This window comes from Canis lupus, chromosome 2, assembly GCF_048164855.1.
Source record: "Canis lupus baileyi chromosome 2, mCanLup2.hap1, whole genome shotgun sequence".
Taxonomy (NCBI): domain Eukaryota; kingdom Metazoa; phylum Chordata; class Mammalia; order Carnivora; family Canidae; genus Canis; species Canis lupus.
In genome coordinates this window covers 54,583,508-54,857,152 of record NC_132839.1, presented here as the reverse complement: position 1 = coordinate 54,857,152, position 273,645 = coordinate 54,583,508, and the positions used below count along the sequence as shown (strand labels likewise).

Sequence of the window (273,645 nt, the reverse complement as noted above, 5' to 3'; positions counted from 1 at the left end):
GAAGGTTTCAAGCTTAATCTTAATAAGGGCTCCTCAGAAACAAGGCTCTGAGAGCAAACAAGCTCAGAAATACTGGGTTGGGCATGAACAGGTCGTCTGCTTTTTCCCTTTTAATTATGGCACCTCTGAGACCCTTTACTATTTCAAAGTTCCCAATGAATGCCTCAGAAGGAGAATGCAATGTTCCAGTGTTTTCCATGCTTATCTGATGGTGAAGCAACTTTTAATTTTTTTAAAGATTTATTTATTCATGAGAGACAGAGGCAGAGACAGGCAGAGGGAGAAGCAGGCTCCCTGCAGGGAGCTCAATGTGAGACTTAATCCCAGGACTCCAGGATCATGCCCTGAGCCACCCAGATGTCCTGCAACTTCTAATTATTTTATTTTTTATCTTTTTTTTTTATAGATTTTATTTGTTTATTCATAGAGACACAGAGAGAGAGAGAGAGAGAGAGAGAGAGAGAGAGAGGCAGAGACACGGGCAGAGGGAGAAGCAGGCTCCATGCAGAGAGCCTGACGTGGGACTCTATCCAGGGTCTCCAGGATCACGCCGTGGGCTGCAGGCAGCTCTAAACTGCTGTGCCACTGGGGCTGCCCTCTAATTTTTTTAAAAAGATTTTATTTTCTTGAGAGAAAAAATATCACTGAAGGCGAGGGGCAGAAGCAGAGGGAGAAGCAGACACCTTGCTAAGCAGGGTGTCCCACTTGGGGCTCCATCCCAGGACCCCAGGATCATGACCCAAGCCAAAGGCAGACACCTAACCGACTGAGCCACCCAGGTGCCCTGATGAAACAGCTTTTCAAAATGAAGAGAAGAAGATGAGGGTTCTGGAGAATTCACATTGAGAAAGACCAAGGTGGGATGCCTGGGTGACTCAGTGGTTGAGCATCTGCCTTCGTTTCAGGGTGTGATCCTGGAGTCCCAGGATCGAGTCCCACATCGGGCTCCCTGCATGGAGCCTGCTTCTCCCTCTGCCTATGTCTCTGCCTCTCTGTGTGTGTCTCTCATGAATAAATAAATAAAATCTTAAAAAAAAAAAGACCAAGGTAATCCAACCTGCCCAGGTTTATATAATGTCACATAAATTATTATTGCCTGTGTCAGAGTGTTGGCTCCAATGTTAGAGCTCCTGTGGCTTCCCACAAGTGACTTGATGTCTCTGCACCTCAGCTTCTTTATTTTCTTTTTTAAGATTTTATTTATTTATTCATGAGAGACACACAGTGAGAGGCAGAGACACAGGCAGAGGGAGAAGCAGGCTCCATGCAGGGAGCCTGATATGGGACTTGATCCCGGGACTCCAGGATCACACCCTGGGCTGAAGGCAGGCGCTAAACCACTGAGCCACCCAGGCGTCCCACAACTTCTTTTCTTAAAATATTTTTTATTTATCTGAGAGAGAGAGAGAACAAGCACGAGTGAGGATAGGGACAGAGAGAAGCAGGCTCCCCGCTGAGCAGGGAAGCCCAATGCAGGAGCTCTATCCCAAGATCATGACCCGAGCCAAAGGCAGACACCCAACTGACTGAGCCAGCCAGGCACCCCTCAATCTCTTCATCTATAAAACAGGACTAAAAAGAACTTGCCTTAAAGTTGTTGGGAGGTTTCTGTGAGTTTTTGCGAGAAAAACATGCAGTGTGGAACCTGGTACAGTCTGTACTCCATAAATGTGAGCCGTGTTACTGTTTATTTATAAAAAAACACAAGGTCTCACTTATTGACTTGCCTTTGTACCATCTCACTTGACTATCACAACTGCTCTGAGGCTGGATGAGGAAGATAAGGCAGATGAGGATAGAACACTCAGGAGGTGAAGTCACCGGCCCAAGGTCCCACAGCCGGCAAGGGGCCAAGGTTCTTGGACCGGGCGTGAGGCCGAAGAACGAGCCAGCCAAGGGCTTGGCATGAAGGTGCTTAGCAGAGTCCGGCTTCTATACTGCCCTCCTTCCTCCTTCCCGTCCAAAAGCCATGCTGGGCCCCCATCTGAAGGTCACCTCTGGGACGACAGCACCTCAGGCCAAGGGCTCCCAGGCTGAGCCTGGCCTTCTTCCCCACCAGCTGAGGTCCCCCCTATCCCTCTCCTCTGTGCCAGGCCTTGCTGCTCTGCATACCCCCTGCCTTATCTGGGGACCTGGGGGCCAGGGGGGTCCCTCCCTTCTCATCAGCCACCCTGGTGGCAAAACAAAGAGGGGGCCTCAGGTGGGCCTCGATTCAGTGAATGAAGCCCAGGCCCTGGGGATTGAGTGGACCTGCCAGGCCACCTGGGGCTGCCCACAGGCAAAACAGACTCACAGAGCCCCACCCCAGGCCTGGCCAAAAATGTTGCCCCAGCCGAAGGCTTGTTCAGAGAAATGACTCAGCTTGGGTGCTCAGATGCAATTTCCATGTTTTATGAACTAAAGGTGTTTTCATAACAGCTGGGGATGATGAGCCAGCAGCAGGCTGTAAACAGTTGAAAACGCCCAGGCCTAGCCCTCACCCACAAGCAGGCCCTCTGAGGCTGGCAGCTTCTCTACCACGGTGCTTCCTTCACGCCCAGGTGAAGCCAAGGACTCCTTGCTTCATCCCAGCAAACAGCACAGGCTCCCAAAATACCGTGGAGGTGCACCTCAGTCATATCTGTAACCAAGGAGGGAGGGAGGGACAGAGTCAGGCCCACAGCCTACAGGACCTGCTTCTGTCCTTCCCCATGCCTCCTCGGGCCTCCGGTTGGACTGGAAGCCTTCCAAGAACCAGTGTCCTGGGACCAAAAGTCTGGGAGGCCCAGCTCTGAGCCAGAATTTGCAGGAGAGGCACCACCACACAGGCAGGGAAGATCCCTCTCTCCCCCACACAATGACAGTTATTCCTGGAGTAGCACATGACACAGGTACCCTTAATCCTCCCTTTGCAGGAGGTGGGATGGTGCCACCCATTCCTTCACCCCCACCCCCTCCATTCCCACCTTCATTCACACAGTTATTCATCAGGACACTCAAAGGCCAATCTGTCAGCTTCACCCCAGGCTTCCCCAGCTCAGTAAATGGCACCACCATCCTCTGGCCAAAAGCCAAGGAGCCTTCTTCCATCCTGATTTTTCCAAAGCAAATCCTGTGCACCTTACCCCTGCTACACATCCAACCTCGGGCCACTCCCCGGCCACCACCCACGGCCACGCTGCTCCCCTCTTGCTTGGACACGCAGCAGAACCACCGGGACTCCTGACCCCAAGGCCTTGGCCTCTAAAATCCATTCTCCACTCATCGGGGTGATGTGGTTGTGGGGCATCTTTCTGACTATACCATGTCCTGCCTTCACGTCCTCCACTGGATCCTACCAGATTTTTTTTTTTTATTTTATTTGTTTATTCATGAGAGACACACACAGAGGCAGAGAGAGAAGCAGGCTCGCTGAGGGGAGCCCAATGCAGAACTCGATCCCAGGACACCAGGATCACTACCTGAGCTGAGGGCAGATGCTCAACTGCTAAGCCACCCAGGAGCCCTGGGATCCTACCAGATATTAAAGCCTTTTTTTTTTTTTTTTAAAGATTCTATTTATTTATTCATGAGAGACACAGAGAGAGAGGCAGAGACACAGGCAGAGGGAGAAGCAAGCTCCATGCAGGGAGCCCGAAGTGGGACTCCATCCCGGGACTCCAGGATCGCGCCCTGGGCCAAAGGCAGGCGCCAAACCGCTGCGCCACCCAGGGATCCCCATATTAAAGCTTTTTAAAGAAACAAAGCGCCCCAGCTTTAGCATCAGGCTATGAAGAGATGAGGTGAACAGAAGAAGGGCTCAGAGGCACAATTGTGTGTAAATGTGAACTTGCTACGTGACAGGCATCACCAACCGGCGGGGAAGAGACTCTTATAGATGGTGCCGGGACAAGTGGTAATCCATATGGAAAAAGTAAAATTAGATCCCCACCTAACATCACACACACAGCTCCAGGTGGATTCAAGGCTTACCTGTGAATAACAAGTGTTTAATACACTTAGGAGAAAATCTAGGAGAATATTTTTATGACCTCCGGGTAAGGAATGATTTCTCTTTTAAATAATTTTTTTGCTAATTACAGCATGTATTAAAGAGAAGTGTGTGTCCTACGTGTACAGCTCGATAAAATTTCAGAAACCGAACCCAGCTCTGTGTCCAGCGCTGGAGCCAAGATATAGGATCCAGCCAGCAACTGGGAAACTCCTGAGGTGCCTCTTGATAAGAAAATATCCAAGGTACAAAAAGTATCAGCCATAAAGGAAAATATTAAATGTGTCTGATAACATTTACATTCAAAATCTGCAGCAAAATATACCATAACCGAGATGACAAGATACGGCCACAACCTGGGAGGAGGTATTTGCAATGCATACAACCAGCAGAAGATTAGTTTCCAGAATATGTAAAAGACCTTTGCAAATCAAAAAGACAGACAACCAACCCAACAGAAAATTCAGTGTAAACTGTGAGCAAACACACCTCACAGAAAAATGAAACCCGTGAGGTCAATGACCGTATAAGAAAAGAGTCTGTCCTTTGCTGGTACCAGAGAAATGCAAATTAAAACAACAGCAAGATATGCTGTCTCCCCCATCAGACTGGCAAAAAAATGAAACAAACAAACAAAAAAAACACAAAAAACTGCCTTTACCAAATGTGGACGCCAGCCTCAGACATGGCGGGTGGTGAGGGGAATGAGATAGCAGGAAGGTCTCTGTCCTCTCCTGGCCAGCATCGTGGTCACTGTGCTCCCTGACTCCAAAGCATCCGGCAGCCCCCATGGCTCCCCATGGCTCCCGACTCCTGAGCCCGAGCTCGTAGGGGGTCTCCCCTTCACGAGAGTAACAACAGTTACTGACCTCACAGAGTCTGTGGGCCAAGAATTTGGACTTGGGCCCAGCAGAGGGGACAGCTGTGCCTGCTCCCCACCCCCTGCCCCTGCCACACACACACCTGGGGCCTCAGCTGGAAGACTTGAGAGCAGAAGCTGGAATCCCGAAGGCCCTTCACTCCCGTGGGGTGTTCAATCAGCAGAAATCTTGGCTTGGCCTTGGCCAGAGCCTCCTTGCGGGGCCTGCCAAGGACTTCCTTGCACCATGGCCATGGGTTCAAAGGTCAGGAGTGACTAGGAGAGAGAGAGGTCCAACTTTATCTCTATGACGACATCTCTGTGGAAGCACAGCGCAGAAGCCCTTGCCACAGCTTCTTCATCGAGGCAGCCACCAAGGGCTGCTCCATTTCACGGAGACAGGAGATGGCCTCCACCTCCTGTGGGCATGCAGCAAGGTCTCAGGCCATGTGGGACTGGAGACATTTCTGTGGCCATTTGTAGACAGTAGACAGAGGAAAATATTCATATTTAGAACTGGAATGAGTCGGGGCAGAGTCACAGCAGGTGTTGATTAGGAGCCTCTTAGGCCTCTGAACAAAACAAGAGGCAGGGAGGCCCCCCACAGAAGCTACTTTTGGAGGGGGGGGATGATTTGCAGGGGAGGCCCACTGATTATCTCAGCTTGGTCATCAATGTGGTAAGTCCTTCCTGGGGCTTCACCTTTTATTATCTGTAAATTGAGTGGGACCAAAAGAAAGGGAGGAGGGACCTCAGTCAACTGTGGGCCCTTTGAGAATCCAATGGAAGGAATGAACCCTCCCCTCCAGGGAAGAAAAGGATACTCAGACACCCTGCCCATAAAACAAGGCTGAAAGTTCCAGGGGCAAGCAGAGTCTGCCCAGCTCCGGGGTTACATGTGGGGCCTCTGGACCCAGAGCATCTGGGTGCAAATTCTGCCCCCAGTCCTTACCAGGAAGGGGACCTCAGGTGAACAACTCGGTCTCTCTGTGCCTCTGTTTCCCCACGTGTAGAAGTTAGGAATGCATTCATCCTTCAGGTAACTGAGGACCCAACCCTCAGAACCTATGGGAGAACAGTGGCTCTGTTTTTCTCATCTGGAAAAGCCCAGATGTGTGTGGTTGTTGGTATTGGTTTGGGAGCTCGGACAGAGGATCTTTGTCCCTTCTCTCAGAAAAATCTCTTCATCCTGAAGACCTCTCCTAAATCTCACTGCCCAGAGTGGGGCCATGTGAGCGGCCCATCATCAGTGAGGATGAGGAATGGGGAGTTAGCTCAGAGGTGCTCAACCAAGGGCCAGCACTGCAACTCTACGGAGTGTTTGGAAACCGTTGGGGGCAGGGACATTTCAGGTTGTCACAGTGATTGGGCATTTAGTGGAAGTGCACACACAAATGTGAGGATCTGGGGAGCAGGCCTGTGGCCAAGGTCCAAGAGGAGACGCTGCAGAGAACCAGCTATAGGACCAGGAGGTGGTTCTATAGAGGGGGACACAGTGTCTCTGCTCTTGCTCTCATGTTCCTTGGAACTACTTGCTGAGGCCTCGGGGGGGCCGCCCAAAGCATCGCCACATCCTGCTGTGTCATGCCACATCCTTTGGTCAGTCCTCAAAGGGACCCTGACTCAGCAGCTAACGCAATGAGCAGGTAAAAGGAAGTGGGAGAAACGTCACTGTTGCCTGTTACCATGTCCTTCCGCCTGGCCTAGTTCCCGGCAGGCAGGGAGTCAGCCCCCCGGTTGGTGTGGGCCAAAACCAGAACTCCACCAGTGGGCCCGCTCAGGGGTGGGCAGGACCTCTGCCACCATCAGGACTGGGGGATGAGAGGACTGAATCCGATCTCTGAGCAAGAGGGAGGAGGTTACCCCCCCAACCCCAGCCCGTGGGACAGAGAACCAGATCTCACCATTCCCATTCCCGGGGAGGGACACCGACCAGGGGCAGGGCAGTTTCAGGAAGTCTGCCCTCTGCTCACAGTGGGGCCTAAACGGGAGGCTTCATGGACACAGCTTAAAGGTAGTGGGTTTCGTTGTTGCTATTCTGAGGATAAAAGCAGATCGTATTCACAGTCAAAACATTTGACAGGCCCAAGGAAGAAATGAAAAATCCAGCCTCAGGCCCATCTTGGACAGCTGCTCTCAGCCTGCTGGGTGGTTGTGTTTCAGTGCCTATAGGTAAACTTCATTTATACGTACTATTTTATAACAAGGCCCCTTTTTTCCTTTTAAAATTACAGTATGTGGGGCAGCCCTGGTGGCTCAGCGGTTTAGCACTGCCTTCAGCCCAGGGCCTGATCCTGATGACCCGGGATCAAGTCCCATGTCAGGCTCCCTGTATGCAGCCTGCTTCTCCCTTTGCCTGTGTCTCTGCCTCACTCTCTCTCTCTCTGTCTCTCATGAATAAATAAAATAAAATAAAATAAAATAATAAAATTACAGTATGGGCCATATTTTTGTTTTAAAACTCTATAGACAGGGAAGCCCGGGTGGCTCAGTGGTTTGGCGCTGCCTTCTGCCCAGGCCTGATCCTGGAGACTGGGATCGAGTCCCACATTGGGCTCCCTGCATGGAGCCTGCTTCTCCTTCTGCCTGTGTCTCTGCCTCTCTCTGTGTCTCTCATGAATAAATAAATAAAATATTAAAAAAAAAAAACCTCTATAGACAAGGCAAAGTTTGCTCTTCCTTTCCTTCTTCCACCCAGGGGCACCAAAGTCCCTATTCCCAGTGTCACCTGGGTGATGTGGGTGGGCACACAGGAGCTGAGGTCCCCGGGGATGGGCTTTTGGGAAGCCAGAGGTTGGCAGAGTGACATCCTCTGCTTGCCAGCACTGGCTTCCAAGCAGGAGATTCACTGATCTACCTGTCCAGGCCCCAGCCACCCAGCCCCAGGGGGAGTCCCCGCCACGGAAGGAAGCTCCCGATCCGTAGCTCTGCCTGTCCGTAGCTCCCACCACGGAACGTGGGCAGCAGGGGCAGCTGTTTGGAGACTTCTGGGTCGCTCTGCAGACAGGGCCCCATCATCCCTCTTGGCCTTCCCCAGGTCCAGGAGGAATCAATTTTCTTACCTCCAGGCTTGGCCGAGGTGCATTAGCTCTGGCGACTGCAGAGCCAGTGTGAGGTGGCCTGTTTCCCACACCTACCTGTGGGTCACGGGCTGGGCTCTCGCAGCTGGAAAGGTCCTCAGGTGATCCCAGCTGCCTTCCCTCCGCACCTGCTGTGTGCAGGGCATTGTGCCATGCACTTTATAGAATTAGTTCATCCCTTTCTTGTGACATCCCAGCAGGGAGGTATCATTATCCCCCATTTAATGGATGAGGAAATTAAAGACAGCAGCCATGTTCCGGGCACGGGGCCTCCCCAACATCTGCCCACTGCAGCCCTGCTGACTCATGGAGCCCAGAAAGTCCACATTTTATAAGGTCAACCCAAGTACCCTGGGATTTCCCATTCTGCACTTGTTGACACGGAGGGCTAGAATGGCTTATTTCCGCCGGGCACACGGATGGGCGTGAGGACATACACGTGCACTCTGTCTCTGGGACCAACTGTGCAATTACAGGTGACAGCTTCCAGGGGAGGAGTGGGAAGACCAGAGCTCCACCTCTTCCTGCTAACGTCCAGCCTAAACTTGGCCATGTCTCACTCCCTAAGCCTTGGTTTCCTCATCTGAGGAATCCTAACCCCATGACTCTCAAAGGGCAGGCATGGTGAAGACGTTCCTTTTGCCCTCCAACCTTCCTCCTCAAGGGCAGGCTTCCAGCAGTGATAGACAGCCTTTACGTTTCGCCTTGTGTGCGAGTGCTGACGGATCAGCAGCAGCTGTCTGGAACACGGTAGAGAGAAGGATTCTACAGCTGTGTGGTGATGGATTAGCAAAGTCTGCCATGGGCAAGGGTAACGAAGTGGTGGTACGTGTGCTGTGTGTTTGCCATACCTGGCATCCTCCAAGTGTCTTGTCCCAAGTGAACCCTCAAGGAGTTCCCCAAATGCTCCCCACAGGTGATGTGCCCCATTAACCCCATTTCTGTGAAGACAAACTCCCTGTTGAGAGGGGATTTTGCATTGGTTCCTGCCATAGCCACTTCCTGTCCCAGATAACTGGCTCCAGTACCTGCGCTGGGGTTTATCTGTGAAATCATACTGCTCTCTGTTAGCTCTTCCATTCTGGGGACTGCTGTCATGGAAAACAGGGCCCTCAGGCTGCCTACTTTCCTGGCAGTGCCCCTGCTTCTAAATATCCCCATGACCAAACCTCACACTGCCTCATGACGCATTCGGGCCTGACATGCCACTTCGTACCTGATTTACGTGGGTGACACAGCAGAATGTGTGACCCTCCCAACGAGTGCGTTTTATTTAAATTTTTAACATTTTATTTATTCGTAAAAAAAAAAAAAAAAAAACATTTTATTTATTCGTGAGAGACACAGAGAGAGGCAGAGGCAGGCAGAGGGAGAAGCAGGCTTGCTGCGGGAGCCCAATGCAGGACTCGACAATCCCATGACCCCGGGATCATGACCTGAGTCGAAGGCAGATGCTCGACCACTGAACCACCCAGGTGCCCCCCAATGAGTGCATTTTTAAAAAGCAGAAATTTAATGATGGAACTCCATACATTGTGGCTGATAGTTGGGACACGTCTGGTGATGTGGGGATGGCCCGACATTCCTCAAATGAGTCGGGCCAGTGAGTATCTGGATCGGCTTCATCTCACCTTTGTCACTATTTGCAGGTCTCGGTTGCATTTCCTCCCAGGACAGTCTTGTTTGGCTCTGATAGGTGATTCCGCTCCACCCTGCTCCCCAGGCCTTCTGGGTCATAGGGCTCCCCACCCACTGCTGAGGACCAAGGAGAAAGTCCTGTGCTGGTCAGTAGCTCTAGATTGCAGAGAATGCCTTCTAGTGGTAGAGGACATTTTGCAGGATCCCAAAACTTTCCTGAAATTAGGAATCTCACTGCCAGCCAGTGCATACATCCCTCCCACAGCTCCTCACCAAATGGATACTCAGTTTCCACTTTAATGCCTCCAAAGATGAGGAGCTCAGTTGGAAGAATTGGAAATTCTAGGCACCTTTTATTTTTTAATTCGTGTCTTTATATAGATTCAAGTTTTCTACAGTGAAACTATTCATTCAACAAATATTAATGGAGTACCTACTATGTGACAGCACTGTTGTAGCCACTGGGGACAAGCAGTGAACAAAACAGATAAAAATCCTGCCTTCATAGAGCTGACAATCCAGTAGGGGAGGGGAAAGGCAACAAGCAAACAGGTAAAAAGAAGACAGAACCTGTCCAATGTTGAAAAGTGCTATGGAGAAAAGATGAAGCAAGAAAAGGAGGATGGGAGTGTTACATTTGCATCTTATTTTATTTTTTAAGATTTCTTTATTTAGGGATCCCTGGGTGGCTCAGCGGTTTAGCGCCTGCCTTCAGCCCAGGGCATGATCCTGGAGTCCCGGGATCGAGTCCCACATCGGGCTAAGCATGGGGCCTGCTTCTCCCTCTGCCTGTGTCTCTGCCCCCCGCCCCTCTCTGTGTCTCTCATGAATAAATAAATAAAATATTTTTTTAAAAAAGATTTCTTTATTTATTCATGAGAGACACAGAGGCAGAAACACAGGCAGAGGGAGAAGCAGGCTCCCCACGGGGAGCTCGATGCGGGACTCGACCCCAGGACCCCAGCATTACACCCTGAGCCAAAGGCAGATGCTTAATCACTGAGCCACCCAGGCATCCCTCTACATTTGCATTTTAACATACTGTAGACAGTGAAGGTGACATTTGAGCAAAGTCCTGAGAGAGATGGCCAGGCTAGGGCATGTGGGTGTTGTGCAAGAGAAGTCCAGGTAGAATGGCCAGTGCAAAGGCCCTGAGGTAAGAGGGCTATTGGAGGGACTGAGAAATAGCAGGGAGGCCAGTGCACTGTAGCCAAATGAGCCAGGTGGAGACCTATGGGAGATGAGATGGGGTCAGGAAGGCCCAGGGCTACAGTAAATGGTGCTTGCTTGTGTATGGCTTTGGTAATGCAAGAAGCCAAGTTTTTTTAAATAGCAAAAGGTTGGATTCTAGTAGAAGCTCCAACCCAGATGAATATCCAGATCCAATCATGGAGAGCCAAGTGAAGACCACACTGGGAACTGCTCAATGGCACCAGCATTTCTGGAACTCAAACAGTGCCTGGCATGTCATGTGGAGCCAAAGAGACAAGATAACTTAGTTTTACAAGCGATTGTATTGATGTAGGAAAATGGAAACCAAATTACTACATAATTTGGTAAGTGGCTTAACAGAGAGGGCTGGGCTTCCTTGGGCCCAGTGGGGGCTGGGGCAGGGTGCCAGTATCCTCAGGCCTGGATCTGAGGAAGGGAGCATAGGTGAGCATGGATGGGTACTCTTCCTGGCTGCCTTGGGCCTGGGAGCACCTCTCAGGACCTCCACCAGGAAAGAGTATTTGGCAGACAGCTGGAATACCCAGTTGTGGTGAGGACCCAGGCATTTGTTATATGAACCTTCTAGTAAGTCAACACTGAGTATCCTGATCCTTTGGAGGCCAAACCCCCACCCACCCTGGGGCAGCCACTGAGAAGGACTCCACTAAGTCATCCTCTTCCTCATCAAACTATCGATGCCTATTGCCCAGAAGCCTGTGTAGCTCAGACATGCCCCATGACCTGGTCCCTTAGGTGGAGGCTTCTGGCTCCAGGCCAAACTGACCACCTTCTCTCCTGGAGCTGGAGCTACGAGAAGCAAGGGCAGGCCCAGGACAGGGAAAGAACAAACAGGCAGTGGCAGGAGAGGGGGTAAAAGGTAAAGTGAGACAGGGCAGGAGTTGGGGTAAATAGGAGGCCATCGGGAGGTGATGACCACAGAGTCTGCACTGTCCCGCCCTGGCCCAGCAGAGCTGGCCAGGGACTCCACAGGAACATTTAGAACTCAGCCCTCCACCAGGACCTGACAACGTGTCATTGTTACAGTCACAGACATAGATCGTTTTCTTCTAACTGGTATTTTTGGCTTGTGTTTCTTCACTCCAATACGGAGAGAGAGAAGGCAGGGTCACAATACAGGCTTGGCACACTTTTTCCACCCAGGACTTGGAGGAGAGGATCCCCTGGGAGTCCAGGTCCCACTGGGGACTGCAACCCTCACATTCTCCTTTTGCCCTCTGCTCTAGCCCCATATATCCTGCCTAGGCTAGCACAACAGGGCCTGGCCTAGGCGAGCAGTTATGACCAGGATCTGATGGCAAAGAGCTTAGTAAGTTTCCTGCACCGGCCATCAGCCCTTAGTGGTCATTGGGGTCAGTGACATGGGTTCACCATTTCCTGTACATGTATTTGACCCAGAGCAAGTTATTTAATCCTTCCAAGACTAAATGTTCTCATCTGTAAAATGGGTAGTTCTTGCTTTATAGAGTGGTTTGGAGGATTACATACAACCATGCATGTAAAGCATTGAGCATAGCAGTACTCATACCAAGTACTCAGTGAGTGTTGGCCATTGTAGTATTTTCATCACCATTACCATTGGCCTGACCACCTTACAATCTACTGTTGACACAGGATTTCACTGCCGGAGTTTGCATTTGTGTTTATGATTGTGTTGGCATCAAGCAGTCCTTTTTAATTGCTGCTGGCTAACAAGAAAAGAACAGAGGCGGATTTAATGCGTAAATGATGCGTTGAAGCCAAGTGAAGGCCAAATGATGTAACAACCCACTGTGTAAACAGAAGTATTGCAGTAATTCAAATAGAGAAAAGTAGTGGGAGAACTGAGTCATCTGCAGCACATGGCAGCATCCGTAGACATCTCAAAACCCAAAAAGAGCTCTGTTCTCATTGGTCCCATGTCCCCGCAAGCAGCGATTGGTTTCAGCCAAACAACATCATCCTTCCCTTCAGACTAATGTTCATTTTGAATTGTATTGAGTTTGTAGTTTTGTTTGTGTGTGTTATGTGAATTTTTCCAGAATGTATTGCTAAGTAAAAAATTGTTATACGCTACCTTTTGATAAGAAGGGGGCGTATAAGAATATACATGGAGAGGGATCCCTGGGTGGCGCAGCGGTTTGGCGCCTGCCTTTGGCCCAGGGCGCGATCCTGGAGACCCAGGATCGAATCCCACATCGGGCTCCCGGTGCATGGAGCCTGCCTCTCCCTCTGCCTGTGTCTCTGCCTCTCTCTCTCTCTCTCTATCATAAATAAATAAAAATTAAAAAAAAAAAAAAAAAGAATATACATGGAGAGAGAGAAAAATGTGTATGTATATATATATTTTTTTCCAGAAAGAAACACTGGAAGGATAAATCAGCTCTAATAAAAATTGGTATTCAGGTGTAGAGGGGAACTGTACAGAAGGGGCAGATGTAGGATCCCTTGTGTATTTTTCTGTACAGTTTTGACCTTTGAATCATTTTGGATTGATGGCTGCATAAGAACAGTGAAAAGGAATATATACCTAATATAACACAAATAATTTACCTCAATCAGCATTGGGGAGGCTGCAGGAGTCTCCTTCCCATAAAGGGAACGTATGTGGCTCAGATTAGAAGCATGCTGTTGGTGATAAACAGCCTTCTTGCTCCCCAGGAGAACTATCTTTCTAGAATACTATCTGGAAGTATTTCTTCTCTCTAAACAACAAGAAGGTCAGGAAGAACAGCCCTGGCAGGACCCTCCGACGAGAAAGCCCAGAAAGCACAATGCTGTGGCCAATGCTAGGAGATAGTATAGCCACCTGTCCCCTATGTGGCCAGACCATCAGGTGCCCCTCAGGGAGCACTGTCCTCTAATGTGCCTGAACCGGCTTCTATAGCCCCCAACCCCCAAGTAGGCGTCAGGGTGTGGGATGGCAGGTGCCAGCAAGGCCCTGCCAGTCTCAATCTGCTTGGTCCATTTGCCCCAGCGGGCTGCCCACATACTCTGCATGTCATGATGTGAACGAGTCAGGAAGCACTGTCTCACAGGACTGTCTGCTGATCTCTGAACTCAGAGATAAGAGGTGAAAAGAACAGATAGCTTGCAGAATGGGTACAAGTCACCTTGCAGGAACCCCAGGGACCAGGCCATACCAAAGGCTGCTTTGAGCACAGACAGCAGTGTGAGGAGGCTACTAGCGCTCCTGTCTAGGAAAAAAATTAGTCTGATGGCCCCAGAAGAAGAGCTGCAATGAGGCAAGAGATTTCATGCCCGAAAGCCTGGTTTTAGGCCAATGTAGAAGCATCAGGAGAGCATTCCTGCTTCAGAAAGGAGGAGGAGGAGGCCACTTAATCACAGAGGCCATCGATTCTGGCCAGGTGCTGTGCCGAGCACTTTACAGGCATCACCTGATGAGTTGGGTAGATTTTTACCCCATTTTACGGAGGAGGGGACTGGGGCCCCAGGAGGTGACCTATTTTGCCTGGGGGGCATTCAGAGCTGGGTTTGGATGGATAACCAGAACACCTGGGAGGCGTCTTGCAAGGTTTGTGTGGGGGAAGGGCAGTTCAGCAGTTCAGCCGGACACACATTAGAGAATCAGCAGTGTGTATGGCGGGGAGGACACAGGCAGGCAGGCCTTGTCCAAGGAAGAGCCAAAAGTGAATCACAGCCGGGCAGCCTGCACCATGATGCCTGAGGGAACCTGGCTTCTGATTCAGCCATGGTTCACTTCTAGAAGCAGAAAGCTGCGTGGTTTGTTTAAGTATGTCGGCTTTCCATTACGGGTCCCTAAGTTCATATCGTGGGTCTCCCTCTTCTTAACTATGACTCCCAGCAAGCTGTCTAGACCTCAGTTTCCTAATCTGTAAGATGGAGATAATAACAGAGCCTGCCTCAGGGGTGTTCTGAGCAATGAAACAACCAGCATAAAGCGCTTAGCATAGTCACGGCATCAGTGAACAAGCGCTCTGTGACTTTCAGGCATTAACTCAAAGCAGCCCTTGTTGCCAAGTCACTTGCTAGGATGCCCACATAGATGTGGTTCAGGAAGACGTCCCCCTGACATAACCACATTACCCTCTTTATTATTTGTGTTCCAGAGTACCTAACGATGACCTGAACTTCTCCTACAACCTGGCTTACTGTTGTCTGCCTCCCTTACCACAACTGGAGCACTGGAGGAGAGTCTGCCCTCAGCAGGTGCTCAAACAATGTCTAAGGCACAAATGTATGAAATGCCTGGTGCACAATAACCCTCCAAACACAGGTTTTCATGGTCCCAATACCTTATCCTCACCCGGAGTCCTCTCCTTGCTCCCCCGCTTCACTCATGGCTTCTTGAGAACCTTGGTTGGAGGTCTCCATCAGCTAAAAAAGCTCTCAAAGTCCCTCACTGTTTGCAATGGCTCTCCCTCCTGTTCATCTCCAGCACCCCACCCTGCCAAGTGCACCCCTTTGGGCACTAGCGCTGGTGCCTTTGATGTGTCAATGGCTCCTATACTGGCTCTCTGCTCCTGGGTGGGGGGGTACCGCGCCCCTCTGAGCAATAGTGCCTGCTCTCCTCCAGGTATTAACCGACTTTCTCCTCAGCAATGTTTGTTTTAGCGATTAAAGTTAGTGGAGGAGTCCATAAGGTCCAGAATCATCTGTTCCCTTCCTGGCAGCCAGCAGTTTGTTTGTCATTTCATTTCCCCAAGCCCCTGATCATATGGTTCCAGACACATTGGTTTGATAGCATCACCTGAGGCCAACACTCCAGCACTTCCTCTGAGCTGGGGGCTGGGCTCTCACTGGCTTCACGCTGGCTTTCTCTCCTTTCTCAGGCCAGCCTTGAGGCCCATGATGTCTTTTCTTCTGTTTTCTTAAGTACTACACTGATCTTAAGTGCCCCCAATTTATCTGGCACAGTCAGGAAACAGGCATGTTAGTAAACTTTCAAAATAATGCCTTCTAACCACGAAAACTTCAACAATTAAAGATACTTTAAAAACAGATTAATCAAGATATGACTGACACACTATAAACTGCACATATTTAAAACATACAAACTGGGGATCCCTGGGTGGCTCAGCGGTTTGGTGCCTATCTTCGGCCCAGGGCGTGATCCTAGAGACCTGGGATCGAGTCCCACATCGGGCTCCTTGCATGGAGCCTGCTTCTCCCTCTGCCTATGTCTCTGCCTCTCTCTCGGTGTCTCTCATGAATAGATAAATAAAATCTTAAAAAAAAAAAAAAAAACATACAAACTGATCCATTTTGACATCTGGATACACCCACAGAACCCTCAACACAATCAAGATAATGAAGAGGTCTGTCCATTGGTACCAAATTCGCTTTCTTTTTTTTTTCCCCCAAAGATTTTATTTATTTATTCATGAGAGTCACAGAGACACTTAGGCAGAGGGAGAAGCAAATTCCCTGTGGGGAGCCTGATGTGGGACTCGATCCCAGGACCAGGGATCATGACCCTGAGCCAAAGGCAGACGCTCACCCACTGAGCCACCCAGGTGCCTGGTCCAATCTGCTTTCTAAATACATATTTAATGCAAAGCTGTCTCCCCTACCTTAGTCAACAGTGTGATCAATATGATTGTTCTTTCCTTGATGCAGTATTATCTGCTGTTACTAAAGAGGTGCTGTAGAGAGATACATAGGACCGTTTGCCCTGGATACTAAATGGCCCCATTGTTGTGCTGCCGTGCCAGGGAGTTTGGAGTCTGGCAGTTTTCTCCCTTACTGCCAGCTGTCAACTCCTGTTGCTTTGAACCCTGGCATACCATCCACCTCCTGCCCCATTCCCATTCCTCACTCTGGACTAGTGGCTCTCTGCTGGGGGCGGCTCTGCCCCTCTCTTCCCCGGGGACATTAGACGGTGTCTGGGGATGGTTTTTTGGCTGTCACGATGGGGTGATGGTGCTACAGGCACCTGGTGTGTAGAGACCAGTGATATTGCTAAACATCGTACGGTACACAGGACAATCCCCACAAAAAAGAATGATCTGATGGCCCAAGGTATCAAGAGCACTGAGGTTGAAAAACCCCATTCCGGGTGACAAACTGATTGGAAAACTGAACAAGAAGTCATGAAAACGGACAGTTTTACTTTTCTGGATTGGGAAGGAGAAGGAAGAGCAGGGATTTGTCACAGTTGCAAGGACACAGGAGGGTGCAGGTTTTCGAAAACACTGATGTGCTCGCAGGCACCTGCTTCCAACCTTAGCAGACGTGGTCGCTGGCTTCCCAAGGACAAGCACTAAGGAACTCAGGTCTCTCAGGCACCGGGGCCCTGCATTCAACAGGTGCTCAGTGAATGTCTGCCAGGTAGGACTGCACCCAAAGCATCTATTAGGTGCCCAATAGTGGGTAACACTGGCTGGGTACCAGAAGTCAAGGAAGAAGACACACAGAGGGCAGAGGGAAGCCATTAAGCCGGTAAATGACTTTGGGATGTGGCTACACAGGCAAAGGTAAGCACAACACCTCCCCCCCCCACCACCAATAACTAGGAAAATGAGGAGGGCTGGCCATGCTGGGATCCTGTCCCAGCGAGACCAGATGTCACCACCCAATCATTTCTGGCTCCTCCCCCCACCCACAGACACCGTTTCCCTGTCATATAAAGGAGGATTTCCCAAAGTGGTTTAGCCAGAACTTGGATAGGCCCTGCCCTATGACCAGATAGGAGGAGCCTGGCTGTTGCTCCGGCTGCGATGGTGCTCAGGACGGATTCCAGGTGTTCTGGTGCTAGCTGGTGAAGTATGGGCATGCTTTATTCAATTTTGCATGACTTAAAGATTTAATTATTTGATTATAAAAGTTACCGTAAACATTCCTGAAAAATGCATGTAAGCAAAAAGGAAGAAAACAAAAAGCTCTCAAAATCCCATCCTTTCAGAAAAGGTACCAGTTACATTTTGTCATGTGCCCTTCCATGCATGTACGAAAGGGGTGTGGACATCTTGATTAAAACCAGGTGTGAGTGCTGCTGCGGAGGGCTCTGAGGTGCCCTCAGAGTGGGGAGGAGATCTGGGGAGAAGAGAAACCCCAGAGCACTCCAGGGGACATGGGAGTGCCTAGGTGGATGGAGCTACAAGACCGAAGACCTTGGTTGTTTTCAGGAGCCTTGCTGATTGGCCCCAATTCGAAGATAAAGGGAGGCCTGGCTGGCTGGATCCTCCCTCTGAGAGCCTTGCTGGGAAGGTGGCAACCCCCTTCAGAGCCCCTTTGCCCCTCAGGACTTACCCATCAGGCCTTGTTTCCCCACTCCCACCCCCACCCCCAGGCCTTCCTGCTGCAGGTTTCTGTCACATGGCACCACCATCCTATCAACTGCTGTGTAAAACTGTAAAACTGTGAACCGGACCCTGAGACCCTAGGGCTCTTAAGGCCCTAAGTTGGGGGCAATTTAGCTCTCTCAGGCCTTACAGCCAGCCTCGGCCTCATATAAACGTATAAACCGTTGGGTGTGATCAAAAGAATAATACATGCCCCCAGGACTTGTTTGGGGGAGATAAAGGAAGAAGTTGGCTAACAGTCACCAGCTGTGGCAAGGTGGGATTCTCTCTGGAGGAGTCTCATCTCAAGGAGGGTTGCTTCCGAGCTCTTGGCAGAGGAGTGTCTTAAAATACATTTTTATGTGAAACTCCCAAATAGAGACAGGGGCAAAGATGCTCTGGGCAAAGTAAGGACGGGTGCTCACTCGCTCAATCCTCTCCCCGCTCCTTCCCTCAAGCGATGCACCTCTGAGCAACGCAGCCTAAAGAATTGCACCTTATGCCAAAGGCGGGATGGGAGAGGCAGCTGCAGGGGTGGCAGCCATCTGAGACAGGGCTAGCCCCTCCTCCTCCTCCTGAGACCCGCTGCAGTCCCCTGGGGCCAGCCTCCGGGATGGGTGGGGCCCCTGGAGGCAGCCAGAATAGCTTTCTTTCTGTGTTGACCTTTTTTCTAGGCCAGAGGACAAGAGGGAAGGGCACCAGGGGACTCCGAGCCTAGGTGGGGCTAGCCCTGTCCCAATTTCCCCTCAATGGGGTTCTCTTGCTCACGGACTGAGGAAGAACCATGACTCACTTCCTGCCTCCCTCTGCACAAGCATTGTTCTCCCAAATGTGGCTGCTGCTGGTGGGGCTACCCCAGGGTGGCCCATACGGAGTCTCAGCTTCTTGGGAGGGAAGTTCCCACCCCGAGCCCGAGAGCAGCGAACCAGACTCAGCTCCCAAGTACAGACTTTCAGGACCTCATGTCGTAACCTGAGGCTCCAGTTTTTGCCGCATTTGAAAGGGTGTTCGTGGTACCTCATCGCATTAGCTGAATATCATCTCCACCTTACTGAGGAGTAAATGGAGGCTCTCAGAATGAAGTTAACCTAAGGTGGCAGAGGATGAAAAAGCGCCACAGGCATCAGAACCCAGGCTTGCCAGTTGATTTGCCACACAGTTACCTTGGGGATATTACTTGACGTCTCTGGGCCTCAGTTTCCTCTTTGGTAAATGCAGACAGTGCTACATAAACGGTGCCAAATTGTACCCACCTCGTGGGGGTTGCAGGGAGGCAGAAATAAGTTAACACATGGAAAGAGCTGAGAATAGCACCTGGCTCATAGTAAGTACCGGGTGGTGTTGGGTTTTGCCATTACCCCCTGTGTTAAGGAGGCCACATGATTCTGTGCGGCCAGGTAATCTCACAGGGAGCAGGACGGGATGGACAGAGACTGCTCTGCGACCTTGGAATAACCCAGCCCAGGGAGCTTTTGGCCACATTTCCCCTTTTTTTTCTCAGCTCAAGCAGTGGCGGCCTCAGCCAAGTAGCACAGACGTTTTCTAGGGCAGGGACCCAGGGAGGGAGAGGAGCCGGTTGGTATATTGCAAGTAGCTTGGATCCGAGCTCCGCCAAAGCCCCAGATCTCATCCAGGCTCTGAGGCCTGCTAGTTGGGGGACCTCGGGCAAATGGTTTAACTTTGGCTCCTCAGTTTCCTTATCTGTAAAATGGGATTAATAATGTCAGCCTGGAAGGATTATGTGGATTAAATAATGTATGTAAGAAGGAGGTAATGTAAAGTGCCCTGCAGTTGTTTTTTTTTTTTTTTAGATTTATTTATTTATGATAGACATAGAGAAAGAGAGGCAGAGACACAGGAGGAGGGAGAAGCAGGCTCCATGCCAGGAGCCTGACGTGGGGCTCGATCCCGGGACTCCCAAGATCGCGCCCTGGGCCAAAGGCAGGCGCCAAACCGCTGAGCCACTCAGGGATCCCCCAGTTGGGGTTAAAAAAAAAAAAAAAAAAAAAGGTAAAAAAAAAAAGTAAAAGGCGTGGGCTATTGGCTCAGCTTCTCCACCTGTCTATATAGATGCAAACAGTCGTGACTCCTCCAACAGTAGGCCCTGGGAAGGTGCGCCCCGCCTCGCTCAAGTCTGACCTCAGAGGGGGCTACCCCAGGTCGGTCACCCCAGGACACTCAACCTGGTCATGCCCAAATTCACGGCTCAGGACTGGGGCGGTCGTGGGGGTGGGTGGGGAGAGGGCCAGGTCGCCCACAAGCCAGCCGACACTGAGCGCGTCCTCAAGCCTCCGACAGCCCCAGCCCAGGGTCCGGGTTCGGGTCTCCGCGGCCGCCCGCCCGGGGAGCTCCGGAGGCGCAGAGCCGGGGGCGGGGCGGGGGGGGCGCGGGCCGCTGGGCCGGGGAGGTGGGGGTGGGGGACGCGCCAGGCGGCCGCCGGGGCTTTGGGATCTCCGGCCCCACTTCCTACCTGCCCCTACCGGGCGCCGGAGGCAGCGGGCGCCCCAGAAGGCCGCAGGGCCTGGGCTCGGGGCCCGGAGCTACGAACGCGGGCCGGGGCGCGGGCGGCATGGGCGGGCGGCGGGCGGCGGCGGCGGCGGCGGCGGCGGCCGCGGGCCGGGAGCGCGGAGGTGGCGCCGCGAGGGGGAGGGGCGCGGCGGCGGAGGAGGAGGAGCCCGGGCCGCCGCAGCCGCTGACAGCGGCCGGAGTAAACAAGCAGCGTCGCCGCGGCCCGGCGCTGCCCCCGCCCGCGCTGGAGCCCGAGCCCAGGCCGAGCCCTGCCCTGGTCGCGGGCCGGGCCGAGGCCGCCCGCCGCGCCTCCCCGCCTCCGCGCGGTGACGCTGCTGCTGGGCGCGGGGACGGCGCCGAGCCCAGGCCCCCGCCGCCGGGCTCTCCGCTCGGCCGAGGGGCGCCCGAGCCGCCGCGGCGCTCGCCTGGAAAAGTTACCCGCCTGGGCTCCCTCGGGTAAGCAGGAGGGCGCGGGGCCCGGGAGGCGGCGCGCCGGGGCGCGCGGGCGCCGGGCCCGGGGAGAGCCGGCCGGACTGGGCCGCTGTGCGCCGGGAGTGGGCTCCGCGGCCCCGGCGCCCGGGCGGGAGGGTCGGGGCGGCGCTGACCCGGGCCCCGCGGCCCCCGCTGCCCGCCAGGCGTTGGGACCTGGCCCGGGGGCCGGCCCGAGGGTGGAGCCGCGGGGAGCAGGAAGGGCGCCCCGCAGCCCACCTGAGCGCGCCGGGCCCGCCTCGGCCCCCCGGCCCTGCCGTGCCGGTACTTTTCCGCTCGGGGCCGGGGCGAGCCCTCTGACCTCAGGAAGCGTCCGCGGGGCCCCCGCTGGGGGCGGGATGGGGAGAGAATCCCAGAGGCGCCGGCGCTCCCGCCCCTCCGCGGGCCGCCGGGGGCCGCCGCCGGCTCCCCAGCCCCGCCAGCCCGCGGTCGCGGAGGGGGTGATTCCGGGCCCGGCCTCGCCCCCGCCCGCACACCTGGGCTCAGGTGCGGGCTCCGCGGGCTGGCCGGGCTGGCTCAGGGCGCGGGTCGCTGCTGGGGCTACCTCCCGCCGCGGCCTGGCTCAGGCCCCTGCTTCCCTCGTGGGGTGGCCCGACTGCGGGGCTGCCTGCCTGCCAGACAGGTCTGACAGCAGTCACTGTGCCTGGTCGGTACCTGCTCTCCGCGTGCCCCGAGGGGGCGGGGGGCGCGGACCCTCTGCCCCGGGGAAGGTGTGGGAATTCTATTTTTGACTTGGGAAGTGTGAGGGCGAGCCCAGGTGTGGGGGCCTGGTGAGGGCTGGGCAGCTGCTGGCCAGGTGTGGACACAGTGCAGAAAGAGTAGCCAAGCTTGACGTGTCTCAACCAGAGCAGCCCAGATTTTACTGTTTCCTATATGGGGTTTCCACCTAAGATTTGATTTTTTTAAATAAAAGGATTATGTGGCTTTAAAAAAAAAAAAAAGTTTGACAATCTCGGGTCTAGCAGTTTTTACCACCAGGGAAATTGAGGCCCAGAGAGAGGAAGTTACTTGTTTGAGATCACACAGCAAATGAGTAGTTTGAGCAAGGACTGGAAATCAGAATTTCAGGGGAGCCTCAGGGTGCCTGTAACAGGACCTGGCTTGCTATCTGCTGGAAAGAGAGACTGGATCCTATCCACACCAGACCCTCAGTGCCTGGGAAACAGCAGCCGGACCTGGGGGTAGGTTCAGTTTGATGCTTCAGAGTGGCCATCTGTGTTGGAGGTTCCGGAGACCTTAGAACACAGCCAGAAAGAGCACTCCCAGCTTTCTCTGTGCCCACAGCACAGAGCCGAGTCCCATGAGTCCCATGTGAGGGGACATGGAGTCCCATGTGAGGGGGCATCGAAGGAGGCTAGAAATACAGCAAGCCTGGGGGGTTTAAGCAGAACTGGGACTCAGAGGGTGAGTCAGAGTCTGGGATGGGGGTGGGGAGAAGCCCATTCATTCATTGTTCTCAGCGCCTGCTCTTTTGGGAGGGGAGTGGGTAGGGATCTTCCCTCCCTCCGGGATGCTGAGGGAGGGCTGTCCAGGGGCTTCAGGGCTCTATGGAAGCCATATCCACAGCTCACCGTGGCCAGGGATGCTGGGCCAAGGGAGGCAGGCCCTTTCTTGGGGGATTGTTGGGTTGTCCTGAGGCCTGCTTTCTCTTTGGGTGCTGCAGGGTAATTAAATAATTGGTTAATCACCTTTAATGCTGAGCAGCTGCAGCTCCATTCACAATGTGCTAGAACCTGGGCTGGACCCAGATGAGCCCGTCTTGGTTTTGGGGGCTTCGGCGGAGCTCACAGCGCTGTGGTCTGGGGCGGCTTAATTGCCATCTACACCCATGTGGTGACTATTGCAGTGGGCAGAAGAAGCTTTGTTCCTATCTGGCTCTGCCCTCAGAGCCCCACATCCTCTATTAAATGAGGCACTTGGGGTCTCTTCACACCCTAGGACCTATGTTTGGCCACGCAGCCATTGCTAAGACTGACTTTCCGGAACTTGGTGGCCCAAGGCATCATGGGCCTGTCCTGGAGCCCCATGGACTCTGCCCCATCCAGGGTGAGGAGGAGTGGTACTGTGGATGCCTCCTGCCATCAGCTGTCAGGTTATTTTGGTGTAAACTGAAAATACTCTGGGAATTGTGTGTTGAGTCCCTCCCAGCCTGCAGGGTGGGACTGCAGTAGGAGCAGCCAGGGAGACTGGTCGTGGCTGAGGGGAGCCCCTGGAGAAGCAAGGTTTCCCAGTGAGGAGGCCACCTGCCCAGCTTCCCTCTGCCTGGGTGAGCTGGGGAGCTTCATTTTTGCTGTGTGGTAGCGTGGCCTCCTTTGGGGTTGGGAGTGGTGGGGGCATCCGGGGCCCTGTGGGCAGGCTGTCTGCTCAATGAGCTTGGCACTGAGACAGGATACCTCCAGCAGCCCCGCTGGGGCCTCCCCCAGCCTCTCCCCACCCCAGGGGCTTGGCTTCTAGCTAGTCAGGGGCCCTAAGTGGGGACAGTTATGTGGCCCCGGGCAGAGAGGTCCTGCTGTCTGTTTGCTGAAGGAGGAAAAACAACACGCAGACTATTGATTCAGCCTCACCTTGGCGCTCCTGGCTCAGCAGCCAGTGTTTGCCCTGGCTGCCTGGGCTCAGATTACGCAAGGCTGGTGGGCGTGGAGTGCTAGGGGGCTGCTGGGGGCCTCTGCGCCTAGGCCCGCTTCAGGCAGGGCTGGCGGCCCCAGTGTTCCCCAGGAAACAGCCTAAAAGAGGCTGGGTCCTTGACTTTGCTGATGGTCACCAGTCTGGGGGCTACCTGTGGAGGGAGGTGAAGTCCTCCACAGGAATCTCTGTTTGGCCCCCAAAACCCCATCCCTCTGAGGGTCACCCAGTGTTTCTTCCCAGGGGCTGTGGGTCTTTGCAGGTAACTCCCTGTGGCTGGGTCTGCTTTGCTGGGCCAGGAAACCCTAGTGAGCTGTGTAGACACCACCCATTAAAAAACTTTGAGAAGCCAACATTTTATAAAATGTACCTCGGAATTTGGAAAATATATAATGATACAAAGAAGAAAATAACAGTTATTTGTAATCATCACCATCTTGAGAGAATCGTTAACGTTTCAGCATGTGTTCTTCCAGATTTTGTTTTGTGGCTATATATAAGTATACATGTATAAATAGTTCTTTAAAAACAAAATGGGGTCATGTGTAGACATACTGCGTTATAACCCATGTCTTTCTTACTTTGTGGTGAACATTTATTCTGTTGTTGTTTCTGATTTTGGATGACTCAAGCCTGATACTCTTCATCCCACTTCCGTATTCTTGTGTGGAAGGAGGCTTAGGAGCCGTGTGTGTGTGTGTGTCTGTGTGTCTGTGTGGAGGGGGTCCGTCCATCTGGCTGGCTGGCTGACCTGGCGGGGAGCTGGATTCCCCCCGTCTCCCCCGGGGCCCTTTGCAGGCCTGGATTGAGCCATGGGGTGGGAAGGCAGCTTTAGCACGTGGCTGGGGTGACCGACTGTCTCCCCCTCTTCCTCCCTTGTTCCCTCAGAGCCGGCAGCCCTCCTCCCCTCACAGCCCTGCCCTGCTCGGCCCCATGCCCCCACCAGTCAGCCCCGGGCCACAGGCAGTGAGCAGGCACGCGGGAGCCGAGGCCCTGTGACCAGGCCAAGGAGACGGGGGCTCCGGGGTCCCGGCCACCTGTCCCCCCCATGGAGCTGAGGCCCTGGTTGCTATGGGTGGTAGCAGCAGCAGGAGCCTTGGTCCTGCTGGCAGCCGACGCCCGTGGCCAGAAGGTCTACACCAACACCTGGGCTGTGCACATTCCCGGAGGCCCAGCCGTGGCTGACAGCCTGGCACGCAAGCACGGCTTCCTCAACTTGGGTCAGGTAGGTGCTCTGACTGCCTGCTGGCCTAGGCATAGGGTGTTCACTGCGGTGGGGTTGGTGAGGGCAGGGGTTCAGGCACCAGGACCAGGAGCTGTGGCTGATCTTCTCCGGCCATCTGGGGAGTAGGCACGTTCTGGGTGGCAAGGGGGATGGGAGCAGTGGCTCCTCCTGCTCTTGGGCTTCTGACATAGGTTGTTCGGAGGAGCAGACTGTCCCAGGGAGGGTGAGTCCCTCTCCGTGCCCTGCACCTCCTCGCGGGGTCCTGGGCAGGGAACAGATGCCCTACCACCCCCTGCCATTGCAAGCCTCCCCTTGCAGCCCGGTTGTCCACCCCCGTCCGCTGCCTCCCCAGGGACTGACAGATGGAAAGCCTAGCTCAGTCTCCCTGCTCCGTTGCAGATCTTCGGCGACTATTACCACTTCTGGCATCGAGCGGTGACAAAGCGGTCCCTGTCGCCTCACCGCCCGCGGCACAGCCGGCTGCAGAGGGAGCCTCAAGTGAGTGCGGCCCCAGCCCCTCTTGCTGCCACCCTTCCCTTCCCCCTCTCTGGAGCCTCTCCTGGCCTTCCCTCCTCTGCCCACATGCCCCCCCCACACTCTGTCACAGGTGCAGTGGCTGGAGCAGCAGGTGGCAAAGCGAAGGATCAAACGGGATGTGTACCAGGAGCCCACAGACCCCAAATTTCCCCAGCAGTGGTACCTGGTACGTTGCTTCCTCAGGTCATGGGTCCTCCTCCCTGGCAGTATCCATCCGGCCACTGAGGGCTTTCATGGGAGAATGAGGCTGACTTGGCGGCCTCCCCTCATTCTTCCTCTTTCTGTCTGCCAAGCCCTGTCTCCCCAGCCCTTCCTGCTAAGCCTGGGGGTTGCCCATTCAGAGTTCTTTACACTCCCATGGAACCCAGCTGACCAAGGCTAGCATTGCAGGAGCAGGGTCAGATGGAGAAAGAGGTTTTAGGGGCAGTGAAGGGATTCCTCGGGGGTCCCCCTAATCTCACACAACCAGTCACATCCTGTAAGTCCTGGAGTGCTGGGGTTGGTGTCTCTGCAGTCTGGTGTCACCCAGCGGGACCTGAACGTGAAGGAGGCCTGGGCTCAGGGCTACACGGGGCATGGCATTGTGGTCTCCATTCTGGACGACGGCATCGAGAAGAACCATCCAGACTTGGCAGGCAATTATGTGAGGAGGTGGGGGAGGGAGGCACGATCCCTCTTGAGGGGTGTCTTGGTAGTCCTGCCCTGCCAGCTACAGTCAGACTGCTCCTGATGATGGCCATGTCCTCTCCAGGATCCTGGGGCCAGCTTTGATGTTAATGACCAGGACCCTGACCCCCAGCCTCGGTACACACAGATGAATGATAATAGGTAAGTGATGGCAGGCCCCTGGCCCCTGCCTTACCTCTCTTCTCTTGTACTGAGGAAGCAGGGTTGATCCTGGGTTAAGACCTGCTCCCCCAGTAGGCTGAAGTTCCCATAGTCCTGCTCCAGTTTTGCTCAGAGTAGAGGTGGCCACAGAGTGGACATTGTGGGAGGGGACTGTACACACAGGTGGGGCAGTGATCGTGGCTGGTGGGGGAGGGGGATGCCTATTCCTCAGGCTGCACCTGCCATGTTCTTTCCGCTGCTAATGTCATGCTGTTGGTCCCGGCAGGCATGGCACACGGTGTGCAGGCGAGGTGGCCGCAGTGGCCAACAACGGTGTCTGTGGTGTTGGCGTGGCCTACAATGCCCGTATTGGAGGTGGGTGTGGGACTTGACAGCCCTGTCCTTTGGGAGGGCCCTTTGGGATCTTCTCTACCTGCTTACCGTCTGGCCAGTGCCTGACACTTTGCCACTGGGGATCCTTTTGACCACACAGCTGTTCCTTAGAGAATCTTTGACAACTCAAGCCAGGCCACCAGTGCTGGTGGCCCTGTGCTGTGGGGCAGGGCGAGGGTTTCTTAGCAGGATCCTCCCTGAATCCTCTGACATCTTACATGGCAGGGTTTGATCATCACGGTCCCTTAAGAATGCAGAGGCTCATTCTAAGCCAGGATATGTGGTTGAAGGCAGGATGTGTTCTCTCTCCATTTGGGGTCTTGCCCTGGAGAGCCAGAGGCAGGCCAGGGAGTTAGGGCTCAGGGTTTCCCAGCACTGGCCTCTGCCTTCCCCTGCGTGTCCTCTAGGTGCAGGGCTGGGTGTGCTTTGGGGGGGGTGCCCCTAGAAGCTAGACCCACGCAGTATCCCTCTCCTCACCCCCCTCCACGGCCAGGGGTGCGCATGCTGGACGGCGAGGTGACAGACGCGGTGGAGGCTCGCTCTCTGGGCCTGAATCCCAACCACATCCACATCTACAGTGCCAGCTGGGGTCCTGAGGATGACGGCAAGACCGTGGATGGACCTGCACGCCTTGCCGAGGAGGCCTTCTTCCGGGGGGTTAGCCAGGTGCGGAGGCACGGGATTCCTCAGGAGGTGTCCCGGCTTGGCCTCTCCAGGAGGCTGGGCACTGTCTCTCCTAGCTTTCTCCCTGTGTTTCCCTGTTTTTGTTGGTTTATTCTTGTGTTACACTTTAATTTTTTTTAAGATTTTGTTTATTCATAAGAGACAGAGAGAGAGAGGCAGAGACACAGGCAGAGGGAGAAGCAGGCTCCATTCAGGAAACCAGATGTGGGACTTGATCTCGGAATTCCGGGATCATGCCCGAGCCAAAGGCAAACGCTCAACCACTGAGCCACCTAGGCGTCCCTTGTGTTACACTTTAATTTTACACAAGGCATATTTATTAAAATGTTAATGGACTAGATGTACAGAAAAAAAGAAAAATAAGTGAAAAATCGCCCATCATTCCAGCCCCTGGGAATCACCAGTCTGGACATTTTGGTAGCAGCCCAGGTCTGTTGTCCAGCACAAGCACCTGACCCAGCAGGGGTCTCATGGGGTGTGGAGGAAGGGCCCTTGGGGATGGAGCCCCAGCCTTCCCAGTCCCCAGCAGCAGCACCCTCCTGCCAGGCCTCCCCAGGCCCCACCTGCCAGTGACCCTGGCACACACTGTCCACAGGGCCGCGGGGGACTGGGCTCCATCTTTGTGTGGGCCTCGGGGAACGGGGGCCGCGAGCACGACAGCTGCAACTGTGACGGCTACACCAACAGCATCTACACGCTGTCCATCAGCAGCGCCACGCAGCTCGGCAATGTGCCCTGGTACAGTGAGGCCTGCTCATCCACGCTGGCCAGCACCTACAGCAGTGGCAACCAGAACGAGAAGCAGATCGTGAGTCCCACCCTGGTTCAGGGGGCTGCTGGCGGGGGGGTGGGAGGATCTGAAGATAGGGCTGCCTGTTGGCTCGGGGGGCGAAGGGCGGGGGCTTTCCAGACCACTAGTGGCAGGGGTTGGTGGCTCAGGCCTCACGGAACGGGAGCTGGGGGGCTCACTGGGACTGAGAATGGGGTCATGGGGCTGTCTGAAACAGTGTAGACTCTGTCTAAAGATGTGCATGGCCCTGAATAGTCTCCAGCCTGGTGCTCAACCCCTCGCACCTTGGGACACTGAGGCCCAGAAAGGGCCAGGCATTGGTCTGTTCACAGCCAGTGAGTGAGGCAGCAGCTGGGACTGAGGTGTCCTGGCCCTGGCTCCCCTGCTGTCTGTTGGTGCTCTGGGCCTGCGGGCAGGCAGCCTCCTAGTCCCTGCACCCATCACAGGCCCAACACTGTTCTCATGGTAGGTGACCACAGACTTGCGTCAGAAGTGTACCGAGTCTCACACTGGCACCTCAGCCTCGGCCCCCTTGGCGGCTGGCATCATCGCCCTCACCCTGGAAGCCAAGTAAGTCATTGGGGACGGAGGAGCAACCCTGTCCCCACCAGCGCCCCCTGCAGGGCAGCCCTTTTTGTCTCCACCTTCTCTCTAAGGAGACTGAGCCCTGGCCTGTCCTTCCCACCTCTGCAGTAAGAACCTCACCTGGCGAGACATGCAGCACCTGGTGGTACAGACCTCAAAGCCAGCTCACCTCAATGCTAATGATTGGGCCACCAATGGTGTGGGGCGGAAAGGTGAGGACAGGGTGGCCTGGTGCACTGGACCGGGGTAAGGTGGGGGCCCTCTGCCTCCCAGCTGACCCCGCCTTCCCTGCCCCACAGTGAGCCATTCGTATGGCTACGGGCTGTTGGACGCAGGTGCCATGGTGACCCTGGCCCAGAACTGGACGACGGTGCCCCCCCAGAGGAAATGCATCATTGACATCCTCACTGAACCCAAGTGAGGGCTGGACCCCAGCTGGGAGGGGCGGGTGGGGCCTGAGGGTTACAGGGGGTGCCCTCTGGGGCAGGCTGGCAGACCGTCCCTGCTGCTGTCTGTACAGGGACATCGGGAAGCGGCTGGAGGTGCGGAAGACTGTGACCGCCTGCCTGGGGGAGCCCAGCCACATCACACGGCTGGAGCACGCACAGGCCCGCCTCACCCTGTCCTACAATCGCCGTGGCGACTTGGCCATCCACCTGGTCAGCCCCATGGGCACCCGTTCCACCCTGCTGGCTGCCAGGTGCTTGTCTTCTCCCCTGCCCAGCTTGTCCTGTCCTTCCCACTCACACACATTCTTAGACTCATCACAGTCTTAGTAGCCACTGCATTCTCGGGAGTGCTGGTGGCACTTTAGGAGACGGATGATTTTGTTCTATGAGACTGTCCTACACTCAAGGGATCCCTGGCTTCTACTCATCACATGCTGGTAGTGTGCCTGCCTGTGCGCAGCAAGCACCTTCCATGTTTCCAGAATCCTCTGACTGAGAACATCTGGCCTACTGGAAAGCAGCAATAGACATTTCCTGCCCAGTGGGGTTGGTGCTGTGCTGGAGGAGGGCGTATGGTCCATGTGTTGTGGCCTCAGCGTCCCCTGGCTGGGGTCTCCCAGAGGCCTCCAACAGTCACAGACACCCTCTTCCCCTAGGCCTCACGACTACTCCGCAGATGGGTTTAATGACTGGGCCTTCATGACAACCCATTCCTGGGATGAGGACCCCTCTGGCGAGTGGGTTCTGGAGATTGAAAACACCAGCGAAGCCAACAACTATGGTACCAGGGATGCCTGAGGACTGGGCAGGAGAGCTGGTGGGTTCTGGGATTCTGGCCGTGGTGCCAGTGCTCCCTAACCCCTCTTTCCTCCTCCCCTACCTTGGAATAGGGACACTGACCAAGTTCACCCTTGTGCTGTACGGCACAGCCCCTGAGGGGCTGCACACACCTCCTGAGAGCAGTGGCTGCAAGACCCTCACAACCAGCCAGGCCTGTGTGGGTCAGTAGTGGTGGCTGTTGGGGTTTGGGGTTAGGGTTGGGGGGTACAGAGGGGACCTGTCCCAAAGCCCAGTGCTAGGTGGAGAAGGGGTTTGAAGAGCCCTTAGGATGACCATAACTCTGGGGCTGAAAGTTTGGCTGACACCCACCTTCTCTCCCATGCTGGCAGTGTGCGAGGAAGGCTTCTCCCTGCACCAGAAGAGCTGCGTCCAGCACTGCCCGTCAGGCTTCACTCCCCAAGTCCTCGACACACACTATAGCACCGAGAACGATGTGGAGATCATCCGGGCCAGTGTCTGTGCCCCCTGCCACACCTCGTGTGCCACATGCCAGGGGCTGGCCCCCACGGACTGCCTCAGCTGCCCCAGCCATGCCTCCCTGGACCCCGTGGAGCAGACATGCTCCCGGCAGAGCCAGAGCAGCCGCGAGTCACCCCAGCAGCAGCCACCCCGGCCACCCGCAGAGGTGGAGGCGGAGCCCCGGCCACGGGCAGGCCTGCTACCCTCGCACCTGCCAGAGGTGGTGGCTGGCCTCAGCTGCGCCTTCATCGTGCTGGTCTTCGTCACTGTCTTCCTGGTTCTGCAGCTGCGCTCGGGCTTCAGCTTCCGGGGGGTAAAGGTGTACACCATGGACCGTGGCCTCATATCCTATAAGGGGCTGCCCCCCGAAGCTTGGCAGGAAGAGTGCCCATCTGACTCAGAAGAGGACGAGGGCCGGGGCGAGAGGACCGCCTTTATCAAAGACCAGAGCGCCCTTTGACAAGCGCCTACTGCCTGCCCCTTCAAGCCCATCCCTTCCTTGGGCACTTTTTAATTCACCAAAGTATTTTTTTAATCTTGGGACTGGGTTTGGACCCCAGCTGGGAGGCAGGAGGGGCAGAGACTGCCTTCCCACCCTACCTTTGGGCCACCTGGCTGCCGGAGGCGGGGCCCCAGGAACAGCTGGGGGGGCGAGCAAGGGCCTCGCCCCACCTCCAGCACCTCTTCTGTGTGGAGAAAGGAGTGGAACCTTTAGGGCAGCTTTCTGAGGTCCAGGCCCCAGCCAGTGTTCCCTGCGGAGTGAAGAGGGTCAGCCCTTCTCTTTCGGGATCCTGACCCGGGCTGTGGCTCTTGTCCCTTCCCTGTTCCTCTAAAGCAATAATGGTCCCCATCCAGGCAGCAGGGAGGCTGGCCGAGGGGATATTGGAAGGAGGAGGCCACCTCTCCAAGGGCTTTCGTATCCCCGACCCCGTCCCCCATGTCTGGTGAGCCTCTTGAGGAAGCGGTGATCAAAGGAAGGGACCGAGGCAAGGCAGGTGCTTCCAGGGTGCGTGCGCAGTCGTATGTCCCTCTGCCCATCTCTGCCACAGCTGGCCACCCGCCAAGCCCCGTGCTGGTGTCCTGACTGCCCTACCTTCTCGGGCCCCCTCCCCTCCCGCCAGGGCCCAAGTCCCTGTTTTCTGAGCCCGGGGCTGCCTGGGCTGTTGGCACTCACAGTCCCGGAGCCCCTGGGTGGGTGGTGGGGAGGGACGGTGGCCTGGCCGGCCTCTCCCGCCTCCCACCCAATGCTGCTTTCCCCTGTGGGGATCTCAGGGGCTGTTTGAGGATATATTTTCACTTTGTGATTATTTCACTTTAGATGCTGATTTTTTTTTTTTTTTTGTATTTTTAATGGGGGTAGCAGCTGGACCACCCACCTTCCCACACCCACTGTCCACTCTGCTGTTCCCCCGGCTACCCTGGCCCTGAGGTGTGGGGGGCTGCAGCATGTTGCTGAAGATTGAGGAGTAGAGCCCCAAGTCCTGAAGAGGCCAGCGGGCAAGCCATGTGGGGCCCTAGGAAAGGGGATCATGGTGGGAGGGGCAGGCTGTCATCCGTGTTTTAGATGGGGCTCATTGTGCCAAGGGCTCATGGGTCACTGGTTCTCCAAGTGCCAGGGGTGCGCAGGTGGTGGCACTGAGCCCCCTCCCAACACTGTGCCCTTGTGGAGAAAGCACTGACCTGTTCTGCCCCCTTAAGTCCCCCTCTTCTGACGTGCCTTTCGCACCCCTCCCATTAGGACAATCAGTCCCCTCCCTGTCTGGGAGACCTCTTTTCTTTCTCTCCCCTAGCCCTTCTTGGCACCCAGCCACCTGCCCAGGGGTGTCCTCTTCTCTCCCATCCCCCCACCCTTGTGGCCAGCCTGGCTGATTTTGTAAGATACTGGGTTGGAGCCCAGTGATTTTTTTTTTTTTTCTTGTAATTTAAACAGGCCCAGCATTGTTGGTTCTATTTAATGGACACGAGATAATGTTAGAGGTTTTAAAGTGATTAAACGTGCAGACTATGCAAACCAGGCCTGGTCTCCTGTGTGGTGATGTCGTTCTTCCTAGGACCCCGGGACTGCCTCCGGGCTGGGACCGGAGCCAGGATGGGGGCCAGTTAGCCTGTCCCACGGGCCTCTCAACAGTGGGCCCAAGTCAGGTCTCCAAAGTTCCTCTCCCACAGAGTTTTAGGGCCCCCTTTGGGGAGCAGTGGGATGTGTAAGGAGGGTGCAACTGGAGACAGGCCCCAGGGTGTGGGACGTGTGAGCCCCAAGAGTAGGACAAGTGGAGCACTTCCACCCCCTGGGGTGCCCCCCCCCCCCAGCAGGATCCCCTAGGCGGGGAGGCTGAGGTCTAGGTGGGGCCTGACCCAACCGCGATGGAGGGTTTTTGCCGGCCAGTGTCCGCTCAGGAAGCTCCATACCTGTCCACTCGCGGCCGGGGCCCCTCCCCTGCCCGGGCGTCCCTTGGGACAGGAAGCCCCTGCCTGGGGTAGGGGAGTGGTGGCCGCTTCACGGGACCTGCGCCCTGCGCCCTGCGCCGGAGAAGGAGGCCTCTCCTCGGGGATATTTACTTGGAATTTTTATTCAAATGTTGGCTGGCGCCTGAGCTCTCCTTGGGGAATCCGACGGGGTGGGGAGGCCCGGGGCAGGCGCCCCCGCCCCCGCCCCCTCCCCGTCCTGGCCGCGCGCCCCCGCCCCCCCCCCCCCGGCGCTGCCCAGGCCCCGGGGGCGCGGGCGGGCGGCTCTCGGCGCGGCCATTCTTCCCCGGCCCCCTCCTCCCTTCCGTTTCCGCGGCCGCGGGCAGGGGGGCCGGCAGGCGTCGGGGGCGCCGGCCCTGCCGCCCGCCCCTTCCCCTCTCCGGGCCCGCCCCGGCCGGCCGACTGAAACCGCGGCAGGAGGAAGCCGTAGCAGGAACTGGCCAGGGTCGCCCGGGCCGCAGTCGGGCCGCAGTCGTCCCCGAGGCGTCCTCGGCAGCCCCGGAGCAGCGGCCTGCGCGGGTAACCGGGCGCCCCGAGGCCCAGGGGGGCGCGCGGAGGGAGGCGGCGGAGGAGGGGGCGGCGGGGGCGGCGGGGGCGGCGGGGGCGGCGGGCTGGGAGAGGGGCCACCTCCCGGGTGGGGCGCGGGCGGCAGGGCAGGGGCCCCGCCGGGGCTGGGGCTGCCTGGAGCCCGGAGGAGGGTCCTGGGCACCCCGAGCCCCTGGGAAGGGTGCCCCAGGGAAGGGTGCCGGGAGCAGGGCCTGGGGAGGGAGGGGACCCTGGCGCCAGGCCTTGGCCCCAGGCAGGGGGAGCAGTGAGGGCCAGCCCCTCCATCCCCAGCTGCTGCCTTACCCAGAGTGGGGCTCTCCTCTGCTCCCAGGACGGCACCATGGGCTTCTCTTCAGAGCTCTGCAGCACCCAGGGCCACGGGGCAGTACAGCAGATGCAGGAGGCTGAGCTGCGGCTTCTGGAGGGCATGAGGAAGTGGATGGCCCAGCGTGTCAAGAGTGACAGGGAATACGCAGGGCTGCTGCACCACATGTCCCTCCAGGACAGTGGAGGCCGGGGCATTGGCCCCAACAGCCTCATAAGCCAGGTGGGGGTTCTGTGGGCCTCCGGGCTGCCTCATCCCCTTCCTGCTTTCCACTGAGGAATTCCTGTGGGTGTCAGTTATATCTGCCCCCCTTCCTTTCCTGGAACCCCCCCCCCCCCCCCCCCCCGCCCCAGGGAGGGTCAGAGAGTTGGCAGGCCCAGGCTAGGGAGCCGTTGTCGCCCACCCCCTGTCTCGCCTGTCCCATGTTATCTAGTCCTGGGCAGAGATCACCAGCCAGACGGAGGGCCTGAGCCGATTGCTGAAGCAACACGCAGAGGATCTGAACTCAGGGCCCCTCAGCAAGCTAGGCCTACTGATCCGCGAGCGGCAGCAGCTGCGTAAGACCTACAGCGAGCAGTGGCAGCAGCTGCAGCAGGAGCTCACCAAGGTGAGTAGGTGAACCTAGGCTCCACCTGGCCATTGCTGCCCGAAGCCTGAGACTAACTGGGCTGGTTTTGCACAGAGCCCCTGGATTCACTGGGGGAAGTGGAAGTCCCTGACCGCAGGCTTGCCCTAGCTTCCGTTCCTCCTCCCTGCACTTGGGCTGGCCTGTGGCAGGGCCTCATTCTACATTTTGTCACCTGACCATGGGCCCGAGGAAAGTGCTGGGAGTAGGAAGAGTGATCCAGCCGTTGCCTACAAGACGTGTGGTATCTGGCTCTGGGGTCTGAGAGACAGTGAGGGGAGTCAGGGCTAGTCTGTCTGCCATCCGCCTGGGCGCACTCCTCTCAAGGCAGCGGACACACCACAGGCAGCAAGCAGTGTGACTCCCTGACACAGAGGTGTGAAGTCAGCTCACTTGCATTCGAACCCTGCCCTGCCTTGCTGCTGGGTCTAGAGGCTGTGTGATTGCAGCTGGTTGGCTGCTTCAGCCTCCAGAATCCTGTGCTGGTCAGCAACCCCTGCACCACACCCCTTCCACCTGTGCCAAACCCAGCCTCACCGTGGAGCCACAGCGGCCCCTGGTGGCCAGTGGCCACCCGCTGTCCCTCTCCTCAGAAGCCCCTGCAATTCAAGGGCTGGCTTGCTTTTATGGGTACTTTAATTGGAACCCAGCCATACCCATTTGTTCATTTTCATATTACCTGTTGCTGTTTTTTTTTTCCCAAGATTTTATTTATTTGAGAGCGAGAGAGTACAAGCAGGGTGAGGGGGCAGAGGGAGAGGGAGAAGCCGACTCCCTGCTGAATGAGGAGCCTGACATGAGGTTCAATCCCAGGACCCTGAGATCATGACCTGAGTCAAAGGCAGAGGCTTAACCAACTGAGCCACTGAGGCACCCCTTTGCCTGTGGCTATTACAGAGCTGAGTGATTTCTGCAGTAACGGTATAAGCCTAAAGTGTTTACCATCTGGCTCTTTAAAAGAAAGGTTTGTGTAGCCTTCACAGTGATTTGTTACAGACGGGAGAACTAAGATTTTGAGGAACGGGGTGGGACTTACCCAAAGGATTCCAGTGTGTCAACAGGGGAACTGGATAAGAACTTTGGTCTTGACCATCCATTGTTCCTGCCACCAGGAACATAATTTGCAAGACTCGGTGCAAAAATGAAAATGCAGGGCTTCTTGTGAAAAAATTGTGCAGTTTCAAGATGGCATCAGCAGAGCATTAAACCGAGCACGGGCCCTTCTCTGTGAGGAGCTCTGTGGAGAGACTGCACAGGCCATGTGACATCCCTGCCGCCAGGTCCTACCTGCCACCAGAGATCACTCTAGGTCAAGGAGGGCCAGGTATAGCCTGCCCAGCCCACCTCTCTGCCTCCCCCAGGAGCCTGTCCTTAAGCCAGCTCCTCTGACCTAACTTCAGCAGCAGGGGTTGGGCCCCAGAGGCCCCCAAGCCTTTCCCAGAGGATGGACTTAGATGCCCAGCCTGCCAAAACCACGGGACCTGTGCTGGGCGGAAATCTCCTGTGCCCTGGGGACCCATGTCCCCACACTGACCTCTCCTCTCTCCCAGACCCACAACCAGGACATCGAGAAGCTGAAGAGCCAGTACCGAGTCCTGGCACGGGACAGCGCCCAGGCCAGACGCAAGTACCAGGAGGCCAGCAAAGGTTTGTGGCTCTCCCTTCTGGGAGAGGGGGAATCCCAAGCCAGCCATGACCTGTCCACAGATGCCCAGATCTCCTGCCCAGGCCTCTGCACCATCACCCACCACCCCTCTCCTCACCTGGCAGACAAGGATCGGGACAAGGCCAAGGACAAGTATGTACGCAGCCTGTGGAAGCTCTTTGCTCACCACAACCGCTACGTGCTGGGCGTGCGGGCTGCGCAGCTACACCACCAGCACCACCACCAGCTCATGCTCCCTGGTCTACTCCAGTCGCTGCAGGACCTGCACCAGGAGATGGCCTGCATCCTGTGAGCCCGTAGCCCCATCCTGCCCCCCTCACAGCCTTTCAGCCCTGCCCCCAGGCCCAGAAGCCAGGTCTAGGAGATCTGGTCCTGTGAGAATGGTCACATCATCCTGGGAGAACAGGCCCTGGGCCAACACTTGGAGCCTAGCAGCTTATATCTGGATCGTGTGACCCCAGAGTCCCTTATTGCAGGGTTTCATTATATTTATGGAGCCCCATTTTAGGCTCTGGAGGACAGCAGAGAACAACAAGACAGGAGCATCTGTTCTCTAGGCTCACCCGTGTTGTTGGAGAGAGAAAAGAGAGTCCTGCCCATAGGTAGCATGTGTGAGACTATGTATTATGGAGAAAAATCCAACAAGGAAGGGCAATGGGGAGGCAAGGTGGGCAGGGAAGAGGGACAGCTGTTTGTAGAGTGCTCTGGGAAAGCCTCAGAGGTACCAGGGCAAACTGAGGGGTGTTTGCAGTTAGACCAGTCAGAGAGGGAAGAGCAGGTGCACAGGGCCTGGAGTGGGAGCGTGCCTGGAATCCAGGACCAGCAGGGCCACTGATGTAGCCCAGGCAGTAGCAGGGCAGGGCAGAGTCAGATGTGAGGCCGGACTGGTCCAGAGCTTGGGGGGGCTGCTGGGTGATGGAGGGGCCAGCAAGCCATTGTGAGGTCTTAGGTGCTACTGTGTTGAGAAAAGACTTCAGGGGGCTAGGCAGGGGGCTGTTGGAAGAGTGTAGACCATAGGCCGTGGCCGCTGGGCCAGGGTGCTGGTTCCTGGGTATGCTCCCAAAGTGGTGCTGGGGTGTCTTCTTCATGAACTGGAAGTGAGGTGTGAGGTGGAGTCCAGGGGACTCCTGGAAGGTGGAGTTCCTGCTAACTTACGAGGTCAGGGAGGGAAGGAACGGGTTCAGGAGACAAGAATGAGAGTTCATGTTTCCACTCATGGAGTTAGAGTGTCTAAGAGATGTCCACTGGGACGTTCGAGTAAGCAGGTGGCTGCTTGAGGCTGAGGTCCTAGAGGACTAGACACATAGATATAGAGCCAGCAGCATGTCAAAGGCCTGTGCACATTTCGGAGCCCCAGAGTCCCCCGCCGTTCGTGCCTACCACACTCTTGCACACTAGCTCCATTGGGTCCTTATCACAATGCCCACCATCCATCATTATATGCACCAGGAAGCAAAGATAAAGGAGACATTGAGTAACTTGCCTGTGGTCATCTGGCTGGTAAATGATGAAGGGGAAGGGGAGGGTCAACTCCAGGGCTGACTACTACAAACCCAGTGCCAGGGGTCCACAGCTGGCCGGCTTTGCCCAGCCTGAGGCCCCATTGACCAGGGTTCTTGTCTGGGGGCAGGAAGGAGATCCTGCAGGAGTACCTGGAGATTAGCAGCCTGGTGCAGGACGAGGTGGCGGCCATTCACCTAGAGATGGCTGCAGCTGTTGCCCGCATCCAGCCTGAGAGCGAATACCAAGGCTTCCTGCAACAGTATGGGTAAGCCCCTCGCTCCCCCTGGGCACCAGGGCTTCTGGCCTTTTCATTGACGGAGCACCGTCCCCCTGCAGGTCCGCACCTGACATCCCACCCTGTGTCACTTTTGATGAGTCACTGCTTGAAGAGGGCGAACCACTGGAGCCAGGGGAGCTGCAGCTGAATGAGCTGACTGTGGAGAGTGTGCAGCACACGTGCGTGTTGGCTAGGCATCAGGCTGGGATGGGCTGGAGTATCCAGGGGCAGGTGCCAGCTCTGTAGAACTATGGTCAGGTAGCCAGGTGGCCAGGCTTGCTTGGCTCTGCAGGGATGCATCTGAGGGGTGTGACTCTTAACACTGCCCTTCCTTTGGGTGCAGACTGACCTCAGTGACAGATGAACTGGCTGTGGCCACCGAGACAGTGCTTAGCCGGCAAGAGGTGGTCACTCAGCTGCAGCGCGATCTCCAGAATGAAGAACAGAACACACATCCCCGGGAGCGGTGAGTGGGTTCGCCCACAGCAGCCTCGCAGCCCGCCTTTCCTCTCATCAGCCGGCCTGACCCATTCCTTGCTGCCAGCTATGGGCTGAGCACCACCCCTCTCCCGCCCCATCTGCAGGGTGCAGCTGCTGGCCAAGAAGCAGGTGTTGCAGGAGGCGCTTCAGGGGCTGCAGGTAGCCCTGTGCACCCAGGCCAAGCTGCAGGCCCAGCAGGAGCTGCTGCAGACCAAGCTGGAGCAGCTGGGCCCTGGCGAACCACCGCCCGTGCTGCTCCTACAGGATGACCGCCACTCCACATCGTCTTCGGTGAGCTGCCTACCACTGCCCGCCGCTGCCAGCCACGCCTGCCCGCCCCGGGGCGCGCTCCTCATTTTTGCCCTCCCCCTCCCCAAGCCTGGCCACCCGCTGACGTCTGTCCCTGGCCTCAGGAGCAGGAGCGAGAAGGGGGAAGGACACCCACCCTGGAGATCCTTAAGAGCCACATCTCAGGAATCTTCCGCCCTAAGTTCTCGGTGAGTAGAACCCAGCCTGGGCCTGTATCTCTGTCCTCCTCTCTGGGGTGGGCCAGGCTAGGAGATCTCAGACCTGTACCCCCTAAGACCCTCCCACCAGGGTGTTTGGGGTTAATCATGCTGGCCTAGAGAGGAGGCTCTGCCCAGAGGAGGTTGCTTTTATCGGGGGTCCTTGTCTTCCCTGGGATTCCAGATTACATATGTCCCCAGATCTTGTCAGCCAGCACCCTCTTCCTCTTCACCCCACTGTGTGCTATAGCCTTGTTACCTCCCGGCTCTTCTTGCCCTGGGAGTCATTGCATAGCTGGGGCCTGGAGCAAAAGGCAGAAGCCTAGTTTGAGGTCACCAGCCTGGGCTTCCCCTCCCAGCTCTGTCTAGAGCAAGACTGGGTGAGTCCGTTGCTTGCTCCAGGGGCTCTAATGCCACACAGGTGGCATTAGAGGGGTAGATGTGAGACAGAGAATCCCCCACCCCGTGACTCCCGTCTGTCCTAGTGGCCTCCCTGGACGAATTGCTGAATTCCCCTCTGTTGCCCCTCCCCTGCCCCGGCCAGCTCCCTCCACCACTGCAGCTCATTCCAGAGGTACAGAAGCCCCTGCATGAGCAGCTGTGGTACCATGGGGCAATCCCACGGGCAGAGGTGTCTGAGCTGCTGACACACTCCGGGGACTTCCTGGTGCGGGAGAGCCAGGGCAAGCAGGAGTATGTGCTGTCTGTGCTGTGGGATGGCCAGCCCCGGCACTTCATCATCCAGTCTGCTGACGTGAGTGGGGCCTGGATTCAGGCCTTCCCTGCCCTGCCCCCCTCTCTGCAGGGGAATGGTCTTGAGAGGGGAGGAAGATGCTGCCACAGTAGATGCTTCCTTGGCAGAGGTGAAAATTGCCAGAGAATGCCCAGTCCGTGCAACAAGCTAGAGGCACAGTCCTCGGCGTGGGTCCTCCCCTGTGAAGGGCTCCAAGCTGTGGCACGGCAGCAGAGAGCACCTTTTCTACCAGCTATACCTCCTGTCCCCTCCTCTCCCAGGGCTCAGGGCCCCCCCAGCAGAGGAGGCTGCTGATCCTGGGTTCTCCTGCCCCACAGAACCTGTACCGACTTGAAGGGGATGGCTTTCCCAGCATCCCCTTGCTCATCGACCACCTACTGCGCTCTCAGCAGCCCCTCACCAAGAAAAGTGGTATTGTCCTCAACAGAGCGGTGCCCAAGGTGAGCCTGTGCCCAGCCCGACCATGCCACCTGTGCCACGTGGTGTCCAGGCAGGCAGGGTCTCCCAGGTTCCTGTCTATAAACGGGTGCAAAGTGATTCCTTACTACTCAGGGAGCCAGCTTCCCTCTATGGTTAGAATCCCAAGGCCATTCACCATTCCATAGAACACACACATGTACATGCAGAGCTGACACTCCCCCAGTGAGGGCACCCGCCTGGTCCCCAAAGTTGTTTAAGTGTGATCCTGATCCTGTCTAACCCCCATTTTTCAGACCAACAAACCGAGGTGCCAAGAAATGAAAGACATAGCATTGGTGGGGGACATCTGGTCCCTTGCAGGGCCCAGCACACATTTCCTCCACTGACTTCCGACCCCCAACCCCTCCCTCCCCCAGGACAAGTGGGTGCTAAACCACGAGGACCTGGTGTTGGGTGAGCAGATTGGTCGGGTGAGTTGAGTGTTCTACCAGCCTCCTGGCTGCCTGATCTCCCCTCCCCCACTTCTGCCCCCCACCCCACCCCCCACCCCCAAGCCCTCACCCCATCCAGGCCCTTTCTCCCCAGGTTGCTCTCGTATGCGTGGGGAGACACGCTTTGGTCACGTGAGCTATAAAATACCTGCTAAGGAAAAAAAAAAGTCCCTTTCTTAAGACAAAGAATGGTTTTTCAACCCAAGTTAAAGAGAAATTTGGGTTTTTTGTGTCCCTTCTCTCTGTGAAGGTGGCAAGTTAGAGGTCACCTTCCCTACCTAGCCCATGTGCACCCAGTCCCCACCCAGGGGTAAACACCTCTGGAGCATGGCTGAGCTGTCTGAGGAGGGTGGGGACAAGATGAGGACCAGTCCCTGGGAGTGAGGAAGAGGACCATGGTCCAGGGAAAGCTGGTAGGAGCCTGAGACCATTGCAGGGGAACTTTGGTGAAGTGTTCAGTGGACGTCTACGGGCCGACAATACTCTGGTGGCGGTGAAATCTTGCCGAGAGACCCTCCCACCTGACCTCAAGGCCAAGTTTCTACAGGAAGCGAGGTGGGTGCTAAAGTAACGATCCCAGAGCTCCACATGCAAAGGGTTCCTCCATGCATGGCATGAGGTAAAGCGCTTGACTTGCTCCCTCGTGGCCCCTCACCATGTAAGTGGTCGTCCCCCCCACAACCCTGCTTAGTGCTGAGGGAGAAAGGCTCAGTGATGCCCCCAAGGTCACACAGCCAGGCCTGCTGGCCTCTCCTGTGCTGCCCTCTCCCATCCTCCCTCGGTGCCCCTGGGGCTCCCGGGGCTCCCCCAGGTGGGCTCCTAAGTGGCGGCACCCTCCAGGATCCTGAAGCAGTACAGCCACCCCAATATCGTAAGGCTCATTGGCGTCTGCACCCAGAAGCAGCCCATCTACATTGTCATGGAGCTCGTGCAGGGTGAGCAGAGGAAGCTGGTCTCCAGGGGGCACGTGTGGAGGAGGAGGCTTCTGCCAGAGGCTTACCAAGGCTTCTCCTGCCCTTCCCCCACCCACCCCCAGGGGGCGACTTCCTGACCTTCCTGCGGACAGAGGGCGCCCGGCTGAGGATGAAGACCCTGCTGCAGATGGTGGGGGACGCGGCTGCGGGCATGGAGTATCTGGAGAGCAAGTGTTGCATCCACCGGTGAGTGAGGGGAGCCAGTGGCATCACCACCCTCCCGCTTTCCTTGCTGCAGGCACCTGCTCCAGGCCTGGAGTCCACCTGTGGCCGGGGGCGGGGGGGTGGGGTGGGTAGCAGCTTTCTTCAGGGCTACTCCTGGAGCCCGGGCCTCTGCCCTGTCCGCCCCACCCAGGGACCTGGCTGCCCGGAACTGCCTGGTGACAGAGAAGAACGTCCTGAAGATCAGCGACTTTGGCATGTCCCGGGAAGAAGCTGATGGCATCTATGCAGCCTCAGGGGGCCTCAGACAAGTCCCTGTGAAGTGGACAGCACCGGAGGCTCTTAACTACGGTACCTGGGCCTCACCTGCTCTGGCTGCAGGGCCCTCTCTCTGGCCAGTGGACCAGCCGGCCCCCTCACACCTTGCCTCCCTGCAGGACGCTACTCCTCCGAGAGTGACGTGTGGAGCTTTGGCATCTTGCTCTGGGAGGCCTTCAGCTTAGGAGCCTCCCCCTACCCCAACCTCAGCAATCAGCAGACCCGGGAGTTTGTGGAAAAAGGTGAGGCAAAAAAAAAAAAAAAAGACAAAGGTGAGGCATCCCCACATGACAGCAGCTTCTCCGTGCTCCCGCTGGGCTCCTCCAGGTCCTCTGACCACCCACTGGGGCAGAGCAATGGTCATCCTGGAGCTGCCATGGCAGGAGCCCCCCAGGTTTGCCAGGCCAACACCATCCCATTTACTCTTCGTGGCAAGTGAGGGAGGTCTTACTGTGTCCCTTTTGCTGCCAGAAAAGACAGGCTTGCAGAGGTCACACACAGTGGGACCGAGATTAGAACCTCAGTGTCCTTGGGGCCCTTGAGAGTGTCTACGACTCAAGGTAGCTGCTGGGGTCCCCATGCCCACTCCTCACACCTGTTGTGCTGTGCCTGTGCCCACAGGGGGCCGCCTGCCCTGCCCAGAGCTGTGCCCTGACGCTGTGTTCAGGCTCATGGAGCAGTGCTGGGCCTACGAGCCCGGGCAGCGGCCCAGCTTCAGCGCCATCTACCAGGAGCTGCAGAGCATCCGGAGGCGGCATCGGTGAGGCTGGGCCCCCTTCTCAAGCTGGAGGCCTCTGTGGGCAAGATTCTGGCTGCCACTGTTGGATGGCTCCTAACAGTCCCAGGCCCTGGACACTGGCATCAGTGCTGCCGGCAGGCATGTAGCTCGGTCAGCTGTGCAGCCCTGCTTCTGCTTGGGCTTCCTCTTCTAGGCGGAAATAATAAAACCACTTGTGCCCACTGAGTGCTCCTGGCATGTGCACCCCTCCAGAGGGCAGGTCTGAGGAAGAACCAGGGGCCTATGCCATGGCCATGGGGAATGGGGTCAGGGAGATGGGCAGGGCTCATGAGGCCAAACTGACATGGTCTGTGAGATATGGGGAAGGGAGAGATGCTAGGTTCCTGACATGTGGCAGTGTCTTACCTGAAAGGGTCACAGACAGAGGAGAGAGCTGCGGGAGGAATGGGAAGTTTGGAGATGTGTTTGAGGGGCCCATGGGGATGTAGGTGTGACATAGAAGTCTGGAAACCCAGGTAGAAGCAAAGGCTGGCAACTGACATTCAAAAGTCATTAGCCGATAAACACTAGGGAGCAGCTGACGCTATGTGGTGAGCAGAAGTCATAGAAGATTCAGGGGAGAGGAGATGGGAGTTGGGGAAAGTGCTTCCCTGAAAGGGCACTGAGGTGGCTGAAGAGAAAGAACATCCTCTCAGGGAGTTGGCCCATCAAGACAATAGGGTAGCAGAGTGGGGAGCCCTCACCTCCTCTAAGTCCATAAAGATCCCCCGAAATCTATAAGAATCATCTGAAACTTTCCCAGCAGCACCAGAGAAGGGCAAGAAGACAAAGAGGTAGGAACAAACCTCTCTCGCACCAAAAAACAAAACAACAAGACTCTGAGGCAAAGTGGCCATCCTCCGAGAAAGCTGAGGAAGTAGCGCATATCTATTTTTGAAGGAGTTAAAAACATGATAACTTGTGTACACAAGAGGAAATCAGGTAGAGTGTGATTAAGAAAAAAATACTAAGAAGTCAGACTATATCCATTGGAAGTGATCAAAAGCAGAACCAAGGAACTTCTGCTTCTGGGTAGGATGTGGTGAGTCTCTGCATGCCACTGCCCCCATTGCAACAGTGAGGAGGAAACGAGATGAAAATTGTTTTTATTTTTTAATTAAAAAAAAAACGGGGGTGGGGGTGGCAGGTAGGCCGGTGGCTCAGCAGTTTAGCGCCGCCTTCAGTCCAGGGCCTGATCCTAGAGACCCGGGATCGAGTCCCACATCAGGCTCCCTGCATGGAGCCTGCTTCTCCCTCTGCCTGTGTCTCTGCCTCCATCTCTGTCTCTCTGTGTGTGTGTGTCTCTCTCTGTGTCTCTCATGATTAAATAAATAATAAAAAATTTTTTAATTCTATTAAATAATTTTCTTTCTTTTTTTTCCTTTTTTTTTTTTTTAAGATTTCATTTATCTATTCATAAGAGACACAGAGAGAGGCAGAGAGACAGGCAAAGGGAGGAGAAGTAGGCTCTATGCACTAGCCCAATGCAGGACTTGATCCCTGAAATCTGGGACCAGGTCCTGAGCCAAAGGCAGACACCCAACTGCTTAGCCACCCAGGCATCCCTAAAAAAAATCTTTAAGACTTTATTTTAGAGAGAGTGAGTGAGCACAAACAGTGGGGAAAAGCAGAGGAAGAGGGAGAAGTCGGCTCCCCGCTAAGCAGGGGACCTGACATGGTGCTCGAACCTGGTACCCTAGGATCATGACCTAAGCTGAAGGCAGGTACTGAGCCACCTAGGCACCCCTAAATAAATAAATCTTAAAAAAAGAGAAATAATGGAGAAAGCAGAACCTAAGAAACGTGAGGTTCTAGTATAATGAGGGATGGACATTCCAGGAGAGCAAGGTTAGGACCAGAATAAACTGGAAATGACCCAAATGTCTCTCTAGTGATAAGAACAGACCACTGGCGGGAATACCAACATTGACAAATCTCAAAGATATGTTGAGTAAAGAAGCCAGACGTGAAAGTACATTCCTACAATTCCAGTTTATGAAGTTCAAGAACATGCAAGACTAAGCTATAGAGAAGTCAACCTTGTGGTCATGTCTGAGGGGTACTGATGGAAAGGGGTGTGAGTGCAGGGTAACAGCCCCACCCCAGTAACCTTACAACTCTGCCCGTCTCTACCTTGGCTGTGTAGGTGAGGCTTGAGGAGTCTGGCTTGAGCCTTAACAGAATGCACTCCAATTCCTCCCAGAGCAAAGAGCCATAAGCAACCAGGGGAGGAGCCTCCCCGTCTGTGGGAGACCACAGTGAGGCTGTTCCTCATCCCATCTTTCTAGTTTCACTTGAGTGCAGGGCTCTCTATCTGGCTCCCTCGCCCCATAGAGCTCAGCTTGAGGCCATGCAACTGCTTGGTTGTGGTTTAGAGTTGGCTCCTTTGCCACAGAGTGACCTGCCACCATACCTCCTGTCCCAGTCTCTCCAGTGTTCCATGTCATCCTGTGGAACTAGGGTTGCGAGAAGTTGGCTCCATGCTGGTCTTGCTTTTGCTCTGTGTGACTAAAAAACTGTCTGGATCCATGGGACTTGTCATCTCCTTCCTAGCTGAGTCTATGAAATGTGGCAGTCTATGGGGCCTGTAACTGCAACAGTGACTCTTGTGGCCCTGTTGGCCACCACACTGGCTCAGGGACTACTTGACCACCTGGCCAATCTGCCACCTGATGTGGGGCTGACAAGGTCAAAACCTCTCTTTGGAGAAGAGACAGGGTTCTATAGACATCAGGTGAAGTATGGGAGATAAGGGCACCTGGGTAGCTCAGTTGGTTGAGCAGCTGCCTTCAGCTCAGGTCATGATCCCAGGGTGCTGGGGTTGAGCCCCACATCAGGCTCTCTCAGTAGGGAGCCTGCTTCTCCCTTTCTGCCCCTCACTGCCCCCACTTGTGCTCTCTCTCTCTTGCTCTCTCTCTCTCTCAAATAAAATCTTTAGGGAAAAAAAAGTATGGGAAAGAACTCTGCCCCACTTAGTGTCCACTTCGTGCTGAGGTGTCTGGTGACATCAGAAATAGGTTGTCTTTGACCATCATCCCTGATCCCAAATGAGTTCCATTAGTGTTTTCTTTTTGGGGGGGGGTGTTTAAGATTTTTTTTTTTTTTTAAGATTTTATTCATGAGAGACAGAATGGCAGAGACTTAGGCAGAGGGAGAAGCAGGCTCCCTGTGGGGAGCCCGATGGAGATTCATAATGGAGATCGTGAGTGCCTAGATAACAAAAAAAAATCACCCAAAGTGCACTTGAGCATTTGCTCAACACCATCAGGCTGCAGGCTGTTCTCTGAGGATGGCTTTGGGAAACGATTCGGCTACCACAGAATGGAAGCCTTGGCAAAGACCAAGATAATGCACCTCAGGCCAGGGTAGGGGGAGATTGTAAGGGATGTTCCCAACAGGGAAATGTCATGATCAGGGTATTGTCATTAGGATAGGGACAAGTGGGGCAGGCCAGGTGGCTCAGAGGTTTAGCGCCGCCTTCAGCCCAGGACATGATCCTGGAGTCCCGGGATTGAGTCCCACGTCGGGCTCCCTGCATGGAACCTGCTTTTCCCTCTGCTGTCTCTGACTCTGTGTGTGTGTGTGTGTGTGTCTCTCATGAATGAATAAATAAAATCTTAAAAAAAAAAAAAAAAAGGATAGGGACAAGTGGTCCCCTGTTCTGATGGAGCCAAGTGGTTACCCTGAAGCAGAGCAGGAGATGGGTATGAGGAGGGGAGCTACTGTCTTGAAGGAACTCATAGCTTTAAGGGTGCTCAAGAACATATCACCTTATAATAGCCCCGAATGGCCACTTACAAAGGCCAATTGCCTGTGGTGCCACACAGATTATTACAAATCACAGAGTTCATGGCACAGACTAAAGACACGTGGTATGTGGTGGTGGACATGGCTTGCTAATGCCTTTTTTAGCATCCCATTAACCAAAGGATGAAAATCAGCTTGCCTTCATGAGCTTGGCTTACAAAGCATCCTTACAGTGATGCCACAGGACTACCTGAATTCTCCTGTGATTTGCCACCAGTCCTAACTCCAGTAGGAAGTGCATTATGACAAAAGATTTCATGAAACACATGTCCCTGTTCACAACCCATGGGAAGCATAATGGTTATCTTATATGTCCACTTGGCTGAGCCATGGTGCCCGGATACATGGTCAAACATTAATCTGGAGGTTTCTGTGAAGGCTTTTTTGGTTGCAACTGCCATTTCAATTGATGGTTTTTGAGCAAACCAAATTTCCCTCCATAATGTGGGTAGACCTAATCCAATCAGCTGAAAGTTTGCAGAGAACAAGAGACTGACCTCCCCCAACCAAAAGGGAATTTTTTTATAAATATATTTTTTTAATTTTTATTTATTTATGATAGTCACAGAGAGAGAGAGAGAGGCAGAGACACAGGCAGAGGGAGAAGCAGGCTCCATGCACCGGGAGCCCGATGTGGGATTCGATCCCGGGTCTCCAGGATCGCGCCCTGGGCCAAAGGCAGGCGCCAAACCGCTGTGCCACCCAGGGATCCCCCAAAAGGGAATTTTGTAGCAGATGGCCTCTGGACTTGAACTGTAACATTGGTTTTTCTGTGGGTCTCTAGTCTTATAGCCTTCAGACTTAAAGGCTCCTCTCTAGATCTCCAGCCTGCTGGTCTACCTCTAGGTTTTTGACTTACCAGCTTCCATTATTGCATGAGCTATTCCTTTACACACACACACACACACACACACACATACACATCTATACATCCTGTGGTTCTTCTCTGGGGAATCTTGACTGATACAGGCTACCCATGGAAAAGGACACTTTAACCACAAACATCAATGGAACCAACACACTGGCTGGACCTGTACCACCCAGGTAAGAACTATAGCCACCTGGATCCATTATCACACAGGACATGGTGGCCATCTGTAACCCAGGGCCTGGCTAATATGCCTGGACTACTAGCTACACAGTGGAATGACAGAACTCTGGCACATGTAGCCTGAGGCATTCAACCTGGCTAGTCATGACGAATAGACTAGATGGATCTCCTACTTTCTACTCAATGGTATTGCTGGGCAAAGACTGCTCTAGGCAGCTTTTTCTAGGGAGGGCACAACAGTTCCCATCTACATGGTAGATGTGGGCAATTTAAGGACTCCTAAATGGGCAGTGTTGCATATTTGGGTTCTCCAAACACATCCAATCAGACAGTGGCGCTGCCTTTATAGCCAAGAGCATTCAGCAGTGGGTAAACTACCTGCAGCATTCCCTGGACATTTCATGCCCTGCATCATGGACAGGTAGCAGGTGCCAATGAAAGATGGAATATACTTAAAAAAAAAAAAAGATTTTATTTATTCATGAGAAACAGAGAGGAAGGGCAGCCTGGGTGGCTCAGCAGTTTAGCACCGCCTTCATCCCAAGGCCTGATCCTGGAGACCCGAGATCGAGTCCCAAGTCAGGCTTCCTACATGGAGCCTGCTTCTCCCTCTGCCTGTGTCTCTGCCTCTCTCTCTCTCCCTCAAGAATAAATAAATAAAATCTTTAAAAAAAAAAGAAACAGGAAGACAGAGGGAGAAGTAGGGAGCCTGATGTGGGACTTGATCCCAGAACCCTGGGATCACGACCTGAGCTGAAGGCATATGCATAACCAGCTGAGCTACCCAAGCGCCCTGGAAGGTACTCTTAAAGGAGAAACTAAAAAAAGATAAGTAGACAACTGAAAATAGCTCCCAATAGAGCACACCCTTGAGACAAGGCAGTGTGGTTTCTAAATGTGGCAATTCCAGAAAAGGGTGGTTCTCATTCAGAGAGTGTTTATAAGGTTGGGGAGAGGGAGAAAAGAGGTTTCAGCTGGCTGGAGGAGACTCAAACCCTGTATTTAGTCCCCCTTACTCTTCCTTTTCCCATATCACCCCTACCTCCAGGAAACCAGGCTGCTGGAACCTACAGCAGCAAAAACAGCCAGGGCTGGGAGATCCTAACCTGGTGTTTCTCCTGCTGCCCTGGTTATGCCTGAGGACATTAGGCCTATATGTGCCTGCCAAATACAAACCAGTCTAAACTCTGTAGTACAAGTGATGATAGACAATTCTTTTGCTCCAGGCTTTGTGCTGGCCAGTCAAGGCAGCATATTCACGGTTACCACCACCTCTTGCTGCACTCAAATTAATAAAGAAAAGTGATCTGTCTCTTGACTTATAAATAGGGTGGGTCTGAAGTCAATCCCCAGTTGTATCTGGGACATAGCAGTTTGGCTCTCCGAGTAGGGAGCCTGACTGTGGTCTGTCCTCCAAGTGGGCCTGATCATCCTACTGGGAGGCACAGTTGTGGTCACTCTCATCTGATGTTAAACAGGAAATATTTGGTCCAAGCCCAAATATTTGTAAGTATATCTAGCTCTCCAATGGAGTGGCTATGCTCCTGAAAATAATTCTTAGCTGGATACATGAAAGGCTGGGGTGGCAAGAAGTAGAGTTGTGGGAAGCAGCTACTGCCCAGTACCCTGATAACCTTGCTTAGCTCTTGACAGGCCACAAAGGTGAGGCTTGACCACGGAACCATCCAAGTCTTGACAGAACACATGATTCCTTCTGCAACATGTGGCCTGGGATCCCCCCTGGAACAAGAGGACATAAGCAGCCTGGCAGAGTGGGGACAGTCCCCAGGCCTCCTCTCGTCTCCCTCCTAGCCTTCCATCTGGCCCCTCTCTCCACTTAGAGCTCAGCTTCAGGCCATGAAAGTGTCTGATTGTAGTTGAGTTGGCTCCTGAGCCACAGAGAGTCCTGTGGCCTTGCTGCTCCTCTGGTCCCTCCAGCTCACTCCTGTCTCTGACTCGGGAAAGCTGACACCATGCTTGCCTTGCTTTTGCTGTCTATGTAAGTAGAAAGCTATCTGGATCCAGTGGGACTTGTCATCTCCTTACCAGCTGAGGCTACAGGAATGTGGCAGGCCCACCTGGCAACTTCAGTGGTGATCTTATGGCCCTATTAGCCACTGTGCTGTGCTTTGAGACTGCTTGACCTCTTGACACAGAGGAACATTTTGGGGGTGATGGGAATGTTCTGTTTCGATCTGAGTGGTAATTATACTTGTCTATACATTTATCAAAACTAACAAGGGACTCCTGGGTGGCTCAGTGGTTGAGTATCTGTCTTTGGCTCAGGTCATGATCCCAGGGTCTGGAATCAAGGCTCATATCAGGCTCCCCACAGGAAGGCTGCATCTCCCTCTGCCTATGTCTCTGCCTCTCTCTGTGTGTCTTTTTAAAAGAATAAATAAATTCTTTTTAAAAAAACTAAGCTGCACACATAAGACTTGTACCATAAACTGTAAATTATACCTCAATTTTTAAAAATCACCCCCCCCCCCTTGGGAATGCCTGGGTGGCTCAGCGGTTGAGCATCTGCCTTTGGCCCAGGGCGTGATCCTAGAGTCCGGGGATCGAGTCCCACATCGGGCTCCCTGCTTCTCCCTCTGCCTGTCTCTCTCTCATGAATAAATAAACAATCTTTAAAAATAAAATATAAAAAATTCACCCCCCCCAAAAAAATCATCAGGGAACAAACAAGAGCTCTTGAAAATTATGATTGCCAAAATGAAAAAGTCAATTGGAAAATAAATTTCCCAGAACACAGAGCAAAACAGAAAGACATAAGGGACCGTGAACCTCGCCTAGGTCTAACACCCTAGTACCAGGCCTTTCAGTTTGTAAATAAACCAAGAAGAGTGTTTGCGGGAATGAAAGAGATGGGAGTTAGAACAGAGAGATGACAGTATAAATCTCGTTAATCAAACAAAAACCCGTGTAAGCAATACTCAGCCGTTCGTTAGTAACTGATAGCACAATCCTTTGGTGGAGCAATAGGATGGCAAGTACCTTCAGTTATGTGGGTCTTTATCCTTACAGCCCAGGTCATCTCCTTACCAGCTGAGGCTACAGGAATGTGGCAGGCCCACCTGGCAGCTTCAGTGGTGATCTTACGGCCCTATTAGCCACTGTGCTGTGCCAGGTAACTTCACTACTGCGAATTCGTCCTAAGGTAATACTATACAAGGAAAACAAATGTGGGATGCATGGAGATGTTCACTGCGGTATGGTTTATGATGCTGCAAAATTGTGAACCACCCAGGTGCCCAGCGAAAGGAGAACCACCACGACAATAATCTCTTATTGACTGTGTAGCGGGCACGGAAAGGGATCTGGATCAAGGCCCGGCAGCCACGGGGGGCAGTACCCCTCGGCCGGAGAGGCGTCAACTGCATCAAGTTATGGCGACCTGGGGCGACACAGAGCGGACCCGGAAAATGGGCTTCCCCGTTAAGCGGCTGAAATGGAGGCTACAGCCTTCTACCACTGCTCGGCAGTGCGCTGACGCTGGGAAGACCCAGCAAAATAAAGTTGCGCGCCCCTCGCGGAGGCGCCGCAGCGCGCAGAGGCCGGGCCCGGGCCGCGGCTGCGCACTGCGGTCCCGCTGCCGGCGCCCCGGGACGGCGGCGGGGAGCGCGCGGGGGGCGCCGGGGCGGGGGGCGGGGGCGGGGCGGCGGGGCGGCGGGGCGGCGGGGCCGGGCCGGCGCGGAGGGGGCGCGGCGCAGCTGTCCCCGCCCCTCGCGCTGGTCTGCCGGGCGGCCGCGGGAGGGGGACGGGGCCGGCGCGGGGCGGGCGCAGCGGAGCGCGAGGGCGGCCCTGGCCCCGCGGGAGCGCGGCTGCGGCGCGCGAAGCCGGCGGCGACGGCTGGGCGGACGCCCGCCTTCGCCTGCATCGCTGCCTCTGCGCGGGCCGCCGCCCCCGGGGATGTGAGGGGCGCAGCTCGGCCGGCAGGGCCCGGAGCGGCGCGGAGGCCGGCCGCGGACGGTAACGCGTCGGGCGGACCCGGGGGAGGGCTCCGGCTGCCCACCGCCTCCCCGCTCCGGGCCGCGGCCGGGTTGGGGGGCAGGAGCGCAAGCGGTGCTTCGGGTCGGAGGCGGCCCGCGCTCCCGTCCCCGGCCGTTGTCGTTGCGGTCCCCGGGGCCGGGAGGGGCGGCGAGGGCCGCGGCCGGGCGGAGGGCCGGGAGGGGGCTGGGCCGGCCGGCCGGCGGGCCACGGAAGACCGGTGGCAGGTGCCTCCCCACCCTGTGACCCAACTCTCTCCCCGCAGCTCCACCCACTTTGGCCTAGACCCAACCTCCGAGGGCTAAAAATATTGCCCGGAGGCTTCTGAGAGGAATCAGATCGCTCTAAGTAGGGCACGACGCGCAGAGGCGACAGAGCTCCTCGGGCCCAGGGCGGGAGCCAGTCTCCGGAGCGGCGGTTCCGCCCACGCGCGGCCCCGCACCTAGCGGCCTCCCGCCCCCGAGCAGGCAAGTGGGGGCCCGCGGGCGGTGACAGCGGGCACTGGCCCCCCCTCTGGAGTCGCCCCACTGCGGAGCCACTGTGCCCAGCCTCTCCCTGGCCAGGGGACCTTGGGCACCAGTCGCTGCCGGCTTCTCAGGGGGTCTCTCCAAGCGCTCTAGAAGCAAAGGCTGAAAGTTACCCACTGCAGGAGTCAGAACTAGCCGGGAATAGACGCAGGGCCCTGCTTTATGTTAGAAACATAAGCTGCTCTTGCTGCTTTTTACACTCATTCTGTTTTCTCTTATGAGAAAAAGAGCGACGCTGTGCCAGGAGCTCTTTCTGCAAGCATCATTCTGCTCCAAGAGGGCAGAGAGAAAGGCTTTCCTGTCCATTTCTTTAAATCAGACTAAATACCAGTTTTATTCACTAGAAGCACGTGGCCAGAGAGGCTGGACACCCACCTCTGACTGGCTGTGTCTGTGTTGTAGGCAAGCTCTGTGGGAAACTAGTTAGAATCAGGAGGTCATGTGGGGAACTCTGGAGTCAGAGCTGGGAAGTTTGTGAGCCAGGCGTGTTTTTTATGGCATTACCCTGGGAAGAAGCATCCTCTGCATCCTCAGGCCAGAGCTGTCCTCAGAACCAGACAGGACCAGCTCCACATGTGCTTCTGGTGCTTTCTGTGTCTCAGCCAAGAGAGGAGGATCCACAGCCAGTGTTGGGATTTGATGCTTAGAGATGTGTTTTCCTTTGGAGTCAGGCAAATAAGCATGCCTTGAGAGTAGCACTCAGGAACTCCTGGGGCGCATTTGGTGGAAAGACTGAACAGAGGGATTTTGCCTGCTGGAGCCCTTTATGGTGTCCCTCCCACCAGGTCCATGTGGGGGCCAGTATGAAGCTGAAAAAGCAGGTGACAGTGTGTGGGGCTGCTATCTTCTGTGTGGCCGTCTTCTCACTCTACCTCATGCTGGACCGAGTGCAGCATGATCCCACCCGTCACCAGAATGGTGGGAACTTCCCCCGGGTGAGTCATGCCTGCTTGCTGGTCTCTTCACATACAAGTCATCTGAGCTTGGGTTGAGAGTCAGTGTCAGCCCAGGAAAGGAGCATTTCTTCCCAATTGGCAGGTTTTCTAGAAGCCCAAAGATAAACATAATGACAGCAAAAAGAAAGAAGGAAGGAGAAATATGTACTGCCACTCCGTCCTCTTGAATTCTTGGCAGACAGTGCTAACGGATTGCAGCATTCTTTCCCACTAAGCCCGGATGGAGTCCTAGTCAGCGCAGTGCTCCAGATAGGCCACACCAGTTGTTGAGAATAGGCATGAGTGTACTCCCCACCCAAGTGGATTGCAGTCCTCTGTAGTGATTTGGAGATCTTCACTTATATGACCAGAGCCTGTCCAGCCCTATAGGCTCATGGTTCTGCCTGCATAGGAGAAAGGAAGGATCACAGTCAGGCTTCGGGTGGTGGGCCCCATGCAGAGAGCCTCCCCGTGGCACAAGGAGCCGTGGGTGATTGCTTTCTGGTCTTTTGGCAGAGCCAAATTTCTGTGCTGCAGAACCGCATTGAGCAGCTGGAGCAGCTGTTGGAGGAGAACCATGAAATCATTAGCCACATCAAGGACTCTGTGCTGGAGCTGACAGCCAACGCAGAGGGCCCGCCTGCCCTGCTGCCCTACTACATGGCCAATGGCTCCTGGGTGGTGCCACCAGAGCCCCGGCCCAGCTTCTTCTCCATCTCCCCTCAAGATTGCCAGTTTGCTTTGGGGGGCCGAGGCCAGAAGCCAGAGCTGCAGGTAGGGGCCAGCGCTGGCAGGGAGGTCTGGTGGCTGTGGATGGGTCCTGAGCTGCTCTCTGGCTTGGCAGATGCTGACTATATCAGAGGAGCTGCCATTTGACAATGTGGATGGCGGTGTATGGAAGCAAGGCTTCGACATCTCCTACAGCCCTCATGACTGGGATGCGGAAGACCTGCAGGTGTTCGTGGTACCACACTCCCACAATGATCCAGGTGAGGATCCAGCAGAGCTCCGGTAGCTGGGCTGTGCAGGGGGCTTTCTGATGGCAAAGGTAAGTGAGGGGCAGACGTGGATGCTGGCATCCTTAGGGAACCCTGTGTTGGCTCCCCAGGCTGGATCAAGACCTTTGACAAGTACTACACAGAGCAGACCCAGCACATCCTCAACAGCATGGTGTCCAAACTGCAGGAGGACCCCCGGCGGCGCTTCCTCTGGGCGGAAGTCTCCTTCTTTGCCAAGTGGTGGGAAAACATCAATGCCCAAAAGAAAGCAGCCGTCCGAAGGCCAGTGCCTGCTGGGGAAGATCGGGAGAGCTATTGCCTGGGTCCTGGGATGAGTGCCAGAGCAGCTGGATGCCAAGCTGTGGGTGCCCAGGTGGCAAGGAGACACAGGGGGAAGTGGGGCAGGGAGGAGTGACAGTAGAGAGGGTGAGAGTAAGAAGGCAGGAACTGGTTTGACGGTCACTGGTGTCAGGAGAAATCAGTCACGTGAAGGTGTCTGCACAAATGAAGAAGGAGCATGAGGCCTGGCCCTTGGAAGTGCAGGTGGAGGTACAGTGAGAGGCAGGCTGGGCCGCATGGAGGTTGTAGGGAAGGAGAAGCAGGTGCACATTTGTTCAGTTCATCTTGGGTTTGGGTGAGCGGACTCAGTGAGGCTAGTGCACACTGGTCCTGGAATCTCCTGGTTGACAGGACTGGGCAGAGATTCCCTGCTGCATGCTGAGTGAGTCCTTCACTCTAGGCTGGTGGGAAATGGGCAGCTGGAGATTGTGACAGGAGGCTGGGTGATGCCAGACGAGGCCAATTCCCATTACTTTGCGCTGATTGACCAGCTCATCGAGGGACACCAGTGGCTGGAGAAAAACCTTGGTGAGTCTGGGCTCAGGAATAGGGGTCTGCCCTCACAGCTGGGCCCAGGGGACAGCAGGGTCCTGTAAGGCACAGGAATTGGCACTGGGTGGTTTCTTTCTGGACTGGTTCCACTAGCATGGGCTTGGCATAATGTTAAGAAGGGAGCTGGGTTCCCAGGCCCAGAAGGCCAGGTCCTAAGGTGTTCAGGACCTCTGGTTCCCGTGTCCTCCCAGGTGCAACCCCACGCTCTGGCTGGGCTGTGGACCCCTTCGGATACAGCCCCACCATCCCTTACCTGCTGCGCCGTGCCAACCTGACCAGCATGCTGATTCAGAGGGTGCATTATGCCATCAAGAAGCACTTTGCTTCCACCCACAGTCTGGAGTTCATGTGGAGGCAGACCTGGGGTAAGACCAGGTAGGGTGGAGGGGTCACAGGAGTAGTTCTCACTGGGGAAGGGCAGGGGTGTGAGAAATAAGACCCAGTGTCTTAGAGCGGACCAGCAAGCACTGGTGCAGACTGCCAGAAGTGCTCCTCTCCTTCAGGTTAGGTTGGGGATTACACTGACCTCTGGCCTCTACAGGGCCTGCTTTCTATACTGAGGGTCTGAGCACAGCACGTGCTGGAGGACCCGTGGGCTCCAGAGCCGCTCTGTGTCCTCACTCCTGGCCTGCACATCTTCTGCAGCCTTAGGTCTGGTTCAGGCCTCATCTTCTGTCAGAGCTTCCCGTAGCTGGGGCAGATCCTCACCCTGCCGCCATCCCCGTGCCCAGCTCCCTGGCTGCCTGCTGGTGGCTGACTGCCTGGTGTGTCTTCTACAGACTCAGACTCTAGCACAGACATCTTCTGCCACATGATGCCCTTCTACAGCTATGATGTGCCCCATACCTGCGGCCCAGACCCCAAGATCTGCTGCCAGTTTGATTTCAAACGCTTGCCTGGTGGACGCATCAACTGCCCCTGGAAGGTGCCACCTCGGGCGATCACAGAGGCAAACGTGGCTGAGAGGTATTTGTCCCCAGCCTGGGCTGGGCCATTTTTACCACATAGAGGACCCAGGAGACCTGGCCCTCGTCAGGACTCTACTGCACGGAGGAACTTCAGGTTGTACCTCTGTGAAATGGGAGGTGGGCTCAGTGGTTGAGTTCAGATCTGCAGCCACTAGGGTGGCAGCTCCTTTACAGAGCCTCCTGGAAAACTAGAATGGCCCTTAGGAACCACCTTTTCCAGAATGGTTTTATTTTCCCAAATGAGTATGTTTCCCAGCCAGAGACAGTTGGCTGACTCAGCAGTGAATAATTCTCAAAAGAGATAAAGTTCCATGCACTTTACCTAATATGTCTTCATTTAGTGCAGACATCCTGCCTTTGCTAGAGATTGACCAGGACCCCCAGTGCTCATGGACCCGGCACCCCATTCAGATGCACATTAGTCCTGCTCAAGAGCCCCCAGCCTCAGAGAAGGCACACTGTCCCTTGAGGGTCGTTAGGGACCCCCAAAGATGTCTTTGTTGCTGAAGTCCACACCCCTGGGAGAGGGCAGACCGAGAGTGTTCTAGAACAGCCGGAACCAACTGGCCTTGAGAATATAACAAGTTGAACTGGTTTTCGTGTTGCAGTGCTCTGATTTCCATGATGTCCAGGCAGTGAAACATGTGACCAAAGGGGAAAGAAAGTGGTCTTTTGTTTCTGGAACCCAGAAATCTCAATAGTGGTTCTAAGCAAGAATCTAGAGCTGTTAGGGCAGGGTTTTTCTTAAAGCAGCAGCTGTGGCCTTCAGATGCCAGCTCAGGTTTGCAGAGAGCAAGTCATGAGAGTAACTTTGTTTTCTCCTTTGAAGGGTTCCCTAGGCTGATAAATTAGGGAAGAATGGTATTGGAGGAATCTTCTTTTGAGAACAGAGTAAAGAAGTATCAGCTGGATCAGCATAGTTTAGTAGATTAGTGACTGGTTGAACTATGGTATCAGTAATACGCCAATTACTAGGTTCGTCTAAAAAGAGAAAGAGGCTTTAATGAAAGGCTGCAAGGCTCTGTTTTTCTATTGATTTTACTAGTAACATGGCTAAAAAAGAAAATGACAAATGTGTATTTATAGTTTTTGCTATGTGCCAAGGATTGTTCTGAGTGTTTAATATATATTAGTTCACTTAGTTCATTTTAATTCTCATAACATCATGGTGGTAGGTATAAACATCCTTCTCATTTTATAAAAACTGAGGCCCAGAGAGGTTAAGTAACTTGGCCAGGGTCACTCAGCCTAATACATGTGAAGTTGGCATAGTCTGGCTCTGATTCTGGGCTCTTCGGTGCTATGAGGCTAACCAGGTGGGCAAAGTGAAGCTGGAGTGTCAGAATCAGGATCCCAAAGGATGTCAACAGCTGGTGTGTGATGTGGGTCGAATCTGACCAGATGTGATTTATTCAATGTCAATGTAAGGTCCTACCCTTAGCCTCAGAAAAGAGCATAGAAAAATTTAGAAGAAAGAACTTGCCAAACTTCATGAACCGAGTGCGTGGGAACACGCATGGTGGCTGATGTTAGCTCCAGGGATGACCGTGGGGCTCTCAGAGGCACCCCCACTGATGCACCCACACCCCAAGCCAGCCAAAGGGTGGGGTCTGGCCATCCACCCTGGCCTCTCACATCCAGGGCTGGGCCCCACATTCTGAGGGCCATAGGCCCAGGGGCTGCTGGACAACCGCTGGGTAATGGAGGGGCTGGGCTTGCAGAGCTGGGAGGGAAGGCACAGAGGAGTGTGGCACGGCTTGGATCTGAAGGAGAACCACAGAGGGAGAGGGGTACGGGGTCCTGCGGGTCCGAAGGCAGCTCTGGGAGGGAACCAAACCCAGAAACAGCAGCTAGCATACAAAGACAGCCCCCTGCTATCAGGAGCATCCAGAGAACTCTGGGCTCCCGGGGACAGGTTCCCCCTCCAGGTGTGCACACCACAGATGCAGGGACCCCTTGGTGGGTGTGCTCAGGGGGTCTCTGGGGCTGGCTCTGCCCCCCTCCCTCCACCACTGAGACCCCTCGTTGGGCCGGGGGCTCTTTCCCCACAGGGCTGCGCTGCTCCTGGACCAGTATCGCAAGAAGTCCCGGCTCTTCCGAAGTAACGTCCTCCTGGTGCCTCTGGGGGACGACTTCCGATATGACAAGCCCCAGGAGTGGGATGCCCAGTTCTTTAACTACCAGCGGCTCTTTGACTTCCTCAACAGCAAGCCTGACCTCCATGTGCAGGTGGGAGGGGGCGCTGAGCTGGGTGGGGAGGGTTCCCTCTGCAGTGCTACAGCTTGGCCTGAGAGGCTCGCTGCTCCCATTACCAGCCCCAGGGCAGGGGTCTGTGCCTGACTCTTGGGCAGGGTCTCCCTTTTATGTCAGAATTTCTTCTCAGGCTCCCCAGCTTCTGTGAGGGGTCCAGCGGGGTAGGACATGGGGTGACTGCCTGTGTGGAGCAGAATCCCTCCACCTAGTGCCCAGCCACAGCCCTGGGGGTCCACAACTCCTAGAAACTCTGGAACTGATGGGAGTGGGTTTTTGGGGTCTCCACAGGCCCAGTTTGGTACCCTCTCTGACTATTTCGACGCCCTGTACAAGAAGACAGGGGTAGAACCAGGGGCCCGGCCTCCAGGGTTCCCTGTGCTAAGTGGGGACTTCTTCTCCTATGCGGACCGGGAGGACCATTACTGGACAGGCTACTACACTTCACGGCCCTTTTACAAGAGCTTGGACCGGGTCCTGGAAGCCCACCTGCGGTGAGACTCACTCCCCACCCCTATAGGCTAGAGAAAGTAGAATAGCCTCTGGGGTTTGAGGAGCTAGATTGGCTCAGAATGTACTAGAAGGGCTTGGAGACCAAGGCCGGCAGAGACGTGGTAGAAAGAAGATGGCTAGCTTAGCAAGGTGGGCCTGGGAGTTGTATGGGCAGAGACTGACCTCTCTCTCTGGGCAGGGGGGCAGAGATTCTGTACAGCCTGGCTGTAGCTCACGCCCGCCGCTCTGGACTGGCTAGCCAATACCCACTCTCTAACTTCGCCCTTCTGACGGAAGCTCGGCGCACCCTGGGCCTCTTCCAGCACCACGATGCCATCACCGGCACCGCCAAAGAGGCAGTTGTGGCCGACTATGGCGTCAGGTGGGAGCCCTCTCCTCCCGGTCGGATCCTGTCCTAAAGGCCATGCTGGGCAGTCAGTGAGCAGGCCTGCCGAGGGTTCTTCCTGCTAGAGAGATGGATGGTGTGTGGCCACTTTTCCATGGTCCTGCTTCTGCCCACCCCCCCAGGCTTCTGCGCTCCCTTGTCAACCTGAAGCAAGTAATCATCAATGCTGCTCACTATCTGGTGTTGGGGGACAAGGAGACCTACCACTTCGACCCTGAGGCACCCTTCCTCCAAATGGTGAGCCCCACTTCTCAATCCGCTCGGGGCGTTCTCTGGCGCGTGCAGTCCCATCCAAGAACTATGGTCTGAGGTGGTTGCTCTTCTTCCCTTCCTGTCCTAGTGGGAAAGATCTGTGCCTAGTGCAGCTGGTGGTCCACATCTAGGACAGTCAGGGGCGGGGGAGGTCAGCAAGGGTTTGGCTGAGCCAGGCCAAACCCCGTGATGATTGTTCCCTCCCCACCCATTTAATCCTAGGATGAAACCCGCTTAAATCACGACACACTGCCAGAGCGCACAGTGATCCAGCTAGATTCCTCACCCAGGTAAGCCAGACCAGGCCAGGTGCAGAGGTGAAGCCGCTCCGGCTCCCCACACCATCTCACTCCCACATCTGTCCAAGCGCCGCAGGACTCTTGGCCTGGCTGCTGTTCTGTTTCCACTGCCCAGGAGCAGTGGCCTCCTAGGTGAGCCTGCCTCTGCCCGCAGGTATGTGGTGCTCTTCAACCCGCTGGAACAGGAGCGGCTGAGTGTGGTGTCCCTGTTGGTCAGCTCGCCCCGGGTGCGGGTCCTTTCAGAGGAGGGCCAGCCCCTGGCTGTGCAGATCAGTGCACACTGGAGCTCTGCCACCGACATGGTCTCTGATGTCTGCCAGGTGAGGTGGGGCCCTGGAGGTGGGCCCCAACCCTCAGTGCTGACCTGTGGCTTCTCCCCAGGGCCTCACTCTGCCTGTGACACCAGCTCCCCATCCTCTTGCTTATTACCCAGGTTGGGGAGGGGGGTCTTAGGGAGAGGGCTGCCCAGAGAACAGTCACTCTTGGGACTTGAGTCCATCCCTGAAAGGAAGGTGAAGTTGGGTGTAGTAAGGGAATAGTAAAAGTGGGGGCTGGATTGTCCTTCCATTCCTTCCTTCAGCAAGTAGTTATTGAAGGCTTAATGCGTGCTTCCCGTTCCATAGTTTTTCAGATATCATATGAGACTCCTAAAGTCTGACCAGAGGCAAGTGAGGTCACCTCCACTTTTGGGGGTAGGGGACAGAGGCCCCAGTAGGTATAGGGATTCGATCAGACCTTCTCAGTGAGTGAGTGGCGCAGGCCTGGGATTCCAGTCTGGAATGCCCAGAACGAATGCCCATGCCGTGGGCCATGCCTCCTCACCCCTTCTGTGCCAGCAGGTATCTATGCCCATCCGCCTGCCGGCCCTGGGCCTCAGCGTGCTACAGCTGCAGCTGGGCCTCGATGGGCACCGCACCCTGCCCTCCTCTGTGCGTGTCTACCTGCATGGCCGTCAGCTGGCCGTCAGCAGGCAGGACGCTTTCCCACTGCGCATCATTGACTCTGGCACCAGTGACTTCGCCCTCAGCAACCGCTACATGCAGGTCTGGTTCTCAGGCCTTACCGGGCTCCTCAAGGTAAAGGGCCCGGGCCAGGGGCTGAGGAGGGTGTGCCCTGTGGGGGGGCAGTGCTGAGCCACCCCCTCGCTGGCGGCAGGCCTCAGACTGGACCTTCTTGGCTCCGGGTGACAGCACAGGGAAGTGGGGCTGGCTCCTTGGGAAACTTTGTCCGTGCCCTCCCAGGAGGCAGGCCTGACATGCTGGTGTGGGGCCAGGGGTCAGGGCTGTGTTTTTTGGCAGAGCATCCGAAGGGTGGACGAGGAGCAGGAGCGGCGGGTGGACATGGAGTTCCTCATCTATGGCACCCGCGCGTCCAAAGACAAGAGTGGAGCCTACCTCTTCCTGCCTGACGGGGAGGCCCAGGTACCCTAAAGATTCCAGAAACCTGGCAGGCCCTGGGAAGCCCTGCTAACACAGGGTTCAAGAAACCACAGGAACTGAAGCAGTGAAGAGGGTCATCCCTGCCTGCCAGGGGCCTTGCCCAGGCTGCCTCTTGGAGGTGGGGTGGGCTGAGGAATGTCACCTGGGGCCTTGGGCCAGCTCAGCCAGGGGTGTCAGGCCAGAGCCTGCTGGAAACAAGTACTTTTACCAGTGCTGGGCTGGTACCTCCCCGCTTTGTGTTCTGTGCTGTGGCTTTAGCTGTCTCCTGCTCTTTCCCCAGCCCTATATCCCCAAGGACCCCCCCGTGCTGCGTGTCACCGAAGGCCCTTTCTTCTCGGAGGTGGTGGCATACTACGAGCATATTCGCCAGGTGGTCCGGCTATATAATCTGCCAGGTGAGCCCTGAAGATGAGGACAGTCAGAACAGAGGTCAGGGCTGCACAGGCTATGCCACGCTCGTCCTTCTGCTGGGTATCTGCTTGTGCGTCTTTCCCAACAAATGGATCATTTGAGACAGGGATGGCATTAATTCTCTTGGAGTGAAGGTCCTACGGAAATGCTGGGGGCTGCCAGAGGGTTGGGTGCAGCCTCTCCTGGCCCCATCCCTTAGGCCTCTTTATGCTCTGTCTGTTCTTATGCCCAGGGGTGGAGGGGCTGTCTCTGGACATGTCGTCCTTGGTGGACATCCGGGATTACATCAACAAGGAGCTGGCCCTGCGCATCCACACAGACATTGACAGCCAGGGTGCCTTCTTCACGGACCTCAATGGCTTTCAGGTGATTCTTGGGGCCCTGGGCCCACACACCACAGGCACTGGGCATGGAGGAAGAGGAATCAGAGGCGAGGATGATGAGGGACTCCTTCAGACCCGGGACCCCTTGGGCCTGAGTGGTGCCTGGATGCCCTTGATCCACTGGTCTCCCGCTTCCAGGTGCAGACCCGGCGCTATCTGAAGAAGCTGCCTCTGCAGGCCAATTTCTACCCCATGCCAGTCATGGCCTACATCCAGGATGCGCAGAACCGCCTCACACTGCACACTGCCCAGGCCCTGGGTGTCTCCAGTCTGCACGATGGTGAGCGGGGAGCAGGGCTCTGAGAAGTTTAGAGGATGAAGTAGAGCCCACTTCTGCCCCAAGGCCTCTCTTCTCAGGGAGCCCCATCCCTCCCCAGTCCACAATCACCTCCATACTTGGAGAACATTAACAGCTCCTGCCAGTCACACACGGGCATGGCAGGAAGGCAGACATGTGCTGTCACCCTCTGCCCTAGCAGAGGCGGCCAGGGCAGGGGGTCCTGTTGGGTCTCTTTAAGAAGCACCAGGGTATTGAATGGTGATTTGCAACTGAGGTGTGCAGCCTCCTTCTCCTGGCCAGGGATGGAAGCAGGGCTGTTGGAAAAGTGCATTTGATGTTTATAATGAAATATTTAGCAGGGGTGCCTGGGTGCCTCAGTCAGCTAAGTGTCTGATTCTTAATTTCGGCTCACTTCATGATCTTGGGGTTGTGAGACTGAGCCCCACATTGGGCTCCACAGTGGGCATGGAGCTTCCTTGAGGTTCTCTCTCTCTTTCTTTCTCTTATTTCTTGCTCTCTTGCTTTAAAGAAAAATTTTAAAAATAAAATTTTTAAAAATTTAGCAGTGGAGAAAGATAGATACTGTTTCTACTAAAGATCGTTAAAAAAGAGAATGGTGTTCTTAAGAATTGAAACAAGCCCATGAAGAGTACTGGCCTGGAGCTGGGCATTGTTGGCAAGCTGAGGCAGCTCCCCTGTTCTCAGGGTCAAGTGAACAGTCCTTGGTGGCCTCTGAGGCCTTCAGATCTGCCGTGTTTGGGATGGAGCATTTGTATATGGGGCTGAGCCGAGAGCCTGGTCCAGGCTGTATGGGGGTGCTGTGGCTAGGGCAGTGGAGGCCTGACTCCCTGCTGAAGGAGTGTCCCTCCACCCAGGATCATCCCACTGTCAGACTGCCTGGCTCTGTCTGTGCCATCGATTGCCAGCTGAGCCCAGTGTTCCCACTTGATTCTCTCTGCCGTCTGGGAAACAGTGTGCTCAGAGATTATTGTTTTATATGCAGGGGTCAATTTTAGAACTTTGGTATATCTTCCCCCAAAAAGTTGCTCTAGGTAAAAAGGCTTAGGAACAACAGGAGTCACAGTTGGGCTGGGGAGATGGATAGGGCTACCTGAGTGATCTCCCTCCAGATTCTTAAAAAAACAGGTGCTGGGGAAAATCCTCACCTCAACATATGTCAGCTTTGCAGTGAGCCCCTTCCCCAAGTCTGTTTTACAAAGAAGGCCTAGGCGGTCACCTGCCATGTCTTTTCCCCAGGACAGCGCTCAGTGATGCCTAATTTGAGCTTCTGACTGATTTGCCATCTGCCTGTCGTCTGCGCTTTCCTGGTGACAGATGAGGCGGCAGCGCTGGAGTCTGTCCCGGAGTAGAACAGGGGCGGGGGGGCTTGTGTTCTACTCACAACGAAGTCTGCCCATGCTGCAGCTTGGGGCCCCTGCAGGCGGCGCCATGGGCCATCCAGGGTAGTGTTGTGTTGGCTTGTTTGCTGTGTTTAGGTAGGCAGTCCAGATAGGGCTCCTGGCCTGAACTCCTGGGCCTGCCCTCGGTCCTGAGGCACAGAGCCTGGGGGTGGGAGACTGCCAGCGCCTGCTTGTCTGCTCTGGACCTCGTTTCCTCTTCTGTGTTGCTGACCCTTCCCTTAACCCCTTCCAGCCGCAGGTCCCGTAACTCTTCCTCTCCTGAGCAGCTCCACTTCCGGTTGGTTAGCTCACCAGGTTGTTCCCTTGGGGTCTGTGGTTGGGCTGCTTCTTCCAGAGCCCACGGTCTGCTTGGGGGTGGGGGTCGCGGGCCGGGGGCTCACAGTTGACTTCCCTAGGCCAGCTGGAGGTGATCCTGGACCGACGGCTCATGCAAGATGACAACCGGGGTCTGGGCCAAGGGCTCAAGGACAATAAAAGAACCTGCAACCATTTCCGCCTCCTGTTGGAACGGCGAACCCTGGGCAGTGAGGTAAATTCTGGGCCTCCCTGACTGGGAACCAGGTCAGGCTGGTCCCTTGGGCAGCAGAGCTAGAGGTGGGCAGGGGTAGTGAGAGTAGGGCTTTCCTGGGGCGTGGGGGGTGTATCTGACACTCCGCACCCTGGCACCTCTGTCTGCCACAGCCTCCTGTCACCTGTGCCCCCACCCACCCTCGTGTCCTCTGACCCCATCTGCTCCAGCCCCATTCATCTCATGGCTTTCTTTGCCCCCACCAGCCTGGCTTTTTCTCCAAACTGGCAGCCATGTTTAGGGACTTGATCTTTCACAGCAGCAGGACCAATAACCTTGAGGTAAGGGCCAGCAATGGGGTGTCGGACTAGCGTTAGCAAGGTGTAACTGGAGTTGGAGCCTGCGGACAACAGAGCCTGCCCTTGGGCTCCCATGTCCGGGGCTCAGTCCCACTTGCTCAGGAGATAGTGAGCACCTGCTGTGCTTTAAGGCCTGAGAGGGACACAAACACCTGTGTTATTGGCCCTACTCTCTAGGACTTCGCTCAGGCGGAGGGGTGGGGGATATGCTCTGTGTGTAAGACTAGGAATATGCTCTCTGGTACTGAGGAGGGAGAGAATGGTGTGAGCCACGGGATGGAGGACAGCTTCTGGGGGACGTGTCAGCCAGACACTGCTGTGATGAATGCAGGTCTGATCTAATCACATGGAGCAAGGTACAGGGCAAGGTAGGAGACACCAGGGAACAGCACTGAGTTCCCTCAGCCAGACTAGAGTGGCTTATCCATGCCATAGCTTCTAGCCACATGTGATTATTTGAAATAATTAAAACTACATACAATAACAGATTCAGGTCTTCATTCATACCAGCCACATTTCAAGTGTCTAGTGGCCATAGGTGGCTAGCAGCTACTCTATACTCAGTGCTGGTTTAGTGTATTTCCATCTCTGCAGAAAGTTCTAGTGGCCACTGCTAGGTTGGCATGAGGTCAGAGGTCGTTTGCCTGGAACAGCTGGTAGGAGAGTCTGGACTCTATTGGAGGCCAGTGAGGGACCCTGACAGTGGCCCTGCCCTAAGCCTGTCACTCTGGCAGCAAGAGTGGGTGCATCATCAGGGAGACTGGAGGTGGAGGATGGTCTACAGGCCACTCAAGCGAGAAATGTTGGTGGCTTGAACTGAGCCACAGTAGGGAGAGGGTGGGGTAGGGGTGAGGACACTGCTGAGTGGGGGGCAGAGGTCAGGGGAGGTGTAAGTGAGAGATTCTGGGTGATTGGAAGGAGATTGGCATGAGGGACAAGTCCGGAATATGGACAAGGGGCCGCCTTAGAGAAAGTCCAGGTTAGCCACCGAAGGGGCAGTCCTTGGGGACACAACCGTGGGGACCCCTGGGCCGAAGACCAGGCCCAGTGCTGTGGACACAGGACCGTGCTCAGAACTGCAGGATTACTCAGGGCACTCTGTCCATCATCTGTGTGAGGCACATGTCTGTCTGTTTCCCATCCTCCACTCTGAGAATCTGTGATGGGAGACGGTGCTCAGGGTAGTGTCACATCAGCAAAAACCTCCAAAGGCCAAGGAGAGGTGGCCTAGTAAATAGTCCTCTCTAAGTTGTGTGAGATGGAAAGTGGCCGTGCAGGGCCCTGGAGCCTTCTAGACATACTGGGGAAGCTTGCTCCACCTGGGTGTGCTCCCGCCGCCCCCCTCACCCACACCTCGGGCCAACCTTGCAGGTCCAGGATGGCCACACCAGCAGCTACCCGTCCCTCCTCAGCCACCTGACCTCCATGTACCTGAATATCCCAGTGTTTGCCCTGCCTGTGGCCAAGAGGCAGCTCCCCGGCCCTGGTCTACGCTCCTTTCATCCCCTGGCCTCCTCCCTGCCCTGTGACTTCCACCTGCTCAACCTGCGCACCCTGCAGGCCGAGGTGAGTATCCGCGCAGCCCCCGCCTCCAGGACTGGATTTGGGCCTCTCGGCCCAGCGCCTCCAGTCCCAGTACTGCCCTCTGGGGATGGCCCTCTGCTCCTCTGGGAGCCCCAAGCAGCGCCAGTACCACCCTCCCCCCCACCCCTTGTGTGTCTGTCACCAGGATGATGCCTTGCCATCAGCAGAGACCGCACTCATCTTACACCGCAAGGGTTTTGACTGTGGCCTTGAGGCCAAGAACTTGGGCTTCAACTGCAGCACAAGCCAAGGCAAGGTGAGCAGGGCTGGGAGAGGGGGGCCTGGGGGAGGGACATCCATGGGGAATGGGGAGAGGACGGGGTGGGGGCAGTCTGGGGGAGTGGGGCCTGGAGAGGGGAGTGGGGTCATGGGGAGCAGGGCCAGGGGGAGGTGGGCCCGGGGTGATGGGGGTGGGGCCCAGGTATGGGCAGGGAAACAGCACCAGGCTGGGTAGGCTAGGCAGCTTGAGGAGACTGCAGTGAGGTGGAAAATGAGGGCGAGGCTGAGGGTGGGGGGCCCTCCAGGACCTTTTTGGGAGAGAAAAGGGGAAGCTGCCGATGAGTATTTTGTTTGTTTGTTTTAAATATTTTATTTATTTGTTCATGAAAGACACAGAGAGAGGGGATCCCTGGGTGGCTCAGCAGTTCAGCCCTGCCTTTGGCCTGGGGTGTGATCCTGGAGTCCGGGGATTGAGTCCCACGTCGGGCTCCCAGCATGGAGCTTGCTTCTCTCTCTGCCTGTGTCTCTGCCTCTCTCCCTCTCCCTCTCTCTCTCTCTCTATCATAAATAAATAAAATCTTTTTAAAAATACATTTAAGAAAGACACAGAGAGAGAAAGGCAGAGACAGAGGCAGAGGGAAAAGCAGGTTCCAGGCAAGGAGCCTGATGTGGGACTCGATCCTGAGACTGCAGGATCACGCCCTGAGCCAGGGGCAGGTGCTCAACCACTGAGCCACCCAGGCATCCCACCGATGAGTGTTTTTAAAGCAAGCGAGGCCTGGTGGGAGCGAGTTCCTGGCGAGGCCCAACAGCTGGAGAACTTGTGCCCTGATAGCAGGGGCAGCTGTCAGACAAGGTAGAAAACACCAGAAATAAAACCCCAGAAGCCTGGTGCTGCTAGTCCTTAAGCTCTTTTCATGGTATAAGCTAGTCTGGTACATGCTCCCCAGCCACGGCCTGTGCTGGGCATCTGGAGGCCAGAGTGGACCCAGACGCAGTCACTGTGCTCAGGGAGCTCCTGCTCAGTTCAGTGCCTCCTCCTCTGCCCTCCGTGGGCCGGCTGCAAAGTTGAGCAGACCTCAGTGAGCCCCTGAGGTCAAACACAGACTCACAAGTGCAGGTAGGCACCATGCTGCCCACAGGGGTCAGAGCCTCCACAAGGTTCTTTGAAAGGTAATGAGACATGCAGAGGAAGAGCCACATCGTGCAGCACGTGGGCACCCAGCCCAGCCCTGTACCATGTTCCTCTCCACAGGCAGCCCTGGGGAGCCTCTTCCATGGCCTGGATGTAGGTTTCCTGCAGCCGACCTCACTGACATTACTGTACCCACTGGCCGCACCCTCCAACAGCACTGATGTCTACCTGGAGCCCATGGAGATTGCCACCTTTCGCCTCCGCTTGGGCTAGGGCTTCCTGTGGCCTGAAAAGAAAGTTCATCCACAGAGACTGCCTCTTACAGAAGGTCGGGTTGGACAAACCAGATGGGTATCCTGTCCCGATCTACCTCTCAGAACTGTGACACACTGGGCTCTGCCCTCATTTTCTTTTATCCTTGCTTCTGTGTTCAGTGGCAGCCCCAAACCCAGTGTTGGGTAGATAGGGCAGACGCTAGTGAGAAGGTGACAAGAGGGCCCTTGGCCAGAGTGGGGGGTGCCAGCATCTGCTTTGACTTTTGAGTAGCACCCAGTTGGGCACAGGCTCGAACACCCACCCTTCTCCCCAAATGGGATGGAGGGGAATCAGAATCAAAACAGGTAGGGGAGGCTAAGTGGGTAGCAGCCCAGCACCACAGTAACTGTAGGCAAGAGCTGGCTCTGGGGGGGGGGCCCTCTGGTTACGTAGGGACTGATGTGACCAGCAGGAGCTGAGTGATGGCTGGGAGGTGGGGGATGGGGACCCAGGCTTAGCAGTGGGGTGGAAGAGGAATCCCTGCTTCTTGTGATGACTCCACCATAAGTGCTCCCTGGCCTGCACGCCCTGCTAGGGAATGTGGTGTGGCAGGAAGGGACTTAGTAGAGACCATCTCATGGCCAGAGGTCATAGAATACTTCAGATACCAAAACCCCCATCTCATCATGGGCAGTCGGTCTGTATGTTGATGTGTGGGATGGTGGCAGGGACGTGGGGGCTCTTCCATCCTATCTGACCCCTCTTCACTTCTTGTGCTCTGCACACCACTGTCCCTTGGGAGTTCCTTCCCATCCTGGGGGGGCATTTGGTCTGGCATACTTCCTTTCCCTGAAGAGGAACTGAGGCGCCCATGAGTGTGAGCAATTTGAGAAGGCTTTCAGCCCCATCCCTATAGTCAGGATATGAAGCTTCACTTTTGATACCTTCTTCTACAGAAGTGTTTGAATCCTGGCACAGAGACTAGAGACATGTAGCATAAATTAGGAGGCAGTATGACTACTCATCAGCCTTCATTTCAGCTTCAATTAATAGAGAAAAGTTTTTGATAGTCTCTATAGATGCTGAAACAATATTTGGTAAAGTTTAAGATCTATCCCTCATTAAAAATCTTAGTAAGTTAAGATTATAAAGGAACATCCTAATCTAGATAAACTTCTATCATAAACCAGCAGTTACTGACATTCTAGAGTCAGACACCCCAGGCATCCCATTACAAGTTGGAAACTAGCCAAGGATGTACTACCTTTTAGCAGTGCCCTGGTACTGTTGCCCTTGCAGGAGAGCAGGCAGGCAAAGGAGAAGGAAGTTACAACTGTCATCATTTGCAGACAATAGAACATCTTAGATACAAAATCTAAGAGAGTTCTGTAAGTGGACACACACGATAGACATGCTTCTGTAGAGACTTCGGTTCTCTCAGAATCAGCCCATAAATTCAATGTATTCCAATGCAGTTGGATACTTTGGGGATTTGATGAGTTCTAAAGTTCATTTGGAAGAGTAAAATATGTGAGAATATTAACACATTCTGAATGATGGTGAGTCGGGGGTGGGGAGCGCTGCGGGGGTCAAAGGCACGTGGCCTGCCCCAAGAACTTGCAAGTGCCGGGAGTGGTCCCTCTGACCTGGAGTGGGGTTGGGCAGGCAGATGTAACAAAAGGCAGAGTCCAGCAGACCCCCAGGCAGATGAGAATTTGGCAGGATGAAAGGAGTATTTAAAGTGGGGAAAAGATGGATTGCTTAATAAATAGTACTTTAAGACAACCGGCCCTCAAAGTAAGAGTTAGATCTGTAGCTCACGGTTTCCACCAAAATTAGTTCCAGAGGGAAGAAACCAAAACAGTTAAGCTACAAAATTCATTGAAGAAAATACAGGGTATTATTAGATCTCTGGTGTGGGAAGCTCTGTTTTAAACATAACACAAAACCTAAAAGATACAATACGGGAAGAGATGTTTTACCACCAAAAATTATTGAAAGTTTATGTATGATGGAAAACATCACAGTACAACACAAATGTCAGATTGGGAGAAAATATTTGCAGCACTTCCAATATTGATGAGTTAATTACTTCAGGAGCAAAGCTTGCTTTGGGGTCCCCAGGGCCTGCTCCACAGCTGCCGGAAGATCAAGAGTTTTTCCAGGTCATCCAGAGCTGTTGTCACCAGCATCAAGCCAGGGCATGTGGAATCCTGTCTGTATCGTAGTAGAAGAAATAAGATACATAGAAGAGTTCAATAAACAGGAACTGTAATCTTATTAGTAAAGGACGCTGAGCAGTTATATTATAGCAGGTGTTATTTGCTGGTATCATATGACTTGTAATCAAATGATAAGGGAGACTCTGTGAACCCCACCCCCACCCCAGGAAATTAGCAGAATAAAGGCTATTATCTTTGGAGGTCTTAGATGTATCATGAAATTGTTCATCTGCCAGAAACGATCTTTAATCCTCCACACTGACTGGCCTTTGAAAAGTATTTCAGGCAGCTTTTGTTATTCAAGGTGTGGTCCAGAATCATTAGAAGTATTTGTTTCAGGTCCAGCTTGTTGGCCTGTCTTGGCAAGGGCCACCCCTTACGCCTGGATGCTGGGATGAGGGCCCATGGAGCAGAGACCAAGGCTTGTTGAGACTGCCCTGTAACAAGAACCAGAAAGAAACTTTCCTGTGGTGCGTAGGAGGGAAAGCCGATTCCTGGGCCCAACCTACTGAACCAACTTCTTGGAGTAGCAGTCAGAGAATCAGCATTTTTAACAAGCTTCCAAGCAATTCTTTTGCACACATTCATTTGGAAATGGGCCTATGATTTTAAGGCAAGCAGCAGCCCTTTACCATGGAGCTCTGACACTGAAGCCTCAGTTCTGAGGGTTATAATCATAATTAGAACCAGGACAGGAGTTCTCGCTTTCGCAGCATGTATACTAAAATTGGAACGATTAGCATGGCCCCTGCACAAGGATGACCTACAAATTCATGAAGCATTCCATATTTTTATGAACACTGGGTATTATATGTTGGCAAATTGAATTTAAATACTTTTTAAAATAATAAAAATCAAAATTGAAAAAAAAAAAAAAACCAGGACAGGACACAGAAGCAACTTCAACCCCTGGAAGTAGAATTCTCTTCCTGCACCCCTCCATCCACTTTGAACTATCCCCTTCCCATGAAGAAAAGGAACCATAGACAAGTGGGCAGGAACCGGGTTCTCCTGTGCAGGTTGAGCCAGGCACTGACTCAGCTCCCCAGGGTGTGGGCATAGAGCAAGGCCTGTAGAAAGAACAGCATCTCCAGGCTGAAGCTCACCCACCCACCCCACCATCACAGTGGTCTGCTAACTGCACTCAGGACCTACAGAGGAGGAACATCACAGTCTGGGTAGTAGGAATGAGGCTTTCCAACCAAAATAGAGCTCTCTGAAACATATCATTGCTTCTCACTAACAAAAATGTGTACAACACTTTAAGGGCAGTTCTCATGCAAGAACAGGTGATAGAGGAGGAGGCCAGATCCTTCGCAACAAATCTCAGTTTTACTTAGGGTCTGTGGGAAATCAGTTCAGGACTTCTTAAGAGTTGTTACCCAATGGATCTGCAAAGAGTCTCTGTCCATCCTGGGTTCTGACTTTGGATCTCCCTACCTGAGAAGAAGCCTGACCTGATCATGATTTCTGTGGGCACAAGAAACCCGAGCAGATGGACATGAGGACTTGCCAGCACTTGAAATGTGATGGGGTTGAAGATTTAAGACAAAGCTTTGAGTGTGGAAGCCTGGAGGAGCTCTTGCAGTGGAGGGGGAAAGGTGGCAGGTCTCCCTGTCGGCATGCCTAGGGACCTGCACTAGGACCAGAGCAATGAGCATCCTTGTACCACTACCTCCTCAACTCCTGATGTCTTGGAATGGTAAGTGAAATATTAACAATGGCAAGAGCGTAGGCCTGTGGTCCTATGACCCAGAGTGGAGAGAACAGAGACAGCCCTGAGCAGATGGGAAGCTGCACAGCTCAAGCGAATGAGCTGGGAAGGAGAGCAGTGCAGGGTCGTCAGAGTCCATGTGGGACACATAGGTGACTGGGAGTAACCGAGGAATGCCGAGAGGGCAGAGCCAGGTCGAGCAGGGAGCATAGGACAAGGAAGCAAAGAAGCTGCAAGCCAAAACATGACAATGTAAGCAGCCCCAAACAATACTTCATTGAAGTATAGTCTACGTGTGGGAGAAACTCTGGATTTAGTGCAGACGATACAGGCACTTGTAGATTTGGAAAACAGAGCTGAGGAATCGCTTGAACACATCATGGAGCTAAAAGAAAACTATAAAGGAGAGGTTAAGAAATATGGCAGATAGGGGCACCTGGATGGCTCAGTTGATTGAGCATCCAACTCTTGGTTTCGGCTCAGGTTGTGATCTCAGGGTCCTGGGATCAAGCTCCATGTTGGGCTCTGTGCTCAGTGAGGAGCCTGCTTAAGATTCTCCCTCTCTCCCTCTGCCCCTCTCACTACTTGTGTGTGCTCTCTCTCAAATAAGTAAAATCTTAAAAAAGAAAAAGAAATATGGCAGATAGGCTTGGAAGCATGGACAGAATGTTTAGTAGTGTGTTTAGGAGAGACCAGTGAGTAAGGAAGAGGAAACCATCAAAAGGAAAGTGGGTGCATTCTTCAGAAATGAAGATAGAGGGATCCCTGGGTGGCGCAGCGGTTTGGCGCCTGCCTTTGGCCCAGGGCGCGATCCTGGAGACCCGGGATCAAATCCCACATCGGGCTCCCGGTGCATGGAGCCTGCTTCTCCCTCTGCCTATGTCTCTGCCTCTCTCTCTCTCTCTCTCTCTCTGTGTGACTATCATAAAAAAAAAAAAAAAAAGAAAGACATGAAGATAGATATATAGGAGTCCTCGGAAGGAAAAGTGCTTGTCAAGTTCCAAGAAAGGGACATTTCAAGAAAAAAAAATCCTCACCCACATATATTTGCAAATAAAACCCTAAAAATCAACCACAAAGAAATTCCAAAAGACCACCAAAATGACAGCAGACATCTAGTTAGCATCAATAGATACCTGGAGTCCATGAAATAGTACATTCAGACTGCAAGAACATAACTGCCAACTCCATCTGGTATTAGCTGCACTGCTATTCAGAGTGGGAGAAATGGCATTCCAAACATGCGAAGGCTAAGAATTTGCAGTGCACAAAACTTCAGTGGAAGAAAAAAGGTGTTTTTCTGAAAGAAAAAAAATCCAGGGTGTATAAACCCTAATAAGTATTGACTGTAAACTATAATTCAAAAAGCATGAATGAAAATTCTAGATCACAATAATTTTAGATATTATTCCAGGGGTGCTTGTTCAGAAGAAATAAAAGCACATCTCATGATTCATATGCACAAAGAAATGGATGAGGATGAGGATGTTCACTGGAGCATTATGTGGTGTGGTAAAAAGCTGGAAACAAAACCTATGAAAAAGAGGAATGCATAGGGGTGCCTGGCTGGTTCAGTTGGTAGAGCATAGGACTCTTGATCTTGGGGTTGTGAGTTCCAACCCTATGACGGGTGCAGAGCTTACTTAAATATTTTTTTAAAAGGGAATGCATAAAGAAAATACTGCCCATTCAAATAATGAAATATGACATAGTTTAAAGGAATGAACTAAACATCCATGTGCATTGACATGGATAAATCTCAAAAGCATTGCTAAAGAAAAAGAAAGTTACAGGGGTGCCTGGCTGGCTCAGTCAGTAAACCATGCAACTCGATCTTAGGGTTGCAAGTTCAAGGCCCATGTTAGGTGTAGAAATGACTTAAAATTTAAAAAAAAGAGAGTGATACATACTTATGACAAAATACTCCAAAATAGGTACTATAAGGACAGTCTTTTCAATAAATGGTGTGGGGAAAATTGGATATCCACATATAAAAGAGTGAAATTGGAAGCTTATCTTATACCATATACAAAAATTAAAATGGATCAAAGACCCAAATGTAACAGCTAAAGCTATAAAACTCTTAGAAGAAAACAGGAGGAAATCTCCATGATACTGTGGCAATGATTCTATAGCTACAACACCAAAAGCAAAGGCAATAATTCTGGAAAGGATTCACCATTCTAGATGCCATTAAGAATATTCATGGCTCACAGTAAGAAATAAAAATAACAACATTAACAGGATTTCAATTTGGAAAAGTTGATTCTTAACCTCATGGATGACTTTGAGGGGCACAAGACTTCCATGGAGGAAGTCACTGCAGATGTGGTGGAAAACAGCAAGAGAATTAGGATTCGAAGTGGAACCTGAAGATGAGACTGAAGTGCTAAAATCTCAAGATCAAACTTGAATGGATGAGGAGCTGCTTCTTGTGGATAAGCAAAGTGGTTTCTTGAGATGGGATCTACTGGTGAAGATATTACGAAGATTGTCAAAATGACAGCAAAGGATTCACAATATTACATAAACTTGGATTGACTCTCATTTTAAAAAGTTCTACTGAGCCTGGGTGGCTCAATTGGTAGAACATGTGACTTTTGATCTTAGGGTTGTAAACTTGAGCCCCATATGGAGTATAGAGATTATTTAAAAGAAGTTCTAGGGGCACCTGGGTGGCTCAGTTGTCCAACTCTTGATCTCAGCCTAGGTCTTGATCTCAGGGTTGTGAATTTAAGCCCTACAATGGCATTGGGCTCCATGCTAGGCATGGAACCTACTTAAAAAATTTTAAGAAGTTCTACTATGGGTAAAATGCTATCAAACAGCATTGTCCACTATAGAGAAATCATTAGTGAAAAGAGTCAATTGATGTGGCAAACTTATTCTAAGAAACTGCCACAGCTATCCCACCTTCAGCAACCACCACCCTGATCAGTCAACAATCATCAATAGGGATCCCTGGGTGGCGCAGCGGTTTGGCGCCTGCCTTTGGCCCAGGGCGCGATCCTGGAGACCCGGGATCGAGTCCCACGTCGGGCTCCCGGTGCATGGAGCCTGCTTCTCCCTCTGCCTGTGTCTCTGCCTCTCTCTCTCTCTCTGTGACTATCATAAATAAATAAAATTAAAAAAGAAATTTAACAATCATCAATAAGGTAAAGTCCTCCACCAGCAAAAGGGATTACAGCTCACTGAAGGCTCAGATGATGATTAGTGGGGTTTTTTGGCAACGAAGTATTTTTTAAATTAAGGTACACTGTTTTTTTAAAGACCCAATGCTATTGCACACTTAATACACTACAGTATAAACATAACTTTTATATACACTGGGAAACTAGAACTTTCATTTGATGTGCTTTATTGTGATATTGCTTTTACTGTCATGGTCTGAAACCGAACCTGCAATATCTTGGAGGTATGCCTGTAATCTCAAATGGCTCAGGGGAAAAAAGTTACTTATTCTGTACTTCCCACATTTAAGTTTCTGATTTTTAAAAAATATATATTGAATTAAGGGCGCCTGGGTTGCTCAGTCAGTTAAGTGTCTGACTCGATGTTAGCTCAGGTCATTATCTCATGCATGGATTGTGAGACTGAGCCCCAAGTCAGGCTCTGTCTCACTGGAGAGTCTGCTTAAATATTCTCTCCTTCTGCCCCCCTCCCCTCATTCTCTCTCTCTCAAATAAAAAAATCTTTAAAAAATATTGAATTATAAAAAACCCAAGTATTTACTACATTGGCTCAAATCAAACAGGTTATGTAGAGAGGCCTCAGACTCATAATCCTGCTCCACTAGTCACTTCAGTCTTGATCTTTACCATGACTCGTGGTTGGAGCTGACCTGTTATGATCACTTTTGTCTGGTTTAAAAGCCAGTAGGGAATGCCAGGCTGGTTCAGTGGGTGGAGCCAGTGACTCTTGATCTGGGGGTGAGTTTGAGCCCCACGTTAGGTGTCAGGATTACTTAAAAATAAGTAGGGCCTAGGGCCTACGTGGTACAGTTGGTTAAGCAGCTGACTCTTGGTTTTGACTCAGGTTATGATCTCAGGGTTGTGAGATTGAGCCCTGCATCTGGCTGTGTGCTCAGCAAGGAGTCTGCTTGGGATTTTCTCTCCCTCTCCGCCTACTGCTTGTTCTCTCTCTCCTTCTCTCTCAAAATAAATGAATCTTAAAAAAAAAAAAAAAAAAAGTAGGGACATCTGGGTGGCTGAGTGGGTCAAGTGTCTGCCTTCGGCTCAGTTCTTGATCCTGGGATCCTGGGATCGAGCCCCGCATCGTGTGCCCTGCTCAACAGGAAGTCAGCCTCTCCCTCTGTCCCTTCTCCCACTTGTGCTATCTCGAATAAATATATAAAATCTTAACCCCAAAAAAAAGGAAATAAAAAAAACTTTAAGGTTCAATAGTCTGAAAAAAGAGAGGGGAACTGTGGTCCTCATTCCATCACTTCTCCATCTGTTTGACCATTAACAAGTCTTCTCATCTCCCTGAGCTTCACATTTCATGTCTATAAAATGAGAACAATATCCCTGCCCTGCACTACTTTGTCTGGTTATCATATAGAACAGATGAAGTAACACCTGTGAGGTTTTTTTGTAAAACATCAAATACCCGGGTTCCCTGGGTGGCTCAGCAGTTTGGTGCCTGTCTTTGGCCCAGGACACGGTCCTGGGATCTAGGGATCAAGTCCCACGTCGGGCTCCCTTTGTGGAGCCTGCATCTCCCTCAGCCTGTGTCTCTGCCTCTCTCTCTCTATGTCTATCATGAATAAATAAAAACAAAATCTTAAAAAAAATCAAGCACCCGGTAACAAGATTTTTTTTAAGATTTATTTATTTATTCATGATAGACCCAGAGAGAGAGAGAGAGAGAGAGAGAGAGGCAGAGACACAGGCAGAGGGAGAAACAGGCTCCATGCCCAGAGCCCGACGCGGGATTAGATCCTGGGACTCCAGGATCATGCCCTGGGCCAAAGGCAGGAGCCAAACCGCTGAGCCACCCAAGGATCCCTGTAACAAGATTTTTATTAAATGTCCTGAAACCTCAATTTTAGGCCACTTATAAGTTGCAGATGTATTATATGTTTTGTTAGGTAATTAAATACTACATAAATATATATAAAAAACTGCAGGCATATTATATACACATTAATAGTATATTAGCAAATATACTATATTAAAATGTAAGGTATACTTGCTAATATACTATTAAATGTATTAATATTTATTATGTAAATATATATAAGTGTAAGGAATAAAGTTTTTTTTTTTTTAAAGATTTTTTTTTATTTATTTATTCATGATAGTCACACAGAGAGAGACAGAGAGGCAGAGACACAGGCAGAGTGAGAAGCAGGCTCCATGCACCGGGAGCCCGATGTGGGATTCGATCCCGGGTCTCCAGGATCAGCCCCGGGCCAAAGGCAGGCGCCAAACCGCTGCGCCACCCAGGGATCCCAGGAATAAAGTTTTTTAAAACCCTGTAATCCTATCACCTCCCAGTTTATTAAAAAAAACTAAAATCAAAATTCTCCAAAACATACCCCCCATCCTGGCCTACCTTAAGAGGATTACACTGAACTTTGAACTCCCTGATCCGTGTACCTGGCCCCATTCTGAAACTCATTTCCTTCTTGGAAGGCCACCTTCTGGTGGCCCCTGACCATTTTTCTCTGCAGAAACTGCACTGGGGCCTTTGGGTGGATAACACGTAATCTAGCACGAGATGGCCTGTGACCTGACAACTGGCTCATTCCCAGGTGCGCCTATTCCAAGGGGCTAATAAGCCTCAGGTGCTCCGGTCACCTGCCGACCCCTGCACACGGACACCACCTAGCGGCTGGCTGCGTCTTCCCGAACCCGCCCACCACAGGGCTCCGAAGGCGGGGCCGCTCCGGAGCCACTTCCGGAGGCGCCCAGAGGTTCGTGTCACTCAGCAACCGAAGGCACCGCGGAGTGATTGGGCGGAGATGTGGGCTGGGCTGCGAGCCGCGGCGAGCTTCCGGAGCGGTCTGGGGTGTGGAGAACTCGCAGTACCCTCTCCACCCACACCGGCCCTGGTTTCTTGCTGCTGGTAAGCAGGTGGCGTTCCTTTCCAAAACGTGTCATCCCGCCCAACTTTCTAATGGAGGAAGACTACTACCATTTCCTGAGCACCCATGTGCGGGCTCCGTCTGGGACGTCGCAGAGTCTAACCCTAGTAATTACATAGCCTATCTGACTGATAAGGAAACCAGGCTCAGTGGTGGTGTGGTGGGGGGGCGGGGGGATCCGAGGCCCTCAAGCCGAGGGACCTGTCACTGGGGGCACGCCATCAGAGGGGCTAGGTATCTCGCCTACCAGTCCCCCCCCCCCACACACACACACCCTCGGCAGGCTGGGAAAGGAGCAGCAAGAACTTAAGAGCTTCACCCAAAACATTTTATTTTCCATAATGACTTATGATCTAGTGTTTCCAGAAGCCCAAGTCCCTGAGGGGCCGGAGTTGGCCGGTGCAGAAGAGCAAAGAGACCAGAGGTCTGGAGAAAGGGCAGTGGGTGCATGAGGAATGGACGGGCTGCATCTGATTTCCACAATCCAGGGCTCAGCTTAGTAGGCAGAACACATTCAGAGTGAGAAGAGACAGGTGTCCTTTCGCCTCTGAAACCTGGGCTGGAACCAATCAGGGTGGGAGATGGAGAGGCCCCGAAAGGCCAGAATAGGAGTCCTTTCTGGCCAGGGCAAGGTTGGGGTCCCGGCCCCCGATGGCTCCCAGCCCTGCTCAGAGTGTCAGTCCCCGCTCCTTAAACAGCTGCTTTAGAGCCTCCTCCAGCGGCGGGTTTGTTCCCTGGAGCCCCTTCACCACGTGTGCTGCCCACTCGAAGTATTCCTGGACCCGACGTTCAGACCATCCTGCACGAGAATGGACATAACACTGCTCATATGGCACCCAAGATAGCACCGGATTGTACCCACTTCCTGGCAGGGCCACCAGAGGAGCTCCTGATGGGATCTGTCCTGAAAACTTCCCTCTTGACCCCGTTATTGCACTTCTATGGTGTGAAAGAACAGAGTGGTCTAGTAGGATTAGTTTGGGGAGTCAACAAGAATGCCCGGGCTCTTCCCGCCGCCCCCCCCCCCCCCCAGGAACTAACCAACCTGTGCCTCCAGAAGGTGGACATCCCTCCCTTTTCCCTCAGAGCAGGGGCGGTGTGTGTGTGGGGGGGGGCGTACCCTCTGGGGTGCAGCGATTCAGATCTCTCAGATTGTACAGCTTGTCTGCCAGCTTCACCAGTTTAGCCGCGGGGCTGCTATGGGGTGCCTGCTCCACCTGCAGCCGCTTTCTCTCCAACTTGGGCAGAGTCTTGTCATCCGTTACTTCCTCCACCAAACGTCGCACTTGTGTCCCAAAGTGCAGCTCCACCTCATCCAAGGTGGTGTCTGTGTCCTCCACTGTGTCGTGGAGCAGGGCTGCCTGGGGCACAGGCTTCCACTCAGCCCTGTGGGCCAGCCAAGGAGTGCCCGGGGCTAAGTGGGGCCCTTGACGCCCACCCTAACCTTCCGAGTAGAGAACGAGGGGAGTTACCTGTAACACCACAATGTCAGTGATGCCCGCCTCATGGGTCAGGATCCGAGCCACACCTGACGGGGCAAAGCAGGAAGTCAGACCTCAGGGAGTTCCCGGGCTGCGCGTTGTGGATTTTGCAGAGCCAGATGTGACCTCTCACTAGCCAGATGACCTTTACTCTCTGTGGGTGTCAGCGGTGCAGAGGAACAATCATGCCTGCCGCCCCGGGTTGTTGTGAGGCTTAAACACAACGAGCGCCCGGCACAAAGCCTGGGACAGGGCTGGTGCTCAATGAGACCGAGGCCCTCCGCGTTCCCTTCCTGGTCCCCACCCCCTATACGCCGCTGCGGCTGCTCCAGGGGCGGTGCGCCCACCGATAGGGTGGTTGATGTAGGGGGTCCCTTCGGGGTCCTTCCGCCGCTGCAGTCGGTGCTTGCGAGCCGCGAAGTCCGCAGCCTCCACCAACTGCGCGGCCTCGGAGCCCATCGCGCAGGTGGGGCGGGCGACAGACGTCGCGGAAGCCCAGGCGGAGCGTCCACAGCGCCCCCTCGCGCGCGGAGGCCGGAGTGACCGTGGAGTCTGACAGATTTCTCTGGAGCGGATATCCCGGCGGAGAGAGCAGCTGGTGTGGGGAGCTGCCTCAGCATCGCAGCCCCTGGAAGGAGGAAGGAGGAAGACACACAAGCAATAAGACAGTGTTCTCCCAGTGTGCTGGATCCAGGGCTGGAAGGCACAGGGGACTATGGTATCCTGGAGGAAGGGCAGTTCACCTAGCCTCCCGGGGTCAAAGACCACCTCTGCCAGGAGGATCCTCTCCTCCCGTAAAAAGACAATCTTCAATGTCAGTCCTCTGAAAATTCTCAAAGTGCTCTAAAAATGTTTTTCCCTGCAGGGATGGGACTGGTTGGTATTGGCATGGGAGCTTCACCTTTGGGCCCAGAAGATCCTGGGGTCCGACCTTCTAGAAAGTGAAGCCTACACTAGAAGCCTGCCTGATTGCTTCAGGTTTAGACTCTCAGGCAGCAGTGATGTTTCTGCAAGAACGGTCTTCTGTGTTCTCGGGTTCTGTGTGTTTTTTCTTGTACCGTAAGTGTGCCTGCTTCAGTCCCTAGGCACCTGCTGTGGGGCCCCTCAGATGATAACTGTTGTCATGCTGTCCTGGGAGGATGACATTGTCAGATCTCAATGGACTCTAGGATAACACTGAACACTCCTGGCTGGGGGCCTTGGGTCTTCTAGAGAAATTCCTTGTCTCAGCAGATGGCATCTATGAGGCTTAAGGGGTAAGAGACCTGGAGACCCCGGAAGAACTTTTCCTGTGAATCGGTTTGCGAAGTATAGTGCTCCCATCAGATTGGTAGCTTTTATGTAGCTGAGGCAGACAAGGGCTCAAGGGGAAGGTCAATGGAAGGACTTGCCCTTGTTTTTCAGCGAGTCTTTGTGGTTGTCACGATGCAGAAGTTAGGGAGGGAAGCTCCAAACGCTGTAACTGAGCTCCCTGGGGCCTGAAATGTAATGACTAGAATTCCCAGGGCTTCCAAAGCAGCCTGGAAATTGAGAGTGGGGAGAGAGAAACATCTCTGTTTCTACATGCTTGTCTCTTCTCCAGGCTAATGGCTCAACTTCTCTAGTCTTCTGAACCTTTTCCTGTTCAGCTCAGAAAACCTCAGGCAGCTGGGAGACCCAGTCCCCACATTTTCCAACAGAAGACAAAAACTCAGTCACTTTCATCTCTCTCTCTAGAGGTCTGTGACAGAAGCTTTGGGTTTGTGTTAATGGCGCCCAGGAGCCTTGTGGTTTTGATTTTTATTTCCTTACTGTCTGCAGCCATGGATTAGAGAGATATTGGGGTTCCTGAGACCCGGGCTGAGGTGGAGATGACCTCTCATGGCCTTTCAGAGGAGGCTGGGCCTGTTGCTGACTGGCCTGACCGGAGGGCTGTTGCTCCTCCAGAACTGGGTGACACCTGCTCAGCCGACCTCTCTCTCAGGTATAGTACTCCCCTCTGCCGGCACCCCTCTTCAGGTCCCTTCCTGGGGAGCTGGGGGGGAGGAAGGGAGTTTGCCCTTTTGATGATGACTGACCCTTTTCACTCTCTAGAAGGGTTGGAGTTGGGTGTGGGTAGACCATTCTTGCCTGTCTCCCTCCAGCATTGGCCCACCACCCCCACTTGTGCCAGACCACCTGGGATGCTGATGGCCGCCACTACCCCGGTTTCTTCTGTCCTCGGCTCTCTGACACCCCGGAGGAAGCCTACTGCTGCCACCTGCAGGCTGCAGGGGGCTACTGCTGCACCCGGGCTGAATTTGAGGCCTTGTACCAGGTCAACCTGTCCGCCCTTCCGTCCCCACCCATTCTCAGGTGAGAACTCGAAGCCCCAGAGCCCCTGGGACACTGACAGGTGTTCCAGCATCTGGAACTCTGTTTTTTAAATTCTGGGGCGGGAGGCATGTAGCGTACAGACTGGTGGAGGGGCCGGCCTCAAATAGAAAGTCGCGTGAATACATAATTACAAACAGTTGCGTGAAGGGAAAGTCGGGGGCTGTGTTGGCAGGTAACAGGGAGCCACAGCATGCACTGTGGGGATGGGGTGGGGTGGGGTGGGACAGATGACAAACTGCGAGGATCTTGTAGTCCATGGATTACACCCATCATGATCGGGGTTTTCAAAACTGAATCTGTGTATGGATGGCTCCACGGCACCTGTGAGCCTCCTGAATTTCTATTTGCTAACCCTATATTTATCCGGGGAGAGGGGTGTCCCGAGGTTCTTCCGGACTCTCAGAGGCTCTGTAACCAACAGCCGCAGCAGCGAGCATGCGGCTGGGACCAGCACCCTGAGACTGTCCCCTCTCCTACAGGGGCAGGGGCCCGCTCCTCGCCCTGAGCCTCTATACCGTGCTGCTCCTGGCCCTGATGACCGCCGACCTCGTGCACTTCTGCTGCGGTCGGGGCGCCGGCCGGCCGCCCTCGGCGTCCTCCGCCGCGCGCCCCCTGCAGGTCCCTGTGAGAACGGACTAGGCGCGCCCACTGCAGGTCTGTGCCGCGGACCGGAGCCCCGCCCACCGGAGCCCCGCCCACCGGAGCCCCGCCCACCGACGCCTCTCGCCTTTGCCCCGCCCCTTCTTTGCCTCCGCCTCTGACGCGGGCCGGGGCGGGGCAGCCGTCGCCGGATTCCTGAGCTTCGTCCCACTCCGCCCCAGAGACTGCGCCTGCGCGCGCCGTGGACTCCCGCCCCGCAATGACTGTGAGTGGTCCAGGCGCCCCCGTGCCCCGGCCGCCCGCCCCCGGGGTGCGTACCCATCCTCCCGTCCCATCTCCGCTTCCCGCCTGCTCTGACCATTCCCCGGCTCCATGGGACTAGCCCCTGACCCCCGGCCCCTCTCCCCCAGCTCCCCGGCCCTGGCCTGAGCCCATCCCGACGTTTCCACCCGTTCCATCCACAGGCCAGTGCGGTGGAGCAGTTGCGCAAGGAGGGCAACGAGCTGTTCAAATGCGGAGACTACGAGGGCGCCCTGACGGTCTACACTCAGGCCCTGGGTCTGGGCGCGACGCCCCAGGACCAGGCCATTCTGCACCGAAACCGGGCCGCCTGCCACCTCAAGCTGGTGAGGGAGCCGGCTGCTCTGCCTGTCCCCTGCCCGGGCCCGGTTTGCCCGTCTGGCTGCTGCTTGGGCCCCGGCTGGGCCATTCACCTTCCCAGGCCACCGACACTTTTCTGACGTCTTGGGGGCCTCGCGGTGGTGGGAAAAAGAGTGGCTCCTGAGAGCAGCCCTGCTGCCCAGCTAATGCCCTGAAAAGGAAAGGACCAGCCTCTCAAGCTCCTTTTTTCCTTTTCTTACAGGAAGATTACGACAAAGCAGAAACCGAGGCATCCAAAGGTAGGGGACTGTGGTGGACCGGGAGGCGTGGGGCTTCTAGTGGTGGGTGAGGACTGCGGGACTTCTGCACCTTCACATTCTCCTTTCCCTGTGGCCCTTAAAACACCTCTGCCTGCTTTCTTTCCCACTTCTTGGGCGTTTCCTTCTCTGCAGCTACCCTCACCTTTTCTGAGGCTGGAATACTGAGCCCCACATCTGTCCCCCCTCCTTCCTTGGGCCCTCGAGACCTTTCCCTACTACTGCTCTTGCCTGAAGACGGTGGCCTCATGGGTGCTGACAGAGCTCCCATTTGTGCTCAGCCATTGAAAAGGACGGAGGGGACGTCAAAGCACTTTACCGGCGCAGCCAAGCCCTAGAGAAGTTGGGCCGCCTTGACCAGGCTGTCCTTGACCTGCAGAGATGTGTGAGCCTGGAGCCCAAGAACAAAGTTTTCCAGGAGGCCCTGAGGAACATTGGGGGCCAGATTCAGGAGAAGGTATGTGAATGACCGAGAGAGAGGGAGAGAGAGAGAGAGAGAGAGAGGCATTGACGGGTGATAGAGGAACACTGGTATATGGATTTGGGCAAAGGGTGTAAACGCAGGAGTTACTGACGGCACACAAGCCTATGGAATGATGCTCAGCCTTGCTGGTAGTTAGGGAGAAGTAAATGAAAATAATAGCAAGGTGGTTCGTTTGGCAAACTTTTCAAGTTTGCACACTTTGCCAAAAGTAGGGAGCCAGATGCTTAAGTGGTGGGCTCGATTGTGACTGCTGGAGTTGGCATATATTGGTACAGCTTCTCCAGGGAGCACTTTAATGTATCTCTTAAAATTTTAAATGAGCGTGTCCTGTGAATCCAGTACGTTTACTTCTTGCTATCTCTCCTGGAGAAGCCTTGCTCATGTACACAAGCAGGTGTGTGTATGTTTATTTCAGCCTTGTTTGTTGTAATGAAAAGTTGGAACTTATTTGACTGCCCAGCAATAGGAGAATGGCCAAATAAATGAGGTGCTACCTTTGCTGTAGACTCCCACGTTGTAGTTACTGAGAATAGGTAGATACATGTGTACAGATGCAGAGAGAGGATAGTCCTTAAATGAAAAAAAAGCCAAGTATGCTGTAATACATATAGCAGGATAGCATTAATGTTGAAACAATACCCCGAGTACATCCTCAGAACAGTACCACGTTTCTTCTGTGGGCCCACTTGGGTGTGTAAATATGAAGAAAGATAATTTCAAAGATACAGCATCAAAATGGTAACAGTGTGACCCCTGGGGAAAGGAGTGGGATTGATAGAGTTTTTCAAAGAGGTTTTGCTTCATCTCTTAACTCCATGTTATAGACAGAGACATTGTTCATCTCTTAATTTTGTATTATAGAAAGAGACATTGTTTGCATAGTGCATATATTTAAAAGTTATTTTAGGAGAAAAGAACGTAAAGCCCATGCTGAACCACAGCCGAGCTTGAATTAAGCAGATCACATGATGTTACAGTGCTCGCACAGTGAAAGCAGGTAGTAGCATGGGAAATACCTAACTGAAAGGTTGAAACCCAGGAAAGCAAATCGTTTCCTCTCCATGCCAGCTCAGTGTGATCAGCAGGAGCTACCTAGAGCCCTGTGTTGAGAAGGCTTAGGAAGCAAGTTGGTGGGCCTAGCAGAATGTTGCATGCATGACTGATTTGTCATGGATGCAATGGGGGAAGCAGGGAGGTGGCACTTGTGCTGGGTATGTGCCCATGGGTATATGCCCTGGACACTGGGGAGGGAGAGGGCCTAGGACAATCTTGCTCAATCAGATGATTTTTAAAAGTTGTCAGAGAATTCTGGAGCTCCAGGTGGCATTAGGAACTACCCCATGAGTTGCTGGCTCTTTTGCTGCAGGTGTCAATGCTTGGTTGAGTGCCATTGGCAGAGCACCCATGCTGCCACAACATAGATGGTACTGCTGGGAGGGGGTGGCCCCATGGCTAACAGGGTGCCTTCCCTTCTGACTGGCACTACCCCTGCTGCCCAAGCAGGAAGTAGCTCCGAAAGGAAAACAGCCCCAGGAAGTTTGGGTGAAGCTGCCAGGCGAGTCTCTTCCTGCCCAGGGTAGCGTGGTGTGAGCCCAAAGCCCAGATTTCCTTGCTGTGACTCTCAGAGACAGGAGCAAGGCCCTAGGAGGAGCAGAAGAGAGCAAATAAGTATGTGCTGCCTATGGCTGAAAGAGCAACCTCTTCCACGCCTTGCTGGTTTGTCGTAGGTGCGATACATGTCCTCAACGGATGCCAAAGTGGAACAGATGTTTCAGATACTGTTGGACCCACAAGAGAAAGGCACTGAGAAGAAACAAAAGGTACAGGTCTGGACAGAGTGAGTCGGGGGGGCAGAACCCCCACTGCAGCTCCCTCTGAGGTGCTGTCCCAGTGACCTGGCATTGGCCCACGAGCTGCTCAGCAGCAGCTGCCCATAGCCTGAACAAGAACTTACAGGGCCTGGGGCCTGCGTGTGTCCTTTTATGTACTTACTGGAGGAAACCGAAGTTCAGAGAAGTTAAATTTATGGCCAAGGTCACACAGCTGCCAAATGGAAGCAATGAGGTCCAGAGCTCGGAGGTGCTGCTTGCCCTGGCCTGTGCTGTGTGCTGTATCCACATCATAGGGCACTTCCTTTGATAGGCTTCCCAGAACCTGGTGGTGCTGGCCCGGGAGGATGCTGGGGCTGAGAAGATCTTCCGGAGCAATGGGGTTCAGCTCTTGCAACGCCTGCTGGACACTGGGGAGGCTGACCTGATGCTGGCAGCTCTGCGCACCCTGGTCGGCATTTGCTCCGAGCACCAGTCCCGAGTAGGTGGGGCAGAGGGTCTGCTTACTACCTCCGTCCATCCCTCCATCCTCCCTTCTACCCACCCTCCCCTGCCATGTTCCCAGAAAAACCAAAGGCAGAGCATAGGAGACATGTAACGAGAGAAGAAAACTTAAAATGGCTCAAAAACACCCCAACATTATTTTGGGATGAACTGGGACCTATAAAAAGCAAAAGCAGCCCACTGACACCTTGAGCCCTTGCTTTAGGTAAAGTAGGCTGGAGCCAGGCTTTCCTGGAGCTGCCTCAGACACACCTCATTCGGACTCACTCATTGTCTATACAGTAAAAAACAAGTTGTTGCAAGGGAAAGGGCCCCTGTCATTCCCTAACCATCAAACTGGTATATCCCCTGCAGGGGTGTCCTCCAGCCAGTGATGTGGTCAGGGATGTCACCCACAGCATCTGTACTGTTGAGACAGGACCAGATATATGGGGCTTGGCCCCAAACTGGCTCTTAGCACAGACGGGGCATATCCACCACCGACTTTTGGCACAAGAACAGTCCTTCCCTGGCAAAGTCTGGGCCCTAGCTCTTGCCTGAGCTGGCTGGATTCAGGGGATAGGGACTCAACCCTTGGTTCCTTTTGGAGGTGCCCATGATTCCTAGATCAGGGATGGAGCCGTGGGATATTCTGTGAAAGCTCTTGAGGCCAAACTCAGGCTCTCTTTCTGGGTCTCCCAGGACTGAGAATGATAAAGCCATGTGACTTCCCTCCACCTCCTTCAGCCTTCCTGCCTATCCCAGTGTGAGCCTCTGGGATATCCGGCTTCAAAATGGGGTAGAGAGGCCTTGTTGTTCCATGCTTGTCCCCATCCCTAAACTGCAGACAGAATCTCAGGGTGGGCATTGGAAAGGAACCGGGTGTCCTTGGACCTGTAGCCACGGAACTTGTCCAGGCTTCAGTGGCCCCTTGCTGGGGGAACATGAACCAAAGCAGGTGCTCCCAGGGCCACAGTGCTCCTGTGCTCCTTGTCTCCTCTGACTGGAGCGGAGGGGAGGTAGTGGTGGATTCCTGTGGAACATTTCTTTAAGAGGCGTTTGCCACAAAATAATCCCAGCGTTACCCCGGGTCACACCCTCAGCCAGGCCCACTTTGATTCCACTTGGAGCTGGTCCTTCCACCCAAATGTATTCTCCCCTTCTGGCCACACTCACAACCCATGGTTAGGGATCTCTGTGGCTGCCCTCTGCCAACTGGAGACTCTGTCCCCATTTCTCCCATCCAGACAGTGGCAACCCTGAGTGTGCTAGGAACTCGGCGTGTGGTCTCCATCCTGGGTGTGGAAAACCAAGCAGTGTCTCTGGCTGCCTGCCACCTGCTGCAGGTTATATTTGATGCCCTCAAGGAAGGCGTCAAGAAAGGCTTCAGAGGCAAAGAAGGCGCCATCATCGTGGGTGAGTAGAAGCACTCACTGTAGTCCTTTGGCTGTTGTGGCCATAGAGGGTAAGGGGCCGAGCCAGTTGACCCAGCTCTTTGGGGACCAGACTTGCTGCCACAGGTTGTTCAGGAATATGGCTTGGTGACAGTATTTTACTCTAGATTCGAAGCAGCCAGGGTACTACAGGGAAGGCTGGAGTCCAGTCCAGAGCCCAGGATGCAAGTCTCCCCTTCCTGTGTCTCCCTGGGCTATTGGGAAAGTTCAGGGGTCAGGTTGGGCTGGGCCACTGTGGGGCTTATTAATGTTTCCTTGTTGCCAGATCCTGCCCGGGAGCTAAAGATCCTTATCAGCAACCTCTTGGAGCTACTGACTGAGGTGGGGGTCTCCGGCCAAGGCCGTGACAATGCTCTGACCCTCCTGATTAAAGCAGTGCCCCGAAAGTCTCCTAAGGACCCCAACAATAACCTCACCCTCTGGGTCATTGACCAAGGTAGGTGATCAGTTTTAAAGGTGGAGAAGGAGGCTGAGCGTATCTGTTACATCTTGCTTGGGTGACTGTACCTGGCTGTGTGTCTGCCCTGCAGTGCACCCTGCGGCCTGCATTATATCCGTAGGGACACAGAGTTAAGACCCTTGAGCCGGGAGCTTGTGCATATGCTTGCGCATTGGGGAGGTCTGCAAGCACATTACCGGGAAGGCTGGATCAGCTTTCTGTATCTGAAGTGGTTTTCAGTGAGCGTGCATTAGTTCTGTACTCCGAGAAAAATACTGAAAAGTTTACTATATAAATTCACACTTCTTGGGACGCCTGGCTGGCTCAGTCAGTGGAACATGCAACTCTTTTTCTTTTTCTTTTCTTTTCTTTTTTTTTGTATTTAAAGATTTCATTTATTTATTCATGAGAGACACAGAGACAGAGAGAGAGAGAGAGGCAGAGACACAGGCAGAGGGAGAAGCAGGCTCCATGCAGGGAGCCCAACGTGGGACTCGATCCCCAGTCTCCAGGATTAGACCCTGGGCTGAAGGCGGACGCTAAACCACTGAGCCACCCGGGCTGCCCCCCCGCTTTTTTAAAAAATATTTATTTATTACTTGAGAGAGTGAGAGAGTGAGAGTGTATGCCCACATGTGCATGGGGTGTGGGGTAGGACCAGAGGGAGAAGGAGAGAGAATCTCAAGCTGACTTCCTGCTGAGCATGATGCAAGGCTTCGTATCATGACCCCGAGATCATGACCTGAGCCAAAATCAAGAGTTGGCCACTTAACCACTTGTGCCACCCATGCACCCCTGGAACATGTGACTCTTGATCCGTGGGATTGTGAGTTCAAGCCCTGCATTGGGCAGAGTACTTAAAAAAAAAAGTATTAAATATATACATAAATGCACACACACATATATACTAATCAGTTCACACTTCTCTTTGCCCTTAAAAGATAAATAGAGAAAGTTTGGCCAAGTCCCCCCTCTGTGAGCACACTTATTGGGTGCTTATATTTTGGCATCCCCATAATGCTGTGAAACGTGGGTGTTACTCCCACCTTCAGTTTCACACATGAGGAACCTCAAAGCTCCAGAGCATCTAGCCGCTCGGGCAGAGCCAGTGTGCGGCCTCATTTCTGGGCCCTTCCCTGATGCCACTGAGGCAGGGGATCAGCCAGCCAGGCTCTTGGAACTGCCCTGCACGCAATTATCCATGCCGGTACCCTCATTCCAGGTGGCCATGTGTCCGTGCCCTCCTCCCAGGGAGCCTCCTCCCGCTGCCTGTGGGGTTGGAACTGACATCCTGCTGCCCACATCATAGCGTGTCTTTTCAGGCCTGAAAAAGATTCTGGAGGTGGGGGGCTCTGTGCAGGAGCCCCCTGGGGAGCTTGCAGTGACCGCGAACAGCCGCATGAGTGCCTCCGTGCTCCTCAACAAGCTTTTTGATGACCTGAAGTGTGATGCTGAGAGGGAGAATTTCCACCGACTCTGTGAAAACTATATCAAGTAAGGGCGTTGGCCCCACGGCCCACTGCCAGGGGCACCGACTGAGGCTCCCACTCCTCAGGGAGGGACAGTAGTGAAAGGTTTGCAGGCAGGCCTCACAGAGACCAGCGTGGTCCCAAGGCCCACTTCTTTTTGCAGAGTAGCCTCCCCAGGGATGCTTATTCTTAGATTGCTCTACAACACTACAAATGTCCTCAAGCATGTGCTGTGTGTACCGAGCACTTTGTGTATTTGTTCTGACCCTGTGTGATAGTCCTGCCCTTTAGGAGCTTACGGCTGATGACAAACCATGAAATAAGCAGAGCAATTACAGATCTTCATATATACAGGAAAGGAGATGAACGGTGGTGTGAGTGAGAGTAACCTATGTCAGACATGTGATCAGGGGAGGCCCGGAAACCTAGAGAGAAGATGGGCAAACAGTGCCAAAGGGAATGTCCCAGGGGCCCCAGCAGCAGCTTTCCTTGCTGTTCCTTCCCAAGGAGCACAACAGCCTGGCCAGTGGACAGGAAGGGAGGGAAGAAGGGTCCCTTTTTGCTGGCTGTGCTGTGACAGCTGTCACTCTGTACCCCCCAGGAGCTGGTTTGAGGGCCACGGGCTGGCAGGGAAGCTGCGGGCCATCCAGACGGTGTCCTGCCTCCTGCAGGGCCCTTGTGAAGCTGGCAACCGGGCCCTGGAGCTGAGTGGCGTCATGGAGAGCGTGATCGCTCTGTGTGCCTCTGAGCAGGAGGAGGAGCAGCTAGTGGCTGTGGAGGCCCTCATCCATGCAGCCGGCAAAGCCAAGCGGGCCTCATTTATCACCGCCAACGGCGTGTCGCTGCTAAAGGACCTGTACAAGCGCAGCGAGAAAGACAGCATCCGAATACGAGCGCTGGTGGTGAGCAGGGCAGGCCCAGGCCAGGCGGGCCACCAGGCAGGGGTGTTATTGGGTGGCTGGAATCCTAGGCTGTGGCTCCAACACGCTGGTGAGAATATGAGGTATTCAGGGCCTTGTCAAGGCCAGAGGCATGAGCCCACAGGGTCGTGGTCAAGTCAGGGAGATGGGTTTGTCCAGAGAGTCCCCCCGAGAGTGTGGGGCAGCACATGCTGCCCCCACCAGAGGTGGTGGGAGAAGCTCCAGGAGGAGGAGGGCCGGGCCAGGCTAGTTGGCCCAGCTGCTCCAGGCGGCCCCAGGTGCTAGAGCTTTGGGCCCTGGTTGGCCTCCGTGAGCCTGTTGCAGCCACACACCTTGGAAAGGCTGGTCCTCCTCCTTGGGGGGCTTGGTCCTGGGCTCCTCCTAGAAGGATCTTGCCTTGCCTGAGGCACCTGTCTCCTCCCCACACACGTCTTAGCTGTCTTAGCTTTATACACACCTGTAAAGAGCTCTTTGTATGACATGAAAAGGAACAGAGCAAATCCCAGTGCAGGTCTGGAAGGGTGGGGGTCCAGGATCACCCAGTCTCCCCCAGAGGTGTGTCACATGGCCACCCCGATTGTGCTCTAGGTGGGAACCTGGTAGGGCCATGCATGGCCACCAGAGGGCCCGGCAGAATGTTGGGGAGAGAGCCCATACCAGGTATAGAGGAGCCCAGCTCTGCCTTCATCCCTCCAGACCCATGGCTGGTTCTCACCTCTTTTTCCAGGGCCTGTGTAAGCTTGGCTCGGCTGGAGGGACAGACTTCAGCATGAAGCAGTTTGCTGAAGGCTCCACTCTCAAACTGGCCAAGCAGTGTCGAAAGTGAGTTATTTGGTGTTGCCGTGGCTGCCCATCTGTCAGCTGGGCCTCCAGAGGAGGTCTGGGTGGAGGATGGGGCCTCCTTGCCACCCTGATTTCCCCCAGGCGGGCCCTCCTAGATCCTGCCATGTGAACTGCTGCGTGTGTGGAGGGGATGCCTAAGCCTGTGGCGTTTTCTCCCCCCTGCCCCCCCCACCCCGAGTTCTGATGGTTGTCTCCTACCCTGCATGTCCCCAGGTGGCTATGCAATGACCAGATTGACACAGGCACACGGCGCTGGGCAGTGGAGGGCCTGGCCTACCTCACCTTTGACGCAGATGTGAAGGAAGAGTTTGTGGAGGATGAGGCCGCCCTGAAGGCTTTGTTCCAGCTCAGCAGGGTAGCCCTGTGGGTTGCTATCATCGGGGAACAGTCTAGGATTAGAATGTACCAGACTTTTTTGGCAGGTCTCGGGCAATGACTCCATGGCCCCCAGGCAGGAGGGCTAGCAGCCCACGTGGCCGCTCTGTGGCAGGGGCCTCTAGGGCGATAGTAGCAGCATCGGGCAGAACAGCATCTTTGGAGGAATCAGGAAGGTCGGGTGGTGAGCTCCCAGGGTCTGGGGCCAGGGGGTGCTGGGAGCTTGCCACATCCATCCTGGTGCCCAGCTGGTTCCAAAGAGGGCAGAGTGGGAGGCCTGGGCAGCATGTGTCCCACACTGCTCTGCCCCCGGCTGACCCCTTTACTGCCCCTCTGCATCCTGCAGTCTGAGGAGAGATCAGTGCTCTTTGCGGTGGCCTCGGCGCTTGTGAATTGCACCAACAGCTATGATTATGAGGAGCCGGACCCCAAGATGGTGGAGCTGGCCAAGTACGCCAAGCAGCATGTGCCTGAGCAGCATCCCAAGGTGAGGAAGCCTCTGAGAGGGCATGGGGGCCTCTGTGGCTTTCAGACCCCAGACCTAGGGCATCTGCAGCAGCCTCCTGTCCATCAGTTTGTGCCATGAGGAGGGTCCCCCTTTTCCTGTCTGGTCAGCCAGGGCCGCTCTGCTAAGCTGCCTCCTTCCCAGGACAAACCGGGTTTCGTGCGGGCTCGGGTGAAGAAGCTGCTGGCGGCGGGCGTGGTGTCAGCCATGACATGCATGGTGAAGACCGAGAGCCCCGTGCTGACCAATTCCTGCCGGGAGCTGCTCTCTAGGTGAGCCTGCCTCAGCACAGCCAGACCTTCTCTAACCCTGAAGGCTTGAGGCTGCTGAGGTAACTGCAGAGGGGACTGTCCTGTGGCTCTGGGCCTCTTGGAGCTGGGGGGCCACCTACGTAGCTGCTAGCGGTCTCTGAGTCCAGACACAGGGTATCTGCATGCCCACCTGCACCCTCTCCCCGCAGGGTCTTCCTGGCTTTGGTGGACGAGGTAGAGGACCGTGGCACTGTGGTGGCTCAAGGTGGGGGTAAGGTAAGCTGGCTTACAGACTCCCTCCCGATGGGCTATAAAGGTGACTCAGTGGCTGTTGCACTGGCGGAGGCCGGAAAACAGCAGAAGGGCCCTGCAGAACTGTTCTGCTGAATGAGTGATGCTAACGGGGGCGCGTTTGTGTCCAGCAAGATCCTAAGCTCTCCTTTCTCCCGTGTCACTGACCTGCGTGGCCCAGGGCCCAGCACAAGCCATGGCTGGCCCCTAGTAAGTGTTTCCAGAAGAGTTTGAGCAGCTTGAGGATAGGCCTGGGAGAGAGGAAGAGGGTCTGGGCAGAGAGTGTCGTCAGGCCTTGGGGAGGAGATAGGTGAGAATGCCACTGTCAGGACTCAGGGACTGGTAGTTTGGGCCTCACCCTCTAGGACTACATCAGGCACTGACAGCTTGTCCCCACAGGCTCTGCTCCCACTGGCCCTGGAAGGCACTGACGTGGGGCAAACGAAGGCAGCCCAGGCTCTTGCCAAGCTCACCATCACTTCCAACCCAGAGATGACTTTTCCTGGTGAGCGGGTATGTGTCCTGCTGCCCCAGCCCTGGCCTCTCCATCCCTCTGACCTGTGCTGGTGGCTCCTTCTTGGGACTGACAGGAAGTGGCTTTGCTGAGCCCTTGGGTGGGGAGAGGGTGACCTCTCAACTTCGGGTTGGCAGGGCTCGGGGGGGGCCGGGGTGAGGAGCCCTGACAGGCGGGTGTATTACAGATCTATGAGGTGGTCCGGCCTCTCGTCTCCCTGCTGCACCTCAACTGCTCAGGCCTGCAGAACTTCGAGGCACTCATGGCTCTCACGAACCTGGCGGGGATCAGCGAGAGGCTCCGGTGAGGTCCCTGAGGACACAAGACCAGGGCAGCAAGGGCATGAGGGTTTAGATCATCATCCTCAGGACAGCGCTTTACAGTGTGAAGATCACCCTTTGGTCCCTGCTTGATTTGAGGCTCACAGGGATTTCCCTGTGTCCCGGAGCCGGGGAGACAGCCTGGGACATTTGACTTGTACTGCAGTCCACAGCAGGCAGGCTTGGGACGCTGACAGTGCAAGCCCTGGAGTCAGACCTCCTGGCTTTAGACCCTGACTTCACTGGTTGCTAGTGTGTAACTGCAAACAGGTGCTGCTCTGTGCCTCAGTTTCCCCTCTGTGGATTGGATGGGTATCATACCTTCTTCAGGAGTGGTAGTGAGTGTTAAATGAGAAAATACATGCAGAAGCACCGAGTACATGGCACCAGGCTCCCAGGAGTGTGTCCAAGTGCTCATGGTGACACTGGGCTCTTTATCCATTTGGCCTTGGTTTCTTATTTGCAAAGTAGTCAGAGTAAGTGGACCTGTACCTTCGTCGTAGGGCTGTGATGATTAAGGTAGACAGTGCCAAGTCCTGTGTCAGAGTAAGTGCTTCAAAGTTACATGTTAGCATCACTGTCACTTGCCCTCCCGGTCCCCAAACTCCTACCCTAGAGCATTTCCCACGGTCCCTTGCTATCTCCTAGGCCTGCTGCAAACCGCTGTACTTCTTACCTGGTGCTGGAGGGTCTTTGGTTGCTGCCGGAGGGCTCCTTGACCCGGGGCTCGATTGTGTGGGGATGCAGGGTGGGGGGTGGACACAGGAGCTCTGAGGTGCTGCCTTTCCACCCTGGCCCTGCAGGCAGAAGATCCTGAAGGAGAAGGCTGTGCCGATGATTGAGGGCTATATGTTCGAGGAGCACGAGATGATCCGCCGGGCAGCCACGGAGTGCATGTGTAACCTAGCTATGAGCAAGGAGGTGAGGGCGAGTGGTCGTGATGGGCAGGCGTGCAGAAGTACCTGTGCCCCGCCCGGCTGTGCCACAGCTCACCCAGTCCCCTCCCCTCATCTGGCCACAGGTACAGGACCTCTTTGAAGCCAAGGGCAACGACCGGCTGAAGCTGCTGGTGCTGTACAGCGGAGAGGATGATGAGCTGCTGCGGCGGGCGGCTGCTGGGGGCCTGGCCATGCTCACCTCCATGCGGCCCTCACTCTGCAGCCGCATCCCCGAAGTGGTCAGTGCCTTTTCTCGGTGGAGGAGGGGACATGGGCCGGGAACTCCCTGCACAGTGGCGGCTGGGGGGTGGGAGCATCCCAGGGCACACGAGTGTGTTCCTGCCAGGTCTGAGCCTGCTGCTCAGTGGTGACGCTGCTCTGTTAACCCATAGACTACACACTGGCTGGAGATCCTGCAAGCCTTGCTTCTGAGCCCCAACCAGGAGCTGCAACACCGGGGTGCGGTGGTGGCACTGAACATGGTGGAGGCCTCCAAGGAAATCGCCGGCACCCTCATGGAGAGCGAGGTGCTGGAGATCCTGTCAGTGTTGGCTAAGGGCAAGGAGAGCCCTGTCACAAGAGCTGCTGCAGCTTGCCTGGCGAAAGCGGTGGAATATGGGCTCATCAAACCCAACCAGGACGGAGAGGGAGGGGCTGCCTCATGCACACGCTAGCAAGAGGAGTGAGGACTTAAACAGCTTTGGCTACCAGGCACTGGGCTGCTGAACACTGGCCTCTCCCCTGTAGCTGCCCCTCAGTGTCCTCTGCTGAACCCAGGACCATGGTCAGTCACGGCCCTGCTCTGCCAGCACTGCCTCCAGCCTCACACAGCAGGACCCCCTCCTGTACCACCGTAGACAGCTAGGAACGGGGAAGGTGCATCCTAATGTCCCTGTGCATTCCCAGCATTGGGAAGGGCCCGTGACGCACTCTCACCAGCTATAGGAGCTTCACCTAAGCCTGTGAGCAGGACTGCACTGATGTGGAAATAAAGTATGTGGAACTCAGCTGTGCACCCCGTCCCTAGGCAGGAGAATTTCCCACGGTCCCGTGCTCTGGAGCAGGAGCCGGGCCTGAGTGCACAGCAGAGCTATACAGCACAGCACAGCCGCCTCTAGGGAAGGAATCCAATGGATCCTCACCCTGGGGCCTGCTGAGTGCTTTTACTTCTGTTGGAGGATCAGGGGTAAACCTAGGAAGCTAATAATCTATTCAGTCACATGGGAATAAATGGGTTTGGACTCCTAGATGCTGGTTCGTCTTTTTTTTTTTTTAAGATTTTATTTGGGAGAGCGAGCACAAGCAGGGGCACTGGCAGAGGGAGAGGGAGTAGCAGGCTCCCCGCCCGGCAGGGAGCCCGACGCGGGGCTTGATATCCGAGATCTGGGGTCATGACCCGGGCGGAAGGCCGGCTCCCAAGGGGCTGGGCCTCCCCGGCGCCCCTACTTTCATCTTCATATTGAGAGTTCCCAGTGGCCTCCACTCAGGCGGTGCCCTGCGTTTGAGGCTGGTACGCCAGGGCTTTCTCTTCCCTCACGGAAGGACCCCGTAGCGCAGCCAGGCAAGAGCGCGAGCGCCCCCACGGCCCAGGGGCGGAGCCGGGAGGCCGGCTTAGGCTCGCGGAGCCCAGGTCGAAGTTCATTGGCTCGCGGGCACGCGTGACAGGTCCCGAGCCAATGGAAGGCCAGACTCGCCGACGGGCCCGCCTAGCACGGCGGCTTCCGGTTGGGCATCGGCCCCCAGCGTGGGTCGCGAGCTGCGGCCGTCGCGGGCTGCGGGGAACGGCGGGTGCTCGTCTCTCCGCAGTCGCTCCTCGCCAGCCGTGCGGCTCAGATTTCAACCCGAGCTCCGCGGCCACGTCCGGTCCAAGCCCTGCCTCGGGCCCGCGCCCACCGGAGGTTACCCCACCTCACGGCCGAGGCCGCAGCGGCCCAGCCCACGCCCCGGGGCCGGCTCGACTGAGCTCGGGCCGGAGAGGCCGCGGCGGAGCTGCGGGCACCCTGCTGAGCACAGCCCTGCGCGCCCCCCCCCCCCGCCCCGAGCGGTGACGTCACCGCCCTCGCCGGCGATTGGCCCAGGGCGGGCCGCGGCAGCAAATGGGCGCCTGGCACCCGGCGCGGCTCTGCAAATCTTTACTCCGCGGCGGCCTCCCGCCGATTCCCGGGCCGCTGCTCCGCGTCCCCGCTTTTCCTCCTTCGTGACTACCCGTCCGGAGCAGCTGCCCGAGGAGGGTAGAGGGCACAGGGTCAAGGTCAGAGGGCCCCTGGGGTTGGGACCGGACGCGAAAGGGGTTAGGAGCCCAGGTCTCGGTCACGGCGCCTTGGCCGCAGGAGGGACCCCGTGTCTGACTTCAAAGCCGGACGCTGCACGGAGAAAGCGGCGTTGCTTTTGTAGCCACTGGGCTGTGCATTTGTCTCCCCATTTTTGTGTGAGCCCCGGGGGGACAGACGGTACGGCATCGATAAATGCTTGTAGAACGAATCGATAATTAGGTGAGGTCCCTTGAAAACCAGTAAGTCCCACCGGACTTTTAAAAATCAACTCTAGGTACTGGCTTTCACAAGGCAGCACTCACCTTGCGCCTCTCGCGGTGTGCGCCGGTGTGTGAACCGTCTCTTCCCTCTGCTGCACACGGTTCTACAGAGTAGACGGCACCCTCTCCTCTCCCCAGCCTTTGCAGCACCGAACGACGTGGATAGGACTCGGAGCTTCAGTGACCGGACCAAGGACACAGGCACCACCTGCAGAGGCAAAAACGTGGACCCCGCCCGGCCCCTGGCTCCCAAACGCTCTGCTTTGCGCGGGTGGGAAGAGCACTGTACGTGGAGTCGGTGGCCCAGATTTCAGCCCCCCGCCCCTCTTGGACCTAAGTAGTGTGATGGCATAAGGGTTACTTTCTCTGGGAGTGCTCTCTGCCAAATGGGGGTAATCCCTGTTCCCCAGATGACCTGAGATAACGTGCCTGACACGGGGAGCTGGAGGGGCTCAAATCCTAGGACGGCGGCTGAGGGCAGGGCGGCTTACCCAGCCGGCGCCTCCTCTGTGGACCAAGGAGCTTGCCTGAGTCCGAGGGAGGACGGGGCAGACGCCCCCGTTTAGGCAGCCCAGACTCGTCCTGAGTCTGGTGGGATGCCTAACCCTGCCCCCCCCCCCCCCCCGCCCCGTTCAGGTGGCAGCCAGCAGAGCGCGCGGCCCGGGCATGGCCGAGGAGCGCCGCGGGTCCTGGTTCGGCTTCGGTTTCTGCGGCTTCGGGCAAGCGCCGGGCTCCGGGCGCGGGCGCCAGGTGCTCAGCCCCGAGCCGCTGCAGACACCCGGCTCGGGCGCCGACGTCCGCCGCGTGAGCGCCAGTTGGAGCTACACCGCCCTCGTGACCCGTGAGCGCCCCCCTCCGGCCCTCCTCCGCCCCGGGCCCCGCGTGCCAGGCGCGCCCGCGCCCCAGCCCGCTCTCCGCCCCCCCGCCCCGCAGGTGGAGGCCAGGTCCGGCTGTCGGGCGCGGCGCGCGGCGCGGCGGGCGGCTGCAGGGACGCGTGGGCCTCGGAGGCGCAACTCGTGGTGCTGCGCGCGGGGCCGGGGCGCGGGGCCGGGCCGGAGCTGCAGGCCTGGGCGCCGGCTTCGGCGATGCGCGGGGAGCCCCTGTGGGCCCGCGCCCTGGGGCCGGAGGCCGAGGCGGAAGGCGCGGCGCGCGGCGAGCCCCCGGCGGGCGCGCTGCCCCTGCTGCCCCTGCTGCCCGGCGCGCGCGCCTACGTGAGCCCGCGGCCGCCCTTCTGCCGCGCTCTGGCCCCGGAGCTGCGGGCGCGCCGGCTGGAGCTGGGCGCCGAGCACGCGCTGCTGCTGGACGAGGCGGGCCAGGTGTTCTCCTGGGGCCAGGGCAGGTGAGGGGGTGGGGAGGGCTCCGCCGGCCGGTAACGTGGCCCCGAGGGGGCGGGGCAGAGGGCCGCCCGGGGGAGGCCGGAGGGAGACGTGCTGGGGCCTCCCTCGCTCAGGCACGGACAGCTGGGCCACGGGAGCCTGGAGGCCGAGCCGGAGCCGAGGCTGCTGGAGGCGCTGCAGGGCCTCCCCGTGGCAGAGGTGGCCGCCGGCGGCTGGCACTCGGTGTGTGTGAGCGGTGAGTGACCGCGTGCCCCTGCGGACAAACCCTTGGCCTCCTAGGCCCCAAGCCTCCGCCCTTCTCCCCTCCCGGTGGCAGGGAGCCTAGCCGGGCCTCCTTCCAGGTGCACCTCACGTTAGCCAGCCCGGCCGGTACCCACTCCCACGTCACTTCGCTGTCTGCCCTGTCTGCCGTCTTCCGCCGTGGGCTCCCTACTGTCCCGCCCTCGGCCTCCAGCCCAGGCTCTGTCTAAAACACAACGCAAGGGCGCTTGAAGGGGCGAGGGCAGCTGAGCCCAGGAGAACCGAGAAGAAAGGGTGCAGTGGGGCAGGTGGCAGGGACGTGTGGCTCACACAGGACACTCAGCTGCCGCAGGAGGGGGCTGGTGGTGAGGGTGAGCCCAGAATGCCGGCCTTCACTTGGGATCTAGTCACCAGCCCCCACAGGCCACCCAGCTGCGGCTGCTTCCAGTCTGCTGGCTGGGGCTGGGAGCAGAGGGTCTTCGGAGGGCCTGCGGCTGGGGCTCTGGCTGCCACTTCTATGCCGCAAAGGGGAGGTGGGGGGGGCAGCTTTATAAACAGGTGTGCCTGCACCACCCCCACGCCCCAGCCTCCCGTACTGGACCTGGGTTGGCAGCCAGACTTGAAAACCACAGGGAGGAAAGGGAGGAGAAGGTTAAAGAGAGCCAGATGGGAAGTCTCACACTCGAGGTTGGAAGAAATGTGAAGTCTTAAGTTTGCTGTAGTGTTTGGAGCACGGACGTTTCAGAGCAGACTCTTAAGGTTCAAATCCTCACTTGGCCCCTCAGGTTGGACCAAGCATGTAACCTCCCCGGTGCCTCCTGTTTTCTCATGAATAAAACAACCTCCCACAACCCTCTGTAGGGTTCTTTGGAGAATTAAATGATTTTATTTGAAAAGTGCTTAAAACACAGGCATAAAGTAAACACTTGATAAAAAGTAGTTACTGTCATTAGTGAATTTTTGCGTGAGAGCCGTTGCTCCAACCAACAAAATGTAGTGTTGTGTGAGGCAAGGAAGCTGAGAGCTGCTAGAAGGGGCCTTCAACTGGACCAATGAGGGGGCCTGAGGAAAGGGGTGTCATGGGCTCAGTGGGCTTGAAAGGGAGGCCTTTAGGAACTTCTGGGGGTACATTTCTGAAGTGTGTGATGGGTGTGCCATGAAAGGGAAGTTGATGCAAAACGATCTCCAAAGGAGCTGGAGACAAATACAAAGACCACATGCAGCCTGACACCTGTGCCTGCACCTCCCTCCCTCAGACCTGCCTTTATAGCCCTGTAGGCTGGGAGTCCTTGGGGCAGGGGGTGGGAGGGGGGTGGGGGGGTGGTCACCACGCAGGAGGAGAATGTTTGGGAGCAGTTCTGTGTCACTCCCATCTCCTGATCCCAGGACCTTATGCCCTGAGGATGCTAAGGGCTATTATGTGTGTGGTTTTTTAAAAAGAAGGTATGTCTGGGGGTTGTTCTTTCTTCATTCAGTCTCTGACTGAAGAAGGCTTCATTCAGGTCTCAGAGCTGTGGTCATGGCAGGTTTGTCCAAGATGGTGTTAGGCCGGTTCACTCGTGGGAGGTGGGGAGGGGGCAATTTATCCACAGAAGGAAGAAGTGAAACTGGAGGGGAAGGTCCGAGAGACTTGGTTTAAAAAAGAGGATGACGGAAGGCACTGGAGGGGAAAGGGAACCTATGAGACAAGAAAGCTGCGGGGGCCTGCGGCCACTGACCTGGACAGGGCAGGCATTAGTTGTCCCTAGGGAGCTAATGGGTCTACGGGCCTTTGGATGGCTCCAGGGGCTTAGGACAGTGGGGGTGCTGTTCATGGTCTGTTTAATGGGTCCCTTTTCTCTTTTTTTCAGAGACTGGGGATATTTATATCTGGGGCTGGAACGAATCAGGGCAGCTGGCCCTGCCCTCCAGGAGCCTGGCAGAGGATACAAAGACGATTCCGAGGGAAGGTGAGAGGCAGTTCTACACGTGTTTCTGTCCTTCCTGACTCCTGGCCATATGATGGCCTGAGACCTTATAGTGCTTTGAAGGGGCGTGTGACATCTTTGGGACCCCAGGACCCACTGCAGCACTCTGGGCTGTGGGGATGGATGGGAGTATGGCAGGGCTGACGCTGGTGGGAGTGTCAGCTTGGACTGGACACCACTGTTGTGCGGGATGAGTTACTGTGTGGCTAAGGTGTTGGCCGGGGCTCCGTGTTACCAGTCACTATCATCCTCACTTTTACTGCTTCTCTGAAGCCAGTGGACTGAACGAAGATGGCTTTGAAGTGAGAAGAACAGCCAAGGGTGAGGATGGAGCCCCGGCCCCCTTCATAGCCATCCAGCCCTTCCCAGCTTTACTGGATCTTCCCCTGGGCGCAGATGTAGTCAAGGCCAGCTGTGGATCCCGGCACACAGCGGTGGTGACCGGTGAGTGGGGCCAGGCGGGCTGGCTCACTATGGAGCAGGAGTCCCTTCACCCCATTCCTGGGCTGGTGCTGCAGAGAAGAGTGTGATTACCTTAAAAAGTTCTTTTGTGTCTTTGACAAGTATAAGCAGCCACCTCCCTCAGCGACAACAGCCCCAACCCCAATGGGGCTCTCACAGTAGCTCCCCAGCTGTCAGGCCCTGAAGGTCTCTCCTGCAGGGAGGCTAGCGTTTGCTTCTTCTGATGCCGGGGCCTGCCCAGTCCAGCTTCTCAGACTCCCGAACTTGGTAGCTGGGAGATGCAGGCCAATCAGTTGGCATACAGGAAGGTCAACTTTCTCCATCTGGATCCTTTACCCGGATGTGATCAGTTGTTAGACAGTATGTGGTGCTGAGCCAGCAGGGCTCAGGACACTTAAAAGGTGCTGGCAATGGGTTATGGAAGGCCTGCTAGACAAATGTCTTATGACAGCCCCTTCCTGTCCTTCTGGTTTTAGGAACTGGGGAGCTCTACACCTGGGGTTGGGGTAAGTAGAAGGTTTGCTTGTATGATGCTCAGACCTGGAGAGGAAGGGGCCTGGTGGAAGCTGGGGCCTGGGTCTGACCACTGGCAAGTCTGGGACGGAAATGCTGTGTATTCCCTTGTCTAGAACAGATCTAAGTACACCAAAGGTCAGCAACCACACAGGAGAGAAATAGATACTACTACTTCCCATTTATCTTTCTAAAAAATTGTCTTAAGGGAATAATAAGGCAGCATTTATGACACATCTGTTGGTCTGGCACTGGGTAGAAAAAAAATCTCTGTTCTGAGTGTCTGGAATTAGGAGCAGAGAACCTATAATAGTATCTTGCCTGGAGTGGGTGGTGGCAGCTGCCTCCATGAGGACTCGGTGATGCTGGTCTCCTGAGTTTCCAGAGCAGACACTAGTGGAGGGGTGGCTTAAGCCCTGCACTTTGGTTGATGGGCTGAATTTCCTTCCTGGAGGGGAGAAGCCCCCGGGGCCTTTGGGGAAGATAGCCAGGGGGCTTGTTTCACTTTAGGTAAATATGGACAGCTTGGCCACAAGGACACAACAAGCTTGGATCGGCCCTGCCGTGTGGAATACTTTGTAGACAAGCAACTCCAAGTAAGGGCTGTGAGCTGTGGGCCCTGGAACACCTACGTGTATGCTGTGGAGAAAGAGGGGAGCTGACCTCTACAGCTAGGGCGTAACACAAATGTATAATACAGTAACTTAAACATTTAACACCAGTGACACTCCCACCCCAGCCAAGGAAACCACTGCGAGCACCCCAGTGGCCATGCATTTGCCCCTCCCAATCACAGCCCTCTTGCCTCACCTTAGAGGTGCATCTTCATCTTCAGTTCTGTCTTCCTGTTGAAGCTTTGGAAGGGAAGGCCCAAGGCCAGCCCTGCAGACATAGTGAAATCTGAACCTCTGGGTGGGGGGCCCAGATGAGGGTAGGTTTTAAATCATCCCCCCCCCCCCAACCCAAGGTAATTGAGGTCATGCCAAGATTGGGGACCAGCAGGGGTCATCGTTGTCATCCTTCCTTACCTATTTTCACTTGGAATTTTATCACCCTTGTATGCATCCGTATTCAGTAGACTTTAGTTTGCTTTCAACTTTATGTAAATGGCATCATTCTGTTTATGCTCCTTTGTGGCACTTTTTCATTCAGCACTATATGATCCACTTATGCTGTGCCCTGCCGTTCATTCATTTTTACTGTTAATGCAATATTCAGTGGGGTGAATATACCTCATTATATGTTCTTTTTTTGATGGTCATTTTTTCTGGAGTTAAAATATACATAACAATGTACCATCTTAACCATTCTTAAGTATGTATATCAGTAGTATTAAATAAATTTACATTGTTGTGCAACCAACACTCCCATTGACCCCTGTAATAATTCTTTTTTTTTTTTAGTTTACTTATTCATGAGAGACAGAGAGAGAGAGAGAGGCAGTGACACAGGCAGAGGGAGAAGCAGGCCCCATGCGGGGAGCCTGATGCTGGATACAATCCCAGGACTCCTGGATCAGGCCTTGGGCTGAAGGCAGGCGCTAAACCGCTAAGCCACCCAGGCATCTTAAGGGAATTCATCTTGTAAAACTTTCTGTTAGGAGCACCTGGGTGGTTCAGTTGGTGAAGCATGTGCCATCAATTCAGGTCATGATCCTGAGATCGAGCCCACATCAGGCTGCCTACCGGTTTCTCCCTCTCCCTCTATTCCACCTGCCCTGGCTTGTACTCTTGCTCACTCTCTGTCAAATAAAAACAAACAAACAAACCACTTTTTACATGTTAAACAGTAACTCCCCAATCCCCCTGGCCACCAGCGTCATACCTTCCAACTTTCTGATTTTGACTACTCTGAGTGCCTCATATAAGTGGAGTCAAATATTATCTTTTTGTCAGTAGCTTGGTTACTTAGCATGATGTCCTCAAGGTTCATCTATGTTGTAGCAGATTGCAGAATTTCCTTCCTTTTCAGGCATGAATAATATTCATTGCATACACTTGCCACATTTTGTTTATCCACTCATCAGTTGATGGACGCATGTGATGAAGTTTTGAAATACAGGTGAGGTTTGGTGGGGTGAGGTCCGGAGCCAACAACCAACAAAGAATTCTTGAGACGTCTTTGGTGCAAAATGGTGGTTTTATTAAAGCACTGGGACAGGACCCATGAACAGGAAGAGCTGCTGCCCCAGGCCTGTGGGGGGTGGCTGATTATTTACCCTGGGAGTTGGGAGGGGTTTGGGGATAGGTACTCTCTAAGGAATTTTGGAAGCAAAGTTTCCAGGACCTTGAGGTTAGCTATTGTTGGGGCAAGGTCACTTTTACCATCTAATAAAACCTGAGTCATGAGACCCTTCAGATGTGTATCCGTGAGCCATATGCTTGGGGGATGATCGCCAACAAGTATCTTGGGGGGTAAAGATAAAGGAAATTTCTAAAGGAATTTTTATATGTTAAATTAGACTTAGAGGATCCTGGGGGTCAGGCTGAGATTGCCTTTTGCTCTTAGCAAAGTATTAACATTGAGGCATTTGAGTCCATAGAGTAATGTCCCTCTGCCTGTTTCAAGGACTTGTCAATGTGCTGCCCCAGGCTTGTGCTTTGTCCTCAGCTATCCCTGTGTTCCCCCATCACTGGATTGCTTCCATGTTTTAGCTACTGTGAATAATGCTGCTGTGAACATAGTGCAGATATTTCTTTGAGACCCTGTTTCCAGTTCTTTTGGGTATATACTCAGAAGTGGAATTTCTGGCTCATGGTAATTCTAGTTTTAATTTTTCAATGAGCCTACATACTGTATTCCACAGAGGCTGTATCATTTTTAATTCCTACAATAGTGTATAAGGTTCCAATTTTCCCACATCCTTCCCCAACACTTGTTTTCTGTTTTTCTCAATAATCACCATCCTAATCTAATGGTTGTAAGGTGCTATCTCATTTTGGTATGGATTTGCATTTACCTAATGATTAGTGATGTCAAGCGCCTTTTTATGTGCTGATTGCCCATTCATAGATCTTTGGAAAAATGCCTGTTCAAATCCTTTGGCTGTTTTTGAATTATCTGGTTTTTGTTGTTGAGTTTTATTTTATTTTTATTTTTTTAAAGACTTTATTTATTCATTCATAGAGACACAGCTAGAGAGAGAGGCAGAGACACAGGCAGAGGGAAAAGCAGGCACCATGCAGGGAGCCCGATGTGGGACTCAATCCCAGGACTCCAGGATCACGCCCTGGGCTGCAGGCGGCGCTAAACCGCTGCGCTACCGGGGCTGCCCTGTTGTTGAGTTTTAGGAGTTCCCTGTGTTCTGGATATTAATTCAGCAGATAGATGATCTGGAAATATTTTCTCCCATGGATTGCCTTTTTATTCTGTTGATAGTGTCTCTGAATGTAAAAAGCCAAAACAGAACAAAAACTTAATTTTCATCAAGTCCAACTTGTTTTTCTTTTGTTGCATGTGCCTTCGGTGTCCTATTAAAGAAATCATTGCCAAATCCAACGTCATCCTAAGGCTTTTGTCCTGTTTTCTTCCAGGAGTTTTGTTTTGGGTCCTTGATCCATTTTGAGTTAGTTTACATATATGATATTAGGTAAGGGTCCAACTTTGTTCTTTTTGGTGTGATTATCCAGTTTTCCCCCACACCATTTGTTGAAAAGACTGTTCTTTTCCTATTGAATGGTATTGACACCCTTGTCACAAATCATTTGACCCATATATGCAAGAGTTTACCTCTGGGCTCTCTATTCTGTTCCATCTGTCTATAGTCTGTCTTTTTTTTTTTTTTCCTCCCCAAAGATTTTATTTATTCATGAGAGACATACACAGAGAGAGAGAGGCAGAGACACAGGCAGAGGGAGAGAGAGGGAGCCTGATGTGGGACTTGATCCCAGGTCTCCAGGATCACACCCCGGGCCGAAGGCGGCACTAAGCCATTGGGCCACTGGGGCTGCCCTCTATAGTCTGTTCTTAATGCCCATTCCATACTGTTTCGATTACTGAAGCTTGGTGTAGTAGGTTTTGAAATCAGGAAGTGTGAGTCCTCTAGTTTTGTTTTTCTTTTTCAAGAATGTTTTGGCTATTTGAGGTCCCTTGAGATTGCTTAACAATTTTAGGATGGTTTTTCTATTTCTGCAATAAAGTCACTGGGATTTGGTAGGGATTGTATTGAATCATGGATCACTTTGGGTAGTATTGATAATATTGTTCCAATCCATGAACATAGGATATATTTCCATTTATTTGTGTCATCTTTGTTTGCAGCATTTTGTAGTTTTCATTGTACAGGTCTTTCACCTCCTTGGTTAATTCCTAAGTATTTTATTCTTTCTTTGTTATAATTGTTTTTATAATTTCCTTTTCAGATTGTTGTTTGCATATAGAAATGCATTTGATTTTTGTGTACTGACTTTGTATCCTGCTACTTTGCTGAGTTCATGTACTCCCAACAGTTTCTTTGTGGATTCCAGGATTTTCTATATATTAAGATATTATCTGGGGATCCCTGGGTGGCTCAGTTCAGCGCCTGCCTTTGGCCCAGGGCCTGATCCTGGATCGAGTCCCACGTTGGGCTCCTGGCATAGAGCCTGCTTCTCCCTCCTCCTGTGTCTCTGCCTCTCTGTCTCAAATAAATAAACAAATAAATAAATAATCTTAAAAAAAAAAAGATATCTGACAGTTTTACTTTTCTTCCATTTTGGATGCCTTTTATTTTTATTGCCGAATGGCTCAGACTACAACTTCCACTACTGTGTTAAGTAGAAGTGGTAAAAGTGGGTATCCTTGTCTTGTTCCTGATCTTAGAGGAAAGTCAGTCTTTCATCAGTATTATGTTTGCTGTGGATTTTTCATATACAGTTTTTATTAGGTGGAAGTAGTTTCCTTCTTTTCCTATTTTATTGAGTTTTTTTTTTATAATGAAACAGTCTTAAATTTTGTCAGATGATTTCTCTGCATTATGTGGGTGTTTTTTTTTTTCATTTTGTTCATGTGGTATATTAATTACCTCTATCATTCTGACATTCCAAGAATAAATCTCACTTGGATATGGTAATTTTTTAGATTTTATTTATTCATGAGAGACAGAGAGAGGCAGAGAATTAGGCAAAGTGAGAAGCAGGCTCCATGCAGGGAGCCCCAGGTGGGACACGATCCTGGGACTCTAGGATCACACTCCAAGCCAAAGGCAGAGGCCCAATTACTGAGCCACCCAGGTGTCCCTATGTGTGTAATCCTTTTGAAATGCTGCTCAATTCTATTTGCTTCTAGTTTGCTGAGGATTTTTGCATCCATGTTCAAAAGGGATATCAGTCTGTAGTTATCTTGTAATATCTTTGTCTGGCTTCATAGAAGTTAGGAAGCATTCCCCCCTCTTCAATTTTTTGGAAAAGTTTGAGAAGTATTGTAGTAGTTCTTTAAATGTTTGGTAGAGGCATCTGTGGCTCATAGGTTAAGCATCTGCCTGTGACTTGTCATGATCCCTAAGTCCTGGGATTGAGCTTCCTGTTCAGCAGGGAGCCTGCTTTTCCCTCCCCCTCGGTCGGTCCCCCTGCTCGAGTGCTTTCTCTCTCAAATAATCTTAAAATTAAAGATGTTTAAATGTTTCGTAGAATTCACCAGTGAAGCCTTCAGGTCCTGGGCTTTTGTCAGGTGATTTTTGATTACTGATATAATACGAATCTTTCTTTGTGATTCAGTCTCCATAGTTTTTCTGTTTCTAGGAATTTTTCTTTTTCTTTTTTTTTTTTAAGATTTTATTCATGAGAGACACAGAAAGAGGCAGAGACACAGGCAGAGGGAGAAGCAGGCTCCATGCAGGAAGCCTGATGCGGGGCTTGATCCCAGACCCTGTGATCATGCACGGAGTTGAAGGCAGATGCCCAACTGCTGAGCCACCCGGGCTGCACTATAATTACATCTTTATACAATGTGTGCCCCAGAACAATGCATTAGTCTCCCAAGTCATGTAGAAAACAAGATTTGGAGTTACAAACCAAAGGTAGTGAAACTACCTTTTACATTAATAGTTGTTTTCTTTGCATTAGTCTCTTAAATCACACAGCAAAAAGTAGTTACAGGCTAATTGTACAATGTGACCTTTTATAATTGCCTATGTATTTACCTTTATCTAGGTCATTTCTCCATATGGCTGGCTTCAAGTTAATTAATCTTGTTGAGGATGCCTTGTGATGATTCAATTCTCTCTCGCTTTTACATTTTGCTCTTTATTTTTAAAGATTTATTTGTTCATGATACAGAGAGGCAGAGAGACAGGCAGAGGGAGAAGCAGGCCCCATGCTGGGAGCCCGACGTGGGACTCAATTCCAGGTCTCCAGGGTCAGGCCCTAGGCTGAAGGTGGCACTAAACCGCTGAGCCACCCGGGCTGCCCTCTTTTGCTTTTTTTAAATTCCACATGAGTGAAATTTGATGGAGACTTGGGCTGTTTCCATACTTGGCTATTGTAAATAATGCTGCTTATACGCAGGGGTGCGTGTATCCCTTGGAATTAGTGTTTTTACATTTTTTTGAGCAAATTCATTTTTTAAAAAATATTTTGAGGTAGAGAATGAGCTAGGTGAGGGGCAGAAGGAGAAGCAAACTCTGCACTTAGCAAGGGGCCCAATGCGAGACTCGATCCTGGGACTGATCATGACCTGAGCCCAAGGTAGGCATTTCACTGACTGAGCCACCCAGGTGCCCCTTCCTCCATTACTTCTTCAAATACTCTTTGCCCCTTTCTCTCTCCTCTTTCCGGGTCTCCCATGATGTTCCTTATTGGTCCTGGTTATGATGTCCTGGAGGCCTATTAGGCTCTGTTCACTTTTGCGCATTTTTTTTTTTCCTATTTCTCAGCCTCAGTAACCCCCACTGTCTTTTCTTCAGTATCTGATTCTTTCCTCTGTCTGCTCAAATCTGCCTCTGAAGCCCTCTGAACTTCTGAGTTATTGGACTTCACAGCTCCAGAAGTTTTTTGGTTTCTTTTCAGGTTTTCCACCTCCTTAATGATAATTGTTTTGTTCACACGTTTTCTTGAATTTCTCCACACCTTTAGCTCTTTAAGTACCTGTAAGGCCATGGTTTTAAAGCCTTTGTCAGACATGTGTGCCATTAAGTCTTTTCAAGAACAGATCCTTTATTTTTGGGATGGCTGGGTGGCTCAGTGGTTGGGTGCCTCCCTTCAGCTCAGTACATGATCCTGGAGTCCCGGGATTAAGTCTCACATCGGGCTCCCTACAGGGAGCCTGCTTCTCTGGGTCTCTTACGAATAAATAAAATCTTAAAAAAAAATAAAGACTTTGTCAGATTTATTCCTAAGAGGGCCCATGAGTGAGTGGCTCAGTCAGTTAAGTGTCTGCCTTTGGCTCAGGTCACTGTCCCAGGGTCCTGGGATAGAGCCCCACATCAGGCTCCCTGCTCAGTGGGGAGCCTGCTGTTGCTTCTGCCTGCTGCTCCCCTTACTGTGCTCCTTCAAATAAAATCTTGAAACAAAACAAATCTGGCAAAGATGTACAAAAGATCTGTATACGTGGACCTATAAAATACTGGCAAAAAAAAAAAAAACCAGATTATAATCTATAGATTCAATAATCGTAGATTTTCTGTAGAAACTGGCAAGCTAATTCTGAAATTCACATGAAGATACAAAGGACTGGGCACCTGGGTGGCTTAGTTGGTGAAGCCTCTGCCTTCGGCTGGAGTCATAATCCTGGGGTCCTGGGATAGAGCCTGGCATCCAGCAGCATTGGGCTCCCTGCTAAGCTAAGCGGAGAGTCTGCTTCTCCCTCTGCCCCTTCCCCTGTTCATGTTCTCTCTCAAATAAAGAAAATGCAAAGGACCTAGAACAGCCAAAGTAACTTTTAAAGTATAAATGGCTAGCTGGCTCAGTAGGTAGAACATGCAACTCAGGGGTCCTGAGTTCAAACCCCACACAGGGTGAGCCTACTTAAATGATTAAAAAAAAAAAAAAGTTATAAAATTGAAATCAGGTGTTAACCAAGAATTAATAGTAAATCGTCAATAATCAAGACCACATAGGACAAATGGATGTAAATCATCTTTGATTTTTAACAAAGGTACAAAAGCAATGGAGTGGAGAAAGAACAGCCTTTTCAACTAATGTTGCTAGACAACTCAGTATCTGTGTGCAAAGAAAATGAACTTAAAGTCATGCCTGGACCCGTACCCATAGATACAGTCAAAATGGATCACAGGCATAAACCCAAAACCTTTTTGCATAAAAATAAATTTTAAATTTCTAGAAAACTTATCTCTTGGGTTAGGTAATGATTTCTTAGAACAACAAAAGCACAATTCAAAGAAAAACAGGGCAGCCCGGGTGGCGCAGGGGTAAACCGCCGCCTGCAGCCCAGGGTGTGATTCTGGAGACCTGGGATTGAGTCCCACGTCAGGCTCTCTGTATGGTGCCTGCTTGTGTGTCTGCCTCTCTCTGTCTCTATGAATAAAAAAAAAAAAAAAAAAAAAAAATCATACAAAGAAAAGCAGAGTTCATCAAAATTAAATCTCTGTTCTTCAGAGACACCGTTAAAAAAATGAAGAGAAGCCACAGACTGGGAGAAGACCTTTAAAAAATCAAGGTAACAGGACTTGATTGTGTGTTTCACAAGTGTATATACTTTGCCAAAATTTATCCAAGTATACCACTTTAAATGTGTTTATTTTCTAAAAAAACTAATAATAATAATAAAGGCTGTTTAAAAACCAAAAGGTTTTTAAAAGCTAATCCTATTAAAGACAGATACCAATGCAACCAGAAATTTCCTAGGATTACTTCAGCGCCTTTATATATCAGGAGTTGGACTTTTTATTTCTCTCATACTTTTCTCAAAATAAATATTTTCAATTTAGAAATAAATGCATGGAAGAATATAAAAATCATACTCCTAAAAATTTCTTCTATGTTCTTTTAGTCTTTTCTATTTTCCACAGACCAAACCAACCAAAAAGTGATTGGGGGGGGAAAACTCATCATACCACAATGAATTCTTTTGAAAGGTAAGTATACACTTTAATTATTTTTAAGAATATATTTATATTTTTAAAAACAGGACATGTATAAACAGCATGGCTGATTCTGACCAAACCCATGCTGGTAAGCTCTTGAGAACCACTGGCTGTGCTGACAGTAGTACTGGCACAGACAGACAGAGTAAGAATAAATAGTGCTTTGGGGAGAGTAGTGATCGATAAGGAAAGTGAAGATGTGGATGCTGTAGCAGGAGCAACTCCCCAGTACTGATATGTGCAAAGTTCAGGTCTCCAGGACAGAAATGGCCCAACCCAACAGCCTCCCAACTTGGCTGCCACCTGCAGGGGGTAGATGCAGTCCAGCACAGTGGGCACAGGGATGGGGGGGAACACTCAAGGAACAGTTCAGACAAGCATGTGTGTTTGTACACACATCCCCACAAAGGGCATTGCACTCTATAACAGAACTGTACACAATTTAACAAAGGAGCTTCTAGCCTCCCTGTCACCTCTTTGGCAGTAGGTCAGGCCATCTCAACTTCTGACACCTACACATCCTCATCAGGAGGAAGGCTATCCTGTGTGGTGGAGACAGAGCTCAGGTGAGAGAGCAAAGCTATCATAGCTATCACATTAAATGAACATCCCTAAGCAAAAAAGATGTTAATTACCAATTATAAGTGTACAACAAGCCAACGTTACTTCACGTCCCATACCCTGAGGATGGGCAAAATCATTTTCCTACACAGTGGTGAAAATGCAACAAAAGCCCTTGATCGTGCTTCAGCAAGTAGAATTATGGGGTAGAGAGAGAATTAGGTTCCATCTGCTAAAATTTGCACTTACAGCTATAAACTAGGTTTTAATGTTATTTCTTGGGTCAAAACAAAATCAAGTTTTTGAAGACCCGTGAAGCCTATGATGGACTTTCATCTCTAACACTCATTCACTTCTCAAAGTTAGGCCCATGGTAGTGGAACCTGTCTAGATTTTTAAGCACACCTAAACTCAAGAAAAATCAAGCCACCTCTGTATAATTAGATCTAGTCTAGGCACAGGAAGCCAAGCTGGGTGACTGATCAGGACTTCTCAGGACTGGATGTTGGTCGAATTGAGGATTCGAGAAGTAGCATCAGATTTGGAAGCCTTTGAAAGTTCTCGCTGTTGAAAAATAAATAATGTCAGTGGGAATACTGTCCCTCTCCTGCATGCCCCACCCTTGTAAGCATGGGTTAAGTGTCAGCACAAAGTCCCCTGAGGGCTGTTTGTCTGAGACCAAGGTCCCTCTCCAGCACAGGTTTTGTTAGAAACACAAGATGAGAGACTTTGAGCACCATTCTATTAGTGATAGATTTAAGTCTGTGCACATGGACTCTAGGACCCCTTTCCTTAGCCAGTGCATTCTGTTACAACTTCACAGAAGAGAAATCCCTTACATTTCACAACTCTCTTGAGTTGTCAAGCTAGGCAGGCAACAACCTTTGGTCTTTTGAGCCCTTTATAAAGCAAGGGGCCAGACCATTTATCTACCAATCCCTGGGGCTGAGGGCCTTGTAACCTGCTGGTGATTTGATCTCATGCTGGAGTACATGGAATAGAAGAAGGTAAAGCATGCATGACCATTAGAGACAGAAAGACGTTAGTAGAGGTTAGGCTACTGGCTTTCGTGCTGCCTGCAACCAAAACCAGATGAACCTCCCCTCCCTAGGTCTTGCCATAAAGATAAGCAGGTACAGTTAAGCCCCATATCATCATCCACTTGGGGTTTGGCTCAGCAAGCAAGCAAAAGAACATGGGACCCTCTGCCCAGCAGTCAGCTAGCCAGAGCAACATTCACTTCTCTAAATAAAAGCATACCAATCATGTAATTTGAAGGAAAAAAAAGTGCTGTAACATAAAGCTAGTTTCAACGTTCAAAATAAGTTCTAGTCTTGGGCAAGTGCCCTAGTCTCCGTCACTGCAGCAACGAGAGTTGGCAGGATGGCTTCAAGGCCATGACCCCCCCATGGGTGAGGAGCAGTCTTGCCTCTCAACGGGAAGAGGCTGAGGGAGTTAGGGAAGGGGCACTGCAATTAAGTGTTAGTAAAGACAGAGCAGGTTACTAGGAAAGAGGAGTGCCTGGAAAAACCTCTTTCAGCGCTGCACACGTATGCTTTAGCAGCTCAATGTAGTATAAATAGGTAGAGGCAAGGAAACGAGCATCAGTGAGCTCACAGGAGACAGGAAGTTATCAGTTCAGCCCCAAGGGGTTAGTAAAGCATATACTCCAGGAAATAATCAGCACACAGGCCAAGAACCTCATGATAGGCAGCACACAGCTGGGGCGCCCCTCCCATGATGGTGCCTCTCCTTTCCAGCACATTGGAGGCCGCTGGTATCACAATTAGGGAGGGAGAAGGTCTTCTAGTTTGAAATACGTGATAAAAAAAAAAAAAAAAAAAAACTTTGCCTGACTTTATGTAGGGCTGAGAATCCAATTCAAGTCTGAACAAGTGCTCTTGTTAGTCAGCAGGTTAGGCTGTTGGAACTTGATTCAAAGTATTTTTAAGGCCCACATTAGGAATTCCTGCTTCCTTTGTAAAAAAAAAAAACAAAAAAAACAAAAAAACAAAAAACAAAAAACGCTCTATGAGAGTACAGCTGAGATTATTGGTTAGTGTAGCCCCTTGCCCAGACGGGAATTAAGCCAGCAGACGTGACAGATCAGTTTAGATAATGGACATGGGACATGCAGGGGTTGCCATACAGACCTGAAGCCCAACAGTGGAGCTGTCAGAGAGGGATGGATCCTTCTAAGAACAAAGAATTACGACAATTACCAAGAACTCCACCAAGAGAGCACCAGGCCAGTGATCAGAGGGTCACCTCCTGCAGCCAGGGAATGGTATTTCTTAGGCAGAAGGATCCAGGTTAAATGTCAAGTTGCTGCTGCCAACTTCCTTCTTAAGTATTCCCTTAAGCCACCCCACCCATGCCATGGTCAAGACAAGAAAGGGATTTTCAGCCTCCAAAGAACTGTCCTAACAGCCTGGGTGCCCTTGGGAAAATACCCACTCTGCCCCAACTGTGTGCTCCCCAGAGACTGGTAGATATTAGGAAAAGGTGAATTACCGCAAACTCAGAATAGGTGCTGGCAACAGAATTAATGCTGAAGTTGCGCTGGAGGGGAGCCAAGGCGGGGTACCCACCGCTCAGGATGCTGCCATTGAGCTCCAGGTTCTCCTTGTTGGCTCCGTTCCTGCCAGCCTGGGGTGTTTTTTTCCCCAAACAAGTGGAAGTGATGATTGGCTAGAGGGAAAAGAGAAATCTGTCCATCATACTTATAATGACCACAAACACGTGCATGCACATGTGCAAATGGCCAAAGGCTGATACTATCGTTATATTATTCATGGGTCTGTAAATCTTCTACTTTTGGTTAAAAAAAAAAAAAAAAGAATTCTTAATGATTTGCAGAATTCTTTTTTTTTTTAATTTTTTTAGATTTTTAAAATTTATTCATGAGAGACACAGAGAGAGGCAGAAACAGGAAAGAAAAGCAGGCTCCATGCAAGGAGCCCGATGTGACTCCGAGATCACGCCTTGAACTGAAGGCAGAGACTCAACCACTGAGCCACCCAGGCATCCCACAGAACTCTTCTTTTGAGCATAGTCTGTAAAATACCTGAAAGACACATTTAGCACATATTCCCCACCTCTCCTTATGTGAGAGTACCCCGACTCTGTCTAGCAGTCGTGTCGCTGGACTGGAACCCACACACTAGGCCAACACTCAGCAGCAGCTAAAGACTAGGCTTTGAACTAAGCCCACAGAATCACATCCCAGTGATTCCCATGATACTAATGGGGTTCAGAATGACCATTCTGTTTTTTTTTTTTTTTCCTCTCAGGTAAGCTAGCTCACTCTCAGCATCTCAATGAAAACAGACTCCAGGGATCTTAGAAATTGGAACCAACAGGTGGGACACCTGGATAAATGGGCTGGAGCTGTGTTGGGGATGTCCTTGTACACAGAGCATACTAACCTTGCTGCCAGAAGGTGGAAGTCGAGACACAGGGGAACGGTAGACTGTCCCCCCAAAGGCAGGCCGGATGCTGCTGTTGGCTGTAGCATTGGACATGGTAGTAGTGTTTAGCTAAGAAGAACAGAGATTACGGAGGTGTGATAACATGCTCAGCAGCCCATCCCTACACCACACTACAGAGAAAGGAATATTAGGGAAGAGTCTAAGATAGGTTTCCATGGTTAAGAGCTTTGAGGACACCTATGGTAAGTGTTCAAAGCCAATTTCTATCTGGATTGAACTATAAAATGGTACAGCTTTTTTGTTTCTGTATCTATCATATTTAGGGATTTACCCAAGAGAAATGAAAGCAGACATCCATACAAAGACCTGTATATAAATATAGCCCAAACACCACAAACAAGCCAAGTGTCCATGCATAGGCACAAGCAAATTGTGGTTGAGTCATGGAAGGGAATACTGCTCCCCAATAAAAAGGAGTGACCTATTAAATATGCAACAACATAGGTAAATTTCACAAAAACCATGCTAAATGAAAGAAGCTAAACCAAAAAAAGAATACATTCTGTATAACTGCATTTATATAAAATGTTAGAAAATGCAAACTAATTAGTGGTGACAGAGCAAATCCGTGGCTGCCAGGGACTGTGGGAGAGTAAGGGAACACATAGTGGCAAGAAGAAACTGCATGCAATAGCTGTGTTCACAGTCTTGACTGTGGTGATGGTTTCATGATGGTTTCAGAATGTATACATATGTCAAAACTTATTAAAGCATACACTTTATGTGCCAATTTTACTCAATAAAACTAAATTTAAAAAAAAAAAAGAACTCTAGGTAGAGACACCTAGATGGCTCGGTCAGTGGAGTGTCTCTGACTCTTGATTTCAGCTCAGGTTGTGATCAAAAGCATGGGCACACACTCTCTATGATAGATAAATCTTAAGTAAAATCTAAAAAATGCGATGTAATAATGATAGGGAGCTGGTTTAATAAATGATAAGGACAGAATGGACAGCTAATAATGAGTGTGTGTTTGAAGACAGTTTAATGCTATGAAAAAAAAAAAAAATCACAACCAATACCAGGTAGGGAAAAGACAAATTATATGTGATCTCTAGTTTGTAAAAATACATTATTTTAAAGCCTTTTTAGGGGCGCCTGGGTGGCTCAGCAGTTGAACATCTGCCTTCAGCTCAGGGCATGATCCCAGAGTCCCAAGATCGAGTGCCCCATCGGGCTACTTGCAAGGGCCCTGCTTCTCCCTCTCCCTCTGTCTCTCTCATGAATGAATAAATAAAATCTTAAAAAAGAACTTTTTAAAACCAGGGAAAACACCAGATATTTTCAATGATCCTCTTGGAGTTTATTTTAGGCAATTTTTTTTTAAAGTAAACTCTACCTCTAACGTGGGGCTTGAACTCTCAGCCCTGAGATCAAGAGTCACATGTTCTACTGACCGAGCCAGCTGGGCCAGCTGGGTACCCCTGAGGTGATTTTTAAGCTATAGGTTATAAAATATTAAGCTGAGGAAAGAGAAGGGAAGTAATGCTTTATTCCATTTATCTAAGAAAAGTTTAAAAAATCCTCCCCAAGCTCCTGCTCTAGAGATTAAGGAGTGCTGAATATTCCATTTTCTAAACAAGAAAGTCTTTCACAGAATACCATGGTCACTTGTTGGAATTCCAGGATGAACCTTTGAATGCTACTGGGGGTACGGTATAGTCTTCCATTCATACTTTTAGGTGAATCCAACCCAGAAGGTCTAAGAAACCCTTTCTCATCTGTTGGGCAGAAGCCAAAATGTGGCCAAGAGTCCTAGCCTCAGCAACACCCCCCATAAACAGCGGTTCATAGCCTCACGTTTACCTTACGCACTTTGCCAGGCCTGTTAGGTGTCAGGCCTTGCCGCTTGTTGGGGGTTCGGGGAATACTGCCATAGAGCATCTCTGTCTCTGTCTGCTTCTTGTTCTTGAGTTGCTGTGTGTCAAAGTCAGAGGCAATAGTGATAAATCTCAGGAAGGGAACAAGTGTGAGATGGGACAAAACAGGGCCAGAAATCTAGTGCCAAGTCCCTATACCCGGGGCTACGTCTTCAGCCACCCCACACCCATGACAGAGACCCTGGGCTGTTCACATCCCACTGTCCCCTCGTCCCACACTGTGCTCGCTCACTCTTTCTTGCTTGGCTCGTTCCTTCTCCAGTCGATGCATCTCCCATTGTTCCATCACATACTCCATGAATTTCTGTCCATTCACCACAAATGCCTTCGAATGCTCCTGTTCCCATGTTTCAATCCGTGCCTTCAACTCCTCTTCCAACTGAGACCACAGACAAGGACATGCTAATTATTTCAACTCTTTGATATAAATATAAAGCCTGAATGAAATGATTCTCCCAAAGGAAGACGCCGCCCCAGAGCACCATGAGCCAAACGAACTTCAGGTTGCTAGACCCACATGAGTAGAGGTCAGAGTGACCAGGAGGCAAAGCCTAGGGATAGTTTATTCATAACACATGAAGGTGGGAAAGGGCAAGAACCCATAGTCTAACTCGGGTTTTGGCACCTAAAGCTGGAGGCAGCACTGGGGAAGATGAGCAGCATGAAATAGGCAGTGTATGTTAAGAGCACCACTATCCGGGTTCCGACCTGATCTACTGCTTATTGACTATGAAAAGGTGAGCAAGTTACTTAAGTTCTCAGGGCCTCCATTTCCTCATCTACAAAAATGGAAATGATACCAATTCCATAAGGATGCTGTGACAACTAAATGAATAAATAAATGGAAAATATTCTGCAATAGTATCTGGTACTTAATTCAATAAATGCTAACAATTATTATTAAAATAGACAACAGGAGGGGTGCCTGGGTGCCTCAGTTAGCTGGTACCTGCCTTCGGCTTGGGTCATGATCTCTGGGTCTTGGGATTGGGCCCTGTGTCAGGCTCCCTGCTCAGTGAGGAGTCTGCTTGTCCCTCTCCCTTCCCCCATCCCCCCGTGCACTCTCTCTCTCTGATAAAATCTTAAAACAACAACAACAACAACAACAAAAAAAAAACATAATGAAGCTCACAGCACTTTTTCAAAAGCTTGCCTATGTTATGGGCTGAATTGTACCCTCCTCAAATTCATGTTTAAGCCCCTACCACCCCCAGTACCTCAGAATGTGGCTTTTTTGGACATACATGTAATGAAGTTAAAATGAAGTCATTTGGGGAAAAAAAATAAGATCATTTGGGTGGGTCCTAATCCAACATGACTGGTGACCTTAAGAGAAAATATGGACATAGATACATAGAGAAGAAAGGTCATGTTGGGATGCCTGGGTGGCTCAGCAGTTAAGCATCTGCCTTTGGCTCAGGGCCTAGGCCCAGGGTCCTGGGATTGAGTCTCACATCAGGTTCCCTGCTTCTCCCTCTGCCTATGTCTCTGCCTCTTTGTGTTTCTCATGAATAAATTAAAAAAAAAAAAAAAAGCCATATGAAGATACAGGGAGAAGGCAAATCATCCACAAGTCGAAGAGGCCTCAGAAGAAACCAACCATATTGATAGTTGATCTCAGACTTCTAGCCTCCAGGATTGTGAAAAAATAAATTTCTGTTGTTTAAGCAATCCAGGCTGTGGCACTTTGCTATGGCAGCCATAAAAAGCCAATAAACCGTGATATTCAAGGCTTACACCAGGAAGGCTCGGTATATACTTACCACCCTCGCCTAAGCACTGGAAGAGAAGACAGTTCTGGGGCAAGACAATTCAAAGCAAAGGATATACAAAAAGGTATTTTGTAGCCAAGCACCAAAAACTCTCAGCGGCAGTTATTACCTTAGGAAGTGTTTTTTGAAGCTTGGCTCGTTGCTTTTCTTCTTTTAGAAGATTTCCTCCACGGTTTGTAAATCGACTTGGATCTGAAGCCTTTCTCTGTGAAAAATACCTTTTAATTAGAGTAAGCCCTGAGAGAGTCAGACTAGTTACTTCTGCTAAGATTCCCTGTTGTCAAACTAACACATATTAAGGAGACTCTCAGTTTTACGTTCCCATCCATTGTCAGCGATGAGAAGCTGTGGTGTTCTAAGAGAAGAGAGTGGGGTGTGAGTACTATAGGCATATGCAAGATCATCCAATGGCATGTAGGAAAAGTACTGTTTCCTTTTTAATCTAAAAGTATGATAGGAAGTGCCTGGGTGGTTCAATCAGTTAACCGTCTGCTTTTAGCTCAGGTCATGATCACAGGGTTCCTGAATCGAGACCCTCGTCAGGCTCCCTGCTAGCAGGGAGTCTGTGGCGGCTGCTGCTTCTCCCTCTCCCTCTCCCCCTGGCTTATGCTCTCTCCTTCTCTCTCAAATAAATAAGTAAAATCCTTAAAAAAAAAAAATAATATACGCTTTAACGTGTAATGCACAATGTCATTGGTTCCCTCCCTTGGTTCTAATGTCAAAGATGACTGTCAGTTATAGGGAATGAGACATGTGGAGGGACAAGGGAGAGGTCTACACTCAGGAGGGCTTAGGGTGGCACCCCTACTTGCCCACTCACTCCTAGCATATTGACAATGCAGCTTAAATGTGCCCAGTTAAGAGGCTGATAATCTGGTTTTTATGAAATCAACACTCACAAAATGGGCAAGTAAAAATGTAAAGTGTTAGGCTTCTTTTCCACTTCTTGTTACTGTATCGTGTATACAGTGTATCACAACGGTATTTAAGCCTGTAATTTGTATATATAAATTAGGTTTACACACTCAAAAAGCAGAGCAGATCATCAGAAAACCAGAAACAATCTTGACAATTTGGAGGCAAAGCCTATGAAGAAATTGTTTCCCATCAAGACCGCTTGATTGGTGAATGCCTATAAACACTAACTGAAGGGGATGGCAATTTGTTTCTGATTTTTCCCTAAATACTGGCATGTCAATGAGACCCTTCCTTCTTGCTTTCAACCACAAGTTAAGGAGTAGCTGAGGGCTAGAACATCTGTTCTCAAGCAGCTGTAAGACCTCATACAGCTCTCTCCATTTGAATCCTAGTTTCTAGCCTGTGACTTTGAAGGGATTGACTGATTCTCTAACGGCCTCTTCAAGCTCAGAGTGAGTTTCTTCTCCCCTACAAGTCTCGTCTGGCTTATCCAAGACCCAGCCCCTAGCTCTGAAAAGTTCAGAGGGAAGCTATGAGTACCAAGTCTGTCAGAAAAAATGGAATTCAGACTATAGAAATGTGCCCTAACACTTAGAAAGGCAACTTTCTAAGAAGACCACGAAGTTGGAATGTAAGCATATTACGAACTACCTGCCCCAACATTCACTATCTCCTTCCTTGGTACGGAGAACCTGAATTTATCTGTGGTAGCAGCTCCCCCAGCCTCAGCAGCAGCTGGTGTGCAGGCAGAGGTGCTGGAAGAGCCCTCAGAGGGGCTGGAGGGTCAATACTCAAAGTGCAACAGTAAGAGTTCTAAAGTCACCGTGGACCTGAGGATAATGTTCACCTCTCAGTGGGTGGGGAGCCATGCATGGGCTGGAGAAGCCTGGGGCACCCCTGGCTGTGAAACAGCCATACCTGCCCTGGACTTCCTACATGCAAGGAATGCTACTTTCCTGAAGGCACTGATGGTATTCTGTGTCCCACGTACAAGCTTCACAAATACAGAGGAGTTAGTGGTAATTCAGAGACTTCGTGATAAAGACAGGGTGTGAGAACCCTGGCAGAGAGCAAAGGAGAATGCACCCTGGCTCCGTGCAGGCTAGGCCTTAACAACTGATTATGGACTCCATGGAAACAGAAGCTGGGGTGGTACCTCAAACTCCAAGAAAAGCCTCCAGCTTTCTTCCCACTTCTGGACACCTTCAAAGAGTTCTTTGTGGACCTCATAGTAGTTTTTTAACCGCACAATCTCAGCATCATGGAGCTGGAGCAGATTTTCTGTGTAGTCCTCTGCGAGATACAGACCCAGTAGTTTACAAAAATTCTAGCGTTTAGTAGCCCAATTTACTAGTCCCTCATTTCAACTTCCTTCTTCCTTATAGTAAAAGTGACACATGCAGTAAGTATAGACTGCAGATGATAAAGCCAGCCCTATCACATGATCAACCTGGGGAAGGGGCACTAAGGGCTAAGGTATGGGCTAAGACTCTCAAAGCTTTAGGGCATCTCTGACCTTGTTCTAGGTCTCCTTCATATTCTTTCTTTCCATCCTGCTCACAGAAAATGTCTAAAAATTTAGTAGACAATCTCATCTTTATACTCAGTTCAGGCCAGACCAGAATTCCGTTTAGCTCCTGGGAATGAACTCCATGGGCTCAGATGTGGGCTTTGCTATTTACTTGCTACATCCCTCTGGGTTAAGTTGCTGAACATTTATGTACCTTCATGTCCTCACCTCTTGCCATGAGGATTCACTGAGCCTGGCATAGAGTAAGCACCTGATAGACGAGCCTCACAACTACAGACTGTGGTGATTTACTATATCAGAAATCAAGAGACCCTTTGCTAGAAGCATCTGCAAATGTTAATTATACAGGAATGGCAGTTTATGCTAAAAGGCTTGAAAAGGTGCTCTATCTGTTCAGTAAGGAAAATACGTGCTGGTGAATGGCTGCCTTCATAAAGACAAGTGAGGAGGCCACAACAAGAGCACTGTGTTTTGGGCAGCCCGGGTGGCTGAGCAGTTTAGCACCACCTTCAGCCCACGGCCTGATCCTAGAGACTCGGGATCGAGTCCCACGTTGGGCTCCCTGCATGGAGCCTGCTTCTCTCTCTGCCTCTCTCTCTGTGTCTCTCATGAATAAATAAATAAAATCTTAAAAAAAAAAAAAAAATCACTGTGTTTGTACAAACCATCATAGTAAGGGGCAAAAGCTTGTCTCTGCTCCTGGCTGTAGAAACACTGGTCCCAGTACTGAGCCAGCTCCACTCGAATTGCCTCAATCACTTTCTTCATGTTTTGCATCTTCAGTTCTTCCAACCTATCCACTTCCAATTGCAGCTGTAACATAGAGACTTAGTAAAGGTGCTTGCCATACATTTGCTTTCACATAGGAAGGCAAAAGTTCAAAAGTCCATGCCCCACACCCCAAATAAAATTGTAACACAAAGCTAGAGTTAAATCAACAGTTTTTTGGAGGTGGAGGGTGGGGAGAGCAAGCATGAGAGCAGGGAAATGGCAGAGGGTAAGGGAGAGAACCTCAGGCAGGCTCCGTGCTGGGCCTGGGGCTCGATCTCATGACCCTGAGATCATGACCTGAAGAGAAATCATGAGTCAGGTGCTCAACCCACTGAGCCACTCAGGTGCCCCAACAGACACTTTTTATAACACTGATACCATGGGAGCCAGAAACCTAAGAAATGTACACAAAGGAGAGAAGATAAGCTGGCTACGGCCACCCTGGTCTAATGCTTGCCTTAAAAACAGGCTCACTTGAGGCAGACGCTGGTAAAGACAATACACGTGACACTAGTTGCGACTGCTGACCCTCTGCCCATTGGATTTCTTACCGCTTTCTTGACCTTGGCCTTTGATCCAGTCATAACCGTGGCCACAGCTTCTCTCTCTTCTGCAGGTATTTGCAACCTGTCCCAGAGCTCTCGGATCTGAGCTCGCAGACCCTCACACACTGCTTCATTTTGTGATTTTCTCATTTCCAGCTATAGCAAGGAGAGCCAATGATTATGGCAAAGATAGCAACACAAAAGCCAGCCCTGTAGCTTCCTGCAAAGAAATGTCTGGACCCACACAGAAAAGCACTTTTACTAGACTGTGAAGAGGTGTGTTTTCATGACTTGGAACACAAACTGTATAGCTATCATTATGGTAGGATCTCAAACCCCAAGAATTAGGATTTAGATTTTTAATTAAAAAAATTCAACACTGGGCAGCCCCAGTGGCTTAATGCCACCGTCAGCCTGGGGCGTGATCCTGGAGACCCGGGATTGAGTCCCAGTCAGGCTCCCTGCATGGAGCCTGTTTCTCCCTCTGCCTGTGTCTCTGCCTCTGTCTCTCATGAATAAATAACATTAAAAAACAAAAAAAAAATGAACACTAAGCTCATTCATATGACTAATATTATTTCATCCGAAATTTCAATTTCATATTCTTAGAGCCAGAAATAAATGTTAAAAAGAAAAAAAAAAGGTTGCATCATTTACTATCTTTTTTTTTTTTTTAAGGATTTTATTCATTTATTCATGAGACAGAGAGAGAGAGAGAGAGGCAGAGGCAGAGGGAGAAGCAGGCTCCATGCAGGGAGCCCAATGTGGGACTCGTCCTGGGACTACAGGATCACCCCCAGAGCTGAAGGCAGATGCGCAACTGCTGAGCCACCCAGGCAGCCCCTCATTTAATATCTTTATCCTCCTTCATTCTTTTAACTTATAGTGCTTATTTAAGACTGAAGGAAAAAACTGTCAAGTTTTTTTCAAATCACTGGACACTGGAGATCCCAGACCACAATGTGAGTAGTCATTACCTGCCGAAGCAACTTCTGTAGTGTTGCAATATTCTCAAGAGATAAACAAAAGGCATCTTCATCTTCACACACCACATCTCTTTCAAAGCTTGTGTCTGGGGTGTGATCTAATTCTTCCATACACAGTATGATCTGCCTCTTTATGTTGACAAACTCCTCACGTCTAGATGCCTATAAAAAAAAAAAATGATTACAAGTACCTACAGGAAAGTTAAAACCGAAGTATGAATGCAAACACTTACCTTGGTTTCCCTTAATGTGGCCACGTGTTGTCTGAACTGGTTCAGTTCTTCTAAGCTGGGAACTGAGTTGCTGTCGATGTCATAGTGGGGCATGCAAAGAATTTCACACAGCTCTTGATCTTGTTCTTGAAGTAGTTTCAGTTCTTGTCTTCTCTCCTTTTTCTGTTTTCGCATCAGTTCTACCTGAGTGCGCAAATCCTTTTCTAGCTGCAAGATGGTCGTCTCTCCTTCTTCCTGCAGGAGACAAAGTACCATTGTGAGAAGATTCCAAGTAGATCTCTTTAAATGAAGAGGACAATGGAAGAGAGCTAGGATGGCAGACTTTTAGTTAAACTTACAAATAAGTCAACTCATGGCCAACAAAATATGGCATAAAAGAGGATCTCCTAAAGAAGTCGAGAAAAAGGAAAGGTACCAGGGGCACTTTTGCAAGAGGTAGAAAGTGGCTGGAAAGCTTGCTTTGAGTTTTCAGGGTAGTATATTTAGCTTATAATATGATGCTCATCCTAATAATCCTAAGAACATCACATAACCAATAAAAATTAATAGTCCTTGCTCTACTCCAACTGATTAACGGGGAGAAAGTGGCAAATTATAGGATTTAAAAATTTACACAATATTATTCAACATTGGTGAACAAAAACGGTCATAATTTAAGGAAAATATATTGGGGTGCCTACGTGGCTCAGTGGTTGAGTGTCTGCCTTCAGCTCAGGGCATGATCCCGGAGTCCCAGGATCAAATCCCACATCAGGCTCCCTGCATGGAGCCTGCTTCTCCCTCTGCCTGTGTCTCTGCCTCTCTCACTCTGTGTCTCTCATGAATAAGGGAAATATATCACTGTATATCTAACTTATCACCTAATTTCATACTGAAAGTTAAAAAAAAAAAACTGAAGAAACTATTCGTCTAAAATCTATCTATCTATATATATATATATATATATATATATATGATCAGTATATGTATATATAATTTTTCCTGTAGATTCCAGGAAATTCCTATGATGTCATGGTCTGAATGATTGCTCTTGGCTACCAGGTATGAATTATCCTTTACCCTTTGAAGGTGGTCTCCCAGGGGCGCCTAGGTGGCTCAGTTAAGTGTCTGACTTCGGTTCAGGCCATGATCCCAGGGTCCTGGGATTGAGTCTCACACTGGGCATCCTGCTCAGCAAGGAGTCTGTTTCTCTCTCTCCCTCTACCCCTAACCCCCAACTCATGCTCTAATAAATAAGTAAAATCGGATGAATGAATGAATGAATGAATGAACGAACGAACGAACGAACGTGGCCTCCCTCCCAGGCTGACTCCATCTAGATACCTGGGCAGCTCTTCCTGTAACAGGGAGAGGGACTCAAGAATCTTAGAGCCATGAGGCCCTGCAGTCACAGCTATTCTAATCACTTCCCCAAGCTCCACACTGTTTTTCATTTTTATGATCCCAACACTAGTGTTACTGGTTCTAACCAGGGACACGTTTTGGACCTCTATCCTGTTACTCATTTCATCCTTGCTGGCATCCTCATTCCAGCCTTGCCTTGTGCTGGACCACAAAATACCAACCTCTTAGCCTGGTACACAGATAGTCATGCATGCTTGGAATCTAACTACAGTCTCTAGACACTCCAGCTTTTGAGATATTTCTTCTCAAGTAGCCAGTTTGGCTGGTTCAGTAGTATGCAACTAACTGGGTATGAAAAAACCCAAAAAGGCAGGCTTTTTGGCAACTTTCCCTTGTATCACTAGGCACTTTTGCTTCCTAGGTAATGCTTTTCATTTTCTTTCAGAGAAAGAATAGCATAGTACCATCTGTACCTAGGTTTTCCTTAAAGTTAAAAAATTTTAAGAAGCTTATTTTTTTATTGTTTTTTAAGTTTTTACTTATTTACTCATGAGAGATACAGAGAGGCAGACACAGACAGAGGGAAAAGCAGGCTCCCCACAGGAAACCCGATGCAGGACTCGATCCCAGGACCCAGGGACCACAATTCAAGCCAAAGGCAGATGCTCAACTACCAAGCCATCCAGGTGCCCCAAAGAAGCTTCTTTTTAATCAAAGCATTGCAACACTTATTAGTGGCTCCATCTCTCAAGAGGGCAACTCTTTACAGAAGTGAAAGTTACTCTGCTGGAACTAACTAGGTGGTATATTCTCCCCACTTTTTATGGCCAGAACTCTATAAGGAAACTTTTCACCTGCACCCCCAAGTCAGAGTTCCTTCCTAAATATCAGACCCAAGCAGGAGCCAGAGGCCCCACCACATACCTGAAATGGTTCAACGTGTAACTCACTGCACAGGGTATTGAGCTCTTTTTGACAGACGGATATGCTTTTGATGAGCCTTTCCTTCAGGCTTTCCTCTTCAGCAATCATCATATCCAGGAGATCCTACGGGAGAGAAAACAGTCCCATAAAAGTATGGGGCCAAAGGGGAAAAAAACCCAAACCAACTTTCATAATTTCAAATTCTTAAGAAAGGACTTAAACGGAGAGGGGGTGGGGTGCCTGGGTGGCTCAGTGGTTGTGTATCGAAGCCTTTGGCTCAGGTCAGGATCCTGGGATTGAGTCCTGCATCAGGATCTCTTCTATGGGAAGACTGGGAGAGTCTTCCCACTGGGAGACTGCTTCTCCCTCTACCTGTCTCTGCCTCTCTCTGTGTGTCTCTCATGAATAAATAAAACAAGGAAAGAAGGGAGGGAGGGAGGGAGGGAAAGAAAGGAAAAGAAAAAAAAAGAAAAGAAAAGAGAAAAGAATGAACTTAAACAGAAACAAAACCAGATGGTTTTGAGCCTGGGTAGCTCAGTTGGTTAAACATCTGCCTTCAGCTCAGGTCATGGTCTGGGGTCCTGGGATTGAGTCCCATGTTGGGCTCCCTGCTTCTCCCTCTCCCTCTCCCTCTGCCGGCCAGGCTCCCCACTTGTGCTCTGTCAAATAAATAAAATCTTTGAAAAAACAAACAGGAAGAGCCTGTGACATCCTAGTGTCTGTTTACAACTATCTCCAATGAGACATCAGTATCCATACTACTGTCCCACAGGAAAGAGACCAGTACTACTCAACTCACCTTGATATGCTTCTTTACAACCTCAGTTCTTTGTAACCGCTGGTCCTCTGGAATCCCAATTAATTCCCAGATTTCCCGAAGGTGATTCAGAGCTTTCTGGAGACATACTATCGACTCCTCCGCCAGCACCTCACTGAAAAGCAAAAGAGAAGCCAGTAACATCAGCCACTGCCTCCAGAATAAAAGGAGGATTTATAGAAACTAAACATACTAGTTTCTCAGTGGCCTCAGGCTAAAACAAATTGAAAACAAGCATTCAGCTTTAATCACTGTTCTCCTAAACACAACATTGGCAAAGCAAAATTCACCATCACCTTATGTTGTAGAAATTCAAATTTTTTTTTTTTTAAAGTAGGCTCTATGCCCAGCATGGGGCTTGAATCCATGACCCCAGGATCGAGGCCTGAGCTGAGATCAAAGGTAAGATGCTCAACCAACTGAGCCACTCAGATACCCCAGAAATTCAGTCTCCATGATACTCAGAAGCTGGGATTTATCAACAATTCTACCTATGATAGCACAATACAGAATGATAAAAGAAAAACCAGACAGGTTGTTTCTGGTTGGATTAGTCAGGAGAGCACAGGACTCTGGATCTCAGGACAGTGAGTTCCAGCCCCAGGCGAGGTGTAGAGATTAGTTAAAAAGGAAAGATAAACCAGACAAAATAAGCGCTCACCTAACACAAGAGCTTGCTTTGTGAAAAGCTCCTATAAAACTGGCATTTTACTACAATTTTTTGTTTTTTTTTAAGATTTTTATTTATTTATTCATGAGAGACACAGAGAGAGAAACAGAGATATAGGCAGAGAGAGAAGCAGGCTCCCTGCAGGGTGCCCGATGTGGGACTCAATCCCGGGACTCCAGGATCACGCTCTGGGGCAAAGGCAGAGGCTCAACCGCTGAGCCACCCAGGCATCCTGCAAATTTTGTTGTTCTTAAGTTACAATTACTGACTTACAGAGTGGCTAAAATTATAAGACAAACATCAAGTGTTGACGAGGATCCAAAAATGAGAACTTTCATATACTATTGGTCTGGAGTGTAAACTGGTACAACCACTTTAAAAATTGCTGGCAGCTTCCACTAAAGCTGGGCCTGGCAGTTCCACTTCTACATGCAAGTCCAGCAGAAACGTACATGTATGCAATAAAGACATGCACAAGGGAGATCCCTGGGTGGCTCAGCGGTTTGGTGCCTGCCTTCGGTCCAGGGTGTGATCCTGGAGTCCTGGGATCGAGTCCCACATCGGGCTCCCTGCATGGAGCCTGCTTCTCCCTCTGCCTGTGTCTCTGCCTCTCTCTCTCTCTCTCTCAGTGTGTCTCTTATGAATAAAAAAAAAAAAAAAAAAAAAAGACATGCACAGGAATGATCAGAGCAGCACTACTCATAATAGCATAGGAGTATAAACAACCCAGGGGTGCCTGGGTGGCTCTGTCGGTTAAACAAATCTGCCTTTGGCTCAGGTAATGATCTCAGGGTCCTGGGATTGAGCCCCATGTTGGGCTCCCAAGCTCAGGGGAGAGCCTAGTTCTCCTTTTCCCTCTGCCTCTCCCATTACTCGTGCTCTCTCTCTCACTCGATCTCAAATAAAATCTTAAAAAAAAAAAAAAGGGTAGAAACAACCGATGTACATCAACAGAACAGACAGTACATTCCTACAATGGAGTAACACAGCAATGAATACACAACATGGATCAATCTCAGAAACATTATGCTGAACTATGCCAAATGAAAAAAGTCAAGTCCAAAAAGATTACATACTATGATTCCATTTTATGACATTCTAGGAAAACAAAACTATAGTGAAAGTAAGCGTGGGGTCAGAGCAGAAGATCAACTGCAAAAAGGCCCAAGCAAACGTTTTTAGGGTGATAGAATGGTCCTAGTTCTTAGTGATTACCTAACTGAACATAAAAAACAAAATTCAACAGTACAAGTAAAATGAGTCAATTTTACTGTATATAAATTATACCTTAATCTTAAAAAAAAAAAAGAGAGAGAGAGGTAAGGGGCCGCCAGAGTGACTCAGTCAGTTGGGTGTCTGACACTTGATTTTCAGCTAGATCTCCAGGTTGTGAGATCAAGCCTTGCCTCGGGCTCCCGACTTGGAACTGAGCCTGCTTAAGATTCACCCCTCCCTCTGCCCCTCCCTCCTGCTTGCTCGTGCATTCTATCAAATAAAACCTTAAAAAAAAAAAAAAAAAAAAAAAGAAGGTAAAACAAAACATGGAAAAACAAAAAAATTTGAGGAAGAAAGGGAAATATAGTTTGGATGAAAAAAGCAAGATGAGCATCAAGAATAGACATTTCGGGCAGCCCTGGTGGCTCAGCGGTTTAGTGATGCCTTCAGCCCGGGGCGTGATCCTGGAGACCAGGGATCAAGTCCCATGTTGGGCTCCCTGCATGGAGCCTGCCTGTGTCTCTGCCTCTCTCTCTCCCTCTCTCTCTCTCTCTGTGTTGTCTCTCATGAATAAATAAATAAAATCTAAAAAAAAAAAAAAAAAAAAAGACATTTCTCCAAAGAATATATATAATAGCCAATAAGCATGTGAAAACACACTCAACATCACTAGCCACTGGTGAAATGAAAACCAAAATCACAATCCCTGTGTGATTCCATGTATTTAAAATTCAAAACAGGCAAAACTAAGGTATGCTTTCAGAAGTCAGGGTAGTGGTCGCCATTGTCTTCGGAGGTGGTAACTGGACAGGGCCAAAAGGAGCACTGATTACATAGGTGTGTGCTGACTGAAAATCTACTGAGTTTTGCACTTAGATTTATGCACTTTTCTGTACGTTATTCTTCAATTACAAAAAGTTTTAAAACATTTTTATCTGAAATGCAAATTTAACTGGGCACCTTGTATTTTATCTTTAAAAAAGTTTACTTTAAAAAAAAAAAAAGTTTACTTTAAAAATGATAACTATTAGTCTGCTTCACATAACACTCACAGAACAGAAATTTTCTCTCCTTTCATAGATACAAATGGATAACAAGGACACTGCTCTGGCACCAGAGAAACTAGAATGTGGATATGCTTTGCCACCAGTCAGCAGTGAGGCCTAAAACAAATCACTTAAGCTCTTCTTGTGAGGGGACTAGAAGCTCTCATTGGCCTCCTTTGTGCCTCAGGGTCTATTTGGAGGTTCAATGAGCCACCAGCCTAGATCTCCAACAACAGCAGTTTCTTCATACGTTTTAATATTTTCATATCTAAGACATTTCTCTAGCCAAAAAGTCCCAATTTAAAGGTTGCCTGTCCTAGATGAAGTTTTGGCACAAACACCAGTTGCCTATACTAGATGGCCAATATCAATACCCAGATAACAAAGTGTTTTTAAAGAATCTACTGTACTCCATTTTAGAAATGTTAAGGGGGGCAGCCCAGATGGCTCAGCAGTTTAGTGCCGCCTTCAGCCCAGGGTGTGATCTTGGAGACCCTGGACTGAGTCCCACGTCACGCTCTCTGCATGGAGCCTCCTTTTCCCTCTGTCTGGGTCTCTGCCTCTCTGTCTCTCATGAATAAAATCTTAAAAAAGAAGGAAGGAAAGAAGGAAAGAAAAAGGAAAGAAAGGAAAGAAAGGAAAGAAAGAAAGAAAGAAAGAAAGAAAGAAAGAAAAAGAAAGAAAGAAAAGAAAAGAAAGAAAAGAAAGAAAAGAAAGAAAGAAAGAAAGAAAGAAAGAAAGAAAGAAAGAAAGAAAGAAAGAAAGAAATGTTAACAGGTAGTTAAGGCATTTATTTAGGTACACCTAGGTGGCTCGGTGGTTGAGCATCTGCCTTTGGCTCAGGGCGTGAAGCCAAATTCCCGGGTTCGAGTCCCACACTGGGCTCCTTGCATGGAGCCTGCTTTTCCCTCTGCCTGTGTCTCTGCCTCTCTCATGAACACATAAAAACTTAAAAAAAAAAAAAAAAAAAGGTATTTAATTTCAATTAACTTTTGTTCTAATCTCAATTAAAGTTCAACCACAGAGCTTCCCCAGGCACTCCAATTTTTAAGACAAAAAGAATGCATAAATCAAAATCCTAATCTTTGTATTTTATTAAAAATAACCTACAAGACCTAATCTGTGGTCATAGTCCATCTGAATGCAAACCCTAGTGTTAAACCACACCAGCCTGGGGCACTGCTCTGAGGGTCACTATTTCAGGGAGTGCTCTATAGTCTCTTCTAGTCTAATTGGCCCACTCTACCCTAGCCAATCTCCACAGGACAGATAGGTTCTCTGGAAAACAAAATCCAATCAGGCCTCTGCTAAATTACTCCCTTCAAAGTTTCCCATTGCCCTCAGGAAACAGTTCAACCATCTTCAAAGGAAAGGCTTTCTAAAAATCTCTCCTGGGGAGCCTGGGTGGCTTAATCGGTTAAGCAACTGCCTTCAGCTCAGGTCATGATTCTGGGGTCCTGGGATCCAGTCCCACATCAAGCTTCTTGCTCAGCAGGGAGCCTGCTTCTCCCTTTTCACTTACCCCCCACTCGTGCTTGCTCTCTCTCTAGTGCTCTCTCTCAAATAAATTAAGTTAAATTAGAATAAAACCTCTTTCCAGGTTTGTCTCTTAATCTCTCACCCCTCACTCCCTAATACTCCAGCCAACTCAACTTTTGAGCATTCCCCGGACAGGCCTCTCACTCAACCAACTGCTGAACTCAGTTGTCCATGCTGCCATGCTTCTATACATTACCTTCCACCTGCCATCGCCTTCTCTGGACAGCCATGGATTCCTCATCATCATTTCCTCCATCACTGCCCCCATCCACACTGTAGATCATAGACTCAAGGGCAAGGACTGCCAGATCTTATCCATCTTCGTTTTACTAGACCCTAATGCACAGTGATTATTCAATAAATGTAAAAGGAATGGCCTTAAGTCCTGACAAAGGCTCATTATGACTTACTTCCAGCTACCTTCGGTTTATAAGCTCTCACATACTGACAAATAGATTTAGAAGCAGTGCTGCCTAGCCCTGTAGAACCTTCAAGAGGGTAAAGTGATCATTTTTATACACAATAAAAAACTAACACAATGGGAAAACAATCTGAATAGACATTTCTCCAAAGAAGATCTATAATGGCCAATAAGCATGTGAAAACACACTCAACATCACTAGCCACTGGTGAAATGCAAATCAAAATCACAAAGAGATACCACTTCCCAGGCACCAAGATGACTATAATTAAAAAACAATGTTAAAAGAAAAGACAGCAACAAGTATTGACAAGGATGTGGAGAAAACAGAAGCCTACATACACTGCTGGTGGGAAACACAAAATGGTGCAAATATCCTTGGAAAACAGTCTAGCAGTTCCTCAATTGAACAGTTACCATTTAACACAGAAATTCCATTCCTAGGTATTTACCCAAGAAAAATGAAAACATGCCCACACAAAACTCACATACAAATATTCATAGCAGCATTTCTACAATAGACAAAATGTAGAAACAACCCCAAATAGCCATCAACTAATGAATAAGGTAAATGTGATATACCTATCCAATGGAATCTTATCTGGCAATAAACCTGGAAAACATTATGCCAAGTGAAAGAAGCCAATCGCAAATGACATTATCATAGGATTCCATTCATATGAAATATCCAGAATAGGCAAATCTATAGAAACAGACATAGATTAGCCATTGTGTGGACTGGGGTGTGAAGACGGAAGAAGGTGGGAAAAGGGACTGACCTTTTAATGGGTGTGGGGTTTTGGAAGGGATGATAAAAACATTCTAAAACTGACTGTGGTGATAACTATACAACTCTACGAATATACTAAAATCCATCAAATTGTATGCTACGCGAAAGGTAAGAAATCATTTAAAAGACCTTTTGAGGGGATCCCTGGGTGGCTCAGCGGTTTCGCGCCTGTCTTTGGCCCAGGGCGCGATCCTGGGAGTCCCGGGATCAAGTCCCGCATCAGGCTCCTGGCATGGAGCCTGCTTCTCCCTCTGCCTGCGTCTCTGCCTCTCTATCATAAATAAATAAATAAAAATAAATCTTTAAAAAAAAAAAAAGGCCATTTGAGATCTTTTCCAGTCCAGTGACAGATTCTTGAGACTGGAAAAATTATACCTTTTTATATTTGTGTCCTTTGTGGGAGCTATTTTTTAACTATCTTCAGCTTCCTGGTGATACATTATAAGAACAAAAATCTCCATTTTTTTTAATCTTTTTTTTTTTAAAGATTTATTTATTCATGAGAGACAGAGAGAGAGAGAGAGAGAGAGAGAGAGGCAGAGACACAGGCAGAGGGAGAAACAGGCTCCCTGTGGGGAGCCTGATGTGGGACTAGATCCCGGGATCACGACCAGAGCCCAAGGCAGATGCTCAACCACTAAGCCACCGAGGTGCCCCAAATCTCCATTTTTTTAAAAAAAGATTTTATTTACTTATTCATGAGAGACAGAGAAAGGCAGAGACATAGGCAGGAGAAGCAGGCTCCCTGCAGGGAGCTGGATGTGGGACTCAATCCCAGGACCCCCAGGATCACAACCAGAGCCAAAGGCAGACCCTCAACCACTGAGCCCCCAGGCGTCACCTAAAATCTCAAATTTGTATGTACCTTTTAGGAAATTACCTGAATCTATAGGCAGTATATAATTGCACCAAGAGCATTATTCATAGAAAATGCACGGAGGTATCCTACAACTTTTTTGAAACATTACATTATTCATTAAAAAAATACTAGAGGGGTGATCCCTGGGTGGTGCAGCGGTTTAGCACCTGCCTTTGGCCCAGGGAGCGATCCTGGAGACCTGGGATCGAATCCCACATCGGGCTCCTGGTGCATGGAGCCTGCTTCTCCCTCTGCCTGTGTCTCTGCCTCTCTCTCTCTCTTTCTCTGTGACTATCATAAATAAATAAAAATTCAAAAAAAATACTAGAGGGGCGTCTGCCTTTGGCTCAGGTAATGATCCTGGAATGAAGCTCTGCATGGGGCTCCCTGCTAAATGGGGAGCCTGCTTCTCCTCCTCCCTCTGCCATCCCCCATCCGTTATGCTCTCTGGCTCTGTCAAATAAATAAAATCTTAGAAAAAAAAAAAACTACATGAAAGTTCATTATATGAAAAAAAAAACTACATGAAAGTTCATTATATGTAAGATACCTTTAAGTGTTGGGGATTCTGCACTGACATCTTTGCCCTTTTGGAGTTTACATTCTAGTAACAACAGTGATAAATAAGCAAATCTTATATTAAATCATAGTAAGCGCTATGGAGAGAAATCAAGTAGTGAAAGGGGTACTAAGGTATAGGAAAGGGGAGTTGCAGTTTTTAAAAGATTGGTCAGGAAAGGCCTCCCTGGGGTGATCTCTGAGCAAAGGCCTAAGGAGGCAAGGAATCAAGCCATGGAACATGTGGGGCAAGAGAGATCTAGGTAGAGGAAACAGCAAATGCCAATGCCTGAGGTAGGATGGTGCCTGGTAGGTTCCATAAAGAGCAAGGACTCTAGTATGACTAGAGTACAGTACAGTTAGGACTCCAGAGGCCTTTGAAAAAGGTAGAGGCTTTTACACTAAAATATGAACTCACTGGAGGATTTTGAATAGAAGATAGGGCATGGAGCTTTGTGGCTCCTGTGTTGACAATAAGCTTCAGGAGGCCAAGGCAGAAGCAGGAAGACCAGTTAAAAGGCCAGTGGAGGGGATCTCTGGGTGGCGCAGCGGTTTGGCGCCTGCCTTTGGCCCAGGGCGCGATCCTGGAGACCTGGGATCAAATCCCACGTCGGGCTCCCGGTGCATAGAGCTTGCTTCTCCCTCTGCCTATGTCTCTGCCTCTCTCTCTCTCTCTGTGTGTGTGACTATCATAAATTTAAAAAAAAAAAAAAAAAAAAAAGGCCAGTGGAACACAAGAGATAATGGTGGTGACCTGGACCAGGGTGGTGGCAGTAGAGCTGGGGAAGAGTCAAATTGTCTTTTGAAAGTTAAGGCTAATCTTAGGAATGAAAGAAAGAGGTATCAGGATGATACAAGAATCAGAATAAATGTCAAGGGTGAAACGTCTTTTAATTCTCTGAAAACTACTGGAGAACTAGAAGATTTATTAATTCCAAACACCCATCTTCCAACTGGCCCATTAAGATTTGTTCAAGTAACAGAATCCAAGGGGTGGTTAACCTTTTCATTTTAACAACTATCTGCAGAGTGCTTTTAGTTAGTGGCCCACCTATCCACTGGAGGTTAGTGGTCCATTTGCTGTACAGATAATTGGTTTTTGGTTTTAATTGGACCCGAGATCTACAAATCTCATGTCATTTAATTCTGTAAAAAGTAATTTGGCTAATTTTTTTTAAGTTTGTATTTTAATTTATTCATAAGAGACACACAGAGGGAGAGAGAGAGTGAGAGAGAGGAGAAACAAGAGATTGGCAGAGGGAGAAGCAGGCTTCCTGCAAGGAGTCTGTTGTATCCCTTGATCCCAGGACCCAGGTACCACAGGTGCTCCTAATTTAGCTAACTTAATTAGTAAACATATCTAAGTTTTTCAATTAAGTCACAAACCAAAACAAACTGCAGATTATGTGCTTTTTTTTTTTTTTTTTTTTAAATAGAAATAACAGCAGCTACTAGGCAGCCCTGGTGGCTCAGCAGTTTAGCGCTGCCTTCAGCCCAGGGTGTGATCCTGGGGACCCCGAACGAATCCTGCGTGGGGTTCCCTACGTGGAGCCTGCTTCTCCTTCTGCCTGTGTCTCTGCCTCTCTGTGTCTTTCATGAATAAACAAAATTTTAAAAATAAATAAATTACAGCAGTTACTGACATTAATTTTAAAACCCTGGCTGTTGGGCCACCTGAGTGGCTCAGTGGTTGAGCATCTGCCTTTGGCTCAGGTCGTGATCCTGGAGATCCGGGATCGAGTCCCGCATGGAGCTCCCTGCATGGAGCCTGCTTCTCCCTCGGCCTGTCTCTGTCCCTCTCTCTGCGTCTCTCATGAATAAATTAATAAAACCTTTAAAAACAAAACAAAAAACCCTGGCTGTTTTTACAATGGTACCATGATTTGTACTCATTTTCCATTCTCTGGAAGGCAAGCCACCTGAAAAAGAACGATGAGAATTCGAAATTAGGGAAGCAGCAGCAGCTTCTACAGCCACAGAATGATCAGCCTGACCAGTAACTACCAACCAGTAATGAATCATCTCAGTGCCTCACCCACCGCTTTCAGAAAGTAGGGCTAACGTCTTCACCACTCTCCACACAAAAGCCCTATACCCTTGGTATTATTATTTTAGAAAAGTGACATCTCTGTCCTTTTGGAGTTTGCACACTAATAACAACAAAAAAAGTGACAAATAAGCAAACCTTCCAGTAAAGGGCAGTAAGTGCTACGGAGGGAAAAACGGAGCAGAGACCGGTGAAGAGACAGCGGACATTCGGCGTGGCGAGTGACTCCTCAGTGGAGTTTCTGGACTCCCAAGGGAACCCGGCTCCCTGTCCAAGGCGGGGACGTTGGCGCGGCAGCCCACCCCGCGGAGGACACGCGGATCAACGACCTGACGGCGTTATTTAAAGAGAGGCGAGGGAGCGGCCCACCAAGAGCGGCTGCGCCGGTGCCGAGCCGAGAGGCAGCATCTGAGAGGGAGGCAGGCGGGCGGGCGGGCGGGGCTCGCGGACACTTGGAGCGTCGGGGCCTCCCGGGCGTCGGGGTGTGGGGGGCCCCCGCCGGGCCCGGGGCACTGCAGGCCTTGCCCTGCCGCGTCGGGGCCCCTCGCACCTGCGCCAGCTCAGCGCCACCCAGCCCCGCCGGCCGCGCCCCGGCTGCACTCGGCGCCCGTTCACGTACCCCCCCGCGCCCCGGGGCCACCTCGGGGCCCCCCGCTCCCGGGCCAGGCGTCGCTCCCTCGGCCCTCCTGCAACCCGCACCTCCTCCTCATGGCGGACGCTCCCAGCAGCCGACCGTCGAGGCCCCAGACCTCCTCCACGCGGAGCTGAGCGCAGCAACCTCGCACACGCACCACAGTCCCGCTCCAAGCCGGGGCTCCGAGCCGTTAGCCCTCCGCGGAATTTCAAATCGAGCCCGAAGGCGGGAGCAGCCCAGCGATTGGCGCCAAGACCCGTCGCTCCTCGCCAAGCCCCGCCCCCTGGCGGCCGCCGGCGCGCGCTGCGTCCGGACGCGCGGGGACTCTGAGCTGCGGTTCCCGCGGTGGGCGTGGGAAGCGATGGCTCTCCCGCTGACGGCGGAGGTCGCTGTCTGCGCATGCGCCGGGTGGAGCCGGCCCGGAGGGACGCCCCGCCCCGCCCCGCCCCGCCCCGCCCCGCCCCGCCGGGGATCCTGCCCAATGCCCACCCCACCCCGTCCGGCGCAGTTAGGTTTCGAAGTTCGCGCAGCCCCCTGAGGCCGCCGGGAAGGGGTGGGGACAGCGGCCGCCCTGCGGCAGGAGCTGGCGTTGCGGGAAAGCCTGGCGCTTAGGTCGCTTCCCACGCCCAGTTAGGTGGCCAGCCTGGAGCTGGTATTTGGGAGCTCTCCCCAGGTGCGGGAAGCCGTGCGCTCGAGGGCAGGGGAAGGAACGCCGCACCCTGCTCCCCTCTCCCGGGCCGGGCACCTTTCTAGACCTCCATCCCGTTTACTCTCCACAGCAGCCGCGTTCTGTAGTATCGCCATTCTTACGTAGGAAGAGATCCGTCTCTGGAAGTCTTGAGGGACTTGCCCAGGTCACATGATTGGTACACAAAAGAAGATATGCTTGCCATAGTTCTTTCGGTGAAAACTTTAAAATTCAAAATGGACATCAAAACGATAGAGGTTTATTAAGCAGATAATAGCACTTCAGAGATATAAGCACTTCAGAGAAAACTCTCAAAAGTGAGAGAGAGGGGTCCCAACAGGGTATCCTTTTTTCCCTGAACATATGCTCCATCCCTAAATGTTTATATAAAACTTTGTATTCAGTGATTCACAATTGCATGATATTGATGTAGGAACAAGTTAGGAGCAGACAGGGCTAGGTAGGAAAAGATAAGGGAAAGGTCTAGAGTCAGGCTTCCAGGAATCTGTGGGTTCCCATAAACCCCAAGGACACCAAAAGGCCCCAGAGGCTCCTACCCATCCGAAGGAAACAGGTAAGACCGTAAAAAAACCAAAAAATCCTGGCTCCCTAGTTCCAAAATGTTAGGGGGTGTTCCCCTTTAATGGCTACTAGGCTCACAGAAACCCCAGATGTAGAGAAATATGGAGGAGCTCTTAACCAGAGAGAAGGGAACACTTGTTTGTGCTTATGATGTTTACAAAGAAACATCTTGTTGTTACAAGTCCACCATGTTTGTTCTAAATAAAGACATGATATATACAAGTCCACCCTGATATGGATAAGAAATTTACCAAGTTCCTGGTCAGTTCCCTATAAAAGACAGACCATAGGGACACCCGCGTGGCTTAGTGGTTGCACCTCTGCCTTTGGCTCAAGGTGTGATCCCGGAGTCCCAGGATCGAGTTCCGCATGGGGCTCCCTGCATGGAGCCTGCTTCTGCTCCCTCTTCTTATGTCTCTGCCTTTCTCTGTGTGTCTCTTGTGAATAAATAAAATCTTAAAAAAACAAAAACAAAACAAAACATAAAAGCCCTTAGTGGCAACCCTGTCAGGACCCCTCTCACTTTTGAGAGTTTTCTATCTTGCTTAATAAACCTCTATCGCTTTGCTCCCTCTGTTGTCCTGGAGATTCGTTCAACTCCATAAGAACCAAGCTCTCCCGTATCATTTTGGTGCCAAAACCTGGGACCTCCCATCAAAGGGTGAGTAAATGTGGACTCTATCCTTTATTTTCTGGAAGATGTCTCTCCTTCGGGTAACCTTTTGTAACAAACAGCAGAACCGGGCACCTGTCAGGCAGTTAAAGGCGAATAGTGCGGCTGTTGGTCTTAAGACTCAGGTGACAGGCTTTTGGAGAAAAATTTAGTCAATCCCCCTTCCCTAAAGAAAGAGAATGTTGGCCTAACCCTAACCAATTCCACTTTCCGTTTTTTGACCTCTGAATTGGCTTTTCCCCTGACTCAGGGGTTTTGCTTCTGATAGGGCTATGCTTGCAAATGGAACCTCGGGTATTGGAACAGAAAGGCCTCAAGAGTGAGGCGGGGAAATAACTGAAATTGGCCTGACTAATCAGGCTCCATGGGGCTAGGAATGCAAGCAAATTTATGACCAAAGATGAGGGCTCTTGCAAGAGACCTCTGAAGAATAAGGTCATTTATAGGATTCCCTGCTAGCCGAAATTTCATCTGGAGGGCTCACCCAAGGACTGGCAATCCAGCGCTCTGAACCTGCCCTTGGGCTACCACTGGTGGCCTTGGGGTCTCCGAAACACATAAAAGGGTAGAAACCAAAAAAAAAAAAAAAAAAAGGATGGAAACTGGCCTGGGGGGGGGGAAGGGTGTCACACCCCAAGGAAGCCTCATCCACAAGCAGCACATGCTTCCCGCTGAGAGATCCTGGGTGTTTCGCTTGCTTTCTCAGTCTTCTAAAAGGAATATCACTATTTTGGGCAGCCTGGATGGCTCAGCGGTTTAGCGCCGCCTTCAGCCCAGGGCGTGATCCTGGAGACCCAGGATGGAGTCCCGCGTCTGGCTCCCTGCATGGAGCCTGCTTCTTCCTCTACCTCTCTCTCTCTCTGTCTCATGAGTAAATAAATAAAATATTTAAATTATTAACCTCTTTAAGCTCTATGATTAGGTCCCTTTTTTTCAGGGAAACCCAGAGGAGGCGGGTAAGAGTGACTACTCCCACTGGCCCGATCCCTCCTGATCCCAAGATGTTAGGCCACTTTATCACCTTGGGTAGGCAGCGAATGAAGGACGCCTTGGTTTAGGCAAGAGCTGACTTGTAGGGACACCTTCGTAGTCAACCTCTCTATAACAGATACAGAGTAAGAGATGGAGATGAGAAACCAACCATCCTCAGCAGAGACGCCTCTGGATTGCATTCTGAAAAATTGGGAAAAACTTTGACCCACTGACGCTTAGAAGGACAGATATGGGGCAAGAGACTCCTATCAGGATCACGGTGTGGGAAACAAACCATCCTCCTTGGGGACTTCTCTAGTACTGCAGAATTGAGTATTTTCCCCCTTGTAAAACTGTTCTTGTGTTTTCCATGGGTTAAAGTCAGCAGATTCTTCAAGGCAAGGTAAAATAACGTGTGACTCTTACAGCAAGGCACTGTCTCTTCTAAAGTTCCCAAGGACTTTCCCTTGGTGTGCCTTTTAACCCACTGGAAACTATTTGGATTACAAAATTTAGGAAAGGACTGATTTCCTGTAGCTCTGCACGGCCTCATTGGGATCTACCAGTTAGATCTGCAGAGAACAGGAGTTTCTCCCTCATTCGTTTCCCAGGTTAATGATTATAATTGGAGCCAACGGTGATTAGTCTACCTCAGGACGGAGACTTTCAGGAATATTCCCAAGCAGCTGCCTACGCTTTTTGTTTCGGGGAAATTCCCTGTCTTCTCTGGCCTAACAGGGACTGCCTCATTCCACTCATTGGTGGAAGAACATGGCGTTAGCTCACCTGTCCAAGTGGATGACCTTTAGCATTGGGAATCCTTTTTCTCAGCCTCTGGCTGAACTTTGCCTCTGATCCTGTTTCTGAACCACCTTGGGTGCTGCCTGCATACTCGGCTCACTTCAGATTTCCCCACCAGTGTCTCAAATAAAAATTGACAAATGGGGAACAAAGTGACTTTTTTTTTTTATTTTTTATTTAGTTATGATAGGCACACAGTGAGAGAGAGAGAGAGGCAGAGACACAGGCAGAGGGAGAAGCAGGCTCCATGCACCGGGAGCCCGACGTGGGATTCGATCCCGGGTCTCCAGGATCTCACCCTGGGCCAAAGGCAGGCGCCAAACCGCTGCGCCACCCAGGGATCCCACAAAGTGACTTTTAAAAAGGGGACCCAGGTGAAACATATTCAGTATGTACATATGTATGTGTTGGTTTGTTTGTTTATGAGAGAGACAGGCAGAGACACAGGTAGAGAGAGAAGCAGGCTCCACACGGGGAGCCTGATGCGGGACTTGATTCCCGGACCCGGGATCATGCCCTGAGCCAAAGGCAGATGCTCAACCACTGAGCCACCCAGGCTTCCCGTTATTCAGTATTTAAACTAAAGTTTGTAGATTTAAGATAGACATGTAACTTTTATTCTATCAAGGTTTGCCAAAGGTCAAATAAGCTTGGGTTATCTGTTGCAATTTGTTAGCAAAAAGATGACTTAAAATGGTTTATCTTCTGTCTTAAAGTTTTAATAGGTAATTATTAAGATAGCTTTCAAAGTTTTTTTTTTTTTTAAAGATTTTATTTATTTATTCATGAGAAACACAGAGAGAGGAGGGAGAGAGAGAGGCAGAGACACAGGCAGAGGGAGAAGCAGGCTCCATGCTGTGGGACTTGATCCCGGGTCTCCAGGATCACGCCCTGGGCTGAAGGCGGCACTAAACCGCCGAGCCACCTGGGCTGCCCTTTCAAAGGGCTGCCCTGTAGTTTTTGGTAAACTACAACTTTAAAGTTTTGCTTGGATAGTAACTGAGATTGAATTCATTGGACATTTAGATCTTTTCCAAATAGGATATAATACCAGCACATTAATTACTAAACATAGGTTTGTGCTTTTGACTTCTTATTGCAGAGAAACTAAGGATTTTTTTTAAAGATTTTTTTTTAAGATTTTATTTATTTATTCATGATAGACACACACACACACAGAGAGAGAGAGAGAGAGAGAGAGAGGCAGAGACACAGGCAGAGGGAGAAGCAGGCTCCATGCTGGGAGCCCAACACCGGACTCGATCCTGGGACTCCAGGATCACGCCCTGGGCCAAAGGCAGGCGCCAAACCGCTGAGCCACCCAGGGATCCCGAAACTAAGGATATTTGAGTCTGTTGGTAAACATGCTTTGTGCTTAATAGATCCATAAATTGGGGCAGCCCCGGTGGCGCAGCGGTTTAGTGTTGCCTGCAGCCCAAGGCCTGATCCTGGAGACCCGATCCTGGAGACCTGCAATCGAGTCCCGCGACGGGCTCCCTGTGTGGAGCCTGCTTCTCCCTCTGCCTCTCTCTCTCTCGCTCGCTCTGTATTTCTCATGAGTAAATAAAATAAAATATTAAAAAAAAAATAAAAATCCTTTAAAAAAATAGATCCATAAATTTACCATCTATAGAGTTTTGGTATAACGGTTCACAGTTGTTACTACTTAGTTTTCACTGGAGACTAAGGTTTCTTTTTTTTTTTTAATTTTTTAAAATTTATTTATGATAGGCACACAGTGAGAGAGAGAGAGAGGCATAGACACAGGCAGAGGGAGAAGCAGGCTCCATGCACCGGGAGCCCGACGTGGGATTCGATCCCAGGTCTCCAGGATCGTGCCCTGGGCCAAAGGCAGGCGCCAAACCGCTGCGCCACCCAGGGATCCCGAGACTAAGGTTTCTAAGAGTGAAAAATTCTACTAAATGTAATTAAGACTGATGGAGAATAAGGAAGTGTGGGTGGCTCAGTGGTTGAGCATCTGCCTTTCGCCCAGGGCATGATCCTAGGTGCAGGGATCCAGTCCCACGTTGGGCTCCCTATGGGAAGCCTGCTTCTCCCTCTATGTCTCTGCCTCTCTCTGTGTGTGTCTCTCATGAATAAATCAATCAATCAATAAAATCTTTAAAAAAAAAAGACTGATGGAGAATAAGGAAAACTGTATATAGAAAGGGTGGAAGTATGTAAGAAAGATACAAGAATGGAAATGCATTTTTGTGAAAGGTAAAGGAAGGTAATTTTGTTCTAAATAATGCTGGTTGTTTGAAAAGAAATGGCTTGGGACAAAATCTGCATGTAAAAGAAAGTTGTAGGGCAGCCTGGAAGGCTCAGCGGTTTAGCACTGCCTTCGGCCTAGGGTGTGATCCTGGAGACCTAGGATTGAGTCCCATGTCAGGCTTCCTGCATGGAGCCTGCTTCTTCCTCCGCCTGTGTTTCTGCCTCTCTCTGTCTCTGTGTCTCTCATGAATAAATAAATAAAATCTTTAAAAATAAATAAGTAAATAATTAAAGTTGTAGAAGGTTTGTGAGAGAAATCTTTGGAAAGGAATTTTAGGTGTGGTCAGGATGGAACTAAGATTGAAATGAATGGATTTTTTTTTTTTAATTTATTTATGATAGTCACAGAGAGAGAGAGAGAGGCAGAGACACAGGCAGAGGGAGAAGCAGGCTCCATGCAAGAAGCCTGTCGCGGGACTCGATCCCAGGTCCCCAGGATCATGCCCTGGGCGGAAAGCGGCGCTAAACCGCTGAGCCACCAGGGCCACCCCATATAAAAGATCTTTAGGACAATTACAAGTTTTAATTTCTTTAAGATCAAAGCTGAAATTGATAAAAATCTCCAGAACTAACTAAAGTTTCATTCAAATTAAGAATAGTGGGCAGCCCGGTGGCTCAGCGGTCTAGTGCCACTTTCAGTCCAGGGTGTGATCCTAGAGACCCAGGATCGAGTTCCACCTCAGGCTCCCTGCAAGGAGCCTGCTTCTCCCTCTGCCTGTGTCTCTGCCTCTCTCTCTCTGTGTCTCTCATGAATAAATAAATAAAATCTCTAAAAAAAAAGAATAGTAACAGGGGGGCAGCCTGGGTGGCTCAGCAGATTAGCACCACCTTCAGCCCAGGGCCTGATCCTGGAGACCCGGGATCAAGTCCTGTGACTGGCTCCCTGCATGGAGCCGGCTTCTCCCTATCTGCCTGTGCCTCTGGCTCTCTGGCTCTCATGAATAAATAAACAAAATCTTAAAAAAAAAAATAGTAACGGGGGACTAAATAAGCCAAAAAGATTATAGTTTTTTAACACTTGTTTGAAACACTGCTGTTTCTCTAATGTTTGCACTCCCAGGTTAGGAAAACCTAAGATATCTATGACTTATCAGAAATGTAAAAAAGTATTCATTTGTAGACAAAATAAAGCATTAACTTTTCTCTCTACTTAACCCTCTTCAAACGTTCAAAAGGTGTCTCAATAAGCATTCTTCCATGGCAATTATAATTATTTGCACAAGTCCAACAAGAATCTGTTCTTGTAACAGGACACCATTGGAAATATTGGTTATTTTACCAAGGCTTTGACTGGAATTTTGAGACATGCATATACTTAGATATGACTAAACAGCTTTAAGGAACTAAGGTTGACTTCATAAAATATGGAGCCACAAAAGCCACTTGGAAGTGTTGGCCTGATACCTTGCTTGTGGAGTTCCCAGCAGCCTCACCAAGTGAGTAAAGAATGTCACTCCTTGGCAGGTGCAGGAACCTCAGGATACTCTGGGGACCTGTGAAGAGGAATCTGCCCAAACCTACAGGTATTGTAGGCATGTCTGATGGCAAGCAGTTGGCTTGGCTTGGCTTCTGGCCTAGGGGGCTACAGAAAGTTCTAACAGGGATGTCTGGGTGCCTCAGTGGTTGAGCATCTGCCTTTGGCTCAGGGAATGATCCTGGGTCCAGAGATTGAGTCCCACATCGAAGTTCCAACAAAGTAGATTCTAAAAGATCTATATGATTGGGACACCTGGGTGGCTCAGTGGTTGGAGCACCTGCCTTCGGTCCACAGTGTGATACTGGAGTCCTGGAATCGAGTCCCACATCAGGCTCCCTGCATGGAGCCTGCTTCTCCCTCTGCCTGTGTCTCTCATGAATAAATAAATAATATCTTTTTAAAAATAAATAAAAGATCTATATGATCAATCATTATTCTTGCTGAGCTTATGTAAGTAATTAGGCCAAATTTGTTAAAACTGGACTTGTTTTGCAGACAAGTCAGTCCTGATGCGGTTACCTTTGATTAAAAATGAGGGTTATTATAGAGAGAAACTTTCAGATTTTTTAAAAATAATCTGAATTTTATTTTCTTTATTTTTTATGATAGTCACACACACACACACAGAGGCAGAGACATAGGCAGAGGGAGAAGCAGGCTCCATGCACCAGGAGCCCAACGTGGAATCCGATCCCGGCTCTCCAGGATCGCGCCCTGGGCCAAAGGCAGGCGCCAAACCGCTGCACCACCCAGGGATCCCAAGAGAAACTTTCAATAACACACCTTTGTGGATGTTAAATTATAGCTCTGATCATTTTAAATGAATATTTTTTGCCTAAGCTAGACTACTTGAAATAAACTTCAGAGAAATAGCTTTTCTCTCTCTATACAATAGCTCAAGTACAATTTTTTTTTAAAGATTTTATTTATTTATTCATGAGAGACAGAGAGAGAGGGGCAGAGACACAGGCAGAGGGAGAAGCAGACTCCATAGAGGAAGCCTCACATGGGACCTGATCCCGGGTCTCCAGGATCATGCCCTGGGCTGAAGGCGGTGCTAAACTGCTGAGCCACCTGGGATGCCCAAGTATAGATAATCTTTTTGCTTTTCATTTTATGGGGATAATAACAGGATCCCATGAGTGTCTGATTTTAAACAACAAAAAATGGAATTCCCCAGCCATTGTATATACAACTAGCACTTTGTTTTTTTTTTAATAACTTTAAAGATTTTATTTATTTATTTATGAGAGACACAGAGAGATCGAGAGAGAGAGAGAGAGAGAGAGGCAGAGACATAGGCAGAGGGAGAAGCAGGCTCCGTGCAGGGAGCCTGATGCGGAACTTGATCCCTGGATCTCGGGATCATGCCCTGGGCTGAAGGCAGATGCTTAACCACTCAGCCACCCAGGCATCCCACAACTAGCACTTTGACCAATTCTATATGGCTGGGATGATAAAATTGCTCCTTTAAAGCCAGAGTGTACCCCACTGCATGGGGTTAACTATGGACTTGTGAAGATAATGGATGGACCCCACTTTATGATTGGATTGGATGATGTACTTGGGGATGCCCTTATTCCTTGATAAGTTTTCTCATACTTGCTAGTGATTCCTTTTAATTATAATACTGTTCAGGCTAGATCTCAAACTAAGAGGGCTTCTTGATTGTTTTATCCCTTAGTCATGTTTATCCTAGAAGCCACCTCTGCTGAGGTACAATCGCAAACAAGGGCTATAGCCAAGCATACAATGGCTCTCATGGCAAAAAGAACCTCAAGGCTCACTATGGGACTTGTAGGACTTATGTAAGGACTGCAATATAAAATAAGCAAAACAGTGTGCTTGCAGAGCAGGACTCTAAATAATACTTCCCAGGCACTGGATACACTCAAGGAAGAATTAAGTCAAGTTAGAGAGGGACTTCTCAAGAACTGCACCACTATTGACTATCTACTATTGCTATACCATTTCTTGTGTGAGGAGCTTCCTCACATGTGTTGTTTTAACATTACAGTTAACTCCCACAAGGTGTTCCAATTAATAGGGGGCATTTGTGACCAATTAAAAGAATAAAGATATCCACTGATCTATTCAACAAAATTGATAATTGAAGATCTTATGTAAGGAATGTAATATAATTTACATTCCTTACATTTACATAATTAGGGCCTAATACTTGTTTTATGTTAATCCTTTTGCATTATCTCCCATAAAGTTTCCTTTTTAATAGTCTAATAGGCGTGAGTGCCATCAGGCCAAAAGTTATATGACTCACCACAAGTCTTGCTACTCAGCTTCAAGATTCTTCCCTGTAGTACAGTCCCTGAAACATCTAAAGCATACTTAACACCTACCAAGAGGATGGGCCTTGTTTTGCACTGATATGGCCTGTTACAACATTCCTAAAAATTTTTTGGGATTATGTGCTGTAGGCAAGCTGGGATTATCACCCGTTACCAACGAATTCTTGCCTCATCTACTCCCCGACTGTGACGATACTGTGGTTCTCACATCAGATGGGGAAACAGCAGACTTAGCCCTCTCCCTTGTGGCTCTCCCAGCACTAGGAAAAGTCTTACACCGTGAGATCCAACAAACTGCTTACTCAGCAGAACTCTGAATGACACATCTTAAGTGTAGATGCCCTAAATCAAGAACTAAGTGAAGTTAGGGCAGGACTTCCAGAGAATTGGGCCACTATTGATTACTTACTACTTCAACATCACTTAGGTTGTAAGAGTTTCTACATATGTGCTGTTTTAATATAAACAATTCTCATAAGGTCTCACAATAAATGACATTCAAGCTCAACTGCACAAAATCAGTGTCTCCCCAGGGTTATTTGATTGGTTTGGAAATGGGTCAATATTTGAGATGCTCATAGAAATTATTACTTATAGAAATAATTGTTGAATTTTGTCTTTTTCTGTTTGCCGGTGCCTATGTAGCTTCAAGCCTTCCAACATCACTTGGGAGCCATACTGTAGACTTCTCGACTGACCCTGAGAATACTCTGACTGCCTCCGTTCCCCCCCTCATGCCACCCCTTTTCAGCCTGAAGCAGCCAGAGCGGTCATCATCCCATTCCCTAACGGCAGTTCGGGTTACTATTCCAAGGGGAGGAAGGATGTAGGAACAAGTTAGGGGCAGATGGGACTAGGCAGGGAAAGATAAGGGAGAGGCCCAGAGTCAGGCTTCCAGGAATCTGTGGGCTCCCATAAACCAAGGACCCCAAAGGCCCCAGAGTCAGGCTCCTACCCATCCCAAGGAAACAGATAAGACAGTAAAAAACAGAAAAAAATAAACCTGGCTCCCTAGCTCCAAAATGTTAGGGGGTGTTCCCCTTTAATAGCTACTAGGCTCACAGATACCCCAGATGTAGAGAAATATTATGGAGGAGCTATTAACCAGAGAGAAGGGAACACCTTGTTTGTGCTCATGATATTTACAAAGAAACATCTTGTTTGTTTCAAGTCCACGATGTATGTTTTTTTTTTTTATAAAGATTTTATTTATTCATGAGAGAAAGAGAGAGGCAGAGACACAGGCAGAGGGAGAAGCAGGCTCCTTGCAGGGAGCCTGATGTGGGTCTCGACTTAACTAGTGCTCTCAACACCCTTTAACTTCTCAGCAACAGACCAAACATTCATGCCCCTAATGGAGTGAGCTGCAGACACCATTTTTTTTTTTAAAATTTACTTGTACTTTGTTGATTAACTGTAAAGTTACTCAGAAAGCTTCAAAAACTTGTGATCCTCAGACATGTTCCCAGGGCCAGCATCATAAGTACCCAGAGATAAGATAATTTTGCTATCATGTCCTTTGCACTGTAGTTCTGAAGCCAACAAAGTCATAGAAGTATTGGAAGATATCCACTCAGAGCATATATTCAGCGTGTGAAACACTGTAATGTGTGTTTAAGTAGGACCCTGTTACAGGATCCTGTACTTCTATTGAACAGCACTGTTCTGGAATGTAAGTGCAGTGTGCCACTCTGGTCTATTTCCTTGGTCACAGAATCTTCATCTGCCACATGTTCTTTATACAGACTAACAGCCCCTGTCAGCAGTGTCTTTGATCTCACACACTAGCTTGACATAAAAATTGGAAAAATTCTAGCTGGATGCCTGAGGTATGCATTTTCCTTGGAATATGCACTGACACTGCATTCTTCTATGAAAGGAATAGTTTTGGGACACCTGGGTGGGTTAGTGGTTGAGCGTCTGTCTTTGGCTCAGGGCGTGATCCCAGGATTCTGGGGTCAAGTCCCACATCAGGCTCCCGTAGGAAGCCTGCTACTCCCTCTGTCTATGTCTCTGCCTCTCTCTGTGTCTCTCATGAATAAATAAAATCTTTTAAAAAATTAGAAGAATCATTTTGATGATCCAACAACAGAGATTTGGATCTTTCTTTTGGGTAAGTAGTAGATGGGGAGCAAAGGGACTGGGAGGGACAGTCTTGCCAAAAACCCAGACAAAAAATAGTAAGGATCTCTGCCATGGAGATGGTTAAGATGAGCCAGAAGCATTTAGAAATAACAGGGATCCCTGGGTGGCGCAGCGGTTTGGCGCCTGCCTTTGGCCCAGGGCGCGATCCTGGAGACCCGGGATCGAATCCCACGTCGGGCTCCCGGTGCATGGAGCCTGCTTCTCCCTCTGCCTGTGTCTCTGCCTCTCTCTCTCTCTCTCTCTCTCCCTCTCCGTGTGACTATCATAAATAATAAATAAAATTAAAAAAAAAAAATAACGGGTAGTGTGACCAGCTGAATGTAGGGGATGAAAGAAAACATCTAAGGTCAAGGTTATAATTTATTTCATGAACAAAATTTGGGTAGACAATGAGGATGTCAATTATAGGAATACAGAAAAAGGAGCAGATTTAGGCATTCAAAGCGAGGATAGGAGGTTCAGTCTGAGAGTTTATTTTAGACATGTTGAGTCTGAAGTGCCTGTGAAGGACTAAGTTGGAGATACCAGTGTGTGAAGCTCAACAGGAAGACAAAAGCTTGAGATCTGGAAGCAGGTGACAACAGAGGACAGGGAGGGTATAGGCAGAGAGAAGTAATCCAAGGAGACAGAAGCACAACCCAGGAGACCACAGGAAGACAAAAGAGTGTCTATGGAAGCTGAACAGAAGAGAAGAAAAGCAGTTATCAGTAAGGTCAAGTTAGAGGAAGGACCACAAAGAGAATGATAGATATGGTTTCAGTTGACAATTTTTAAAAGGTTAAGGGAGAGAAAGGCCACTAAAATCAGCAAGAGGGGGCACTGGTGACCTTTTTAGTAGTACCATTTGCCGATGCCTGAACCCATTCTAATGGGATACAATCTTTCACTCTGCAGTAAGAGGCAAATGCTTAATACTGAAGTGCTTCCTTAAGTTAAAACAGTAACAAACTTCTTTTCTTTCTAAGATCTTATTCATTCATGAAAGACAGAGAGAGGCAGAGACACAGGCAGAGGGAGAGCAGGCTCCATGCAAGGAGCCCAACATGGGACTCGATCCCGGGACTCCAGGATCATGCCCTGGGTGGAAGGCAGACACCAAACCACTGAGCCACCCAGGGATTCCCAAACTTCTCTTTTCTAAAGTATAATAAATCAAAAGAGGCGCTGGGCTGGCTCTTTTGGGAGACGCTACAAGCCTTAACCTCAGGGTCATGAGTTCGAGCCCCACATTGGGCAAAGGTTTACTTAAAAAAATAAAGTATGATGAGCTACAGTATTTTAGAGTTAGAGGGTGATTGCTTTTCATCTACCTAGTCCGTCCCCTTCGTTCCATGGTTGAGGAAACACTGGTACAGGGCAAGTTTCAGGAGAGAACCAGACCAGACCCAGAGCTGCTGCGGAGTCCAGGCCACAGAACACATGAAACCCTACCCCTCCCCACCTCTGCCGGTGCTTCACTAAGATGGAAGTGCACATCGAGAACTACATGACACTTGAGAGTAGAGGCTTTATTTACAATGATACTCAAACAAGATTTAGCAAAAGATACCTCTTCCCCCTTGTATTTTTTCAGCACAAGCTATACTTCATAAACAAAAAAAGAAATATCCTGGCAGCAGGAAGTGATCTTTCTCCTCATAACTTCCCTAAGTCCCAAGTCAATTCTGAGCTCCTAAGCTCTTAGTAGGGTAGCTGGTGGACACCTGGTTAGCAGCCTGGACCAAATTCCTGTGTCCTGTTGGGAAACGTGTCCAGGGAAGAGTCAACCCTGGCAGGAAGAACTTCAGGCTTTCACCTCACTCATGGCCTCCATCAGGCGAGCACTATTTGTGATTGCTGTTGTCAGGAAAATGAATCTGTACCCTACGGAGCCAAAAGCACAAGCATCAGTGACTAAGCAGATCAGAGGTCCCCACGCCTAAGCCACGTCAAGTGCTCCAGACCAGGGCAGCAGGTTGCAGACATGGATGCACCAGTGCCATGTTCACGGGCCTGATGACTTGCTGCACCCAGTGGAACTGCTCTTCAGCCCACAGTTTGACTCCCTGCTCTTTAGCCCACAGCTTGACTACAGCCAGTGGCAGCCAGAGGCCCACTGAGCCACCTTCCTGAGCGCTGCCTGCTGTTCCCCGGCTCCCACATTCTGCCCTCTCTTACCTTTCTCTCTGCCCAAGAACCGGAGGGCTGAGATCTCTGAAAACGTGCAACCACCCAAGAACACCACCAGGATGAGGCGCAAGCACTCGCTGGAAGCCTTGTCTTCCTTGGTCGTGTCTGCAGAGATCAGACCAGACTCAGATCTTCGCTGGTGTGCTGGTGCTGGGCAGTGGCCCCGGCCCTCTGCTCGTCCCACCTGCCCACACTGGCCAGTGCCACACACCTGTGAATGCCAACTCACTGCAGTTGAGCAGCCGCACCACTTCATCCAGACCTTGCCAGCTTCGCCGCTCCAGCACCTGGGAGGCACGAGCACCAGTTGCAAGTCTAAGACAGGAGTAGGCTTAGGAAGGGAAGGTCACAGCAGCCCAACTGTCACATTTCTTGTTAGCTACTGGGGTAGTTAAAAGTTGGGACAGGCCAGGGACCAAGAAAAAGCAGAGAGTGAACAAGGAATGGGAGTGGGTCGCTCTCACCTGCTCGATGATTCGGCAGCTCAGGGGCACGTAGGCACCACTGAAGACGTATGCCATGTCCCGTGGCACTTTCAGATCGTACTCGCCATCCACACGTGGGATCTGAGGGCAAAGGGGATGATGTGAGGCACATGACAACTACTCTCTCCAGCCCTTTATGTGGTTAAAGAAAAGTACATCCCAAAAAACAGTTCTTATTTCAGCTAAAGGGAAAACCAGCAAAAGCCCTTAAAAAAAAAAAAAAGGAAGAATCCATAACCAAAGATTAAAGCTTTTGCTCAGTACCCACTGATTCTCCTGAATGAGCTCTCCGTGCTCCCTATCAAAGACTGGAAAGAAGATGGCCCTCTGAAGCTCCCCTGGTGACATGGGACATGTCTCTCACTGATGTGGCACTTGGCCTATCCTCTGGCATTGGTGGGTGATTGTTACATGTTTATTAAGTGGATGAATCTCTATGTCTTATCTCATTAGATTAAGCTCATGATTAAATGCTACCAAATGAAAGGACCTTTATAAAAAAACAACAACAAAGAGATATACTCCACCAAGGGATTCAAAGTACTCCACCAAGGACTGGACCCATGACTTCCCCATTCATCCTGTTTCTACATACCAAATTCAGCTTCTTGCTGATGGCACGAAAATTGCTCCTCTTGGCCAGAGAACTGAAGGCATCAGTAATCTTTCCTGGGAAGGAAACTTGTGCTGGATTTCATCTAAGGTCTATGGATTCCGTGACACAGACACAGACGATACCATTCAGAAATGGCAAATAGCAGGACTACTCACATCTCAAGACCCTTCTCCTCTTTGAGGAGCCGCTCACCCAAAATTCTCTGGAACCAATCAAGACACTCACCACCCTTCTTCCCACCACAGTCTTCCTCCTCCTGCAGGGTACCTGCTATTTACTCAATACAGTCTACAGGGTGATCTGGGCTCACCGATGAAGTGTGTGGGGCCATGGAGTCAAACTGACATGGGTTCAAACCTGATTTACTACTGAGAGACTATGAACAAGTCAGTTCACCTCACTCAGCCTGTTTCCTTATCTACAAAATGGAGGTTATACACTTATATTTGTTAGCATTAAGTGAGAATCTGTTATCTACAGTTCTCAGCACATGGTTGAGTGTTCAATAAAGGGAACATGCTCCTACTAGCAGAAGCAGTAGTAATGCCAGGAAGAGTGAAGAATCACATCGTCCTTTGCCAGCTCATTTGCTCCCTCCCAGAGTGCTCTGGCTGCTGTGAGAAGGGAGGACTATGGCCATGGAAGGGGTTCTCCATGCTCCCTGCTCACCTGCAGCCTTGTCCGTCACCAGCTTGCTCACTTTACTCTCCACAGCTGTGAGGGTGTCCCCTGGGGCCTGCTCTGTTAGGAGCCCCGCTCGCCGCAGATTGGAGAAGGTTAGTAGGTGCTCAGGGCCATAGCTCTGAAGAAAATGCAATTCAGCCATTTACTGAGCATCCGCTGCACCAAGGTCTAATACTGTTAGGTAATATGGAAGTGAGGGACAGAAGGGCTATGCATTCTGTGCCCTAAAGAAATACCCAAACACCAAACAAAGGACAAAAAAAAAAAAAAAAAAAAAGCACAAAACTATGAGAGAAAAGAGAAAGCTACTGACGTAAGGGTGCTGGGGAGGGCTTCACAGATGAGGTAAGACTGGAGAAAGATCTGGAAGGAAAGCCGTATCAAATCCTCACAAGATGGTTCAAGTGCAAGTGAGCCCCAGGGGTGAGAACTCACCACCTGGTCCAAAAGCTCAGTGGCTCCAGTTCTCCCAGCACTGGCCACCCACCAAGAGAGCAGGGAGTGGGGGAGTCAAAGGCAATGGGAGGGTCTCTGTATGCTGAGAGGTTGACTGTCCCAAGATGCTCTAAGAGGGAGGCCAGAGTGGCAACAACATGGAGATGTAGACAAGAAATGGGCCATTTCTTCTTCTGCCTCTTTCAGAAATGTCCAGGTCCTCCCTCCACCAAGCTCCCTCCAGAGCACACTCTCCCAGCCTTACCTGCAGATATTGTGTTTTCAGAGATCGGTAATCCTTGGGAATCAAACCTGAGGATCAGAGAGAGAGGACAGGTTCATGCGAACACCAGCTGAGGTATCCTGAAATCTATAGCCAAACCCCCTCACCCTCTTGTGCCCCAAAACACCTGTATCAGGAGGAAGGACTCAGTAAATGTTAACCTTGGCTCTAGCCAGTTGATTTTAAGCTGACTCCTAGGGGTGCCTGGTTGGCTCAGTGGTTAAGCATCTTGCCTTTGGCTCAGGGCATGATCCCAGGGTTCTGGGATCAAGTCCTGAATCGAGCTCCCCGCAGGGAGCCTGCTTCTGCCTCTGCCTATGTGTCTGCCTCTCTCTCTATGTCTCTCATGAATAAATAAAATCTTTAAAAATAAAAATAATAAAATAAACTGACTCCTAAACTTAAGCTTGCTCACTGAGAGACGAAGCCTGGATCTGAGAGTTCTGAGGACGAGCCCTGACCTGTGAGGGTGCTGAGGGAGGGACACAGAAAGGTGCACTGCTCACAGTGGAGGTGGCAGGGGGACATGGCAGGAGGGAGGAGGGACCTGGGCGAGTTCCCTCCTGGCTTTGGGCCAGCACCACCACAAACTGCTTCACAGACTACTGAGGAATAGGACAAGTGTTCAGATAAGATCCGAAAGGGCAGTCTGGGGTGATTTCCTCCAGTGAGGTACAAAGAATGGGCTTGCAAGTACAATCGAGGAGATGTAGAATAAGCAAACTGCTCCTCTGGGGGCAAAGAGCGGCCTCAAAGACACATCCCCACCTGCAAGACTTCAGCAGGCAACACCAGTTGCCAAAAAGGGGTGGAGAGGGGGTGGGAAGGACAGGCCCGGAGTCACAGGACAAGCAAGTCACAGGGACGAACAGCACAGCACATGGAGTACAGTCGATAGTACTGTCACAGCTGCACTTGTGGGGAGCCCAGCATAGCGTACATACCTGCCTAACCCTGTGCTGTACACCTGAAACTAAGCTTCCATTGTGTGTCAACTGTACTTCCAATTTAAAAAAAGGAGGGGGTGCACATGGGTGGCTCCATGGTTTAGCATCTGCCTTCAGCTCAGGTTGTGATCCTGGAGTCCTGGGATCAAGTGCCACATCAGGCAAAGGGGAGCCTGCTTCTCCCTCTACCTACGTCTCTGCCTCTCTCAGTGTCTCTCATGAATAAAATCTTTATTAAACAAAACAAAACACCCCAAACAGGTGAAAAAATTGCGTAAAGGGGTTAAAAGTTGTGCCACGGATGGTCGCAGAATCTGAGCTTTTGGAAACGTTTATGAAATTGTTTGGCTATACCCCTTTCCTGGACTGTCTTTATTATGAAACCTTGCTGTAGGCAGGAGGCTGGATGAAACAGAGAGACACACCATTCTACGCTGTGCCCCTGCAGTCCTAAGATGTGACTGGGCTTGTTCTGGGGGCCCTGGGTGTGGTCCTGCTTAGGGTCGAGACAGTGAATCACCCCAGAGCCTCAGGATGTCTCACTTGGAACAAAAACTGCTTTATTTTACAGGGGAAAGAATCCATGAAATTACTGGGAAACGTTCTGTCTGCTAGGATATTATGTCTGTCATTCAAAAGGATTTGCTCTATCCCTGAGGTATGATTTTTCAGTCTGGCATCTCTGGTTCCAGGGGCTCACCATTCTCAGTGATGGACAAAAGGCACATGAGGCGAAGGCTTTCTATAGGCGACACCTGCCCAGAAAGAGAGTCAAAGAGAATTCAAGTTTCATGACACATGTTCTTCTCTCCTCTTCCTTCTGGAGGCCAACCCCATGGCACACCGTTCCCAGCAACCCCGGCCATCTGCTCACCTGCCGGTCTATGTGTTCTTCAATGTAGCTGGTGCTCTCTCGGATGTTAAAGCCCTCCAGCAGCGCTGGGAGTAAGCAGAGGAGAGCACATTATAGGGCATGCAGCTCAGCTGTTGCCATGTATGCTAACAGGTGTCTGTCTCCCCATCTTTCTCCATGCTTGGGGTGGGTTAAGGGGCCCCCAGGACTCCTAACAGGAACCAGCATTCCACCCAGCCAGCACCAGCTAGAAGGAGCCAGATGGCATCTTTGCTGGATGGGAAGGTGCTGGGAGCAAGGGAAGCAGAAGCACGGAATGGAGCTGGGCACGGCCACCGCAGCTACCATGCTCAGTCTTGATGAGCTCCTGGAAGTCCTGCTTAGTCTTCTTCTTCATGATCGATTCACAGGCCCCAATATCTGCAGACAGGACAAAAAGCAAGCAGACACATTCCCAGTTCTAGAAGAATATGCCTTTATTATCCAGAAAAACTTTTTTTTCAGATATTATTCACTCATTTGAGAGAGGAAAAGAGCACAAGCAGGGGGAGCAGCAGAGGGAAAGGGAGAAGCAGGCTCCCCACTGAGCAGGGCGCCCGATGTGGGGCTCAATCCCAGGACCCCGGGATCATGACCTGAGCTGAAGGCAGACGCTTAACCCACTGAGCCACCCAGGAGTCCCAAAAATATAAAGTTCTTAAGGCAAAATGCAGAAGCACTTCGTCCCATTTCAGGTGAAACAAGATCATTATCTGCTGGGTGAACAGAGCTCTCTCCCAGGGCAGATCTCTTCTGTAGCAGCCCCTCGCCCTCCCCTCCGGCTGAAACCTACGGACGCTCAGCAGGCGGTGCTCCTGTTTCAGTCCCTTGAGCTCCTGGGACACAAAGTTCTTCATCTGCTTGATGTCCATGCCTCTCCGGCGCTGGGGGAAATCCTCACAAGGTCAAGCTCTCCCAGCCCTCAGACACGAGACACCACCACCCTCCCTCAGTCTCCCCGATTCCAAGAGAAAAGACAGGGGGCTGTCATCGCATTAGGGTTGTCAGCCGCCTTGGGAAGCCATTGGGGAAACGAAACAGAGGACCCCGGGCTTGGACCTCACGTCATACTGAGCCTGCAAGTTCCGGGCCTTCTGACTCAAAAAGCCAAAGACGTTGGAGAAGTGCTCATTACGAATCTCATTAAACACCTGCAAGGGGAACAAGCCAGCAACAACTTACCAGAGAACCCTAACTAGTCCCTCCTCCCTCGGTAGTGTGACCAGAGCACAAGAGGTGTGTTCTGTTCTAGCAAAAGCACAGAGAAAGCGGAGCTGGCAGCATGGATGCATGACAAGTACCAGCGACTGAGCTCTGGGGTATGCTCGTTCCTAGCGGGGAATCCGTCTCCCACAGACTCAGCCTCCCCACCCAGAGTGGGGCCCACAGCAATCCACGGCCAGTAGCCAGCCCCCCCTCACCTTGTCCTCAGCATTGAGTAGAACCTTTAAGCTCCTGTCAGAGGATGTGACTTCTGGGCCAAAGTCGACACTCCCTTGAGAGCAGAGGGAGCAGCTATGAGGATCTCCAGAGGTCCCGGCCCAGGTAAGAGACCTCGGGAGCCGAGGACCCCCTCCACCTTGCCAGGATGCCACTTACCGCACTTGATGCGGAAGGTGTCATCCACCAGGCCCTCGTAAACCACCTGGGAGCAAAGTGCTGTCACAAAGTCCACATCTGAAACCGAGATCCCCAGCCGTGAGGATCCTCCCTGACCTACGCGGCTGCCCGGCTCAGGTGCCGCCACGGGGCCCAAGTGCCGTGCTCCTGGTCAACGCTGGCATTCATAGCCCCAAACCAATGGTCCTAACTGAGCCACCCATGTCCTCGAGGGTCCAAAGACAACAGGAGTGCTGAGCAGCATTTACCTCTGTCCAAGAGGAAGATATGTCCAATTTCTGGCCTTCGGCCCTTGGTTTCACCATCCTCCTCCTCTTCTAGTCTCCTCCACAATTCATATGACATCTGCCAGGGACCAAGACAATCTCAGTCTGGTGACCAGGTCCTTGCTGCAGCCCCACCAACTCTTTTCCACGTAACATCTCTCCTTGACCCCAGCCAGCACTAGCTGAGGGGAGCTCACTATTAACACTACTACCCACTACACATCCATCTGGGCCCACCCCTCCCAACCTCTCCCCTGCCGATGAAGGACGATTTCCAACCCCAAAGATAAGACTCAGGAGTGCTAGTCACATAAGTCCTCCTCTCTGAGGAACTATTCTGGAACAATAAAAGCAAGCCAAAGAATCTGCATCTTATTGCAGATGCCTGTGGGCAGTCCATGGTGGGCATAGAACAGGTAAAATAGGGGCTATTAGGACAAGGGCCCTGCTAGTGCCCACCTTGGTGCATCTGCCAATTCCGTAGCAGTTAGGAAACGGTCCGTAGAGGGTGCTGAGAAGGTGCAAGGCCTGTGCCACAGTGTTGATCCAGCGCTGATCTCCTTCCTGCACGGAGATATGGCTCAACCCAACAGACCCATCTGGAAAGGGGCTAGCCCTAGAAACCCTGGAGCAGGAAGGCAGGGTGTGGGGACTGTCTGAAAGCTTTCTGATTGGCCCCTACTGGTGGACAGCAACCAGTAGCACTCAACCCACAAAATGCTCTCCCCTCATGATAAATTATAGGAATGGCATGAAGGTTACATCAATGTTGCTAGCTCACTGGACCCCACCTGTCCCTGCCTGTCGATGCCAAGACCCAAAGACCCTGCACTTACCAGGAAGTAGTCCCTGAAAAATTCTGGCAGCTCCATGCTCAACAGATCCACATCAAGAGGCAGCAAAGAAAAGGCCCATTCGTCGCAGCTCACATCTGTGGGAACAGGGCAAGTCAGCCTCCCCATGGAAGGCATGGGGCTCCATGGCGGGAGAAAGAGGGTCTGCCACAGTGACATAGAAACATCTGAGCGCCGCCACATGCCCACCACCACACTGAGCACAGGACACTCAGAGACAAGTAAGACCCAGCCTGAGCCTTAAAGGAGTCCATGGTCTGTTAACAGAAAGAGACATGCACATGACAGCCTGCTACGCAATGTGTCTTCATCTGAGTACCCACCAAATGTGCTGAGGGGACACTCATTCACTACTCAACAAATACTGGCAGGAAGCCACATGTGTGCAGGCACTAGGCCGAGCACCAGGGGTATGTGAATGGAACGAACATGCTCCCAGCTTCCGCCAGAGAATCCCAATCTAGTAAGCGAGGAACACACCAGATACACCTCATTCTAGGTGTGCTCCAAACAAGTAGAACAGCAATCTGGGAGCACAGATAGTTCAGGGATCGAACCTCCACCTCAGCTATGCAGGGTAGAGGAAAAGTTTAGGAGTCCAGGAAAGACTTCCCTAAAGAGCCAATATTTACGCTTAGAATTTGAGTAAGATTTTGGTATGGAAAAAAAAAAAAAAAAAAAAGCTGAGGGCGGAGAATATTCTAAGCCACAGAAAAACCAAGTGGGAAGTGCCCATGGCTGAAGGATAGAGAGTCAGGAGAGAGAAGGGAGCTGCACACGGTGAGGCTGAGGAGACAGGAAGGGGCTGACTGCAGAAGGCCCTGAAGATTCTGGCACTAGGGCAGGATCTGCAGCAGGAGCTCCGTGCTCGGGTCAGCGATGCATGCAGCACAGAGGGAGAGAAGGCAGTCTTCTCAGGGGAGTCTTGGGACGGAGGAATGGTGGTACCTGGCGTCTCCTTCAGCCTTCCCTTCAGGGCCTTGTCCCCCTCCCCCTGGGGGGGAGCTCCCCTCCTCCCAGGGCCAACATGTAGAGTGGGGGGGGGGGGTATAGCGTTATGTTCTCCCCGTCTCCACTTGCGGCTGCCTCTTCTCACCTCCATAGACCCCCTCTTCCTCCAGCACCATCTCACATGCGTGAAACTGAAAGACAAGAGGGAGCAGCTGGTGACCACCTTCTTTTCTGTTCTTTTCATCTTTCTGGTGTTCCTCTGTGGGCACCAAGGACAACACCTACTGGACCCAGTGACGGAGACAAGAGAACGTGGACTCATAGGGATGACCACTGGAACAATTCAGCCCAGCGCTTTGTTTCCCTTTACCCACTTTATTTAGGTATTAAGTCCATAGCTCTTTCCTCCCTGCAAGACTGGAAAGCACCACAAAGGAGAAGGTATTTCAGCTGTCCCCGAAGGGTGAGTCCTGCACTCAGATGTAGGAGGGAGGACCCAATGTACCCCAGAAACAGGGGAGGTGGGGCAGGCAGCAGGGAAGGGGCACTGGTGTGGAAGGAGGTCAGGGGAGGATGGGTCCAGGGGACCCCTGGAATCATTAAGAGATCTGGAGATCCAGGCTAGGGGTGAATGGCACAGAATATTTAAAGTGGGTGATTTGCCCAAGAGAGAAGAACACAAAGGGACATGAGCACTGTGGACAGGATTCCAGGGAACAGCAAACTAAAAGGGTGCATAGGGCACAACCTGGCAGGGAAGACAGAAAGATGACACAGAGGCAGGAACGGGGGACACGGTGCCTCCCAAGGCAGCAAAGGTCCATTTCAGGAGGAACAGGCAACAGTGTCAAATGCCAGAGACATTAGGCAGGACGGGAGGGAATCAGGCATCACTGGATTTGACAACAGAGCCCTCAAGGGTTTGGGATCTAGTGAGGATGCAGGAGAGTGACAACAAGAACTCTTCACTCAACAGAAGGGAGAGTCCCTAATTGGGAGAAGACATGAAGTAGGAAGAATTCTTTAGAAGGGACAGATGTAGTTGAAGACAGAAGACAAAGAATCTACCTGACAGGGGCACCTCGGTAGCTCAGTGGTTGTGCCTCTGCCTTTGGCTCAGGTTGTGATCCCAGGGTCCTAGGATCGAGTCCCACATCGGGCTCTCTGTCCAGAGCCTGCTTTTCCCTCTGCCTATATTTCTGCCTCTCTGTGTTTCTAATGAATAAACAAATAAAATCTTGGGAGAAAAAAAAAAAAAAGAATCTACCCAACAAAGCAGGACAGTAGAGAAGGAATATGGGCATGGGGCCAGAAACACAGGTGAATGCCTAATCAAGGAGGGGAAGAGGCCCGGGTCACTTCTTCCTTTGAGATAAGTGGGAAGGTGAAATACTTGGAATCCCAGAGCCCAGATCAAACCTGCTAATCTTCATAATTAACAAAAGGAGTCTCAGGAAGAGAGAGAGAGAATACAGCTATTGAGGGAGATTGTGTTATGATATAAAATTAAGTCAAAGAATCTAAATAGGATATGAGATGGAGAAAATTCATCAAAATACCAATTTTGGGGATCCCTGGGTGGCTCAGCGGTTTGGCGTCTGCCTTCTGCCCAGGGCGTGATCCTGGAGTCCTAGGATCGAGTCCCATATCGGGCTCCCTGCATGGAGCCTGCTTCTCTCCTGCCTCTGTCTCTGCCTCTCTCTCTCTCATGAATAAATAAATAAAATCTTAAAAAAAAAAAAAATTTTGTTTTTCTGTGCAATAGGGAGGCTTGTAGGATTATTTAAAACTATTACCAACATGTTCTATTCCCTCTTTGAACAAATCTGTCGTTGGAAGTATAATTTGAAAAAAGTCTCTCTCTGTGGGTCTCTCATGAATAAATAAAATCTTAAAATAAAAAGGGGGGGGGGTGTTCCTGGGTGGCTCAGCAGTTTAAGCTCCTGCCTTCGGCCCAGGGCGTGATCCTGGAGCCTCAGGATTGAGTCCCGCATCAGGCTCCCTCATGGAGCCTCCTCCCTCTGCCTGTGTCTCTGTCTCTGTCTCTGTGTCTCTCAAAATAAATAAATAAAATCTTTAAAAAAAAAAAGTTTTGTTTTTTTTTTTTAAGACTCCAAGAACTAGAATTTATTGTCACAGCTCCTTTAGTAACATTTAAAGTAACCTATAATTCCAACTGGTTATCTTACTTAATAATTTCTTGCCCTGGTAATGACATTATACTTGATACATTTCTCAGTAGGATAAATAGCAGTAAGATTGTGCTACAAATCTTCAAATGATCTTCAAAGGAAGATCATTAGCTCTTTCTTATTTCTTTTACATGATGAGAAAACAATATAAGCCTGTGATTTCACTAGATTTTGTAACAAAAACTGAAAGTCATTTAAAAGAGGTAAGGACTTGCCATTTGTAACAACATGGATGGAGCTAGAGAATATAATGCTAAGTGAATTAAGTCTGTCAGAGAAAGACAAATACTGTATGATGCCATTCAAGTGTGGAACTTAAACAAAAGAACAAAGAAAAAAAGAGACAAACTAAAAATCAGACTAACTAGAGAGAACAAACTGATGGTAACCAGAGGGGAGGTGAGTTGGGAGATGAGAGGAATGGGTGATGGGGATCAAGACTGCACTCATTGTGATGAGCACTGAGTAATGTACGGAATTGTTGAATCACAATATTGTACTCTTGCAACTAATAAAACACTGTATGTTAACTATACTGAAATTAAAATAAAGTAACATGCTCAGCCCTGTTATGTCAAAAAAAAAAAAAAAGGTAAGTACTATCAACTCCATTTTATAGATGAGAAAACTGAGGCACAGAGCAGGTAAGTAACTTATCCAAGATCACACAGGTTATAATGATAAAGCAAGGATTCACATCCAGTTTGGCTTTAGTGTTTGAGACTGAGCTACTGCTTCTACTTTCTCTAGAGTTTTTTGGGAAAGATTGGAAAAGAATAAATCAGGGTGCGTGGGTGGTTCAGATGGTTAAGTACCTGCTTTTGGCTCAGGTCATGATCTCCTGGTCCTGGGACTGAGCCCCAAGTCGGGCCCCTGGCTCAGCGGGGACTCTGCTTCTCCTTCTCTCTCTGATTCTCCCCGTGCTCATGCTGTCTCTCTCTCTCTCTCTCTTTTTTTTTTAAAGATTTTATTTATTTATTCATGAGAGAGACAGAGAAGAGAGAGAGGCAGAGACACAGGTAGAGGGAGAAGTAGGCTCCACGCAGGGAGCCCAACGTGGGACTCGATCCGAGTCTCCAGGATGACACCCTGGGCTGAAGGCAGCACTAAACCACTGAGCCACCCAGGCTGCCCTGTATCTCTCTGTCTTAATGAATAAACAAAATCTTTTAAAAATAAGTAAAAGGGAAAAAAGAAAAAGAAAAAGAACAAATCTCTGTCCTTTCAACTTTATTTTCTATCTGCTCTCCATGCAGCATAAACTACTTGGTATAGCTTTATAGGCCTAAAGCAGGCCCTGTATGTAAGATGAGGATGTACCCATAATGCACCTTGCTGACATGGGAGTGAGGGAACTTGATGGAATCAGGGAACGGCAATGCGACTATCACCAAACACTACAATTATTGAGCTAAAAAAGATGGAAGGGACCTAGCCTGAAGATGTGAACTCCCTGCTTGACTGTGGGCTTTCCTTCCCTCCACTCCTCAAAGCTGGGGTAGAGTAAAATGGTCTCTAAGCTTCCTTTTTTGTGTAAGAAAAGGCTTTTTCAAAGTACATTAGTATGGCTCTAGTATCCCAGGGGCAGTTGGTCACATGCCTTGAATGAGCATGGAGGAATAATGATTTATTGTACTTACTGTTAAAGGGACAAAGGGACAAAATCACTGGAATGCCATAACATCGTGCACATTACTATACAGAAATCTGAGTTAGAAGGGATACACAGCAGGTTCTGCTTCAGAAGAAGTCTACATAGACACTCCCTCTCACAATTCCACAATCTGTAACTGGGGTGGTTTGACAACAGACCCTCTGCTAAATAATCAAGACCACGTTAATGACAAGATGGGAATAGGTATTTTGTTCAGTCACACATAATTTGTTTTGGGGGAGACACAGCTATTGGCCCCTTGCCCCTTCCCAGCCTTTCATCCTGATCTACCCTCCCCTACTCCCACCAGAACCCAAACTCACCTTCTGAGGGCAGAAGATCACTTTGTATTTTCGAGTTCGGCCAGCCATTTTGTCAGCATTGACAAGACCTACAAACAGAAGGAAAGCAACCTAGAAAATCACGGGCCCTTTGTTAAGACTAGAAGCAAGGAAGTAGACATCCTCTTCAAGTGGTATGGCCAATTTGAACCATATTTTCTCATTAAAAGGTCCTTATGGCCTAGGCCCTTAATCTTGGCCACTCTTTCCTAGGTCTTAGTTACACGTAACGCCATGGCATACTCACTGGCAATGTATCGCATGTTCTTGATGCGAGGTCGGACCAAGAAGCACAGCCTGTGGGAGAGAAAGGAAAAAAACAAAACAAAACAAAAAACCTCAGTGAGGAAAAATCATGAAGTTGGTGATAGCAGCTTTGAAGAAACAGAAACAATGTCAACTCTTCATTTGCTCTTCTTGCCAGGCTGATAGTTCTCATCCTAGCCAAAGCCATGCCAGCTCTCTTGGCCTACCACATACCATGCACAGAAAACTCCCTTCAGTACGAGAGGTACATTGGTGCTGCAGGTACTTACGGGCCCCATGTGGGCCCCAGGAGCTCCTGCCCTCACATAATTTACAATCTATTGGGCAAAATAAGATACACACATGTATGGAGCATAATAATGGTCAAGTGTTAAAAAAAGTTCCAAGATAGTATATAAAATAGTGTTTTTCAAATAGAGGTTCATGGAGGTACTCTCCATGTATCCTGGAGAACTTTTTCCTCTAAGGGGAGAATGAACATTACTTAAGTTTGACAAATACAAAAAAAATAAAAATGAAGGCCAGAAACAGGCTGTCTGTGACTACGTGCCAAGTGAGCAGGACAAACACTAAACACCATGGAAACCCTGGACTGGGATGGCGACACAGAACTTCATGGAGGAGGTGGTGCTGGGCTCTGAAGGCCAGCGATTTTTTTAAGACTTTATTTATTCATAAGAAACAGAGAGAGAGAGGCAGAAACGTAGGCTCCCCGCAGGAAGCCTGATGCAAGACTCAATCCCAGGACCCCAGGATCATGACCTGAGCTGAAGGCAGATGCTCAACCACTGAGCCACCCAGGCATCCCAAGGCCAGGTTTTTTTTTTTTTTTAATTTTTATTTATTTATGATAGTCACACACAGAGAGAGAGAGAGAGAGAGAGGCAGAGACACAGGCAGAGGGAGAAGCAGGCTCCATGCACCGGGAGCCCGACGTGGGATTCGATCCCGGGTCTCCAGGATCGCGCCCTGGGCCAAAGGCAGGCACCAAACCGCTGCGCCACCCAGGTATCCCAAGGCCAGGTATTTTTTGCAGGAGCAGCAAGGGCAGGCAGAGTGAATGGCATGGCCAGAGGGCAAAGGCATGTGCACACAGTTGGTTGCCCCACTGGCTCAGTCAATGGAGCATGTGACTCTTGATCTTGGGGTCATGAGCTCAAGCTCCACATTGGGTGTAGAGATTACTTAAATAAATACAACTTAAAAAAAAGAAAAGAAAGTGTGTGTCAAGCAGAGGCTTGAGGGGACACATGAAAGACCAGGCTGGAAAGACAATGTGAGCCTCACTGGAGATAGCCTTGGAATCTGTGGTGAGCAATCTGGATTTTATTTATTTTTTTATTTTTTTACAAAGTACAATCTGGATTTTAATCAGTAACTAAAGGAAGCCTCAAAGGTTCCTGAGAAGAGCATAATGAAAATATTTTTCAGGGATCCCTGGGTGGCTCAGTGGTTTCGCGCCTGCCTTTGGCCCAGGGCGCAATCCTGGAGTCCTGGGATCGAGTCCCGCGTCGGGCTCCTGGCATGGAGCTTGCTTCTCCCTCTGCCTGTGTCTCTGCCTCTCTCTCTATGTCTATCATAAATAAATAAAAATAAATCTTTAAAATAAAAAAAAAAGAAAATATTTTTCAAAGATTAATCAATCTGGCTAGAGATGGCTGACCGGATTAGAGAGAGAAGAGGACAGGAAAGGGAGAACATGCAGAAGGAAGACCAATTAAGACGGCACAGCATAACCTAGGCATGAACTTGTGCAAGTACGGGAAGGTGAACCACATCACAAATACGGTGCCAGATCCCAGCCAAGGACAGGAGGCATAGGTGCTGGGACCTCCTCCAGCCTGGAGCCCAGATGAACTTTCCCAGACACTCACTGTTCATTGGAGCTGAGGGCTGGCTTGCTCTCCACCTTGTACAGCTTGTCTACTTCGTGTTGCTACAGAGAGAACCCAACAAGACAATGCAATAAAAGCTTGGAAACCCACAGCAGGACACAGAGAGGACTTCTGTAAGGGCTCCTCTTCATGCTACTTCTAGGAATCAAACTGCCTCCCTGACAACCATCCCACTGAACTTTCCTCAAACTGTCAACAGGTAAAAAAAAAAAAAAAAACCCAAACCAAACAATTCAGTAACAACCCAAACAACAACATTAAATCCCCTTTGTCCACCCAATTCAGCTACCCTGCATTTTACCTAAAAGGGCAGGCACTCCTTAGTAATTTGTACTGTTCATTTATTAACATTAAAAAAAAAAAAAAAAAACCTGCTTCATGAGGAAAGAGGAGCCCAAGTCCACTGGGAAAGGGGGCGGGTACCTTCAGAATGGAGACATTGGCGATCCGATCCAAGGGGCTCATGAGATCTGCCTCAATGAACAAGTCCTTTTTTCCTGGAAGCTGAACACAGTACCTTGGGTCACTCATAGGTCACACATGCTCCCTCAGCTAAGAGCTCATCCAGCCATCCACTTAATAAAAGCACAAACTGAGTTGGAGGTACCCTAGGCATCATATCATTTACCCCAACACCTTATTTATTATCTGTGGCCACAGTGGACATTTCTTTATATATTCGCCTCGTTTGTCTTCTCATTTTCTGTACCGGTGGAAAGTTACTTTACCTTCTCGAAGGTTAAGTCCTCAACACTCCTGCTTGCCCATGACCTTGTTCTGCATCATTGCTCTGTTCTCCACTCTGCCTCCCAATAATCTCTATTGACTGTTGGACAAAGCCACACCAAACAAAGCCCCCCTTTGCATCTGGCAACCCCTCAACTGTCACCTCTGTTTAAGTAGTGTTTTTTCTTCTAATTACAAAAATAACCCATGTTCAAAGCAGAAAACTTAGCCCAGAACAGTCCAAACCCACCCATCCACTCTCCCATCCAAATCCCTGCCATCTGATTCCTGCATCCCTTCTACTGCTGCTGTGTCTCATCTGCCCAGGGAATGAGGGGTCACAATGAGTGGCAAAGAGAGGGAAGTGGTTAGAAGTTAGCTCTCAACTAGGTCTTGACAAATGAGTAGGGCATTGGCAGTGATCTAAGATGGCAATCCAGCAAAGGCCACAGACAGAGTAAGGACAGAACAAGCAATTCGGTCTGGCTGATGCCTAAGGTTAAGTGTAGGGAAATGGTTCTCAAGCAGGGATGGTTCTGCCCCATGGGGACATCTGGCATTGTCTGGAGACATTTTTGGTTATCTGACTTGGGGCAGGGGGTTTTACTGGCATCTAGTGGGTAGAGGTTAGAGATACTGCTAAAAGTCTTGTAGTGTATGGGACAGTCCCACAACAAAGTATTAGCTGGCCCCATATGTCAGTGGCACCAAGGCCAGGAAATCTTGATGTAGGGGGAAGGTGGGAAACAGGATTGAAATAGGTGACTGGAACTGGAGCATGAAGGACCCCAGAGTCTGGTTAGGGAATTTGGAGTTGATCCTCTATGAACAAGGGAAAACAGAAAGTTTTTGTACCTTGAAGCATCCACTCAGCTGGAAGTTTTAGTTAGATAAATCTGGGCACTGTGGATGTAATGGATTGGAGACATGAGAAATCAGAGGCAGGGAGTCCACTTCTGTGGTTAAAGCAATAGTCCAAGCAGACCAAGAGTGGAGCAATGAATGAGGACCTGATTGAAGCTAGTGGTGTGGTCAACAAAAATATGCTAAGGATACATGGAATGTGTAAGAGAATTTCTTAAATAACTGAAAGAAATTAACAGTTAACAGTGCTTGTATCTGTTCATTGGATGTGATTTTTTTCTCTTTATACTTTCCCTTACTATCTTCTTTGTAATGTGTGTTATAATCTCTAAAGTCAGGTGTAAAAAAAATAAAAATAAAAAATAAAGTCAGGTGTGAGGAAATATTCTTAGGACTCAGCAACTGATTCAGTTAAACGTGAGGCGGGGAAGGAGAGTCAAAGAGGATTCTGAGGTTTCAAGCCAGACCAGCAGTGCCTGTCAACAAGAATTTTTTTTTTTTTTTTTTGTCAACAAGAATTAAGTCAGAAAAAGTGCCAGCATGAAGGGCAAATTCTTGCACAGACACCTGCACTGGCCACAGTGAGTTGCCCTTGTGGGCAGCTCCTCCTGAGTTCCCTGTACAAGTACCCATCCTTGGTCTCATTTACTCTCTTTCATGTGCTTCTCACCTATTAGCAGTGTTAAGTAGCATCTCTTTTCAATTCCTCACACATTTGAGAGTCTTTTATGTGTAAGTCACTGTGCTATCATGACGAGGCATATAAATGATATAAAACTTGGTTCCAGATCCCGAGTTCTCCGAGATTCTTTTGAGTCCCCATCTGCATCCAGCTGCGGCTCTACGTTTCTATCTGCTGGATGCTACAAGCAGTATTTCCTACTAGCATCTTCACTTCACCCTATCCAGTCAACCTGTCCCTTTAATTCATTTTTTTTTTCATTTCGATTCCATGTTCATTTAAAGAATATTTATTAAATACATGCTATGTGCTTAACTCCAAGCTAGGTACTCCCTGCGTACACAGCGTTGAACAGAACAGACACGTTCTTTGTTCTCAAGGACTTTCTGATATAGTAGGGAATCTGGACATTAAACAAATAAATATACACATAATGCATTACAACTATAGCAACAACGTTGTTTTCCTATTAACACAATAAAAATCTCAAACTCAGCTTTGCTTCTCGCTCAACCTTCACAATCAGTAAATCTTTGACATTCCATGACTTAAAAATCCATCCTTTCCCTTCAACCCCACGGTCACTAATTTTGCCTGATCTATAGTCTCCTAACTAGCATTCCTGTTGCTCAGTTACTCCAACCCACAGATAATCATCTTCAAGTATTGCTTCACCCCTTAAATGGGGAAAGAAAATCTTCAGGGGCTGCCTAATGCCTACTGGTTAACTTCTGATAGCTCTCCTCCCTGTATACAACTTGTCCTTCCCCGGTTCCTCAACTTTGCTCCTACAAACCAGTCCATCTGCCTGGAATATGCTCCTCCTTCTCCAAGGAAAATATGCTTATTTTTCACAATCCAGCTCCTTAAAATTCCCAGATCATTCCTGCTAGGAATGTCTGCTTATTCTGAACGCTTCTGGCATCCTACCTATCACCCATTTACCAGACGGCGCCCCCTGTGTGGTAATCTCTGTTTCACTGGGCTCCTACTGGAGTAGACCCTTAAGGACAAAGATGTCTTAACCATCTTTCCATCCCCAGTGATGCGGGGCACAACTGGTGTCTCCCTTGCATACCAAAGTGACTTCATTGTTGGGACTCTTTGCTAGGTCCCAAGCGGCTCTTACTGCCCTCTCCTTTTCCTCCCTAAATGCTTCACCTAAGACCTGCCACAGAAGCTCCAAGGACAATACCAACGGCCTGGAACAAGATAAGGGGACTCAGGAAGAATTAGGCGTCCAGTGAGCGCTAAACTGTTGATGCAGAAAAGGCCCCAGGCGTGGCGGGGACTGACCTGCTCCAGCAGATAGATGAGCTGGTCTCGGGCCAGCCTCTTGAGCATGGAGAAGTCAGGCAGCTCGGGGGCGTCGGGCCGATGGGGAAAGGCCATGGCAGCGGGCACCGGAGCAGCGGGGTGGAAGAAGGGCGACGCCCTCCGCTCAGAGAAGGTCGGCAGCAGCCCGGGGTACGAGCGGGGCGGTGCTCCCTCAAGCCTGGGCACGGTGCCTAAGAGCCCCCGAAGGGGCCCTCGCTCCTGCGCTCGAATGAATGGCCACCTCTCGATCAGAGAGCCGCAGCCTCGGAGGACTCTCGTCCAGAACAGCAGCCGCGGGACCCACCCGTCCCTCCCTGTCCACTCCGCCTGCAGCCGGGATCCAGTCTACACCCACAGATTTCGCGGCGTGCGGCAAAGACCCCGCCTCCTGCCAGAGAGAGAAACGACTTCCTAGACCTCCCGGAAGTCTCGTGCGATCCGCCAGCACTTAGCCTATCGGGAAGGGGACGGCGGCCTGGAAGGGACCTTTGAAAACGCGAGGCAACGCGTCAACGCTCTGGTCTCTTGCCTGGCCAGAAGGCAGCGTTCCCATCATGAGGATTACACCCTAAACCAATCTCTAAAGGTACACTCAATTCTCCTAGCTCGCTCAAACAAGGGGTGGGCACTTTGGCGAGGTTTTCAGAACTTCGTAAAATGGGCGAAACCCACTGGGGATCCGGAGGGCACTGATCACTGGGGATCTTGACTGTCAATCAAATCTACCTCCCAAATTTAGCTGCCGCCTGGGAGCTCTCTGGCTTCCCAGCTGCTGGAGGCGAGGCGCGGAGAAATGGGACACGGAGCCTGAAAGAAGGGGAGCGCGTTAGGGTCCAATGGAAGCTAAATCCTGCCATCTGTAACTTTGGATACAGGAGTTTTGACTTAATGTCCGTCGGAGGGACGTCTGGGTGGCTCAGCGTTTGAGGGTCTGCCTTCGAATCAGGTGATGATCCAAGGGTCCTGGGATCGAGTTCCGCGTGGAGCTCCCTGCATGGAGCCTGCTTCTCCCTCTTCCTATGTCTCTGCCTCTTTGTGTCTCTCATGAATAAATAAAATCTTTAAAAATTTAAAATAATAATCCTTCGTGAGAAAATGGATAAACTGTGGCATATTCATATAATAAAGATAACTGAATAGATGAAAGAATCTAGATACGGAGTGGCATCTATATGATGCCATTTCTATACGGTTCTAGAATAGGAAAAACTAAAGGGTGAAAACAATTTCAGAAAAGTGATTGACTTTGGGGTAAGAATTGACTGGGAAGAGAAATTAGGGAATTTTCAGGGGTGATGGTAATAATCTGGATTCACCTTGTTAAAAAAAAAAAAAGAAGAAGAAAAAGAAGCCATTTTAACTCCTAGATTTGCTGACAATACCTGAACTCGCTAATTTGTAATATCAGATCATCATTTCCTTGTGAGATGCATAGGAAGTACAAAGCTTCACTAACTGCCAAAAATTGAACCTGATCAAGTCTCAAGATGTAAATACCAGTTGATAGGAAATATGGAGGGTAGTAGAAACATGACAATAAACATTGTAGGAATTGAAACCTAATATATCCAAAATATAGGAGATAGGGGTGCCTGGGTGGCTCAGCCTGTTAGCATCTGACTTCCATTTCTTCTGCTCAGGTCATGATCACAGGGAAGTAGGATCCAGCCCCGTCTATGGCTCTGCTCCCAGCTCAGCATGGAATCAGCTTAGGATTCTTTCTCCATCTCTCTCTGCCACTCCACCAGGTCATGCTATCAATCAATACATTTCTTTTTAATATAGGAAATAAATGGGTCAAATAACCTGTAAAATAGAATAAAATGGAAAGGGAAATTACTATAGAAGATACTTCTGGGACATAGCCACATCATGCAGTGTTGCAAAGGTTTGGACCTTGTTGGGATCCTAATTCCAAGAAATCAACTATAAAAGTAATTTATGAAATACAAAGAGAATATGGTCAGGGTATTAGCTGATATTACTAAAACTTTTAAGGTACAGTAATGGCTTGTGTGTCTGTGTTAAAAAGGAGTTGAGGGGGCACTGGGGTGGCTCAGTCTGTTGATTATCTGTCTCTTGATTTCTGGCTTAGATTGTGTTCTTGGGGTCATCGATCTAGCCCCATGTCAGGCTCTGTATTCAGCATGGAGTCTCTCTCCCTCTGCTCTCTCTAAAAAATAAATAAATACAACTTTAAAGTAGTTCAGGGTGCCTGGCTGGCTCAGTCAGAAGAGCATGGGACTCTTGATCTCTGGTCTCCTAACTAGCTCGGTTCGAGCCCCACATTCTGTGGAGGTTCTAAAAATATTAATAAACTTTTTAAAAAACGGAGTCCTTATCTCTTTCAGATACATACTGAAGTATTTACAGATGAAATAATATGAGGTATGTAGGATTCGATTAAAATAAGCTAGGAGGAGCTGTGGGGCAAGTATGCAAAATAATGGGAAAAGATTGGCTTCCTTTTTTTTCTTTTTTTTTAGATTTTATTTATTCATAAGAGAGAGAGAGGCAGAGACACAGGCAGAGGGAGAAGCAGGCTCCATGCAGGGAGCCCGATGTGGGACTGGATACCGGGTATCCAGGATTATGCCCTGTGCCGAAGGCAGGCGCCAAACCGCTGAGCCACCCAGGGATCCCCAAGATTCGCCATTTATTAAATGTTAAAGCTGAGTAATGAGTACATAGGGGTTCACTGCATTACAATATTATCCCAACTTCCTGTATGTTTGAAAAATCCTATCATACAAGATTAAGCAAAAGACAAACAAGAAACTTTTGTGCCCACATTAGGCTTCAAGAGCTTATCCAGTGTTTTATACTGAGCTTTTTTTTTTTTTTTTAAGATTTTATTTATTCATGAGAGACACACAAAGAGAGAGAGAGAGAGGGAGGCAGAGACACAGGCAGAGGGAGAAGCAGGCTCCATGCAGGGAGCCCGATGTGGGACTCAATACCGGGTCTCCAGGATTACGCCCTGTGCCAAAGGCAGGCGCCAAACCGCTGAGCCACCCAGGGATTCCCTTTACTGAGCTTTTTCTACCACCTCCCCATTAGATCGAATCTCAGCTGCTGAGAGGTGGAAACTGCCCTGAGCAGATTAGTGACACATAAACCCTCCAAGGCATAGGGACTTAAGGGCTTTGTTTGTAGTTTGCTAGTCCTAAGCTTGGCCCCAAGGTTGCCAGGAGGTCCCCATTCCACCCACAGCCACTTATCTCCAGTTTTGGCATTGCTGTATCAAATGCTGCTCCCTCCACCAGACCCTGCACCTATGCCCCAAAGTGCAGCTCACCCCATGTGTTGTGACGTCAATATCTTTCCTCATGTCATGAAATAGGACTGCCTAGGGATAGGGCATCACAGAGTCCTAGGACTCCAGCCCAGTGGAACACAGGCTGGGTGAATCCCTTTACCCCTTTCCAGCTTGAGCTGGATTTAAGGGGGTGCAGTCTCCCCAGACACTGCAGTGTTCATAAGTCAGGATCTGAGACAGGATAAAGCAGGAATAGAGGTGCCTTGGTGGCTCAGTGGGTTAAAACTCCCACTCCTGGTTTCAGATCAGGTCATGATCTCGAGTTGGGAGATGGAGCTGTGTGTGTGTGTGGGGTCTGTGCTCAGTGGGGAGTCTGCTTGAAGATTCTTTCCCTCTGCCCCTTCTCCGACTCACTCGAGCACTCTCTCAAGTAAATAAAAATCTTTTTTTTTTAAGATTTAATTTATTCATATGGGGGGGGGGGGCAGAGACACAGGCAGAGGGAGAAGCAGGCTCCATGCAAGGAGCCTGATGTGGGACTTGATCCCGGTTCCCCAGGATCACACCGTGGACTGCAGGCGGCACTAAACCACTGCGCCACCGGGGCTGCCCTCAAGTAAATAAAAACCTTAAAATAAATAAATAAATAAAGCAGTAACAGGTCAACCTGGAGGAAGCTTAGGTCTTGTTGGCTGAGGCTGGAAAAGTAAAAGGCTGGGCTTTCTGCCATTCTGGACTGGTTGATTCTCCGACTATTTCCTCACTCAACCAATATTAAAACCTATGTTGGGAGCTGAAACTACAGCAGTGAACACAAAACTGGGGCAAGATGTGTAGCAACAAAACAGTAGTTATCTATGACACACTGTGGTGATAGAAATGTGAAGGGACTTGTTTTAGACTGGGTGATTAGGGAAAGCTTAAGAAAGTAACATTTGATCTGAGACTTGAATGACATGAAACCAGCCATGTGAAAATCTGGAGAGAAAGAACCAGCAGGTTGCAAAACCTTAGATTGGCATTTGCAAGATTGGAAAAAAAGATTTAAGCTTGGTGAGCAATAGGATGGTAGGGGATAAAGTAAATGGAAAACATATCAAAGATTTTTTTAACAACACCTTTTAATTTTCTATAGTCCACTGGGGAAAGGGCATAGTCAAATGATTTGCAGGAGTTAAAAATTGGTCAAAATACCATTTTCCACCTCTTAAAACCACTAAAAGGTTCTAATGGAAAATTACCATATTTTTTAAACCATGAAAATATTGGGGCATCCAAGTGGCTCAGCGGTTGAGCATCTGCCTTTGGCTCAGGTCGTGATCCCAGGGACCTGGGATAGAGTCCCACATCAGGCTCCCCACAAGGAGCCTGCTTCTCCCTCTGCCTATCTCTAATATTTTTTTAATTTAAAAATTATAAAAATATTGTCATAACAGTGACAGAGTATTGAGAACAGGGCCTTCTCTGCCTACTACTGTTACCAGCACCTGATTTTCTTAACTTTGACTGGCATGTGACAGGGCTTTGCCATTTATACTAAACAAATGCCCAAGTTAACAGCAATCAATGATATTGCAATAGCTATTAAGGACATTTGAAATAGCAATGAGATTCATGAACAGAATTACAGGTTTGGAAAATCAATTATTTTCATTAAATATCCTGCATATATTGAAATTTTCAGTAATTAGTTTTTGCCAGGGACTTGTAAAAATGAGGCATGACTGAAAACTGTCATTGGACTCTTCTGTTGCTTGCATATCTCATTCTATTTGTCTATTGATGATCACTTTCTGGTTATAATAAAGTATCTCGGGATCCCTGGGTGGCGCAACGGTTTGGCGCCTGCCTTTGGCCCAGGGCGCGATCCTGGAGACCCGGGATCGAATCCCACATCGGGCTCCCAGTGCATGGAGCCTGCTTCTCCCTCTGCCTGAGTCTCTGCCTCTCTCTCTCTCTCTCTCTCTGTGACTATCATAAATAAATAAAAAATTAAAAAAAAAATAATAAAGTATCTCTAAAAGAATTAGTAAATTAAGAGGCCTATTATCTGTTCTTGCCCACATCACAGCTCCCTTGCAAAAATGTGACTTTATTTTTTTTAAAAATCTGACAACTTTAAAGCAAGATGCTACTCAAGCTTTTGAAACTTGCTAGAGATTATGTTGAGGGCCCTAAATCCTTTGCCTGCTTGGATTTTTTTTGGGGGGGTCAACCCCCCATACTCCCATCTTTTAAGATTTTATTTGACAGAGAGCGAGAGAGCACAAGCAATGGGAGCAGCAGAGGGAGAGGGAGAAGCAGGCTCCCCACTAAGTAGGGAGCCCAGCATGGGGCTTGATTCCAGGACCTTGGGATCATGACCTGAGCCAAAGGCAGACACTTAACCAACTAAGCCACCCAGGCGCCCCTCCAATCTCTTTCAAAGCCTCAGCAACTGGAAGAAGGAAAGAAGAGCTGCTTTAGACCAGGTGATCAGAGAAGGCCTAATGTCCCAATTTTTAGTTGTCAAAATCTATTACTAAGCAGGGTAAACTCACAGAGCCCTTGGTTGGGAACTCCTCTGGCCCCATCTCTTTGTCCCAGTGGTTAAGGATAAGGGACCCTTTGCTTCTTGCCCTCCCTCACACTCCAGGTTCACAGATAAACCCTCCCACCCCAGAGAGCACCAATCAACACAAACTGCTACATTTTACTTTATTTTTACACATAAACAATCGACTAAGCAGATCCAGAATTACTAGTGTTCATTAATCCAGAAATAAATGAAGTCAGAAGGCAAACTTTTCATTTTTTCCCCAAACATATATTGCAAGTATCACAGAAAGTCCTAACAACACATGCAACATGGGCTGGTTTCAACATACAGTTTCAACATACAGAGAGCCCAAGCAAGGGTGAATACTAAGGATCCATGTGAGTCAGACCATGAGCAGTGCTCCAGAACACTAGAATCTACCCAGCAGGTCTAGAATCTACCCAGCAGGTCATAAGCCCTGCCCTACCATACACATTTGCCCTGTGCACTGCCCTCTGTCAGATTCCAATCTGAGCAGCTCTTTTCTCCCACATTCCAGGCTCATTTCCTCCTATCCCAAAGTGGATATTCCACACACAGAAGTCCAGGCAGCTCCAAATATATTCTCCCAAAGGTATTTCACTTGGCATCTCCACAAGCCAAGCTCCAGCTCAAATTCTGTACAAGAAGTTCCCATTGCTATCGAAGAACTCTCGCCCCCTTTGGACTACTTTGCTGCTGAAGTTCTGGTTATCCAGCTCTTGAGTCTTCAAATCTTCCAGCTTGTCACTTGGCAATCCATAACCATCAGTCCCTCTTTTGCCCACACCATCACTGGTAGAGTACTTCTGCGGCTCTCGCTGATGACTTAGGGCTGCAGGAACAGCCACGGAGCGCTCCTCCTCCAGGGTCTGGATTCCTTTATTCCCTCCCTTCTGCCTTCTTGGTGTATTTTTACTGTGAGTGTTTGATTCTATCACTGTCAAAGCTCTGCTGTGACCCCAGCCTTTGAATGAAGATTCATCCCTTGGCATCAACAAAGAGCCTGATCTAGAGTGGCTTGCAGATAGCGACTTCAAGGTATCCTCAGACCCGGGGAGCTGCTGCAGTGAATGGGAAAACCCAGCTTTCTTAAGGACTTTTTGATCCTGCTTCAGTTTCTGCTCCAATGTGGGTACAAACTTGCTTTTTAAAACCCTTCGGATCACATCAGTGCTGACACCAAAGCCTTCAGCTAACCTAGGAACTGACCAGGACTCTGCAAATTCTTTATGTAAATACCTATGAGAAAAAGGAGCAGGTTTTCAAGTTGTGAAGTAGTCTATCAATGAGTTAATTGCCAATACTAGTGATATTTATGTGAAAAGGAGGCCTCAGAAATCTTGTGCCATTAAATGGCTGTGTTCCATTCCTATGTGCCAAAAGCAACCCAATCACTCTTAAAAGTCACTTTATTTACATCAACTAAACTCTTCCCACTGCACACCAGGCCCCAGGTAGATCCTTCCTTTTCTTTTTTTTTAAGATCGTTTTATTTATTCATTCATGATAAGACACACACAGAGAGAGAAAAGTGGAGACACAGCAGAGGGAGAAGCAGGCTCCAAAGGCAGGCACTGAACCACTGAGCCATCCAGGGATCTCCCTGTCCTTCCTTTCTTTTTTTTTTTTTTTATATTTGATTCTTTTTTTTTTATGATAGTCACAGAGAGAGAGAGAGAGAGAGAGGCAGAGACATAGGCAGAGGGAGAAGCAGGCTCCATGCACTGGGAGCCCGACGTGGGACTCGATCCCGGGTCTCCAGGATCGCGCCCTGGGCCAAAGGCAGGCGCTAAACCGCTGTGCCACCCAGGGATCCCTGTCCTTCCTTTCAAAGAACATGCAACCTGGTGGTGGAGACAGATACATTAACGTCTGTAACACCACTGTGGTGAGTCTTAGCAGAGGATGCTATCAGAGCACCCGGGGGAAAAAAGGATATCACAGGATATCCTCAGGAAAAGGATATCACAACACCTGCTGCGTGGCTTGGGAATTGCTTCAAAAGTCCACCTACAGCTAGTCTGAAACGATGAAGAGTACTAAGCCAGCAGAGGGGAGAAGAGCAAGAAGAGATCAGAGGTATTGATGGTAGTGCAGCACATCAAATGCAAAGCAGCACATCATCATTACTGGCAATAGCTCAACTTGTCTAACAGTGAAGACAGGAACAAGATCATGTTATGCTTACAAGTCTGGAGTTTATCTCAAAACAATAGTGAACCAAGGAAGGACTTTTTTTTTAAAGTGGGTCTATTAAAAAATAGAAGAATTGCAATTTGGGACACGAAAGTTATGACAAACCAAGGTCCAGGAAGATTTTAAACAGTGGAATGCCACAAGCAGCTTTTCATTTTGAAGCTCAATCCAAGGGTAGTTTTCAGTGGCAAGACTAAAGATGGAAAGATCGGTCAGGAGGCTGTCTTGGTTATGGAGGCAGTCTGAACTGTGGCAGTTGCAATGAAAGGAGATAAAAAGTACTGAGAACTATTTTATTTTATTTTATTTTATTTATTTTATTATTTTATTTTATTTTATTGAGAACTGTTTTAGAAGTAGAACTTGGTAAGGACTAAATACTGGAGATAGAAGTAAACGGAGATTTGGGATTTCAGTTTGAGTGACTGGTGGGACTATTCACAGAGTGTATATAGGAACAAAATGAAGTCAACAGGGAACGGTGATAGATTTTCTTCTGTTAAACGGAGTTTTCCTATTTTATTATGCTGAGTTTGAAAAACACGTGTGACATCCAAACGGAGATGATCTAGTGCATAGTTGAATATATATAAGTCAGAAGGCAAACATGGGCTAGAGATGACAGATTTGGAGTCATAAGTGAAGAGCAAGGGTGGTTGAACCCACCGGAGTGAAATATGCGGAGATAAAATGACCAACGACACAACTCTAAAAAACGGGCAATAGTGTTTAAGATATAGAAGGAAGGGGAGCCCAGGAAGGAAGGTGAGAAAAGGCAGCCCTAGAATACGAGTGAATAGTACCCTGGGTCAAAGGAGAAGAGAATTTCAGGAAAGCAGACTACAAGATCAAATGCTGCAGAAATATTAGAGAGGCCAGAGACAAGAGTGCCAGGAATGCCTAGCAGTGAGGAAGTCACTGGTAAGATTTGAGGTCAGTAGTCTCGTTGTTGTGACAAAACAAATGAGAAAGACAAGCAGCCAGGAAGAGCCAGCTGGGAACAAGACGGAGAACTTTAAGTTGCTAGCTGTAGGTCTCAGATGATTAGGTACAACGACCTAGTGTAGAGGATCAGTTCTAGACAAGTAAAGAGCCACCGCTCACCCTAGTTTGTAAATAAGAGTATAACATTGAGAATGGGAAATAAAGAGGAAGACCAAGAAGGTTTCAAGGGCTCTTAACTAGCAGTTTTTTTCTTTGAAGTAAAAGGATATTTATTACACAGAAAGGGAAGTGACCAGTAGGAAGATTTGGAAAAGCTGTTTCTCAAGAAGGGAAAGGATGACACGAGAGATGCTACAGGCTCACAAAATCTCACTACAGAATCTCCTTTCTTCTATGTGTCAACTTCAAAGTCATTCTGTTGGGAATGGAAAAGGACACATAACTTCTGGAAGGTTTCTTAGCAATAGTGATCAAAATGCAAATCCATTTGCCCCCAGCAACTCTACTTCTGGGAATGTCCACAATACTTCTGGGAATGTACACAACAAATACACCCGGCAGATATGTGGAATGATGTGTAGTTATTCACTGGAGAACCATTTGTGACAGCAAGTGAGTGCAAACAACCGAAATACTCATCACGAAAGACTAGTTAACTAAATTATGATTTACTGCGGTGCCTGGCAGGCTTAGTCAATAGAGCATGCAACTCTTGATCTCGGGGTTGTGAGTTCAAGTCCTGCGTTGGGTGTTGAGCCCCACATTGGGCAGAGATTATTTTTTAAAAAAGGTATGATTTCTCAAAAAAAGAGCTTTCTGTTCTGAAGTGAAAAGATCTGTGAAATTTGGGAAAAGGGACTGGCTCAGTCAGTAGAGCACACCCACTCTTGATCTCAGGGTTGTGAGTTCAAGCCTTGTTTTGGGTTACAGATTATTTGAAAATAAAATCTTAAAAAAAAGACAAAGAAATACGTGAAAAAAAATGTAAAAGAGTATTTACAGCATCCTCTTTCTGATTAAGGAGATGAAAATAAAAATATATATTCCTACTCGCTTATACTTGCCTACAGAGACTGGTTGGGATTAAAACTTTTCAATGTGTGGGATGCCTGGGTGGCTCAGTGATTGATTGTCGGCCTCTGGCTCAGGGCATGATTTTGGGGTCCTGGGATGGTCTTGCATCAGGCTCCTGGGCAGGGAGCCTGCTTCTCCCTCTGCCTAGGTCTCTGCTTCTGTGTGTCCTGAATAAATAAAATCTTTAAAAAAATTTTGTTTCAATGTTACACATTACAGGGTTCTAATTTTGAACCATATGTAATGTACTGTCTATTCAAAACAACAAACATAAAACTGTAAAGGGCCACTTTAAGATTTTTAAGATATGAATTTTCTCTTCAGAAAAACGTACATAACCATGGAAGCCCTCATCCCTGACCTCAGCTTAAGAACCTCACGGTCTACGATATTGGGGTTAAATGATGTGATGTCTTGCAGCTTACTATTTTAAAATGTCAGCAAAAACGAAGCGACTGTGTCATTTGAAAATCTATTAAATGTAGATGATGCGCTTACGGAAATTCATTATACTGTTCCACTTTTCATTTAGAAACCTTCAATGATAAAAATCTAGGACCCAATCTCCGCCCCTTCTCATCACAGCAGATCCAAACTACCCTGAGTCTTACCGGATCTGCTCCATCGCTTCCCACGTCAGGGTCCTGGGCGGGGCCCCAGGCGCCTCCATCTGCCTCCGAATTTTCTGGAACCGGGCGGCCTTTTTCTGTCGTTTCAAGGTGCTGGGGGAGAGAACCAACGGCAGAAGCCATGCTTGGGGGCAAAACGAGCTGCTGCAGAGCCTCGGACTAAATCAAAAGGAGCCCAGCCCTCTTCTCTTTGTTCGCAGGGGCCGCCGAGCCACGTGTGTTGGCTGACACCCGCTCCGTACACTCCCCAGAATCTAAACCCTAACACAGCCCGTGAGAAGGCCAAACTTCCTAAACAGGTGATGAAATACGTCCCTAGCGAAGAAACCTGTGGTCCCTAGGCAGCCGCACAGCTGCCTCCGCGCCCTCTCACAACGGGTGAGAAACAAGGGCTGCGGCGGCGCGACGCCCGGCTCCGAGGGGGCGCCGCGGCCTGGAGCGCCGGGGCGCGAAGCCCTTCCTCATGCTGAGGGTCCGGGAAGGAGCTGGTACCTCTCCACCTCCTGCAGCTCCCGCTCCTCCGGCTCCCAGTCGGAATCAGGATCCGGCTCGCGGCCTAGAGCGCCGGGGTCCGCCACCCCCCGAGTCGCGAACCCACACCGAGCGACGGCAGCACGGACGCGCGCGCCCAGCAAGAGGCTCAGGGCGACCGCCATGTTGACAACCGCCGCCCGACCGCCCGCAACCGCAGCACCGGAAGTCTGGGGGCGGGGTCGGAAGTGGAAAGGCGGGCCGGAAGCAGGGATGGCTGCGCGTCTGGTCCGCTTCCGGCATAGGGCCGGATAGCTGCGCTTGAACCTGTACGCGATTCACCCTTCCCGGCTGTGAGTGTGGAGGACCGACCTGAGACGCAAGGGCCAGAATGAGGTAGAGGACGCTCCTGCAAAAAGCCATAAACTTTAATAAAAAGACGGATTCATGTGCCAAGAGCCGCCCCTCTGCCCAGGCCGGCCGGTCTCCGCCGCGGCGGCGAGAAGGGCGTGCCCTTCGTCGGTCCTCTGAGGGCGACAGCCCCGGGCCGTGGGCACTCGGCTCCTCTGGGAAAGGGGCGCCCTGTCGCCAGGATAACTTCCGGTCCCGGGCTGCACCCCGGGCTCAGACCCATCACCTAGCAATAAATCCAGGATAAGGTTTGAAGGGTGGGGATGAGCACGTGGCCGACCCAGGCTCCTCTTCATCTTTTTAAAATTATTTTACGGATCATAAAATAATCTTAGGGTATTGAGGAATTCTTGATTTCTTTGTGTTTTTGCCTCGTGCAAATGGGGTTCGTGGCCAGGGCTTTACAAACCAAAGCTTTGGTGGCAGTCTCTTCATTTAGCAAAAATTGAAGGCCCTCTGCCCCTTTGGAAACCTGAGGAGGTTCTCCAGGAGAGGTTGAGCGCTGGGCTTCCATCTTGCGTTTACCTGTGGTGGCTGATGTCAAGGAGTGCAGTGGTATTCAGCATCAGGGGGGCAGAGGCAGGGCAGAGACATCCTGGACCTTGGGTGCCCTGTGTTCAGAGTCTACCTCCGAGGGTAAGGTGCTGTCAATCCATGAGCTACTTGCCACTCTTTCTGGTTGCAGATGGTAGCCCTGCTTTAGGGTTAGAGAGGATGACTCTGATCCTGCCAGAGCTCTGTTTATGGCTTCGAGCCTTCTGCTGGCTTGGCCTTCTGCAGTGGAAACACGGGTCCCCCTGAGTTGGTATTCACAGGAGATTGGCTCACCTCTTTACCAACTGTTGCCCAACTGCCAACAGAGAGGAATGGCATCCCATGCTTCCCTCCAGCATCTTTACCACTCTGCCTTGTGATTGTGTGTTTACTTGGTCTGTTGCCCTGTTATGTATTGATTGTTGGGACTGTCCTGCCGTTTCTACCAGGGTCCACTACCTCTCCCATTCCCACACTAGTGGAGGTGCTGAGTTATATTTTGGGAACATTTCTGCTGTCATGTTTGCTAGTGGGAATTTACATGTCAGAATGACCAAAGTTGGTTTTGCATACTTACGGCTTGTGAACCTGACTCTCGCCCTGGAAAAATAGCGCCTTCCAGATATCTTCATTGACAATGAACAGGGGCTGATGGCTGCTGGATCTCCTATCCAGTTGAAGTTCTTGGGCTGTAGATGGCACCAGGAATGATGTGGAAATGCAGCATTTATGGTTGGTAGGGGCCCTAAGATCCTGGGGATGAATTCTTGGATCCGAACTGGATACAGAAAATGAGGAGGGCCCTGCACTTTGGCGGCCCCTCTCAGGAGGACCAATGGGACCAGACTCACAGATTGCAGTTCTTGACTGCCCAGCCTATCCTGGTGAAATCTAGCCTGGAGGAGAAAGCAGCCCCTTACCACATTTCTTGTGAGGCTGGGCGGAATGGTGGGAAAAAACAAGTAACCGAAACATCTCTTCTAGGCCACAACCACTATTTAACCAGCTACTCCTTTGGGGCTTAGTAAAAACAGAGGACCCAGTACACTTGCTACTAGCCCAGGGAATAGTGAATGCAGCAGCTGTTCTGTTGGCCCAAGTCTGTTTACTTAATTCCTGTTAGAGCCATGGCACTGGCAGCACTAGGGAGAGATTACAAGGAAGCCACCATGACTGGTGACCTTGTTTGTCATGAGTTTGGGGTTACTGCAAGACTCAGGTAGAGAGAGCAACTCTTATGAGAAGGTGGGGAGCTGCACTTGGCCGAATGTCATTACTACAAACAAGGGAGCTTGGGAACAAATGCAAAAGGAACAGAGACCCTTTCCCAATGCCCAGCATACTGTTTTCCCAGGCTCCACACCAGACACCATCACATTAGCCTCCTGTGCTGCAGCCACCACCACGTACCAATGCAGCCCTTGTTCCCTTGTTTTGTGAGAGGGTGCGCGCAGGGACCCTCACCCCATACTCCTCAAGATTTCTCTGGCCCTGGTGGTTGGGCTGCAGCATGCGAGTGAGCTGCTCTACAATACCGAGGCTTCGGATAAGATTCTTCCTTTGAAGCAAAGCCTTCATTCTCTCCAGCTCCTCCTCTTCCACAATTTCTTGCGGATGCATGGTATCCAGGTGTACTGACAGCAGCTACAAGGTACACGAGAGATGAATGCGAGATCTCCAGGGGCGATCTTCCACACCATCAGCAAGGATGCCTATGGGACTCCCGCCTACTCCACTCCCACCATCCCTTCCCTGACCCTAGTGGAAGGTTCCCTCTGTTATCCATTCTCTCGCCACCTGTTCCACAAGGTTAGGTGGAACACTAATTAGGAGCATTAATTAGGAGCTCCTCTCTCTTATACAAGAGGAGGAGAGGACAGCAGAGATTCCCTTCTCTAGGAGTCCCAACCTGTTTCCGGCAGCAAGGCAAGAGCTACCAAACCCCTGACACCTCTTTCTCCCGGGTCCGGTTCCTGTAAGCCAGGTGGGTGGAGAATGCCCGGAGCCCGACCCTGGATCGGCTCTTCTCCCCTGCTGATTCACCCTGGTTCTGGTCCCTGCTTTCTTTCCGCTTCTTACTGCCTGAGGTCTCCTGCTGTTCCTGCTTAAGGCGGATCTCTTCCAGTTGCTGCCTGACAAGACACAGCAACTTCAGACACTGGAGAAATTGTGTTGGGGAGAAGTAGGGTGAGGGAGAGTGGGAAATCTGTTGGGGGGATGGATGGGAGAAGAATTGAAGGGGAAGACAGGAAACCTACTTAAATGAAAACAGAGTCCCTAAGAGTCTGATAAAGTTTATGACTCCATTCCTCTTTTCTCAAGTGTCTGCCTTCCTCTCTATACCTTGCTGGGAAGCAGTTCAGCTACAGAGTATGCCCCACCCACGTGGACAGAGGAGAATGCAAAGCAAAGTACCTGGCACACTCCTCCCTGGCCTTGGAAGCAGCAGTCTCCTGGAAGAGGGAGCCATTGTGCTTAAAGAAAGGTGAATACTTCTCCATGTCAGGCCCAGGGTAGATCCGCCGATATCCTCCGAGGTGGGAATCCTCGTAGCGTTCCTGATCTAGTACCGCCACATGGGACGACTCCCTCTGTTCTCGCCTATGGAAACCAAGCTCAGAGTGAGTCGGGAGAACTGTGAGAATGTTCGGTGAGGAAAGGAAAGCTGGCCAAAGCTTTGAGTATCTCCTGCTAGCTTCGTGGCCTTTCTGGCTACTGCCCATGTAGGGAAAGTTGCCGAAACCATCTGGCCAATCCCACCTGTGTGTAGCCATGGAAATAGAGGTTTGACTTCCAGAAATCTGGTTTTCATCTTGAGTGCAAAGGAGTCCACTCATAAGCTAGCACTCCAAGTTATCACAATCTTTTAGGTTTCTGATTATAGGGCAATATATATTAATTATAGAAAATATAATTTTCTATAATAAGAAATAAGAGCAGAAAAGATAAATAAGAAATAAGAGCAGAAAAGATAAAACCTGGGATCCCTGGGTGGCACAGCGGTTTGGCGCCTGCCTTTGGCCCAGGGCACGATCCTGGAGACCCAGGATCGAATCCCACGTCGGGCTCCTGGTGCATGGAGCCTGCTTCTCCCTCTGCCTATGTCTCTGCCTCTCTCTCTCTCTCTCTCTCTCTGTGACTATCATAAATAAATAAAAATTAAAAAAAAAAAAAAAGAAAAGATAAAACCTCCCATAATCTAAAAAAAAAAAAAAAACACAAAAAACAAAACAAAAAAACTCCCATAATTTTACTGTGCAATTAGCATGTTGGTTATGGGCATCCCCCAAGTCTGAATCCTAGCTTTGCTACTAACTACCTTGCTTCTTTCTTTCTTCCTTTATTGTTTCAGACAAAAATGGGATCATACAACATTTTTTTTTAAATTTTTATTTATTTATGATAGTCACAGAGAGAGAGAGAGAGAGGCAGAGACACAGGCAGAGGGAGAAGCAGGCTCCATGCACCGGGAGCCCGACATGGGATTCGATCCCGGGTCTCCAGGATTGCGCCCTGGGCCAAAGGCAGGCACTAAACCGCTGCGCCACCCAGGGATCCCCCTATGTTAAATGGTTTCCTAGTATTCAAGTGACTCTATGATTGTGCTTTTTTTTTTTTTTAAAGATTTTATTTTATTATTTTTTAAAGATTTTATTTATTTATTCATGAGAAACAGAGAGCCAGAGACAAAGGTAGAGGGAGAAACAGGCTCCATGTAAGGAGCCGGATGCGGGACTTGATCCTGGACCCTCAGGATCACTCCCTGAGGCAAAGGCAGATGCTCAACCTCTGAGCCACCCAGGCGTCCCTAATAGATTTTATTTTTAAGTAATCTCTACACCCAGCATGAGGCTCGAACTTACAATCCCAAGATCAAGAGTGGCACGCTCCGTTGGCTGAGCCAGCCAGGCACCCTTGTATATTTGTGTTTAATAAAGTCCAGTAGTTTTTAGCCCTTTTCCTCACTGAAAGACATGATCCATACAGTCATGTGTGCAGTCCCACTGTGGGAATACCCAGTGTATTACAGTTATACTTCACCTCCATTCACACATTTGAGTGCCTACACCAAGGCCCTCAAGATATCATGACAAATCAAATACACAGCTGGCCTTGCATATTGCAACGCAGGTAGGGAAGAGCAGTATTGTTATAGGAATAATTCTAAATCCACTCCAATTCATTTGTATGTATTATGAACATTTTTATAGTTTATCAGCAACAAATCACCAGGTTTGTAACCCAAACTTTTCATCTTCTAATGAAACCCAAACTTTTCATCTTATAATGAAAGCAATAGTGGGTGAAAAATACTGGTTTAAACAATCCCTTATTATTGAATGACTTTCTGTTTCATTATTACGAAATTCTTAGAGGAGCTTTGTTAAAAAACAAGAACAAGAACAAACAGCTAATCCAATCACATACATCGTATGTGCTAGTGTAAAATAGCTCTAAACTACACTGCTAAGCATGGTACAGAGAGTGTGAAAGTTACACTATTGTCTGGGTAGATAAAGGGAGAAGAACAATCTGTATATATAGATATATCATAGATATATATGGTATAGGTATGAATTCGTTAAATGTTAGTGAAAGTATACACGTGACCCTATAGATTGGTTCCTCCAGGGAGGATACAGTAGCTGGAGAAGGGTAAGAGATATTACTCACAACATCTTTTGAATTTTGAACATCTTGTCAGTGATATGTAATATATTATCTATGCCAAAAAAAAGTTCTTCATAGCTAATTAGCCCCAGACCACCTTTGCCACCCAAAGAAGCACTTTTACGCTCAGGCAAGTGATAATAAATGAGATAGGTCAAACACCTGGAGCACCTGGTGTCTCGTGGCTGTTGGTGGCACTGGAAAAGCCGCTCCTTGACTCGCCGCTTGTCCTCCTCCATCACCTTCCTTTTGTCACAGCCCTGGAGGTTGACAAGGGTCATGGCATCACAGAGAAGCGCATCCTTCACTTCTCGATCGAGGCGGGAGTCAGTGGTGAAACTTGGAGAGTGGTTTACCTGCCAGGAGGAAGTCATTATCCACCCTGTTCCTAGACCACCCAAGCAGGTGTGGTGTCTTGCAGGCCTGGCTGGAGGGTCTAGTCAAGACATCCCCCACAGAGGCCTCAGCCAAGGAGGCTGGATGTTCTGACATCCAAGGCCACAGGGCTCTGCCACTAAGATTCCTCCCTTACACAGGCTGGTGAGAGCAAACCAGACAGCCTGATTCTATAGATACAGTGTCCCTAAAGATAAAGATTACATGAGGAACACTTGGGATCCAAATCCTGGATTCCTGTGGTGGAGGCCAGAGACCACTGAGGTTTGACTCAGCAGGTCAAAAGTGTAGAGATCTTAATACCTTCTGCCAGTTCCTACCCACCCCAGGGCTGCCACTGGGTCCACCACCTGAGTGCACTCCTATCCCAGGCATCCTGTTCAGGGAGGCCTCTAGACCTTGGTTTTGCAAAGCCCAGGAGATATTCCTCACCTCCAGCAGCCAGGGCTTCAGCTTGTGGTCCAGCAAGATGTCAAAACCAAGGATCTCAAAACAGGCACATGTACCTCCACTCAGATATTGGGGAAAACAGGTTCGGTAGTTGTGGCGAAGAACAGAATGAGCTGAGATGATGGTTTTGATGATGATGTCCTCAATGTCGCCCCACAGCTCTTCGGGGTTGTAGCTGTGTTCTCGCAGCCAGGCGTTGAGTGTAGACAGTTTCCTGTGAGGCCCAGTGCTCAGAAGGACCCATTTCTACACCAGTGGGTCTGGGCCGCAGGCAGGAGGCTCCCTACCACTAACCCTAATTACCCTAATTCTGTATCTACGTGGGAGCGTGGAGTGGGGCTTAGTTATCGGGGTGGGGGTGGGGCTGCACTTAGAGATCATGCACAGGACAGTGGTCTGTAAAGGTTGTTTTCCTGAGCACTGGCCTCCTAAAAGCCAGCTCAATGTCATGGGGTGCTCAGACTGTAGTGCTTAAAGTGCAATCAGAGTCGGGAGTACCTCTTACTGCCTACAGCATCATCTTGGACAAAATTCTCATTGTGTTTGTTGATAGCATAGTTGGTCAGGTGCATACAGACGTCATCCTGGGAAGAGAGTGGCCCTGTGGCTCAGACGGCTTCCCTGCAGCACCCTCTCCAGCCCATCATTCCCTTTTTATTACCCATTCCTCCCCAGGACAGCTCATCTCCTGTCCTTCTTCATCTAAAAATTCCAGGGGAAGAGGGTATGCCAGGCTCCTCTAGGTGGGTGCCTTAAGAGAGCACCCACCAAATGCTCTCTTCCCCACCAGGAGCTGGGGGGCTCACAGGTTCCTTCCTTCTTTCTGGGTGACAATGACAACGCTCTCTACCTGTTTTCTCTATAGAACTTCAGCACTCATGAGAAGAGGGTACCACCCTGCCCCCCAGGACTGCCGGCTGGCCCCTCACCAGGTTGTTGTGGCTGGGCTCCACGTAGGGCATAGTGGCAAAGCGGGCCAGGCCCTCCTCATACATGAAAATCCGGAGAGGGTCACAGGATGTGATCAGGACATAGATTCGCATATCAAACTTGAAGCCGTCAATGAGGAAGGGCTGAAAGCATGCAAACCCACCAGGGAAGAATACTTTCAAAGCGCTCATTCTATACCACTACATTGTTGTGTTTCAAATACGTAACAACTCATTTAATTTTCATAATAACTATATGAGGCATAAAGTGGTTACTGTTATTATTCCCATTCAACAAATGAAGAAACTAAGAAAGAATAAGAAATTGCCTGAGATCACATATCTAGGGAGGCAGGCAGGCTGCTCTGAACCAAGGCTCTGTACTGCCTCCAAGATACGGGCAAATGGCAGGAAGGCTAAGAGCCGGAAACTGGCTTCCTCTCTGGCACTGGGAGAGATGAGGTGCCCCAGTGCTGCAGGGAAGGCCCTGGTGGTCCCAAAGCACCCTTCACCTTGGAGATGTATTGCTGGCAGATCATATGCTCTCCTGGCTTGATCTCCCGGGGATTTCGGGTAATGAAGATGCCCCGTCCCTGGCAGCCACTGTCTGGCTTGCAGATATAAGTGCGGGTTTTTCGCTGACGACCATAGGACTGGAAGTCCCCATAGCTATGTGCAGAAGGAGGCTGGTCAGAAGGGTTCTGTGCATCACAGCCGGGCCAGGCCCTGTGGAGTTCTGCTGTTCATGCTCTTCCCAGAGCGTCAGTCTCAAACCTGCTTTTCTTTGACCAGGTGAAACTCTCATCCCTTGACACTTTCTAAGTCACAAGGCCAGAGTCTGGAGGGAACTCACACGGTGAAACCGTTCCTCCCCCAGGATATCAGCCCTGGGAGGGGGCCTCACTCACTCTGCAGGGAGGCACCAGGTGCGGGGGAAGATGTTGTATTCAGTAGGATAGAGTTTCTGCATGCGGTTGAGGTTGCGAGCCAGTAGATCTTTGCGGCAGATTTCTGTCATGCCAGGGAAGTGGTTGATTTTCTGAAACAAAGTCAGTTGGTTATCTACCTCCACCAGCAGAGTTAGCAGCCATCCCTGGAGCCTTGGGCATATCAGGAGGACTGGGAAGTTCAAGGTAGAAGTCCCCGCAGAGGGGGTGCCTGGGTGGCTCAGTGGGTTGGCATCTGACTCTTGATTTTGGCTCAGGTCATGATCTCAGGGTGGTGAGATTGAGCCCCTCATTGGGCTCTAAGTTGAGCATGGATCCTGCTAGAGATTCTCTCTCTTCCCCTCACCCTCTGCTCCTCCCCCATCCAAGTAGGCACACCCAAAAACTCTCCCTCTAAAAAAAAAAAAAAAACCCATCAAGTCACAGTTGGATAAACATTGTACCTAAAACCCTAAGGGAGAAAAAGAAGTTTCCCTAGGACTAGTGAGAACCTTCTCAAACATCCACACTGAGTTTAGGGAATGAAGGGCAGCCAGAAGGACTCACCAGGACTTGGGCTTTCTAGCCACCTTATCACCTCCCCCACATCACCAGGGACTAGTCTTATAAGAATAATTGGTGCATGGGAGCACAAGCAAATGAGAAACCATTTTCCAAAAGAGAAAAGGAAATTGAGAACCAATCCCAGGAAATGCACTGCCATGGCACCCCCAGCATATGATGTTGCCATGGTGGCCTGCTGGAACCCCGGTGCTGGGATGCAGCATCTCAAGTTGGTTCTGGACTGTCTCACCAGCTTTACCATTCACTAGCTGCGTGAACTTGATACTTCTAAACCTTGGTGTCCTCTTAACACAAGGGTATCTGCCACTCAGGGTTGTTTTCAAGGATTTAATTGAGGGAAGGATGTAAAAGCACTTAACACAGTGTCTGACATACAGTACACCCTCCATCAATACTGTTAATTATTGTTGTGCTTTTTCTTACAACTGCGCCAGGCAGATCCCTTCTGTGGGGCTTCTTGGGCACCTGTAGCTCACCTCCTCTTAGGTGGGCTCACCTACCCCAAAGGGGGCCAGCTGGGCACAAATGCCTCCAGGCAAACAGTGCCCAGTAGATACCTCCTTCCTAAAATAGAAATTCCAGACACCCCAGAGGAGAATTTTCCCAATGGAGCAGAAGCCCTGGCCATGGCCTTTCCTGCTCTGCCCAGGGGCACAGCCATAGAGGGTAGCGGTCCCAGGTGCCTGACCAGAAGGGCAGGTGTACTCATTCAGCGGCCACAGCCCCTTTAGGCCCTTGGATCAAGAACTTGTACCTGAAACCTCTTCATGTCCATGACTCTTTCCAGGGAGACAGAGCAGTCTGTCCAGTACACAGTCCACTCCTCGTCCTCCCCCACCTCCTTCAAGCCACACATTTGGGCTGCCCGGCGCACTGCAGAGAGAGGCAGGTCAGTGGTGCCAGCCTGGGCACTGGTAGCAAGCCTTGGGATTGTATCTGGGTCAGGAAAGGAACAGACCTGACCAGAGTGGGCTGAGGATGGAAGGGGTTCTTACCTCAGTTCTGCAATTTAATTACCATGTGACAATTCCAAGTTCAAGGCTGTCAGGGCCCTTCCAAAATCTGTGACAGAGAAAACTAGAGCCTGGCTCTCTGCTCCTGTCAGTCCAGTCTCTTTCAAAACTGGGTTTCTGACCTGCAAAGCTGACCCTCTGTAGGGGGTCACACAGGCATCTCACAACTAGGTGGCCCCTGGCACCTATGGCAGTGGGCATAGGAGGAGACAGAAAGCTAGCTGACCTAGCTGGTGATATTTTTTTTTCTTTGAATTCCTGAAGCCCCCTCAAAAACTTCCTTGAAAAAAAACTGTATTGACCTGTTCTCATCTCAATTCTGGTAAAATCTGGGAAGGGTGGGGCAATGATGACCTTCAGTCATTTTTTCTCTTATTAGTTAAGGTTGGGGGGTGGATTCCCATCCTCCCCCTAAGACTGGAACAATGATGTCTCAGTTACTAGTAGGCACATACAGGTTATAGGCCCTAACTAGATGCAGGGACAGAGAACCTGACTAGGGGACTGTCCCCAGAGCAAAAGCTGCAGGTGCCCTTTATGCGCAGTGGTGTGTGAGTGAGGTGGATGCTTACCGCTCTCATATTTGCAGTTGGTCAGGTTGATGGCCAGGGGTCTGGAATGGAGAAATAGTTGATATCAGGTAGTGGGATAAACGACACAACTTGGGCTGCAAGGCACCCAGATAAACAGACACCCAACACATCTACAGTGCAATTCATTTTCTCTGAAAGCCACACACACACAAACCAGAATGATATAAATGTGCTGAAAACGCAAACCAAGCCATTTCAAATGGTTCTGAATTTTGTGTTTTTGTAGTACTAAAAGGTTAATGATGTTCCTGTATTCTCTACCCTCTTTTGTAGAATACAGGGAAGACCCCCAGCTACTGAAGGGAAGCCAAGGAGTGACTCTCTTCTGAAGCTAGGCAGGTGAGTGGGCCCAGGGACCTGTTACCTGCGTTTCTGCCTTCTCTTTCTCCTCCCAACTTCTAAGTCATCTGGGGCTATGATTTTCTTTGGAATTTTCTTGGCCACAATAGATAAGGGAACTCCATCCCCAAATTCCTTATAGTCAGCCTTTGAGAGTTCCTGCTGAGAAGAGTTAGAAGGGATGGTAGCTTCCCCTTTAACACACTCCTCCTCAGATTCCTCTTCTTCAGCGTACTCTGATTCGCTGGTCTTACAGGTATTTGGCTCCATCCTCTTGGATTCTGAGGGGAGAGGGGTGAGAGTGAAATATGTCTCAGAACTTCCTTCCTCCAGGGTCAGGAAGGCTGCAGGTGTCCGGGCAAAGGACCTGCTTCATGGTGCTAGAAGGGAAGGATGCTGCCCCTTCAGAACAGAACACTACTGGGGCACCTAGGTGGGAGCTGCTTCTCCTTCTGCTATATCTCTGCCTCTCTCTGTCTCTCATGAATAAATAAATAACATCTTAAAAACAACAACAACAACAATCTTTCTAGGTAATGGGGGCGTGGTGGGGGAATGCCTGTGAGATGTTGGATTCCTCAACAAGCTTTGATCATCGAAGATCCCTCCTCCATACAGCACACTGGGGTGCACGGAGAAACTGAACAGAGCTGGCAGGGGCCATGACCATGGCTTTTTTATTCCTGAGTGGGAAGGGAGAAGCCTGGGCTCTGGGGGGGACCTTCGATTTTAATATAGAGCTAAAAACCAAGGGTCCCCTAAGCCGGCCCTTTCCCTGTCCGGGGAATCCGAGACACACAGTTTCTCCATGTGTACACACTGGCACTTGATGGTTAAGACCCTCTGGGCTCAGCTGGCGGAGGGGAAGACCCTTTGGGCTCTGCTGGGGGGACACTGCCCACCCGAGATTCCGAGGAGAGGGGAGGGGCTGGTGGGTCCGCCCCTAGCGGTCTGGGGCTGGACTCGGCTGGTCGCTCATGTCCGCCTTTCGCCCGGCTCCTGCTCCTTCCCGGGCGTCTCTGGGCCTCCGGGACCGCCTTCTTGTTCCACAGGACTGACTGTCCCCGCCGATCGCGAGGGGGAGCCCGCTCTCCCTTCCCCCCCCACTGGGTTTCGCTTCTAGCTCAGAGATCCCGGTGGCGGCAGCGGCGCCTCCTAGAGCAAGCCTGTAGCAGCCGCCACCGCTGTCGCCATGGACACGAGGGCGGCCCCCATTGGAGAAGCGTTCTGGGGGCGGGGCCTCTGCGGCGGGTCTCGCGCTGGGGCCGCTGGGACTTGTGGTCCTTCTGCTTCTACGCCACCTCAGCTCGTCTCCCTGAAGCCTGTTTCGAACCAGCCTCTTGGAATTTGGCTGAGTCTGTGTCCGGGGCAAACGCCTGCTTGCCCTCCCTTGGGTTTGTCGCGTCCGCCCTCGGGAGGGACGGCGGAGAGGATTGCTCTGTGCTGCCCCGAGAGTAACAGGACGGCCGCGTCTTCGCGCTTCTTCACCGTCGCCCTCCGACTTCTGTGCCACACTCGCCGCATTCTGTTCACCGTGTCATTTTAAGATTATCCCACGTGCCTACATCTAAAGGACACTTAGGAATCTCCCTCCTTTAAAAAGACCTGGACATTTCCTGATTCATGCATTTCTTGCTTTTTAAAAAAAGATTGTATTTTTTTATTCATGAGAGACAGAGAGGCAGAGACACAGGCAGAGGGAGAAGCAGGCTCCCTGCGGGGAACCCGATGCAGGCCTCCATCCCAGGACCCCGGGATCACGACCTGAGCGGAAGGCCGACCCTCAACCACCGAGACACCTGGGAGCTCCCATCCCCCCCATCACCAGTTCTTGCCAGAATTGCCACCATGCAGCAGTCTCTTCATTGGACTCCCTGATTGTTCTCCCCTCCTCTATCCACATTACAGCTTAAATATTCTTTCTAAAATGCAAATTTGATACTCCCCAATTTAAAACTCTTCAAGGTTTCCCGTTAGATCAAATCCCAAACTCCTTGGTTACATAGGCCCTCCCCCGAAAAGTTAGCGGAAGTGGAGGCGCTGGGCTGGATCGTGCCTTCCTGTCTTCCTACAGTGCCAGAAGCTGAGTACAGAGGGTCCCCTAAATAGTCCACGCTTATGCTAGAAAAAGCCCAAATCCTTCCTGACAATTCACGAACTAAATAAACAGCTGGGAAGTAGCAGCATAGAGAAAACGTATTTGAACCCTCCCCCTCCCCTTTCTTATGGAAACAGTTTGGCCACAGAAGGCTTTCTTCTGAACAGCAGTCCTGGGGATAAACTTTGGTATTTGGCCTCATGGCCTGAGACACAAAGTCCACTTAGCTGTAATGGTCATCTGCACTTCCCTCAGTCTGAGCAAGCAAAACAAAGTGATGCTATTGGAGCTTGTAGATGCAAAGGCTCACAGAAAAGCAGCATAAGCTAAAATTACCGCAATGTTCCAAAAAGAGGACGTCAACCCGAAACTGTTTATAGGAAATAAAATGTCAAATATATATTTAAATGTAAATGTTCAACTTTTCTTAACTTTTTTTTTAAGATTTTTTTTTTTTTTTTAATTTATGATAGTCAGAGAGAGAGAGAGAGAGGCAGAGACATAGGCAGAGAGAGAAGCAGGCTCCATGCAGGGAGCCGGATGTGGGACTCGATCCAGGGACATGATATAAAAGGAAGTCTGCAAGGCAAGAATATGTAATGCTTTCCTTTTTAAATATTTATTTGTTTGTTTGTTTATTTAATTCAATTCATGAGAGACACAGAGAGAGAGAGAGGCAGAGACAGGCAGAGGGAGAAGCAGGCTCCTTGCAGGGAGCCCCACTGACTAGATCAGGTCTCCAGGATCACGCCCTGGGCTGAAGGCGGTGCTAAACCGCTGAACCACATGGGCTGCCCCCTTTTTAAATATTTATGAGAGAGTGCACTCGCACAGCAGGAGCCACGGGCAGAGGGAGAAGGAGAAGCCGACTCCCTACTGAGCAGGGAGCCCAGGGCTCAATCCCAGGACCCTGAGATCATGACCTGAGCTGAAATCAAGAGCCTGGATGCCTAAGCAACTGAGCCATTCAGATATCTCCATACTCCTTTCTTAGTATCCAGTTTGACATCCCTGACGCTTGTCCAAGAAGAAAGATAAAAAGCAGATACACTGGGGAACTCAGGTGGCTCAGTCGGTTAAGTGTCTGCCTTTGGTTCAGGTCATGGTCCCAGGGTCCTCAGATTGAGTCCCCCATGAAACTCCCTGATCAGCGGGAGCCTGCCTCTCTCTCTGCCTCTGCCACTCCCCCGCCTCAAATAAATAAATAAAATCATAAAAAAAAAAAAAAAAAAGCAGCAGCAGATACATTCATGATGGCTCATTCATTTGATTTATTCTAGGGTTTCTTCTCTTTACAGAGACCACTTATCAGTTCCTTACCCCTCCCTTTAGGCTGAGACCGGTGAGAGGCAGTCATGGAAGCCCAAATGACCACTGTGGACAACTTTCCGGAAAGGGCCTTAGGCTGGATAGAAAATAAATACTTCCAGAAGGATTACTGCTCATCCTTGGCTATCAAGTCCACCAGAGTTGCCTGTATTTCCTCTGCCTGGGCTGGGGGCAGCAGACAGTCCTGAATAAGGGCCAGAGCAGCCGCCTCTGTCAGAGTGCCGAAATCCTGGGATGTTTTGATGGGGAGGTGCCCAGCCAGCTCACAGAGGGCGACGTTGAATGCATCACCTTCCTTTACTCCAAAGTTGGACTTCCGGGCCCAGAGAATTACTCGGACACCTGTGAGAGCTGAGGAAGGTGATGTCTTTCCAGGTGGGGCCCCCCGGGTCACAAATAAATTATGGGCAATCTCATGGTCAGTCAGATAATCAGTGGCCCGACATACCCTGCCCACCAAGGCTTCCAAGTCAGGCCCTGGCCCGCTTGTGTAAAAGAGGAAGCCAGGAGCTGGGAGGGCCTGGAGCAGATGTAAATGGCCCCCCGGGTCCAGGGGCTCACTCGGTGCTCCCTCCACAGGCAGTCTGTGAGCCAGGTAATATCCGTGCAGGTGGAGGTGGTTCACAGAGGCCAAGCCACCTAGGCTGTTGAAGCCGACACGGAAGCCTGGGTGTGAGCTCAGAAGCACAGCCTCAATGCCGGCCTGCAGTGCAGCTGGTAGCAGGCGCTGGGGGAGCCCATGGGTGGGCGCGGGCACCAGCAGCACGTGGCCCCATTCCAAGGGGCTGACATTGATCATTACGTAGATGTCCTCTTGCTGAACAGCACCTGGGAGATCAGGCTCCCGGAGCAAACGGAAGAGGACTTCTCCTGGTCGGATCTTGTTGAAGTTAAACTGTTCAGGGTCAAATGCCTGCTTCACACTCTGGATGTTCTGAGGGCGCCTCCTCTGCACACCTCGCTCCACGTTCAGCTGGGCCACAAAACCCACTGGCCCAGGGAGGGTTTGGGTCTGCAGCTTCCCCAGGCAGTAGCGGAACAGCCCCAGTTCCATCCGCTGCCTCCAGGCGGAGCAGAGAACAGAGTCGAAGCGAGACCTTGCTATCCTGTCCAGGAGGCTGGGTGCGGTCCTTGGCCACTGAATCCCTTCCAGAATGAGTTCCTTCTGCCCATAGACAAAATCAGGAATGCTTTGCTCTTCCCAGTCCTTACTGTTCGGAGGGAGCAAATAGGGAGTCTCATTTGAATCCTGTGGAACAGCCATGGACTGACCTGAAACAGTCATAAGAGGTGAAAAATACATAATGCTGTCCCATTTCCAGAAATTTTATTTTGATTTTCAAATAAATTTTACTTTTTGTTCTGATTACAAAAATAATACATGCCTTTGGGAAAGTATTTTGAAAATATGGAAATCACTCATGGTTCTATCACATGCAGATTAGCATTCATTTTTGCTGAAATAAAAAATATATGCTTTTTCTTTCTTTTTCTAGCATAAAGGTCATGTATATTGAACAAACTTTTTTTTTTAAGATTTTATTTATTCATGAGAGACACAGAGAGAGAGGCAGAGACATAGGCAGAAGGAGAAGTAGGCTCCCTGAAAGGAGCCTGATGCAGGACTCGATCCCAGGACCCTGTGATCATGACCTGAACCAAAGGCAGATGCTTAATCATTGAGCCACCAGGAGCCCTTGAATAAACTTAATGGGAGAAAAAAAATGAAGATAAAATACAACCCTTATTCCAATGCCTGGGGGAAAAAAATCACCATTTACACTCAGCCTTTCTCTGTCTCTCTTTTTTTAAATTAAGTAATCTCTATTTCCAATGTCGGGCTGGAACTCACAACCCTGAGATCAAGGGTCAGTCACTCCTGGGCACCTGGGTGTCTCAGCTAGTTGGGCATCCAACTCTTCAGCTCAGTCATAAGGGTCATGACCTTAGGGTCGTGGGATTGAGGCCCACATCATGTTCTGTGCTCAGCATGGAGTCTGCTTGGGATTCTCTCTCCTCCTCTCCCTCTGCCCCAACCCGTTCTCTCTAACATAAATAAATAAATCTGTACCAAAAGTAAGTTAAGTAGATAAAGTAGCTGCTATGCATGAATGAGGGCACAGTAGCAAATGAGGTGAAAAGGCTCCTATTGTTATGGAACTTATATAATGGGTAGAGTCAGACAATGAGCAAAATGAACAGGTTAATTGCTCAAGGAATGCTAATGGTATTGGCTTTCTGTGGAAAATAAATGTGATACAATAGAGGATAACTAATAAAAGGTGGGATCAGGGTATTGTACTTCAGCAACAGGGCAGGGTAGAGCTCTCTGAGGTGACAGCTGAGAAAAGACATGCACAGAATGAGTGGAAGCCTGCAATGAAGAGCCAAGGAAAATGTATTTAGGAAAGGAAGACTAGAAGTCCGAGGTCCTGATTCAGGCAGGTGTTTGGCCTGTTCCAAAAACAGAACACTGGGCTCCTGGTGCATGGAGTCTGCTTCTCCCTCTGCCTATGTCTCTGCCTCTCTCTCTCTCTCTCTCTGTGTGACTATCATAAATAAATTAAAAAAATTAAAAACAAAAAAACAAAAAATAAAAAACAGAACAGAGGTTAACCAGAGCATGGCCAACAAGGAGAGGGTGGAAAATCAGCTGGAGAGGAAGTCAGGGGCCAGATTAGCTGCAGGCCCTTATGCACCAAGGTCAGGCACTTAGGTTTTATTCTAAATGGATGGCAGCCTGGGTGGCTCAGTGGTTTGGCATCACCTTCAGCCCAGGGCTGTCGGGCTCCCTGGAGATGCGGGATCAAGTCCCATGTCAGGCTCCCTGCATGGAGCCTGCTTCTCCCCCTGCCTGTGTCACTGCCTCTCTCTCACGCTCTCTCTCTGCGTCTCTCATGAATAAATAAAAAAATTTTTAAAAAGCACCATGTGATACTTTATAAACCTTTTTCAAACTGCTGTGCGGAAGATGGATATAGGGGAGCAAAAAGGAAGGCAACTCTGATGGCCAGGCAAGTGGAGAGGGCGACTGGATGGCACAGGTGGGATCAGTGATAGAGAGAAAGGAGTAGGGGACTTGGGTCCTGTCTGGAATGCCAGAGGAGCAGGGCCTGCTGACAAGCTGGCTAAGGGGACAGAGGCACAGGGAAGCCCTGGGAGGGGCCTCAGCTTCAGAACGAGGCACACTGTAGAGGCAATCAGAGATGGAGGAGCTGGGGGTGGGGTGGGCATGGGGAATAGGTTGATTAGTAGGGGGGAACTGAGAGTTCAGTTCTGATGGCTGAGCTGGAGATGCAGCCCGAGCATCTGAGAAGTGGTGTAGGCAGCTGACCATCTAACCTGGAGGTCAAGGGTAAGAGTGGACTAGATAAAAATTTGGGATCACATTTTTTTTTAATTGTATTTATTTATTTGACAGGAAGAAAGAAAGAGAGAGAGAGAATAAGCACAAGCAGAGGGAGTGGTAGAAGGAGAGGAAGAAGCAGGGAGCCCAACCAGGTCTTGATCCTGGGACCCTGAGATCATGACCTAAGCTGAAGGTAGACGGTTCACTGACTGAGGCACCCAGGCGCCCCTGATGACACACCAGAAGGCTAAAAATACGAGTAAAGACATTATTGATCAATAGACTCAATAGAAAGTGGGCACAGTCAGATTTACATTAAAGTGAACTTGTAGGGGCGCCTGGGTGGCTCAATCAATTAAGCAACTTCCTTCAGCTCAGGTCGTGATCGCAGGGTCCTGGGATTGAGCCCCACATTGGGCTCCTGGCTCAGTAGGGAATCTGCTTCTCCCTCTGTCCCTCACCCCGACTTGTGCTCTCTATCCCTCTCACTATCTCTCTCAAATCAATAAAATCTTTAAAAAAGAAAAAAAAGTGAACTGGTCAGCAAAAAGCATGACTTATGAATAAAGAAGACTTTAGAGAGATCAGTCAGCAGTGACCACATGACAAGATCAAACCTTTAGAGGAAAAAAAAAAAAAAACAGAGGAAAGGGAGCACTGGTTTCATGTCTGTCTTCAGGTATGGGCTGGGGGCTGAGTTCTCTCACAGGCATGACAACATGCCTGTGAATTTGGGATCATCGTGGGACAAAGGTAAGAGATTAAGCCTTACAGGCTGCCAAGGTGTTTGAATTCCTGTGCTACTAGTCACTAGGGATGTGACCTTGAGCCCCCAGAATGAAGTTCATTTCCTCACCGTGGCCTCTGGGCTCTCAAGGCATGGCTGTGCCTCCCTCTCTCACCTCCTCCCATTCTCCTCTTCCCCTTGGCTCCTCTGCTCCTCACTTCCTGAACTCCTTCCAGCTCAGAGCCTTGATGCTGTCCCACCTTCCAGCCTACAATAATACCCTAGTCCCAGACTTTCTTCAAAGGGTCAGCTCGTTCAGGTCTCTGATCAAAGGTCACTCGCCTCGGGGAAACCTTGTGTGGCTCTCCTATCTAATGTCCCAAGAAAAACAGGAAGAAGGAAATATTATAAACAGGGAAAAGATGTCCTGGAAAACCACCAAAAAAAGAGGAATGCAAATCCAAGAGTTGGTATAGTTACCAACAAAACTTTAAGAGATCCAACTAAGAAATAAAACCATTGAATAAGTAACACTAGAAGCAGTTTTGTTTTGTTTTGTTTTAGAAGAGGTTTTTAAAACTATATCAGCAACTCAGTTTTACATTGTCTCAAGAATTGGTCAGGTGCAGGCAGGACAGTATGCTAAGCAGACTAGAATGCCTATTCAATAACTTAGAGTGAGAGACATGCCAAATAGCACAAAATATTGGTCCCTCCTCTATACAAAAAATCTACCAGGAACCAAAATTATAATCAGAACAGTTGTTCAATGAAAGGTTCAACACTAAGTGAGGTGGCTAAGAGATCTTTGTCACAACTGCTCACCAATGCAACTTCCAATTTCCATATCTTCACTATCTCACCGCAAAGTCCAAGGACCGGCATTGGCTGGCCAGTGCTCCTCCCCCTCGGTCTAGTACAGGAGACACTACGACAACTTCCTGTTCTTTGCCTATCCTTTTACTAACCAAAAAAAAATTTTTTTATGATCTTATTTATTTATTTGAGAGAGAGAGTAAGAGAGAGAGAGAGAACATGAGAAGGGAGAGAGAGAGAAGCACACTCCCTGGGACTCCATCCCAGGATCCAAGAACCCCGGGATTATGACCAGAGCCAACTCAGGCACCCCTAACCGAACTCTTCTTATACAGAAAGAGCCCTAGTGTCAAGATGATTGGGTTGGGATGGGACCACACTCACTTTGGTTGTGGTGTTCCCACTGTTTTGCAGCCTCCACTTCTTGGAATGGAATATTTCCACAGTGGTGGGACTCACATGTTGAAAGAGTGAGTCTTACTAAAGTCACTCTCAGATGAACAGCTTATTGATTGCTGGGGTTAGCTAGTCATTCATCAAACATTTACTCAATTGCCACCCATCAGATACTGTAGATCACGATTCTTGCAACTCTTCATGGAGCTTACAGTCTAGTGAGGGGAAGAGCTACAGACATTAATCAACACCTAAGCAAACATAAGTTCAAACATGCTACAGTGCTGTTGTCAAAGACAAGGAAGCCCTGGATACTCTGGAAGCCTAAGATTCCTAATCTAGTCTAGGGAACTAGGAAGGGCTTCCCTGAGGCTAACAAGTAAGAGCAACGGAGAGCCCATTGTGACCGGACCCCGGAAAGCCAAGAGAAGAGGGCAGAGAGAGACTGAAGTCAGATTTTTGAGGGCCGGTATTTAGGTTTTTAACCATTTATTAGTTTTAAACTGAAATCATCATGATCAGATCTAGACTTTACAAAGATCAGCAAGTAGAATGAATCAGGAGAATCAAGAACTAACCCCTACTGTTTTGTCAATTATACATCAATAAAGGTGAAAACAAAATAATCTCACCTCCACCTCCTCTCTCAGCTTGGAATCCTCGCCTTCTAGAACAGTGTGTAGGGTTCTTCATGCACGCATGAAATTTGTTGAGAGCCTACTCCGTGCCAAGCACCGTCCTAGGATTGACAGGGGACAAGCTCAAACAGCTCAACCTCAGTCCCCGCCGCCTCTGGACGCGGGGTCGGCTCAAGGGAGGCCTACAGACACGCGGAGCGGCGAGAAGAGCCTTGGACGGGGGTGACGGCTCTCCACATGCCCGAGCCTAGACAAGTCACCGAATCCTCTCCCCACTCGGACCTGCTGTCCACATTTGTAAGACGGGAACCTACCTTGTAGGGTGAGCATCGAAGATCACTATGCACGGCTCCTGCGGTCTGCAGACCCTCAGCGTACAGCCTCAGCGGGCCTGGGGGCTCCTGCAGGTGGCATGCAGGCTGCAACACGTGCGGCGACGGTGCAATGGAAGCGTCTGGAAGAAAAAGCCCTCGCTGCGCGCGAGTGCGCGGCAGGCCGCCTTCGGCCACGTAACAAGTCTCGCGCTTTCCCGGATTTCCAGGCTCCGGGTACTTGCCTGGGGCTCGGACCGCGCCCCAGGGAGCCGCCGCCACCTACAGCAGCGGAGAAGCACGCTGCGCGACCCCGGCCGCAAGCTCCGAGCCGGGCCATGGCTAGGCGGCGGGGACGCGCACGCATGCGCAGCCCGCCCGCACCCCCGCCCGCACCCCCGCCCGCCCGCGGCGAGGCTCGCCCCGCCCTGCTCGGAGGCGGGGCCGCGCGGCCTGGGCTCCGCCCCGGAGCGTCCGGCCCCGCTCCGGGCCCCGCCTCCAGCTGGCCGCGGAGAGCCCGGAGCGGGGAGCCGGGAGCGGGTCGGCGGAACCGGACCGGCAGCGCCCGGGCACTTTAAGGAGGGGGCGGGCCCGGGGGCAGCGGCCCCAGGACCGGTTGCCGCGGGGACAGGGCGGTGACGCGGCCCGAGGGCGGAAGTGGAAAAAGTTGCCGGCGCCCCGAGGCAAGTTGGCGGAGCCGTGCGCGCGGCGCGACGATGGGGGGCTCGGGCAGCCGCCTGTCCAAGGAGCTGTTGGCCGAGTACCAGGTGCGCGGGACGCCGGTCCCCGGGGAGTTTGCGCGCGGCCCGGCGCTGGCGAGCGGGGTCCCGGGGCGGGCAGCAGGGCGGGTGCGGCCCCCGGGAGGCCCGCTGAACCCCTCCCGTTTTGCCTTCCAGGAGTTGACGTTCCTGACCAAGCAGGAGATCCTCCTGTAAGTGCAGCGTCCAGCCTCCGCAGCCGGGTCCTCTGGAGGCGGCTGCGGGGGGCTCTGTCCAGGCGGGCAAACGGAGGGCCCCAGAGGGAGGGGCAGGGGCGCGCCCGAGGTCCGCAGCCGAGCCGGAGCCGGAGCCGGCGCCGGGCCCCGGGCCCCGAGAGCTGGGCCGTGCCCTCCACCTCGCCGCCCCCGGCCGGCTGGGCACCCCCGGGCCTGCGCCTCGCTGGCTTCCGCGTGACCGAACTTCCTGCCCGCGCCCGGCAGGGGCTGCTGTGGCTCTCGGTGCGCCGCGCCCCGCGGGAGCCTGGCTCCGGGTAACTTGGCCCGAACTGACGCGGCAGCCGTTAACGTTTACCGAGCGCGCGAAGCGGTCGCCTACACGACCTAATTCAGTCCTCAGGAGGGAGGTCCCGCGGCAGGGAAGCAGGTTTCAGAGAAGTTTGGTAACTTGCCTGAGACTACATTCCAAGGAGGAGGATTTGAACTCGGGCTGGAACCCCCTTCCTAGCCGCCTGCCAGCTTTTTGCGGTCAAGGCACTTGAGCGAGGAGATTCCTGGGCTTCCCTTGGCAAAAATAATCCCAGTGGGAAGGAGGTGAGGGCTGAGGAAGAGCTCCTGTAGGGTAGTTGCTAAAAAAAAAAAAAAAAAAAAAAAACGGTGGGAGGCTTTGAGGAGCTGGAGATCCCTGCAGTGAGATGGGAGACATTTCGATTTTACTCTTTTTCCTGTTTTTCAGGGGCAACTTCTGGCTCCTTCTGCAGCCTCTCCATCCCCCAGGGAGCTCTAGAACCAATGCCCAGTACAGTGCCTGGCACACAATAGGCCCTTAGTAAATGCCCATTGCCCGAATGGACTCTCAGTGCAGTTTTGTGTCATATGTGACAATACACATGGGGGTTATATATATCGTCTCCTTTTGGCTTATGCTTGATGACGGAGAGGTTCTATGTATGTGCCTTAGCTCCCCACTTGGTGTATAACGGATAACAAGACAAGGAGCAGGGGATGTGATGCACACTGGAAGGTTTGCCAACAGGTTCCCTTCCTTCTGCCAGAGCCCACAGGCGGTTTTGTGAGCTGCTTCCCCAAGAGCACCGGAGTGTGGAGGAGTCACTGCAGATCCGAGTGTCCTTGGAGCAGATTCTCAGCCTTCCAGAGCTCAAGGTAACAGTTCGCCACCCTCCCTCCGCTACACGCCTTGAGATCATGTGGTCACTGGTCCCCATTCTGGTCTTCTCTCCACTTAGCTCTAATTTCCTGAGGACTAGGGCTTTCCCAGACTCACCCGGTCAAATTAACTGGAATAGTGTTTTTCAAGCTGGGATTCTTGGATATGTTCTTGGGGAGTCAAAGAAGTTTTGTCTTTATTTTTTTTATTTATTATTTTTAAAAAATATTTTATTTATTTATTCATGAGACACACACAAGGAGAGGCAGAGATACAGGCAGAAGGAGAAGCAGGCTCCATGCAGGGAGCCCGACATGGGACTCGATCCCAGGTCTCCAGGATCACGCCCCGGGCTGAAGGCGGCGCTAAACGGCTGAGCCACCGGGGCTCCCCCGAAGTTTTGTCTTTAAGAGGAGTTGAGCTACCTTATTAAAGTTTGAGAAACCTTATTCCAGAGGCCGATTGCCTCTCCATAGGGTTGCTGTGAAAAAATTCTTTTAAAGATTTGTATTTATTTATTTATTTGAGAGAGAGAGAGAGAGAGAGAGAGAGGAAGGAAGGGAGGGGTTGGGGTAGGGGAGCAGGGAGAGGGAGAGGGACAAGCAGATCCCGCACTGAGCACGGAGTCCAATGAGGGGCTCGATCTCATGACCCTGAGATTACAACCTGAGCCCATGACCTGAGCTGAAATCAAGAGTCCAATACTGAACTGACTGAGCCACCCAGGGCGCTACTACTAGGAAAATGTTTATGCAAAGGGCCTGGCCTAGTACCTATAACACAGTAAGTGTTCCAGTAAATGTGTTTTAAAGTAACCAGCCCATCCTGTTCTCTTTGCTTAGGATGCTTGTCTTCCTTCTCTGCTCCTGGGCCTGCCTTTGGGTTAAACTGACTCACAGGAAACCATCCCTGTCCCTTCCCCAAGTCATTTGGTCCTCCTGCCCTCCATGCTGGCCCTAAAACATTGATCCTCGTCTCCCGTGAGCCTGAGCTCATGGAGCGGGTACTGTGACCTGCTCCCCCAGGTTCCTGGTAGGATTTGAGGAGTGTGTGACCTGGGCTGCATCTGTGGCATTCACACCAGGCTCTCTTGCCTAGGCCAACCCCTTCAAGGAGCGAATCTGCAGGGTCTTCTCCACATCCCCCGCCAGGGACAGCCTGAGTTTCGAGGACTTCCTGGACCTCCTCAGTGTGTTCAGTGACACAGCAACTCCAGACATCAAGTCCCACTATGCCTTCCGCATCTTCGGTGAGAGCCAGGAGCAGCCTGGCAGGACACGGCCTGGTCCCTACGTGGTCTGGGCGGTGGTATACTGCTGGGGGGCCGGGGGGCCTTCTGTGGAGCCTTGGAGCTCACCCTGACCACATTCATTCTGGCTTCCCATGTCCATCTCTAGACTTTGATGATGATGGAACCTTGAACCGAGAAGACCTGAGTCAGCTCGTGAACTGCCTCACAGGACAGGGCGAGGACACACGACTTAGTGCCTCAGAGATGAAGCAGCTCATTGACAACGTGAGTAGCGAGGCCAGGCCAGGCCAGGGGGCGGGCAGGAAGGGCTGGGATTGGTCTGAAACTCTCTCTTTCCCAGATCCTGGAAGAGTCCGACATTGACCGGGATGGCACCATCAACCTCTCAGAGTTCCAACACGTCATCTCCCGTTCGCCGGACTTCGCCAGGTATGATGATGGTAGTGCGGGAGGGACAGATACGGCACAGCCCATTCCAAAGGGTCTTAGGGAAGATGTGGGCAGGCTGGGAGTTAGTCCCCGCCCCGCTCGCTTCTCTTCCAGCAGAAACCCTGACTCACCCTTCTCTTGTTCAGCTCCTTTAAGATTGTCCTGTGACAGGAGCCGTGGCGTGTGTCCCAGCAAGCACCCTGTCAGAGAGCCTTCCCACTGCTGAGCTGTGGCCGAGGTCATGCCTGTGTTGCCAGGGCCGGCCAAGCTGGCCTAGCCCAGAGCTGGCACTGTGTGGTCCTGCTCCAGGCAGGGGAAGGCCCTCCATGCTGGTGCCTCTCTCCTTCTGTCATTGTCATCGCTGTTTGTGTTCTACTAATATATAATAAAGGTTTAGATGTTCGGACCCTTTGCGTGATACTAGAAATGCTGGTATGAGGAAGGACTGGACTTCTAGGAGCCTTCGGTCATCCTGGGAAGAGTAGGACCGAAAGGGCCAGGAGGAAGGCAGCCTGTAGCCCACCCAGCCCACCCCTCATGAGGGTGTCAGTATGAAGGGTAGCACGACAGGTGGAACTCTCATGTATCCTGATGGTGGTGGTACTTCCATCAATTTCTACACACTTTAAAATTTATATGACTGTGTGCCAAAAGAAAAAGACACTATTTCACTGTATGATCATATAAAAAAGAAACATTTTTAAAGTGAAAAAAAAAATAGGACAAAATCCCCGATCTACCTGTGTTCCCACCCTGAACTGGAGGAGATGCAGGGTCAAAGGGGTTCAGGGAAAATGAGGGAATCCCTTGCCCTCCCATCAGTGCATGAAACTTCCAACCTTAAGGACCACACTCCACTGGGAGATGGGAGTTGGCTCAGCCAGGGTGGCTCTGGCCCGATAGCCCCTGGAAAGAGGAGGCTTGGAATGCCCCAGAACTCAACTCAGAGTATCAGACCAACTTCAAAAAGTAACAGTCCTTTGAGAGGAAGGACCATGATTGTTTCTATTCTTTAGATTTTATTAAAAAAAAAAAAAAAAAGTAAAGTGCATCTTATTAAAAAATATATAAAAGCCAGATAAACTCAGGGTTCCTGTGCTGGGCAGTGTCAACAAACCTTAGACTGGGAGCAGGCAAGGTGTAGGGGATGAACTGGGGGTCGGGTTCAGGGAGGAGACCAGGGCAAACGTGGGGACAGGCGACACACAGGTTCCAGGATGGGCTGCAGGAAGGCAGCCAAGTCACTTCCTGGACTTCGAGGGAAAGGCGTCCATTGTCATAAACGAGATCTCTCCTGGGCTCACGCTGCCCCTCTCACACATGTCCACGGCCTGATACAGGCTGGAAAGGTCCAGCAGGTGAGTCTGAGCCCAAGGCCTGTGAGAGCTGCGGTGGCAACTCAGCCCTCCAGTCCCTGAGGTGATGGGATGATGGCTGTGAGAAGTTGGCCAGCCAACATGGCAGGACCCACGGAGCCCGAGCTGGCCCCTGCTTCTGTGGGCACAAGGGCCAGCCGGCGGCCGGAGGCGGGAGAGGCCAGCCGGCGCGGAACGCCAGCTCTGTCTCAGACCACCACTTTGGGTGAGTCAGCCGGGTCTCAGGCCGCGCAGCAGGGCTGTCGGTGTGCACGGTGTTCTGCGATGTCTCGTTCTCACTGGTTTCACATTTTCAATTGTTTTTTAAACAAAGGCTCAGTTTACAGAGGGAGCACGGTTCTGCCCACGCAGGCAGGCCCCCGTCTTCACCGGGGCCCTTTGGGGCCATGCTCTTGGCTGAAGAGCAGCAGGCTAGCTGGCTCTGTCGCTCCCGAGGGGTGGGCACCACGCCAAGGCTGTGTCCCACGAGACAGAGGTCCAGCTGGCCCCCTCTGAGCACTCATGGCCTCTGAAGCCAGGGTGGCCTCCTCCGGAGGTCTGCTCTCACACCACAGAGTCCCGGATCTCAGAGCCCAGGCGGACCCGGGGCCGGGGGCACACTGGGGACACCTCCACAATGCTGTCCTGGATGCTGAGCGGCCTCTTCTCTGACTCTGTGAAGACGCGGGGCCCCGGGGAGCTCTCAGACAGGGCCTGGTAGCCTCGGTGGTCGAGCGGGGTGCTAGGGGGGCCTACTCCATTAAGCGGCCGGGTCTCAGGTGGCAGAGCCATAGGGCGGGTCTTGGGGTGCACACTGGCACACTCCCCCTGCTTCAGGAAGACTTTCATGCCATCCCGGTGGCGGTAGAGGAAGAATAAAATGAGGAGCACCACAGCAAACACAAAGAGCGTGCACATCACGAGGAACTCAGTCCAGTAGGACTTGTCTGCTCCCCAGCTGGCCTTGCCACCAGCTGGTGCACTCACACGTGACGTGCTAATGATGACAGGCACACCGCCCCTCCGGCCCACTTGGTCGGCCTCCACGTCCTCCACTACCTTTGGGTGGTAACAGGCCACCAGCTGCTGGAAGCCCTCCTCCAAGGACAAGCACTGGAACACCCCCAGTTCCTGCTGGCTGCCGACCAGCAGCAGGTCCCCGGTGGGCAGCACGCGGCAGGAGGCTGAGGTGTTGACTGGGAGGTCATTGTGCAGCCAGAGCCGGGTGGCCAGGTTGGAGAGGAGGGGGCAGACCAAGGTGTTCACCGTGTTGGGCTGGAAGTGGACTTCCTCACATCGCTTATCTAGACAGAAGAGATGCAGGGTCAGGGGGACTAGCATCCACAGTAGCCCCGGGCTCACCCCACCTCTCCCTGGACCATACTTTTTTTTTTTTTTTTTTTTTAAAGATCATTTATTTTTTCATGAGAGAGACAGAGAGAGAGACAGAGACACAGGCAGAGGGAGAAGCAGGCTCCATGCAGGGAGCCCGATGTGGGACTCGATCCCGGGACTCCAGGATCACGACCTGGGCCAAAGGCAGGCACTAACCCTCTGAGCCACCCAGAGATCCCCTGGACCATACTCTTTATACCATGAGGTGCAATTCTGCAGACTCTGGGTCAGGGACCAGGCCACTGCCACCTGCAGGAGCCTTCTAGGCAGACCTGGCCCCTACACCTCTCTCATCTCCACCCTTTCATGGGGCAACTTACCACTTAGTACAGAAGAACGCGGCCCAGGTGAGGAAGTATTGCAGAGAGTCTTAGTGTTAGCCCCCTCAATGTCCTGGATCCATGGCCTAACGACCAAAGAGAGCAAGAGATAGGCCAGGAAACTACCATGAGCCTGCATGGCCCCATCCCCAGTACAGACAGGCCCTTGTGGGGCACAGGGACCATCAGGCCCAAAACAGGAGTAAAAGGCAGGTGGCTTCCCCAGGCAGGTTCCCTACACGTGCAGGGACTGAGCCAGCATCTCCTGTTTACAACATTCATTTCCTATAATAATTCCCTGAAGACAAAAGTGATGTGGACCTTTAGAAGTCTGGAAGGACAGCTGGATCGACATGCATGTCTCTTGTCTTTTACAGCAACGCATGTGCACAGACTTATTTAATGAAACATATTCAAGAATAAAAATAATTCTCAATACACTCAAGGAAACCTAAAAACACTCAACCAAGTACAAACGCTGAAAACACTATGGATGTCACATGCCATCTACCAGCCAGTGATCGTGACAGGTGGCAGTTGGGGCAGATGCTTTCAGCTGTGCATACATGTACTCCTATGTGATTCTTTGAAATACAAATCTGGCACCAGGTCTCCCTGTGCGTGAAGCAAGGATGCTATGAGTGGGAGATGCCATTTTTATTTAAAACAGATATATATATATATATATATATATATTTTTTTTTTTTAAGATTTTATTTATTTATTCATGAGAGAGACAGAGAGAGAGGCAGAGACACAGGCAGAAGGAGAAGCAGGCTCCATGCAGGGAGCCCAAGGTGGGACTCCATTCCAGGTCTCCAGGATCACACCCTGGGCTGAAGGCGGTTCTAAACCACTGAGCCACCGGGGCTGCCCTAATATATATATATATATATTTTTTTTTTCTAATATATATTTTTGATTATTTCACATATCTATAGAAAAACCTGGGAAGGTACATATAAAAAAAAAATCTCACCGCAATTCTCTGATAGGACTCACGATAGTTTTTATTTTGTTTACACACTTCTACTTTTCAAGTTTTCTATACAAACACCTTACAACCCAATTTAGTTCTTCTGAAGCACTTTTTAATGGTTTTTTTATTTTTTGTTTTTATTTTCTAATGGGTTTATTAATGGATTGTTGCACACTACTTATTTCTTTTTTAACATGTTTACATGCCAAGCCACAATTCCCAGCCAGGCTTTTCATGACTGTGACACTTCATACTTTACCAAATGATGTCCCCCAGCTCTACAGATGGGAAGGGCAAATGTAATTTATTGCCCGAAACCAGACCACTTGTGAGAGTCCAAAGGGGAGCTCATCTCTAACCACGCTGACAGTGGATGCATGCGAAACTGCCTGGGGATTCTGCAGAGGGCCCAGGGGAAGTGCTCTGATGCCAAGTGCACTGGGAGGAGGTCTCACCTGGAGGCCGTCTCAGGCTGGTAGAGGCTGATGTGTCTGCATCTGGAACCGCTCCAAGCACAGTACGGATCCCGGGCAAGGACGCAGTCCCCACAGCTCTGATACAGGCCACAGTTGGCTACAGGCACCTGGACTACGCCTGAGTAGGAGGCAGCATACAGCAGCCCCTGTACAGACATAAGGGCATGAGAGGCAGGCATGGGCCACCAGGGCCACCAACCCAGAGCCGCGCGCCAAGGAGCCTTCTCTCATGCTCCCAGGTACCCCACTGTCTGCTGGCTCATGCCATGAGTCTGGACTTTGCCATCTTGCTGGTGCCAGCGAGGAAAAGCTGGCTGGAGCCTGTGCATCAATGACAGAGGGGCAGCCGAGCACACTCCCCTGGGCTTCCTGCCCAGCTCACTCACCCTGTTGGTGTCCAGGAGCAGGTTCTGCACAGGCTGTCCTGGTGAGAAGATCTGGAGCTCCTCAATGATGTGCATTTTGGAGCCCACGCCCACTGCCTTGTGCAGCCAACCATCGCCTGGAACATGGACAGCACTCAGGCCCGTATCGCCAGAGCTAGGCTCCCTGCCCCTCAACCTGTCCCTGCTGTGGGCACTCACCAGTGCCCAGGAAAAGCACATCATAGGTGTGGTGCAGACCAGGCACGCGGTGTACAGCCACACGCTGATAGCGGGCCCGGGGCTGCAGCAGCAGTAGGCGGCTGCGGACCTGCCCATCCATCAGGAAGTGGTCCTTGAGGAAGTTCAGCACACGGTCTGGGAGCTGTAGGGATGAGGTGATCTTCCTCTCCCGGGCACTGTTGGTGATGCACTGCAGGAGAAGGTGGTGGCAGTGGCATGAGACACAGTGCCACTTATGGCAGCAAGCAGAGTGGGAGCCCTGTGGATGCTGCCAGGATAGCTGGCCCCCCTCTCAGAAGCCATGGTGCATCACATGTGAATCTGCAGGGAGCCAATGCACTGATCTGGAGGCCCAAGGGCTAAGCCTGGGTATGGGGCAAAAGAGCACCATCCTCCCACCCTCACCCTCACCCAGGCCTCAAGAAGCATGACCACACTTCCTGCTTGTTTATCATCCTTTTGCCAGTGCTCGAAGGAAGCCCTAGCTGGCCGGTTTCTGAATATAGGGGTCATGAGGGTACCAGCTCAGGGCCCCAGGGGACTGAGCCCCAGGGGCCCTTGACAATAGCAGCTCAGTGACACTCTTCCTTGGCTCTGCTCCCTCCCCTCCCTCTCCTGTTCTTTCATGGTGCTTCCCAGAGTCACCTCCTACATAAACTGCTGACACCCATAGCTCCCATCCCTGGGGGAAGCCCAGCAAGCTGGAAGGAAAGGAGGGCAATTTCCCCATAGCCAGGCCGCTCAGTCACTCAGTAACTAGATAAGGAGCCCACGGCAGAGTCGGAGACAGGCACAAGTGAAGGACAGTTATAGAAATATGCACTAAATGCCCTGATGAGAGCACACCTGCTCACCCCGAGGCAGGGGTTTTGTTTTTTTATAAAGATCTTATTTATGTATTTGAGAGAGAGGAGAAAAGAGATTGAGAATGAGGGGAAGGGGAGGGAGAAGCTGAGCAGGGAACCCAACTTGGGGCTTGATCCCAGGACCCTGAGATCATGACCTGAGCTGAGGGCAGACTGAACCTCCCAGGAGCCCCACCCTGAGGCAGGTTTAAGGCATCCTACCACTCATGGCCATGTCCAACCCAGTAAGACAAACAGGCATGGGTTTGGTCCCTACTTTCAAGATGAGAAAAGAGATGAAGAGAAGCCAGGTGATCCCAGCACCCCCCAGGTGTGGAGAGTAGTCCTTACCGCTCCAGGCCGGGGCATGGGCACTGGGTGGGTCACAGTGTACCACTGCTGGGTCTCACGGTTCACCTCCTTGTAGAGGCCATTGAAGGCCTTTTGCACGTCCTTCATGGTGAAGACGCAGATGGCAGAGCCCTCTGTGCTCCCCCTGTGCCTACAAAGGAGATGCTGGATTAATCCAGGGACCCTGGGGCTCAGGATGAGGCCAAGCTCTTGGGCCCCAGTCCCCATCATTCCCTACCCTCCCATCTCCAGTTAGGTTCTGGGGGCCGTACCACTGGGATGTGAAGACCCCATAGAAGAGGGTGTCCCGCCAGTCCTGGGGGCTGGGGCTCAGCGTGAAGACATCCTGTAGCACGTTGAACGGGAAGCCATCGTCTGGCCGGGAGCACAGCAGCTGTGCCTTAAGGAAGGATGTCCAGCGCTGCTGCAGGACCCGCTCACCACCCTCGTCCCCCTGGGGGAGGCAGAGAGAAGCTGGGCTTAGGCAAGGCCTGGTCGGGAAAGCCCAGAGCTCCCTGCAACCCCTCTGGGGGGCAGCTGACAGACACCAGGAGAGGCAAGCCAAAGCCAGGGCAGACTTCCATTTAAAACCAAGAAGATGCTGAGTGAAGTAAGTCAAAAGGAGAAGGACAAACATTATATGTTCTCAATCATTTGGGGAATATAAATAATAGTGAAAGGGAATATAAGGGAAGGGAGAAGAAATGTGTGGGAAATATCAGAAAGGGAGACAGAACATAAAGACTCCTAACTCTGGGAAACGAACTAGGGGTGAGGGAAGGGGAGGAGGGCGGGGGGTGGGAGTGAATGGGTGACAGGCACTGGGGGTTATTCTGTATGTTGGTAAATTGAACACCAATAAAAAATAAATTAAAAAAAAAAAACAAAAAAAACCCACAAAAGTTAATTTGCAAAAACAAACAAACAAACAAAAAAAAAAAACAAGAAGATGGGACGCCTGGGTGGCTCAGCAGTTGACTGTCTGCCTTTGGCTCAGGTCATGATCCCGGGGTCCTGGGATCAAGTCCTGCATTGGGCTCCCCACAGGGAGCCTGCTTCTTCCTCTGCCAATGTCTCTGCCTCTCTGTGTCTCTCATGAATAAATAAAATCTTTCAAAAAAATTTTAAAAAATTAAAAAACCAAGAATACTTGAAGGTGGTGTCCAGGTCCTATCACCAGGGGACGGGTGAGTAAGAGCACCTTCCTAACTGTGGAATACCCAGAAACGGACAGAGAAGAGTCTGCCTATACGGGGCAAGAGGTCAGGACTCCCCGCAAACAGGGAGCCTAAATACCTGCATTGCAGAGAACTCATTTGTAAATAGTTTTTCAATAATACAAATACATGTATATTTACACATACACAGAAAAAGAAAATGGATTGTCAAGGAACATTCTAGAATATTAACAGTGGTCACCTGCAGTGAGGCACCAGGATGCTGACGCTAACAGTCAACGTTTAGCTGTTGCCTACCACACTACTAAACGCTTTTGGGGAATGGATTTAAGCCACATGACAACTCTGAGGCAGGTCTTATGCCCATTGAACAGATGGGGACACTAAGTGAGAGGGCATGCAACTTGCCCAAGGTCACAGGACTCGTGGAGTCTGAACTGAGGCAGCCTGGCTAGAGTCTCTGCTCTTCGTCGGGATGCTAAGCTGCCTCTTTATCCTAAGCGATTTTTGTGTGTCCTTTTCTGTAGTTTTACATTTTTTTAAAAAAGATTTTATTTATTTATTCATGAGAGAGACACAGAGAGAGGCAGAGACCCAGGCAGAGGGAGAAGCAGGCTCCATGCAGGGAGCCCCATGTGGGACTCGATCCCGGGTCTCCAAGATCAGGCCCCGGGCCGAAGGTGGCGCTAAACCGCTGAGCCAAATGGGCGACCAGAGTTTCACATTTTCTTGAAGAAAAAATGTCAGAGCTATTTTAATTTAAAAGGAGAGAGAGAGAAAAGCAGTCAGCCAAGCTGTTCCTCCTGGAGGACAGAAGAGGCCTCCTGGTGTTTCCCAATCCTGGCCTCGGGGAGCCTCCGGGGTCTCTGGGGTGGACCATCCCCCTCACCTTGCAGATGCGGGCGATACGGGACACGATGGTGTTCTCAAAGAATTCAAACTCCTGGCCAGTCTCACTGAAGAAGAAGTAGATCTTATCATCATCCCCCTGCAAGCTGTTCAGGCTCTCGGGAATGTAGGCCGAGGCCACGAATGCTGGGTCTGTGGGACCAACAGGGAGGGCTAAGTCAGCCTGGGAATCCGAGACAGGCAGGAAACTGTTCCTGGCCCCAGCTGGCCCTGCAGCCCTGCAGGGAGAGCATGGCCTGCCCTGGGCTCAGGGGACTGCCCACTGGGTACATGGGGAGGACTTCACCTTGGAGCCAGTTGAGGGAGCTCTCGGTCTTAGTGGGGCGGAGGCTTTGGCTCCGGGAGATGGCCGGGTCATTCCCTTGGAAGCTGCTGACTGTTCCAGTGTAGAGCTCACCGTCTGCCAAGAGAACATTCCCATGGGAATGGCCCCTCAGCACGGCCCCTGGTCGCCCAGAGTGACCCCAGGCTGCCTAGCTCGCTTGAGGTAGACAGGGAAGGGAGGGAGAACCAGGAGAAGCCAAACCCAAGGGCAGCCAAGGGTCACTCTGTGCCCCCCCTCCCCCAGGAATCAGTATGGCATGCACTCACCACCTGCCCACCCTCAATTGAGCCACTCTGCTCTCAACACTCACCAACCACCAGGGCCGTGGACTTGAAATTGGGGTCAAAGGGACAACGGCCCTTGCCATCTTCCAGGAGGATGTTCCCTACTTCATCCTGTGCTAGAGTGAAGTTCGCCACACTCTGCAGGAGAGCAGATGGAAGAGCTCAGGGGTGTGCTAGAGGATGCACAGGCAAGGAGGGGAGGGAGGGAGGCATGCCAGAAAAGGCTGTTGGGGGGTGAGGTGGGCGAGGGGGGCAGGCCATCTTCCTCATCTCTGTACCCAGGGCATGGTGCCAGCACCGTAGGGCAGTGACCCTCTGGTGGGCATTCTTAGCCCCAGTGGCCACAGAAGAGACGTTGACAGGACTCAGAAGGGGCAGCAACATGGTCCAAACCATGGTGTGTCTGACTCCAAAACTGGCACTCCAACTCAATGCCTCAAAATACCATCCGCTGCTAAGGTGCGTGTAACACAGAAATGCAGGAGCAAGTGTGTGTGAGGAGGGGAGCATGCAGTGGGTTGTGGGACTGAGGGCCGGGGAGAGCTCAAGAAAGCAAGAGGGTAGGAGTCCTGGGTTGGCCACAACCTCTGTACCTGGAGTTCTCAGGCACCCCTCCTTTCACCCCCCGCCTGCCAACCTGGTCACCAAATCTGGGGCCAGGCCTCAGGGTTCTCAGACCCACTGCTCCCTGGAAGCTTTGCCCCGGGCCCTGCCCTTGACTAGGGACTCGTGCTAAAGAACAGCTCCTAGGCCAGCCACAGGCGGGCGTGGGCAAAGGGGAACACTTACGATGTAGGTGCACACAGGGCTGAAGGCTGCTGTCCCGCAGGTGAACAGGTGGCTGCTGTTAAGTGGAAGGAGGATCTTGATATAGTTCTGGCAGTCACGCTGGGGAAGGAGGGAGGAGGATGTCAGGCCCAAGCACGCCACCAGAGGGCAGGGCCAAGCCCGGGCTCTCTGGGGTTCCTCAAATCCCAGTGCAAATGGGAATTCAGCAGCATCTTGTCCCTGGGCAGAGCAGACGGAGGACCACGGAGCATGTGTGCTGGAGGGGGTGCCTGGGGGCTCCGCTAGTTCTGTGTCTCATAAACATAGTGATTGTTCCCCGAGACCTTTCCCCTCTTAGCTGCTGAGGCCCCAAACTCACTTCTCACACACCCCCATTTCCTGTCATCCTGAGTCTGACCATTTCTCTCCCTCCCTTACTGGCACCAGCCTGGTCTGGTCCCCCACTGGGCTCCCTCCCTCTGTCCCTGCCCCACAGAGGCCATGCTCCACCATGCAGCCAGAGCAGCCCCTTTAAAATCATGCCAGCCAATACTATTCCCCTGCCGCGCCCCCCACAGTTTCCCAAACACCTCACTCAGGGTAAGTCCACTCCTGCCCTGTCTCCAGGCAGCCCACCGCCCACCTCCTAGCAGCCTCTAGTACTGATGCAAATGCCACTTTCTTAGTGAAACACACTGAGGTGTGGCCTGACTACCTGTTACAGTGGCTGAGTTCTGCCTGTTGCTCTTTCTTCTTTTGTGTAATTGTTTTGCCAGGGTCGAGAAGTACTTGGGCACAGCGAGCGTGCTTCATACACATTTGTGGATGAAAAGGAGTCAGGGGCAGTCAGGACTTGAACCTGTGTCTGAGCCCAAATCTGGTGCTCTTTTGCCTTCCCCTCCTGCTGCGTGCAGGACAAGAAGTATCCGGGAATAACAGGGAGGCCTCCAGGAGATCCCTGGGCTGGACCAGACCTCACACGCAATTGTCTGGCCAAAACCACAGCAGGATCTGCCAGACCTGTGCCATCACTCCATCTGCAGAGGGATGCCTGCTCACCACTCGGGCCGGAAGCCGACTTTATTCAGTTCTGATTAGGTGCCCTATACATGTTACCTCGCTGAGTCCTCAGCAGGTCCTGTGAGACAGGCATCATTATCCCCATTTTACAGGTAGGGACACTAGGGCTTGGAGAGGCCAATCTACTTGTTCTGGGTCACAGAGATAGTAAGTATAGGACCAAACCCAGGTGTGGCCATCGCTGAAGCCTATGCCCTGTTTCCCACCGCTGACTCTATACTGGGTCCCGCACACCACACTCTGCCCCTCCTTCAGCCCGGTGGCCTCCAGGTGCCAGCTCACCTGTGGGTCCTTGCCCTTGAAGCTGCACTGCTGTTTCCTCTCCGCATCTGCGCTCCACAGCAGCTGGAGAACGAGAAGGGGAGGGCATGGGTGAGAACGAAGGCTGTGCCTGGCCCTGCCTCTCCTGTTTGCCTCATCTTCACACCCAGAAGGTCAGTCTTTCTGTCCACTGGCCCCTCTGCCATCCCCTGCCCAGCCTGGCCAGCCCTGGGAATCATCTCACCTCCTGGTATTCCCCGCCAGGCAGGAAACTGGTGCTGCTGTTGAGAGCAAAGAGGGCCTCCCGGGCACCCACGTACAGAGTCTTGCCATCCCTGCTCAGCAGAAGGGCCGTGTAGTTGGAGACATTTTCTGCTTCGAATCTGAGGAATGGTCGCTCTTTGGAGCCTGGGGAGAAGATGGATGTTACCTGAGGTCCACACCTCCCACAAGAAATCTATTACACCAACCTCGAGGATGGGCCAATCTGAGGGTAAGCGAGCAAGGCAGCGCATGGCAAAGAGCTGGGGATGGGGGGATCAGGTTGAAAGGGGAACAGCATTCCGGACTCTCAAACATTATGAGAAGAGCAAATGTGCAAAGATGAATGTAAAAGAACATTTATCATAGCGCCATTCATATTAGTGAAAACTGGAAACAAACTAAGGGTCCAACCATCAGGGACTAGATGAAAAGAGAGCATTAACACTCCACTCAATGGGATATTATGCAGCTGGTAAAAATGATGTTATCTTAGAAACACCAAAAAAACAAACACAATTAAACAAGAAAGGCATGGCCAATATGAAACAAACTAAAATGTAAAGTGATGGGTTTTGAGGATGTAACAAAATAAAAGGAAGGGCATTAGATCCAACGAGAACCTGTAAGCACAGCCCCACCCACCCTGGTCCTGCAGTGCATGATTTATGATGGCAGAGGAAAGCAAACATGGGGCAGTGATCTTTACCTCTCAGTACCAGCTCACAGCACTCATGGAAGACTCATGGTTATAAAACAGTAATGTAAACTGTTACCAACTTTGACCTCAGGAACTTGAATGTACAACAGAGAGACCCTGTGATGCTGGGTACACCAGGGTTGTTTAGGAAAAAATGGAGTCTCTATCTTGTTGGGACGGTGAAGAGGGCCACAAGATATTGTCAATGGTTAATGGAACAAGAAACTGTGGTTTAAGTATAGAAAAAAATTTTTTGTTTATTCTTTTTGGGAACATTTACCCCCAACATGGGGCTTGAACTCATGATCCTGAGATCAACAGTCACGTGTTCTTCCAGCTGAACCAGTCAGGTGCCCCTCAGTATAATATTTTAAATTACAGAGGCAGGGGGAATCCCTGGGTGGCTCAGCGGTTTAGCACCTGCCTTCGGCCCAAGATCCTGGAGTCCCAGGATCAGTCCCACATCAGGCTCCCTGCATGGAGCCTGCTTCTCCCTCTGCCTGTGTCTCTGCCTCTCTCTCTCTCTCTGTCTCTCATGAATAAATAAATAAAATCTTTAAAAGAAAAAATTACAGAGGCAACCCAGAAAAATGTTTGGAGGAGGTAAGGAAGGGTGATGGAAGGGATGGAAAGCCTTATTTTTCTCAGCAGCAAAAAAGTAAGTCAGATAAGCCAAGAAATAGTGGGGCAAGCATTTTACTTAACCATATGGAGGAAACCACTGTATTAACGAAAAGCCTGACTGATTAAAAGATGTCCCTTCTTGGAGGAGCTGGGGCTGGGGATGACAGGGGCATTGGTTACTTTTCGTAGTAAGTACTTCCACACTTACAAGCGAATTATGTGCATGTATCCTGGATAAAAACTTTACCTTTCATCGTTATAATAAAAGAAGATTCTAATTATCTACCACCAAGTAAAGATGAAGGTTATAAAACAATATGTCTAGTTAGATCTTATTTTTTGTGGGAAAAGTATAAAAAGAAGAAAAAATAAAAGAAAAAAAAAGTAAGGAAAGAAAAAAAAATCCAGGAGGATGACTCACAAAATGCTGAAAACTGGTAACCTTGGTGGGAGTATAATTTCTTTTCCCTTTTTACTTATCATGTTTGGATTCTGTAATAAGCAGGTTACTCTTATGTAATACAAAAGAAATGGAAGGAAAAAAGAAAGAAAGAAACACACGTACCTGTCCAACCAGGGAACCGTACCGTTTGTGCTTTGAGTGACTAATGGGTTTGAAGAAAATTATTTTAAAAATTCTAAGTAGCTGATAAGAAAAGGAAAACAAGCAGAAATGAGCCACCCTGCCCGGCCTCAGGTATCTCCAATCTGACCAATAGGTTATGACCACGCAAACAGACACAGTCTCATGAAGCTGAGGAGGCAGAAAGAGCAACATGCCAACAAAGCAGTTGTGAAGGCAGCTTCATGTGCTTTTACGTGGTGAGTGTTTTTACATACCCTCAGCCTGGTTCCACCAAGGACGAGAAAACAAAGAAAAGAACAGAACATAGTGAAAAATAAACACTAAAATCAGGAGCAAAGAAAAAAAAAATCTGAAGAAAACATCTAAACCAGAAAGGGCATCATCACATACGCAGGTCACAAGAGATCTTCACACAGCTACTGGAGATGGGTGGTGTGGTCAATGCTGAGCCTCCCAGGGGCCGAGGAGAAAAGGGAAATGAAGTTACCTGATTCTCACTGTCAGAGAGGAGGAACACATGCCAGCCTTTCTGGAGAAGCTAAGCTTTCCACCTAGCCACTAATGCTGAAGGAAGCCCTCAGGTGGGACGTCCTAGCCAAGCTGCTGGGACATGGGATGGATAACATCCCACCAGCAAACAGGATGACAGAGCTCCCAAGGCTGCTCCTCACAATGTCTCCCAATGAGGGAAGGTGATGACGTAAGGTAACCAGTGCAGGACTCAGTGCGGGAATGTGTGTGCCTCTGCAGCTGGGTGTTTTGTCGTACTCTAGAAGCAAAGCTGGAATTGGGGCGGCACTGGGTATTCATGGGCAAGGTCCTGCCTCACATCTGGTCTGCTACTGAAATTCTAGAGCAGCAGCTAGGGTCCGGAGAGGTCAAGGCGTCTCTCTGAACTATTAAGTTCAGAACTGCACAAGACTACCTAGGGCTTTTGCCCCCAGTTCCCAGCTCCTCACCATTCATCAGCACTCTACATACTGGGAAGCTCAAAAAAGTTACTAGTACTAAACCCTCACTTCTCCCAACCACGAAATTTCCAAACACAACAGGGCCCAATTGTGTTGCTTGCACTGTGTGCTGATGACCTTTTGGAACAAGCAGTCTGACCTTGTTGTGTTCCCCCCTAAAGAGACCCTTCCCATTGGCCAGTCCAGGTCCACGCCCTGGGAGGGTGTGGGCTACACGCTGCACATATGCAGACATTAACCCTTGTGTGCCCATGACAGCCCTACAAGGTAAGTACCACTGTGATCCCCAGGTTACCAAGGAAGAAGCCCAGCTTTAAAGAGACCAGACCACTGACACAGCCCCACGGCACATAAGCAGCTGTGGCAGAAGATGGGCTCAAGAGGTCTCCTTCCCAAAGAACCCACAGTCTGTCAACCACAGGATGCAGCAAAGTCACCTGAAAGGCCTGCCTTAGAGGCCTGCTGCCACTGCCCTGGGATGGCCTGACAACGGGCAATTCTATGAGCTCCCAGGCAATTCCAAAGTGGGAGGCCCAGGGACCACCCTCTGAAAAGCACCATGTCGGTCCCTCTGGAGGGCAGTGCAAACTCCAGCTCACTGACCTTTGGCTTCTCATACATACCGCAGGGATAATGAGCAAAATATGACTCCCAGCAGCCTTACAAGGAGGGAGTCTGTGAGACGAGGGCAAACGTCTTCCACATCCCCTTTGTGGTTTTCTGAAAGCCAAGGGCTGGGTCAAATATGCCAACATTTATCTGCCCACACAGGAGGGGCATCTTCCCAGGGTGGGTCCTGGAAGTCTAGGCTGGAGGCTGCACTTAGGATCCATCCAGATATAGAAATGCCGAAGGTCAAAGATAAGTTGCCATCCAGGTGGCAGCTTGGCCCTGCTCGGGCCTGGGAGGGAGTGGCAATCTGCCAAAGGTCACGTAGACAGAGCACAGCCAGGTTGGAAGGACAGCTGGGGCGCCAGCTGCTAGAGAACCTGCTCCACCGCACCTCCCCCAGTCATACTGGAAGTATGGTCAAGGAAATAGCAACGGGACAGAAGTGGACGGGGGCCCCCATACACCATGCATTCCCTCATAGGGATTCTCCTCCTTCATCCCTCTGCCCTAAACCTCTCAGACCAGAGCCATGGAATCCTGAACACCCTGCTCCCCCATGATCCCCCACGTCTTGGGGACCCCACCAGGGCGAGTCAGTGGGGCTGGCTTCCCAACTGGGAGTCTTGACCAGTATGGGCTCAGGAGTAAGAGACTCAGGTTCAAACACTGCCCCTGCCACTGACCAGCTGTTTGCCACCAGGACAAGCCACTTAACATCTTGGAGCCTCACTTTCCTTATCTGTAAAATGGGGATAATAGCACCTTTCCTCATAGGGTTGTTATGAAAAGAAATTAGATTATGTATATAAATAACAACGTACATAATAACCCATATTTACTGAGAGCTTTACTCAGAACAACTTTGCACACGTTAGCCGAGTGTTGGCATGGTGTCTGGCACACGATCAACACTCGAGTGGATCAAAAACAAAATCCAAAAGCCCTGCAGGAAAATCCAGCCCAGCGAGGGCTGCCAGAGGAGCAGGGCTGTTTGGAAGGGCTGGGCCTCTCTCATCCTCAGGGTTAAAAAAACCTCACACAGGGGTGATTCCTAATCTCAGTCTACACCTGGTCACACGGAGGTCTCACAGCCACAGGGAATCAGCTCTGGAGCTGGACAGGTGTCAGGTGTGCTGTGTGCATGAGCTGGACCCTGCTCAGTGGTGTTTTGAGCGCTGTTCCTGCCTCGGTGCCTGGGGTCACCTCCAGAGTTGATGTGCAGACGTCTGTGTGGGCCCTGCCTAAGCTTGCCAGGGTGTGTGTGTGTGTGTGTGTGTGTGTGTGTGTGTGTGTCTCTGCACACCCTACCACCAGGCTTGTCCATGCTTGTGTGTTTGCTCCAGGCTGCTTTTCGTGTAGAGGTGACTGGGAGGGGGTGTTTGTACACTCCATTCCCTGTGAGCATTAGCACACCTCAGGGGCAGTCTTAGCTTCTAGGCTTCTCTCTATGTGGCCCGAGAGTGTGTCGTGAGCTCTCCTGGGCGGCCCATGCTGCTCAGACGTCCTCCACATCCTCTACCCAGCGGGTTAGTCCAGTAGGGAGAACACTAGTCTGCCTGAGGCCGTGGCCAGTTTTCCCAGGAGGATGAAACCTCTCTTTCCACCTTCCAGGGCAGGCCTGAGGGGGTGGCCTCTGGGGGCTCCAGGAAGGCAGGGTAGGGGCTGGCCTAGGGCTGCCTCCTTGGAGAGGGCACATCAGAGCTCCCTGTGGGGCCCCACACCCCCTCCCTTGGGGCTGGGGGCTCTCCGCAGGAAATGATGTGGGAACAGCTCAGCCCCCAGCCTCACCTAGAGTTTCTTCTCTTCCCTGTGACTAAGCCGGAAGCTTGGAGCTCTCTGGGGTGAGTCGGGAACAGGGCTCAGTGGGGTCCGCACCCAGCCAAGGCAGCGAGCCGCAGCAGGGCTGTGACTCAGAGCACCGCCCCACCTTCTCTCCACCGTGGCTCCTGGCACCGCAGCTGACACGGGCCTGGCCCTGACGTCCTGCCTCCACAGACAACACCCGCTTCGGGGGAGGGGGTTAAGAGCCAGGAAGGTGCTCCCACAGAGTCCTCAGGAAGGGGTAGTAGTAGGTCCCTAAGAGGCTCTGCACGAGCATCTCTTCCCCAGGGCGTCATACTGGACTCTTGCACCCGGTTGTATCTGCAGGCACACCCCCCAGGGCAGAAGTGCTTACTCAGCAGCAAACTAGGGCACGGCAGCCGCCCTGGATGCACATCCTCTAGGCCGCCCAAGTGCTCCACAGACCAGCCTGCCGCCCCGGAAGCGGCAGGCCAAACTATAATCACCAGGTCACCACCAGGGCAGAGTCCCCAAGCAGGGAAGGGTTATTCTAAGCAGGAGAAGAGGGACTGTGGGTCAAAAGTCTTCCCTGCGCTGAGGGAAGCAAGACAGAAGTAAAGAGCCAAGGGAACCCAGCCCAGAAGCATCCCCTGTTCCTGGGGTAGGCACACTCTGGAAAGCCCGGTTCCCAAAACGCCGCCGCTATGACTTCCAGTGACTAGGCCCAGAGCTCCTGCCAGGATCACCAGGTAGCCCTAGCCCCTCAAAGACAACTCCTCACCTGGTACCCATCTGGCCAAAAGGGCCCTGACCTAGGACGGGTCTTGAGCTGCTATTACCTCAGGAGCTTGACCTCCACCTGGACAAAGGGTGACTCCTCCAGCCCTCTGCTGCAGGCCTGGCTATTCCCTAACAACCCCTCTCTCTGGTCTGCCCAAGGGTCCACCTTCCTCCTCTCACACATCTCCTGTTTTCTGAAGAAACTAGTACCATCAGGCATGGACAACCTTGACTTCCCACTGCCTCCCTATCTCCTCAAAGGCCAAGGCCCGTGTCATCAATCTCTGCCTCTCAGAAAACAGGTCTTTCCTTCAACATTCATCCTAGAAATCTGTGTGCCTCCCTTCTTCCCTTTGCAGCCAAACCCCTGAAGAGAAGAGCCACCTGGAGCTGTCTCCATTCCTCAAACTCCTACTCACCCCTTGACTGGGAGTCAGGCCTCAACCAGCTCCATGCTCACCAGGGCATCACCTGGCTGCCAAACTTCAGACACTGAGGGGCATGGCCTCTGCAGCACCTGGCCTTGTGCAGGTCCCCTGTCCCCAGGTGTGTGGGCCACAGTGGCCTAAAGGGTCATTTCACGTCTCCCTGTGACTCCTTCTGGGCCTCTATCCCTCCAAGAGCTAACCTACCAGAGCACCTAACTACGTATTTTAAATGGATGAATGCACATAATCGTAGCAAGGTTGTTGTGACACATAGGTCTTCCCCCCTGAGGTTTTCAGGGGAGAATTACAAGTGCTGTGACTTGCCTGCAATCAGTCAGTTAGGAAGAATGGTGGAGCCAGGATTTGAACCTGCACTGGCAGCTCTGGCGTCTGTGTCATTAAGCTAACTTCTGACTCTCCAGGGTTCGCTCTTTCATATTGTTCCGTGGGGTCTGCCTCGGCCTCGAGATCACACACCCACACCCATCACTTCAATAATCCAGACACTGGCAGCCCCCAAATCTTGTCAGGCAGTGGCAGATCTTCCTTTAACACGCCAGACCCCACTGAGTGGGTGGGAGATCTGCTTCGGCCACCGCCTACCACCGCCCCCTTTGGCTTGGGCTCTTGTGTCTTGTCACCCACTGGAAACCTGGATGAGTTCTTTACCCGCCTCTCTCTCACTTCACAGACATCCAATCCATAATCAAATCCTGCCTATTCTCCCTCAACACTTGCTGAATCTATTCCGCTCATGATCTTTGCCACCAAGGTCCTGTACCAGGCCACCATCCTTTCCCCTCTGGGATCCTGCCACAGCCTCCCAACGGCTCCCACAGCCTCCCATAGCCCAGCCTCTGTGTTGTAGCCAGAGGGCTGCCTGGGGATGGTCATGGCCCTGTATAACTCTCAGCTGTGTCCTCACTGTCTAAGCCCCTAACTGACCAGCCCTTTCCATGTCTCCCTCCCCTACCACAACTGAGTGACACCAGGCTGCAACTCAAGATCCTATTTCTCTCTCAAATTGACTCAGGCAGTCCTGTCTACGGCCATACCACCCTGAACGTGCCCGATCTCGTCTGACTCAGGCAGTCCTGCTGCCTAGAACTCCCTTCCTCCTCACAAACTGCTACTCATCCTTTGAGACTCAGCTGAGTTTCACCTCCTCCAGGATGTCCTCCTGAATCCCCGGCTGGCCGAGGGCCCCTTCCTTCTCTGTGCCCATCATTTCCCCTTCACGCCTCTCATGGTGCACTGGCCATATGGCTTGCTGATGGGCTTTCTGTGCCTGTCTCCTCCAGCAAGTTGAGAGATCCTTGAGGGATCAGGATGCTCTCATGCACATTTGTATTATCTGGGCCAGGTAAGGTTCAAGGAGTTGCTCAATAAACATTTAACTGAATGACCAAATGCTAAGTTCCAATGCAGGGGTACTTGGGTCCAGAGGAGTGGGTCCTAGATTCAAAGAGGGCAGCCTAGAGGTCCCAAAGCCTGTCGCTCACAAGAGTGTATCTGAGAAGTACTGCCCCTACTCGGCCCCCTCTCCAGAGCATTGACCACTCTGTCCTGCCAGCTCAGCACCCAGGCAGAAGCGTGACAGCCGACAGAACAGGAGAGGGCCACGTGTGACTGACTTTTATCACTGACCAGCTGTGCCACCCTAAACAGAGACCTGCCATCTCTGGGAGGGAGCCCTCACAGGACTGCTGGAGAGAGCAGATAAATGCCACATGGAGAAGTGTCAAGTCCTGCTCCCAGATTAGGGAGCCACCAACCATCAGGACCAACCCTACCCACACAGCCCTCCTCATCCTACCACCTCCCTTCCTCCCCACCCTCACTCTAAGCGAACTCCCTGCAGTTACCTCAGAAGCCCACTTGTGCAGAAAACAGGGGGCACTGGCAGGTGGGGTACAGCTGCCTGGGGGGAGGAGTCGCTCTGAAGAGGCAGCTATGGCTCAGCCCCAGATGCGTGCTAAGTGGAATGGGGGCCTGGCCTTACCAGACCTTCAGAAAAGCTGGAAAGTTGGATTTTTATTTTAAATTTCCTGAGTTTTAAAATATGAGCAACAAATTAAAACTTCCTAAAACAGCTGGAGGCCAAAGAAAACCTATTTCCGGGCTGGCTTTGGCCTGCTGCCCTCGAGGGTGCAAACCTGTATCTGAGACATTTGCTCCCAGTCTCCGATGCCTGACATTACCGGCCACATCTGCTAAGGGGACCAAATTTCCAACTGTGGCCACACCATCAGGGGCCTCCACCGGATCCCTCATTACCCCCCAGAAAGTGACCTCAATAGGTCTGTTTACTAGATGGACAAATATAACCTATCAATTGTTCAAGGGCTGAACTGGGCCATTTTGCTGCTTTCCTGCATTTCAAAGGACACAGCTGTTTCTAACGCAGAAACTGTGGTTCTTGAGTCAGAGAGTGCAGCCCAATGCTTGACCCCAAGCCTCTCTAGCCACATGACCCTGACAGTGTGAGTTAGCTTCTCCACGCCTTGGTCCCCTCAGATGTAGGGGACAAAATGGTGCCACCTTCAGGACCCGGCACACGGTGGGTGCTCCATCCTTGGTGGCTTTCTTTCCTGTTTCTGTTAGCACCTCTCTCTGAGGATGAACAAGGGGAGGTCAAGAAGGAGAGGAATTCGCTTTGGCTCCTGGTTAGTAGGAATTATGACAAAATAACAGGTTTCTTCTAACTACTGTACCCACTGAAGCCCCCTCACCACAGGCCCCCCACCTCTCTGAACCCTACGAATGGTCAAGATCAGCTTTCCAGAGGACCCATAAGTGCAAACCAGAGAGCTCCCATGAAGAACATGTCAGATCTCAGGGAGGCAGAGCCACAGGTCACCTCTCTGAACTCCAGCTGTCTTATCTATAAAACGGGGATAACTTCACCCACCGTGTAGGGGAAGACAAGACAACTAAAAGCCTGGTGCCCACCATAGCTCTATACCCATTGCTTTATTTTTTTTTTAAAGATTTTATTTATTTATTCATGATAGACATAGAGGGAGAGAGAGGCAGAGACACAGGCAGAGGGAGAAGCAGGCTCCACGCAGGGAGCCTGATGTGGGACTTGATCCCGGAACTCCAGGATCGCGCCCTGGGCCAAAGGCAGGCACTAAACTGCTGAGCCACCCAGGGATTCCCTATACCCATTACTTTACTTCCTACCTTCCTCTTGGCACTAAACACTGCAACACAAACGTGAGGATGCCAGTTGTGCCACCTAAGAGCTGAAGGTGGTCCTGCCCCATACTAGAGATGCTCACACAGGAGGGCAGCTATAAAAGGACCAGGGAGACTGCACAGGGCTAGACACAGAGAAACGTCTTGCCTGCAGCCTTGAGAATGGCAGGAGATGAAGTGGAGCCTTTACAGGATCTCGGGCATCTGTCCCAAGATGGCTAGCTCCATGTGAGCCACTCTCCATCCTGGACAGAGGCAAGCCAGGCTGGGAGGACAGAATGCAGGGAGGAGGGGTAGGGAAGGCGGGGCAGGGCAGGGAGAAGCTGCTCTTCCCCCTCAGCCCCGGGGAGTGGGGTGGGGGGCATGAGAGGCCTCTTCCCCCATCCTGAGCATCCATGGCAGTAGGTAGGGATGGGTGGGCCACAGCCTCTAATGAAGGCAAGAGTCCAGCCTTTTCTGCATGCTCTGGCCCTGGTGTCTCCCTTGTAAGGAAGTGTATCCAGATTGCCCCAAAACTTGTGCAAACTTGGAGTTTTGCAGATCTGACATTTCAACACAGGCTGAATGTGGGTTATGCACAGGGCAGAGTGGAACCAGCAAGGGGCAGGGTGGAGGGAGAGGTGCAGTTCAGCCTCAGGCAGAGGAGATTCTTGGGCCAAAGGAGAACTTCAAAGAGCTAAATCAGGAGCACTTGAAAAGTGTATTACATTCAGCAAGACTCCTGCAGGTGACAACCCCCCATTAGCCCTCAGGCAACTTGCTTTTTTCTTCTACCCCAGAGCAGAGGGTGGGACCTGCACCATTCTATTCCCTGACGTGGTGGTCTTGGCACCTAGCAGAAGGCCTGGATACAGCAGGCACTCAGTGTCAACCAAATTGATGCAAATAAGCTCACCAAGAGAGACAGGCAGGGAATTTCCACCATGGAGAACAGAGAACAGAGGCCGCTACCTTTTACTGGGGATGGAGCACGTGCCAGGCACTGTGCCAAACACTTGCCATACATGATTTCATGTGATCCTCTCCAAGCCCTGGGAGATGGGTCCTGCCATTATTCCGGGCTTGCCCCAGGTGGTAGAGGCAAGCTAGTCTTCAAAGCCCAGCTATTAGCACCCATAGTTACAGTTCTTTCCACTTGGCTCTGAAGGGCCCTGAAGATGCCAGGCCCCAGGACACAGCTGAAGCCCTGTCAAGGAGGGAGGCCTGTAACCAGCCAGCAAGACATGCAAGCGGCCTGCACTGGGGGCTTCTCCAGGCAGCCATGACCCTGGCTGTCCATCCAGGGTCAGAGGACAAGCAGCTGATCTGTGTCAATGCCCAGCTCCCGGGCTCAATAGGATTTTGTTGACTGTAGTTTACAAGGCCTATGGATTTACTTCCAATCTGGTTTAGAAACACTGTGTCCAGATCTTTCCAGACAGGCACTTCTGGGGCAGGGGGAAATTAATAACTCCTTTTAATTGCCCAAATAAGGGAACTCAATAAGATTTTCATGAGGAGCAGGCTTGCTTTGTTTCTTTCCACTCGGCCAAGCTAGGAGGCACTGGCCTTGCAGCTTGCACACCGAGGGCCATTATTTCCACTCGGCATCTCTCCCCTTTTGGGCCTTCGGTCCTGGAACTTCAGACTGCACTTTCCAATGCAAGAGAACCAAAATTCCATACACTTCTTTAAAGCATTCCTTCCACAGAGACAAGTAACTTCCCTGTAAGGCCTCTTGCTGGTCCAGCTGGCCCTGGAGTCCCTAGTCCCCTTCCCCTGTCAGCCACTGAATGAGACCACAAATGGGGGCTCCCCTCCCCATGGTCCCAGGAATCTGCTGCAGATTCATGAAGTAATGAGGCTTCCATAGGAAGGACCCCACACATAAACTGGATGCTCCACTTCTAGAGATTTTGTTTCAAACCACAGACATAACTCACTGTCCCTAGGTATCCAGGCCCTTGGGGAGCTTGAGTAGGAGGGAATTCAGCAGAGGATAGGTAGCAGAAAGGGGGGTGCGGTCTCTTCCTCTATGCCTCTCTCCCTGTTCTGTGAGGGAGGGGCCATGGCCCTGGTGCCCAGAGTCCCCATGGTCACCTCGGGCCTACCCAGGATAGGCATACTGCCAGGAACATCTAACAAGCCCCCAAGGATGAAGCAGGAAACTGCCTGTGGCCACCCTCAGAAAGTGAACCTCTTAGTCACAAGGGCATTCCCCTCTGGGGCTTCCAGTATCAAGGGCCAGGAGGAAGTCTAGGGAGGCCAGCATTCTGGGGTGTGGTGCATATCAGTAAAGCATGGATGTGTGCTCACAAGTTCAGGTGGTGGGTGCTGCTCACCTTCCAGGGCTTTGGGGGGACAAGAAAAAGGGACTCCCTCTGGGCCAACCCAGTCTCAAAAATACAGCAAAGGGGCTTCTCTAGGAGCTACAGCTTTGAGAGCAGAGTATCAACTTTGTTTCTAGGCCCTTTGAAGCTCTCAAGGGGGCACCTCTGTGCATTGTATCTCTGCCAGTCCCAACAGGTGAACTTGTGGCTCAGTGGACACAAGACCTGCTGGCCCTGTGAGCTGGCCCAGGGTCATAAGTGGAGACCATGAGAGCATCTGATTTAGCATTGTACTTACCTTCCTTCTTCCCAGAGCCAAGAGGGTCTAAGGACAAAGGGAGTTGTGGCCACAACTGAGAAAATAGCAAGGCAGTAGGCCTAAGTCTGGATACACTTGTTTATCCTCAGACAATGAGATGGAGCACCCATGGGACTGTGGTCAAACCAACACACCAGCACCACCCCCACCCCAGGCAGTACCCTGGCTCTGTGCAGGATGTGCAAGAATGAAGCCTGTGCTTAACACATAACAACGATGGCAGCTAACACTTATTGAGCGGTTTCTATGTACCAAGCCCTGTCCTAAGGACTTTTCAAACACAGACTGATTTAATCCTCACAACCTTGTGGTATATGCTATTATTATACCATTTTAAAGATGAGGAAACCAAGGGCTAGGAAGGTTAAGTAGCTTGCTCAAGGTCACATGGTTACTACTAAGTGGTGGAATCAGGATTTGAACCCAGGCTATCTTCTGTGCACGGTCTTTGCAATACTTCAGACCCGGTTATTCAGGGCCACAAGGACCCTGAGTTCAGCTTCGTGCTGATTCTGCTACCCTCTCTTTTCTTACACAGAATGTCTTCAGGGGTGAGGATGTACTAAAGAGAAGGAAGTCTGGTACACTTTTAATCTGTAGCCTCTAATTTGTATGTCTTTTAGGGACGCCTGGATGGCTCAGCGGTTGAGCGTCTGCTTTCGGCTCAGGTCCTGATCCTGGAATCCGGGGAGCCTGCTTCTCCCTCTGCCTGCGTCTCTGCCTGCCTCTCTGTGTTTCTCATGAACAAATAAATAAAATCTTTAAGAAAAAAGAATAGTAATTTACACATCTTTTATTCTAATTCTCACAGTGTGACAACTAACAAAGTAAAGGGCTTGGAGAAACACCTACTGAGCCCCTATAAAGTTTGTGCCCACAGAACTCATCTAGTTTCATGAAATCTCCAAGATAGCCTTGCAATGTACCTACGATTGTGCCCATTTTGCAGATGAGCAAACTGAGACACAGGGAGAAGGGCATTAGTTGCCCAGCAGAAGAAATGGGCTTGGAATCCAGGTCCCTCTGATTTCAAAGAGGAGCTGGAGAAGCAACAAGATGTAAAGAGATAGGGAGAGGGGAGAGCCAGTGGCCACAGGAGCAGGCAAGAGCACCAGGTGAGAGACCTCGCCAATGAGGAGGGTGCTGCCAGGAGACGACTCTCCCAGGCCCTAGGAGTCTCAGAGCCGGCCCCACCCCCGGGGGGATCGCACTGTGTTCGGGCCGGCCCTGCGCCCGTAGGCCAGGGTGAAGGGCTGGGGGGGACGATGGGACTCCTGTCCTGCTGTGGCTCGGGAGTCCTGCTGCGACTTGCTGTAACACCAGAACCCCGGTGTTTATGGGACGGCAAGCACGGCCCCCTCCACCCCAGACGCCCTCGGGGCGGCACCGCGGCTGGCTCTGGTCAGCATCAAAGACCAGCAGATGGGCAGGCGGACCAGCGGGCAGCCAGCGCCGGGGGGTGGGGCGCCACCGCCGAAAAGGACGCCCTGCTGAGGGGCGAGCGCGGACCCCAGGGCGGGCGGAAGACCCCCTCCGCGCCCACCAACGAAGGGAAGAAAGGGGCCCGCGGCCCCACAGCTGCCCTCCCTTCTCTCTCCCTCTCCGCAGCGCTGAGACGAGGAGGGGTGCTCACGGACCCCCGAGCCTCCGACAGGCCCCCTCCCGCCTCGCTCCTTTGTCACGTCCGCCTCCCCTCCCCCCGGCCCCCGAGCCCAGCACGCGCCCCCGCGGGGTCGCCCCAGCGCTCACCCAGCGGCAGGCTGATCCGAGGGACGAGTGCCGGAGTCGGCGGCGGCAGCGGCAGCAGCAGCACGAGGAGCAGCAGCAGGAGCAGCGGCGGCGGCCGGGGCGGCAGCGCACCCCGCGGGGCGGGCGGGCGGCTCCCCCGGCCCATCGCGGCGCTCGGGACAGCGGGGAGCGGCGGCGTCCTCCCGGCTCCGGCTCAGGTGGCTCGACTCGCTTCACGGCCGCAGCCCCGCCCGCGGACCTGGGGAGGCGGGGCGGGGGCGGAGCTGCGGTCACGTGACGGCCAGGTCGGCGAGCGCGGAGCCCCGGCCCGAGGAGGAAGTCGGCGGCGCGCCCCGCCCCTCCCCCCGCGCTCGGGGAGCCGGAGGCCAGAGGGGCCCCGCGAGCGGTCGCCGCCGAGGCCGCGGGGAGCTGGCCCGCCTCCTTCGCTCCCGCCGCCCCCCCGCGACCCCCTGAGCGCGGGGTTGGGAAAACGTGTGGGTCTGACTCCCTGGGCGCGGGCGCCTCCCGAGGGTTCCGGCCTCGGTCTCCATCCACGCCCCCGCCCCCGCCCCCGCCCCGGCTGGTGCCCCGGGCACCCGCTCGCCCGTGACCAAATGAATCGTCCGAGCCCGGACTGACGACCAGGCTAGTTGCTTCTGCGTCAACCCACCTTGGGTCTTGGCGGGGCGTTCACTACGGGGTCATCCACGTCTAGAATTCTGTCCGGACGAAACCGAACCATGGGTGGGGGGTGGGGAGCGGGGCAAGTTTAGCTTAAGTGGGATAACTGCTTGTACTGTGCTGCAGAGGACGTCTGACTTCCACAGCCTGCAGGTTGCCCGTCGGGGAAGGTACTCCCACAGGCTGGAGTGGAATCCCACAGGCACCCCCACTTAGAAGAGGTTAAGGTCCCGGACGCCTGGGTGGCTCAGTGGTTGCGCGTCTGCCTTTGGCCTAGGGCGTAATCCTGGAGTCCCGGGATCGAGTCCCGCATCGCGCTTCCTGCAGGGGCCTGCTTCTCCCTCTGCCTGTGTCTCTGCCTCTCTCAAATAAATAAATAAAATAAAATAAATAAAATAGGGAAGGTCCAACCACCCCCAATCTTCGGGGCTCCTAACATCCTCAGGGGTGGCGCTTAGTTCTGCTGAGATGGGGGCGGGGGGGGGGGGGGAAGGTTGTCAACCAGCAGCCTGGACCACCTAGCGGGTCCCTATCAGCATTAAAAAGAATAGCAAATATCTAAGTGCAGTGATCCCTGAAGATCAGAAAGTGTAGAAAGTGTTGGGAAACCTGTTTTGACTTTTCCTAAAGTCGCACAGGATGGCAGTAAAATTTAATTCTTCCTGCACTTCAAGTCAAAGGTAATTTTGAAAACCTCCGCTAGGCTAGTCATTTCAATGACAGTGGTGAGGGTTCTCCCAGAATTGGCTGGAAAGTTCCTCTTCACAACCAGCCAAAACTAGTCTCCTCAGAGCTCTTTTCCTCTCACCCTACCCCCAGGGCTCAACACCTTCTCTCCCACAGGGTGGCTATCAGATTCCACAAGGCCCCAGGTCCCCTCTCCTAAATCAGGCTTCCTCAGGTTCCATGATTTCTGTATCTCCACCATCCCAACACCCCCCCTGTGGACATGGTACAGGCTAGTAGCACCCCTTTTATAAAGGCGCTCCCAGCCCTGGACGCAGAATTCCACACGGGATGTGGGCAGTAACAACCGCCTGGAGTTCTAGCATTGCAAGCCTTGGACACTTTTCCTCTATTAATAATGGTGTCAATCTGTAGCCAAATATACCCAAGCTTCTATCTGCAGCCGGGATCTCTGTCCTGAACTCCAGATGGCCTCAACATTTCTATGGGGCTGTCTTGTCTGACAGGCATCTTATATCCAATATGTCCTACACTAAGCTCCTGAACCCTTTTCTCTCTCTCCCCAAAATGAGTTCCTCCTCTGTGAGCTTTCTCCATCTCATTTAATGCTAAGTCCATCTTCAAGTTGCTCAGGCTAAAAACCTTATGACTTTGTTTCCTCTCATTTCCTTACATCTGACCGATGTAAATCCATAATCTGACCATTTACCACCTCCCAGAAGAGGGGCAGGGGTGTTACTCTCAGCCCTCTTTCTTCTGGTTACTGTAAGGTCCTCCTAAGTGCTGTCTCTGCTGCCACCTCTGCTCCCCTGCGACCTAGTCTCAATGCAGCAACCAGAGTCTTTCAAAACCGGTAAGATCATGGTATTCCTTTGCTCAAGACCCTCCAAGATTCCCTGTCTCACTCAGAATAAAAGCCAAAGATGTACAGTGGTGTACAAGGCCCTATGTCATCCTCACCTCCACTGCTCTCCTCCTACCCACTCTACTTCAGACACACTTCCAACCACTCCTTTTAAGACCTTTGTGCTGGCTACTCCCTCTGCCTAGAGCACTCTACCCTCAGACAGCCACATGATTGAGTCCCTTGCTTCCTTCAAATCTTTGCTCAGAGACCATCTTCTTGAAGAATCTGAACTCCCCCCCCCATAGTCCCTTTACACTGAGAAATTTTTTTTCAAAGCATCTCATCACCTTTGTTGTGGTTTTTCATTATTCCCAGAAATCCCCACCCGCCCCCATCCTCCAGCACCAAAAATGTTGACTGAGGAAGGCAGGAATTTTTGCCTCTTGGGCTAGTTAATTAACATGGCCCAAGCCAATAGTGCCTGGCATACGGTAGACCCTCAGTAAGTACTGATTACACGAATGAATGAATATAAGTCATGAAATATTGCTGGCTCATGTCAACTAACAACCAGAGCTACTTTTCAATATCAACCTTGATCTAGTAAAGAGTTCCCCCAAAACCTCAAATTATGCAATTAACGTTTTCAACCTAAGCACAGGACTTCATATTTAAAGGATCTCCTTTAAATCTACTGGTTCTGGTCCAGATTTCATCCTATTCAGATCATTTTGAGTATTTATTCTATTATCATAGAATTCAGCTTCCCTTCCCAGTTTAAATCATCAATAAATTTGATAATTTCTTAGCCTTTATTCGAGTCATTGATAAAAATATTTGGTGTCAGGTTGCCTGGCTGGTTCAGTCAATAGAGCATGAGGCTTTTGATCTTGGGGTTGTAAACTCAACCCTGTTGGGTGTATGGATTACTTAAAAATAAAATATTTTTTAAAATTTTAAGTGAGCAGGGCAGCCCTGGTGGTGCAGTGGTTTAGTGCTGCCTGCAGCCTGGGATTTGATCCTGGAGACCTGGGATCGAGTCCCGCGTCGGGCTCCCTGCATGGAGCCTGCTTTTCCCTCTGCCTGTGTCTCTGCCTCTCTCTCTCTCTCTCTCTCTGTCTCTCATGAATAAATAAATAAAATCTTAAAAAAAAATTTTAGGTGAGCAGACCTAGTACCTACTCTCCAATAAAAGGTACCAGGTCGGGGGGTGGGGGTGACTGGGTAGTGGGCACTGAGGGGGGCACTTGATGGGATGAGCACTGGGTGTTTTTCTGTATGTTAGCAAATTGAACACCAATAAAAAATAAATTTATTATTAAAAAGTAAAAATAAATAAATTAAAAATTAAAAAAAAAAAAAGGTACCAGGTCTCCTTGGGGAAGGCGAGCCTGGGACATTTTGTTGGGCCCAAAAGCAAGGAAGTAATTAAAGACTAATGGGGTCATATCAAAAAGATATAGGCCCAGCTTGATGACTAAACAAGATAATTTGAGAATCAAAAAGCATACTAAAGTAATGGGTTCTAATGCATCAAAATAAAACAATCCATTAGTCCGCAGTTAAACTCAGGAAAACAGAAAGAAAAGAGGTAGAAAGGCAGCTTTCCTTTATAGAGGACTGTTGGCTGATAAATGTAGAAGAAAGAGAAGACTTCAGAAAGTCTGGATTCAAGCAAGGGTAATCAATCAATGGATGCTAAATCACTGGGTAGGTTTTTGGGAAACATATGAATAAGATCTCAAAGTCTGTCCTACAAGTAAGTGACTTACTAATTACCAAAGGGAAAATGTATCTCTGACGGAGAACTCTGGTAGCCACTTTCTTAACTAAATGGTCTAAAGTAGCATCACCAGGGGCACCTGGGTGGCCCAGTTAAGCGTCTACCTCCAGCTCAGGTCATGATCCCAGGGTCCTGGGATCAAACCCTGCAGGCTCCCTGCTCAGCAGGGAATCTGCTTCTCCCTCTCCTCTCCCCTCATTCATGTTCTCTCCTATCTCAAATAAATAAATAAAATCTTTGAAAAAATAAGTAGCATCACCAGTAATGTGACTGCCTGACACCATTTATCTCCTGGTATGATGCAATAAGAAATACACAATATCATCAGTCCTTGGAGCTCTTCTGGCAAAAGTGTTTAACCCAGATCTAATGATAAGGACACAATCAGATCCAGTATTCTGCAAGACAACTAGCTTGGACTCTTCAAAGTCAATCCAGTTAAAGATAAAAAAGACACAGGAACTATTTTAGGTCAAGAAACTAAAAAGACATGATAATTAGACGAAATATGTGAACACTGATGGAATCTTGAAAGAGAAAAAAGAAAGCCATTCAGAATTGGGGAAAATGTTAGGATGTACTGTGTCTTAGATATTATGGGCCTTGATAGGCCTATAATACTGCTCATTTTCTTTGGTATGATAATGGCATTGTGGTTTCAGGAGAATGTTATCATCCTTTAGAGATGCCTGCTGGTTTGTAGAGGTGAAGGATCATGATGTCTGCAACCTACCTTCAAATGATTCAGCAAAAATAAGTGTGTGTGTTACAGTGAGTGTGACTGCCACAAAGTTTTAACAATTAGTTAATATAGAAAAGTTATAGGTGTTTTATATCAGTGTTTTGTAAGTTTTGGGGGGTTAATTGGGTAAGATGGGGCCAAAAGCAGGGCACCTGGTTGGCTCAGTGGTTGAGCATCTGCCTTTGGCTCAGGGCATGGTCCTGGGGTCCTGGGATGGAGTCCCACATTGGGCTCCCCTAGGGGAGCCTACTTCTCCCTCTGCCTGTGTCTCTGCCTCTCTCTGTGTGTCTTTCATGAATAAATGAAATTTTAAAAAAAGAAAAAAAAGAAAGAAAGAAAAGAAAAGATGGGGCCCAAAGCAGAGCCCAGTGCCACTGGAGATCTCTATCAGGGTTGAAACTGAGCAATATCTTTTGTAAGTTGAACAAGAACCATGTGTCCTCCTAACTGCACTCCTCAGCCCACATTTCTCCATATTATCCACAAGAATATTATGAAAAAAAAAGATGCAAGAAATCTTGTTGAAATCAAGGTACTAGCTATAGCATTTCCTTTCAGCTTCTGCTTACCATTCTTACCCATACAGGGTGAGTGGTGAGTGGCACATGTTCAATTAGTCATTGTTGAGCGCCTGCATCTCTGCATCAGCTAGCTCCCCAAATGGCAGCAAGGCTGGTTTGCTCTAGTGTCTTGGCAACACATGGGTTGTCTGGCTGCTCGGCTCATCCCCAAGGAGAGGAGGCAGAGGCTGATGTGGCCTCGCTTGGTGTTTAATTATACCCGGCTCATGGCTGCTCAAATGCTTCAAGTACATCTTATGCCAAGCAGGTAGTGGCCTCTTGAGGCCCGTGACCAGTCATGTCTCTGGAACCCCGCTGCCTAGCATGGCACTCTAGCAGGGCCGACAAAACGAGGGACCAACTCTTGGCCTGCAGAAGTGCCCTCCAATCTGTGCCCGAAGTATGGCAACCTTGGCCCTGTGGGCTCCCCTGTCTTCCGTTAGCGTGCTAATTTGTTCTCCCCGGGCTGGAAAAAACAGGAGGACGACTGAGGAAAACCTCATTTGAGCTGACTTCCTGTGGGCTAAAGAGTGGTTCCCAAGCCAACGCTGTCTCTCCTGTTCCCCTTTGCCTCTCTTGGATGTAGGCAAGTCTTTCTCAGCCAGAACATTGGGGTTTATAAAGAGCTCAGGGGCAGCTTGGAAAGACAGCATAAAAAGAGATGAAGAGAAAAGCAAGGCTTCCATGCCCCCGGTCAGCAAGATGAAGCTGTCAAGCTTGACCCTCACCCTCCCCATCCACACTCACACAGCCCTCACCCTTCCCATCCCCCCCTTCTCTCTCTGTCTCTCCCTTTCTCTCCCTCTCTCTGGCACACAGACACACACACACACACACACACACACACACACAAGAAATATAGCAGCACACAAATGAGAGGTAAAATATACACGAGAATACATACAAAGGGGCCAAATGAAACTTCTCGATGGTGAGAGATGTTTGGACTTGGGGGCACATGCCTAGTGGGCAGACAAGGAAACTTTAGGGATGACCAGAATATCCTCTGTCTTGATCTGGGTGTTGGTTTCAAAGTGTATACAAATGTTAACGTGTTTTGAGCTGTACACTTAAGATCAGTGCATTTTCCTATATGTAAATTCATATCTTATGCCTGTTATCATGGGAAAAAATAAAAACAAAAAACAGGGATGCCTGGGTGGTGCAGTGGTTGAGCATCTGCCTTTAGCTCAGGTCATGATCCCAGGGTTCTGGGATCAAGTCCCACATCTGGCTCCCCACAGGGAGCCTGCTTCTCCCTCTGCCTGTGTCTCTCATGAATAAATAAATAAAATCTTTAAAAAACAAAACACAAAGAAGCCGGAAGGTTAAAAAACAACAAACAAAAAACCTCACCTGTAGTATCAGGTGGGAGAAGAACAAAATGAGAAGACCTACAGGGGCTCCTGGGTGGCTCAGGCAGTTAAGGATCTCTTGATTTTGGCTCAGGTCATAACCTCAGGGTCATGGGATTCAAGCCCTGTGTCCATCTCCAGGCTCAGCATGGAGTCTGCTTGGGATTTTCTCTTTCTGTCCCCTCTAAATAAAATCTTTTAAAAAAAGAGAAGAGTTCCAGAAGAGGAAGAGAATGAAGAGACTACAAGAGGAGAAGAAAATAAAGGGAAGTGAGGGTAAAAATATAAAGCAAATGAACACACATACCCATTGCCTCTCCAACCTGCTTAGCACCAAGGAATACAGCAGTGGACACAGGCATAGGGCAGGTGCTGGCGGTGGAATGGTCAGGACACAGCCTGCTTCCCAAGCAATCGATATTCATTAATCATCTATAGGTACAGGTCCGGGCCAAGTGCAGGCCGGCCACGTCCTTGGGCATGGATGGCTCCTGCCAGGCGGCCCCTGGCCAGGCCTGCCTGCTCTCATTCCCACCCAGGGCAACCTTGCTTTCCAACTCCCACAATTCTACTCTGGGAGTAATTGCTTTGTTTGTGGCCATGGGGGGAGGGGCCTCCTGCCAAGCCCAGTGGAGCCTGAACCCAGAGGTCCCATCCACCCCCCTCTGGAGTGGCACGGTGCTCCTCCCCATCCCGGGTTCTGCTGGCAGGCTGCCTAGCCAGGCCTCAGACACGCATTGGCTGTGGTCCAGCTCCCTGGGCCTTGGCCCCGGGCCACCACCCCTCATAGCCCTGGGCCCTCCTGATGCCAACCTGCAGCTGTAGCTCCCCCCCACCCCCCAGCTGGGCACACTGCTGGTGTCTCATCCCCAGAGGCTAGGCAGTGGCTCAGCTGCTGCATCAATACATTTTGATGAGGAAGTGACACCAGCCGGCACATGCTGTGTATGCTTTTACGTCCACCAATGACTTCCAGATCCTGGAGGCTAGGAGCCTCCTGGGGGCAGCGCCCTCTGCAACACAGGGCATTCACAGGGTCAGTGCGAACACTGCCTTTAGATTTCATGGGCAGCTTTTAACTAGAGCCTGGCAATACATGGAAATGGCTTCATCTCAGATCCCCACTCTGTTCTGACCCTTCCACTAGTCCCTCGGTTTCTTGCTCTGGTAGGTGGTAGGATCATCAGTTCAAAGCACACAGTTCTCCTGTCAAAAGAAGAGTCTCAGCACCATTCATTACTTTGTGGACTCTGAGCAAGCCACACAATGTCCCTAAACCTCATCTTCCTCATCTGTGAGATGGGAACACCAGCAGTCCCTCCCAGGGCTGAGCAGAACTGATGAGTCCTTGACATACAGGGACTGGCGGGGAGGCACATAGTGACTGCTCCACGAGCAGAACCATGCTTCCTAAGGAGGCAGCTCACCTCACCTATCTGAAAGTTGCCACAACCTTGGTGACTCTTAACCATCTTATGTGCTCAACCCCAAGGACCCCCTTCTGGCCTCTCTGCTTGGATACAGCCACCTCCTGCAAACCCGGTGCTGAGTCTGCAACTCTCAAAGGGAGAAAGAACCGGCCTGCCCGGCCCAGGCCCTGGCTGCGCCTGCTGTGGCGAAAAGCCTGCTACCCGCTCCAGTGCCAGCACTGCTGGGGCCTGTTGGGGCCTGAGTTGGCCACTCCCTGGGAGGGGATCCCCCTGCCCCACAAGACTGTGGTGTAACCGGCAGGGCTCAACCTGTCCCTGTCCTGACACGGTAGAACATGAAGTTGCCACTGTCACTCCCCTGCCCTCAACCCAAGTTCAGGAGGGGCTGTCTGTCTGCGCCTGCAGGCCGGCTCACAAAGTGGGTCTAGAGGGCCTGGGTAACTGAGCTGGCTGATGCTTGGCACCTGCCACCCAGAAAAGGCACAAGGTCTGCTCAGGGACTCTCCTTCTCTGAAACCATTGCATCTACTCATAGGTGGGAGGTAGATGTTCTAAGGATGCAGGAAAGCTTGTTTCCATTTTGGCTGATCAGGCCTGAGGCATCTCCCTTCCCATGATCCCAAGAAATCCAGAAGTCATTTCCCCATTTGCCACCAAGTTCTTCCTCCTTGAATCCCACTCTGAGCTCCAGACTCCTGGCCATCACCCCATGAAGGGAAAGAAGGCCTGGGCCAGCGCCCTTCCTCCACCCCATGGAACTAACCTCCTTTCCAGAAGCCCGCGGCTCTCCCTTCCCAAAGATGAGGGGCTCTCTGACCCCTGTAGTTTCCTGGCAACTTCAGGTCACCCAGTGGCTGCCACTTTCTCCCAGAGAGATAACCTTGCTCCTGGTTCCAGGGCTTGCTACAGAGTGGGCCAAGACAGGCAAGCCCATCAGGGTGGTAGGGGATGGAACAAGCAGGTTCTCCTAATTTCTTGCAGTTCCCAAGACAGTACTACTGCCCTGTTTTGCCATGGTGGAGCTGGGTACACCTCACCTGCCATACCACTCAGTGGTATCAAGAGATAACACTCACAGAGTTGGTGTGGTGACAGCAAAGATCCATGCTTGAACAATTATTTTGTACACCAGACACCCTGGCCCAGGACTCCCAGCAACACACTGATGTCTCGTAAGTAAACATCGGGCTGGAGTACACTATGAGGCCCCAAGTGGGCCCACCTTGTCCAGAGCAGAATCACTACAGAAGAGGGGCTCTAAGGGGCCTGGGCCACCCAGCTACATAGGGATAGCCCCCGCTCCTCCAGCTGTGTTTCCACAGGGACCCCATAAACCTCCTGAGTGAAGCAGACCCACCTTGTTATTCCCAGACCCTTCCTCTATGAATTCTGCTTTAGTTCTTTCATGCCAACCTATGAGTTGCAAGGGTGAGCTTCAGGCAGCTGTGAACCCTAAGAATGATATCTTATTTCTAGTGAGAGGCATCAGAGCTTTCATCTGATTTCAAAAAGATCACTGTTCCCTTCCCCCCACAAAAAAGGTAAAGAACCATTTCTTTTGAGGTGTGCTAATCTGAAGACACAGGGACCTTCCAAAATTAGCCTTTATAAGGTAAAAAGAAATTATATCTCATTTTGGAGTAGTTTTATAACCTTGATAGGAATTGTTTGGCATACTATTCCACCTAAAGCAAAGTTGACATGTATAAGGCTAACGTTTGTTGAGTACTTACTATTCATTGAGAAGGCACTGTGCTGAGCTTTTTCTGTTCAATCATTTATGTAATTTTCACAACAGAGTGAGATAGGAATTATATATCCCCACTTTTGAGGTGAGAAACCAAGGCACAGAGAGGTTCAGGGACTTCCTGAGGTCACACAAGTGATAAGTCAGGAGTAGCACCAGAACCCGGATCTGAATCCAGAACCCACACAGGTACCATACCTATAGTTAGAATTTCAACCAGGGTTTTGTCTCAAGTTATAGCCATCATCCTCTTGATCATATAAGTTGCTGTCCCTTTCTTTCCTTCCTTCCTTATTTCCTTCCTCTCCTCCTCCTTTTCCCCCCTTCATTTTTTCCCTGCCTCCCTTCTTTCATTCGCTCAGTGAATATGTCCTGTGCACGTGTTAAGTGCTGCTGAAACTGAAGCAAACTGACAAGGTCGCTGCCTTCATAGAGTTTATAGTTCATCAGGATCCCTAAAACTCATTTCCAGAGAATCCCCATCCTGGTCCACATTTGTCTAGACACTTTCAGTCACTTGTTCCTTTGTCTCCCAACAAAGGTATTGGCCAGGGCCCCCTTGGCAGAGCCCCAGAAGTGCTCCCAGGCTGTGCAGGCTAGACTCATGCTGTTTTCAGCTGATTTCGGAGCCACTCCTCTGGGCTCCTGCCGCACTGTGCTCAGATTTCCATTAAGGCACTCATTGTGCTGTAGTGAAACACTCATTTACACATCACATCCTTCTCTGGCCATCTCTTTTACAAGCTTCTTTGAGCTTAGGGACCAGGCCTGCCTGACGCAGGTTTTTCATCTTTTGCCCCAGTGCAGGGCTTGGAAAACAGTGGGTACCCAGTAAATGTTTAATAAATGAATAAATGAGTTTCCTGCTCTAGCTGACTGCCTCGAATCACTTCCAAATGATTCATTCAAGTGTTTCTTCCTGGATCTCTTTTCCCACCTCCCTCTTCTTTTCAAAGGAAAAGGCACTTCACTGATGTGGGAAGTCCCATTTCCCTGCTTTAGGGCGGCCAAAGGGTTTCTCGCGCATACAGTCTGAACAGATTTGTTGGCTTCAGAAGAAACAGTATTTTGGAGAGTTGCTGAATGCTTGGTTGCTGGGGATTTATTTAAGACAATACTGTCAGATATTACATTAAAGCAAAAGCCCCAAGGCACAGGACCTACATATGACGGAGAGGAGCTCTTCTAGCTCTCCCTGAGGCTCCAGCCATCATGGCTCATCTCTAGGTCACCTGTTGCCAGTGTCCCATCTTTAGATCACCTGTCACCAAAAGCTTGAGCCCTAGGGTTGCAAGAAGACTCATCCCAGATTTCCCTGAACTTCAGGAAAATAACCACCAAAGGCAACAACTATGGCCTGCAAGTCAGGATACTGGGTTCAAATGCTTACCTTCCCAGGCCATGGTCACCTTGGGAAATAATTTAACTTTTCTGGGCCCAGTTTTTTTTTGTTTGTTTGTTTGTTTTTATGAAAGTGAGGTGGAACTTGGTAGATCCCTACACTTTTTCCAATTCTAAAGCGTCAATGAAAAAAAAAAAAACATATTTTTAATCATGCACTTCACCATTCTTGCGGCATTTGACTCTTATAAGAACTCTGTGATCCCTAAATCAAATTACCTACTCACATTCAGGTTCGGAAAATGTGAGCAGAGGGCTGATGACCTTCCCCAGGTAATCGAGGGCTTCTGAGTCTTTTTGCCAGACCAGAATGACTCGAGAGTGGCCACGAGAGCAGCCTCGTTTCCAGGATCCCAACGTCTTTCCTTTGTAACCCCAAATCCACGTGTCACTCGGAGAGAAATAGCCATGACAAAAGCCTAGTTCAAAGGCCACCTCACGACCGTTTCGAGGAAGGGCCCAGGCTTTTCCAAATCCCAAATGACTTCCCTCCCGGGCCAGGATGCTGCCTCTCTCTCCATTCCGGATTTGGGAGCAGGGGGCAGGGGGCAGGGGGGAGGGGGTTGGGAGCGGGGAGCAGTAGGTGCAGGGCACCCCTACCAGCTCTCGCGCAGAGGCCCCCGGTGGCCATGGGAACCGGGGCCCAACCTCCCGCGCTGCCATGGCAACAAGCTCCCCCAGTGGCCGGCGCCGGTGCCCATCAGAGCGTGCAGGTGGCGCCCTCTCGGGAGCCGGCCCGGCGCGCAGCGGGGGCGGCGGCCCAGCCCTCGCCCGCCCCCTCCCGGGGCCTCGGATCCCCACCGCCCGCCCCCGGCGCCTACCTGCGAGGGTCACGGCCCCCCCGCAACCACCGCCCACGGCAGGGCCGCCTCTGCGCTGCGGCGCGGCTCCTCTTCCCGGGCCGCCCCCCGGGCTCGCCTCGCCCGCCCGGTCGGCCAGTCGCAGTCCCCAGGGACGCAGACTGTCCCCGCGAACACCCTCCGTCCCGCGCGGCGTCCCCGGAAATGCGGGGCCGCGGCCAAGCCCCGCCCCGCCCCGCCCCGCCCCGTGCCTGTTTATGGGAACTGCCCGGAGGCGCCCTCGGGCTCGCCCCGGGCCACCCGCCCCGGGCGGGGACGGCCACTCCGCTCTCGCCGCTGCGCCCGCCTCCCCGCGTCGGGACCTGAGCCCACGACAGCTCGCCAGCCCCAGGAGGCCGCGGGGTCTGCGGGGCTGCGCCGTCCCTCACCTTGGGAGGCCGGACCTCAGCTGTCTGGGGCCCTTCCCTACGGGGCACGCTTATCGGCTGCAACCGGCGGGCTGGGGTTGGAATCCTACATCTACTACCACGTACTGGCTGTGTTACCTAGGGCGGGCTCCTTAACCTCTCTGAGCCTCCAGTTCCTTATCTGCAAAGTGGGCATCAGAATAGTGGAGACCTCACAGGGTTGTGGTGAGAAGTGCAATTATGTAGGCACACAACTGGCACTTGGTCAGCTCTCAACAATAGCAGTATTGTTTCCAGTTAAGAGGCAAGTGAGAGCCGAGCTCAGAGCCACCCTCCACGAAACCACCCACGTCTCCGCCCGCGGTAAATAGGGCTCACTGCGTCCCTTTCACCTGCAGTGGGCCACGCTGTGAGAGTGAAACGAAAGCAGACCTGCGGGAGGGGTGAGAGATAGGGTTATAAATATCCAGCACTTATCAAGTGACTTTGGCTCGTCCCTCTCCAGCCCCGTGCATCCTGGCTCTATCTTCCAGGAAAGCAACAGCCACTCTCAGGGCGGTTCCTGAAACAACCAGTTTTGGGCGTGTTAAGTGGATGAGCCGGCCAGAGCTGGCTGGTCAAGGGGATGGAGAAACAGGAGGGCAAGTGTCAGCCTCTTCCCCAGCCTGGCCTGGCCTTCCTGGGCCTAGCCTGCCCTGGCCTGGGGGGTAAAACAGAAAACACAATGAAAAATACCCATAATTTGGGGTGTTGCGTGGCTCAGTCCTTTAAGAATGGGACTCTTGATTTGGCTCAGGTCGGGATCTTGGTCCTTGGATCCAGCCCAAGCTGGGCTTGAGGAGTCTGCTTGACACTCTCCGTCTCCTTCTGCCCCTTCCCATTACTCATTCTCTCTCTCTCTCTCTCTCTCTCTCTCTCTCGTAAATAAATAAAATCCTTAAAAAAACAAACAAACCCATAATTTCACCTTCCAGACCAGAATGACTCCAGCGTGGCCCGTAGAGCAGCCTGTGTTAATATTTTCTAAGACTTTTTTTGAGAAAGAATTTATATGTAATAAAGCTCACAAATCTTAAGTCTACTGAGTTAATACGTTGGTGACTATCCTCTTTTCTATGCATAGTTTACATTTAAACCTTTTAGGAAAAAGGGGTGCCTGGCTGGCTCAGTTGGTAGAGCATGCAACTCTTAATCGCAGGGTGTAAATTCAAGCCCCATGTTAGTGGTAGAGCCTACTAAAAAACAAAAACAAAAAATACCAAAAACAAACAAAAAACCTGGCTTTTAGAAAAAGGATTATTCATTGTATACTCTTTTGTCACTTTTCCCTAGGATAGCAATAGATTACAGACGCTTTTCTGTAACATTAAAAATCCTCGCATACTGGGGCACCTGGGTGGCTCAGTGGTTGATCACACTCAAGGCGTGATCCAGTCCCACATTGGGCTCCCTGCGAGAAGCTGGTATCTCCCTCTGCCTGTGTCTCTGCCTCTCTCTGTGTCTCTCATGAATAAGTAAATGAAATCTCTAAAAAAAAAAATCTTCACATATCTTCATTTTTAATGTACTCTATCACAAGAGCATAGCATACATTTTGAACCAGGTCTACCACTGGGCATCTCTCTTGTTTCTAATGGTTCATTGCGGTCAAATAATGTCCCTATGAACGTCCTTATCAATAAGCCTTTCCATACTCCCTCAATTATTTCTTTTTGTATCATGTATTCTTCCTTCCTCCTCATAGTCTACACTTAGGAGTAAAACATGCTGCATTTATAGCTAAGGCAGTGCACTTCATTTGTGCAAGACTTTAAAACTGGTGCATTAGTTTTATTAGCACTGCCTTCCCCAAAATGGGGCAGGAGTTGGGGAGTGAGGAAGAGAGGAGATGCTAAAATTTAGCACTGTCAAGTTCCCACTACAGAGAGGAGTGTATTGTGTCCATCTGAGCCAGGACTGCTCCAAAGAAGCTTGTGGAATCTAGGCCTCCCCTATGGGGCCTCAGAGCTCCAGAGGGCTTAAGCAATGGTGACCCATTCTCTCCCCAGACTAGCCTGAAGCCCTCAGGAAAAGAATGTTATCTAAAACCTCCCCTCTCTTCCTTCTCTCACCCTATCATCCTTTCTAACCTCCTCTCTGGCCCTCTTTCCTGCCTCTCCACCTCCAACCTTCTTCCAGCCTTCTAATGAAAAAAGGGGAAAAGTCTGTTATGCATTGAAAAAAGACCTTATCTTTAATATTATTGATCCCCTCCCCCAATCCCACCCCCTTCCAGGGCTGTGGGACCTCAGGTGCAGAAAGACTTGAGTTAATCACCTCAGTTCCCAGCACAAGGTCCCCATTGGTCAGCACGAGGTCCCTGATTAATGTAGCTGTTCATTTCCTTTTATCCGCTCCACTCCTCCTCCCTCTCCCCACAGGCTACTCTTCTAGGGTGTTTAATATACATGCCTTTGTTCCTACGCATTCTTGCAGAATGTATTATAGAATTGTGTGGCTATACATGTTAAAAAACTTCTGTATTTTGAAATAATTATAGACTCCCCAAAAGCGACAAAGATAGCATACACTGCCCTGCAAACACATCCCCCAGCTCGCCCGCAATGATGATGTTATATAGCTATAGTACAATAGCAAAACCAAAGAAACTGACATGCGTATAATACTGTTAAACAGATGACAGATTTTATCATTGAGTTTTCAGCAATTTTTATAATGCCTTTATTTGTGTGTGTGTGTGTGTGTGTGTGTGCATAGTTCTATGGTATTCGATCCCATGAATACAGTTGTGTAACCACCACCACAATCAAGGTACAGAACTGTTTCAACACCACAAAGGGTCTCCTTCGAGGCACCCTTTCATAGTCACACGCCCCCCACTTTGATCCCTGAGCCCTGGCAATTACTAATCTCTTCCCCATCTGTATTGTTTTGTCATTTCAAGAATGTTATATAAAGGGACTCCTGGGTGGCTCAGTGGTTGAGTGTCTACCTTTGGCTCAGGACGTGATCCCAGGGGTCCTGCCCTGCAAGCCATCGAGTCCCCACAGGGAGCCTGCTTCTCCCTCTGCGTCTGTCTCTGCCTCCCTCTCTGAGTCTCTCACGAATAAATAAATAAAGTCTTAAAAAAGAATGTTATAGAAACAAAATCTTTTAAGATCGACTTTTACTAACCATAATGCCCTTATGATATATCTAGGTTTGGGGGGCTATTACAAATGAAGCTGATAGGAGCATTCATGTAGAGTTTTTTTTTAAAGATTTTATTTATTTATTCATGAGAGACACAGAGAAAGAGAGAGGCAAAGACACAGGCAGAGGGAGAAGCAGGCTCCCTGCGGGGAGCCCAATGCGGGACTCAATGTCAGGACCCCGGGACCACTCCCTGAGCAAAAGGCAGACACTCAACCACTGAGCCACCCAGGCGTCCCTTTGTTTTGTTTTGTTTTGTTTTTTTTAATTATTGGATTTTTTATTTAAAAAAAAATTTTTTTTTTCATTTATTTATGATAGTCACACAGAGAGAGAGAGAGAGGCAGAGACATAGGCAGAGGGAGAAGCAGGCTCCATGCACCGGGAGCCTGATGTGGGATTCAATCCCGGGTCTCCAGGATCGCGCCCTGGGCCAAAGGCAGGCGCTAAACCGCTGCGCCACCCAGGGATCCTAGGCGTCCCTTTGTACAGGTTTTGTATGAATATAAATTTCATTTCTTTGGGATATATACCCCAAGGCTGCCATTGTCTTGTGGTAAGTAAAGGTTTAGTTTTATAAGAAACTACCACATTATTTTCAAGAATGACTGTACCACTTTACATTCCCATCAGGAATATAGAAAAGATCTAGTTTCTCTACATCCTTACCAGCATTTGGTGTTATCACTTTTATTTTTTAGCTGTTCTAATAGGTGTATTGTGATAGTTCATTGTGGTTTTAATTTGCATTTTCCTGATGGCTAATGATGTTGAACATCTTTTCATGTGTTTATTTGCCATCTGTGTTTCTCTCTTTTTATTTAATAGTTTTTGTTTTTGTTTTTTTAAGATTGTATTTATTTGAAAGAGAGAGCACGCACCAGCAGGGAGACAGCAGAGGGAGAAGGAGAAGCAGACCCCCCCCACTGAGTAAGGAGCAAACGTTGTAGGGCTGGATCCCAGAACCCTGTGATCATGACCTGAGCCCAAGACAGATGCTTAACCAGCTGAGCCATCCAGGCAACCCACCATCCATATCTCTTCCTTGGTGAAATATCTGTTCATGTCTTTGGCCCATTTCTACTTGGATTGTTTTGTATTTTTATTTACATAAATGATATCTTGTTATATATCTTTTCTTTTGGGGGGGACCAAACTTTAATATTTCAAGGACATCTCAAGTGAGTTACTGGTGGGGTTACAGAAGCTTCCATTCATGCCACCACAGCAAGAGTCAAGAATTCTGAAAGTTGAAGCAATTACGGCTTTGGATACATAACAATATATTAAAGCATGTCAGAAAGTACAAAAAAGGAGGCATTCAGCAGGGCAAAAACAAGCAACAGGCTGATTGTCCTAACAGAAGCTCTTTCTAGACCTCAGTCCCAGGAATTAGAGCTGCCTCAGCCAGAGAGAGGTCCAGACATGGGTTTTGATGGACTCTTATTACAACTAGTCAAAGGCAAGCTAAAAAAAAAAAACTGAGGTTCACATGTCCCCCATGACTGCCCTTGGATCTTGCAGCAAAGAGAACATTTGGTTACTTCTCACACCTAGGCTAAGCAAGAACCCAGTGGCAGGACTTAGCCAGTGATTCTGACCCCAGGCTGACATCTCTGGGCCCGAGCGAGCTCTGAGCTCCTCTGGCAGGACGGCCTGGAACTGCCCCTGCACCAGCATCTCCACAATCTGCTCCTTTGTGTGAATATTGGGTCTCAGCCACTGTCCAGCAAGCTCCTGGAGATGTCTGAGGACATCCCTGGGCCCAGCTGCATCCTCGGAGCAGAATCTCCGGAACCTCTGCCTAGAGGCTGCTGCCTTGGGAGGATTCCTTTGTGGCATGGTCTCCAGGTCTTCAACAGAGTCTGCATTGAAGCGCTCTGGTGGAGCCCGGACCTGGGGAGCCAATACTAGGACAACTTCTGGCTCCTCGGCTATCATCTGATTTGAAGGTGACCCTATTTTATCATTCTGGACTTCTTTACTTCTTTGTGTCTCTAGGTACCCTTCAGTTTCCATTCTGGAACTCTGGAAAAGGATGTCTCAGACTCCTGTGCAGGTGCCTCCTTGGAGGGCAGGGGGCGGGGGATTGGGGGGGCAGGGGCTCCTCGCCACCAGACTCGAAGCCCGAAACCGGCTCCGAGAAGAGCTCTTGTTATATGTCTCCTTTGGTTTCTTGTGTTTTATTTCTCAGACCCATCCATGCTGCTATGGGTACATCTAATCTACTGCTCCTAGCTACTACAGAGTGCTCCAAGGTGTGCATCCACAGTTTATCTATCTGCTTCCCCAGGAATGGACACCCAAATTGTCTACAACTCCCCACCCTGGTAAATAACTCTGCAGTGAATATCTTCTTCCTCTCTACCTTGAAAGAGTTTTCTTTGAGATTATTCACAGGGTATGACTTGCTCTGGAGTCACAGGCCACCCTCTCCGCAAGCCCACTGGCCCTGGAACCCTGGACCCTCCCAATTCCTGACATTATCCAGCTGTCTCATTTTAACAATCTAAACTATATAAAATTATAAAGTTGTTTTATTTATTTATTTATTTATTTATTTATTTATTTATTTATTTATTTATTTATTGGGCTCCACACCCAGTGTGGAGTCAGATGCTTAACCAACTGAGCCACCTAGGTGCTCCTATAAATGTTGTTTTAAAATCAACTTTACCAGGGCACCTGGGTGGCTCAGTCGATTAAGCATCTGCCTTTGGCTCAGGTCATGATCTTGGGTTCCTGGGACTTGGGTTCTTGAGATAGAGCCCCATGTCGGGCTCCCTGCTTGGCAGGGAGTCTGCTTCTCCCTCTCCCTCTGCCTCTTCTCCCTGCTAGTGCACTCTCTCATCTGCACTCTCTCTCAAGGTAATAAATAAAATCTTTATAAAAATTTTTTAAATCAACCTTACCAAGGTATAATTCACATTCAATAATATTAACACATGTGATAAGCACATTTCCATGAGTTTTGATAAATATATACACTTGTAAACACAATCCAAATTAAAATGTGAAACATTTTCATCAACCTAAAATGTTCCCTATGCCTCTTACTCTCAATGTCCCTTCCTTGCTCCCCACAGCCACCAATCTGATTTCTTCTTCTTTTTTTTTTTTCTTTATTCATGAGAGAGAGAGAGACAGAGACAGAGACACAGGCAGAGGGAGAAGCAGGCTCCCAGAGGGGAGCCTGATGTGGGACTCGATCCCAGGTCTCCAGGATCACACCCTGGGTCAAAGGCAGGCACTCAATCGCTGAGCCACCCAGGCATCCCTGATTTCTATCACTATAAATTACTTCTGCCTTTTCTGGAACTTCATACAAATGTAACTGTACAGTATGTACTCTTTTGTGTCTGATTGCTTCCACTTCGCAAAATATTTCTGAGAGTTGTGTCAACAATTTATTATTTTTTATCATTAAATAGTATTTATTGTACAAATATCAATTTGTCTAACTTATTGATGAACATTGGGGTTGTTTCCAGTTTGGGAAGTCTCGGGCTCCTACAACTAAACCTAACAACTGTTTTAATTTGTATTTATTGGTTTTCTAATATATCTTAACATCTCTTATGTTTATTAGCTTTTAAATTTCTCCTTGTGTAAATCACCTATTTCCATCTTTGCTCATTTTTCCCCATTTGAGTCTGACCTTTTTCTTATTGACTTGCAGAAGTTCTTAGCATATTCTGAATTTAGATATTAGTCCCTTGTCAGCTTTAAAGATTTTATCATTTATCTCTATGCCCAAGGTCGAGCTTGAACCCATACCCTCTAGATCACAGTTGCATGCTCCACTGACTGAGCCAGCCAGGCACCCCTCTTATCAGCTTTATTTTTTTAAAAAAGATTTTATTTATTTATTCATGAGAATACACAGAAAGGAGAGAGAGAGAGAGAGAGGCAGAGACACAGGCAGAGGGAGAAGCAGGCTCCATTCAGGGAGCCCGACATGGGACTCAATCCCGGGACTCCAGGATCATGCCCTGGACCCAAGGCAGGCGCTAAACTGCTGAGCCACCCAGGGATCCCAATATATCCATCCTTTAATCTTTAATTCTGATTCATCAGACTGATCCATCTTTTCGCCTTATTGTATGTGCCTTTGTTTTGTTTTAAAGATTTTATTCAGGGCGGCCCGGGTGGCTCAGTGGTTTAGCACTGCTTTCAGCCCAGGATGTGGTCCTAGAGACACGAGATAGAGTCCCACGTCAAGCTCCCTGCATGGAATGAAGCTTGCTTCTTCCTCTGCCTGTGTCTGTGCTTCTCTCTGTGTGTCTCTCATGAATGAATAAATAAAATCTTAAAAAAATAAAGATTTTATTAATTTATTTGAGAGAGAGTGAGCATGAGAGAGCATGGATGGGGTGGGAGGAGAAACAGACCCCTCTAGTGAGCAAGGAGCCTAAAGACACAGGGATCTCCATCCCAGGACCCTGGGATCATAACCCTACCCAAAGACAGACTCTTAACTGACTGAGCCTCCCTGGTGCCCCCAGTATGTGCTTTTGAATTTTGTTTAAGAAGTTCCTTCCTGGGTGCCTGGCTGGCTCAGTCAGTTGAGCATCTGAGTCTTGGTTTCGGCTCAGGTCATGATCTCAGGCATTGGGCTCTGTACTCCGTGCAGTCTGCCAGAGATTACATCCTTCTCCCTCTCCCTCTGCTCCTCCCTCTGCTCTCTCTGTTTCTCATAAAATAAATAAGTAAAATCTTAAAAAAAAAAAAAAAAAAGTTCATTCCTGCCCCAAGGTCACAAAGTTATTTTTTAACATCTTACGTTATTAACTTCATAGTTTTCTGGACATATTTAGGTTTTTTAATTCATATGAAGTCCACATTTTCATGTGATGCTAAGTTTTTTTTTTTTTTTTTTAAGATTTGAGAAAGAAAGAGATAGCATGCGCACCATGGTGGGTAGGGGCAGAGAGAGAGGGAGAGAGAAACTCAAGCTGACTCTGCACTGACTGGCACAGAGCCTGATGCATGGCTGATCCCACAACCAGGAGATAACGACCTGAGCTGAAACCAAGATATGGACACTCAACCAACTGTGCCACCAAGGCACACTATGATGCTGAGTTTGGAATTCAGTTTTATTTTTTTCTACAAAGTGAACCACTTTCCCCAATACTATTTTCTTGTGGGTCTCAGACTTGAACCTCTATCAAAATCAGGAAAATGCTTGTAAAAGCAGATTGCCAGGCTCCACCCAGCTGATTCAGTAGGTCTGGGGTAGGACCTAAAGATCTGCATATCTAGTAAGTTCCCAAGTAATGAGGTGATGCCACTTATGCAGGCAGAGAAAGCACACTCTGAGAACAACTGCCCTCAACAAAAAACTTTGAACCTCATGGATTTTGTTCTCTGGCTCACTGGCGTCTCCATAATGGCCTATGCTTCTTGGCTATGCTCCATCTTGCACTCCTCCCCTACGTACTGCTGGTCTCCCAGGACCTGGGGCCCCATCCACATGTTTTATGATCACTTCCCCTTGCCCCACCTGAACCACAGTCTTCCAACCTCTGGTAAAAGCTTTAAGATTGTCCACCCTCCTGGCCATTCCCCCATAGTCCCTGAAGACTTTGGTGCATGGCTCCCCTTCCTTTTTTCCACCTAAAGCCCTGTCATGGCCTTAGGTGCCTTCAGCATCCACATGGAAGACGTCCTGCAACTGGTTTCTCAGGTCTCCAGGGACCTCCCCCACCCCACACCAACCTTTTACCATCAATAATGGTTCCATCACCAAGACCCAAATTCAGGCATCTCTCTCCCTGGCCACGATGTCTGTTCTTTCCAACTTTCTGGTTTTCCACACTGCCTCTGACCTTTTTGGGACCTCACCAGCATCTCCACCTTCTCCCCACCCATTAGTCTTTCTTCATTCTCTTCTGACCCAACTCAGATGCCAAGATTCACCACTGCAACAACCTTTCCTAAACTCCCCTGCTGCCCTATTTTCACTGCCAGGCACAAGCTCTGCATCAGCTCTGGCCTCTACCTTCCCACTACCTCTTCCTGAACAGTGGTTGAGGAGCTTCACTCGGGGTGGGAGGGGAGGCTCCACTGCAAATCCAGGTCACCAGGTCCCACTGACACTCCACACTGCTTGCTGGCCTACCTGGTGCTCTGCTCACTTCTGAGGGCTGCTGTCTGCAACAAGACCTTTCCTCCCCAACTTCCAATGCTCTCCTTTTACTTCCTGTCCAAAACACAAGTCAACAGAGGAGGTCTCCTTTATCTTTTTCCTATTTGCAATGAGAGAGAGATGTGGAGGCCACTTTCAGGAACAGGGTGATAGCCTTGGGACAGAGAGCATGCTAAAACCAGGTTACAAAAATTGCAGCTATTTTAACTGTACAGGCACAATAAATCAGTGGTTTTCAATGCACCCACATAAATACAATGCTATAGGTACAGATACACTTGACAATAATATCCAAATATTATCTAATATCAGTCAATGAAGCGTCTGCCTTCTGCTCAGGTCATGATTCCGGGGTCCTGGGATCGAGCCCCAAATGGAGCCCCTGCTCAGCGGGAAGTCTGCTTCTCCCTCTCCTTCTGCGCTCTCTCTCCCTCTCTCTCAAATGAATAAAATTTTAAAAAATAATAATAATATCCAAAGTCAAAAGCTGAGGTCCTTTTTTCATGGGAGACCCACTGAAGGACCCTCCTGGGCCCATGAGAGGCCCCATCTTCTTCCAACCACCTTTCTCCTCCTGGTCTTTCTCCCACCACAGCAGAGGGTCCCCACCCTGGCTGCACTATTGCCATCATTGGGAAGCTGGCTATACCTGCAGACTATCTCTCTCTCTCTCTCTATCAGTAAGCTTTACGATCAACATAGGGCTTGAACCCAAGACCCCAAGATCAAGAGTTGCATGCTGTACTGACTGAGCCAGCCAGGCATCCTACCTGCAGACCATTTAAATCTGAGTCTTTGGAGGCAGGCCTCAGGTCAGTATTGTTTTAAGCTCCCAGAGGACCCCAGCTGGCAGCAGGGGTTGAGAACCTGCCCTGTAGGAACTGCCCCTCCACCCTACATCCCCTCTCCTGTACTTTCTATCCCACACCAGCCCCCTCCACTGCTTTATTCCCAATAGCTTTTAAACATGCTCAAATCTCTCCCACTTAAAAAAATGAATCACACACACACACACACACACACACTCCCTGACTTCCACTTCCCACTGCATGCCCTTCTCACCCCAAGGCTCTCATCTGGAAGGTTCTCTTCCAGTTTCCAGCTGCACCTAGGCTGGTAACTCCTTGTTCAACTCTTAGCACTGTGTTAGTGTGTGTATAGATCACATGAGCAATTCATGTTAAAATGCAGGTTTAGATGCTACAGCTCTAGGGTGTGAAGATTGATTCTTTATTGTGCTCAGTCTTCAAGTGGCAAAGCTGTAGACCCCTGCTCAAACCTCTCCTCTGGAAAAGCCCCCAGACCATCCTAAATTAAATCCCCCCACCAGGCATGCTCAGCACTTCACTTAACTACTGTATTTGATATTTGTGTTCATGACTGTGTGGTCACAGGCTACTCCTCCATGAAACAAGAGTTTTATGAGGGCAAGGGACATGTCTTTTTTTTTTTTAAGATTTTATTTATTTATTCATGAGAGACACACAGAGAGAGGCAAAAACACAGGCAGAGGAAGAAGCAGTCTCCATGCAGGGAGCCCGATGGGGGACTTGATCCGGGATCCCAAGATCCCACCCTGAGCAAGGCAGACGCTCAACTGCTGAGCCACCCAGCAAGGGACATGTCTATCTCAGTTTGCCTGCATTGTGTGGTCAGCGCCTCACGCAGTGCCTGGCACATGGCAGGTGTCCTACAAATATTTGTTGGATGAGTGAAGGAATACATAAGCCAGTCAGTCAAAGAAGCAGTTTCTGCTCCTGTTCTGAAGTGGGGGGCCCTCTAGTAGGGCCTCCAGTCAGGGCAGGTAGGGCTGCCCTGTTTCCCCTTTCAGCATCTTTCCCACCTCTGGGCCTCCTGTCCCTGAGACCAGGAATGGACAAAACGGTGCAGCAGGTCTGTGGGCTAAAACTCTGTGCCTCCAGGGGTGATACCCACTGCCCACCCCACCCCACCCCCCAAATACAGGAAAACAGGCACAACAAATCCTTCTAGTTCCTTGAAAACTAATCTCTTTTTCATTGTTGTTGTTAAGGGCTGTGAGGAAAGGGTTAAAGCATTTACAGAAATGAAGGGACCTCCCTCTGGCCCTCCCTGACAACTCTTGAGATGCTCTGCAAAAGGTCAGATGTTTCCAGAATCTCAACAGACAGCCTGTGTCTGTTTAGAGGGAAGACAAGGAGTTCCCGGCCCCCCGCCAGCCTTCATGGGCAGTTCTTGCCCGGCTCTGTAAGGCACCAAGCCAGAAGCCTGGCCAAAAAGCCCTTCCTCCCTCTTGAGATGGCCATGAGCAGGCCAGAGTTCTCCAAACCCCAGCCTGGAGTCCTGCCAGCCTGGAGAAAGCTGGCATCTGACAAACAGGGCACACACACACCAACTGCTAGGAATGATGTACCAGGAATCATGGGGGCAGGGAGGCAACTTCCTGGGGACATTGAATATTTTCAGCTGGAAGAGACTGTATTCTGACCCTGTCCTTTAGAGATGAGGCTCAGGCGGCAGTGGCTGTCATGTAGTGTGGAAAATCCTGGACCGGGAACCAGAAAACCTGTGTTCAAAATCCAGTGCTGGGACCATGGGCTATGGGATCCTAGACATGGAGTAGGTAATTTCTGCGTGTCTACCTATAAAAAGTGGTATAAATACCTCTCACCCCTGGTAGCTTGCTGAACGTCACACATAGTACAAACCAAGGTTTCCTGACTCCTGGGCGCCGGCCCTAGACCCCTCTAGAGGTGAGCAGATTACCTTGAACATAGGTAGATAGTAAAATGTAGCTGAAGACACATTTAAATAAACCTTGGCTTTTATTACTTAATCATGTTCTTTGTAGGGGCACCTGGGTGGCTCAGTGGTTGAGCGTCTGCCTTTGGCTCAGGTTGTGATCCCAGGGTCCTAGGATCAAGTCCCATATTAGGCTCCCCGTAGGGAGCCTGCTTCTCCCTCCGCCTATGTCTCTGCCTTTCTCTCTGAGTCTCTCATGAATAAATAAATAAAATATTTAAAAAATCATGTTCTTTGTAGAAAAATTAACAAAAAAATTCATATCTCCATTCCCTAGAATTATAATTGCTAATATTCTGGCATTTATCTTTTTATATTTTCAAAGTGTAAAGTATTTACTTATATGCTTTTTTCAACAACGAGGTCATAGGATATATAGACTTTTATATACGTATTGCTCTTTTGTCTATAACATTTCATTGGATAATTTATACTCTTTCATGTCCAGACATAGTTAGACAAATGGAGCATTCTTTTTTTTTTTCAAAGATTTTATTTATTTATTTATTCTATATACCCAACATGGGGCTCAAACTCATGACCCAGAGATCAAGAGTCACACACTTCAGGGCACCTGTGTAGCTCACTTGGGTGGGTATCTGCCTTCGGCTCTGGTTGTGATCTCGGGGTCCCGGGATCCAGGCCCACATTGGGCTCCCTGCTCAGTTCGGAGTTTCTTTTACCCTCTGCCACTACCACCCCCCTCCTGCTCTCTCTCTCTGTCATATGAATAAAGAAAATCTTAAAAAAAAAAAAAAAGAGTCACACTTTGATTGAACCAGCCAGGCACGGGCAGCCTGGTTGGCTCAGCAGTTTAGCGCTGCCTGCAGCCCAGGGTGTGATCCTGGAGACCCCGGATCGAGTCCCGCGTCAGGCTCCCTGCATGGAGCCTGCTTCTCTCTCTGCCTGTGTCTCTGCTTCTCTCTGTGTGTGTCTCTAATGAATAAATAAATAAAATCTTTTTTTTAAGAATAAATAAATAAAATCTTTTTTTAAGAATAAATAAATAAAATATTTTTTAAGGATAAATAAATAAAATATTTTTTTAAGAATAAATAAATAAAATCTTTTTTTTTAAGATTTTATTTATTTATTAGAGACACACACAGAGAGAGAAACAGAGACACAGGCAGAGGGAGAAGCAGGTTCCATGCAGGGAGCCTGACGCGGGACTCGATCCGGGGTCTCCAGGATCACACCCTGGGCTGCAGGCAGTGCTAAACCGCTGCGCCACCAGGGCTGCCCTAAATAAATAAAATCTTAAAAAAAAAAAAAAAAAAAAGAACCAGCCAGGCACCCTTGAAAAGTCTGTATGTTTTTTTTTTGTTTTGTTTTTTTTTATTTATGATAGTCATACAGAGAGAGAGAGAGGCAGAGACACAGGCAGAGGGAGAAGCAGGCTCCATGCACCGGGAGCCCGACATGGGACTCGATCCCCGGTCTCCAGGATCGCGCCCTGGGCCAAAGGCAGGCGCCAAACCGCTGCGCCACCCAGGGATCCCAAGTCTGTATGTTTTTAAGGCTTCTGATACATGCTGCCAGATTGTCCTCTAGAAATGCTGTGACGATTGTTATATCTTTTTAAAAATTTATTTATTTATTTATTTATTTATTTATTTATTTATTTATTTATTTATTTATTTATTTATTTATTTTAGAGAGGGAGAAAGAGCATTCAATGTGGAGGGGGTGAGGGAGAGGGAGAGGGAAAATCTCAAGCAGACTCCCCACTGAGCATGGAGCCCGACACAGGATTTAATCATATAATTTGGGCCAAAATCAAGAGTCAGACACTTAACTGATTGAGTCACCCAGGTGCCCCAATGACTATTATATCTTTTTTTTTTTTTCAATTTTAAGAAAAGGTTTATTTATGTATTTGAGAGAGAGAGAGAAAGCAGGAGCACGAGCAGGAGGGGCAGAGGGAGAGGGAGAGAGAATCCCGAGCAGACTCAGCACTGAATGGGGAGTCCAACACAGGGCTACATCCCAGGACCCTGAGCTCATGACCCGAGCTGAAATCAAGAGTCAGATGCTTAACCGCCTGAGCCACCCAGCAGAATATTTATATATAAAGACTGTGCTACTTTCACTAGAAAGCTGTTCTGTTTAATGGGACACTCAGCTTTGGGAAGACAAAGGGAGGAAGGAACAGAGTCTAGTTCCATTGACACAGGGCAGCTGTTTTGCACCCATCTCACTGCTCCATCTCACAGGGCAGCCTGGCTGTAAAGATGCCCCTTTCTCTCAACCACGGCTGGGGCTGTGGGATATAAGAGAACCCGGTCTAGATGTCACCCAGAAAACTCTGATAGAGGAATAAGGGCTTAGTTTTTTAAAATTTATTTATGCCTCCCTCTCCAGTCTTCTGAACAACTACCCTGAGGCACTCCTTATTTCCTACTTAGATATTACTACTTTTGTAAGCTACCACTTACTAAGGGTTTGATTTGCACTATGGCATTTTATTGCTGCATTCACCTAGGAAGCAAGTACCAATGAGAAAATGGGAGTTTTGGGGTAGATCAAGCATCTTATCTCAGGGAACACAGCTGGCAAATAACCTATTGAGGATTCAAACCTAGGTCTAGGGGTGCCTGGGTGGCTCAATCAAGGTTGGGTATTTGCCTTCGGCTCAGGTCATGATCTCAGGGTCCTAGGATCAAGCCTCACATTAGGCTCCCTGCTCAGTGGGGTACCTACTTCTCCCTTTCCCCCTGTTCCTCCCTCCCACTCGTGTTCTCTTTCTCTCTCTTTCAAATAAATAAATCCTTAAAAACAAAACAAAAACCTAGGGGTAACTAACTACAGACTCTGTGCTATATTTTAAAATTACTGCAAAACTAGTCTGTGTATCAAATGTAAATAACGAGTCCTGGAAGGATACAGTTGGTTTGGCACGGGTGGTAGGCATCACCAGGGCTCACTGATAACTCTGGCTCCTTCTGTGGATCCGGGTAGATCATACTTTCACACCCTCTGGAAGTTAGGTGTAGCCATGTGACTTGCTGTGGCCCAGGAAACGTGAGGAAGAGTGACATGTGTCCGTTCTGGTGCCAGTGGTGGTTCTTAAGCTTTTTTTCCCGGCAGTTATAACCCTGAAGCCCCATGGTGGGACAGTGCCATCACGCACAGATAGTGGCACTCTGCTGACTACAAAGAGCTGAGCCTTTGTGAGCCTTGATGCGGATGAAGCATGGGCAAGAAATAAGTCCTTTTTAAGTCACGGAGATGCTCAGAGGTGTTTGTTACTACAGCATAATCTGTCCTGTCCTGACCGATGCAGGTCCTGATGGGAGGATTTCATGTCTTTGTCTAAATTTTTCTGAACTTTTTATCCTTTTACAATAAGAAGAGATCTACTCATACTTATTTTTAAGGATTTTATTTATTTGAGACAGAGAGAGGGAGAGGGAGAACACAGGGCCAGGGGAGGACCAGAGGGAGAGAGAGAAGCAGATTCTCCGCTAAGCAGGGAGCCTGACATGGGGTTCCATCCCAGGACCCTGGGATCATGACCTGAGCCGAAGGCAAATGCTCAACCAGTTGAGCCACCCAGGTACCCTGAGATCTACTTATAATTTTTAAAAGAGGAGTTATACACATTCACATAACAGGAACATCATGCCCACACTGCTGTGCAATTTTCCCTCTTAGCTCTTAAAACTGACCATTTTCTACATCACTTTACGTAGACCTACTTCATTTTTTTAGTACTCGCGTTGTATTACAGTCTCTGGATACACTATAATGTATTATAACAGACCACTAACTCTAGAACATGTGGGTTGTTTCTGATTATTCACAAAACACACGCTTGAAGCTACAGCTCGGCTGTTGCAACATTTATGGGAAAGAAGTACTAATATTTATTTTTCTTTTTTTGGTTCATCTCTGGCAGTTTACAGCCTGAGCTCAGCACTTAAGAGGGTTATGCACACCTCCAGGGGATGAATGAATAAGCCAAGCGTGCCCGCACCCTTCCCAGGATATAGGGCTGAGGAGACTGGCCAGGGCTCAAGTGTGTGCATGCGTGAAGGTTGGGACCTGGCCCCCAAAGAGCGGGGCGGGGAGGCACGTACACACAGCTCGGGTGAGATGACCCTGACTCATAGGTTCAGGCATATAAGTTAACGGCTGGGAAACTCCAAGGTTCTGAGTGAATTCTGACTCATTGACGTCTCACTTCTCGGTTTTCCTCCAGTGCCACCATACAATCTTCGAGAAGGGCCTATGACGTTAATCACTGGGATCTTGAGAAAGAGGAGAGCTGCTCAAAGAGAGGGCCAAGAGGATTATAATTATTGGCCTCATTCACAGCAGATGCCTAGTGAGTCCTTGTCACATTAATATTTTGAATGCCCCCCATACAGAGGGCCCATTAGCGGTTGACACAGATTACCTGCATGACATCCCCCCAGCAATTTGAGAACACGGATCATGCACATAATAAGAACTCTCCTCATTCCTTTATTTCTATTCATTAGCTTTCTTCAATTCCTTTTCAAGATGAAAATGACTTTATTATTTTTTTTCTGATTATAAAGGGAAATTCTTGCTTGTTATAAAAAAAAATTTCAGACAATTCCGAAAAGCACAAAGAAGAGACTTTAGATTACCTCACAGGCCATCCCCAGAGATGCCACTATTGGCATTCTGAAGTATGTCCCTCCAGACAGAATCTATGTGTGCCTGCACACCCACACGTGTGTATTTATGAGGTTCCCAATAAGTATAGATTTCCACTGTCCGGGATCCCTGGGTGGCGCAGCGGTTTAGCGCCTGCCTTTGGCCCAGGGCGCGATCCTGGAGACCCGGGATCGAATCCCACGTCGGGCTCCCGGTGCATGGAGCCTGCTTCTCCCTCTGCCTATGTCTCTGCCTCTCTCTCTCTCTCTGTGACTATCATAAAAAAAAAAAAAAAAAAAAAAAATTAAAAAAAAAAAAAAGATTTCCACTGTCCTTTAGAGGAGCTGCCATGTATTCCATCAGATGGGTGGCACAGCTAGGCGCCTCACCTCCTCCCTCTCTGGCTGCAAGATCCAGCAGAAGGCCATGACAAGATGTAATAAGCCCTTAATGAGCTTAATAAAGGCACCTAAGGACGGCATGATGATTTTAACAATTTATACCATGAAGAACTCCATCTCTTAGGCAGCTGGAAGTGAATTCACATGCAGATGAGAGTAGTGAGAACACCCAGTTTGGAGTCAGACCAGCTGGTTCTACAGCTGAGTTCTAGACCTGCCTTTGCTACTTTCCTGGTGGGCAGGTCCGTTCACTTGCAACCCTCGCCTACAGCCAAACATACGTGCAACTGACCATATGGAGAACTAAGTACTAAGTATGGTATAGAGGCACTGCTCTAATTTCAAGGCAGAAGAGCAGGAAAGAAACTGGGATTTCCCAGTCATGAAAGAGAGCAAGCATTTTAGAGTTTCCCTGGATAGAGACTTAACACCTGCATTACAGAGTCCTAGAAAAATCTGGAGCAGAAAAGAATCTCAGAGATTAGAGTCCTACGCCCACCCCACCCCAGGCAGGGATTCTGAATATCTGTATATCTGTAACATAACTAAATGGAAAAATGGGTTTGACATATGAATTTTCTTTTTTAAGACATTCCTGTGTCTGGCCTGGAGTCCTGGAGTTTCCTAAGACTTGAGTTCTAGTCTTTGTTTTGTACCTTATGACGCATATTACCTTAGGGAAGTCTCTTAAGCCTCTGGGCGCCTCAATTTTCTCATCCACAAAACAGGGCTTCTGATGTTGCCCTACCTGTCTTACAGGTAGTTGGGACATGAGGTCCCAATGAGGCAGCGCATGTGAAAGTGTTTGGGAATCTGAAGTGTTTTAATACCCATAAAGCTGCCCCTAAAATTCACTGCCAGGAGCAGAGAGGCCTGACGGGGAACAGACCCCAAAACCCTCCTTGCAAGGGGGGCCTCACAGGTGGGGAGAGCTAGAGAGAACACCTGACTGCCTCCAGGCCAGGTGCTGTTCTGGGGCTGGAGAGACTGGGGAAGGAAAGACAGGCCCTCCCCGTAGGGAGCTTACATTCCAGTGGAAAGCAGATAAGAGAAAGGGAGATAAATCAGAATAAGAAATTGAGGGCAGCCTGGGTGGCTCAGTGGTTTGGCGCCGCCTTCAGCCCAGGGCATGATCCTGGAGACCTGAGATTGAGTCCTGCGTCAGGCTCCCTACATGGAGCCTGCTTCTCCCTCTCTCTCTGTCTGCCTTTCTCTCTGTGTCTCTCATGAATGAATAAATAAATAAAATCTTTAAAAAAGAATAAGAAATTGGAGAGAAAGGTGAGTTCTCTGGGGTGGAAGGAAACAGGATGAGGTGGAGAAAAAGAGGGATGAGGCCGGGGCTAGTTTGGAGGGTGAGAAAGAAGGCTTCTCCAAGAGGTAACACCTAAGAACTCAAACCTGAGTGACAAGGACAGTGACAAACACAGCACACAGCGTTCCAGTGCAAGGCAACAGCAAGTGCAAAGGCTCCGAGGCAGGACCAAACTCCTGTTCAAGGAGCTTGAAGAAGCTGATGGCTTGGAGCTGTGGCACGGAAGTGGCCAGGGCTTGTGGTAGGTTTGAACGAGAGGTGAGACACCAACCAGTTTGTGTTGTACTAGGATCCCCCTGCGCTGGGTTTGAAGTCCCATCTCCGACAGGCTGTGTTGGGGGCCCCAGGGACTTGTTAGGGCTTGCAAGGGTTTTATCCATGAACCAGCCCAACCTTCTGAATATCCATGCCAGGAAAACTGCAGGGAAAAAGGTGGCCTTGGGATGCTGCTCCATTCTTGGGCTGGCATTTAAGCCCCAGCCTCTACCCCATGGGCCACCCCACCTGGGGAGACTGGGAGGGGATTCATTAAGACCACAGAACCGGAAGGAGGGCCTGGTGCCCCAAGGCTTCCTGCTTTAGCCAGTGAAACTCCAGGGCTGGGCTCCAAAAAGGAAGTGCGTGGCCCAGCTGGGCCTGGTCCTGCATCACTGGGCCCAGCCCTTAGCCCTGAGCCCTCAGCTGGCAGGACCAGGTGTAGGGTGTCAGTTCCAGGAGCCCCGCCAGCCAAGAGCAACCTGATAGAGCAGGAAACAGGCCTTCAGCCAGACAAAGCATCAACAGAGCACCTGGAGCCTTTGTTCCTTTTATCCTTCTTGCAGACTTTCCCAGGCAAATGCAGCTGGGCCCCAGGTGCTCTCACCTGAGCCAGGAAGGGGCTCCCACGGGATCTGGTTCGCTTGCAACAGGGAGTGGTCTAACTCGTGGCCCTGGGGGAGGTCTTGTCGTACAATAACAAAATAACCACACTAACACCCACTTACGAAGCTCCGACTGCGTGCCAGGTGTCATTTCAATTAACCCTGACAACGAAGCCATGAGGTAGGTACTATCATCAACCCCATTTTACAGATGAGGAAATGGAGGCACACAGAGATAGAGTGACCTGGGCAAGGTCACATGGTGTATGGAAGTGGAAACAGTAGGGGCTTTGCACTCAACAAATTCTAGCCCTGCTGGCCCCTGTGACCTCGGGCAAGGCATTTACATTTGCTGTGCACAGGGGGTGATCCGAGGAGGTAGGCAAAGCCGCTGGTGCACGGCTCCTGATCCAGACGTGTCTTGCTGTCCTCCTCCCCATAGCTCCGTGAGCTGGGCAGGTGACTGGGCTGAGCCTCAGTTTCCTCATCAAAGAAAATAAGTAAATAGTATTACCTAAGAGCACCGGGGAAAGCCTGAGGCTCCTCTGAGAGCAATGCTTCGTTTTTCAAAACGGCCACCCTCTTGGGTCCATCCAAAGAGGATGCCATCTTACAAAACTGCCCTCTTTTGCTCTCTGTTAAAATAAGCAACAGCAACAACACAAATAGAAAAACCAGTTGTAGAGCCATTCCCCATTTGAAACAAAAAGCCAGCATTACACTGCTGGGCTCAGAAGATGTTCTCAGGAGTGAAACCAGAAGTGACCGCTCAAGCCATCATGTGGCTACCAGGGTTCTGCCTAGGTCTAGACCCTGCGACAAATGACACACAAGAGCAAATGAAAGCCACGAGAGCAGGGACATGCAACGTGTAGGGAAGCGGTTTCAGCCACACACACACACAACCCCTCATATAAATCAGCCTATATTTATCAAGTTGTCTTCAGTGTAGGCATGAACTGATATACAGGATCTTTGTTTCAATAATAGGGAATCATCATGAATCACTGTAGATACACAACAGGGAGGTGGCCCCAGCTCTTCCAAGTGGCCATGTCTGTTTCTTTCATCCATCCTTTGGGGTTCAACTGCTTGTCTAGCTGAACTCTGCCATTCAAATAGGGGCTGCCAACCATCCTACATCACTGCCCCTGGCTACAGTGATTGGGGCAAGGATGAGATCCAGAAGAACCAATCATATGAGAGCTTTTGTCAGGATTTTATGTATTTATTTATTTTTTAAAGATTTTATTTATTTCTGAGAGACACACAGAGAGAGGCAGAGGGAGATGTGGGACTCGATCCCAGGACTCCAGGATCACACTCTCGGCTGAAGGCAGGTGCTAAACCTCAGAGCCACCCAGGGATCCCTTGTCAGGATTTTAAAATTAGAGCAAAAGGGGCTCCTGGCTGGCTCAGTCAGTGGAGCGGGCGGCTCTGGATCTCAAGGTTGTAAATTTAAGCCCCATGTTGGGTGTGGAGATTACTTAAAAAAATATATGTTTTTTTAGATTTTATTTATTTATTTGAGAGAGGAGAGAGGAGAGAACGAGTGGGGGGATGGGCAGAAGGAGAGGGAGAAGCAGCCTCCCTGCTGATCAGGGACTCTATCCCAGCACCCTGGGATCATGACCTGAGCCAAATGAGGACAGATGCTTCACTGACAGGGCCACCCAGGTGCCCCTAAAAAATAAAATCTTAAAAAAAATTTAAATTGGAGCTGATGAGGAAAATCCTATTCCTCTTGGATTGGTGAACTTAAAGGATATGAGTCTGTAGTAACTGAAAGCCATGTTAGGAGTGGTGAAAACCTGTTTACAGAAGCAGGGACTGGATCCATCCAAGAGAGAAGCCACAGTGAGTAGCAGTGTCCTGATATTACAGTCCTAGGTTCCTGTTGTCCCTGAAGCAGGCTCAACCCTTCCTGCCCATCCCCTGGTTCAATGAGCCCATAAATTCCTTTCTGCCCCTTGCAACTTGACAGCCCTGCCCTAACCCAACCACCAGCATGCAGTGCTAATAAACACAACAGATCAGTAGGACAGATGTCACCGGCAGGACTTGATGATTTGCCAGGTGAAAGTTTTAGGCAATCAAAGCTATGAAGTCAGAGACAGACAGGATCGCCTCATTCATTCAAGTGGACAAATATTTATTGAGGCCCCACTTGTGCCAGGCATAGTATTGGGCATTCAGAATATAACAGGGCATGGAACAGACCAGGTCCTCCTCTTCCTCACTGTGGAGTAATCTGAAGGGGCTTCCCGGCACCAGTGAGACTGAGGAACTCGCTGCGGGATAGTAAAACCTGGCCAGGCTGAGATGAGTGGGGAGAAAAGCGTGAATCAAGACACAGAGGCAGGGACGCCTGGGTGGCTCAGCGGTTCAGTGCCTGCCTTTGGCCCAGGGCCTGATCCTGGAGTCCTGGGATCGAGTCCCACTTTGGGCTCCCTGCATAGAACCTGCTTCTCTCCCTCTGCCTGTGTCTCTGCCTCTCTCCGTTTCTCTCAGGAATAAATAAAATCTTAAAAAAAAAAGACACGGAGGCAGAAAATCAGTGTCCTACTCCTAGAGAAGGTAATGCAGAGGAAGGGAGACCACAGCTGACGTTGCTGGTAAGTGTAGACCTTGCCTGGGCCACACCACAGGATGCCAGTTCTGGCAGGGCTGGGAAGAGCTGGCCAGGCAGCCAAGTGGATTCCACAGGCCTGGGGGCCCCCATCTCTGTTGTGGTTGCCACACCCACGCTCTGCCCGGCCTCGCTGGTGGGACTCTGCCCAGCACCCTGGCCAGCACCACAGACACCCGGGGTCATGCCCCAGACACCACCGCCTTCCTGGCTCCTGGGTGCAGCTGCCAGCACAGCACTCCTGCCCAATCTGTAATTTCACATGGCCTCCTCCCAGCCTGACCGCTCATGGCCTTTTGCACCCCAGACATACCCGCTGCAGGAACTGCTCAAATAGAAGAGGTCCGGTGTCCACCTGAACCCCTGAACTAGGGCCACCTGAACCCCTGGACCTGGGCTTCTGGAAGCCAGTTGCTCCGTCTGAGGCTGAGCACGGCCGCCAAATGGGAGCCGCAGCCGAGGACTGGGGAGATCGCGCCCCCTGGTGGCCAAGAGCCGCCCAGCACCTTGATCTTGCTCTGGGGAGGGTTGGGGGCAACTCTAATTTGCATCCTTACTTCAAAGTTTGGTTTTTCGGTTTTTTTGTATTGTTTTGTTTTGAAGAAATACTTTTCTGAAAAGCTGAGCGTGCAAATAAATCATTTAAGTGAGACAGGTTGAGACCTCAAGGAATCTCAGAGTAAAGACTTTTGGAAAAAGTGGTCTTAGATTTTCCAAAGCCAAAGCTGAATTTTCCAACTCTAAACTTCTTATGTGTTTGTCTGCTATGGCTGGATGAGGTGCTGGCTGCAAACTGTTGTTTTAGTCATTTGCCAGCTCCGTGTGAAGCATATTCCTGGGTGAATATGTTCTGTGAGGCTATGAAAGACAGTCTCCCCCTTCTTTTGTAATAGTAACAGCCCTCTGGGGGAGAGGGGAGGGGGGAGGGAGGAAGGAATAGACACCTAGTCTGTTAAGTGAACTGTGAAAAGTAAAGAGCCCCTCTGTGCACATTCCTCAGCTCTGAATCTCTGCTTTGCACCTTGACAGTGTTTGTTTCCAGTGGGGCGAACCTTTAAGTGTTAGTAATGGCACCCCATTTACAAGCATTTTTGTCTGTTATGTAATGCCCTGTATGAGATGCTAGTTATTATTACTGGTCGTCGTGGTGGTGGTGTTTGTGGAGGAGGATGGTGATTCACAAAAACTAAAGACAGACCCTGATCTCAGGGGCCTGTATCCAATGTAGACACAACACACACATATGACATAACCTGCAAACAATCACAAATTAAGAGCAGACTACCAACTAAACATGCATGTGCTGAGAGCAGTAATCAGAGCGAGTATGAAGCTGTTGGCAGGACACTTGCTGGAAATAAGGCTTGAGGGGAGTCTGGATGATTGCCAGGCCCACAAACTGAGGCCTTCTGGGGGCTAGAAAGATGTTAAGAGGTCAGCATCTATACATCTTTGATGATGCAACCATCATGCCCCCAAGGCACAGTGACACACTTGGCACCACCACCAAAGATCCTAAACTCCTTCCCACCTCCCTCCTCCTACCATTGGTCTGCCACATGATCAAACATGAATCCCACCAGGGATACCTGGCTCACCTATATACCACTTACTGCCCCTAGCAGACCCAAGGCTGTACCTGTGGGCATCAGAGTATCCCTTGGCAGTATGATCTCAATGAGGTTCTACTGGTTATGCCTTTGTCCTGGCCTTCCTCCATCTTAGAAGGGAGCAAACCAAAGTCCTTCAGATCCCCAGGGCCACGAACTTCAGAAACCAGGTATTCTCACTATCACCTGCCCAACACTTGGGCAGAATTGGCATGAGCCTACACATGGATGGAGCCGCAGTGCACTACAAGAGGCAGCCATACTCTGAATATCCTTGGAAGTTAGTCCCACTCATTGTGTTCAGTATAGAGGGCATGCATTTTGAAATGTAGTACATGAAGGGTATAGCCTGAGGGCAAGAGCCATCCGTCTTTAACCACATCTCAGACTAGGAAGGTCATTAGTGAGGAATGTTGGATGTGAGGATTAAGGGATTCCACTGGGCCTGTCCATTCTTTACTAGCAATTTTTCAAAAGACAAACAGAAGACTCATTTACTCATTTACAGTGGGGGATGCAATTGCCACACAGCTTGGGAATATTCAGGAACCGGGAAGTTGCTCAGTGAATAGAAGCTCAAATAAAGGGGTGCTTGAGTGGCTCAGTTGGTTGAGAGTCTGGCTCTTGATTTCCCCTTGGGTCCTGGTCTCATGGTCCTGGAAGGGAGCCCTGGCTCCAGCTTTGCACTCAGCAAGAGTCTGCTTCTCTCTCCCTCTCTCTCTGCATCTACCCCGTGCGCGCGCGCACACACACACACACACACACACACACACTCTCTCTCTCTCTCTCAAATAAATCAATAAATCTTTAAGAAGAAAAAAAATTTTCAAAAAAGATAATCAAATAAATCAAATACCTAGGTAGACATCAGGATATTGGGCTAAGCAAGACGAAGGGCAGTCATCTTACCACCTCAAGATTTAACTCCTTGGGATCATCTGTACATTTGGATTCCAATAGCACCTTCAAGATACAGCTCCCTCTCATGACCACATGGGTTAAATATTACCCTAGGCAGTTACCCACCCACTAATTTTGGAATGGGCTCATAGCTCATCCTCTGGGAGGGATTCTTCTGTCAGCAATGATCTCAGCTTTTGGATTTGTACCTGCTTGGGTTTGGCTAGTCATTGGATGACCCAGTGAGATTCAATGATCTGGATTCTGGACAGAACAAGTTTGTTCCTGGGCTTCAGGTGGGAGGCAAGGGCATCATTTGGGATATTTTGGATTCTTGGTAACAAAAACTCTACTCAAACTGGCTTACTCAGTGGGGAACTTAAGTCTCACAGGAGGCTGGACTGATGTGGCATCTTGGTGAGGACATAAAGACTCCAGTTCATGTGTTCCTTTCTTTACTCTTTCCCCACTACAGGATATTGTGCCATTTTGCCCTTCATGCATGAGAGTCCCCACTTCCCCACAACCTCACCAACAGAATATGTTGTCAAACCTTTGGATTTTTGCCAATCTGATAGGTGAAAAGTAGTATTATGGTGTTATTTCAGTCTTCATTGCTCTTATGATGAGTGAAGTTGAGCATTTTCTCATATGCTTAAGGGCTACTTGTTTTTCCTCTTTCTGTGAATGTTGTCTTTACTTACTTTGCTCACTTTTCATCTGAGCTGTTGGCCTTGGATGCAGGTTCTCTCTCTCTGCTCTGTCAGAACCAAGATGGCGGCAGTGATTCCAGACAGTGAGAAGCCTGGAAAACAGGAGTGTCACTTCCTATGTGTAGCTAACCTAGTTCCACTTCGCAACCCCCTTTTCCCTTTCCTGTTTCTTCTATAGACAAGAAGAACCAAAAACTCACTTTCCTAATCTGCCTTGCAGCTAAAAGTGGCCATGTGACATAGTCTTATCTAACAAGATGAAGGTGAAAGAAAGCCAGAGCATTCCTGGGGTCTCTTTAATTAGAAGAGAGACAAGTGGCAAATTTCCTTTCTTCCCCTGCCTTACCACCAACATAATGGCTGGAGTGGCAGAACTCTTTGACACCATAAGTGAAAGGCAAAGAGAATGACAGAGATGTTGATCCTTTTTTATTTATTTATTTATTTATTTATTTATTTATTTATTTATTTATTTAAGTAGTCTCTACACCCTACGTGGGACTGAACTCTCAACCCTGAGGTCAAGAGTCACACACTCTTCTGACTGAGCCAGCTGGGTTCCCCAAGAGATGTTGATCCTGATATTATTTGAGCCATCAAACAAATGCCAGGAAACACCTACCTCCAGACTTTTATACTGAGCTCATTAAATATCTGTACTCTTGAACCTTTCATTGTTTATTTATTTATTTTTATTTTTTTAGATTTTATTTATTTATTTATTCATGAGAGACACAGATTGAGAGAGAGGCCTAGACACAGGCAGAAGGAGAAGCAGGCTCCATGCAAGGAGCCTGACGTGGGACTAGATCCCTGGTCTCCAGGATCACACTCTGGGCCGATGGCAGCATCAAACCCCTGAGCCACCCAGGTTGCACTTATTGGGGGGTTTGTATTGGAGGGTGAGTATTGGGAAGCTTTTGGTACTTGCTGATAAAAATATTTCTAACTGGAGAAAACTTCCCAGGAAGTCACCTTCCCCTTTCCCTGGACTTCTCCTCAGAATATTTGTTGACTGGGTCACATGCCCTTTCTGAAACCAACTGCCCTCAAGGGGAATGGAATTCCTCTTAGGCCAATGGGGTGACTCTTGAGGTATGGGGGTCAACTTTCCAGGAGACAAATGGATGCAAGGAAGAAAAGTGGTGGTGGTGGTGGAGGGGGAGATGTCACTTTTAGAAAGAAGAGGTGAGAATGGCTGCTGAGGAGGCCACCAGCAGGGACCTGTGAGTGCCATTAGCTCAGGTTTAGGCCTTGGGGGAGCATGGGCCCATGGCCCAGTCATGCTGCTCTAGGGTTTTGCTGCAGAGCAACAAGAATTTGCCATGTATCCCACCTGTGGAGCAATAAGGTATTCAAAACCACTAATGGATGGTTAGTTACATGAGCTATACCTCTTTCAGTGAGGTCAAAGAAATGTCCCCCCAAAAAAACAGAAAAAAACTTTCCTTAATACATGGATGGATTACACTAGTTTATCAACTCTGTGAAGGCAGCGGTATATTTATCTTGTTTTCCACTTCATCCCTAATCCCTAGCAATTGAGAAGACATGTTGAACAGGACAGAACTGCCTTCACTTCGACATCAATCCATTGATGTAGGAGTTAGGATAAAGCCAATCTGCCACCATCTGACCTAATCATACTTAAGCTGCTCCATATTTCCCCACCTCAGCCACAAGATGACAAGCCAAGATTGGTCTACAGCTGGAGCTGGTGAACCCATTCTGGTTCTCCAGAATCATCTCTTTCTTTCTGGGACTTCCCAGATCACCCCTTTACCCTTGTCCAGACCTCTGGCCCAATATCTGAAATTCCCACTTCCTTCCTTTTCAAAAAACGGGGGTGCGGGGAGATGGGGTGGGTCGGGGGTTGGGCAGTGGCAGCCTTTTGACTCTCACCAACCTTCCAGCTCATTTTCCACTTCAGTTTTTCAAAGACCACCGGTCAATGACTCAGCGTCCTTTTCTCAGTAGCTGGGATATAATTAGCCCAGACCAAAAAACCTTCTTTCAAGCTCTCATTTGCAAACTCTTCAACCCATCTTGTACCAGCTAAGAGCTAGTTCCTCCCCAGCAATGATCGCTCATGCACTATCTTCTTTGCCAGGTATGAAAGGCAAAGGACCAGTCGCCCCATGGGCTTCCATCTTTTCTTGTGGCCCCCACCTCCGTGGCCCTTGCTCAGCTCTGTGGCAGCTGGCTTGCTCTTTCTTTCATCTTCCTGCTCTGAACAGAGCTCAAAGTTCCTTCTAATTGTCCCTGTTGGCAGTATTCTATTACGGTTATTTCCCCCATTATAAAAAGTAATATAAGCTCATTCAAGAAAATGTAGAAAATCCGACTAAGTAGGAAAACAAAGTGAGAAGAATAACTTTCTGCCCCATTTCCTAAACTCAAGCCTGTTTAATGTATCAGAAGCCATTCTGAGAAGTCTCATTCGCTTTTATGTGCCTCCTTTCTAGAATTTCTTAACCCAACTAATGGTGAGAGAAGAGAGCAAGAGAAGAAAGGAGCAGAGAACTAGGAAAACAACCATAAATCAGGTAACAAAATAGCAATAAGTACATCACTATAGAATTTCCTTTTAAATCTGAGCTCTAGGGGCGTCTGGCTGGCTCAGTTAGAGGAACATGTGACTCTTGATCTTGGGGTCATGAGTTCAAGTCCCACATGGGATGGAGAGATTATTTAAATTTCTTTAAAAAGATTTTATTTATTTATTCATGCAAGACACAGAGACATAGGCAGAGGGAGAGGCAGGCTCCTTGTGGGGAGCCTGCTGTGGGATTTGATCCCAGAACTCCAGGATGATGACCTGAGTTGAGGGCAGACACTCAGCCACCTAGGTGCCCTGAGATTATTTAAATTTAAAAAACTTAAAAAAAAAAATCTGAGCTCCCATTGCTAACATTTTGTATAGCCTTCTACAAAACAATTCTAAAGTCAGTGAGAAGGTGCACAAAGATTGAACTCACAGCAGAAGGGGTGTGTTCTCTAGGACAGCGGCATGAACAGATAGAGATTTAGGGAGAAGGACATTCCTGGAAGCAGCTTGTGCAAGCACAGAGAAGGTTTGAAAGGACATGACCCTATTATTACAAAACATTATTAGGGGTGTTCTTTGGAGAGGAGGGGGTGGATGTGGAGAAAAGGGTATGTTTTTGCTTTTTATATGTTTAAAGAAAAAGAATGATTTGTGCAGAGATTCTTTCATTAATTTCTCCATTTCTGAAGTTTCTAAATTTTCTTTGGAGAATATATGTGATTTTTATAATTCCAAAAGTGTAACAAAGATGTTAGTGGTTGTGTGCCCCCCCCCCCAAATTGATCAGTTAAAGTCCTAATCCCCAGTAGTTCAGAATATGATTGAATTTGGAGAGAGGGTGTTTAAAGAGGCAATTCAGGTTAAGTGAGGTTATTGGTGCGGACCCTAATCCAATCTGACCGATGTCCTTATAAGAAGAGATTAGGACACACACTGAGGGAATGCCATGTGAAGACACAGGGAGAAGATAGCCAATTGCAAGCTAAGGAGAGAGGTCCCAGATGGAATTAACCCTGCTGACACCTTGATCTTGGACTGGAGTCCAGAATGGTAAGAACATGAATTTCTACTGTGTAAACCACTCAATCTATGGTTCTTTGTTATGGCAGCCTGGCAAATGAAGACACTACGTAATTAAAAAGAGAGAGAAGGCAAGCAGATACAAGCACTTGGTATTTCAACTTTTCATACTGAAAGCTTTTGCTGGTCATGAGAAACCCAGGGGTTCAGGAAGTAATTTTTAACTTTTTTTTTCCTTTTTGCAGCTAGAATTTGACCCTCTGTCTGTGGGACAGGGAGCAAGCAGAGGATCCAGTGGTGCAAAGGTGATCCACCACCTTTGCTCTACTGTAAGCTGCCACCAGCCGCCACTTACACACACAAAGGCTCATGGAGGCCAAAAAGCTGGTCTTTGTGATGAACAGTCTTAAATGGAAAGCCCGCTGCTAGAATGGGAAAGAGAAACAAACGGAGGAGTCCAGAATTGGTGGTTCTTGGCCAGAGAAGTCTGCAAAGGAGCAGACAGTGCAGTGTCCAATCTGGTGGCCACTTAGACCTGCCATGTACTCTAGGTGGATCCCAGATCCCTTGGGAAATGGAATGAAAATAAACAACCTCTCCTTACGCTCACACAAAGATTTTGCACACTAATTCAGGGGGTTTGTGTCTTCCCCTTCCCAACATCAGTGTACCCTAATTAAAACCCCCCTGCTCTAGGGGCGTCCAGGTGGCTAAGTCAGTTAAGTGTTCAACTATTTTTTTTTTTTTAAGATTTCATTTATCCAATCATGAGAGATACAGAGAGAGAGACAGAGGCAGAGACACAGGCAGAGGGAGAAGCAGGCTCCACGCAGAGAGCCCGACGCAGGACTCGATCCTGGGTCTCCGGGATCACACCCCCGGCCGAAGGCGGCACTAAACCGCTGAGGCACCCAGGCTGCCCTAAGTGTTCAACTTTTATCTCAGCTCAGGTCTTGATCACAGGGTCATGAGTTCAAGCCGTATGTTGGGCTCCATGCCCAGCTTGAAAACAAAACAAAACAAAACACACTTCTGCTCTAGTTAAAAACATAAAAAGTTAATTTCCGGAACTAGTGTTTCATTCAGTTGGACTCCTGCTGTGTAAAAACTGCCCTATCCAGCCCTCTCCCCGCCCCCCCGCCCCACTTAGAGATAAGAGGTACCAAAAGGTAAAAGAGCAGTCAGATATAACCTGGGAAGAAGCCAGGAACCCACACAAACATTTCCATGAAGCAGAAAGGTGAGGGCTCCGCATGGTTCTAAATCCAACTTGTCTGAGAACAGGAGCTGAAGAAGCGTCTGTCTGGATAATGGGCACAGCAGAGGCAGCCGCAGCCGACAGCGTGGCCCAAGAAATGTTTCCTCTTGAGCTGAAGCTCATCAGAGAGCAGAGAGGTAGTTGAAACCAAGTGTTGGATGCAGATGAAACTGACCCGTATGACCAGAAGGTGAAGTTATAAACATAAAGCGCCAGCATTTAGGTGGACGCAGTCAGGGACTCTTCGGTGCAGTGGCAACCTGTCAGGCTTGGGGTATGTGCCCAATATACCTCCTTTGAACACCGCACAGTGGAGTGGCGGAGAATAAAAACTTCTGGGCTGCACTTTGGATTATTGGAAAAAATAATTTGCAAGAATGTTCATTGCAGTGCTATCTATATTAGTGAACCATTGCCCTCAAATAGGGACTGCTGAAATAAATAAATCATGGTGTGTTGTTTGAAAAACTGGGGCACCTGATTGGATCTATCAGTGGAACTCGAAACTCTTTTTTTTTTTTTTGGAACTCGAAACTCTTGATCTTGGGTCGTGAGTTTGAGTTCCACGTTGGGTGTAGAGTCTACTTGAAAAATAAAATAAATAAAATAAAATGTTGGTGTAGAAGATGAAGCAAACACCTCTTTCCCTCCCAGTTCAAGCCATGAGATCATTGTTCCTTTGAACTTTTCAAAGTGGACTTAACCTTCAGTGTGGGATGCAGGTGGCTATGCCCAGCCTTTCCTTCCTGGCACTCATTGAAGTATGAGATGACGTCTCATACTGAAAACCCTCAGTTTTCATTCCCAGTGGGACCACTAAAAGTGCAAGTTCTTTGAGTTTCTCTTACCTTTCGTTTCTCTCGTGTAAAACAGAGGTTTTACAGGTTTTACATAGCAGGCCGACTTTTTTGTTAAGCTCTGTGGGAGTTAGTTGAGCCATATAATGGTGGCAGCCACACTTAGATGAGGTTGGTGGTTCAGACCCCAGCTCAGTCATTTTCTTTCTGTGTTTAACTTTTCTCATCTATAAAATGAGAATAATGAATGCATGGTTTTCATAGGAAACAGACTGAGGGTCGCTGGAGGGGAGGAGGATGAGGGAACAGGGTAACTGGGTGAAAGGCATCAAGGAGGGCGTCTGATGTAATGAGCACTGGGTGTTATACAAGACTGATGAATCACTGACTTCTATCTCTGAAACCAGTAATACAACATACATTAATTGAATTTACATAAAAATTTTTAAAAAGCATGGTTATGGAGACTGGTTATGGTTATATGAATTAATATAGTGCTTACTTTTAGAGTTAATGAGTCTAAACTATTCTGTCCAATAGAATAGCCATCTGCCACATGTAACTAGAATGCATTTGAAGTGTGGCTTGTCACCTGAGGGTGCCTGACTGGCTAAAACGGTGGAGTGTGCGACTCTTGATCTCAGGGTCGTGGGTTTGGGCCCCACGCTGGGGTTAGAGATGACTTAAATCAATCAATCAGTTTTTGAAATGTGCCACATCTAACTGAGGTGCACCATAAGTGTAAATTCACATCAGATTTTGAAGTCTTAATGTGGAAAGAGAATGTAAAATATCTCACTAATAATTTATTTGATTATATGTTAAAATAATATTCTGCATCTATTGGGTTAAATAGAACATATTTTACAATTAATCTCACTATATATAATTATTATTTATTATTTTTTACTCTCTAAAATGCAGAGGAATTACTCATATACATGTACTGTACTTCTGTCTGTTTGTATTTTATTTTATTTTATTTTATTTATTTTTTGTTTGTATTTTAATAAATAAATAAAATGCGGCTCCTAGAATATTTACAATTACATATGTGACTTGCGTGGTGTGTTTAGTAGGCAGTGCTGGCTCAGAACAATGCCTGGCATGTAGGAAGAGTAGTTGTAGCCACTATCAGCATTGAGTGCCTGGCAATGGTAAGTGCTTATCTCGTGGCAGCTTTTGTCCTGAAGACTTCTCACTGTGCCCCTCTTGGCTCCACGCTGCCGATCTCTGCCTAGAAGGTGTTATCTGTTTCCCACCCACTTTGTCATATTTATTTACCCACAGTAAGAGCTCCTGGCCTTCCCTTTCATCTTCCCCACCTCTGAGTCCTCTCCTAAGGCATCATACCACACACACACACACACACACACACACACACACACACACACTTCACACTACACACACACTTACACCACATACTCACACTCCACACCACACACACACTCTCACGTGCACGCTCTCATACACACTCCCACACACACCACACATGCACACACTCCACACCACACATACATGCTCTTTCACACACACACTCATATGCACCATACACATTCTCTCACACACAGTCCCCCCACATGCACTCACACTCCACACCACCCACACTCACCACACACACACTCCCACACATATCACACACACTCACTCCCACACACATCATATAATCCTATCACACATTCTCTCACATACATACTCCCACACACACCACACACACTCACAACACTCTGCATCACACATATATTTTCACACACCTACTCATATACACCATACTTATTCTCTCATGC

At 50.3% G+C, this 273,645-nt stretch overlaps 14 protein-coding genes, 4 long non-coding RNA genes and 1 pseudogene across 58 annotated transcripts; 10 read left to right on the top strand and 9 right to left on the bottom strand.

Annotated features, from left to right (window-relative positions):
* Positions 1-2,370: 2,370 nt before the first annotated feature.
* On the bottom strand, positions 2,371-8,189 carry LOC140610302 (uncharacterized). The gene is made up of 3 exons (XR_012012017.1): positions 7,967-8,189; positions 4,934-5,105; positions 2,371-2,620 (listed from the first exon to the last, which is right to left on the bottom strand). It is a non-coding gene; the product is annotated as an uncharacterized lncRNA (long non-coding RNA).
* Positions 8,190-20,104: 11,915 nt separating this feature from the next.
* FURIN (furin, paired basic amino acid cleaving enzyme) lies at positions 20,105-32,445 on the top strand. Of its 4 annotated transcripts, none has more exons than XM_072800441.1 (16): positions 20,105-20,180; positions 24,529-24,865; positions 25,265-25,363; positions 25,473-25,568; positions 25,917-26,045; positions 26,154-26,230; positions 26,517-26,605; positions 27,117-27,289; positions 27,903-28,115; positions 28,567-28,667; positions 28,791-28,894; positions 28,982-29,099; positions 29,203-29,382; positions 29,788-29,912; positions 30,022-30,132; positions 30,301-32,445. In XM_072800441.1, the coding sequence occupies exons 2-16, from the start codon at positions 24,689-24,691 to the stop codon at positions 30,888-30,890; spliced, it is 2,382 nt and encodes a 793-aa protein (XP_072656542.1). In that variant the 5' UTR covers positions 20,105-20,180; positions 24,529-24,688; the 3' UTR covers positions 30,891-32,445. The 4 variants fall into 4 exon arrangements, with proteins under 4 accessions (XP_072656542.1, XP_072656552.1, XP_072656533.1 ...); XM_072800451.1 differs by lacking the exon at positions 20,105-20,180 and adding an exon at positions 20,831-20,985 and having other exon boundaries at positions 30,022-30,128; XM_072800432.1 differs by lacking the exon at positions 20,105-20,180 and adding an exon at positions 20,831-20,985.
* An 829-nt stretch (positions 32,446-33,274) lies between these two features.
* On the top strand, positions 33,275-42,904 carry FES (FES proto-oncogene, tyrosine kinase). The gene is made up of 19 exons (XM_072800424.1): positions 33,275-33,412; positions 33,771-33,986; positions 34,198-34,371; positions 35,940-36,036; positions 36,160-36,343; positions 37,686-37,823; positions 37,895-38,014; positions 38,179-38,301; positions 38,420-38,606; positions 38,729-38,812; positions 39,366-39,575; positions 39,893-40,015; positions 40,412-40,465; positions 40,923-41,041; positions 41,327-41,421; positions 41,523-41,646; positions 41,816-41,973; positions 42,060-42,182; positions 42,562-42,904. The coding sequence occupies exons 2-19, from the start codon at positions 33,780-33,782 to the stop codon at positions 42,702-42,704; spliced, it is 2,463 nt and encodes an 820-aa protein (XP_072656525.1). The 5' UTR covers positions 33,275-33,412; positions 33,771-33,779; the 3' UTR covers positions 42,705-42,904.
* An 8,993-nt stretch (positions 42,905-51,897) lies between these two features.
* On the top strand, positions 51,898-70,003 carry MAN2A2 (mannosidase alpha class 2A member 2). 4 transcript variants are annotated; one of them, XM_072800386.1, is made up of 24 exons: positions 51,898-52,036; positions 52,882-53,031; positions 53,548-53,805; positions 53,876-54,020; positions 54,140-54,311; positions 54,769-54,896; positions 55,112-55,285; positions 55,700-55,886; positions 57,940-58,117; positions 58,430-58,632; positions 58,830-59,012; positions 59,159-59,273; positions 59,511-59,578; positions 59,742-59,907; positions 60,427-60,663; positions 60,886-61,008; positions 61,307-61,421; positions 61,670-61,803; positions 61,959-62,100; positions 63,917-64,050; positions 64,296-64,370; positions 65,760-65,954; positions 66,118-66,228; positions 67,447-70,003. In XM_072800386.1, the coding sequence occupies exons 2-24, from the start codon at positions 52,900-52,902 to the stop codon at positions 67,597-67,599; spliced, it is 3,528 nt and encodes a 1,175-aa protein (XP_072656487.1). In that variant the 5' UTR covers positions 51,898-52,036; positions 52,882-52,899; the 3' UTR covers positions 67,600-70,003. The 4 variants fall into 4 exon arrangements, with proteins under 4 accessions (XP_072656487.1, XP_072656505.1, XP_072656497.1 ...); XM_072800404.1 differs by lacking the exon at positions 58,830-59,012; XM_072800396.1 differs by lacking the exon at positions 64,296-64,370.
* A 501-nt stretch (positions 70,004-70,504) lies between these two features.
* LOC140624155 (U6 spliceosomal RNA) lies at positions 70,505-70,596 on the top strand (annotated as a pseudogene).
* A 6,445-nt stretch (positions 70,597-77,041) lies between these two features.
* LOC140618213 (protein shisa-like-1) lies at positions 77,042-82,080 on the top strand. Of its 3 annotated transcripts, XM_072800341.1 has the most exons (6): positions 77,042-77,586; positions 80,165-80,342; positions 80,669-80,804; positions 80,887-81,049; positions 81,210-81,420; positions 81,921-82,080. In XM_072800341.1, the coding sequence occupies exons 4-6, from the start codon at positions 80,947-80,949 to the stop codon at positions 82,078-82,080; spliced, it is 474 nt and encodes a 157-aa protein (XP_072656442.1). In that variant the 5' UTR covers positions 77,042-77,586; positions 80,165-80,342; positions 80,669-80,804; positions 80,887-80,946. The 3 variants fall into 3 exon arrangements, with proteins under 3 accessions (XP_072656442.1, XP_072656445.1, XP_072656451.1); XM_072800344.1 differs by lacking the exon at positions 80,669-80,804; XM_072800350.1 differs by lacking the exons at positions 80,165-80,342; positions 80,669-80,804 and having other exon boundaries at positions 77,043-77,586.
* HDDC3 (HD domain containing 3) lies at positions 77,912-79,604 on the bottom strand. The gene is made up of 4 exons (XM_072800329.1): positions 79,434-79,604; positions 79,078-79,133; positions 78,726-78,966; positions 77,912-78,404 (listed from the first exon to the last, which is right to left on the bottom strand). The coding sequence occupies exons 1-4, from the start codon at positions 79,543-79,545 to the stop codon at positions 78,274-78,276; spliced, it is 540 nt and encodes a 179-aa protein (XP_072656430.1). The 5' UTR covers positions 79,546-79,604; the 3' UTR covers positions 77,912-78,273.
* Positions 82,081-82,176: 96 nt separating the features above from the next.
* UNC45A (unc-45 myosin chaperone A) lies at positions 82,177-95,320 on the top strand. Of its 3 annotated transcripts, none has more exons than XM_072800190.1 (20): positions 82,177-82,306; positions 82,506-82,667; positions 82,904-82,940; positions 83,240-83,415; positions 85,170-85,262; positions 85,585-85,752; positions 87,002-87,170; positions 87,474-87,644; positions 88,970-89,141; positions 89,718-90,018; positions 90,764-90,858; positions 91,093-91,234; positions 91,601-91,741; positions 91,904-92,031; positions 92,220-92,286; positions 92,701-92,814; positions 93,003-93,118; positions 93,939-94,056; positions 94,157-94,312; positions 94,466-95,320. In XM_072800190.1, the coding sequence occupies exons 1-20, from the start codon at positions 82,301-82,303 to the stop codon at positions 94,745-94,747; spliced, it is 2,814 nt and encodes a 937-aa protein (XP_072656291.1). In that variant the 5' UTR covers positions 82,177-82,300; the 3' UTR covers positions 94,748-95,320. The 3 variants fall into 3 exon arrangements, with proteins under 3 accessions (XP_072656291.1, XP_072656282.1, XP_072656302.1); XM_072800181.1 differs by having other exon boundaries at positions 82,217-82,351; XM_072800201.1 differs by having other exon boundaries at positions 82,275-82,306; positions 83,094-83,415.
* On the bottom strand, positions 89,906-97,439 carry LOC140618220 (uncharacterized). Of its 3 annotated transcripts, XR_012018421.1 has the most exons (4): positions 97,036-97,439; positions 96,649-96,814; positions 93,812-95,845; positions 89,906-93,671 (listed from the first exon to the last, which is right to left on the bottom strand). It is a non-coding gene; the product is annotated as an uncharacterized lncRNA (long non-coding RNA). The 3 variants fall into 3 exon arrangements; XR_012018419.1 differs by lacking the exons at positions 89,906-93,671; positions 93,812-95,845 and adding an exon at positions 95,852-96,541 and having other exon boundaries at positions 97,036-97,436; XR_012018420.1 differs by lacking the exons at positions 89,906-93,671; positions 93,812-95,845 and adding an exon at positions 95,852-96,291 and having other exon boundaries at positions 97,036-97,433.
* On the top strand, positions 95,804-102,487 carry RCCD1 (RCC1 domain containing 1). Of its 2 annotated transcripts, XM_072800310.1 has the most exons (9): positions 95,810-96,324; positions 96,745-96,891; positions 97,243-97,447; positions 97,540-97,945; positions 98,057-98,178; positions 100,034-100,132; positions 100,424-100,594; positions 101,089-101,118; positions 101,636-102,487. In XM_072800310.1, exons 3-9 carry the CDS (start codon positions 97,273-97,275, stop codon positions 101,785-101,787), a joined length of 1,155 nt encoding a protein of 384 aa, XP_072656411.1. In that variant the 5' UTR covers positions 95,810-96,324; positions 96,745-96,891; positions 97,243-97,272; the 3' UTR covers positions 101,788-102,487. The 2 variants fall into 2 exon arrangements, with proteins under 2 accessions (XP_072656420.1, XP_072656411.1); XM_072800319.1 differs by lacking the exon at positions 98,057-98,178 and having other exon boundaries at positions 95,804-96,324; positions 100,428-100,594.
* A 6,676-nt stretch (positions 102,488-109,163) lies between these two features.
* On the bottom strand, positions 109,164-136,512 carry PRC1 (protein regulator of cytokinesis 1). Of its 11 annotated transcripts, XM_072800255.1 has the most exons (16): positions 135,762-135,906; positions 130,584-130,723; positions 125,900-126,032; positions 125,101-125,223; positions 122,833-123,066; positions 122,591-122,761; positions 121,620-121,769; positions 120,963-121,110; positions 119,923-120,059; positions 117,958-118,053; positions 116,309-116,455; positions 116,003-116,113; positions 114,134-114,244; positions 113,220-113,396; positions 112,859-112,900; positions 109,164-111,269 (listed from the first exon to the last, which is right to left on the bottom strand). In XM_072800255.1, exons 2-16 carry the CDS (start codon positions 130,595-130,597, stop codon positions 111,198-111,200), a joined length of 1,866 nt encoding a protein of 621 aa, XP_072656356.1. In that variant the 5' UTR covers positions 130,598-130,723; positions 135,762-135,906; the 3' UTR covers positions 109,164-111,197. The 11 variants fall into 11 exon arrangements, with proteins under 11 accessions (XP_072656356.1, XP_072656312.1, XP_072656320.1 ...); XM_072800211.1 differs by lacking the exons at positions 130,584-130,723; positions 135,762-135,906 and adding an exon at positions 136,442-136,512; XM_072800219.1 differs by lacking the exons at positions 130,584-130,723; positions 135,762-135,906 and adding an exon at positions 136,442-136,512 and having other exon boundaries at positions 112,859-112,897.
* LOC140618227 (uncharacterized) lies at positions 136,172-146,707 on the top strand. Its single transcript, XR_012018429.1, has 3 exons — positions 136,172-136,958; positions 137,554-137,627; positions 146,115-146,707. It is a non-coding gene; the product is annotated as an uncharacterized lncRNA (long non-coding RNA).
* A 2,394-nt stretch (positions 146,708-149,101) lies between these two features.
* VPS33B (VPS33B late endosome and lysosome associated) lies at positions 149,102-168,500 on the bottom strand. Of its 2 annotated transcripts, none has more exons than XM_072800088.1 (23): positions 167,734-168,500; positions 164,589-164,669; positions 164,145-164,206; positions 162,251-162,300; positions 161,986-162,053; positions 157,814-158,007; positions 156,848-156,942; positions 156,471-156,575; positions 155,994-156,090; positions 155,725-155,802; positions 155,547-155,620; positions 155,190-155,276; positions 154,919-155,009; positions 154,432-154,506; positions 154,108-154,172; positions 153,934-153,988; positions 152,269-152,315; positions 151,554-151,686; positions 150,864-150,937; positions 150,248-150,349; positions 149,995-150,070; positions 149,772-149,888; positions 149,102-149,477 (listed from the first exon to the last, which is right to left on the bottom strand). In XM_072800088.1, exons 6-23 carry the CDS (start codon positions 157,965-157,967, stop codon positions 149,398-149,400), a joined length of 1,605 nt encoding a protein of 534 aa, XP_072656189.1. In that variant the 5' UTR covers positions 157,968-158,007; positions 161,986-162,053; positions 162,251-162,300; positions 164,145-164,206; positions 164,589-164,669; positions 167,734-168,500; the 3' UTR covers positions 149,102-149,397. The 2 variants fall into 2 exon arrangements, with proteins under 2 accessions (XP_072656189.1, XP_072656184.1); XM_072800083.1 differs by having other exon boundaries at positions 157,962-158,007.
* LOC140618137 (uncharacterized) lies at positions 166,976-169,757 on the top strand. 2 transcript variants are annotated; one of them, XR_012018348.1, is made up of 3 exons: positions 168,180-168,340; positions 168,494-168,700; positions 169,395-169,757. It is a non-coding gene; the product is annotated as an uncharacterized lncRNA (long non-coding RNA). The 2 variants fall into 2 exon arrangements; XR_012018346.1 differs by lacking the exon at positions 169,395-169,757 and having other exon boundaries at positions 166,976-168,340; positions 168,494-168,829.
* A 3,936-nt stretch (positions 169,758-173,693) lies between these two features.
* NGRN (neugrin, neurite outgrowth associated) lies at positions 173,694-179,112 on the bottom strand. The gene is made up of 3 exons (XM_072800130.1): positions 178,910-179,112; positions 178,400-178,510; positions 173,694-174,812 (listed from the first exon to the last, which is right to left on the bottom strand). Exons 1-3 carry the CDS (start codon positions 179,071-179,073, stop codon positions 174,203-174,205), a joined length of 885 nt encoding a protein of 294 aa, XP_072656231.1. The 5' UTR covers positions 179,074-179,112; the 3' UTR covers positions 173,694-174,202.
* A 68-nt stretch (positions 179,113-179,180) lies between these two features.
* On the top strand, positions 179,181-203,588 carry CIB1 (calcium and integrin binding 1). Of its 2 annotated transcripts, none has more exons than XM_072800140.1 (7): positions 179,181-179,284; positions 189,670-189,735; positions 201,389-201,497; positions 202,600-202,750; positions 202,899-203,017; positions 203,094-203,182; positions 203,329-203,588. In XM_072800140.1, exons 1-7 carry the CDS (start codon positions 179,280-179,282, stop codon positions 203,348-203,350), a joined length of 561 nt encoding a protein of 186 aa, XP_072656241.1. In that variant the 5' UTR covers positions 179,181-179,279; the 3' UTR covers positions 203,351-203,588. The 2 variants fall into 2 exon arrangements, with proteins under 2 accessions (XP_072656241.1, XP_072656232.1); XM_072800131.1 differs by lacking the exons at positions 179,181-179,284; positions 189,670-189,735 and adding exons at positions 199,860-200,166; positions 200,296-200,330.
* Positions 179,299-190,974, bottom strand: TTLL13 (tubulin tyrosine ligase like 13). Of its 12 annotated transcripts, XM_072800013.1 has the most exons (16): positions 190,638-190,973; positions 189,761-190,016; positions 189,376-189,416; positions 188,545-188,663; positions 187,188-187,318; positions 186,792-186,948; positions 186,280-186,423; positions 185,849-185,934; positions 185,333-185,564; positions 184,667-184,860; positions 182,249-182,434; positions 181,785-181,965; positions 181,298-181,477; positions 180,411-180,729; positions 179,825-180,073; positions 179,299-179,525 (listed from the first exon to the last, which is right to left on the bottom strand). In XM_072800013.1, exons 2-15 carry the CDS (start codon positions 190,003-190,005, stop codon positions 179,865-179,867), a joined length of 2,424 nt encoding a protein of 807 aa, XP_072656114.1. In that variant the 5' UTR covers positions 190,006-190,016; positions 190,638-190,973; the 3' UTR covers positions 179,299-179,525; positions 179,825-179,864. The 12 variants fall into 12 exon arrangements, with proteins under 12 accessions (XP_072656114.1, XP_072656142.1, XP_072656144.1 ...); XM_072800041.1 differs by having other exon boundaries at positions 179,299-180,073; positions 184,667-184,764; positions 190,638-190,974; XM_072800043.1 differs by having other exon boundaries at positions 179,299-180,073; positions 184,676-184,764; positions 190,638-190,974.
* On the bottom strand, positions 193,085-199,772 carry GDPGP1 (GDP-D-glucose phosphorylase 1). 4 transcript variants are annotated; one of them, XM_072800111.1, is made up of 4 exons: positions 199,403-199,772; positions 199,083-199,189; positions 198,439-198,665; positions 193,085-194,434 (listed from the first exon to the last, which is right to left on the bottom strand). In XM_072800111.1, the coding sequence occupies exon 4, from the start codon at positions 194,424-194,426 to the stop codon at positions 193,269-193,271; it is 1,158 nt and encodes a 385-aa protein (XP_072656212.1). In that variant the 5' UTR covers positions 194,427-194,434; positions 198,439-198,665; positions 199,083-199,189; positions 199,403-199,772; the 3' UTR covers positions 193,085-193,268. The 4 variants fall into 4 exon arrangements, with proteins under 4 accessions (XP_072656212.1, XP_072656210.1, XP_072656219.1 ...); XM_072800109.1 differs by lacking the exon at positions 198,439-198,665; XM_072800118.1 differs by lacking the exon at positions 199,403-199,772 and having other exon boundaries at positions 198,439-198,681; positions 199,083-199,174.
* A 593-nt stretch (positions 203,589-204,181) lies between the features above and the next one.
* SEMA4B (semaphorin 4B) lies at positions 204,182-228,846 on the bottom strand. Its single transcript, XM_072800000.1, has 14 exons — positions 228,636-228,846; positions 214,558-214,721; positions 214,335-214,397; positions 212,994-213,092; positions 212,231-212,342; positions 211,882-211,995; positions 211,576-211,727; positions 209,781-209,962; positions 209,509-209,659; positions 208,292-208,502; positions 208,094-208,209; positions 207,687-207,853; positions 206,253-206,338; positions 204,182-205,841 (listed from the first exon to the last, which is right to left on the bottom strand). The coding sequence occupies exons 1-14, from the start codon at positions 228,778-228,780 to the stop codon at positions 205,102-205,104; spliced, it is 2,502 nt and encodes an 833-aa protein (XP_072656101.1). The 5' UTR covers positions 228,781-228,846; the 3' UTR covers positions 204,182-205,101.
* Positions 228,847-273,645: the final 44,799 nt, after the last annotated feature.

What these genes read in the sequence shown, in the direction of transcription:
- FURIN (XM_072800441.1), top strand. Translation starts at nt 24,689, where the DNA reads ATGGAGCTGAGGCCCTGGTTGCTATGGGTGGTAGCAGCAGCAGGAGCC. An exon ending in TTCCCCAGCAGTGGTACCTG is followed by an intron (nt 25,569 to 25,916) that starts GTACGTTGCTTC and finishes GTGTCTCTGCAG; the next exon opens with TCTGGTGTCACCCAGCGGGA. An exon ending in GACATCCTCACTGAACCCAA is followed by an intron (nt 29,100 to 29,202) that starts GTGAGGGCTGGA and finishes CTGTCTGTACAG; the next exon opens with GGACATCGGGAAGCGGCTGG.
- FES (XM_072800424.1), top strand. Translation starts at nt 33,780, where the DNA reads ATGGGCTTCTCTTCAGAGCTCTGCAGCACCCAGGGCCACGGGGCAGTA. An exon ending in AACACACATCCCCGGGAGCG is followed by an intron (nt 38,302 to 38,419) that starts GTGAGTGGGTTC and finishes CCCCATCTGCAG; the next exon opens with GGTGCAGCTGCTGGCCAAGA. An exon ending in TCAACAGAGCGGTGCCCAAG is followed by an intron (nt 40,016 to 40,411) that starts GTGAGCCTGTGC and finishes TCCCTCCCCCAG; the next exon opens with GACAAGTGGGTGCTAAACCA.
- MAN2A2 (XM_072800386.1), top strand. Translation starts at nt 52,900, where the DNA reads ATGAAGCTGAAAAAGCAGGTGACAGTGTGTGGGGCTGCTATCTTCTGT. An exon ending in CAGCTAGATTCCTCACCCAG is followed by an intron (nt 59,579 to 59,741) that starts GTAAGCCAGACC and finishes CTCTGCCCGCAG; the next exon opens with GTATGTGGTGCTCTTCAACC. An exon ending in TGCGCACCCTGCAGGCCGAG is followed by an intron (nt 65,955 to 66,117) that starts GTGAGTATCCGC and finishes GTCTGTCACCAG; the next exon opens with GATGATGCCTTGCCATCAGC.
- HDDC3 (XM_072800329.1), bottom strand. Translation starts at nt 79,545, where the DNA reads ATGGGCTCCGAGGCCGCGCAGTTGGTGGAGGCTGCGGACTTCGCGGCT. An exon ending in CTACATCAACCACCCTATCG is followed by an intron (nt 79,134 to 79,433) that starts GTGGGCGCACCG and finishes TTGCCCCGTCAG; the next exon opens with GTGTGGCTCGGATCCTGACC. An exon ending in CTGACATTGTGGTGTTACAG is followed by an intron (nt 78,967 to 79,077) that starts GTAACTCCCCTC and finishes CCTGTGCCCCAG; the next exon opens with GCAGCCCTGCTCCACGACAC.
- LOC140618213 (XM_072800344.1), top strand. Translation starts at nt 80,947, where the DNA reads ATGGCCTTTCAGAGGAGGCTGGGCCTGTTGCTGACTGGCCTGACCGGA. An exon ending in TCAGCCGACCTCTCTCTCAG is followed by an intron (nt 81,050 to 81,209) that starts GTATAGTACTCC and finishes GTCTCCCTCCAG; the next exon opens with CATTGGCCCACCACCCCCAC. An exon ending in CCGTCCCCACCCATTCTCAG is followed by an intron (nt 81,421 to 81,920) that starts GTGAGAACTCGA and finishes CCTCTCCTACAG; the next exon opens with GGGCAGGGGCCCGCTCCTCG.
- UNC45A (XM_072800181.1), top strand. Translation starts at nt 82,301, where the DNA reads ATGACTGTGAGTGGTCCAGGCGCCCCCGTGCCCCGGCCGCCCGCCCCC. An exon ending in CCGCCTGCCACCTCAAGCTG is followed by an intron (nt 82,668 to 82,903) that starts GTGAGGGAGCCG and finishes CTTTTCTTACAG; the next exon opens with GAAGATTACGACAAAGCAGA. An exon ending in GCTCCGAGCACCAGTCCCGA is followed by an intron (nt 85,753 to 87,001) that starts GTAGGTGGGGCA and finishes TCTCCCATCCAG; the next exon opens with ACAGTGGCAACCCTGAGTGT.
- RCCD1 (XM_072800310.1), top strand. Translation starts at nt 97,273, where the DNA reads ATGGCCGAGGAGCGCCGCGGGTCCTGGTTCGGCTTCGGTTTCTGCGGC. An exon ending in CTACACCGCCCTCGTGACCC is followed by an intron (nt 97,448 to 97,539) that starts GTGAGCGCCCCC and finishes CCCGCCCCGCAG; the next exon opens with GTGGAGGCCAGGTCCGGCTG. An exon ending in TTCTCCTGGGGCCAGGGCAG is followed by an intron (nt 97,946 to 98,056) that starts GTGAGGGGGTGG and finishes TCCCTCGCTCAG; the next exon opens with GCACGGACAGCTGGGCCACG.
- PRC1 (XM_072800211.1), bottom strand. Translation starts at nt 136,500, where the DNA reads ATGGCGATACTACAGAACGCGGCTGCTGTGGAGAGTAAACGGGATGGA. An exon ending in TACACGTTGAACCATTTCAG is followed by an intron (nt 123,067 to 125,100) that starts GTATGTGGTGGG and finishes TGTCTCCTGCAG; the next exon opens with GAAGAAGGAGAGACGACCAT. An exon ending in GCACCTATTCTGAGTTTGCG is followed by an intron (nt 112,901 to 113,219) that starts GTAATTCACCTT and finishes CTTTGTTCTTAG; the next exon opens with AAGGATCCATCCCTCTCTGA.
- VPS33B (XM_072800083.1), bottom strand. Translation starts at nt 167,829, where the DNA reads ATGGCCTTTCCCCATCGGCCCGACGCCCCCGAGCTGCCTGACTTCTCC. An exon ending in GCACCGCCTGCTGAGCGTCC is followed by an intron (nt 154,507 to 154,918) that starts GTAGGTTTCAGC and finishes TCCTGTCTGCAG; the next exon opens with ATATTGGGGCCTGTGAATCG. An exon ending in GGTGACGGACAAGGCTGCAG is followed by an intron (nt 150,938 to 151,553) that starts GTGAGCAGGGAG and finishes TTTCCTTCCCAG; the next exon opens with GAAAGATTACTGATGCCTTC.
- NGRN (XM_072800130.1), bottom strand. Translation starts at nt 179,073, where the DNA reads ATGGCGGTCGCCCTGAGCCTCTTGCTGGGCGCGCGCGTCCGTGCTGCC. An exon ending in GAGCTGCAGGAGGTGGAGAG is followed by an intron (nt 178,511 to 178,909) that starts GTACCAGCTCCT and finishes TCTCTCCCCCAG; the next exon opens with CACCTTGAAACGACAGAAAA. An exon ending in GAAGCGATGGAGCAGATCCG is followed by an intron (nt 174,813 to 178,399) that starts GTAAGACTCAGG and finishes TTTTTCTCATAG; the next exon opens with GTATTTACATAAAGAATTTG.
- TTLL13 (XM_072800010.1), bottom strand. Translation starts at nt 190,005, where the DNA reads ATGGAGCCAAATACCTGTAAGACCAGCGAATCAGAGTACGCTGAAGAA. An exon ending in CAACTGCAAATATGAGAGCG is followed by an intron (nt 188,664 to 189,375) that starts GTAAGCATCCAC and finishes CTCTCTCTGCAG; the next exon opens with TGCGCCGGGCAGCCCAAATG. An exon ending in GCCAGGGAGGAGTGTGCCAG is followed by an intron (nt 181,966 to 182,248) that starts GTACTTTGCTTT and finishes GTGTCTTGTCAG; the next exon opens with GCAGCAACTGGAAGAGATCC.
- GDPGP1 (XM_072800109.1), bottom strand. Translation starts at nt 199,143, where the DNA reads ATGAAGAACCCTACACACTGTTCTAGAAGGCGAGGATTCCAAGCTGAG. An exon ending in AGCTGAGAGAGGAGGTGGAG is followed by an intron (nt 194,435 to 199,082) that starts GTGAGATTATTT and finishes TGACTGTTTCAG; the next exon opens with GTCAGTCCATGGCTGTTCCA.
- CIB1 (XM_072800131.1), top strand. Translation starts at nt 200,116, where the DNA reads ATGGGGGGCTCGGGCAGCCGCCTGTCCAAGGAGCTGTTGGCCGAGTAC. An exon ending in AGCTGTTGGCCGAGTACCAG is followed by an intron (nt 200,167 to 200,295) that starts GTGCGCGGGACG and finishes TTTGCCTTCCAG; the next exon opens with GAGTTGACGTTCCTGACCAA. An exon ending in TCAGCCTTCCAGAGCTCAAG is followed by an intron (nt 201,498 to 202,599) that starts GTAACAGTTCGC and finishes TCTCTTGCCTAG; the next exon opens with GCCAACCCCTTCAAGGAGCG.
- SEMA4B (XM_072800000.1), bottom strand. Translation starts at nt 228,780, where the DNA reads ATGGGCCGGGGGAGCCGCCCGCCCGCCCCGCGGGGTGCGCTGCCGCCC. An exon ending in GCCCTGTGTGCACCTACATC is followed by an intron (nt 212,343 to 212,993) that starts GTAAGTGTTCCC and finishes GCTCTCCTGCAG; the next exon opens with AGTGTGGCGAACTTCACTCT. An exon ending in CAGCCTGAGACGGCCTCCAG is followed by an intron (nt 206,339 to 207,686) that starts GTGAGACCTCCT and finishes TTTGGTCGTTAG; the next exon opens with GCCATGGATCCAGGACATTG.